We start from the raw sequence: 288,358 nt of genomic DNA, 5'->3' as shown, positions 1-288,358 counted from the left end.
GACCTTAGCACTTGGAAGGCTACATACCATCTGGGAATTTCGTTCTCATCCACAAAGCCTCCTGTCTGTTCCCCTAAACATTGAATGTCCTATCAATACAGCTCGTCTCTTCTCCCCTCTCTGAGCCACAGAGCCACACTAAGTGCCAGAGACCTGATCACTGTGGCTTTGTTCTGTAAGGTCATCCCCTCAACAGTATCCAAAGTAGTTTACCTATGATTGAGGTGAACAGCCACAATGGTACTCTGGACTGGCTACCTATTCCCTTTCCCCTCCTGACAGTCACCCTGTTACCTTTGTCCTCCACTTTGGGTGTAATTACTTCCCTGTATCGCCTGTCGGTCAACCCCTCAGCGTCCCGAGTCAACCAGAGTTGATCCAGTTTAAGCGCCAATTCCTTAACACTGTCTGTAAAAATCTTAGAGGTGTAGTCATCATGGACACTGGAGATCTCCTTCCCACATCCTGTAAGATGGGTATTCCACTATCCTGTCTCACATTACTTCTGCTCTAGCTGTCAATAAGAAAGAAAGAAAATGAAATGGAATAATCTCCCTGCAGATTAGGCCCCTTCCCACCTCATCCTCTTGAGCCAAAGCCTCAACTTACCATTTTAACACTGGCCCACTCCTACAATGGGTGCTCTACTTAATCCTAACTTTTTTTTATTGGCCTTTGCTAAGTGCCCAATTATGAAGGGTGATTGATAAGTTTGTGGCCTAAGGTAGAAGGAGTCAATTTTAGAAAACCTAGCACATTTATTTTTCAACATAGTCCCCTCCTACATTTACACACTTAGTCCAGCCATCATGGAGCATACAGCTCTCGGACCTCCAGAAAGTGTCCACAGCAGGGGGTGATTGATAAGTTCATGGCCTAAGGTGGAGAGAGATGAGTTATTAACTTCAAACTTTCTGCATAATCAGTCAAAGAGTTGATATGAATATGCATGTAATGAGAGCTGTGTAACTCATCTCCTTCTACATTGGGCCGCAAACCTATCAATCACCCATCTGTGGACACTTTCTGGAGGTCCAAGATCCATGTGCTCCACCACCGCTGGACTAAATGTGTAAATGTAGGAGGGGACTATGTTGAAAAATAAATGTGCTAGTTTTTAAAAAATTGACTCCTTCTACTTTAGGCCACAAACTTATCAATCACCCCTCGTACTTAGGCCACAAATTTATCAATCACCCCTCGTACATACAATCCAATGTCTTCTTGGGAACTGTGATGCACAGAATTTCCCAAATTCTTTACTAGCTTCTTTTGCAGCTCCTCTCCTGTTCAACATCTCAGGAACTGTGACATATGAAATGATATTATTGGTAACATTACCTTTAGACTCTAATCTGGTAAAATGCAAATATAGCAAATATACTGAGCCAAGTTCTGCTATTTTTGGTTGAAAAAAATAAATTTGTTACTAGCGATACATTTGGAAACCCAGCAGGAAAGGCTTTAAAGAATATGTTACCAATATATATACAATGGCCAGTTTATTAGGTACAACTGTACACAGGCTCATCAATGCAAATATCTAATTATCCAGTCATGTGACCGTAACCTAATACATAGAAGCATGCATACGTGATCCAGAGGTACAACTGTTGTTCAGACAGAATGTGATCTACGAGACTTTGACTGTGGAATGATTGTTGGTGCCAGTCAGGGTAGTTTGAGTATCTCAAAAACTGCTGATCTCCTGGGGTTTCCATGCACAACAGTCTCCTGTGTTTACAGAGACTGGTACAACAAACAAAAAAAACATCCAGTGAGTGGCAGTTCTGTAGTCAAAAATGCCTTGCTACTGAGAAAGGTCAGAGGAGAATGAGCAGATGTTCAGGCTGACAGGAAGGTGACAGTATCACAAGTAACAACCACACGTTACCATAGTGGTGAGTAGAAGAGCATTTATGAGCATACAACATGTCAAGCCTTAAAGTGAATGGATTAAACCTTGAAGTGGATGGCCTACAGCAGAAAAAGAGCATAAGCATAGACTCCATAGCCACTTCATCAGGTCCTTTCTGTACCTAACAAAGTGGTTAATGAGTACATGTTAGCATTTTAAACATCTTGGGGAATTTTTGATCTTATTTATGATAAAGCAATGTACTATTGCCTCAGCTGTCTTTCAAGCACATGCTTTACTTGTGATTCTATGCTTTGCAGCAACATAATTGTAGATCATCTCGTCTCTTTTATTCTTTCCTTTGTTCATTCTGACCTGCTGAATTTAATGGATGTCTCTCACTGAGATATTCTGTCCCTTTTTTCTCCACAGGCCAGGTGGAACATTAGCTACCGATTATCCCTACAGAGCAGAAGACACAGGAAGATGGAAGGAGAAAGATAAGAGGCTGTTTTGGGAAGCTCTTAGAGGCTGTGAAGCAATGGTTGAGTTTATAAATCTTTGAGGGATGAGGAAGATTAGAGGTGTCACCAGAAGGGGAAAGAGACTGAAAGCAGGGAATATAGAGGAAGGAAGGAGGGAAGAAGAGATGGGAAAATGTGGGAAGAAAAAAATGAGTATCTTGCATAGCAGTGTGCTGTCCATGTGCTCTGGGTTGGAATAGAGATTGAGTTGCAGATAGTATTGGATTCCTTTAAAAACCACCAAAATTATAGCATATAAATGTGTCAATTTGGTGGACTGGGGTTGGGGGTAATGCATTCTTACGCCTGCTACATTGGAGCTATGATGAAAAGGCACTTGCTTGTTGGATGCTGCAACTTTTCTTTTGTTTATTAAAATATGTCCTCTCACCTGATGGAAACACATTTGTAGGGGTTGTAGAAACAGTGCAATAGTTTGCACAACAGCAAGGACAGCAGAAGATCCAAATTTTTTCTGCTGTTTTCTATGGAAACAAAGATCAAGCATGTGCTTAAAAGACAGATGAGGCACTAATACATTGTTTTATAATGAACAGTCTGTTTTATATTTACAAATTGCTCAATATGACAAAAACACATTGGCAACATATTATTCAAATGTTTGCTTTTCCTTGGATATTACTTTTTTTCATTTTTCAGAATATAAGTTATGCCATTGTGTATCATCTGCACTTGAACATTGATCAACCAATTACTCTTAAAATCTTTTCAGATAGTATTTAAAAATAACCATTTTATGTCATCTTGTAACTAATTACACCAATGTACTCATGTTTAATTGACTTTAAAGAAGAAATGCAATAAAAGCAGAGAGCATTCCTAAGAGATGGGAATGGGAGAAAATTTATTCAGCCAGATAAGTGAACAAAAATTGTATTCATATCTCTGTACAATCAAGTTTACAGAAATTACTTTCTAAGTGTAAACTATTCTTTGTTGAGAAGTGAAAGGAACATACTGAAGATGTTCAATATATCAGAAACATTTTATCTAAAAATTATAAGAAAATGAGCATAAATAATACAGCCCATGCCATGATTTATTATTTATACTGATACTTTCAACTAAAAAAAGCTAACCTTGTCAAATTAGTAATGTGCCACACCAATACTGCAGCAAAGGGTCTCCAAGGGTTAACTTTCAAAAGATGGAACTAATTAGAAAGATTTGTTTTTGTATCATGTAAATTATATATGACACATGATTAAAGATTTTCTTGGTAATTAGTAGCCAATTCTTGATTTTTTTGCTGTGAAGACTGCTGGAAGGGATTACACCAAAAGCAATCTGTTGGGGTCATGCAATGCTGTTTTCCATCTGTCATCTTATGAGGTGGTATAATGATCAAGTGTTTGATAAAGCTGTAATATGGATTTGTATAACATAAATAATATAAATGCATTATATAGAGTTTAAAGGGTGAAATATTTCCTACTTTTAAAATTATACATCAAATCATATTTAATTAACTGTGTTTTGTATATTTTTTGTTTACTCAAATTACAGATTGATGCCAAAGTGCAATAAAAGTAAAATATGAATAAAACTAAAAACTGTAAATTTTCATTATGAAATGCTTTTTGTATCTTAAATGTTGCCCAAGTGAGACAGGACTAATCCCAAATGACATGAATATTTAATCATTTATCAACTACAGGGCTTTCACGTGATAATTTTATTTGTAATAATGATTAAGACAAGGGTTGTCAGTTTGACATTTATTTTTCGTGCTGCATCTCTGATGATACCAGGCGTCCGGGATTAATATCTGACCCACAAGTGTGTTGGATGAAGATGAATAAGTTGGCCACAGTAAAGAAATTTAAGTGGACTGATTCAAACTGACAGAAAACTAGAGAAGCCCAAAGCTGAATTCAAACAAATGTGTTAAATCAGCAGTCAAGACAAAAAGCCAGTTAAAAATCCTTAGTGAGATTGATGCAGATCTGCTTAGATATTTCCCTATATCTACTGATTCCAGCAGATCTTAAAACTGGTTGGATGAAGTCCAATAGGCATACATATTATTCTAAATAGATACTAGTAAAGGAAAAAAAAATGTCAAACTAAACCAATAGGGTTATAAACTAACATGAATTATTCCGAAAATAAAAATAAAATTTAATCAAATTGTATTCTAATAATTTTTAAGCTTCCAAATTCTCATGTTCCTCATGCCATCAAGAGAAGACACATCACAAACCCCATGGCAATTTCATTAAACTGGTGAACATATAAAGTATAATATCCATGATGAATACTAATTTATTAAAATAAAAATCATTTAAGTATGCAATAACCATATTAAATCTTTCAATAAAAAAGGTGAATTTTGTGTTCAGAAAGTTATATAAGCTCATAATCTGTATTCATTTATACTTAACCAACAGTTGAGGAAGCCACACTATTTATCTTCAAACACGAATAAATCTGCAGATGCAGGAAATTCAAGCAACACACACAAAATGCTGGTGGAATGCAGCAGGCCAGGCAGCATCTATAGGGAGAAGCGCTGTCGACGTTTCGGGCCGAGACCCTTCGTCAGGACTAACTGAAAGAAAAGATAGTAAGAGATTTGAAAGTGGGAGGCAGGGGGAAATCCCAAATGATAGGAGAAGACAGGAGGGGGTGGGGTGAAGCTAAAATCTGGAAAGGTGATTGGCAAAAGGGATACAGAGCTGGAGAAGGGAAAGGATCATGGGACGGGAGGCCTAGGGAGAAAGAAAAGGGGAGAACAGGCAAGGAGTGATGGGCAGAAAGAGAAAAAACAGGAGGGGGGAAATAAATAAATAAGGGATAGAGTAAGAAGGGGAGGAGGGGCATTAACGGAAGTTAGAGAAATCAATGTTCATGCCATCAGGTTGGAGGCTACCCAGATGGAATATAAGGTGTTGTTCCTCCAACCTGAGTGTGGCTTCATCTTGACAGTATACTCAGGTTGGAGGAACAACACCTTATATTCCGTCTGGGTAGCCTCCAACCTGATGGCATGAACATTGATTTCTCTAACTTCCCTTAATGCCCCTCCTCCCTTTCTTACCCCATCCCGAATTTATTTATCCCCCCCTTTTTTTCTATCTCTCTGCCCATCACTCTTTGGCTGTTCCCCATCTCCCCCTGGTGCTCCCCTCCCCCTTTCTTTCTCCCCAGGCCTCCCGTCCCATGATCCTTTCCCTTCTCCAGCTTTGTATCCCTTTTGACAATCACCTTTCCGGCTCTCAGCTTCACCCCACCCCTCCTGTCTTCTCCTATCATTTTGGATTTCCCCCTCCCCCCTTCTACTTTCAAATCTCTTACTATCTTTTCATTCAGTTAGGCCTGACGAAGGGTCTCGGCCCGAAACGTCGACAGTGCTTCTTCCTATAGATGCTGCCTGGCCTGTTGCGTTCCACCAGCATTTTGTGTGTGTTGCTGTTTATCTTCAATTACAGTTTAGTTATCTCCATAAGACCATAAGGTCATAAGATGTACAAGCAAAATTAGGCCATTTGGTCCATTGAAACTGCTCCACCATTTGATCATGGCTGATCCAACTTTCCTCTCAGCCCCAATCTCCTGCCTTCTCCCCCTATCCCTTCATGCCATGACCAGTCAAGAATCTATGAACCTCTACCTTGAATATACATAAAGACGGTCTCCACAGCTGCCCATGGCAAAGAATTCCACAGATTCAAAAGAAATTCCTCTTCACCTCCATTGTAAACAGACACCTATCTATTCTGACATGGTATCCTCTGTTCTTAAACTCTCCCACCATAGGAGACATCCTCTGCACATCCATTCTATCAAGGCCTTTCACCATTTGAAGGGTATTAATGTGGTCACCACACATTCTTCTGAATTCCAGTGAATACAGGCCCAGAGGCATCAAACACTCTTCATATGACAAGGTGTTCAAACCTACAATCATTTTCATGAATCTCTCTTCAGTTTCCACACATCTTTTCTAGCATATGGGGCTCAAAGCTGCTCACAATACTGCAAGTGATGCCTCACCAGTGCACTTTAAGTCTCAACATTACATCCTTGCTTTTATATTCTTGTCCTCTTGAAATGAATGCTATCATTACCTTTTCCTTCCTCACCACGGACTCAATCTGCAAGTTAAACTTTAGTGAATCCTGCACATGGACTCTCATGTCCTTTTCACCTCAGTTTTTTGTATTTTCTGGCCATTTAGAAAACAGTCAACTTTTTCATTTATTTTACCAAAGTGAAAGACCATACACTTTCCAACACTATCTTGCATCTGCTACTTCGTTGCCCATTATTTTAATCTGTCCAATCCTCTGTAGCCTCTCTACTTCCTCAAAACTACCTGAACCTCCACCTATCATCATACTATCTACAAATCTGCAACAAAGTCATCAATTCCATCATCTAACTCATTGACATATAATGCAAAAAGAGTTGTTCCCAGCACAATACCCACTAGTCACTGGCAGCCAACTAGAAAAGACTCTCTTTATTCACACACTTTGCTCTTGCCAATCAGCCACTGCTTTATCCATGCTAGAATATTTCTTGTAATACCATTGACTCATAGCTTGCTAAACAGCCTCCTGTGTGGTGTCTTGTCAAAGGCCATCTGAAAATCCAAATGCAAAACATTAACCAATTCTCCTTTGTCTATCCTGCTTGTTATTTTTTCAAAGAATTCCAACTGAATTGTCAGGCAAGATTTTCCCTTGAGGGAATCATGCTGATCAAGGCCTATTTTATATTGTGCCTCCAAGTACCCTGAGAACTCATCCTTAATAATCGACTCCAAAATCTTCCAAAACAAATGAGACCAGACTAACTGGCCTATAATTTTCTTTCTTCTGCCTCTCTCCCTTCTTGAAAGTGGAGTGGCATTAGCAATTTTCCAGTCTTTTGGAACCATTTCAGAATCTAGTGATTCCTGAAAGATCATTAATAATGTCTCCACAATATATTCAGCCATCACTTTTAGAACCCTGGGGTGCATACCATCCACTCCAGGTGACTTATCCATATCTACCTTCAGACCTTTCAGTTTCCCAAGAACCCTCTCTTTAGTAATGGTAACTTCACACACTTCTTGACCCCTGACATTTGGAAATTCCACCGTACTGCTAGAGCCTTCCACTGTGAGGTCTAATGCAAAATACTTATTCAATTTGTCCACCATTTCCTTTCCCCCCATTACTGCTTCTCCATCATAGTTTTCTATTGGCCTGATATTCACTCTCAACTCTCTTTTACACTTTATGTATCTGAATAAACTTCTGCTATTCTCTTTAATATTATTGACTAGCTTACTTTCATGTTCTATCTTTACATTCTTAATGACTTTTTAGTTGACTTCTGTTGGTTTTTTAAAAGCTTCCCAATCCTCTAACTTCTCATTAATTTTTGCTCTATTATATGCCTTATCATTGGCTTTTATGTTGGTCTGAAATCTCTTGTTAGTCACAGTTAGGTCATCTCACTTTTGGAATACTTCTTCCTCTATGGGACGTGTACATCCTGTGCCTTCTGAATTGCTTCCAAAAACTCCAGCCATTGCTGCTTTGCCGTCATTCCTGCCAGTGTTCCTTTCCAAACAATTCTGGCCAACTCCTCTCTCATACCTCTGTAATTCCCTTTACTTCACTGTAATATTAATACATCTGACTTAGGTTTCTCCTTCCCAATATTATGATCACTTTCCCCTAAAGCTTTTTTTTAACCTTAAGCTCTCTAATCAATTGCACCACATCAAATCCAGAATCTCCTGACCTGATTTTCCCCATCTACCTGCATATTGAAATCCCCCATAACTCTTGTAACATTGTCCTTTTGGCATGTATTTTCCACCTCCTGTTGTAATTTGTAGACCATTTCCTTACTACTGTTTCAGGGATTGTATACTGCTCCCATCAGTGTCTTTCTACTCTTGAAGTTCCTTACCTCTATCCACAATGATTCAACCACTTCTGACCCTATGTCACTTCTTTCCAAGGTTTTGATTTTGTTTTTTACCAATGGTGCAATGCCACCCCCTCTGCCTGTCAGATTGCATGGGCATTTTGAGTGAACAGCCCTTTTCAAGTCCAAGCACAAATTATCAATTGGCTTGAGGTCTGGAATCTGACATGGCCACTCCAGGACATCAACTTTGTTGTTTTTAAGCCATTCCTGTGCAGCTTTGCTTTTATGCTTAGGGTTATTGTCTTCCTGGAAAACAAATATTTTCCCATCACAGTCCCCTTGCAGAATGCACCAGGTTTTCCTCCAGGATTTCCCTGTATTTTGCTGCATTAATTTTACCCTCCACCTTCACAAGCCTTCCAGGCCCTGCTGCAGTGAAGCATTCCCATGGCATGATGCAGCCAAACATAGTATGTAGTCTGATGGCCAAAAAGCTCAATTTTGGTTTCATCAGATGATAGAGCCTTCTTCCAGATGACTTCAGAATCTCCAATATGCCTTCTGGCAAACTCTAGCTGAGATTTCAAGTGAGTTTCTTTCAAGAGTGGCTTCCTCTTTGCCACTCTCCCATAAAACTGAGACTGGTGAAGCACATAGGCAATTGTTGTTGTATGCACAATCTCTCCCATCTCAACAACCAATGCTGTGCCATATTCATTCCATTTCTTGATAATTAACTTAACTGTACTCCAAGGGATATTCAGTGACTTGGAAATTTTCTTGTATCCATCTCCTGTTTTGTGCTTTTCTATAACCTTTCTGCAGAGTTGCTTGGAGTGTTCTTTTGGCTTCATGGTGTAGTTTTTTGCCGGGATACGTACTCACCAGCAGTTTGACCTTACAGATACAGGTGTAATTTTACTGCAATCAATTGAAACACTTTGATTGCACACACATCTGCAAAAACAGATCTCCATTTAACTAATTATGTGTAATTTAAAACCTATTAGCTGCACCATTGATGATTTGGTGTGTCATATTAAAGGGGGGGGGGTGGAATACTTACGCAAAAAGCAAAATTAAATCCACTGTGATTCAATGTTGTAAAACAATAAAACATTAATACTTCCAAGGGACGGGTTGGTGAATACTTTTTATAGGCACTGTATAAGCAACTCAGGACACTAGTTACACTATGCCCAATCTTTTGATTCCTAACTTTGCCTGAGGTCTTACCAACATCTACTTCTTGAACTTCTCCAGTAATTGTTCTGGCACTCTGGTTCCCAACCTCCTGCAGCTCTCGTTTAAACTCCACCATGCAGCATTAATAAACCTTCCCAGATGGACATTAATCCCCCTGCAGCTCAGATGTAAATCATCCCTTCTGTAGGGATTCCACCTTCCCTGGAAGAGGCCCAATGATCCAAAAACCCTATGCCCTCCCTCCTACACCAACTCCTAAGCCACATATTAAACTTCCTAGTTGTGGCCTCAGTAGCACATGGCACAGGTAGCAATTGTGAGATTGCAACCCTGGAGATCTGTCCTTTAACATGGCACCTAACACCATGAACTCCCCATACGGAACCTCTTCACTCAGCCTACCCATGCCATTGGACCACGACTTCTGACTGTTCACTCTCTCACTTAAGAATGCTGAGGATCCATCTGAGATTTCCCGGACCATGGCACCTGGGAGGCAACGTACCATCCAGGAATCCCGTTCTCGCCCACGGAACTTCCTGTCTGTTCCCCTAACTGAAAAAGCCCCTATTACCACAGTGTGCCTCTTCTACCCCCTTCCCTTTTGAGTCACAGAGCCAGATTCAGTGCCACAGACCTGACCACTGTGACTTTCCTCTGTTAAGTTAATCCCACCCCCAAGTATCCAAAGTGATATACCTGTTGTTGAGGGGTATGGCCTTGGGAGTACTCTACATCAGCTCCTTAACCCCTTTCCCCTTCCTGACTGTCGGTGTAACTACCTCTCCATATGTTTTATCTATCAGCTGCTCAGCAGCCACTGCACTTGCCCCGTCTTCCTTTAATTTGCTCTTGCTAATCAATCCCAAACTCTGATTGGCCACTGGTCAAAATTCTTTTCCGTTGTATCAGCCTGCTGCTGCCTTTTGCACTCAGGCAGAGGAATAGGAGTGAAATCCCTTTCTTCTCAAAGCTTCCGATGTCTGGATTGGTCACTGGTCAAAGCTCTTTTTTGCTGTAATGACCTGCTGCTCACTTTTCTGCACAGGCAGTGGACCCAAGAGAAATTCTCTCCTCTCAAAACAGTCGGTGTTTGGATTGGTCGCAGATTAAATCTCCTCGTGTGGAAAAAATATATATGTACACCTATAATAGCCAACACAAAGATTTGATCTGAGAAATTTGATTTTAACAAGCATCTATTTTAATTTTATTTCAAAATTCATTTGACAATTCTGTTATTTAATTTAACAACTTACTCATTGTGAATCCGGTGGTCATTGTCTTACCACATTTATTTATTGTTTCATAACTCATTCATTATTCATCACCAGAATAATTGCACACATTACTAGCTGGTAATGACACAAATCAAAAACTCAGTTCCTACCACAATGCATATTGACCAATATTCTTAGCGACAGAACTGTTCTCCCACAGATGCCATAGCATCTGTCATGCACCTGGCCCTGCCACACCAAGAAAGCAAGGTCACTTATGTCAGAATGCTGTTTCTGGATTTCAATTCAGCCTTCAACATAATAGTCGCACAGACCTTGGTGAATAAACTCCTACTTCTCTATCTAAATACACCACTGTGCATCTGGGTGTTGGACTCTGAATGAATGGACCTCAGATAGTCAAGATGCACAACCACTCCTCCCTTCAGATCTTCATCAATATGGGTGCCTTCATGCTGTGTGCTGAGCCCACTGCTGTGCACTGCTCTCATATGCTGGCACAAGCAAACACCTAAGTAATCACATTGTCAATTTACAATTACTTCACTCTCCTTTAGACTTGTGTACTGGAAATGATATTAAACCATATTGAATCTTGAATGGTATCTGTCCCAAATGTTAGATATAGGTGAGGAAGTTATATACATTAGGGATGTAGTGTCTTGAACAAAGAAAGTTAAGAGATTGTAATAAAGGGCCTTTAAAATTTTGGAAGCAATTGATGGAGTAAATCAAGTTAAACATTTCCCGCTGGTAGTAAGTCCAGCAAAAGAAGATGTAAAGAGAGGAGGCTATGAGAGGGAATATTTCATAAACATTTCATGACACATAGAAATGTGAAGCCCTCACCCAAAAAGCACAATCTTTGGCTCAATTGCATTCATTTTGCTACTCATAGATTCAAAAATATGTGACTGATGAGTAGGGGGAGTTATGGTACGAGTCAGTCAAGATCTTAATGTATGGTAGAGTGTATGAGGATTTAACCCTTACATACCGTTCAGGTCAAATTTTACCTGTTTTGACATTTGACAGCATTAAAAACACCTTAAATGCCATTTTTTAGCCAAAATTTGATGACTTTTCCTAAAGGGACCCAAAATGAGCAAAAATGAAAATATTTACAAATTTTATACTTCTGTACAGGTGCTCCAAATTTTTGTACATTGAGGTTGTTCAGGGTCAAATTTAACCCGTTTCTATTGAAATGGATATTAAATCTCTGAAACATTAATTAAGGATTAATCATCCATTTATTAATGTGAGGCTATTTATACATTCTAAATAGATTTGTGGATCAAAATTTGGTACAGACACTTTGAGGGGATTCTTGGTCCGGATCAAAATAGATCTGGACCATATTGTGAAGGTACAGAATATGAACTGTACGTAAGGGTTAAGAGTTTCTATTATATCTAGTATGACCTTCTATGTAAATCGTCTGACATGCTTTCTCAATACATAACTAAACCGGTCATTTTTCCCTGGACAATATTAATGTCTGCCTTCTGTTGCTGCATCTGCTATTTCACAAATATCGAAGTATCAACTTTCACTCTTCAGTGGTATTATCATATTTCATAAATCAATAGTCTCAGCAAGGATTGTGTATCCCCACCTCGAGGCGAAATTGTGGATTTTAAAGGTACCTGACATTTTTTTTAAATCAAATATAATTGATTCACTGAAGCAGTTTTGCTTTCATCATCACTATGAATCTCTTCTAGTACTCTGAGCAAGATTAATCCCTCAAACTATACTACTAATGTACAGGTTTCCTGAATATTCACTTTGTCCTTGTATGGAAGCAAGCTCACATTTTTGCTGACAAAAACATACACTAATATGGTGCAACTTAATAGCATACTTATAGTTCATTTTAACTAGAGAAGGCTTGATACAAATTGAAGTATAGCAATTTAGGAATTCTGACAGCATTGCTGCCACATCTAATGGTGAGCTGCAATTTCCTGTTGTGCTTTTCAATGGTTCCAAGGTTCATTTATTATCAAAGCATGCATCCAAATACAACACTGAAATTTGTCTTCTCCAGATTGCCATGAAGCAAAGAAAGTCATTCAGAGAGGATCGTCAAACCCACCCACCCCCCCATAAAAAGAATGGCATCCTGATCATCAACCCCCAAAACGCTGTCCTCCTGCACAAAAACAGAAGGAGAACATCAACCCCCAAAAAACAACTTCTCCCCCACTCAAAAAAACTAACAGATAGATAGATAGATAGATACTTTATTCATCCCCATGGGGAAATTCAACTTTTTTTTCCAATGTCCCATACACTTGTTGTAGCAAAACTAATTACATACAATACTTAACTCAGTAAAAAATATGATATGCATCTAAATCACTGTCTCAAAAAGCATTAATAATAGCTTTTAAAAAGTTCTTAAGTCCTGGCGGTTGAATTGTAAAGCCTAATGGCATTGGGGAGTATTGACCTCTTCATCCTGTCTGAGGAGCATTGCATCGATAGTAACCTGTCGCTGAAACTGCTTCTCTGTCTCTGGATGGTGCTATGTAGAGGATGTTCAGAGTTTTCCATAATTGACCGTAGCCTACTCAGCGCCCTTCGCTCAGCTACCGATGTTAAACTCTCCAGTACTTTGCCCACGACAGAGCCCGCCTTCCTTACCAGCTTATTAAGACGTGAGGCGTCCCTCTTCTTAATGCTTCCTCCCCAACACGCCACCACAAAGAAGAGGGCGCTCTCCACAACTGGCCTACAGAACATCTTCAGCATCTCACTACAGACATTGAATGACGCCAACCTTCTAAGGAAGTACAGTCGACTCTGTGCCTTCCTGCACAAGGCATCTGTGTTGGCAGTACAAGTACAAGAGATCACTAACTCCCCAAACCCCCGCCCCACACAAAGAATAGAATAAGAACATCGACACCCCAAAAACAACCCCTCCTCCCACACAAAAAAACTAACAGAGCATCAACCCTCAAAACCCCCTGCCCTGCATAAAAACTCAGCAAGAACATTGACCAAAAAGAAACCGCTCCTGCATTCAAAAATCTTATCCCATGATCTGATGGTAGCATCGTGATCTCTAGCCATGCTTGGACCTCTGCCGTCAGCCATGGCTTCTGATTTGCCATCACCGCTTTGTGTTTAATAATGGTGATGTCCGCAGTGTACTTCTCTATGTACCTGTTCACAGATCTCGCATACTTATCAATGATTCAATGATACTGTAATGGTCGTAGGTAGCCACTACCCTGAACATTCTCCAGTTCTGAGTCTTGAAGAAGGGTCTTGGCCAGAAATGTTGGCTGTTTATTCATTTCCATTGATGCTGCCTGACCTGCTGAGCTCCTTCAACATTTTGCGTGTGTTGCTTTGGATTTTCAGCATCCGCAGACTTTCTTGTGTTTATGAACATCTCCAGTCCATGCTTTCAAAACAGTCCTGTAATGCTGACGTTTAAAGAGGATCTAGTAGTACAGTCGTACATCAGCAGCATGAACTGCAGTGGGCAGAATACACAGCCCTGGGAAGTGCCACTGCTCTGTGTAATGGAGCTCCGGATGTTTCTGTGTCATCACGGACTGACTGTGGCCTTTCTGCCAAGAAGTCCAGAATCCAGTTCCAGAGAGAGGTGTTAAGACCCAACAAGGCACCATATTGCAGGTGGGACAGGATGGAGTGCAGTGCAGAGGCTATGGCATCATCAGGGACTGATCTGACTGATAAACAAACTGGAAAGGGTCCACTGCAGCAGGAACAGATGGGATTTAATGAGATCCATAGCCAGTCGTTCAAAGTACTTCATTACTGTTCAGGGCAGTGCCACTGGACAGTAATTGTTAAGGCAGGTTACTGTCATCCTCTTGGAGACTGGGATGATGGTAGTTGCCTTGAAGCCTAAGGAGACAGTGGACTGTTCCAAAGAGATGATAAAGATGTCTGTTAGAACTTCAGTTAACTGGGTATGCTATCAGGCCCCACATCTTCACATGACTCTAGCTAAAGTCTTCCTCATGTCAGCTGCAGCCAGACAGTGTGCCTGCTCCTTGGGGTAAAGGGGGGGTTTCCTCACTGGCATAACATTCCGTGCATCAGACTGAGCGTAAAAGATATTCGGCCTTTCAAAATGATAGCATGTCCAGAGGCAGCAGTCGCTCTGGCTCCAACTAATAGTGTAATTGTTAGTCCTTTACAACTTTCTTATCATTGCAGGATACTTCAAGTCTACTTCGCTGTAGAGTTGTTGGATACCATATGAGTTCCACAGCATGGTATTATTATGCTCCGTAGCTCCATTACACAGAGCAGTGGCACTTCCTAGGGCTGTGTATTCTGCCCACTGCAGTTCACGCTGCTGATGTATGACTGCACTACTAGATCCTCTTTAAACTGAATCATCAAGTTCGCACATGACACAACAATGGTTAAGCCCATCAACAACAACTACTGGACAGTGTACAGAAAAGGGGTACAGCGGCTAGTGGAATGGTGCAGTGTCAATGTGGACAAGACCAAAGAGATAATTGTGGACTTTAGGAAGGTGCAGGCTGACCTCTCCTCACTGCACATAAACGGCTCCTCCATGGACAAAGTTGAGCACCAAGTTTCCGAGAGTGCACATAACAGATGATCGCTCTTGGTCCCTCTTTCATCAAGAAAGCGCAGCAGCGTCTCCACTTCCTGAGGAGATTGAGGTCAGTGAGGCTCCCCCTCTCCCATTTAAACCAATTTTTTCAGGAGAGTTGTACTGACCATTGTGCTACAAGGCTTCTGGCTGCAAGTCCAAGTTCAAAGTTCAAAGGAAAATTTATTATCTGATTACAAACAACCTGAGATTGTTTGCCTATGGGCATACTTAGCAAATCTACAGAACAGTGACTGTAAACAGGACCAATGAAAAACAAACTGCAAATGCAGATATAAATAAATAGCAATATATAATAAGCATGAAGTATGAGTCCTTAAATGAGTGCAGTTTTTGCCTTTTGTTCAAGAGCCTGATGATTGAGGGGTAGTAACTGTTCTTGAACCTGGTGCTGTGAGTACTGAGGCACTTGTAGCTTCTACCTGATGGCAGCATGGCCTGGGTGGTTAGGATTTTTGATAATGATTGCCGCTTTCCAATGGCAACATTTCATGTAGATGTCCTCAGTAGCTGGGAGGGTTTTACCCGTGGTGTACTAAGCCAAATCCACTACATCTTGTAGGATTTTCCACTCAGAGTCATTGGTGTCCCCATACCAGGCCATAATGCAGCAGGTAAGCACATTTTCCAGCACACATTTATCGAAGTTTGCCAAGGTTTTCAAGTCTTGCAGAGGATTGCCAGGACTGTTGGAAGGATCTTCAGGGTCTCCCTTCCACCCATTAAAGATATTTATCAGGAGTGTTGCATATGCAAGACCCTTAGTACTATCAGTCCAACAATCACTTTGACTCCCACTTTCAGGTAGGAGGTGTTGCAGTGCTGGGATAAAAACTGTTTGGATGGAAAACAGCTTCTTCTCCCAGGTCATAAGACTATTGAACTCTCTGCCACCATTAAAGTCTCATCATTTAAGAAGCGCCAGTGAAGTAATACTGTTTACTTTATAACTTGTCAAGGTGGCATCTGCGTACAATGCTCCTTCAGTCGACATCTTCTGGATAGATCATGAAACCACATGTTACACTTCTTTTGTGTCTTTTATGGTTTTTTTTGCCATCTTGAATGTGATTCTGGAACTGTTGGAGTCTGTGATTTGCAGTCTGGAGGTTGTTAGGGTGTTCCAGTGCTCTGCAGTTCCTGAAAGGTTTCTGGGTGTCAGGGGCAGTATGCACAAACCTCGAGGCAGGTAGGCTGCGGGACAGGGTGCAAGCCGATGTTTGACTCAATTTTGCCGATTAAACATTCCATCGTACGCCAATTAAAGCGATGAGGGAGTTAGAAACATCAAGGTGATTGTGGACGGTGAGTGGCAGCTGCCTGCTTTTTGATCACTGAGGAGCACTCTGCTATGCTACAGGGAGGGAAGAACTTGCCACTGTCCCTGGAGGATGTTGCCAAGGCTTTCTGCATTTTGGATGTGGTCCTGGAATGCAGACTTTTTTGGTCTTCCAATTTTTTTTTATATTGTGTTTTTCTCCCTATCTTTCTAATTGTTTTTGTGTGGAGTAGGGAGTGTGGGATTTTGGGGTTAATGTGTCTGTTGCAATTTGCTTGTTTTTTTTTGTGTGGGGAGGTGATATTTGGGGTTTGATGATCGTGCTGCTTTTCTTTTCATTTTTGGTTTCATGGCTACCCAGAGAAGTTGTTCAGAGTTGTATACTTTGATAATAAATGATCCTTTGAACATTTGTATCATATATGCACTTTATTATTTGTTAATTTATTTGTGATGATATTATCTTATGTGTTCTGTGTGTGAGTTATATGTACTGTGTTGTACACCTTTGTCCAGAGGAACGTTGTCTCATTGGCATATACATGTGTGTGGTTGAATGACAATAAATTTGAACTTGAAATTATCTTTATAAGCCTGCACTGCATGTTAACAAGTCTCCATGTGGTCATAAAAAACATCATGATTTGTTTAAAGAAAAAAAATTATGTGGCAGAATATCAGATTTCAGTTGTTCATAATTGAGAATGCACTACCATATAAGACATTTCAAATGAAACCAAATATCCTGAAAGTTCTTCAGTAGATTCGACTACATTGGTAAACAAAGAAACTAGGTCAATGTTTTTTTTTAACTCTATTGAAGGAATCTTGGGAAGAGGGCCAGTTATAATGAAGGGAGGTCTTCTGTGCTGAGAAGCATGACACCAAGAAAAGGATTTTTAGTTGGAAGATTAATCAGATGAAAACAAAACTCTTTCAGCAAAGCTATTAAATATGACTAGGCCCACTGGAAGATGGAAAAACTGAGCAGGTCAGGCAGCATCTGTGGAAACGGATAAACAGTCAATGTTTTGGGCTGAGACCTCATTCTGTATGTGTTACTCTGGATTGCCAGCATTTGCAGAACATTTTATATTTACCACTAAGAGATGGATTGTGAGTAGAAAAGTTGCAGGCACTATGGATTTAATATTTAATTATTGGGTTCCTTGTGGGTTAGGTGGAGCAGATGTCCTTCTCTGGACTTCACAAGGATTTACACTAACTACAGAGTGAAGTGTTTAACCTTACCAACCCATTACTTATCCAGCACCTTGTAACTAATATCACAGATGTTTGACTCCATCCTTCCACAGGCAATATTTCTAACCATCCATTATCCAGTTTCCGAGGCTCCCCAGCTGAGAGCATTACATCATTGATGACAAGGCACAGCCATTAATATCATATTTACGTTCTCCTCAGTTGCATTACTTTGCACTAGGGAAATCCAAAAATAGTGGATGGCACAAAAGATTAGAGGTTCTATATGAATTAATCCAGTGACTAATTGATCCACATGTAGTTAAAATTCATTTTAGCCTTGCAAGGGGGTGTTTTGTCTGGAATAAATTAAATGTTAATAATCTTTACAATGCTACGACTTTTTTGAATTGTACTTTATGTTATTTAGGAAAATATCCAAATATCTTTGATTTTCAATCCAACTACTATTTACATTAAATATAAAATATATTATGTATCTTAAAATAATTATGTTCTCTTAGATTTTTAATATGACTTATTAAATTATGCAAGTTTTCTCAAAGAGTTTTTTTCCTGAATATTAATGCTTGTACTACTTCTGTATAACCGGTTTTGTTTTCTCTCAATTAATATGCTTATGCTTGACTGTATTGTGGTAGAAAGAAATAATTTCATGGTGAATAATCAAAATCTCTAATTCATTTCATGATAATGAGAAAGGTTTCTGGGCAGAACATTCATATTTCCTTTTTTTCTTTGAGATCAAACGATTATAGACTTTAATTGGGCATTGAACAATAGAAGTATAAGTGATGATACAATTAAGGTACATTTAAGTCTCAGAGTCCATTCCATTGCCCACAATACGGTAGTTACAATTGAACTCTAGCTTTCAAGGAAAGATATCGCCTTTTATATTTAACCAGGAAACCACCGAGTTGAGTGAGAAAGGAGGTGACAATAAGCATTAATCCTACAATGACACTTCAGGCACCAGAACTCTGACCAGGAGGCACAGGGAGCTCAGGCTGATTCTGAGTCTCATTAAATCCACTGACTTTGTACATGATGCCTGTAATAGTTTGCAGACTCTGTAATGTACAAGGGCCTAGACAAGAGTATACAGAACATTGGCCTCATCCTGATTATTCAGATTTAGATTTATTTATTTATCACATGTACATTGAAACATACCATTTAAAGTGTTATTTAATTTAACAAATAACACAGCCTAAGGATGGGATAGGGACAGCCCTCAAATATCGCACACAATCCATCCAGCATGCCCACGGTTCTTGGCAGACCATTGAACACAGCAGGCAGTGAAACAACAACAAAACAAGCCCCTTCTTTCCCCTCACCCAATCCGCGCACACAGATAGACTTCCAACCCTAGGGCAGGCCAGCTCCGATCTGTAGGCTTCTGCCACGGGGCTTTGATTCTGGAGTTCCAATCAACCTTCGGACTTTGATCTTCAGTATCGACCCCTGGAACTAATTAATAACAGGTCCTGAGGTCCAGCCTCAAATTTTGGCCTTGCTGAGACACTGGCTTTGTGCCTCCCACTCAGACAAACATCTGATCCTTGTACTCGCTAACCTAGGACAGCGCAACTATGGATGGTATTCATTACCTGGTAATATTGCTGGCCTTCAGGTTCAGAGCGGAGATAAAGATTCTGTAAGTCCTTCATCCTGTGCCCTCATCAGCAGCCTTCATTACAGAATGGAGGCTTATGTCACACATCCATGTTCTTGGCCTTCAAGCATGGAGTGTGAGGCAGAGGGAAAGACTCCCGCTTGAACTCTAACTCCCCTCTCCATCGTCAAGACCATCCCTGCACGTGGTGGTTGTCCATCATGTCCAATGGCAACAGGAAACCTGTGCAAGGGAGTTCTTAAAGTGGAAAAGTTATTGCACTGGAGCAATTCCACTCTATCAACCTCAGAAGTTGGGTCCAGTGGTACGAACAAACTGTGCTCTTCCTTGGTTGCCATGGATAACCATGATGTCTTCTGTGCCTTGGCATGCCCTTCACTCTCCATGGAACATTGCAGTACCACCTTCCTGGTCATTGGATCTCACTGTAAATCTCATCCGTCCAGTCTGCCCAAGCAGACTTTGTATGCTAGGACAGGCATATCTATATTTCACTAGCTACCCTCATTTTGCTTAGCCCACCTATCAAAGGAGTGTACCAGGATGTGGCCACTGTTATCAAAACTACCCCTACAAACTTAAAAAAAAACCAAAATCTGAACCAGAACTGGACCAAGACCACAGCCTGGTGCCATCCTGACTGGATTACGCTTTCACGTGGGGCTGCATCAGGCTCTGCTTGTAACGAAAGTGCATTGCTACCAGTGTCTGCCATCTTTCCCCAGTGTTGCATTGGATGTGCCTACCCTTATTGCCATGTGATGCACCAGACAGCTGGACATTGCTGCTTGAAAGTTCCTTCAGACAAACACCTTTGACCACGACTCCATCAGCAGTAGTCAGCATGCAACGTCCTGCAGGCACTGTGGGACAAGGACTGCATGAATACAGTGGGGTGCTTCTTTGAGCAGGTAACTCAGATCATCTTGTAGAAGGCCTCATCATCAGAACTCACCAACATGTCCCAAGATTAGGAAAGATTTCATCATCAGATCTTTCCTGTATCATCAGATTATTGCTCCAGTGCTACAGTGGTAAGTAGAAGACAGCTGCTCATCACTTTGTAGATAGTGGATCTGTGAGAGCCTTGTCGTGGTTCATCTTGAGCAGCCTGATAACAGAGGAAGGACTCTCTGAATGACAGTCTGCTCCCAGGAACGGAGACACGCAACAATAGAAAACATTCTTTGCTCTGCCTGTAACACATTGGTGATCCAGCGCAGTGAAATGCCCACAAGGAAATGTTGCTGACTGATACAGTCCAAGCGGCAAGAGCTTATGCCAAAGGACATACTGAAACTTAGGGAAGTCAACACCAACGTACTAAGGGGAAGGTACAACACCTTGATGTTGACAGCACTAAGCTTCAGTATGTCTCTTGAAAAAGCTGTATGAGTTGATAGTTATTTGTCCATAATAAATTGTCCTTGGAAAAGATATTTTGATGGGAGAATCACGGGGAGTTGTTGGGCAATTAAGAGAGGAAATAATTGGGAGAATTGGATTGATGAGAGAGACCATACAGACTTAATAGGTCATATGATCTTTTTCTCATCAAGTGAGAGATAATATGGAATAATATGGAAAAGTGAAATTGTTTGGTGCACAAAACAGAGATACGTTATATTTTTTTAAATACTGCAGAATAAAGAGATGATGTTCAAAGGGGCAGATTAGTATGCAAGTTCAGCAAGTATGTTGGGAATCAAACAATATGTTGGTATTTACAGTGAGAGCCATCACTCACTCTACTGTTCCTGCAACCTATGGATATTTTCCAGTAGTCTTCATCTCATGTTCTTGATATTTATTGCTTATTATTTTTTTTTCTCAGTGCAAACTGGTAAAATTGAGAATGGGGAATAGCTAATTCCACCGGTTTCTCAATTACTAGGTACTTTCAAATTATTCTAGTGCTGCTTAATATTGTGGCTTTCTGAATATTGACATAAATATTGCTGTGTCGCCTAATTGTTTAATGCTATAGTGTAGGGACTTAGAGATAATACAAGTTGTAGATATTACTATTGGGTCAATGTAGAGTATACCACATTCATGTTTCATAGACTTACAATTTCCTGTTTTAGTTTTTCACTTACTAATTTCTACATGTTATGCAGGTTTGGTTGTGCTTTCAATTAAGTTTAGTGGTGTGCATTTCTTATCAAAAGTTAATATGCTTGCATTTAGTGCTGAATGGTGTTTTCATTGATGAAAATACATCCTTAAAAGTTTTATCTGACTGTTGTGTACATTTCTTAAGTCTGTTATTCCTTGTCCTCACTCTGTCGTAGGTAGTTTTAATCTATGAGGGGTGATTGATAGGTTTGTGACCTAAGGAAAACCTAGCACATTTATTTTTCAACATAATCCCCTCCTACATTTACACACTTAGTCCAACGGTCATGGAGCATACGGATCTTGGACCTCCAGAAAGTGTCCACAGCAGGGGTGATTGATAAGTTCATGGCCTAAGGTAGAAGGAGATAAATTATACAGATCACATGTAGTTCAACTCTTTGAGTGATTATGCAGAAAGTTTGAAGTTAATAGCTCATCAGTTAATAACTTATCGGGGTGATTGATAAGATCGGGGCCTAATGTAGAAAAAGATGAGTTATTAACTTCAAACTTTCTGCATAATCACTCAAAGAGTTGACCTGCATGTGCATGTAACAAGAGCTTTATAACTCATCTCCTTCTACCTTAGGCCACGAACGTGTCACTCACCCATCTGTGGACATTTCTGGAGGTCCAAGATCCATATGCTCCATGACCGCTGGACTAAGTGTGTAAATGTAGGAGGGGATTATGTTGAAAAATAAATGTGCTAGGTTTTCTAAAATTGACTCCTTCTACCCTAGGCCATGAACGTATCAATCACCCCTTGTAAGTGTGTTCAAGTATTCACTGAGTTTTTTTTAAATTTGTCATTTCTGTTCTTATTTTTCTTCATAAATTTTTCAGATCAATTTCAGACCAAGATATTGTGCTAAAAGAATTTGATAATATGGGTATAGCAAAAGTTTTTATTGTCTTTGTTATATCTTTACTATTGAGCTCTGGCCGATTTTCTTAAGCCGTGCAGTAAATTATGTTGAATGTTTTCCCTTTATTGCACTATGATCAATTTTCTTTGCTTGTTCATATCACAAATATCACATTCATCCATTGGTTGTATTGCATCCTACTGCTATGTCTTATATTCTTCCATCTCTACTACATCTTTCTTTATGTTTAATGTTCTGCACTTACTTAGTCCAATGTTCAGGTATATATCTTTCAAAAATAGTTCTAATATTTGAATTAGTTGCTTTAACTTTACAGATGAAGGAGTATATAATTTCAAATCATCCATGTATAGAGGGTGTGTCAAAGTTATGACTCATTTGGTTATTTCTGCTTTGATACTCTGTTTTCATCCAACTTAATAAATTAGGGAGTGAATTTTAAGCCAGGCAAACCATAGTGGGCTTGGAGAGTCACCCTGAAAAATGCAACGGCTTAGTTTCTTAATGGTGGTTGTTCTTTTTTGCTTGGTAAACAATAGGGTGATTATAGTACACCAATGCTTCATCAGATGTTGTAGGAATTTCACAAATATTGAGTATACGTAGTTTATATGTATTAAGAACTTCTATTAAGCATGAGTGTGGAACAGAATCAAATGCTTTTTGGTAGTCAATAAAAGAATCTGAAAGATTTCTGCTTTTTGACCGGGCTTGATTTAGAATTACGAAATCTATTATCAGTTGTTCTTTACACCCTTTCATACCCTTACAGCATCCTTATAATAATAATAATTATAAATATTATCATTTTTTATTTTTTTCTTAGCTCAAGCTGGGAAAGCCTACGTTTTCAGACCAAGATATTATGCAAAAAGAGTAAGTTAATATAGGTAGAGCAAAATTATTTCTTGCCTCTGTTATATTCTACTGATGAGCTCTGTTTGGCAGATTTCCTTAGGCCTTGAAGTAAATTCTGTCAAAAGTTTTCCTTTTATCGTACTATGATCTATTGTCTTTGCTTGTTGATATCACAAATACTTACCTGTTTCTGCTTCATCCATCGGTTCTAGTGTACCCTGCTGCTCTGTCTTACAATCTACTAGTTCTATCGCACCTTTCTTTATGTCTAATGTTCTGCACTTACCCAGTCCAATGTTCACGTCTATATCTTTTGAAAATAGTTCTAATATTTGAATTAATTGCTTTAGCTTTACTATTTTATTATTATTATTTTTTCTTTCTTTTTTTTAATTTAAGACTATATTTTTCCAAATACCAATTAATTTTATTTAGGGAAGTTGTCTCTAAAGTTTATTCGACTGCAGATGTTTAGCTGACTGCTCTCTATTTATCAGATTTGCTGGTCAGTCACCTTCCTAAAATGTAAAGCCTTCCAGTCCTCAGGCACTACTTCCATATCAAGGGAGGATGAGTAAACTATAGACAAAGCCTTTTTGTTTTACCCTGTCATCAAACTTTGCTCCCTTCTGGGGCCAAATGTCTTTTCTAAGCAAAATGTTGCTAGAACCTACTCCCCATCAATATTTAGTCTGTTCATTTTCTGAATTACCTCTTTTTTCCGTGGCAGCACCTCCTTCAGTAAGGGCAGATGCAGAATACTCATTTCAACCTTCAACCATGAACACTGCTCAGAACAAGATCAGTTCTGGTTCTCAACCTGCACCACCATTTCTTTCATTTACTTACTCATTTGTGGTGCGGCTATTTTATAAGTATCTTAATTCCTTTTCATGCAGTCCTCAAATCAATTCTTATACATTTTCTTTGTTTATGGGATGTCCTTCATCACAATTCTTTATACAGTGTTGTTTTCTTCTAAATAATGAACTTGACATTTATTATATACCTTCTTTTTTCTTTTAATCTGTATATCTTTCATCATTTGGAGAGTTCCAGATTTTATTTTCCTTCCTTTTTTCTATTATGGGAAGACAGCTTGTCTGCTTTCTCATCATCTCATCTTGGAAATCTCAATTAATATTTGACCTGAAATAAAAATTTTCTTATCTAGGTGGGCCATATTTCTTTACAGACCATTTAGGTCAGTAGTTTTCATAAACAACCTTATCTATTGCAATTTTAAACTAAATAAAATAATTATTAGTACAGACGTTAGATGGTTGTAAAATACTCACTGTAAGTGTGGTGGGTTAGTAGAATATTGTAGTTAGTGGATTAACTGGGACTTTTCCCATTAATCTGACTTTTGATTCTCCCATCAAAATATCTTTTCCAAGGACAATTTATTATGGACAAATAACTATCAACTCATACAGCTTTTTCAAGAGACATACTGAAGCTTAGTGCTGTCAACATCAAGGTGTTGTACCTTCCCCTTAGTACGTTGGTGTTGACTTCCCTAAGTTTCAGTATGTCCTTTGGTATAAGCTCTTGCCGCTTGGACTGTATCAGTCAGCATAACATTTATTATGGTGAAGGCAGAGAGAGTAATGAGCACATCTGAGACAGAATACATTGCAGGAGTACAGTGCTACAAGAAATGAGGCGTATGGCAAAATTGCTCCACTGGAAGTGGGCATGGACTTGATGGGTTGAATAACCTAACTTTGTGCCATTGATTAATAAGTGAAGTAAGATGCGGGAGATTAAAATATCAAGAAAGATATATTGTGGGGAGGGGGAAATTTTAAATGTTGAGACTTTAAACGTGAGGAACTGGAAGAAGAGAAACAAACTGTTTTAACCAGGATAGGGAAAGCAATTTAATGGAGCAGAGCTTTAGATACACTGATATTTATGGAAGGTTTAGAATAGGAGGTACAGTAAGTGTACAGAATTTTGGAGCAATTGTGCTTGAAGACTGCAAAGGCATAGATGACGATTGTAGCAACAGGTGATCTAATGCGGTAATGGTGGCAAACAGTCTCATGATGTGTGAGTTGCTCTTTATGTTGGAGATGGAATGAAATATGTTACTCATCTCTGGGGCAAGCTGAGTCATTATGTTGCAACCTATCTATTTCAGCATGAAACAATGATCAAGTAAGAGGGGGAGTTTGGCTATAGAAAAGATTGGGTGATGGGATTGGAGATTTGTCAATATTTCAGCAGGTGAGATTCCATGTTTTTTTGAAACTGGGCAGCTGTTGCCTAAACAGATTACCAAGGAAGTATTTTGTCAGAAACAAAAGCTTTACAGGTATAGGAAAGTTCTTAAAACATCTCCCACACTCTATTGTAGATTTCCTAAGTGTCTGTTCTGGTTTTTGGGCATTACTTCTAGTCCACTGTCACTCAATTCCTCTTCTATTCCTGCATATTATTCAGTTTTTTTTTCACTTTTGGATATAATTTATTATTCATTCCAAGCCACCAAAAGGTCAAAAACCTTATCTGAAAACCACTTCTGTTTGCACTCCAACTCAGACAAAAGACTTTGGTCCTTTCAACACTTTTGGCATGAGACTCACATACTATAACTGATAATTTGACACCATACTACATTTCTGAACCATTTATTTTTATATTTCTAAAGTCAGCATGGCTTTGTGAAGGGCAGATCGTGCCTAACAAGCCTGATAGAGTTCTTTGAGGAGGTGACCAGGCATATAGATGAGGGTAGTGCAGTGGATGTGATCTACATGGATTTTAGTAAGGCATTTGACAAGGTTCCACACGGTAGGCTTATTCAGAAAGTCAGAAGGCATGGGATCCAGGGAAGTTTGGCCAGGTAGATTCAGAATTGACTTGCCTGCAGAAGGCAGAGGGTCGTGGTGGAGGGAGTACATTCAGATTGGAGGGTTGTGACTAGTGGTGTCCCACAAGGATCTGTTCTGGGACCTCTACTTTTTGTGATTTTTATTAATGACCTGGATGTGGGGGTAGAAGGGTGGGTTGGCAAGTTTGCAGATGACACAAAGGTTGGTGGTGTTGTAGATAGTGTAGAGGATTGTCGAAGATTGCAGAGAGACATTGATAGGTTGCAGAAGTGGGCTGAGAAGTGGCAGATGGAGTTCAACCCAGAGAAGTGTGAGGTGGAACACTTTGGAAGGACAAACTCCAAGGCAGAGTACAAAGTAAATGGCAGGATACTTGGTAGTGTGGAGGAGCAGAGGGATCTGGGGGTACATGTCCACAGATCCCTGAAAGATGACTCACAGGTAGATGGGGTAGTTAAGAAAGCTTATGGGGTGTTAGCTTTCATAAGTCGAGGGATAGAGTTTAAGAGACGCGATGTAATGTTGCAGCTCTATAAAACTCTAGTTAGGCCACACTTGAAGTACTGTGTCCAGTTCTGGTCGCCTCAGTATAGGAAGGATGTGGAAGCATTGGAAAGGGTACAGAGGAGATTTACCAGGATGCTGCCTGGTTTAGAGAGTATGGATTATGATCAGAGATTAAGGGAGCTAGGGTTTTACTCTTTGGAGAGAAGGAGGATGAAAGGGGACATGATAGAGGTGTACAAGATATTAAGTGGAATAGACAGAGTGGACAGCCAGCGCCTCTTCCTCAGGGCACCACTGCTCAGTACAAGAGGATATGGCTTTATAGTAAGGGGAGGGAAGTTCAAGGGAGATATCAGAGGAAGGTTTTTCACTCAGAGAGTGGTTGGTGTGTGGAATGCACTGCCTGAGTCAGTGGTGGAGGCAGATACACTAGTGAAATTTAAGAGACTACTAGACAGGTATATGGAGGAATTTAAGGTGGGGGGTTATATGGGAGGCAGGGTTTGAGGGTCGGCACAACATTGTGGGCCGAAGGGCCTGTAATGTGCTGTACGATTCTATGTTCTATGTTCTATGTACATGCATCTGATCTCTAAAATGACATAAGAGAAAACGATGCACTTCAATGAATGCTTAAATGATAAAAGTTAAATTTTCCTTTATTACTCATTTATTATCAGTTGGATATTAGAAGTCCTGTAGATCTATAAACGTTTGTAGAATCTCTGCACAATGCAAAGATAAAAGAAACCTCAACATTTCTTTTGTAAAAGTGCTAAACTGTTCAAATGCTTCTTTGTACTAGCAATTTCAAACATTGCCCATGAATGAAACCATTCATTTATTTACCTTGACACTTCACTATTCTAATGAACTCAAATAATCTCAGAAGCACATCACTTTTAGAATTTTCAGTCAGGTTTTTAAATGCATCCATGGTCTCAATGATAGCATGATTAACCATTTCAACTTTTAATCCCTCCAAAGAGTTTTTTCTAATTCTGACCCCTAGCAAATTTGCATTTTGACTCATTGGTAATCATTCATTCCAAGTTTCCAAGCTCTAAGATGTTCTCAATACACACCAGATCTTTTATTACTTCACTCCACACTGTTATAATGCTCCTTAAATCCTTCCAGTTTGAGGAAACTTTGGTTATCCAGTCTAGTATTTGCATAGGTGACAATGTATCAAATTTTGTTAAATATTTCTGCGAAATGCCATAGAATAATTTAGTATATTAATGGCTATACAAATGTCTATGATTTAATGAAATATTTATGCATTATTTGCCAGCTTGTGTGCTACTCCTCAACAGAGCAAGAGACTAATTAGCTCAACATGTGAGTCATCACCCCTCCTTGTCTTTCGATCTCACAGTCATCACAGAATCTTTCACTATCAATATCCTGTGTGATACATCAATCAATTCTCCAATTGGGTTAGCTGTATCAGTACTGTGGCTACAAAATCAGGTCAGAATCTGTACAACCCCGGTAAGTGATGCAGCTCTGGAATCCTGAAGCATAGAAACCACTTAACAGGTAGGTCAGAAATCTAATAAAGTATTCTCAATTTTCTGAATGCATTAAGGATTACAGGAAACATATCCACAAAACTCATCTCCACAAAACTCATCTCCACATAACTCTGTCATATTTTCATTATAAGATTTTGTTTGGTGAAAAATGCTGCTGGCAGTAGATGGCGGTTTTTGTGGCAGCTCAGGAAAACTACTGTAGATAGTGTATATACATGTTCTCAACTGTTATTGCTGCAGTTTGCAGCCTGTTATTTCCCTTTAAGAGATGGACTTTTGAATCATCTCACTGGACTAGAGATGAGATCTTATGATCTCCCGATGAATCTGAAGAACTCGGGAAGCTTGGCTCACAAGAATGCATCTGGAAGTGACTGGATTGCTGCTGTCACTTTAGGCCAGATTGAAACGACAGAGAACATGACTGCCACTTTCTAGCATCTTTCTGACTAAAGTACAGTTGCTGGAGAGGTATGTAGAGGACCAAAGGGCATGATTGTTGTGTTGGAGGGAACTGAAGGATTGTTGTGTTCTCTGTTTCACTGAAATATGGCTCAATTCCCACACTCTGGACAATGAACTGCAGCCCGAGGGATTATCAAACATCCAGATGGACCAGACAGTCATAATGAAAGTGCAGAAGCAGTGGTGGCTGTTTCATGATAAACTCATCGTGGTGCATAGCAGTCTCGTTTTGTTCTTGTTCTCAACATGGAACATCTAATGATTGAGCATTCTACTTAACAAGAGAGGTCTGTATCCTGATCGTGACTGCAGTTTACATACCACCAAAGGCAGATGCCAAGCTGGGAATCGATGTATTGAACACCGTTATTAACTAACAAGAAATGGCCTATCCTTACATTAGTGGTTACCAACCTTTTCAAGCCCAAGATCTCCTACCTCTCCCTTAGTGAAAGGCAAGATCAACCTACTAAGTCGTTTAGAGAAAAAACAGCTCTGATTGTACTTCGAACTTGAGGCCCTTTATTTGGGCTAATTTTATTTTAATTACATAAAATGCTTTTGTCAAACTTTCAAATTAATTCAACCAAGAAAACACTGTAACTAGCATATCAAGCAGGCCATAGCGGCATCGAGCTCATCCAATAACGCCTTTAATAAGCGGTGCTGAAGCACTTCTGCTTGAATCAAGTTTATCAGTTTGACAACCAGTGTCATTACATGAGAAAAGTCCACGACCTTCCCAGCCAAGGCCTGCTGATGAATCACACAGTGATTATCCAGGAAATCGGGAAAATCAGGGTCATTATGGCACAGTACTATAAAACCAACGCACACACCACACATTGCTGGGGCCCCATCAGTAATAATTGCTTCTAGTTTATGAATGGGAATGTCATTTTCACAGACTTTTTTTAAAACTCATTTTAAATATCCTCACCTCTTGTTCTCTCCTTTAAGTGCAAAAGAGTGAGGAAGTTCTCCTTTGTTGTAAAATCCTGGAAAGCCTTTCTGACAAATACAACAAGCTGAGCTGTTTGCATTACATCCAGGGATTCATCGAACTATAGTGAAAAATATTCACAAAGTGACAAGTCCTTTAACAATTGTTGATCCACATCCTCTGAGCAGCATGTTTGCTGGGCTTTCAACCCCGATTTCAGCTCCTCAGCTTTCCTGGTATTGGTCAACCGTTACTGAGACACTAGAATAAGCCTAATGCTTTTCCAATGACTGATAGTGTTTCACCTCTTTCTGATCGCTTTATTATTTCCACTTTATTTTCAATCGTGATCGCGATTATTTTTGTGAACAGAAACACTGCGGATTCAGAGTTCTACCGCTAGGTCCTAATGTCCACCGCACAGAGACAGGTTAAATAAGGTCTGGGGTTCCGCTGGATCCTAAGATCCACCGCATTAAGACAGGTTGAATAAGGGACTTGAGCATCTGTGAATTTTGGTATCCGTGAGGGGTCCCGGAACTAATCCCTCGTGGATAAGAAGGGCCGACAGAACCTCATAGAATGCTACTTCCAGGGACATCAAAGTGAAGCAATATGGGACAAAGGTTCACAGCGTGCATCATAGACGAGCAGTGGAAAACTAAGCAACTGCCTGAAGTTAAACTAGGGATGTTTCGGAGCAGTAGTCACACCCAGAACATTACAGCTGGTGGTAGCCAATGGTGCAAGCATGCCATATATAGGATGAGTTGTGATCATTTTTAAATTGGCTTTGCTTGGTGCAAAAGAATTGATCATACCGGTCCTGGTTCTGAAAGACAGATCTCTACCCCATCCCATCAGATTCAACGTGATTGAACAGATTATAATGGAGAGTGACAGAAGAAGACTTGAAGACAGGAAGGGAGGACTTTTGTATGAAACAGTAAGAGCTGCATTCCCTAACCTGAAGAGAAGCAATATCAGGCCATTTATCAATCTGATTAGCATTGAGAATCCCTGTGAGTATCAAATGAAGACAACAAAGGAGAGAATTAACATACCAGGTGCTCGTTATAGCTCTAGCTTCAAAGAATCTTTTATCGATATTGTCTCTCTTCCAGGGGTTTTACCCTGAGGTTTTTCCTTAGGTAGGGTGGAGATTCTAACCTCTGACTCCACTTTTAACAGTTTTTTTTCTTTAGTTTCTATAGGTTTCTGCATTTCTGTCCCTTGTCTATGCCCTGTCAGCCATGACTCATTCTTCCATAGCTTTTTTTTCTAAGTTCTCTTTTTTTAATTTGGTAAACCTTGTTTTCATCCCTCCACAAGTGGAGCTTTATAACATTACATCTTTGGGTTTAATTAATCTGTGTTACAACCCCACCTTCTTTGTACACGATGAAGGAAAACCCTTCATAATCCCTGGGACTTGTATGAGTGAATTTGAATCCCCTTTGGACTCGTGAATGCACCCACAGCCTACTAACGTTTCATGGAGGAGTACCCTGAAGGAATAAGAGATGAATTTTGTTAATCCTGGATGACATGCTGGTGTTGGTGTTCGCTAAGACCTTCAATGAGCACGTTGATGGATAAAAATGGGTTGCTGATCTGGCCAATTTCTACTTCACTATCTGTTATCACCTGGAAAGAGTCATTGTATAAAATGATCTAAGCTTACACCTGGAGAAGGTTGGATGTTACAGGATTCTCTCTGTTCTACTTTCTCTTTGGTAGTTTGCCATGGCTGCCCACAGATATATTCTTTGGCTTGAACATTGACAGAGATCTTGCAACCCACAGTGAATACTAGGAAAGATGGAAAAGAGACATGCAAGGAGCCCATCAGATTGCCTAGATATGCAAAAGATATTGGAGAGAAATGAGAGATATTATGACTGCAGAGTGAAATTTGCAGGGTTACAACCTGGGAATCGTGTCCTAGTAAAGAATCTGACACCCAATGGAGGTCCGAGAAAGCTTCAAAACTATTGGGAGAACTGCATCCATATTGTGCTATGAAAACTTTGGGGAGATATGTCAATCTATGAAGTAAAATCTGAACAAGGAAAGGGAAGATACAGAGCGCTACATCACAATCTTCTCAGGCCATGTGAACATCGACCTTTGGATGCTGAACCACAAATGGATACTGCAACAAAGAAAGGGAGTTTGCCAAAGCACCAGAGCTCATCCATCTAAAGAAAGGGAAGAGAGAAAGCCAGCCAATGACAGTGAGGATGAATATTACTACCAAGTTGAATGACCCAGCCCCACAGCATCAAGGATAACAATATTTTTGTAGTAGAGCCTATACAACTTGCTGAGAAACAAATGAAGGTTTAGGATTCACAACACTTCCAGTGCAAAAAGACTGAGTGGGAACAATTGTTAAGCTTACCTGCATGCGAATCAGTACTTTCATCTGTTTCTAAGTAAACTAAATGACTTACCTGATTGCAAATCATTACCAGTCCCATTACATCCATCTGAACCAGGTGACCCAAGTGATTTTAGAAACATAAAAAACCTATGGTACAATACATGCCCATATAACTATATAACCATATAACAATTACAGCATGGAAACAGGCCATCTCGGCCCCTCTAGTCCATGCCGAACTCTTACTCTCACCTAGTCCCACCGACCCATACTCAGCCCATAATCCTCCATTCCTTTCCTGTCCACATACCTTCCAATTTTACTTTAAATGACAATACCAAACCTGCGTCTACCACTTCTACTGGAAGCTCATTCCACACAGCTAACACTCTCTGAGTAAAGCAATTCCCCCTCTTGTTACCCTTAAACTTTTGCCCCCTAACTCTCAACTCATGTCCTCTTGTTTGAATCTCCCCTACTCTCAATGGAAAAAGTCTATTCATGTCAACTCTATCTATCCCCCTCATAATTTTAAATACCTCTATCAAGTCCTCCCTCAACCTTCCACGCTCCAAAGAATAAAGACCTAACTTGTTCAACCTTTCCCTGTAACTTAGGTGCTGAAACCCAGGTAACATTCTAGTAAATCTCCTCTGTACTCTCTCTATTTTGTTGACATTTTTCCTATAATTCGGTGACCAGAACTGTACACAATACTCCAAATTCGGCCTTACCAATGCCTTGTACAATTTTAACATTACATCCCAATTCCTATACTAAATGCTCTGATTTATAAAGGCCAGCATACCAAAAGCTTTCTTCACCACCCTATTCACATGAGATTCCACCTTCAAGGAACTATGCACCATTATTCCTAGATCACTCTGTTCTACTGCATTCTTCAATGCCCTACCATTTACCATGTATGTCCTATTTGGATTATTCCTACCAAAATGTAGCCCTTCGGTCCACAATGCTGTGCTGGACATGTACTTACTTAGAAATTACCTAGGGTTATCCACAGTGCTCTATTTTTCTAAGCTCCATGTACCTATCCAGGAGTCTCTCAAAAGACCCTATTACATCCGCCTCCACCACCATCGCTGGCAGCCCCTTCCATGCCCTCACCATGCCCTCACCACTCTCTGCATAAAAAACTTACCCCTGACATCTTCTCTGTAGTGACTTCAAAGCATCTTACCCTGTGCCCTCTCGTGTTAGTCATTTAAGTCCTTGGAAAAAGCCTTTGACTATCCACATGATCAATGCCTCTCATCATCTTGTATACCTCTATCAGGTCACCTCTTTTCTTCTGTCGCAAGGAGAAAAGAGCAAGTTCACTCAACCTATCCTCATAAGGCATGCTCCCCAATCCAGGAAATATTCTTGTAAGTCTCTTTTGCACCCTTTCTATAGTTTTCACATCCTTCCTGTAGTGAGGTGACCAGAACTGAGCACAGTACTCCAAGTGGAGTCCCTAGTACAGCCACCAGTGCTGGGATTCCAAGACTTTGCACAACTATTCGTTATCCACATTGATGCCTTCTATCAGGGGTTGGGAGCAATCCGGTATCAGTAGAAAGGTTCAAATTGAGTGTCATAGCTTATGATTCATGAACATTGACAAATGCAGACAGCCAGATGGAGCAAAGACAAGAAAGATCAAAGTTTCCTCAGAAAGAATGATAACCACCAAAACACTTTATTTATGATTGGGTTGGGACCCCCATATGTTATAACATACAGACTGTGGATTGTTGGCCACATCTGAATCAGGCCTTGACTTATAATTGTGTGACATCACTGAATTCATGGCTACCTGGGCCTCAGTTCCTGCATCAACTTCCATGTGACTACCAGAAACCAAAGGAATGTTTCATACAAAGAAAGTAATGATTGCAGGTCTAACACTGGGAGGGGATGTTAGGACGACATCAGCTTTTGAGAGGAAGTGTATGACAAGGTTGAAATTTGTTCAATTTAGTTATAAATATTTCAAATAATTTTTTTAAGAAAAGTTAAAATAATTTATTTAATGTGAGTATCATTTCATGTGGAGAGAAAGGATATTACTTATAAAACCTGCAAATATGTTTAGTTGAAAATACTGAGAAGGTTTTTTTTTTATAAAATTGAGCACTGAATCTGCCATTGACTTGTAAGGGCTTGTATTCAATCTTCAGCATGCGATTGATTGTTCATGCCTGGGGAGGGGCTGTATATGCTGTGTTCATTCACCATAAAGTGACTGACGTATGAAAATTGCTATGTTTATGCTCTATTTGTCTCTCCTTTTCAGGGGTATTACACCATCACACAGAATGCACAAAAGTGCCTCAGCTTTCTCAGAAGTTTGTGTAGATTCAGCTCATCATTAAAACTCTGAAAATCCAAGTAAACAACATCCACTAACGTTCCTTTGTCTATCCTGCCCTTTACTTCCTCAAAGAATGCCAATAGATTTGTCAGGCAAAACAGGAAACCATACTGGCTTTGGCCTATTATTTCATGTGCCTCCAAGTATCCCAAAACTTCATCCTTAATAGATTCCAACATCTTCCTAACCACTGAAATTATGCTAACTGCCCTATAACTTCCTTTCTTTTGCCTACCTCCATTCTTAAAGAGTGGAGTGACATTCCAGAATCTAGTGATTCATGAAAGATCATTACTAATGCCTCCACAATCTCTTCAGCTACATCTTTCAGAACCCTGTGTGTAGTTCATCAGGACCAGATCAATTACCTACTTTCAAACCTTTCAGCTTCACAAGCACCTTCATTTCTTCATCTTCGTAATAGTAACTACATTCACTTCTGCTCCCTGACACTCTCAAATATCTGGCACACTGCTGGTGTCTTCCATCATGAAGACTGACACAAAATATTTATCTAGTTTGTCCACCATTCCTCTGTCCCCATCACGAACTCTCCAGCATTATTTTCCAACAGTCCAATATCAGCCCTTACGTTATACATCTGAAACATCTTATATTATTGGCAAGTATATCTTCATATTTCAGCTTTTCTCTCCTTATTACTTTTAAGGGTGCCTTCTGTCAGTTTTAAAAAGCTTCCCAATCCTCTAACTTCCCACTAATTTTGCTATATTTCCTGCCTCTGGTTTGCTTTTATGCTATCTTTGATTTCTCTTGTTAGTCACTGTTCTCTCAACCTCTCCTTAGAATACTTCTTCATCATTGGAATGTACCTATCCTGCGCCTTCCAAATTGCTCCTAACAACTCTAGCCATTGCTGTTCTGATGTCATTCCTGCTAGTGTTCCCTTCCAATCAACTTTGGCCAGCTCCTGTTTCAAGCCGCTGTAATTTCCTTTATTCCACTGTAGCACTGATGTACTTGATTTTATCAACTCTCTGTCAAACTACAGGTGAATTCTATCAAATTATGATCACTGCCTCCTGAGGTTTTCCTTACCTTAAGCTTCCTAATCAAATCTGGTTCATTAAAAAACACTCAATTCAGTTTTGCCTTTTTCCTAGTGGGCTTCACCACAAGCTGCTCTGAAGAGCCACCTCTCAGGCATTCTACAAATTCCCTTCCTTAGGATCCAGCACCAAACTAATTTTCCCAATCCAACTACATATTGAAATCCCCCATGACTATCACAACATCGCCCATTTTTACATGCCTTTTCAATCTCCCGTGCTCAGTCTTTGTCTGTTTATATATATTTTATTCATAAAATTCTATTATATTTATTCCTGTAAGTGGTGCAAGAAAATGATTCTGAATGTAGTCTTTGGTAACATGTCTATACTTTGATAATAAGTGTACTAACTTGAACTACTTATTAAACGTTACAATTAAAATCACCTGCACTCCTCCGCTGACAAGGAAATCCAGATTCCATCCACTGAATGCTTTAATATGATTTCCTCATAACTCTTGGGTCCTTTTGCCAATTATCTTTATTCAGTGTTCTGCAGTTCACGACTCCTGGCTCTTTGGAAACAGTCTATCTCTGCTTAGAAGTACTATGAAATGCCATGATTTAAAATGCCTCTGTCAAATTTCTTGTAGTTACATTTGTTTAATGGAAACAAAAGCTTCTCCTGTATATCCACTAGCTAAAACTTCCTCATCCCTATAATCAAATTCATTAAATCCATTCTGTGCTTTTCCATTGGTCTTTCCTTTCATGCGGAACCCAGAACTAGAAATACTGTACATTCCAGCTGTTGTTAAAACAGTATTTATTGAAGGTGTATGAATATTTTGGTATTCTCATGCAGTATGACTACATTAATGAAACTCAGTGTTTAATAGGTCACTTCCTTAACATGTTCTGCCCTTTTCATCAAGTTATACAATAGCCCATATCTCTCTCTTCCAGTATCAGCTTTGGTGTGTGCCCTTTAGTTAATATTGCATTGTTATATACCTCATATCGAAATGTAACACATATTCTTCATGTATGAATATTCCCCAACCTACTGCTATCCTCCTCATTGTTCATTAATAGTTGTTAGCTGTCCTTGACATGCTCTGGATCATATACTGTTGGTCTTGTTATGCCAGATTTTCTAAATAGGATGTGAAGCAGATGCTTGTTCACTGTTTATATAGCCAATGGATTTAATGCTTCTTCCAGGTGCAGGCAGCTGTGTCTATCCACAACTACATACCAATTAAATAAAAGCATGCACATGAGAGATGGCTTCAACTGGTGCATACACATTACAGCAAGTGAGAGAGAGAGAGAGAGAGAGAGAGAGAGAGAGAGAGAGAGAGACGGAGAAAGAGAGAGAGAGAGAGAGAGAGAGAGAGAGAGAGAGAGAGAGAGAGAGAGAGAGAGTCGAAGAAAGAGCAATGTGCATTCACAGACAACAGATCAATACAAAGTGCTAAAGGGGGGTGGGTCATTGCTCTAAAATAAATAAATCACCATTTAGATTAATGTTACATAAACTGTATAAGCACAAAACATTCAATTTCCCTTTCAGAAACCCAATTCCAAATAAACATGCTTTCACAATAACAGTTCATAACTAACTGATCAGTTCTAAAATTTCAAGTCTCTTGGGTGGCTCTCTGTTTCTTTCAGGATAGTGCCTCTGGACCTGTGGAATGGCTTCAGGTTTGGCAGATGTCTTGTCAAAGATAAGGTTCTCATTGTACCTCTGGACCTGTGGAGTGACATCAGTTTTGCGAGATGTCTTGTCTAAGACAACATTTTCAGTTTCTGGTGTCATGTTACTGACAGTGACATCGACACTGAGAGGTAATTATGGTGACTGTAATCTGTCCATCTTGTTAGATACAGTTGGTTCAGGTACTTTGACATCTCCATGTCTGATCTCCAACATCTACTGTGTACATCAGTGGTCCAGTTCTAGTAGCTATGCTACTGGATGTCCATTTGTCTTTTTGGTAATCACATGCTAAGACCTCCTGTTCAATCTTGAAGCTCCTTGCTGCTTCACTTGAGAACTCTGTTTTCAGGAGGTCTATATGAGATCTCAGATTCCTGCTCATGAACAGCATTGCAAGTGTTTGATTTGTCATTGCATGAGCAGTGTTCCAATACACAAGAAGGAAGTTGTTCACCTCGTGCTGTAGAGAATTGTCCCACTTGTCCATTGCTTTAATAGACTTCTTGAATATTTGGATTAACCTTTCAGCAAACTCATTCATTGCTGGGTGGTGAGGAGCTGACTTGAAATGTCTGTTGTCATTTTTTTTCAAGAATAGTCTAAATTATTCTGAAGTGTATTGTGGTCCATTGTCACTCACAACTTGTTCTAGTAAGTTGTCTCTGGCAGAGATTGCCCTCAGAGTGGAGGCAGTCTTTGCTGAGGTGGTTCACTTCATTGTTATAAGGTCTGGCCACTTTGAATGAGTATCTGCTGCAATCAGGAACATGGAGTCCATGAATGGCCCAGCAAGGTCAATATGTATTCTTTGCCATGGTGATGGCAGTCACTCCCACAGGTGTAACAGTGCCACTGGGGCGCATTTTGAACTTTTGGGCATCCTAAACAGCTTTTGGCCATGTCTTTGATCTGCTTATCTATTCCCTGCTCAAGTACCTTCCGATTAGCATTAAGCAGCTATGACAGCCTCTGATTTGTGCCACCATTTGAACTGGTGGATTTCCATCTCATTGGCTCAATGTCATTTGACCTACTGAGTAACTTTCTTACTGGTTCTAGTCCAGGGCTACAACCAATGTTGTTTCATGGTTCTTCACATCCCAGCCTTGTGTATTTGTGTCTTTCAACTCTGTCTGGTCGGAACCAGTTAAATGAGGTGACCCAGACAGAATCCAACAAGATGACAGATTGCTTCTTTGGTAGGTTTGACATTTTACATAATAAGCAGCTACTCACCTGAGAACGGTCTTTGGTTTAGCAGGTCATTACCTGAAGTTCGTGTGTCTGAAGGTATTCAGTTGCTCTGATTAGATTATCTGGGAGCAAGAATCAGCTCAGAGTTCACAAAATGGGGGGGGGGGGAGCATAAAACAAAGACAATTGTGTGTCTGCTCCCTCCTCTCCCTGAATCATCCAAACCCACTGATTGTAGACTGTATTTTCTTCTGGCCAACACTAGCGTAGATGGATTTTTTCTCAATTATTTATGTCAGAAAAATGCTGGCCCTCCACTTTTCAGTACATAAATCTCTAAATCCTGTGTTTGGCCTCCATTTGTCACATTTACTTTCAGTCTGTCTTTAGGAGACACTTTTTTCACTTGTGTTGTCTTTAGCATCACTGAGGTCTTCTCTAATAGTATCTCAGAAAACAGCCTGTTGTAGTCAGCCTCTGGAATTATGGGCAGAGCTGACCCAGTATCCAGCTCCATGTTCAGTTCTACACCAGACACATCTATTGTGATCTACATGATTTTGTGATCTGCTTCTGTTATACGTTGCAGTTCTGGGCATGACAGTACATCATTTTGAGACTCTATGTTATTTGATTCTGTTTTACATTTGGTAACTATATGCATTTGCATAATTTTGTGTTTCAGACTGCACTCAGTTGTGCTTTTGTCTGCCTTGCACACTCCCTCTATGTGACCTTGTCTGTGACACTTCCTGCAGACATTTTCTTTGAATCAACAGTCATTTGCATCATGGGAGGATTTGCCATATTGATAACATCTTTGGCTTTCTGCACCATTCAGGAATATTTTGTGCATTTCACATTTTAACCTGCTTTTCTGTAGTTCTGCTGCATCCTTTGCTGGATGTCTCTAATAATATTACAACGGTCAATGCCCATTCTAAGGTTATTTCTCTTTGGACAGTAGCCTCATTTATGTGCTTTGACTATGCATACTATATACAAGTCTGCCGCTTAATGGATCAGAAAGTCAATATCTAAGGTTACGGTACTGGGAAAGTTTGTGCTGTTCTGTAATGTACTCAGAAATACTTTCATCTTTTGTCAGGTTCCTCTTGTATAATCTAAATTTCTCAGCCATTACCAGCCATTTAGGACTAGAATTATTTTGTAAAATTGTAACTATTTCATCACACGTCTTACTTGCTAGCTTTTCAGGGGTTTCTAAGTTGTGTAAGAGACTGATGTTCCTGGGCCCATTAAGCGATGAAGTGCAGGGGCTTTCTTTTGCTCCTCCATGTTGTTCACATTGCTATACAGTTCAACACTCTCAATATACAATTCCCAGCTTTCATTAGTGCTATCAAATTCATCAACTTTCCTGACTGAAGCCATCACCACGATATTTTTACTTTAAATTCAGCACCTCTTTCACTGTTACTCACACGTTCCTTTGTTAGCATATGTGACAGCCCTCTCATGCTGTTTAACTCTTGCTGTTTCATCAGTAACAGTTAGTGCAGTTGCTGATATTCTCTGACATTCAGGTTTGTACTTACGACCAATTTGTTGTGACTATGCTCCACTATTTTATCAATTAAAAAAAGCAGGCATGTGGGAAATGCTTTAACTGGTGTATTCACCTTAGTGGAGAGGGGGAGGAGAGAGAGAGAGAGAGAGAATGAACAATGTGCATGCATAGACAACAGATCAATACATGGGGAAGGGGTCATTGCTCTGAAAGAAATAGATCCATACATTACACCAGCCATGACCTGTCTCTACCCAATACGATTGACAGTGTTCTTCAAGTAAACAATGCATGTGAAAATCCCATCCATTACATTGGACATCTTGGGTATTGTTAAGTGCCTGACAAATATCCTGCCCACTGTTTCCCATGTTCAAATGATCAATATATTTGAGACCCCAAAGTGCATCATCTAATTTTGCCACTCTATGATTGGTTGTCCTTTATATTTGACAATATGTGGGAGAGTTCTTAAAGTGGACAAACCATTGCAAATGGGCCTGTTCAGCTATCTGGACCTTGGAAGTCTGGGTGTAGTTGTATGAGTAGATGTCACAGCTTGATTGCAGTGGAGGACCATGACATCCTTTGTGCCTTGAAATGCCTTTGTTCTCCAGGAAGTATTACGGAACTGCTTTCCTGACCATTGTATCCCTTTCGATCTCATCTGCCCAGTCCACCAGAGCTGACTTTGCATGCTCGAACAGGCATATCCCCATCTCAGCAGGATATGAGGCCTACCAACCAACCTCACCTGATTGAGACAGCCTCTCAAAGTGGTGATTGGGTGTGGCAGCAGGACTTGGAGCCACTGGTGAGAAATGAGTGTTCGGTGGGAACCAATGGAGAGTGTGCTGCCGCAGAAAGAACACAACAGGCTCCTTCACCAAAGTTCCTGCCCCTCCCTGGGCACCCCACACACCCCTCTATAGCTCCATGTAATTGACACAGCTCTATACAGTAGTTCCACGTAATTGAGATAAGACCATAAGACCATACAACATAGGAGTAGCCAGGCCATTCAGTCTATTGAGTCTGCTCCACCATTCCATCATGGCTGATTTACAATCCCTCTCAATCTTTTTCACCTGTCTTTTCCATGTAACTTTTGACGTCCTGACTAATCAAGAACCTATCAACATCCACTTTAAATATACTCAATTACTTGGACTCCACAGCCATCTATGACAATGAATTCCACAGATTCACCACCTCTGTCAAAAAGAATTCCTCCTCATTTCTGCTCCAGGTGGATGTCCCTCTATTCTGAGACTGTGCCCTCTTGTCCTAGACTCACCCACTATGGGAAACATCCTCCCCACTTCTACTCTATCCAAACGTTCCAGTTTTTGATACATTTCAATGAGATCCCCCTCATTCTTATGAACTCCAGTGAATACAGTCCTAGAGCAAACACTCCTCATAGGCTAACCTTTTCGATCCCAGAATCATTCTTTGAACCTCCTCTGGACCTTCTCCAATGCCAATACGTCTTTTCTGAGATAAGGAGTCCAAAACTGCTCACGATACTGCAAGTGCAGTCTGACCAATGCCTAATAAAGCCACTGGCCATTGGCAGCCAATCAGAAAAGGCATGTTTGAACCCAGAACACTACAGTGCGGAAACAAGCCCTGTGACTCAAATTGTTGTGCTGAGCTAATTAAATATGTAACCAACTGGTTAAACTCTTCTGCCTACAAAATGCTCATATGCTTCCATTTTCCTTACATACCTGTGCCTATCTAAATGTCTCTTAGAAGTCTTTAATGTTTCTGCTTCTAGTAGTGCATTCCTGGTACCCACCACTCTTGATGGAAAACACTGGCCCCTTACATTTCCTCGAAATTACCTTCTCACCTTAAATGCATGCCCACTAGTTTTAGACATTTTAACCCTTGGAAAAAGATATTGTCTGTCTATCCCTCTCATAATTTTATAAATGTCTATCAGATCTCCACTCAGCCTCTGGCGCTCTACAGAAAACAACTCAAGTTTGTCCAACATTTTATTATAGCAGTTGCCCTCTAATCAGGGCAATGTTCTGGTAAACCACTTTTGCATCATCTCCAATGTCTCAACATCCTTCCTATGATGGAGCATCCAGAACTGTATGCAATACTCCAGATATGGCCTAGCTAGAGTTTTATAAAGCTGCCAGACTTCTGAACACAATGTTTCGACTAACAAGCATGTCATTTGCCTTCTTAACCATCCTATCAACCCGTGTAGCCTCTTTCAGGGAGCTATGGACTTGTATGTGTCAGGGCTCTTGTGAATAACAGTGACATAATTGTAGATTCTTTCGGTTAAGGGGATTTTCAAGATTGGAGGAAGTACAACAGACTTTGCTACAGTAATACTATTGTAAAGGTAATTGTTTATGGCTTTTGGCAATCCTAGGCAATGGATGTGTTTTAAACATATTTGACTGGTACCTTGCAATGATTGGCACTGTGATTTGCCTCCATTTAGGTTTCAATTTCAAAGTCAGATTCAGAAGAATTAGATTTTAATCTTACTTAATACAAAGCCTGAATAAAACTTAACATTTATTCCCAACAGAAAGTAATTTACTTCTCTAATTAAAATATGGTTTTATATAGAGTATTATATGAGGTACCTTAATGAGCTATTGTATTCTAATTTCAAGATTCTATGATAGTAAATGTCTTATTAGGTATTATAATCAGTTACCAAAGCTAATTTCTTTTTCCAACAATGAACTAGTGTCACTTGTTCTTAAAGGGTGATGAATAATGGCTTCATTAAAAGTTTTCCTTGATGACTTCAGCCTTTCCAGTAAATCCAGCCAAGGTTTTGATATTTGATTGGATTCCTTTGATAAATAGTAATATTCATTAAGTTCCATTAATGAACTCCCATTTTTTTTTCTTAACCTTTTAGCATATACTTGGAAAAAAGTGGAAACTTTCAAAAACCATTGCAGAGAAAAGATTAGAATCCTTTAATCTTCTTAATTTGTATTTGTGTAGCATCAATAAAACAGTAAAATAGAACACCTTTTGTATAACATTCATCCTATATCACTACATAAAGTCATGATCAAACCAAACTTCAAACCAAGCACCATGAGGAGATATTGGTAAAATGACCAAGGTGTAATTTCTAAGGAAATCTCTGAACTGGAAAATGAAAAGGAGACAGGGGAATGTTCAAAAAGAATCTTAATCTTCAGGATTTGGTGGCAAGGTCATGGCTACTAACAGTGATTAAATTTTGTTTATCAAGAGACAAAAATGAGAGGAATATGGGTATCCTGGGAAGTTTCATGACTGGAAAAATAAATTGCTTAATTGACAATCAATGTAGGACAGGAAGCACAATCCATCATTTGGGAAAGAATGATGGACACCTCTGCAAATTTGGCTACCCACAACATATTACCATTAATTGTTGTATTTATTCATGATGGATAATCTTAGTGATGAGAAGTATCAAACATTACTGCTGTTTTTTCCATAACTTTACTCTCCTTCATTAGAATATTTCAAATCACATCCAAGTTGGTCTGGTCTTTCATTGATTCTATTATAGTTACTATTCTATTACTAACTATAATAGAATCAATGAAAGACCAGACCAACTTGGATGTGATTTGAAATATTCTAGTTATTATTCTACTGTTGGTGCATGGCCTGGTGGATAAGGCATCAGTCTAGTGATCTGAAGGTCACTGATTCGAGCCTCAGCTGAGGAAGTGCATTGTGTCCTTGAGCAAGGCACTTAACAACACATTGCTCTGCAACAACACCGGTGCCAAGCTGCTTGGATCCTAATGCCCTTCCTTTGGACAGCATTGGTGACGTGGAGAGGGGAAGGCCTACAGCTTGGGTAACTGCCGGTCTCCCATACAACCCTGCCCAGGCCTGTGCCCTGGAAACCTTCCAAGGCACAAATCCATGGTCTCACAAGACTAATAGATGACAATTATTCTATTCTGTATTTATTCAGTATATACAGAAGAAAATGAATTGCAGAGTTGCACATAGTGATATATATATATATGTATTTTGATAATAAATTTACTGTGAACTTTGAACTTTGAACCTCCGATAAAATTTTGAGTAAAGCTTACCTTTAGAAGAATTCATTTTGATTTTTTCGAGGAAGTACCAAAACGAATGGATGGAGGTAGTTTAGTGGATGTAGTGTATATGGAATTTAGTGAGGCATTCACTGTTTGTGAATTTTTTTCATTGACATAGATGAGGAAGTGTAAGGCTGGGTTAGTACGTTTGTAGATGTCATGATGGTTAGTCATGTTGTGGGCAGTATAGAGATTTAAATGGGAGATTTACAGAGTGAAGAGCTGGGCTGAGATGTGGCAGATGGAGTTCTATCTGGAAAAGTGTAAAGTGATGCACTTTGGAAGGTCGAACTTGCAGGCAGAGTACAGGTTAAGGGTAAGATTGGGTAGAAAGTTGATCGGGTAGTTAGTGTAGAAAGTGTGTTGGCTTTAATTAGTTGGGGGAGTGAGTTCAAGAGCCATGAGGTAATGTAAATCTGGTTAAAACACACTTGAAGTATTGGGTTCAGTTCTGGTTACCTCATTACAGGAAGAATATGAAAGTTTAGGAGAGGGTGCAGAGGAGACTTACCAGTATGCTTTCTGGATTAGAGAACATGTTATATAAGGATAGACTGAGCAAGCTAGAACTTTTCTTTTCAGTGAGAGAGAATGTAAGGTGACTTAATAGAAATGTTTAAGATAATAAGAACTATACATGCAATAGACAGCCGGTGCTTTTTTTTTCCTCAAAGCAGCAATGGCTAATATGAGAGGACATACTTTTAAGTATGGAATACATTGCCGGGGGAGGGGCGATCGTGGAGGTAGATTTAAGGAATAAGCACATGGACAAATAAAAACTAGAGGGCTCTGTTGAAGGAAAAGGTTAGATTAATCTTCGAGCAGGTTAAAAAAATCAGCACAACATCATGGGCCAAAGGGCTCATAGTGTGCTGTACTTCTCTATGTTCTGCCCTATGTTCTGATCAGAATGTGTTCAGTTTATGGCAACTACATTCCGGAAGCTGAACCTCAGTAGTCAATCTGCAATATGCAGATGATGCTTCATGCCATTATTGACTCATTTACTGAAGCATATCGGAGGAAAGGCCTTACCCACAATACCACAAAAACAAGGCCCTCTACCAATCCGTCTTCACTGCACCATACTGCCTTCTGCTAATAAAAGTCGGTAATGAAAATGTTTACCACTTCCCATTTCTTGTGAATCTTTTGGTAAAGGTGCACATTGCTGATAAAGGTCACTACTTCCTTTAAAGCACCAGGAAAGTCTTTGGTCAACTGAGGAATAGGAAAACATCTACAGACTCCTGAGCAGCTTTGGTCCCAAAGCTCTAATATAATTCCGAGACCTAAACTCTCTAAAGCAGGTACCTCAAGGCACTGGAAATTTGCCACTAATACTGTCTCTCCATAAACTTTTCCCAATACATTAGAGGGATACACAGTATAAACTATTGTCAGTATCCTCGCCCAGGCCCTAGTTACACTCATTTAGCTCTGTTGCACAGGCCATGACATTTGAAAGCCTGATGGCTGAGTTGCAAAACAAACATGGTATTCAGACACTCTAATCTGAATCCTGCCCTTCAAAAACAACCAACCCCCTTACAACCCCACCCCCCCCCCCCTCCAGTACCCCATCAATCAACTCATGTCCAATGAATAGAAGAGTTTGTGGTTCCCATATTGGTCTCATCAGCCATGTCAAAGCAAAAAATCAGAGTGGAAGCAAGTCATACTGGATCGCGAGGAAGGTTCAAGAGAAAAAGAAGAACGTGGAAGGAAAGAACCTAATTAAGGGAGGGCAGAAAAATTATACATATATAACAGGTCGTTCCCGGCTTCCAAACATGTGACTTATGTACGGTATGAAGATATGAATGAATGCTTGGGATACTAGTATGATAGATATGCTCACTGCTGCATGGCTACAAGAATATTCTTCCCTGAGGGAACTATATTCGTGGCTGCATTTCTGACTTATGAACTATATGTGTTACAAACAGTTCAGTAGAATGAAATTCCTATAACCTGCAGAGGACCTGCATGTAAATTCAAATTGCATAGGACAAGACAGGATTGAATGATTGTATCAGAACAGTTAAATTTAAAGATACTAATGGTGCTTCTGGACTTTCAGCCACAGATGAGTTGTCATAGGAACAGTGGTCAGGAGTCTAATTCAGTTGCAATTCAGCTGTAAATAAAAGAGGTGACTTCAGGGTTACTTATGTTTAGTTTCAGGAGATTTTTGCTCTTCTAGTACAGCTTATCAGTCAATCAGATTGACAATTTAAAGACAATTATAACTGGGGTGCTGGTGACATGAATTAATATTTATAATAAAACCACCCCAAAACCAATACACACTGCAAAAGACACACTATGTCAAAGACAGAAATAGCAGCATTGCAGGGAGAAGAGAGAAACTAACAGCAAAGCTGGCTTTCAAATTCTTAGAAATATTCATTAATTTCCTGAAGTACGAGAGTAAGAGCACACCACATAAGAAACAGGAGAAGCAATGGGTTAATAATTCCTCAAAACTGCTCCACTATTCAATAATATTATGGCTAAATCTTTGTCTCATTCCACTTTCTCACTAATCTTTAGATCCCCTGATTCCTTTTGTGTCCTGGGATGTATTGATCTCAGCCTTGGACTCATTCAATACTGAGTATCTACAACTCTTTGAAGAAGGTGTTAAGCATTGAGAACAGAGGCTAGGGAAATGTACTTACTGCAAGAGGTTGCTCTATTCAGTTTCTGCTGGATCAATCATCAAAGTACTGATGCATGAGATGCATGGCTGAAAATCGGAAGCTAGACATTGCTCCATTCCTCTTTTGCCCTCAAAACAGCATAGGCACACTAATGCTCTTTGTGAAATTGTCATAAAGAGCAAGAACCTCAACTGTGTGGTTTAAACAACATCACTCTCAGGCTCGCTTGTGTAATCATGTTGAAACTCAGTGTGTTGATTCACATTTCTATTGATATTCTGCATATTCATATTATTGCTAGGGAGTCAAAGAAACATGGGGGAATTGTCTTCATTCTGGAAAGGTTTAGGAACTCCAAGACTATGGCCAAGCACTCTGGTTGGAGTTTGTAGGAAATCAATCTGAATGCCTACATTTTAGATCCTCTTGAAATATGGACAAAAGTGTGTTGCTCTCCTTCCTGTTCCCGCAGACAGAAGGAAAATGAGTGAGTCACAGACAGTGAGATGTAGCTGAGATCAGCAGCAGTATAGCATGATCAATAAGTTAGGAAGCTGAGAATGACTAGGACCAGAATTCTGTAGGTAACACAGTAAAGACACACATGTAAACTCACTTGTAAAGTCTCTGCAGGTTAGAGGTCCGATTGAGGACAAAGAATGCAGCTTGAGTGTTGGCCCTTTAGCTAGCATGGTGTGGGAGGAAATCATATAGGCAAGAATTTTCTTTGTTTTCAGATCAGTGATGGTGAAAATCTGACTGCAAATGAGTTTTACCTAATGCAATGCGATTGACATCATTCAGAAAGACAAGCACAAGAAAATCTGCAGATGCTGGAAGTCCAAGCAACACACTCAAAATGCCAGAGGAACTCAGCAGGCCAGGCAGAATCTAGGTAAAAGAGTAAGCAGTCGACGTTTTGGGACAAGCCCCTTCATCTAGACTGGAAATAAAGATGAGAAGAAGATGAGGGAGGAGAGGAAGAAGTACAAGGTGACAGATGGCAGGTGAAATTGTGGAGAGGTGAAGGGAAGAGCTAGGAAGTTGATTGCTGAAAGAGATAAAGGGCTGGAGAAGGAGGGATCTAATAGGAGAGGTAGAAGATCATGAGAGAAAGGAAAGGGGGAGAAGCACCAGAGGAAAGTGATAGGCAGGTAAGGAGGAAGGGTAAGAGAGGGAAATGGGAATGCCGAATGGGGAAGGGGCTGTGGGGAATTGCCGGAAGTTCAAGAAATTGATGTCCATGCCATCAGGTTTGAGCCTACCCAGACAGAATATAACCTGTTGCTCCTCCAACCTGAGTGTGACCTCACTGCGGCAGTGGAGGAGGCCATGGGCTGACATGTCGGAATGGGAATGGGAAGTGGAATTGAAACGGATGGCCACCAGGAGATCCCGCATTTTCCAGCGGATGGAGCGTAGCTACTTGACGAAGCAGTCTCCCTATCCACTTTGAGTCTCACTGATAAACAGTAGGCCACACTGGGAGCACCAGATACAGTGGAAGACCACATCAGACTCACAAGGTGAAGTGTTGCCTCAGCAGGAAGGACTGTTTGGGGCCCTGAATGGTAGTGAGGAAGGAGGTATGGCACTTGTTCCAGAATTTTGTGCCTGTCATTTAGAATGAGTTTTCAGTTATAACAGGAAATAAGCATGACTGACAACAAAAATCCTGTTCAACAAGGACAATTTGAATTTTCCAACAGGTGCTAAGACAACTAGAAGTATTCACAAATCTATTCTAGTCTGAGATTTAACAGTAGAGCTTTTTTTTCTTTTCTTTGAAGTTCCATGAATTAATAACTGTCCCGCTGTTAAATCAATGATGCTGTAGTTGACCTTAAAAATAGTTCATGGCCACTCAGGGTTATATTGGAAAACACTTAGATTTATAGAGTTGTAGGAAAATACAGCAGAGAAATAGGCCTTTCTAGTCCACACCGAACCATTTGAACTCTTATGACCCTCAGAGTGAAGATGTTTCCCTTTATGTTACATTTCAATTTTTCACTTTACACCTTTGACCCATGACCTCTAGTTGTAGACCCAGCCAACCTCAATGTGAAAAGCCTGCTTGCACTTATCTATATCCCTCCTAATTTTGTATACCTTTATCAAATTTCTTCTCAATCTTCTATGTTTTGACCTATTTAATAAAGTCCTGACCTATTCAATCTTTCTTTATAACTCAGGTCCTCCATTCCTGGCAACATTCTTGTAAATATTCTCTGTATTGTTTCAACTTTACTTACATCTTTTCTGTAAGTGGGTGACCAAAACTGCACACAATGCTCCAAATTAGGCCTCATTTATACAACATCTTCTGACTAGAAATGCCCTTCCTAACCCATTAATCCCTCCCACTCTGTTGTATCTAAAATAACAAAACCCAGTAATAGTAAACTGTCAGACCTGCCCTTCCTGCAACCAAATTTCACTAATAACTGCAATATCATGTGCTGATCCATGCGCTGAGCTCAAGTACCTTTCCTACAATAGATCTATGCACAAGGTAAGCTTGGACGTCTTTCTTCCAGTAAACTGTTGACGTAAACCTTAGTGAGAAGAGTTAACCTCAGGTCATTAGATTTTTATGTGTTAAGGATATGCAACAAGTTCATTCCCAAATAAATAATAATTCAATTGAATAACCAAACAGATTTGAGAACTGAATGGTCTACCTTTGTTTATGTGGTTATTTTGGCTACGCATCCAGTAATCTCTTGACAATACCAGTGATGTTAAGGTTACTACAATTGTCATTTTCACTCCCACTAAGCTTGCCATCCAAATGTGGCTGAAAATATGACTGACACATACCTGAGATTGCACTGCAAACAAATTGCACTCTACTTTCATAGTGCATTTCACTCATATCCAGGAATATGCCAGGATGTCAGTATGCTGTTGAAATGGATAAGAGCACTTTGTGTGCATTCAATACTTACGCACATGAATCTTCTCCTGCTGCTTCTCTTTCAGTTATAAAATATCTGTCCTTGACAAATATAATGGAACATCCTTGCTGTAGAATTGATCAAATGAGTCTTCCCCTGGCCAGGACACTTATTTTTTTATAGCAGTGTGTTGTATTTACTTGTCAATCTCATGAGTGTGTTGGCCATGACTGCATAGAAATATGCCCCCATATCTCCAAAGACTCTGTTCCCTCAAAAATCATACATGAACCTTTTAGTCTCTATATCTAAATATAAACTGTATACAAGAAAATTATGCCCACGTATTAAAGATTCAGTATCCTCATGGGGAAAATCAAGACTTTTTTTTTTACTACCTTCTCATCTAAAACCTGAAAACTCATAACATCTCCAGCCAATTTTTGATTTTGATTGGTGCAGGAAGTCCATTCCCATAATTTCATTCTCCAGTCAGCTAACAGTTATCAGAAGGTCTCCAAACTCAGGAGGCTGAAAGAGCTAAAGAGAAACAAAAAATTGATTATCAATCAGTGAGACAGAGTTTTGTAAGGAACTTGCCCCAACTTCATAAATAAAATAAAAGGAAGTTGGGTTACATTTTGCTCATCACAACTTTGACTATCATCCTATTAACTATATCTCCTGCTCTGGTCAGCACTAAAATCCTTCTTGGTCCTTCCAGTGTTTTACACGGGAGATTTTAACAGCATGAGCATGATGTATGCTACTACACATACAGAGTTACACTACAAAAGTTAGTTATTTATCTACACCTCAACATTTTTATATTTACATTACAAAAACCTCAAAAACATTAATAGAAGGAATACTGATGCAAATTAATCTGATATTTTATATTACTTTGGGGGATGATGTATTGCTGTTGAAAGCATATATTGCTCAACCTTAATTGATTTTGAAAAGCTGTGAGTAAATTTTCCTACTGAATTGCTGAAGTCCAGAGATCCTTGAATATTGCTTCTATGATAGATACACAGTGTAGTAGAGGGAATGTTAATGTACTTTAAAGACCGGACTGTATATCAAGTGGAAAAAAAAACCTACTGTCCTTATCATTTTAGATCACAGATATCACAAGATTTTTTTTTCATTTTGTAACTGATGGTAACTGCAATCTGAATAGACTGAATGGTTAGGATGAAAGAATTGAGTGATTAGATTGAACTTCAAGATATTCAGGAGAATGGCTTTGTTCTCAATTATTTCCATTTTCTTGAATGCTGTTGGAGATGGATCCATTTACAGAGGTAAGATTTTTGATCCTGAAAGGAGAACAAGAACATCATTTACTGAGGAATTTTAGAGCTCAAGGACTTGCCAGCTGAAGACACAGATGCCATTGGTGTATTGATAATGTTGAAGGATGATCAAGAGACCAAAACAAGAGGAATGAGTAAATCTGGACAGACAAAGTGAAGAACAAGCCAATTATTTGGTACAAATGCAGACAGGGAAAACAGTTAAGTTGTACCACAGAAGCAAAATTCAAAAGGGCGAAGCATGCAGTTCTGAAAGTGCTGTATTTAAATGCGTGTAGCATTTGGAATAAGGTGGACAAACTCATTGCGAAATTAGAGATTGGTCAGTATGATGTGGGCATCACTGAGTCATGGCTGAAAGAAGGTCATAATTGGAAGCTTAACATCAAAGGATATACTTTATTTTGAAAGGACAGGTAGGAAGGTATAGGCAGTGTTGTGGCTCAGTTGGCAAGGGAGTTACAGAGGCATGAGAGAGGAGCTTTCCCAGGTGTATTGGAGGAGGATACTGGCAGGGATGACGGCAGAGTAGAGGTGGCTGAAGTTTCTGGGAATAGTTCACAAGGCGCAGAAGGGATACAGTATGTCCCACAGAAGAAGAAGTTCTCAAATGGCAGGTCTAGGCAACTGTGGCTGACAAGGGAGGTGAAGGACTACATAAAAGCCAAGGAAAGGGCATATAAGGTAGCAAAAGTGAGTGGGAAGTTGGATGATTGGGAAGCTTTTAAAATCCAACAAAAAGCAACTAAAAAGCTATCAGAAGGGAAAAGATGAAATATTAGGGCAAACCAGCCAGTAATATAAAGCAGGATACCAAAAGTTTTTTTTTTCAGTTATATAAGGAGTAAAAGGGAGGTGAGAGTTGATGTTAGAACTCTGGAAAATTATGCTGGTGAGGTAGCAATGGGGTATAAAGAAATGGCAGATGAACTTAATGAGTACTTTGCATCAGTCTTCACTGTTGAAGAAATGAGCAGTGTGCCAGACTCCGTGAGTGTCCGGGAACAAGAGTAATCTGCTATTGCTATTAGAAAGGAAAACATGCTTGGCAAACTCAAAGGCCTTAAGGTTGGTAAATCACCTGGACAGATAGAATAAATTCCAGAGTCCTGAGAGAAATTGCAGAAGAGATAGCAGATACGTTGGTCATGATCTTTCAGGAATCATTTGATTCTGGGATGGTCCCTGAGTACTGGAAAATTGCAAATGTTGCTCTACTCTTTAAGAAGGGAGGAAAGCAAAAGAAAGGAAATTATAGCCCAGTTAGCCTAACCTCAGTGGTTGGGAAATGTGGGAGTCCACTATTAAGGATGAGGTTTTGTGGTACTTAGAGACTAATGATAAAATAAATCAAAGTTGGCAGGGTTTCTGTAAAGGGAAATCTTGCCTGACAAATCTGTTAGAGTTCTTTGAGGAAGTAACAAGCAGGGTGGACAAAGGAGAGGCAGTGGATAATATTTACTTGATATGGTGCCATACATGAGGCTGATTAACAAGATAAAATCCAATGACGTGGCTTTGAGGACCGGCAGGAGGTAGCAAGTGGGGATAAAGGGGGCCTTTCCTGGTTGACTACCAGTGGCTAGTGGTGTTCCTCAGGAGTCAGAGTGGGACCACTGCTTTTCACATTGTTTGCCAGTGATTTAGATAATGGAATTGATGGCTTTCTGGCAAAGTTTGCAGATGGTACAAAGATAGGTGGAGGGGTTAGTAGTGTTGAGGAAGCAATGCGATTGCAACAGGATTTAGGCAAATTGAAAGAATGAGCAAAAAGGTGGCAGATGGAATACAGTGTTGGGAAATGTATGATAATGCATTTTGGTGAAAGGAACAATAGTTCAGACTACTATCTATATGGGGAGAAAATTCAAACATCAGAGGTTCAAAGGGACTTGGGAGTCCTCATGCAAGACTCCCAGAAGGTTAATTTACAGCGTGAGTCTGTGGTAAAGAAGGCAAATGCAAAGTTGGCATTTATTTCAAGGAGAATAGAATATAAAAGCAAGGAGATAATGCTGAGGCTTTATAAGACACCAGTCAAGCTGTCAACAGTTCTGGGCCCCGTATCTTAGAAAAGATGTGTTGGCATTGGAGAAAGTGTTAAGGAGGTTCACAAGGATAATTCTGGGAATGAAGGGGTTAACATATGAGGTGCATTTGGCACCTTTGGGCTTGTACTCACTGGAATTTAGAAGAGTGCATGGGGATTTCATTGAAACCTACTAAATGTTGAAAGGACTAGATAGGGTGTATGTGGAGAGGATATTTCCTTTGATGAGTGTATCAAGAACTAAAGGGCACAGCCTCAGAATTGAGGGGCAACCTTTTAGAACAGAGGTAAGGAGGAATTCTTTTAGCCAGGGAGTAATGAATCCAAGAAATGCTATGCCACAGACAGCGGTGGAGGCCAAGTCTATGTGTATATTTAAAATGAAAGATTTGTCAGGGCATCAAAAATACACAAAGAAAGCAGGTGTATGGGGTTGAGTGGGATCCAGGATCAGCCATGAGGAAATGGCAGAACAGACTCGATGGGCTGAATGATCTAATTCTGTTCCTGTGTCTTATGGTCTTACGGATGGAATTACACTTAGACGTCAAATAATGCCACCCCGCACAGTGCTGATTCATTACAATGTGGTTATTCAATTCTTTATTTAAATTTTTAAAGTGACAAAAATATATTTTAAACAATACTTGAAACTTCTCAAGAGCAGCCGCCATTATAGTAAACATTCAATCAGCAAATGAGAGTGTTTGACATGCACTCTGAGCCACTCACAGCCAATCACGCACCAGTTCATGTTCTGTCTCTCCTGCTATGTAAACTTCCTTGTATTCTCATCAATTTATCCTAATTTTATTATAATAATATTCTAATCATTATTACAAGAGGAGATTCTTGTAACATCAGTTTACCTTTGATATCTATTGTTTTGTATTGATGTGCCAGTGCGAGAATAACGGTGGCAGACAAATATACTCTGTTACACTGATGGCAGGAAACTGAGGAGTATACAACTTCGTATTATTACTGAAGTTAAAATAATGAATTGCACAGCACTTTGTCTGAATTAAAGGTTTTATGAAAGTTTGCATAATTGTTATTATTTTGTAGCTGCTGGGTATATATGAGTGCTGGTTCACATTCCGCATACCTGAAGTAATTAGATTTTTTTAAAGTCCCAAGACTTATAAACTAATTATTCAGAATTGAAACATTATATTTTTAGATGTAATAGCTTTGGCAATCATTATAGTGTAGTAATCACCTAGCTAATGGCTTTCAAATTCTATTGGTAGAAATGCTGATATAGGAATAAATAATTTAAATTTGAAACCTTAAAGTGAATTCAATAGTTAAACTGTGTAGCAATTAAATGATTTTATAAGGGGGAAGTTTGACCAATCATGATTTCACAGCTACCATTGGTTAAAATTTTGAAGCTTTGCTGTGAAAGTAAAACACAAATGTTGAGATAGTGATGCACCATCAATAACTCTAGGAGACTGGAAGTGAACGATAGGCTTTAAGTTGTGCCTTTTCAGGATGGTAGAAGTGTGGTTTGCACTCAGTGCAGACTTGGCAGTCCCTGGTCATCGTCCTGATCTCCTCAAGGGAGTAAGGCAGGTTCCGGGCTTTCACAAAGTGGAAAAGCCGGGTGACCCCTGGGTGGCAAAAGATCCACATGGAGGGCGTATTGCCGGTCGAGCTGCGCGCTGGCACATGTTCCCCGACATAGGACATCGGGGGCTCATTGAGCCTTCCAAGCTGGTACAGGATGTCATAGTTGTAGGTGGAGAGTTCGATTCTCCACCTCAAAATTTTATCACTTTTGATTGTGCCCCGCTGTTGGCTGCTAAACATGAACGCAACTGAGCGCTGGTCGGTCAGCAAGGTGAACTTTTTGCTGGCGAGATAGTGCCTCCAGTGCCTAATAGCTTCCACTATGGCCTGGGCTTCTTTCTCCACCGCGGAGTGCCGAATTTCAGGGCCTTGAAGGGTACGAGAAAAGAAGGCTACCGGCCTTCCTGTCTGATTGAGGGTAGCAGCCAGCGCAAAGCCGGAGGTGTCACTCTCTACCTGGAAGGGAATGGTCTCATCCACCGCATGCATTGCTGTTTTGGCAATGTCCCCTTTAATGCGGCTGAAGGCCACGCAGGCCTCGGCTGAGAGGGGAAATGTGGTGGACTTGATCTGGGGGCTGGCCTTGTCTGCATAGTGAGGGACCCACTGGGCATAATAGGAAAAGAAGCCCAGGCACCGTTTGAGGGCTCTGAGGGTGTTGGGAAGAGGGAGTTCCAACAGGGGACACATACTATCGGGGTCAGGGCCAATGACCCCGTTCTCCACGACATACCCAAGGATAGCAAGTCGGGTGGTTCCGAACACACACTTGTCCCTGTTATAAGTAAGGTTAAAAGCTTTGGCCACTTGGAAAAATTGTTGGAGGTTAGTGTCGTGATCCTGCCCTTCGTGACTGCAGATGGTGATGTTATCCAGGTATGGGAAAGTGGCCTTCAGTTGGCACTGGTCCACCATCTGGTCCATTTCCTGCTAGAAGACAGAGACACCATTCATGACACCGAAGGGGACGCGCAGGAAGTGATAGAGCCTGTCGGCCGCCTCGAAGGCGGTGTAGGGGCGGTCCTCCGGGCGGATGGGGAGCTGATGGTAAGCGGAGTTTAGGTCTAAGGTTGAGTACACCTTGTACTGAGCTATCTGATTGTCCATATCCGCGATGCGGGGTAGGGGGTACGCGTCAAGCTGCATGAACCTATTGATGGTCTGGCTATAGTCCACGACCATCCTATTTTTCTGTCCGTTCCAAACAACAACCACCTGGGCCCTCCAAGGACTTGTGCTTGGCTCAATGATACCCTCCCTGAGCAGCTGCTGCACCTCTGACTGAATGAAGGCCCTGTCCCCCACGCTGTACCTCCTGCTTTTAGTTGCCACAGGTTTACAGTCGGGGGTCAGGTTGGCGAACAGCGGTGGGGGGAGGGATCTTGAGGGTGGAGAGGCTGCAAGTGGTGTCCATAACACGGCTGTTGGCATGGTGTTGGGTGGGATGTGCGGGTTGGTGTGTGTGTGTGTGGTCGGTTGCGGGGTAAGTGATGAATTCCCACAGAACTGAGGATTTCTGACAGTGGTTGGTGGGAGGGGCTTGTCATACTCCATTGTCACACTTTTTAGGTGGCTCTGGAAGTCCAGCCCCAATAGCACAGGTGCACACAGTTCAGGCATGACCAGTAATGTAAAGCCCCGATATTCTGTGCACTGCACCACCAGTGTTGCTACACAACCCCCCTGGAAGTCTGTGGAATGCGATCCAGAAGCCATGGTGACCCTCTGGCTTACCAGCTGTGTCACGAGTCTGCAGCGTTGCACTGGGTCTGGGTGAATAAAACTCTAAGTGCTGCCTGTGTCAAACAGGCAGCTAGTCCTGTGCCCCTCCACCAGGATGTCCATCATTGACTTTGCGAGCTGGTGTGGAGTGCTTTTGTCGAGGGTCACAGAGAACAGAGTCGCATCGCCGTCCTGGTGCTCGGTAAGCACTTGTGGGTTGGAGGCGGGGTGAGGTGGCGCCGGACAAGATGGCCGCCCCCATGCCTCGCACGCGGCGCTGCTTGACCCCGCTTGTGGTTTGGACTTACAGGCCTTGGCGAAGTGGCCCTTCTTTCTGCAGCTGGAGCAGGTTGCTTCTTGGGCTGGGCAGCATTTTCGGGGGTGCTTATCGAGTCCGCAGAAGTAACACTGCCCGGACTTGCAACTGGCAGCAGCCGAGGTCGACTCGCCGGTGGGTTGCGGGGACTTCACGGACTCGCGACTGGCAGCAGCTGAGGTCGATTCACCGGCGGGTTGCGGGGTCTGCAGCGACCCTGAGGCCGGCGGGAGATCGCGCACCTGGATAGCATCGAACGTGGCCTCCAGCGTGTCGGCCAGCTCGATCGCCGAATGTAAGGTAAGATCGGTGTGTTCCAGCAGCTGCTGGTGCACATACACTGACCTGATCCCTGTAACGAAGGTGTCTCTTACTAGCAGCTCTGCATGCTGTTCCGCCGTCAGTCCCCTGCAGTCGCAGGCCCGCACGAGTGTCTGTAGGGCCCGGACAAACTCAGCGCTCGACTCTCCGGCCCGCTGCCGGCATGTCGCTAAGCGATGCCTTGCGTAGACAGTGTTCACCGGCCGCAGGTATTGTCTTTTGAGGGCGTCCAGTGCCTCTTGGTAGGTCGGCAGGTCCCTGATCAGGGAGTAGACCCACGGACGGACCCTGGAGAGGAGAACTTTGTGCATCGTGTCAGGCTCGGTCACACAAATCTCCTCCAGGTACGATTCGAAGCATGCAAGCCAGAGTTCAAAAACAATGCCGGCTTCTGGAGATTGAGGGTCGATGTCCAATCTGTCGGGTCATAAAGTTTGTTCCATGTTTTAAATTCGCTGTTAATAAAATTGATGCACCATCAATAACTCTAGGAGACTGAAAGTGAACGATAGGCTTTTATTAACAGCGAAAAAGTGAGCACAACCATGTTGAGACTGAGGGAGGAGCAGTGCCCCCAATCGCCTTTATACAGGGGTCTGTGGGAGGAGCCACAAGAGCAGTCAGCGGGGGGCGGGGCGTGTCCAGACAGGTATACATAGTTTACCACAGATAGCATAGAAAATAAATCAACCCTCTTCTCTGAAAACTAAATCTGAAAGGTTGATGGTCTCTTAATTTTTGGTTGATCTGCTCTGGTACTAAAGGGCTAAAGGACATGCTATTAATGTCGGGGGTGGTTCAGGGAGACGTGCCAGGCTTTTTTATTTTATCGCAGAGAGAGGCAGTTACCTGGAGCAGGCTCTTAGTGATGGGAGCAGATATGATTCTGGTATTTAAGAGATTTTTAAATAAAGACATAAATGTGCAGGAAATGGAAAGATATGATCATGTACAGGCAGAAGAGAATTGGAAAAAATTGGCATCATGTTAGGCACAGACATTGTGTGCTGGAGGTTCTGTTCCTGTGTTGAGCTCTACTAACTGCTAGAGAGAGCAATATAGTCAACATAATCAGATCAACTTTAGGGAAATTACCATGTATTTTCAACTATGTCACTAACTCGAATGAAACATTGATGTAGATACAAAGTGGGACTGATTTTTTTTTCAATTTTTGCCATCCATTGAGGAAGAATCCATAGAAAAATTACCTTGGTCTGCCTTCAGCAGCTCTAGACTGAAAATTATAACAGGACCATTGGAAAGAAAGTTGTCGTATTTCAAACATCTTTTTTTTCTTTTATTGACTCAAGTTTCACATGATACCTTTTGTCTGCATGAGTACTGAAGCAATAGTGTAGCCATAGTCCAACATAAGATTATTGTCATAGGTATGCATGTACAGGGTATAAATGCCAGGAACATTTGGTTTTTTGCAGCAGCAGCACAGTTCATTACAAGATGAACAGAAACAGGAGAGAACTTAAATTAAAATAACCTGTACATTATTACAAAGTAAACATAAAACCAGTGCAAAACTGAGAGAAAAAAATGATTGATCTAAGCTTTTTTAGGTTGGTTCAAGAACCTGATGGCAGTGGGGAAGAAATGTTTTTGAACTTTGAGGTGTAGGTCTTCAGACTTCTGAGCCTTTTGCCTGACAGCACCATCGAGAAGAAGACATGGCCCAGATGATGTGGCTCCATGATGATAGATGCTGCCTTCCTGACTGAAATGTAAGGATCTATTTCTTTTAGCACAATGACTCACTTTAGCACTGTTATTAACTGATGACTAAGCATGCGCATTGATCTGTCGACTTTGCATGCGTATTGAGTTCTCTCTATCGCTGCAATATCAATGCGCTAGTTAAAGTCACCTCCACGTGCGTCTCTTTATTTAACTGATATGATGTTGCACAGACATAACAAATTAGCAAGATGTATGAACCTGAATGGCAGCAGATATCAACAAATGCACCGACAGTTATGAGATTACAGAATTCAGAGGAAGGGAGAGAGACAGTGAGAGGAAAGAGTGAAACAGTACAGAGAAGACAGTCGAAGATGCTAACAAAGGGATGTGTGAATAAAATGCATAGTCCATAGTGAGAGATGCACAACTAGCAAAGTTAAAGTGAAAATAATGTGCCAATGGCCTTAGTTGGGAAAATTGATGAATTTGATAGTACTAATGAGGAGTGGAAATCGTATATCAAAACGGTTGAACTACATTGTAATGCAAATGATGTGGATGAGGGAAAGAAAATCTGCACACTTCTTAGCATAATGGGTCTTAAAATATACAAGTTCTTACACAACTTAGTAACTCCTGAAAAGGCAGCCAACAAGACATTTGACACAATTGTTACAATTTTTAAACATCACTTAAGCCCTAAACCACTAATAATAGCTGAAAGATTCAGATTTCACAAAAGGAACCAGTTAAAGGATGAAAGAATTTCTGAATACATTGCAGAACTGCACAAACTTGCCCAATACTAGAGATGGATTTTCTGATGCATTAAGGGACAGACTTGCATGTGGCATGCATAGTCAAAGCACTCAAAAGAGGCTACTATCAGAAAGAGACCTAATCTTAGAAAGGGCATTGACCATTGCAGTATCACTATGTCATGCCTAGAACTGCACAGAATTACTGAAGCAGATCACAAAATCATATGGATTACAGTAGATGTGCCTAGTGTAAAACTGAAAATGGAATTGGATGCAGTGTCAGCTTTGTCTATAATTTCAGAAGCTGATTGCAAAGGACTTTTTTAAGCTACAATTAGAAAAGACCTCAATGATGCTAAAGACCTACACAGGTAAAAAAATGTCTCCCAAAGGCAAAACAAAAGTAAATGTGACATACGGAGACAAAACATAGAAGTTAGAGCTTTGAGTGTTGAAAGTGGAGGGCCAGCACGTTTTTGACATAAATGGTTGAGAAAAATCCAACTGGACGAGCACACAATCAAAGCTGTCAATGTGTCATCAACAGGAAACTACAGCCCAAATGGTAGCATTAACCAGAGACTGTCACAGCTGCTTCATGCTAATGAGAAGGGGATTGGTAAACTCAAAGGCATGAAGGCCACAATAAAAGTGGATGAAGCCGCAACTCCAAGATTTCATAAAGTGCCACCAGTGCCTTATGCACTACGTACTAAAGTGGATGCTGAACTTCAGAGCTTGAAGGCTTCTGGCATTCTCTCCAAGGTTTAGTGAAGCAAATGGGCCTTCCCCATTGTCCCAGTGATCAAGAAAGCGAAGGCTGGATCTGTTCTCATATGCGGGGACTTCAAAGGGAGCATCAGCTCTGTGCTGCATACTGTACAGTATCCGCTGGCACAGATAGAAGACATTTTTTTCATCTTTGATAGGTTGGGAAAGGTTTTCAAAGATTGACTTGTCAAAAGCCTATCTTGCCACAAGATAGAGGAGTTAAGCTGGAAGTTCCTCACAATCTACACTCACAAGCAACTGTTCAGTAAAATTGTCTTGTCAGTATACTCTACTCCAGCAATTTGACAAAGGGCAATGGACCAAGAGCTTCAAGATATCCTAGGTACACAATGTTACCTTGATTGTGACTGGCAAGGATGATGAAGTGCGCCTCCAGAACCTTGGTGAAATGCTTACTACTCTGAGTGAATATAGTCTGCACACAAAGAAAGAGAAATGTGAGTTTTTCCAAGAATGAAATCTCATATTGTGGACATGTAATTGACAAACAAGGCTTACATAAGACACAAGAGAACATTGAAGCTGTACAGCCAGCACCCAAACAGAAAAAGTGTCACAGCTCATATCATACTTGATCCTGGTAAACCACTACTATTGGTTTTGCTCAAATATTGCTGCAGTGCTGCACCTGTTTAATGGTCAGAAAGATGTAAAAGGGCATTCAAGGAACCAAAGAGACGATTAACACCAGATGAACTGCTTGTCCATTATGACCCATCTCTGCCCATCAGTCCGGCATGCGATTTGTCCCTTTATGGCACTGGTGTCGCTTCATCACACACTTTGAAAGATGGATGAAAATGTCCGATTGCACTTGCTTCAAGGTCACTGATGAAAGCAAAATGCAACTAGGCACAGATCAACCAAGAAGCTCTAGTATGGGAATAAAGAAGTTCCACCACTACTTCCAGAGACAAAAGTTTGCTCTAGTGACAGACTATCAGCTCCTTATGTTCATTTTCAGTGGAAGGGAACTCCACTAATGTCTGCATCCCTGTTGCAATATTGGGTACTCATAGAATTCAAGGGTACTGAACAACACAGCTGACAGCTTGACACGTCTTCCAATGTTGGCAAGTGAAGAAGAAAAATTATCATTCTGTGACCCAGCAGCATTGGCGGACCAGTTGCCAATAACATATTCTGATATATAAAGAGAAACAAGGAATGACCCGTCATTATCAAAATTCTATGACATCACCATGCACGGATGGCCAGCTCATGGTCATTCTGTTTCCATGTTTCTCAATGAGATGAGATCAACTGTAAAATAATATGTTAAAGAACCCTGATGTGTGGATCTCATGTTGTGGTTCTCTCTAAACTGCACACCAGAGTGTTAGAAAATCTGTATGAAGGACACCTGGGTACAGTCAAGATGAAGAGTCCCACCCAGAGCTATCTGTGGTGGCCGGGAATAGATAAACAGATTGAAGACGTGGCCAAAAGCTGTGCAAGATCCCAGAAAGATCAAAATGCACCCCCACAGGCACCATTACATCCATGGGATTTGCTGTCTTCACCATGGCAAAGAGTACATATTGACTTTGCTGGGCCATTCATGGACTCCATGTTTCTAATTGCTGTGTGGATCCTCGTTTGAAGTGGCTGGAGGTCATATCAATGAAGTCAACCACATCAGAAAAGACTGTTTTCACTCTGTGGTCTATCTTCTCCAAAAATAGCACCACCCAAAAGACTGTATCTTTAGTATAGTGAAGTTAGTTATGAACTGTTATCATGAAAGCATGTTCATTTGAATATGGACTGTTAAAGGGAAATTGAATGTTTTGTTACATATACCATTTTATGTTACATTAATCTAAAGGAGGAGGAAGGGTATTGTATGGATGTATTTTTTTTAGTGCAATGACTCCCCTATGCACTGATTATTGACTGATAGCTACTCATCCACATTGATCTGTTTTCTACACATCTGCATTGATCTCTCTCTCTCTCTGCAATGAGATTACAACAATTAAAGTCACCTCCAAGTGTGTGCCTTTATTTAACTGATATGTTGTTGCACAAACATAGCGCTGACTGATTGCCTCTTGTAAATGTCTGTAATGGTTGGATGAGCTGTATTGTGATGGAGCTGCAATTTTACATTATCTGACCCTCCCATGTTCTTATCCATTGGAGTTCCCATACTAAGCCAGTCAGAATACATCTGTAAAATTTGTCAGAGATTTCAATGTGCTAAACCTCTTTAAACTTCTAAGAAAGCAGAGATGTTAGATAGATAGATAGATAGATAGATAGATAGATAGATAGATAGATAGATAGATACTTTATTCATCCCCATGGGGAAATTCAACATTTTTTCCAATGTCCCATACACTTGTTGTAGCAAAACTAATTACATACAATACTTAACTCAGTAAAAATATGATATGCATCTAAATCACTCTCTCAAAAAGCATTAATAATAGCTTTTAAGAAGTTCTTAAGTAGTTTACTTAAATACATTAAATACAATCAACCCCGGCACTTTAACATATCTTACTCCTGGCGGTTGAATTGTAAAGCCTAATGGCATTGGGGAGTATTGACCTCTTCATCCTGTCTGAGGAGCATTGCATCGATAGCAACCTGTCGCTGAAACTGCTTCTCTGTCTCTGAATGGTGCTATGTAGAGGATGTTCAGGGTTTTCCATAATTGACCGTAGCCTACTCAGCGTCCTTCACTCAGCTACCGATGTTATACTCTCCAGTACTTTGCCCACGACAGAGCCTGCCTTCCTTACCAGCTTATTAAGATGTGAGGCGTCCCTCTTCTTAATGCTGCCTCCCCAACACGCCACCACAAAGAAGAGGGCGCTCTCCACAACTGACCTATAGAACATCTTCAGCATCTCACTGCAGACATTGAATGACGCCAACCTTCTAAGGAAGTACAGTCGACTCTGTGCCTTCCTGGACAAGGCATCTGTGTTGGCAGTCCAGTCTAGCTTCTCGTCTAACTGTACTCCCAGATACTTGTAGGTCTTAACCTGCTCCACACATTCTCCATTAATGATCACTGGCTCCATATGAGGCCTAGATCTCCTAAAGTCCACCACCATCTCCTTGGTCTTGGTGATATTGAGACGCAGGTAGTTTGAGTTGCACCATATCACAAAGTCCTGTATCAGTTTTCTATACTCCTCCTCCTGTCCATTCCTGACACACCCCACTATGGCCGTGTTGTCAGCGAACTTCTGCACATGGCAGGACTCCGAGTTATATTGGAAGTCTGATGTGTACAGGGTGAACAGGACCGGAGAGAGCACGGTCCCCTGTGGCGCTCCTGTGCTGCTGACCACCGTGTCAGACCTACAGTCTCCCAACCGCACATACTGAGTTCTATCTGTCAAGTAGTCCACTATCCAATCCACCATGTGAGAGTCTACTCCCATCTCCGTTAGTTTGTGCCTTAAGATCTTGGGCTGGATGGTGTTAAAGGCACTAGAGAAGTCCAGGAATGTAATCCTCACAGCACCACTGACCCCATCTAGGTGAGAGAGGGATTTGTGCAGCAAATACATGATAGCATCCTCCACTCCCACCTTCTCCTTATACACAAACTGAAGAGGATCCCGGGCGTGCCTGGTTTGTGGCCTCAGATTCTGTATTATCAGCCACTCCATGGTCTTCATCACATGCGACGTCAAGGCAACAGGTCTGAAGTCATTCAACTCCTTGAATGCCTTGTTGGCACTCTTTCTTTATGTTTATATGCTGGGCCCAAGATAAGTCTTTGAATGTCGAACCACTCACCATTTCTGCTACAGACCCTTCACTGAGTATTCTGTAGGTTCATGTGATTATTCCTTTTTAAAGTCCACAGGCAGTTCCTTGGTCTTCCTCATGATGAGCACAAGGCTGTTGTTATGACATTATTCAAGTAGCTTGCCACCTCAACACCATCCGTGTTACTGCCAAGAACAGTAGTGTCATCACAGATTTGCAGATGGCATTGGAGCTATAATGTTGTAAAAGGAAAATAGCAGGGGTCTTCCAATGAGGAAATTGAGGATCCAATTATAGTGGGAGGACAGAAGCCTAGGATCTGGAGCTTGAAGATAAGTTTTCAGAGGACGATGTTATTAAACACCAAATTCTAGTCAATAACTGATAGCCTGACATGCACGTTGGGGCTACTTTTTAAGTCAGGGCAGTGACCGAGACTTTGAAGGCAGACTTTCACAGCAGTTTTTCTGATTTGAGGAGCAACCAAACAGCAAGAAAAATTCATTAGAAAGGGTCAATAAGAATAATTCAAGTGCAAGTAGAGCAGCCATTCTTGGAGCATCTATTGTTTTGGAGTGTGCCAGTGGCTTTGGTTTATCAGGCTTAGGTGACATCAAGTTTGGGTGAGGTACATTCTCTCATGAATTACTCTCTCTCTGTCCTTATCTGTTTATTCTTCAACTGTTAAGGGTTAATAGATTAGTGAGAGTGGGTCCAGGAGCCGTGTTTTACACTCGGTGTGGGATGCAGGATGTCTGGCAGACCTCCAGTCTCCTAGATAAACACAACTGCACCAGATACACCAACCTACATCTCCTGAGAGAATGCAGTAAGGAACTGGAACAGCAGTTTGATGACTTTTGACCTATATTGGGAGAATAAGGAGGTAATAGACATAAGCTACAGGTAGGTAGACACCCCAAGGTTGCAGGGGACAGGTAACTGGCTGACTGGCAAAACAAAGAGAGGAAACACACAGCCAGTGCAAAGTACACCTGTAAGCATTCCCCTCAATAGTAAGTATATAACTTTAGATACTATTGAGGGGGATGACCGACCGGGGGGAGCTACAGTGACGGGGTCTCTGGCACTGAGTCTGCTGCTGAGGCTCAGTCGGGCAGAGAGGTGAAGAGGAATACAGTGTTGATTGGAGATTCCATAGTCAGAGGAGCCGAGAGAAAGTTCTGTGGGCGCGATAGAGAAATCTGGACACTATGTTGCCTCCCTAGTGTGAGGATCCGTGATGTCTCAGATTTGGTCCTCGGCATTCTCAAGGGTGAGGGTGATCAGACAGAAATCTTGATGTATATTGGCATCAATGACATAGATAGGCAAAGTGAGTAGATCCTGAAGAGACATTTTAGGGAGCTTGGTAGAAAGCTGAGAAACAGAACATCCAGGGTCGTAATCTCTGGATTGATGCCTGTGTCACTTGAGGGTAAGAATAGAATTATTTGGCAGGTGAATGCGTGGCTGAGGAAAGGGTAAATAGACCCTCATGGGAGTTATATACAGACCCTCAAATGGTAGTAAGGATGTGATCTACAAATTTAAATGGGAGATGGAAAATGCATGCCAAAAGCGCAATGTTACAGTAGTCATGGGGGAGTTCATTATACAGATAGATTGGGAAAATCAGGTTGGTTGTAGGTACCAAGAAGGGTAATTTCTAGAATACCTATGAGATGGCTTTTTAGAGCAGTTTGTGGTTGAGCCCACTAGGGGATCAGCTGTTCTGGATTGGGCGTTGTGAAATGATCCATAACTGATTAAAGAGCTTAAGGAAAAAGAACCCTGAGAGAAGAGTGATCATAATATGATCAAACTCACCCTAAATTTTGAGAAGGAGAAGTTAAAGTCAAATGTATCAGTATTACAGTGGCGTTAAGGGAATTACAGAGACATGAGAGAGAAGTCGGCAAAAAATGATTTTTAAAAAATTACAGGGATGATGATGGAGCAGCAGTGGCTGGAATTTCTGGAAGCAATTTGGAAGGCACAGGATATATAAATCACAAAGAGGAAAAAGTATTTTAAAGGCAAGATGACACAACTGTGGCTAACAAGAGAAGTCAAAGCCAATATGAAAGCCAAAGAGAGGGCAGAAATAGAGCAAAAATTAATGGGAAGTTAGAGGATTGGGAAGATTTCAAATACAGCAAAAGTCAACTACAAAGTCATTAAGAAGGTAAAGATTGCATACAAAAGTAAGTTAGCCAATAATATTAAAGCGAATACCAGAAGTTTCTTCAGATTCATAAAAGAGAAGTGAGAATGGATATCAGACCACTGGAAAAACGATGCTGGACAGGTAGTAATGGGGTCAAGGAAATGCCCGATGAACTGAATAAGTATTTTGCATCAGTCTTCTCTGTGGAAGACACTAGCAGAAACATAGAAGTTCCAAGTACCAGTGGTCATAAAGTGTGTGAGGTTACCATTACTAGGGAGTAATTTCTTGGGAAACTGAAAGGTATGAAGGTAAATAAGTCACCTGAACCTGATGGTGTATATCCCAAAGTGTATATCTCCTTCAGGAGGTTGCTGAAGAGATTGTGGAGGCAATAATAATGATCTTTGGAGAGACGCTAGATTCTGGAATGGTTCCGGTCGACTGGAAATTTGCAAAGGTCATTCCACTTTTCTAGAAGGGAGAATGACAGAAGAAAGGAAATTAAGGCCTCACTGGTTAGGAAGATGTTGGAATCAATTATTAAAGATAAGGTCTTGGGGTATGGAGGCACATGATAAAATAGGCTGTAGTTAACATAATTTCCTTAAGGGAAAATCAAGAAATAACAGGCAGGATAGACAAAGGAGAATTGGTCGGTGTTGTGTACTTGGATTTTCAGAAGGCCTTTGACAAGCTGCCACACATGAGGCTACTTAAAAAGCTATGAGCCCATGGTATTACACAGAAGCTTCTACAATGGATAAACTAGTGGCTGCCTGACAGGAGGCAAAGAGTTGGAATATAGGTATGCATTGCTTAATGTCCATGATATGTTCTGTGAAATCAGACGTTATATGATTTGGACGTTGTGCGAACACCATATTATATACTTAGCAAACCTATATGGTGTACTGTGGTGTACTTGCATTGACTAAATAGCCAAGAACTTACACTAAAACTGTATACTGTACACTATAATATACATAAATACACTATAATTTTTGATTTCATTTTAATTTTTTCACTTTTTAAACTTTTATGTAAACATTTTCTTTAGCCTATATCACACACACAATTTATCAAAGAGGATTAGGATTATCCACATCACTGTTCTCAACTTCCTCATAGTGTTCCACTTCTTCAGGAGGTATTTGGAAGCCATGATGCACTTTACAGTAATATTTTTAAAGAAAATTAAACAGAGAGGTAACTCAACTACACTCAAGAGATGCGCAATAACACGAGATTGGTTACATCCGCTACGTCACATTCTCCAATTGGGACTACGGACGTATATGCGATCGGGTGTTGTCCGAATGGATGTTTAGTGGTGCACACCTGTGGAGGGAGACTCTTCTAGTTGGCTGCCAGTGACTAGTGGTGTTCTATAGTGGTCTGTGTTAGGACCGATTCCTTTTACATTATATGTTATTAGTTTCGATGATGGAATAGATGGATTTGTTGCTAAGTTTGCAGATGATATGAAGATAGGTGGAGGGGCAGATAATTTTGAGAGGCTACCGCCGGACCTGGACAGATTAGGAGAATGGGCAAAGAAGTGGTAGGGAAGTGTGTAGTCATGCATTTTAGCCGAAAAAAATGAAAGGGCTTGCTATTTTCTAAATGGAGAGAAAATACAAAAAAAAAAACCTGAGGTACAAAGGGACTTGGGAGTCCTTGTGCAGGATTCCCTAAAGGTTAATTTGCAGGTTGAATCTGTGGCGAAAAAGGCAAACGCATTGTTAGCATTCATTTTAAGAGGACTAGAATATAAAAGCAAGTATGTAATGAAGCACTGGCATGGCCCAACTTGGAGTATTGTGCGCAGTTTTAGTCCCCTTATCTTAGAAAGGATGTGCTGAAACTGGAGAGGGTTCAACAGAGGTTCATGAAAATGATTCCAGGCTTGAACGTCTTGTCATATGAAGAGGACTTGATGGCACTGGACCTGTATTGACTAGAATGCAAAGAATGAGGGGTGATCTCATTGAAACCTATTGAATGGTGAAAGGCCTTGATAGAGGGATGTAGAGAGGATGTTTCCTATTGTGGGAAAGTCCACAACTAGAGGACACAACTGCAGAATAGAGAGGCATCCTATTAGAATGGAGTTGAAGAGGAATTTCTTTAGTCAGAGAGTGGTGAATCTATGGAATTTGTTGCAACACAGATCTGGTTAGGCCAAGTCTGGGTGCATATTTAACGCAGAGGTTGATAGATTCTTGATTAGTCAGGGCATGAAGGGATATGGGGAAAATTCAAGAGATGGGGCTGAGAGGAAAATTGGATCAGCCATGCTGAGATGACAGAGCAGACACGATGGGCCAAATGGTGTAATTCTGCTCCTATGTCTTGTGGTCTTACGTACAGGTTGTCCAAGTGGTACAGAGCAGAGTAAAGAGCCAGTGTCTGCTGTAGACTTATTGCGGCAAAAGACTCATGAATAGCATGTGTAGTGTGTATGGTTTCATCACGGTTTTGAAACACAAGTGAGTGCACTGGATACTTTCAAAATAAAGAACCAAATAATGTAGTAGCGTTATTTGTCACAGAACTGCAGCTTTTCTGAGAGACACTAGTGGATTCACAGCATATTGCTGGCAGAAAAGATAGTCCACTGTCTCTAAAAACCTGAGCAGAGATAACATCTCAGACTAGATTTTCTGCTGGAGGCAATCAGGATAATTCTTCTCATTCCACATTGTCCTTCTGAATTCTTCCAGCAGATGGTTGCTCCAGATTCCTTCATCAGAACTGGGAAGAGGGAAACCAAGCAAATTTTTTGAAAAAGTAAGAGTGGATGTATCTAATGTGGCAGTTAAATGTTTTTTGTGCCTGTTGCTATATTTACTTTTGTATTTATTATTACCATCTACAGTATACTGTTTATGCGGTGTTTTACCTCATCAAGGAATTTCATTACGCTCCTGTGTAGGTGGCAACTAATCTGAATTGATCTGAATTTAAAGAGCTGTTACAATTAGATTAAAGTTCTTTGCATGTGTAATGTGTCGCTTATGATAAGTCTGTGGGACATCCCCAGCAGGCCAGAATATAGAAAACTAAACAAAAAACTATGCACAAATGGAAATAGAGTGAGTTATCTAAAGTTAAAACACGTGGTATCAAATCCATCTGTTTGTAATGTGCCCACGCAGAAAATGACATGTTGCTCTTCAAGCTGACTTTGGACCTCATTATAACAGAGCAGAAGGTCACAGACTAAAATGCTAGAGTGGGAATGGGAGGGAGAAATAAAGTGACAGGCAAAGGGAAGCTCATGATCATTTCCATGGACTGTGTGCAGCTGGTCCTCAATAAGACAACCCAATCTGCTTTTGGTCTCTCCTTTATAGAGGATCCCACATTGTGAATATTGAACATGGTACACCAGGCTGCAAGGAATGAAAGTAAATTACTGTTTCAGTGCTGCTACTAATGTTTGAAGCAGTGCATGGTGGGAAGGAAAGAGGTGGAACGGTAAGTATCGGATCAGAATCAGGTTTAATGTTGCTAGAATATGATAAGAAATTTGTTAACTTTGCAGGAGTACAATGCAATACTTGATAAATATAGAAACAAAAGAATTACAATAAGTATATACAGTATATGTATATTAAATAGCTAAAATAAGCGGTGCAAAAACAGGTTAAAACAAAGCAGTGAGGTAGTGTTCATGGGTTGAATGCCCATTTAGAAATCGGACAGCAGAGGGGAAGAAGCAGTTCCTGATTCACTGAGTGTGTGACTTACAGCTTCTGTACCTCCTTCCTGATAGTAACAATAAGAAGAGGGCATATCAAGGGTGGTAGGAATCCTTAATGATGGACGATACCTTTCTGAGTCACCGCTCCTTGAAGGCATCTTGGATATTATGGAGGCTGGTGTCTATGATGAAACTGACTAATTACGGCTGTCTAGCATCTCAGTCTGAAAGATTGACTCTACTCTTTTTCATAGATGCTGCCTGGCCTGCTGAGTTCCTCCAGCGTTTTGTGTGTCTTGTTTGTATTTTCTCTTGTTTCTCTAGCTTCGTCCTGATCCTGTGCAGTAGCTCCCTCCCCCCATACCAGAAAGTGATGCAGACAGTCAGAATGCTCTCCATGATACATCTGTAGAAGTTGAGTGTTTTAGGTGACAAACCAAAGCGCTTCAAACTCCTAATGAAATATAGCCAATGTCTTGCCTTCTTTATAGCTGCACTGATATGTTGAGGCTAGAGATTTTGACACGCAGCAACTTGAAATTGCTCACACTCTACACTTCTGATCCCTCTGTGAGGATTGGTTTGTGTTCGCTCGTCTTACCCTTTTTGAAGTCCACAATCAGCTCTTTGGTCTTACTGATGTTGAGTGTAAATTTGTTGCTGTTACACTACTCAACTAGCTGGTATATCTCACTCCAATACACCCTCTCATCTCCATCTGAGATTCTGCCAAGAATGGTTGTATCATCAGCAGATTTATAGATGGCAGTTGAGCTATGTCTAGCCACACAGTCGAGGGTATAGACAGAGCAGAACAGCGGGCAAAACACACATCCCTGAGGTGCGCCAGTGTTGATAGTGAGGAAAAAAATATTATTACCAGTCTGAACAGATTGTAGTCCTCCGATCAGGAAGTCAAGGATCCAGTTGCAGAGGGAGGTGCTGTATAGAGGCCCAGGTTCTGTAGAGTTTCGAACAGGACTCTAGGAATGATGGTGTTAGATGCGGAGCTATGGTCAATGAACAGCATCCTGGCATAGGTTTTTGTATAGTCCAGATGATCCAAGGCCCCCTGGAAAGCCATTGAGATCACATCTGCCATAGACCTATTGTGGCAATAGGCAAATTGCAGTGGGTTCAGGTCCTTGCTGAGGCAATATTTCACTCTAACCATGACCAGCTCTCAACAAAGCACTTCATCACCATTGATGACAGTGCTACTGGACAATAGTCATGAAGGCAGCTCACACAGCTCTTCTTGGGCACTAGCCCTTTTGAAGCAGGTGGGAACTTCCATCCTAACAGTGAGAGATTGAAAATGTCTTTGATTACACCCAACAGTTGGTTGTCACAAGTGTTCAGAGCCTTTCCCGGTACTCCAACGGGACCTGCCTCTTTGCGAGGGTTCGCCTGCCTGAAAGGCAGCCTGACATTGCCCTCTGAGATGGAGTTCCTGCCAGGTATAGGCTGGCTTGGAGTCCATGACTAGATTTTCCATTTAAATACTGGGGAATTCCGGCAAGTTCATGTTTCATCATCGGCAGAATTTACTGACAGGTAGAATGTATCATAGAACATAGATAGAACATAGAACAGTACAGCACATTACAGGCCCTTCGGCCCACAATGTTGTGCTGACCCTCAAACCCTGCCTCCCATATAACCCCCCACCTTAAATTCCTCCACATACCTGTCTAGTAGTCTCTTAAACTTCACTAGTGTATCTACCTCCACCACTGACTCAGGCAGTGCATTCCACACACCAACCACTCTCTGAGTGAAAAACTTTCTTCTAATATCACCTTTGAACTTCCCTCCCCTTACCTTAGAGCCACGTCATCTTGTACTGAGCGGTGGTGCCCTGGGGAAGAGGCACTGGCTGTCCATTCTGTCTACTCCTCTTCAAGTTTGGAATCTTCCCGTTAGGATATATGTGTATAGAGATTTTGAAAATGTTGGCACTCGTGAATAAATGCTTACTCTTTGCTGTAGAGCATTTGGAAAACCCTGGTCCATTATGCTCCTTTGTGATGGTATTTGCTGGACTCAATTATTCTACCTTCTAAAAATGCCCAGCATTTAAAAATCTAACTTTTCTCAAAATAGAAAAATAAGATTATTTTTGAATTGCAAATATAAGAAAGCAGGGCATCAAAATAATTTATGACTTTTCTTTTTAGATTAATGACCATCACCTCACTTTTGAAGTCTATCCTGGGCATATTGTCTTGACCCCATTCTATTGAGCAGAAGATATAAAAACCTGGAAGCACATACTATTGGGCTCAAGAACAGCTTCTATTCAACTGTTATAAAACTACGAACAGTCCCCTGCATGCTAAGATGCTCTCTTGACCTCACAATCCACCACAATATAGCTTTGCACTTTATTGTCTGCTTGCACTGCACTTTCTCTGAAACTGTAACACTGCATTCTGCTACTACCTTTCCTTGTGCGACCACAGTGCCCTGCAGTAATGAAATTATCTGTATTGATGGCATGCAAAACAGGCTTTCACTGTACCTTGATACATATGACAATAATAAATCAATTTGCCATTCTATCACTAAATCTTAAATTTGACCTCATCCCATCTAGCTAGAGAAAGCTTGTTGTGGCTAATCTGATAAAACAATGCCCATTTAATGGTTTATTTTATATATATATATATATATATTTATAAGGGCTAATATGTGACTGCTTTTATCACAAAGTTTCCTCTAGGTTTCAATATTATTCAAATGTATTATTTTGTTTAAAACCAGAATATTTTGAACTTGAGTTATTCCAACAAACATTTTGAGCCTGTTCCATGCATATGACTGAGCAATCCTGCCTGTGTTTCTGTTCAAAGCTTCTAAATTCTGCCATGAACTCTTTCTTTACAATACAAACGTTGTACCTTTGACAATTTCGTTAATGTTTTCATATCAGGAAAGTTATCCAGTGTCCTTTCACTGTATTCAATGTTGTAACCTTTATTTCACAAAGGTATTATGAAAGTCAAGTTCTAACTTTGACTGCATTTTGATAGGTGAGTGAATGGGTTTCACATCTCAATGACTTGGCTATTAATATTTTCAAAGAATCTTAGGAAGAAAGGTGTTGCTACTTTTCTTGCAAAAATTGTGGACAGCTTGACCATGATTGTTCAGAAAGATGAACAGAAAAATAGGTTTTGAACAAACATGTGGCTCTGTGTAAATAGACACAACAGCTGATGATGGAAATAAAATGGGCAATGCTGAGGATACTCAGCAGGTAAGCCAGTATCTATGGGAAATGTAAAAGAGTCAACATTTCAGCTCAAAGGCTCTTCAGCAAAACTGTGTGATTCAATTACTACTGATCACCTTGGTCACTCTGCTCTTTAGCCTCCCAAGCATTTCCTTTAGTTCACTGCCCATTTTAACAATTAAATTAAAGATCTTTTGATTATTCTCAAAATATTGGGATATGAAACCTGGATAATACTTATGTCTGCGAGCTTTAAAGTTCTTTTAGATTTTGGCTGTCTGATTCTCTTCCTAATGATTTATTTCAAGTTAAAAGCATTCTTGCTGCAGGTTTGGTGCAGGATACAGAGAATTTGCCCTAACATCGAATTTTTATGACTGATCTCTGGATTTTTTTAGTATCCTATAATAAGTTACCTTGATAATTTTTTCCAAACTTATGTTTTAGAACCCTTGGCCATGATCCCAGTTTAATGATGAGTTACATTTCTTTTTCATCAATGAGTTGCAACTTCTCTACTATAATCCTGTTTCTATTAATTCAGAGAATGGTATCTTGAGAATATCAAACTGCAAGAGACTCCACCTTATTGTCTCACTCCATTAATGTTGTGGGTCAAGGCTCAGGCTGTATCTCAACTCTTCGGTGGGTGCAGTGCAATCAATAGTTCAGTGTGGGCTCTAGATTCAGTAGGCCTCAGCCTATTTTATGGTCCTTCAAACATTCCTCATTTGAGACTACTGTGGTCCTGATATTAATCCAACTTTGGCTTCAGAAATGAAGTTGATTTAAAGAAGGTACTTTGGGTCATGTAGGACATTAAATTTTAAAGAAGATACTTTGGGTCATGAGGATATTAAACTTTATGAGTGAAAGTGCCTGTTGCTCCCTGAATATTGAATTTTAACATTTAATTTTGAGCATTATTGATGGTATTTCTAGGTCTGAATCATTAATCGGTCTCTTTTATTTTTTATTCCCTAACCTTTGCAGCCTACCAGAATAAAGGTTGTCAAATGAATTCAATTAATGCATTCATTTTACCTTATCGCAAGGAAACAGCAAGCAAAGCTAAAACTTTATATGAGACCACAGCCAGGCAAGAGACAGGAAGATTCTTTAGAGGAAAATAAATTATTTTGAGATGTCATGTATTTACTACATACAACTTTTAGGGTCAAACACAAAGTGAATGCATCTCAGCTGTAGGTTTTCAGCAATCAAGAATTCATTTCAAATGTTTCTGCCTTATGTTTGAGGGCTACAGTCAGCAAAAAGCAACACAACCTGAATAATTGGTTCTGACAAGCTCTAGTTGTACCATCCAAGCAATTTGAAAAGCCAATGCTGAAACCTGCTACTCCAGCAGAGAAGGCCAGAACATTATTATAAGATGTTGGCAAGATAACATTTAAATTGCAAAGCTGATAACACTTAAAAAGCTGACAGTTGGCATGTATATATTAAAAAAAACAAATTGGGAGCAAAGATTTGCTGAGTCCATTATGATCAAAACTAAATCAAATTATCAACATTAACTAATGGATGTCAACTGGAATTAAATTGCCAGTTTTGCAAAACATCTTGTCTGTTTTCTGATTTTCATGGTTTACAAGTTACAAGGATAGGAAGCCTTCACTGGGCCAATGGAAGCTTGAGATGTCATCGAGTTGATACATGTGCTGTCTTATATAGCAATGTCAGTCTCACCAACTGACTCTGAAGCATAAATCTGGTAGTTCACATCACCACTGCCCTCTAAATGGTGACCAATGGCAAAGCATGTTTTGTTGAGATTCCCCAGAATTATACTGGGTAATTACTTCTTGGATCCTCTTCCAAATTATGCAGCCTATATTATCTTTGATTTCAATTAAGGATGGAGCATCAAATGTATTTTTAAATTAATTCACCTTGTTATATTTTACAAGCAAGAAAAGATCTGCAGATGCCGGAAATCCAAAGCAACATGCACAGAATGCTGGAGGAACTCAGCAGATGAGGCAGCATCTATAGTAAAGAGCCAACAGTTGACATTTTTGGCTGACATCTTTCTTCAGAACTGAGAGAGAAGGAGGAAGATGCCTGAATAGAATGGTGGGGGAGGGGAATGAAGCTAGCTGGAAGATGATAGGTGAAGCCAGGTGAGTGGAAAAGATCAAGGGCCAGAGAATAAAGAATCTGATAGGAGAGAAGAGTGGACTATAGGAGAAAGGAGAGGAGAAGGGGACCAGGATGAAGTAATAGGTAGGTGAGGAGTACAAGGTCAGAGTTGTGAATAAAGGAGGAGGGGGGATGTTGTTCACTGGAAGATATCGATATTCATAACATCAGGTTGGAGGGTACCCAGAAGGATATAAGGTGTTGCTCCTCCTGCCTCCTCTATTCCCCACTCTGACCTATTACTTATTTTTACCAGGGGTCATTTTTTGCCAAGCTCAGCTTTCTAAACATGGTTGCTGACACCCCTAGAGATAAAAGGGTTGTTTTTGCCTAAGGTGAACTTCCAACTAATATTCTTTGTTTAGCTTTTTGTCATAAATGGGACACAGTCCTCAGTTTGTAATGTAAATGTCAAACAGTACTCAGTCAGACGTTAAAAAAGACAGATTTGCAAACAAACACTGTCAGTATAGAGCCCACAGTGCCTGGGATAACTGCTCTAGAGGTGCAATGTAAGAAAATGGGCTATGTTTATTGGACTTGTTTCAAATCAAACAAACTGGCTAAGTTATTCAGCTCAAGGAGGCTTGCAGACCAGATTGATATTATCACTTAGCACAGCAAATCACTGGTTTATTAAAAGTTGGAATATCTGTGTACTTAGAGTCTGCCTCACAGTATTAAATTGAGGGTACTGTGCCCCAGAAGCTTTGAGATCTCTGATATGAAAAGGTATCTGAAATAATTCACATCATGTGTGATGTCACCTAAGTGGCAAACGAACAGTATGAATGTAGAAAGCAGTTCATGCTAATTAGGAATGGTCACAAATATCAAGAAGAATGACAGATACACAAGATGAATTAGAATCTGTCAGAGGATTCATTCATCTGTATCATGGGTATGTCTTTTTAGCTCATAGGAATTGTACCTTTGTTTTGGAAATTTTTTTGTGTTTTAAAAATTATTTGTAGTTTGGAAATGTTTTGTAACATAGAAATCCTCGGTGATTTTTAAATATGTTTTAAGAATGCTATTTAACTTTAAACATGTAGGTTGACCACTGATTTTCCGGCAGTCTCAGTTCCTGAGCTTTGCCGGACTAAAAGAGGTCACACAATAATAATGACATAAGTGGAGTGTAGAAGCATAAAAAGGGTTATTAATTAAACAAAAATTATATGTAAATTAATTAATTACTGTGCTTACAAAGAATGTTGCTTCTTGGTTATCTTTTTAAACATTTCATCCAGGCGAAGTTGTTTCATGTGTTTTGATCTGTCCCTGTGTAATTTTTCTTGCCTCAAATATAAACTCATTAGCTCTTGTTCCATCATGAATGTACGTTTCTCCAATCCTTTGATTAAATCACCCAACAGTCACTAGTAAATCTTTCAGTTTCATCTGTTTCAGCATCATCATCACTGCCATCTTCATCACTTGTAGTGTTTTTATCAGCACGCAGAACACTGTCGATAATTGCTGAATCTGTACGGTGATGCACAACAGGTGTTTTGTTATCGACAATCATCCACTCACATAGATTTTTTTCATTAAGACTACTTGCTATGTTTTTGAAAGCAGGTCCTGTAACACTTTTTGCATACATAAGCACATCATGAAGAACTAGTAAACACAAAGTACACTGCAGATGCTGTGGTCAAATCAACACGTACAGACAAGCTGGATGAACTCAGCAGGTCGGGCAGCATCTGTTTAAACGAGCAGTCAACGTTTCGGGCCAAGACCCTTCATCAGGACTGAAGAAGGAGGGGACAGGGGCCCTATAAAGAAGGTGGGGGAAGGGGGAAGGTGCACGTGAAAAACCAATCAGAGGAAAGATCAAGGAGTGGGGGAGGGGATAGGCAGGGGAGGTGAAGAGGGAATGAAAGGGGAAAGCATTATGGGTAGTAGAAGAAGGCAGAATCATGAGAGAGGTGATAGGGAGCTAGAAGAGGAGGCAGAATGACAGTGTGATGGGGAAGGGAGAGGGAGGGAACTACCGGAAGTTGGAGAATTTGATGCTCATACTAAGGGGCTAGAGACTACCCAGACGGTATATGAGGTGTGGCTCCTCCAACCTGAGTTTGGCCTCATCATGGCAGTAGAGGAGGCCATGTATGGACATATCCAAATGGGAATGTGAAGGAGAGTTGAAATTGGTGGAACGGGGAGATCCTGTCTGTTGTGGCGGATGGAGCGGAGGTGCTCGACGAAGCGGTCCCCCAATCTGCATCGGGTCTCGCCGATGTAGAGGAGGCCGCATCAGGAGCACCGGATGCAATAGATTACCCCAATAGACTCACAAGTGAAGTACTGTCTCACATAGAAGGACTGTTTGGGGCCCTGAATGGTGGTAAGAGAGGAGGTGTAGGGACAGGTGTAGCACTTACGCTTGCAGGGATAAGTACCAGGTGGGAGATTTGTGGAGGGCAGTGCATTCAGAGGGAGTGACCCCAGCCCCAATCCTTGCCACGTCTTCATCATCCCCTCTGACCTTCCCCTCTCTGAGGCAGAGTGTTCTGTGCTTAGCAAGGGCCTACTTTTGTCCCCCTCCGTCCACACCTCAGTGAGTTCCGTGCCCGGCATGACGCTGAACTCTTCTTCCGTCACTTACGTCTCTGAGCCTACTACTTTAACAAGGATTCCCCTCCCGTATTGATGATCCCTTCTCCCGTCTTTAACCCTCCTCCTCCTCCTGCACACCCCGACCAGGCCTTCTACCTGCACTCCATCTTTTCATCTCCAACTGTCGCCGAGACATCAACCATCTCAACTTCAGCACTCCTCTCTCCTTTTCCAGCCTCACTCCCTCTGAACGCACTGCCCTCCACTCTCTCCACACTAATCCTAAACTCACCAGCAAACCCGCAGACAAAGGTGGTGCCGTAGTAGTCTTGCAGACGGACCTCTACCTCACTGAGGCCAAATGGCAGCTCTCTGACACCTCCTCTTACTTACCCCATGAACAAGACCCCACCAAAAAACATCAAACCATTGTCTCCCGTACCATCACTGCCCTTATCAACTCCAAGGACCTTCCATCTTCAGCCAAAAAACTGATAATTCCCACACACTGCACTACTCAGTTTTACTTCCTCCCCAAGATCCACAAGCCTGACTGTCCTGGTAGGCTTATAGTTTCGGCCTGCTCCTGCCCCAACAAACTTGTATCTGCCTACCTGGACTCCATTTTGTCACTCATAGTTCAGTCCCTCCTCACCTACATCCGGGATACATCCCACACCCTCCACCTCTTCAATAACTTCCAGTTCCCCGGTCCCGACCGCTTCATTTTCACCATGGATGTCCAATCCTTATACACTTCAATTCCCCATCAAGAAGGCCTCAAAGCCCTCTGCTACTTTCTTGACAATAGACCTCACCAGTTCCCCAACACCACCACACTCCTCCAGTTGCCAGAACTGGTACTCACACTTAATAAATTCTTTTTCGGATCTTCCCACTTTCTTCAGACCAAGGGTGTAGCTATGGGCACTCGCATGGGCCCCAGCTATGCCTGCCTCTTTGTGGGTTATGTGGAACAGTGTATGCTCCAAATCTATACCGGTACTGCTCCCCAACTTTTCCTTCGCTACATTGACGACTACATTGATGCTGCTTCCTGCACCCATGCTGAGGTCGTCAATATCATCGACTTTGCCTCTAACTTTCACCCAGCCCTCAAATTCACTTGGTCCATCTCAGACACTTCTCTCCCCTTTCTCAATCTCTCGGTCTCCATCCCTGGAGACAGACTGTCCACTGACATCTTCTACAAACCCACTGACTCCCATAACTACCTTGATTATACCTCTTCCCACCCTGCCAAATGTAAAAATGCTATTCCCTATTTCCAGTTCCTCCGTCTCTAATGCATCTGCTCCCAGGATGTGGCTTTCCGTTCCAGGACATCTCAAATGTCCTCTTTCTTTAAGAATTGTGGTCCCCCTTCTGCTGTCAACAATGATGCCCTCACCCGCCTCCCCTCCATTTCCCGCACTTCGGCCCTCACCCCATCCTCCCGTCACCACAGCAGGGACCGTGTTCCCCTTGTCCTCACCTACCACCCCACCAGCCTCCAGATCCAGCATATTATCCTCCGCACCTTCCGCCACCTTCATCTAATGGACATTTCATGAAAAGAGAGTGATACTTGACCTCATAATTTCATCTGAATTAAAGGAGGTTCCAAACCATCAGTTTCCAGAACATTGATGATCGATCTGTCAATGAAATGTGCTTAAACCACTACGTTAGCTGGAAGTATATCCTCCTTAGAAGGGAGGGAGGCCTCACCACTCAAATAGTGGTATCGTCAGCTAAGCTCACTGTGGAGGGAAAACAATGAAGTGAAGTAGTCTTTGAAGAGTCAGCAGTTACAGTATAACCTCCCGATAATAAGGGCATCCATAGCCACAGTATCTATATCAGATAGGGCTTGCAATCGTTTGAGTTTTGAACTTTGCAGTCAGCAAACCTAATACCATCAGATATCTCTGTTATGACTGACTAAAACTGAGACACTTGGAAGCTGTAACTGGGAATTATTAGTCTTTATACAGTATTGTACAAAGGTTTTAAGAACATGTAAAATATTCAGTAAAGTGAAGATGCTTTCAAAAATAATGAAATGAATACTTTCTAAACATCAAAAAATCTACCATAAAGAGCAGTAAGCAGTAAATCTCTAAATCAAATCAATGTTTGATGTAAGGCCCTGCCGAAGGGTCTCAGCTCAAAACGTCGACTGTTACTTGCTTCCACTGATGCTGCCCAGCCTGCTGACTTCATCCAATATTATATGTATGTTGTTTTGATGTCTGGCATCTGCAGACTTTCTTTTGTCAAAATTTGGTGTTTCCACCCTATGCCTTTAGAACTGTATCAGTTCTCTAAAGACATTGTTGTGAAGTTTTATAAGACAACTGGCTGGTATGTTATTTCAAGCATCTTGGATAACTTGCCACAGTTCTTCTACAGATTTTGGCTGTCTCACTTGCTTCTGTCTCTCCAAGCAGTCTTGATGATGTTGGGATCAGGGCTCTCTGGAGACCATAACATCTGTCACAGAACTCTTTATTTTTCTTTTTGCTGAAGACATTTTGTTATGATGTTAACCATGTGTTTGTGATCATTGTCCTATTGAAGAATGAAGTTGGGACCAAACAAACACTACCCTGGTTATATTGGTTGATAGGTGAGCATCTGCTTGCACTTCTCAGCATCGAGAATTCCATTGGATCATCAGCTCCATTTGCAGAAGTGTAGCCACAAGCCTGCAGGGAACCTTTGCTATGCTTCACTGCAGGCTGCAGACACTCATCCATGTAGCACTCAAACTCTTCTACAGATAAACCACCTCCTGTTGTGTGAAAAATGTCAATTTTTGACTTGTCAGTACAGAGCACTTGTTGTCATTATTCAGCACCTCAGTCCTTGTGTTTCTGCACATAGGTGAGTCTCTTGGCTTTGTTTCCACTTTGAGGAATAGCTTTTTGATAACAACGCTTCCATGAAGACTACTTGTGACAATACTTCTTAGGACTGTAGAGAGGAGTACTTGTGTTCCAGTGGTTTCTGTGAGTTTAGAACTTGATTTCTTCTGATTTAGAAGCACTGTCAGTCTGATGTACAGTATGACTCATCTGCTGCACTCAGTTTCTGTGGACAACCATTATGTCTCTGGTCCCCATTTCTGGAATTCTTTGCCACAGGCAGCTTTGGAGGCCAAGGCTTTGTGTATATTTAAGGTAAAGGTTGATAGATTCTTGATTGGTCAGGCCATGAAGGGATATGCGAAGAAGGCAGAAGACTGGGGCTGAGAGGAAAATTGGATCAGTCATGATGACATGGCAGACCAGATTTGATGGACCAAATGGCCTAATTCTGCTGCTATTTCTTATGGTCTTATGGTCTGTAATGTGCTGTAAATTTTCTATGTGTATTTGTGTGTGTGTGTGTATATATATATATATATACACATACACACACACACACACACACACACGTGTGAATATAGAGAATACAGGTGTAAACTGAATATAGAGAGATAGTTGATGTAGTTATGTAGTTCAACATGCTTTACAATGGGATGAAATACCAATCATGAAAATAAAAATAAAAATGAAAAGACCAGAAGTTGTTAGTTAAAAGCAAGGTTAAAAAAATAGGTTTTAAGCTGGCATTTTAAAGTGCCTACAGAGTCTGCATCCCTTATAGATTTAGGTATTGAATTCCATGGTTTACTAGCATAGTTCAAAAAAGCTGACCTACCTATTTTCTTTTGAGGGGGATTGTTTAAATTTAAGAGACCGGCAGAAGAAGACCTGAAAGCTCAAGAGGGATTATAAAACAAAAATGATTCTGTGATGTACTCTGGTCCCAGACCATTAAGAGCCTTAAGAAGAAGCAAGAGAATTTTAAAATCAATTCTGAAAGATACAAGAAGCCAATTCAGTGTAGCTAGTACAGGAGTGATATTTCCCTCATCCTGGTTTTGGTTGAAAGTCCATAACGGCATTCTAAATGAGTTGAAGGCTGTCAATAGATTGATTTGGTAAGCCAGTAAAATGTGCATTGCTGTAATCTACTCTATTCGATATAAAGGCATTAATTAGTTTTTCAGCATCATTATGTGACAGAAACAGATGTACAGAAACAGGGGTCAAGGGATATGGGGAGAGGGCAGGAACAGGGTACTGATTGTGTATGATCAGCCATGATCACAGTGAATGGCGGTGCTGGCCAGAAGGGCCAAATGGCCTACTCCTGCACCTACTGTCTATTGTCTATTGTACCTTTGCAATATTTCTTAAGTGTAGAAATGCTGCTGTGGTCACGTCCTTTATGAGAGATTTAAAATTCAAATCTGAATCAAGGATAGCAGACAGGATTGTTACTTCTGATTTTACAAGTTCCCAATTTTATCAAGAAATTTATCTCCTTTGGCTTTGAAAATAAATAGAAGTATTTCAGTTTTATCTTCTTATACTTTAGGAAATTATTCCTCATCCATTTATTTATTGCAGCCATACCAGAAGTCAGAGAAGATCGGGTGTTGTCATCAGGTTCAACTGAGATGTACAATTGTTAATCATCTGCATAGCTGTCGAAATCAAGTTTATATTCTGTAATGATGTCTCTTACAGGGAGCATGTATAAAAAGTGAAGGGGACCAAGCCAGCTTCCTTGTGCAAATGGTACATTGTATCTCTTAGAAAAATGGTCTCCAAAATAGACAAAAAAATTCTCATTAAGATATATGAAAGAAATCTATTAAAGAAACTACCAGAGAGGCATTCCGGTTCTCAAGGTGATCTAGGAGAATGCTGTGTTTAATTGAATCAAAGGCAGCACCTAGATCTAGAAGACATTTTCCAAGAAGATACCAGGAATGTTGATGAAGTCAAGGCTGTGGATGTTGTCTACAGAACAAGGCAGTTAACATGGACCCGCATGGGAGTCTGGTCAAGGTTCAGTCCCTTGCCATTCAAGACGAGATCATAAATTGGTTTAGATAATGGCTTTGTGGGAAAAACCAGAGAGTGGTAGCAGATGGTGGCATCTGTGACTAGTGGAGTGCCACAGGAAATAGTGATGGGTCTCTGTTGCTGTTTATCATCCATATCAACATGATAATGTGATTAACTGGATCAGCAAATTTGCAGAATGGTGGTATAGTAGACAGCAACGAAGACTATCAGAGATTGCAATGGATCTGGATCAGCTGGAAAAATGGGCTGATAAATGGCAGATAGAATTGAATGCATACAAGTGCAAGGTGTTGCACTTCGGTAGGGCTAACCAGGATAAGTCTTAAACAGCGAGCAGTGGGGCACTGAGGAGTGCTGTAGAACAAAGGGATCCAGTAATACAAGTCCATCATTCATTGAAAGTGATGCCACAGTTAGATAGGGTCGTAAAGAAAGCTTTTGGCATTGAAAGCCTTCATAAATCAATACATAGAGTACAGGAGCTGGGATGTAATGTTAAAGTTGTATAAGACATTGGTAAGGCCTAATTAGGAGTATTGTGTGCATCTTTTGTCACTAACCTATTGGAAAGATGTTGTTACGGATTCAGGCAACAATAAATATATGAGTTAGGCAGGGGTTTTTATAACAAATAACAGGTTTATTAAACACTGAAAACAAACCCCCCAAAAGTAAACAAAACACTAACGTAACCGGAAATCAGCTGCTGTGTGGCAGCTTAAACAGTCCTTAAAGCAATGAAGCTTACAGTCCTTAAAGCGATGTTGCAAAAACAGTTCTTCAAAGTAGTATTGCCAAAAGTTCAAAATGCTCACAGTCCATCTAAAAGGAGAGACTTTTTAAGATGATTTAAATTCTCTTTCACATCGTTTTGCTTTGGTTCCCCAAAGTCGAACTTTTCCCACAAATAATTTACGGAACAAAACTGCTTAAAGGCACTGACCTTTCCTTTACCATTATTCTCAATCCTTTCTGGTATTTCCCAGGGATTAACACGAGAATAGTCAATGAAATCCTTCCGAATGAGGATCAAACAAATTCGAACCCATTTCACCGTCGAAATTGATTCTCCTCGATCTTTAACTCCCGAACTCCGATCTTCACTCTCCACTGATTCTCAACTAGCAGTATTGTAAAGAAACTGCTGGCAATGACCTTTTAAACTTCAGGCATTAGATAAAACTTCATCTTTCAACTAAACTGCGTCATAACATTAGATCACGCAGTGGCATGAAGTCAACATGGCAAATCCAGCCACGAACTGCCCCTCCTCACAGGGAGGGGTCCTCCTCTTATACCCTGTAAAAAAAACCTGTCACATGATCTCTACTGGCGGGAAAATGACGTCACTCCACCATCACAAGACCATTACCTCAAGTCCAGTATAACTTCAACCCCAGTCACGTGACAAGGTTACCACTGTCACGTGTCACGTGTCACGGGTACGTAACAACATAAATAAAGTTGAAAGAATACAGAAAAAGTTTACAAGAATGTTGTTGGGACTGGAGGACCTTACTTATAAAGAAAAATGAACAGGTTTAGACTATTTCCTGAATTGTAGAAGATTGATGGGAGATTTGATAGAGGTATACAATATTATGAGGGGTTGAGTTGGGATAAATGCAATCAGGCTTTTTTCGCTGAAGTTGGGTGGGACTACAACTGGAGGTTATGGGTTAAGGGTGAAAGGTGAAAAGTTTAAGGAACACTTCTTCACTCAGATTATCATGAAAGTGTGCACAATGAGCTGCCGGCACAAATGATACATGCAAGTGTTATGCCCGCAGCCCCCTTCTTTGTGAGAATCGCAAGAGCACTATTGGGTGGGGTCAGGGGACACAGGAAATGGGAGAGGGATGTGCAGTCTGCCTCGTTCCCCGGCGATGCAAAGTAACGCGACATTGGCCATTGTCTCTTGGAGACACATTTGTGGATTGGGGACTATGCTACGTGCAAGCCCTCGGGCAAAGTGGGCTGGTTGAGAGAGAGATTGCATCACTCCCAACCTGATTGACATCTACTACCCTGCGAGTCAAGATAAAAGAGGGTCTGTAGGAACAGCCCCCTCAGACGCTAGTGATCCCGTAATAGCGGGAAGCCATTGGAAGGAAGCCACGTGCATTTGGTTCCCTTGCCTGGGAGCTGGTGGCTGGTGCCACGAAAAATGACTGTGAACTAACAACGGGGAACCAACTCCCCCGACTCAATGGATTGGCCTCACAAAAGACCCGGGCAAGTTTCTTTTCTCAAAGTCTCTCTCTCTCCAACAAGTGCAAACCCAGCGGTCCCCAAAGGCGGAAGCCTGCAGGAACTGAGTGACTTTTATATTTCCATCGGACAATACATTATCCCCTAGACAAACGATAGAGCTATTTCTTATTGATGATTATTACTATACCCGCGCTTTTAGATTGAGTATTGACGACGTATATTATCTGAATGTTTGTATTAATCTTATTTTTGTGCCCCTTTATAAATAAAGACTTTTAAAAATAGTACCATCAGACTTCAACGGACCTCTCTATCTTTGCTGGTAAGTGACCCAGTTACGGGGTTCGTAACACAAGCTTGATTTCAATGTTTAAGAGAAGTTTAGAAGGTGCATGGATGGCAGAGGAATGGAGAGCTATGGTCCAGGTGCAGGTTGATGGTACTAGGAAGTTTAAATGGTTCGGCAATGACTAAATGTGCCATAGTGCTTGTTTCTGCACTTACTTTCCTATGACTTTAATTAGAACTGAGACTCTGTTGGCATCAGTGCTAAGCCTAGGGTCACTGAAAATTTTGGTAACAGCCATCTCTATTCTGTGGTTTGCAGGAAACCTGACTAATATTTTTCTAGAGTATTGTTCACATTCATTTTGGCCAAAACTATCTCTCAGGAATCTTGCCCAGGAAGGGGATATTTGATATAGGCCTGTAGTTAGCTAGTATCTCACTATCAATATTTGGCTTATTAAGTAGTCGTTTGAGAGCAGCAATTTTGAATGCATCTGGAAAAACTCCAGTTTCAAAGGATGTGTTAATAATTTTCCTAACAGAAGTGAAAATACCATTAAGAGTCATTAAAAAGAGCGGTAGAGACAGGGACAAGACAAGTTTACTCTTTGTTGTAATCTTACGGGGTTCTGAATTGGAAATAATTGTAAATTTTGACATGGTTACCATCTTTTTAAGACTTTGGCTGTAGATTAGCACTATCTGTAGCTATACTGTCTATGATGGAATTATATTGATAAAAAAAATTGTGACTTCCTCACATTTTGTGGCAGATGCTTGTCTGAGGACATTATATGTCGGGGCAGAATTCTATAGATGGTTTATAGTTGACAACAATATTCTTGAATTGTTACTACTCTCTGTAATAGTCTTGAACAAAAAGGGCTCTTCTTGCAGAGTGTATAGCAGCATTAAGAAACCTAGTGTTTCCTTGAAAATATTACTGTGATCTTTTAGTCCAGTTTTCTTCCATTGTGTGGATAGAATAATTTAACACTGGTGATGTTTTATATAGTGATTTGTTTTAACCCTAAGAGGAGCCACTGCATTTAATATAGTTTGTCAAGTTATTGTTGACAGAATCAACCATTTCATTTATTGAGCAGTTTAAGTCACATGGGTCAGAGAATTATGTTGTGTTTGCAGCATCAAGAATCTGCTTTTTAACTGTAATTTATTTCATAGTCTTGGTTTCAGATAAAAGGGCATCAAAAAGTACACAAAAATAATCAGAGATAGTGGTATCAGACAGAGAGTCATTAATAATATTTAATCCTTTTGTCATTACTAAATCATGTGTTTTTCCAAATCAGAAGGTGGGCTCAGTGACATGTTGGGTAAGATCTAGGTTCTCTTGTAAGCTCATGAATACAGCTACTATTGAGTTTCCATTTGAGAGATCATTAATATGAATATTGAAATCATCAGAAATGAGAATCCTGTCTTAGTTCAATATTATAGAGGACAAGAATTCTGAGAATTACAAAAGACAACAGGTATTGGATTTAGGAGGGAGATAAATGATAATGCAGAAAAGAGGGTTCATGTTTCAACTTCTAAACTGTATGTACCACAAAACTTGAAAAATTGTTGACAGAATATAGATTGAACCTAAAACCCTTTTTGAACAACGGCAAGGCTGCCGCCTCATCCTCTAGCCCTTGGTATGCTGAAACTGTCATAGGGGGACACAGTTAAGATAACTGGGATAGAAATTAAAATGGTTGGCTACTGGGAAATTCCACTCACTGCAGATGGAGCAGAAGTGCTGAGCAATGCGGTACCCCAGTTCGTACATCAGACCTCACCAGTGTGAAGAGGCCAATGTCATAAACACTGGATACGGTAGACGACCCTAAAATACTCTCGGGCAAAGTGTTACCTCAGCTGGAAGGATTGTTTGGGTCCCTGAATAGAGATGAGGGAGCAGATGAATGGGCAGCTGTAGTATTTCTGTCACTTGCAGGAATACAAACCAAGATATGTGTCGGGGGATATTAGTAGGGAGAGATGAATGGACAAGGGAATCAAGGAGGGAAAAATCTCTACAAGAAGCACCAATCCCGATTTCACCATCAAACCCGCAAACAAAAGGGGTGTTGTTGTAGTGTGGGAATCTGATCTCTACCTTGCTGAGGTAAGGAGGCATTTCTCTGACACGTCCTCTTACTTATACATTGAAAAAGACCCCTCTCTGGACTATCAAACCACTGTCTCCACACCATCACTAACCTTATCAACTCTGGAGATCTCCCATGCATTGTCACCAACCTCACAGTCCCCTTACACTGCTTATTTCTATCTCCTACACAAGATCCCAAAGCTGATTGTCCAGGTAGGTCCATAGCTTTTGCCTGCTACTGCCCCATGGAACTCGTCTCTGCATACCTTAACTCCATTCAATCTGCCTGGTTCTGTCCCTTCCCCCTTACATGCATCCATGACCCTTCACATGCTCTTGATCTCAACAACTTCTAGTTCCCTGGCCAAGTCTGCCTTATTTTCACTATGGATGTCCAGTCCCTATACACTTCTATATCCCATCAAGAAGGCCTTAAAGGTCTCCGCTTCTTCCTTGACTAAAGACCCAGCTAGCTCTAATCCACCATTGCCCTCCTCCATCTGGTGGAACTGGTCCTCGCAGTCAATATTTTTTTCTTCGGCTCTTACACTTTCTCCAAACTCAAGGCGTAGCCATGGGCAACCACATGGGCCCAGCAATACCTGCCTTTTCACTGGCTATATGGAACAGTCCATGGTTCATGCTTTCCTTGGTGAAGCTTTTCTTTCTGTGCTACATTGATGACTGCATTGGTGCTGTTTCATGCACCATGCTGAGTTTATCAGTTTCATCAGCTTTGCCTCTAACTTCCACCCTGCCCTTAAATTCACATGGTCCATTTCTGACATCTCTCTCCTCTTTTTCGATATCTCTGTCTCCATCTCTGTACCGATATATTTTATGAACCTATTGATTCCCACAGCTCTCTTCGCTATACCTCATCCCGCCCTGTCCCCTGACAAGTACAATTTCCTTTCCTTTAACAATATGCTACCAGCAGGACATTCATCTATTGTCTACTCCTCATGTAGTTTCAATGAGACAGTCTCAGATTGCCGCACTCCCAATGATTGGCTTCACCAGCCACAAAGAATCAGATGGAAGTGAAATTGTGTATAGCTTTTATCTCCTGAAGACTAGTTCTCATTTAGTTAATCCATAATTATGCTATCCATAACCTCAAAACTTCAAAATGATTCCTAACCCTCACTATCTGATCACAACAAATTGACTAACTGACGTTATATTGGAAATTTGATGTGCTCTGCAAAACACAAGTACTAACAGTTAACTGATTATGAAATGAAGCTGAAAATACACTTCAATAATTCCTTCAAATATTTGTGGATAACTTAAGATCAACACTTTTCTCAAGGCATCATACTGTTTGCAAAACTCAAGATGCTGGAAATTCAGGGAAAAATGCGGAAAATGCTGGACAGCTCAGCAGGTCAGGCATTATCTGTTCATTTACAACCAAAGATATCAAATAAATAATGTGATTCCAACAGTACAAATTCTCAATGCCTTCATTCTCTCTATTGTTAAAGCTTGCCCACTTTGAGTTCCATTTCTCAGGAACTCAGTCATAGGTAAAGCATGTCTGGAATGCACTCCTTTTCCTGTCTCCATCCAATTAGCCCAGAGTTCTCCTAAGATGTAATGGCTTCTTCCTCAAGATATCCCTTGGTTGTCATTTACAGACATGGAACATGTTAATACCATGCAGTGATTCTCTCAATCACCTGTCTCAAACCTTCTCATGTCTATAATTACTCAGCATTGTTTGAGAAGAAGAAAGCCATCCAATCACTTATTGCAGCATTGCTTCCCTTGTTTTAGGCCATAAGACCATAAGACAGAGGAGCAGAATTAGGCCATTTGGCCTATCAAGTCTGCTCCACAATTCAATCATGGCTGATCCTTTTTTTCCCCTCCTCAACTCCATTTCCTGGCCTTCTCCCCATAACCTTTGATGCCTTGTCCAATCAAGAACCTATAAATCTCTGCTTTAAATACACCCAATGACCTGGCCTCCAGAGCTGCCGATGGTAAAAAAAAAATTCCACAAATTCAACACCCTCTGACTAAAGAAATTTCTGTGATTTAAATGGATGCCCCTCTATCCTGAGGCTGTGCCCTGTTGTTCTAGAGTCTCCACCATGGGAAACATCCTTTCCACATCAACTCTGTCTTGGCCTTTCAATATTTGAAATGATTCAATGAGGTCCACACTCATGCTTCTAAATTCCAACAAGTACAGTCCCAGAGGCATCAAATGTTCCTCGTATGATAACTGTTTCAATCCTGGAATCATTCTTGATAACAGCTTTTGGAGCCTCTCCAATGCCAGCACATCTTCTCTTAGATAAGGAGCCTAAAACTGTTCACAATACTCAAGGTGAGGCCTCACCAGTGCCTTAGAAAGTTTCAGCATCACATCCCTGCTCTTGTATTCTAGACCTCTTGAAATGAATGCCAACATTGTATTTGCCTTCCTCACCACCACCTCAACCTGCAAGTTATCCATTAGGGTGCTCTGCACAGGAACTCCCAAGTCCCTTTGCAGCTCAGATATTTGGATCTTCCCCCCATTTGAAAAATATTCTGCACATTTATTTCTACTACCAAAGTGCACGAACATGCATTTTTCAACATTGTATTCCATCTGCCACTTTCTTGCCTATTCTCCTAATCTGTCTAAGTCCTTCTGCATCCTACCTGTTTCTTCAACGCTACCTGCCCCTCCATCAATTTTCTTGTCATCTGCAAACTTGATAACAAAACCATCTATTCCATCATCTAAATCATTGATATACAACATTAAAAGAGACCATCCCAACACTGACCCCTGTGGAACGCCACTAGTCACTGGCAGCCAACCAGACAAGGATCCTTGAATTTCCACTCGCTGCCTGCTACCAATCAGCCAATGATCCATCATGCTAGTAACATTCCTGTAATACCATGGGTTCTTAACTTGGTAAGCAGCCTCACGTGTAGTACCTTGTCAAAGGCCTGAAAGTCCAAATATACAACATCCATTACATCCCCTTTATCTATCTTACTTGTAATTTCCTCAAAGAATTCCAACAGGTTTGTCAGGCAAGATTTTCCCTTTAGGTAACCATGCTGTTTTTGTCCTATCTTGTCCTGTGTCACCAAGTGTTCCATAACCTCATCCATAACAATTGACTCCAACATCTTCCCAACAATCGAGGTCAGGCTAATTGGTTAGCCTGGTTAGAAAATTTCCTTTCCCTCTTGAAGAGTGGATTGACATTTGCAATTTTCCAGTCCTCTGACACCATATGAGATCCCAATGATTTTTGAAAGATCATTAGTAGTGTATCCACAATCCCTAACACTACCTTTTTCAGAACCCTAGGGTTCAGATCATCTGGTCCAGGTAATTTATGTACACTGAGGTCTTTCAGCTTTTTGAGCACCTTCTCCCTAGTAATAGTAACTGCATTCACTTTTCTTCCCTCATACTCTTCAACATCAGACATACTGCTAATGTCTTCCACAATGAAGACTGATGCAAAATATTCATTTAGTTCATCTGCCATCTCCTTGGCTCCCGTTATTATTTCTCTGTCATCATTTTCTAGTGGTCCTATATCCACTCTCATCCCTCTATTATTTTTTATGTACTTGAAACAGCTTTTACTAACCATTTTGATATTGTTTGCTAACTTGCTTTCATATTTCATCTTTTACCTTCTAATGATTCTTTTAGTTGCTCTCTGTAGGTTTTTAAAAGTTTCCCAATCCTCTATCTTCCTGCTTTGCTGTATGCCCTCTCTTTGGTTTTTACATTAGCTTTGACTTCCCTTGTCAGCCACAGTTGTACTATTTTGCCATTTGAGTATTTATTTGTATTTGGAATAGATCTGTCCTGCACCTTCCTCATTTTTTTTCCAGAAATGCACACCATTGCTGCTCTGCTGACATCCCTGCCAGCAGCTCCTTCCAATTTACTTCGGCCAACTCCTCTCCCATACCACTGTAATTTCCTTTTATTTTTATTTGCAAATTGAATTAAAGTTGGAACCATTTTCGTGCATAAGCTATGACCAGGAAATATTCATCAAAAGCATGAAGGATGACAAGCTGCAACAAAGTTTAAAGGTACATGTAAACTAACAAGCGTGACTAAATAAGCAACTGACCCTTCAGAGGGACTGTCCTGTGGAAGGGTCTCGGCCCGAAGTGTCAACTGTACTCTTTTCTATAGATGCTGCCTGGCCTGTCGAGTCCGTCCAGCATGCGGAAATCCAGTTGCATGGATTTCCGCATCTGCAGATTTTCTCTTGTTTGAGATTATGCAAATGATGGAAATCCAGAGCAACAAACACAAAAGGCTGGAGGAATTCAGCAGGTCAGGCAGCATCTATGGAAGTGAATAAATAGTCAATATTTTTGGCTGAGATCGTCATGGTCCAAAACATTGACTATTTTTCATTTCAACAGATGCTGCCTGCTGAATTCCTCCAGCAATTTTTATACGTTACACAAATATAATTCACCTGTTTTATCTAAATGACACAGTTAATGCATACAAGAGAAAGGTGCAGTTATTAAGCAACTACAGGAGCAGTTGCACAAGTCACACATAACAATCATTTAGCTCATGATTTAATGTAAAAGTTCCTCTTTTCAGTGGAAGTTAATAATAGGAAGGAGTTGGCAAGACTGTAGGGCTTAGTATCTGAATTTTAAAGAGAAGGCTGAAACATTCAGAATCATCTTCAGCTAATACTAGCTCCCTCCTGAAATTTCAGTTAACTCCAATTTCTTCTTCTGACTTTTTATGGCAGTTGGCAGTTGGCAGTCCAACTTAAAGGTGGAGTACCACCACCAACTGGACAGGAGTCTGGTGTAGAGTGTCATAAAATAAAATCACTACCAGTTCTTTATGAAATGAAAACTAAATTACTCCCAAAACCCTATAGATTATAAATAACGAAAGACAATATTTTGAATAAAAGTCACTTCCATAACCTAGTAAATGAAAACTATCAACACCCAAAGATAATAGTGCAGCCTGCATTTGCTTTCTTTCAACCTTATATGATTCACATTGTAAAAGAATATGTTCAATATGACGACAAAACCTTCGCACCCCAGAGTGAAGTTTTCCAACTAGATATAAGGAATAATTAAGCATATTATGCCCAATTCTAAGATGAGCCAATATAATTACTTTTCTTCTTATCTTACTCCCTTCTGCCATCAATCCAACGGTGTTATGTATTCTGAAAAAGTGTTTCCCCTTATGCCCATTATCCCACAGTCTTGCCATAATCCCCTAATTCTTAGCCCCCCATGAACACCTTAGCTTCTGATTGGCTAACTGCCAATCACGTGGCAGCAAGTCAATGCGTAAAAGTATGCAGGCATGGTCATTTCATTTTTCAATCTTTTTATTGATTTTACAATAAAGAATATACAAATCAGAGGAGAAGATTAGCAAACAGATAATACAAAAAACATAAACAGCAATAAAAAAACAGGAAGTATATGTTGTCAAGATCAGATAGGTAAAATGTTACGTTGTTTTATATATACAATATAGTCAAAAAAAGTACACCTTCTCATAACAATCATTAAAAAAAAGATTGGAAATTTTATTTGAAAAAGAAAAAAAAACCTACTAAATAAACTAAAACAAAAAAAAAAAAAGGAAAAGAAAGATTGGGCAGTCCATTTGAGGATGCAGACATGGTCAACAGGTTCAGTTGTTGTCCAGACTAAATATCGGAATGGGGGACAAAGAAATGTGATCTCAGTGACCTTAATTGAGGAATTACTGCAGATGCCAGATGAGGTGGTTTGAGTATCTCAGAAAACTGCTAATCTTCTTGGATTTTCACACACAGCAGTCTCCAGATCTTACAGAGAATGGTGCAAAAAACAAAAAGATGTCCAATGAATGAAAGTTCTGTGGATGAAAATGTCTTGATAATGAGAGAGGTCAGAGAAGAATGACCAGACCTGTTTCAATCTGACATGAATGTGACAATAACTCAAATAACTATGCCTTCCAACAGTGGTGTGCAGAAGGGCATCTCTGAATGCACAACACATTGAACCTTGAAGTGGTTGGGCTACAGCATCAGAAGACCACTGACATGCACTCAGTTTCCACTCTATTACGTACAGAAGGAATCTAATAAACCACCACTGAGTGTGGATCTATCAGCAGATCAATCTATTAGGCTGAGTTGGGCTGTGCAAATAGGATGCCTATTGCACCCCTTTATTGCCAGCATCTTACAGGAGACCATATTATGGAATAGTACTGCATCATTTTTACATCCTACTTTAGCAAAGGTGCTGGTGACAGTGAACGCATTACAGTTGTTGGCCTGTACCTGGGTTTTCTGTTTGTTCTCGCTTCCTCAGTAGAGCAGCCAGCATAACCAAAGACCCCACCCTTCCTGAACATCCTTTCTTCTCTCCACTCTCATTAGGCAGAAGATATAAAGGCCTGACAGCATGCAAAGATTCGGCATGATATCTAAAACTTATACAAATTCTTCTAGATGTGTAGTGGAGAGTGTATTGACTGGATGTATCATGGCCTGGTATGGCAACTCCAATGTCTTTGAATGGAAAACCCTACAAAGGCAGTGTATTCGGCTTAGTACATCATCATTAAAGCTCTCCCAACCATTTAACACATCTATGTGAAACACTGTTGTAGGAAAGCAGCATCAATCATCAGAGATCCTCTTTTCTCACTGCTGCCATAAGTTAGAATGTACAAGATCCTCAGGACTCACACCATAAGGTTCAAGAAAAGTTATTAACCTACAACCATCTAGCTCTTGAATAAAGGGGATAACTACACTCGCTTGTCCATCCATTGAAATGTTCCCACCATCAATGATCTCAGTTTAAGGGTGCTTTATCTTGTTTTCTCATGTTCTTGTTATTTGTTGCTATTTATTTATATTTGCATTTGCAAATATAAATTGCAAATTTATATTGAGGGTTTGCTGTCTTCTGCACTCTAGTTGATCTTTCTTTGATCCTGTTATAGTCATTATTCTATAGAATTGCTGCGTATGCCCACAGGGAAATGAATCTCAGGGTTATATATTATGACATATATGCACATTGATAATAAAATTTGCTTTGATCTTTTGAACTTTGAATATGTACCAACAGGCTCAAGGACAGCTTCTACCCTGCTGTTATAAGACTATTATTAATTTGTTTCCCAGTATGATAAAATGGACTCGTGACTTCACAATCTGCCTCATTATGAACTTGAACCTTATTGTCTATAGACTTGGTGTAGTTGTTACATTTTAATCTGGGTTTTGTTGTTAATGTAACTTGTATAACCTCAATGCACTGTGTAATGAATAATATGCAAGACAAGGTTTTCATTGTATCAAGGTACATATGACATTAGTAAATCAATTCCAATTCCAATTGTCTGTTTGCTGCCACTGAGTAAATGATTAGCATTCAGTATTATCCAAACATGGAACATGTTAATTTCTAGATTCAGCTTGATTGCCAACCATGAAATTCTTCTTTTTTTCCAATTAACTACTTTGCATGTGATGAATAAGAAACTCAGCATCAGATTTCAAAATGAAGTTCTTCTCTCTGCTTTGGTTTTTCATTTATAGACACATGAAAATTGAACAAACAAGGCTAAATTAAATAGACTCTTGATTCTTTGGAACAAAGTTTCAGCTAATAATCATTCTCCACCCTCTCCCATCTTACCACTGCACTGACCAGCCATATACTCTGTTGTATAATTGTGTATGTGTGGTGTTGGCTGGGATGAAAGGGCTCAAAATAAAACACTAAATGTTAAAAATATAGGCCAAATGGAAAAAAAAGAAACTTGGAAATTTCTATCAGGTTAATTTTGTTTTGGAATATGACAGCAATCATCAGTATTGTTGTCAAATAACCCACTTACTTCTGTCCATATTTATATAAGTTTGTATTAGGAGCATACCCATTTTACTTTTGAACACTTATAATAAAGCATTCGTCACTTAAGCAAAATTTGTTCCGGAAGTTGACAAATTGGTAGAAGAAATATAATTTGATAGCTAACCTGGTTCACTGCTCATGGCTTTTGCCCCCCTCCTTCCAAATCAAATTGTTAATTGGAGACTTGATTCAAACAGCCAATTACTCTGCAGTTATTTTTCACTCTAAGCCAATGATGCAACAATAGTCAAGATGGAAGATTGGAAGATACAAATTCAATGACCTTCCACAAAACCACTTTATAGAACAATGTGACTGAACCTAGTGCTCTGGCAAAATCTTTCCATGAGTATATCCTTGTAATGTCTTCTTAATAACATTTAGACAGTAGTGATCCATATGTAAAGCAGTGACCTTAAACTAAGGAGCTCTTCATGCTGACTGTATACTGTGAATGTCTCTGATATTGTTATATTATGACAAAGCAGACACACCAATAATTTTCTTATCTATTAAGACAGATTTGCCAAAAGTGCCATATGGTGCAGGACTTAAGACATCTGTATGACATATTGATGTGGGTGTTGGATCCCCCACAAAATTTACAGCATTGAGGTCAGAAATCCCCAAGACAAATATTAGGCACGAGATATTCTGCAATTATTAGAAATCTTGAGGAACGCACATGCACAAAATGCTGGAGGAACTTGGCAGGTCAAGCCGCTTCTATAAACAGTCAAGTTATTGGGCCAAGGTTCTGATGAAGTTTTTTCAGCATTTTGTGTGTATTAACCATTATTCCTTGTTACATAGACATTATCACCCAGTTTTACCCTGTTACCCTGGAAGTTGCAGCTGAAGACTCAGTGAATTGCTCCTGCTGCCTGGCCAGACCCCTGAGTCAATCCAAAGCTGGACCTCTTGCAGTATATTTAATATTTCAGTAATACTTGAGTATTATTGTACGCATATTCTTTGATTAAGCATTCTTTGTTCACATCTCATTGCAGGTTATATGTAAAAGTACATGAATGCCATATGTCATTAGAACACAATGTCATATGCAAGTACCTCACTAAAATAAAAAAGAAGGTAGCCTTAACATATCCTGGCTCATATGTTTTCCTTTTTAATTAGTTTCTGGATTTACGAAATATAATACCTCTGTCAATGACGCCCAATTAATGCTTGATTAGGGTCCATGGATCCACACAATGTCTGATCCACACAACCACCTGATGCCAGGCTCAGACCTCACACAATATCTGACCCAGGTCTTCAGAACCCATGTGTTGCCGGATTTGAGTCATTAGGATCCACCCAATGCCAAGTCTGGATCTTTGGGATCTACCTATATCAGGGCAGGGTTCCATTTGATGTCAGTCCTGGGAATTGGATACCTGCCTGGGTCTGAGCAGTTTTTTGCACTGGCCCTAAACATTTTCTCAAAAAGTTTATTGAAAGACATGTTAAAGAGAGAACATTCAATAATCATCCCAGAACCAGCCATCTTTCCCAGGATTCACTCCTGCTGGAGAGGGAACATGGTCATAAATTGAGTGATTACCAGATAATGCTGACACTCTAAATGGACAATGGTTGTTGAGGACAAATAATGACTTGGGGTGTGTGAAGTGTTTGCTTATTGAAAGTAATGTAAATTTATTGAAAGCAATGTAAATTTATTGAAAAAACATGCTTAGCTTTTATCTGTGTGTAGTCTGATTGGCTGGAATTTTGCCTTTAGAGTTGAATGCTCCAATTAAGAAATGGCATACAGGAAGTTCTACTTATTAACACAAGAAATTCTGCAGATGCTGGAAATCCTCCAGCACTTTGTGTGTGAAGTCCTACTTATTTTTTCCTCTTTCACTGAGAACATTGCATAGTTCAGCACCGGAACAGACCCACTGATGCACAATGTTTATGTTAATCATAGTGCCAATTTAAGTTAATTCCATATGCCTGCATATGATCTATATCGCTCCTCCAACTCCTGTCTTTTTATGTACTTGTCTAAATGCCTCTTAAACGTTGCTATTGTATCTGCTTCCACTATTTCCTCTGGAAATGGGTTCCAGAGACCTATCAGTCTCTGTTTATATATATAAAAAAAAGTGCCACAAATCTCCTTTAAGCTTTCCTCTTCTCACCTTGAATCTATGCCGTCTAGTATTTGATATTTTCATCCTGAGGAAAACAATCTGACTATGTATACTATCTATGCCACTCATAACATTATATAATTCTATTAGGTCATCCCTCAGCCTCTAGAGCTCTAGAAAAAAACTATCCAAGTTTGTCCAACCTCTCCTTATAGCTAATGCTTTCTAAACTGGACAACTCCCTGACTAACCTCCTGGGAACCCTTTCCAAAGCCTCCACATCTTTCTCATAATGTGGCGACCAAAACTGCTCAAAATACTCTAAATGAATATCAATTAAAGTTCTTACAACTACAGCATAACTTGCCAACTTTTAAACTCATTACCCCCTCTGATGAAGACAAGTATGCAATACACCTCCTTTACAACTCTATCTAATTCTATTGCTACTTTCAGGAAGCTGTGGATTTGTACTCTAATGCTCTTCTGACATATCCTCTCTTGGTCCGAGAACACATCCTATCCAGTCAAGAAAGCTTACCAAAGCATCTACTTTCTGAGGAGGCTGAAGAGAGCTGAACTATATGCATTAAAATTCATGGCCTTCTATAGATGCACAGTGGAGTGTATCCTAACCAGCTGCATCACTCTTCGGTACGCAAACTGCAGGAAAAGCCCTACAATGAATAGTCAAAACTGTCTAGCACATCACCTGCACCAGCCTACCTGCCGTCAAGAACATATAGACAGCAAGGTGCCAGAAAAAGGTCAACAATATCATTCAGGGTCTCAACCCTGTTCGTGATGTCCCACTCCAATAAGGGAGGTTACACAGCCCATATCAGGACCACTACTCACAAAAACATCTACATTCTTCAAGCAGGAAGACTGATCAACATTTCAACACACCACCACACATACCCACCACCACGACTTTATCATTTCCTATCAGTCACCTTATGTACAGACACTCTTGTACCTACTTTATAGACATGCATTCAATATTTTTATATAAGCTATCATATATATTCATATTTACTGTGTTTATTTATTCTTGTGTTCTTTATCTTATTTTGTTTTTTTCTTGTGCTGCATCAGATCTGGAGTAACAACCGTTTTGTTTTCCTTCACACTTGCATGCTAGAAATACTGTGACATTAAACAACCTTGAAATTCTCAAATCTTGCCATCTAAATGCCTTGTAATTTAGTTTCCTCCTACTTTGGCAACCCAGACACTTCACACTCATCTGCCTTAAAGTCCATTAAAGTTCATCTGCCATTTTTCTTTGTCCATATTTCCTATAGATTGATAACCTAATGAATCATTTAGCAGTCTTCCGCACTACCTGCAACTTTGCCATTTTTTTGTATTATCAGTAAAATTACTAATTAGCCCCTTCTACATTCACATGCAAATTATTTAAATATACACAGAGATCGCAGAAATGATCCTTGTGGAACATCATGGATCACAAAACTCCAGTTACAATAACACCCCTCTGTCTTCTATTTTTCACTGCCCATGAGAGACCTTGTCAAATGCTTTATGAAAGTAATTGCTCAGTTCAAGTATGTTGTTATCTGAATGCAAATATACACAACCAATGAAACAACGTACCTCAGGACCATGGTATCCCCACAAAACAAGTATCACACACAGCATATAAAACAAAATATTACCACAAACAAATCAATAAAATGCAATTCAAAGTGAATGTAATAAGACCGTAAGATATAGGAGCAGAATTAGGCCATCTGGCCCATTGAGTCTGCTCTGCCATTTTATCATGGCTGATCCATTTCCCTCTCAGCCCCAATCTCCTGCCTTCTCCCTGTAACCCTTCATGCCTTAGCTAATTAAAAATCTTTCAACCTCTGCCTTAAATATATCCAATGACTTGGCCTTCACAGCTGCTTGTGGCAACAAATTCCACAGATTCACCACTCTCTGGCTAAAGAAATTCCTCCTCCTCTCCATAATTCCTACTCACCTCCATATTGCACAGCACAGGTAAAGAGTAAGCAGTAAACAGTACAGTTCCTTGCTCTACCCTCATCAAATATCTGTCATCTCAAAATATTCAAACCACTTATTTTAGTATCATTTCATGCAATATCCAGAGCTTCTGGAAAAAGACAGGTACTTGGTTTGTGCACTGCTCTCAGAACTTTGTATTAGTGCAAGTTATCTTATCCCTATCCACAACACATCTTTAATTTATTATAATACAATATTAGCACCCCTAAACTTTAACTTGAGTTACATTCTCAAAACATACATAGCACCTTGAGACAGTTGATCTGAAATAAACAGTTCCTGTTCTAGCTGCTACAATTGCCTTTCTGTTCATATCACAAGGTAACTGGACCAGCAGAGCTGACTGCTGCTCTCCAAGCTATTGAATTCTCAATTATTAGCTCATTGGTCCTTCATCTGCTCATTGGTTTCTCACTACATCACTGGCAAAGAGAAATCTCCTGCCCTTTGCATCAAAGACAGGCTCGATCATCCCATCTACTTTAACTCCACATAAACAAGGAGATATTTGGGTAAACAACCATGGATTTAAAATCCTCTTTCCAATCTTGCTCTGATCTGCTTCATCTGGTGAAGCTGCAAAACAGCAATTAGGAGTTTGCTGAGATTTTTCAGTGTAGCTGGATTACTGAGAAATGAGAGGAGACAGTGACAGGCTCCAAGGCAATGGAGTGTATGCTAGAAAACTGTTTAAGTTGTGTTATCACAGACCTAAACAAAAAATCCCACAGCTTGAAAATTAAAAGGAAAGGAAACCAGGTGTCTTGATGTTTTCTTCTGACTTCCATAACTTACTCACTTACCGAGGCAATAAGGATTACTTTCATGCTGGCTCTGAACTGGAGATTAATTTCCCCGAAACAAGAACAATTAGCCTCCAAAGGGCATCAGAACATACACAGTTTCTCTCCAAAGGCAGATGATAGGCAGGCAATAATAGATTCTGGCTCTGTTGCAGTTAATGGTTTGACCACTTCAAACAGGGTTTTGCTTTAGTAATGGGCTGCTTTCCTGTTTTACCACATAAATAGATGAAGACCAGATACAGGATTCTAAATCACTATGGGAGCTGATCCAAATTTCTCCCTCCTTATGTGCAGATATAACGAGTGGGATGATAATGATGTGGGAGATCTAATATAACAAACAAAGAATAAACAAAACGTGGTGGATTGTTTTAATGTAATTAATTTCAATGCACCACTTGCATAACTTACAAGGGAGGAAATGTTTTATTTACAGTGTTTGGGGCTGGGAAAGGGGATCACTGAGCTGTCAGTTGAGGTCAGTTCAGTAAGAACACAAAAGGGTTTGCAGGAGAGGTAATCAGGGAGGAGAGCGTGTGGGGGTGGTGGGGGGAAGTCAACCATGTCTTTGGAGGTGATAGTAGGTCAGAGTGGGGAGGTCACAACCTGAGTGAAACCCTAGGAATGAACAGAACCTCTAGCTCAGTCTAACAGTAAGTGGGGAGGGGGATTGTTGTGGTGGTGTTTGGTGTAGCAATATCTACTGCTTGAAATACCTATTAGTTATTCACATGCAACAACAGATATGACAGGGCTTTTTATACTGGCAGTAAGCCCTACTAACCAACTATGTTACAGTATGCACCCGACCGCTCCAGCCGCTGGGGTTTGGATGCTCCAATTCTCTAGAGTGTGGATAGCTTGCGCAGTTCCTTTTAAAATCTGGCCCACTACACTAATTGGCGGGCATGATTTGGCACCAAGGTCTGGATATTTAAAGAACACTGAAAACTCAGATTTGGTGCTTAATCGTCATCTCAACTTTGGTTCAGTCTGTGATTGAGTTTAGGATTTCTGTCTCATCTGGATTCTCATCTAGGCTCATCAGATTCTCATCTAGTGTCTAGTCAAGAACTCTGTTCTCATCTCCATCTTGAAATTGTGTCCTAATTCTAGTCTCAGATACTCCAGCACTTGGGTCCTTCCAATCCTCGCCTAGACCTCTCATCACATACTGACCCATACATCTTTAAAATGTGGAAGGATACTGGAGCACACACAGAAAACCCATGCGGTCATGGGCAGAATGTACAAACTCCTTACAGACATTGATGGAATTGAACTTAGGTGTCTGTAGCTGTACTGAAATATCATTATGTTAACCATATGCTACAGACAGCAGTGGAATTAAAACCAAGTCACTGAAGTTTTAATAACGTTCTGACAACTGCTACACTACTGTACCATCTGTTTACCTGACTGGCACCATCACCTATGTTGTCTTCTTTTTGCTTGTAAGATTAATTGTACAGTAATGTTTTTCATAGTTTTTGAATCTGTAAATTCAGTAGTAGCTTACACTGCATACTGTATATTTGGCATGGCCAAGTTAATAATGAGGACTGTCCACTCCCAGGAACGATTGAACAGATTATCAATGAAACAGGAGACAATATTGAAAAATTCTTGAAACGGAATCATTATTAATCTTCATTATGGAGTATTTGACTAGACTTGAGGCATCAGGATATGATCAAAATGACGTATGTTGTGCAACAGCATTCAATGCATTATGTTTAATGTAGATTGCAAAGCATTAAGCTGTATTCATAAGTAACCTTTTATTCTCACATTCCCCAGCATCGTTAAATAATAAAGAAAGCACCAAACATTGTAAGTTCACTGATTGTGTGCCATTAAGATTAACATGTTAACTATTAATGTCAGCATGCACAGAGCTGGACTCATGACCTACTGCACATGTCAATGAAACCAGCATGGTGAAGATTTCACCCGGAGTAATGATCGGTGAACTCTGTTTGGCGTTCAGTAACATTGATTTGGCCCTGCCAAATGGTATGGACAACGTAAATCTGCAACATTTATTGCCAAATAATAAGCCAGTGAAATGACATTTGCATCAAGAGCAGCTTGTCCATTCTTAAAGCAAAATTTGCAGAGCTCCCCTTTCTTAAAAGAAAATTCATTTTGTTTTAACCCTTATTAAACTTACAATATGAATTGACACATAATATCAAAAAGTGATTATCTATTCCTGGAGCACAGGAGAATAAGGTGAGACAAAAATGTACAGAAAACACTATTACATGATAATTTAGTTCATTATCCAGCCCATCGAGTCTGCTCTGCCATTCAATCATGGCTGATTTATTTTCCCTCTCTACCTCATTCCTCTACCATCTCCATGTAACCTTTGACATCATTACTACCAGGAACGTATCAACTTCCACTTTAAATCTATACATTAATTTGGCTTCCACAGCCGCCTGTAGCAATGAATTTCCCAGACTCACCACCTTCGGGCTAAGAATAATTCCTCCTCATCTCTGTTCTGAAGAGGCATACTTCCATTCTGAGGTGTGCTGTCTGGTCATAGACTCTCCCATTATTGGAAACGTCCTCCTCACTTCCACAAACAGGAGAAAAGCTGCAGGAAATCAAAGCAATGAACACAAAATGCAGGAGAAACTCATTTTGTGTGTATTTCTCTTCGCTTCCTCTCTATCTAGGCCTTTCAATATTTGCTTCAATGAGATCCTCCTTAATTCTTCTAAATTCCAGAGAGTACAGACCAGAGCCATCATCATGCTCTCACCTTTTCATTCCTGGGATCATTTTTGTAATGCCCTCTGGCTACCAGCTCTTCCTTTCTTAGATATGAGGCCCAAAACCACTCACAATATTTTAAATTTGGTCTGAACAATGCCTTACAAAGCCTCAGCATTACATCCTTGTTTTTATATCCAGGGGTTCCCAATGTTTTTTTATACTATGGACTCCTACTGTTAACCAAGCGGTCCATGGACTCCATGTTAGGAACCCCTATTCTGGCCCTCTTGAAAGAAATGATAGCATTGCATTTGCCTTCCTTACTACTGACCCAAACTGCTAGTTAACCTCCAGGGAATTCTGCACGAGGACTCCCTAGTTTCTTTGCACTGTGCTTTCTGATTTTTTTCTCCATTTAGAACATAGTCTTCACCTTTATTCCTTCTGTCAAAGTGCATGACCATACACTTTCCTATGCTGTATTCCATCTGCCACTTCTTTATCCATTTTTTCCTGTAATACCATAGGCTCTTATCTTGATTGCAGTATCTGACAAAGGACTTCAGCAATTCCAAGTAAACAACATCTACTGACTCTCCTTTGTCTTTCCTGCCTGCTATTTCCTCAAAGAATTCCAACAGATTTATCAGGCAAGATTTCCTCTTAAGGAATCCATGCTGACTTCGGCCTATTTTATTGTATGACCTCAGGTACCCCGAGGTCTCATACTTAGTGATGGACCCTAACATCTTACCTAACTGGCCTTTAATTTCCTGTCTGTTGGCTCCCTCCCTTCTTAAAAGAGGGGAGCAAGAAAAAAAGATAATTGTGATTTTCTAGTCTTCCATAGCCAATCCAGAATCTAATGATTCTTGAAAGATCTACACCAATGTTTCCACAATCTCTTCAGCTACATCTTTCACACCTTGGGATATAGTTTATCTGGTCCAGATGACTTATTTTCTATACCTTCAGATCTATCAGCTTGCCAAACACCTTCTCTTTAGCAATAGCAACTATACTAACTTCTGCCCCCTACACTCTTGAATTTCTAGCATGCTGTTAGTGTATTCTGCTGTGAGGGCTGATGCCAAATATATTTACCATTTGGTTGCAATTTCCTTATCCCTATTACTACGTTTCCCATTTTCCAGTGGTCTGATGTCCACTCTTGCCTCTTTTATCACTGAGAAGTTTTATATCTGAAAAAACTTCAGGTATTCTCTTTTACCTTATTGGCAGTTTACCTTCATTTTTATCTTTTCCCTCTTTGTTGCTTTTTATTTACCTTCTGTTGGTTTTCATTAGTTTGCCAATCCTCCAGCTTCCTGCTAATTTATGCTCTGAGTGCCCTGCCATTTTGTATCAATGCTGCCTTTGACGACATGTGCGTCTTCCCTTTTGTTTTAATGTTATCTTTGACTACCCTCACTAAGCTTGGCTGCCTCATTTTCCTTTTAGAAGACTTCTTCTTCTTTGAGATGAACTGATCCAGCATCTTCCAAATTATTCACAGAAACTCTGTGCAGGCAAACAATACTGTGTACGACCATGATGAGGTAGATTGTGACATCAAGACTACACTTTATCGTACAAGAGATCCATTCAATAATTTTAAAAGCTGTCCTTGAACCTGGTGGTACATGCCTTCAGGGTTTTGTATTTTTTCCCTGATATGAGGTGGCAGAAGAGTGAGGGTCCGGAATGGGTCTTTTATTATGTTGGCTGTTTTATTGAGACAGTGACATAGACAAGGGGAAGTATTGTTTTTATCCGTCAGTAAGGTGGCACACAAAAGGTTTTTAAACAGATGAGATTTTTACTCCCTGGCACACCATTAGTCCTTTTGTCTGACAAACCTCACCAGAGCAGTGTTTTTTTTAGCTGTTATATTGTCTTGACTCATTATCAAGTGTTCAGCAACAGGGTCATTTTTTATATTATTGCACTGGTTGTTTATCAGCACCTTTTTTGAAAGTCTGTCTGTTTATAACCATTATTATTTGTGACATTGATACTGTACCATTCCAGCTTTTCTTGTCTGAAAGAAGTGTCCTGTTTTGTTATAGTTTTGAATTGCCTTAAACCTACACTCTCTGAAAGCATAGCCTACTTTTGGCAACTGAAACTCTTGACTGCTCAAAACTCGTGACACTAATGGTCACTGTGACAATAGCAACTGGATCAAACTGGTCTTACCAGAAGGCTTTCGTATTGCAAACTGAGGTTTGTTTCAGCTCTCTAACTGCAGATTGCAGCTATACCAAGTCACTTGTGCTGAATAAAATTCTCCAGCTTTCTTGGATATCATTTACACTATAATTTTACAATCATATTCAAATATTGGGTTTTGGAAATTCAACAGCTTTGATTTAAGTTGTTATCTATCATTCATCACATAAACCTGTCAATAAAGTCCCTATATGAAAAAGGCACTAAATTACAATGCCAAAAACAGAAAGGGAGCAATCATTCTATTGGGAGTATTCTATAGACACCCTCTCCCAAATAACAATAGGCAAACTGAAGAGCAGATTGATTGGCAGATTTTGGAGAGTGGCAAGAATTATGAGGTTGTTATTATCAGTTACTTATTATTGAGACTAGAACTAGGGGACATTGCCTCAAGATACAGGGGAGAAGATTTAGGATGGAGATGAGGAGAAACTGTTTTTCCCAGAGAGTGGTGAATCTGTGGAATTCTCTGCCCAGGGGAACAGTTGAGGCTTCTTCACTAAATATATTTAAGGTAGAGTTATAAACGTAGATAGGTTTTTACATAGTAGGGGAATTAAGGGTTATGGGGAAAAGACAGATAGATGGAGCTGAGTTTACAGACAGGTCAGCCATGATCTTATTGAACGGCGGGGCAGGCTTGATGGGCCGGATAGCCTACTCCTGCTCCTATTTCTTACATTCTTATGTTCAACTTCCCGAATATTGATGAACACTTCCTTAGTGCAAAAAGGTTTAGATGGGGCAGAATGTGTTAGGTACAACAAGGAAGTATTCCTGACTCGATATGTGGACAGACTGACTAGAGGAAGGACCATGCTTTATCTAGTACTAGGTAATAAGCCTGATCAGATGACAGATCTCTCAAATGGTGAACATTTTGGAGATAGTGACCACAATTCCCTGATATTTAGCATCGCCTTGAACAGAAATAGGAGCAGACAGTATGGGAAAGTATTTAATTGGGGGAGTAGAAGTTTATAGTATATTCAATATTTCAGTTATATTTGAGTAATATTGAAAATATATTGTTTGATTATGGATTTGTTTTCTAATTCATCTTTGGTTATATGTACAAACTACATAAATGATATGCATTCTTATGCCACCACTTCATATATGAGCATCTCAATGAAAGAAAAATGAAGTAGAGAAGAATCCCCTCTCCTGTGTTTTTCTTTCGATTGGTTTCTGGAGTTAGGAAACATAAAACTGGTGATAAAGAAGTTTTAAGACAAACCTGAAGCGACTACCTATCTGTTGAAGCACAGCATGTTTTTCTTTGGAAGGGGAAAAAGAGTCTGAAAAATGGCAGAAAATGGACAAAATTAACAAGCAGTGAGTATGACCATGGGTTAATGAACAGTGAAGTACCTGGTAGTAGTAGTAATAATAATAATAATTATTATAATAAATAAATAAATAGATAGATAGATAGATAGATAAATAAATAAATAGCAGAAATAGCTGGCTACACCAGAAAGATAGCTACATTCAATTGTACAACAGATAACTGGATAATGGGCATTGAGCAAATTGAGCAATATTTGAAATAAATGAAAAAGCTGATGAAAAGTAAGTGTCTGTGTTGCTGAGTGATATAGGAAGAAAAACACAGAGTCTGCTAAGATGTTTAACTGCTCCACCCAAACCAGATAAAATGAGCTTCCTGATATTGTGAATGTAAAGCATGAATACTTAGAAACAAAACCATTGTTGATTGCAGAATGCTTTAGGAATCACAAATGGAATCAAAAGAAAGGGGAGTCCATTTCAACTTATATGGCTGAATTGAAAACATGATCTGAGAATTGACAGCTCAGTGGTGGGCTTAATGATGCACTGAGAGATTGCTTCGATTGTGCAAAATACAAGGACACACTCAGAAATGGCTCCTAAATGAAACAGCTCACATTTAAATAAACAGCTGAAACCACAGTGTAAGTGGAAGCAGTAGCCAAAGATCTAATTGAGTTGCAGTCAGAAATTAAAGTGAGCATGAACAAAATTGTAACGTCCAAACTGAAACATGCCTAGCTGAACAAATTGTGTTACTGTTGTGACAGGGCTCACATACGCCACACCAATGCAGGATTAATGATGAAACTTGCAGAAAATGCAATGAAGTAGCATATTTGAAAAGAGCTTGCCAGAACGACAAAAGTAAATGGACTGCACAGGGAAGAGAAAAAGGTAAAAAATCAAGTTGCAGTTTCAAAAACAGCACTAATCCGTGTGCTATTGGTGACAAATCTGTAATGATATGAGTGACACAATCCTGGTTGCCATTGATAGTGAATTAAGAAAGCTACTGGATGGTGTCACAGCAGTGGTTAAGGATGGTATTGTAAAACTCAAACATATCAAGGGTAAAATAGTGTTAAATGAAAATGCCACAGCCAAGTTTTACAAAGCCTGTCTAGTTTCTTATACCATCTGTGATAAAATCGCCAGTGAGTTTGATTATATGGAGGCTGTAGGAATACATTCCAAAGTTGGGTGGAGCCCATGAACAATGCCAGTGTTCCCAGCAGCCAAGTAGAATCGGTCTGCCAGTATCTATGGTGATTGTAAGGTGACAATCAACCCAGTACTGAAAGTAGATCAATACCCTCTGCCTGCCAACATTAGAGGATATATTTCCAAACCTTTCTGGAGAGAAATACTTCAGCAAGGTAGAGTTAGCTGAGGCCCACCTACCAATGGAGATGAAAGAAAAGTCCAAAGTATTTCTCACCGTAAACAGTCACAAAGGGCTTTATTGCTCTAATAGGCTTATTTTTGGATTAGCATCTCCACCTGCACTCTGGCAGAAAGCTGTGGACAAGGTGCTGCAAGGCTACAGCCACTTCGGCTACGTCCACACTAGACCGGATAATTTTGAAAATGCCAGTTTTGCGTAATGACAGGCATTTTAAAAAGTACCTCCGTCCACATTAAAACGGATATTTGGGTGAATCTCCTCCTGCTGGGCACGCGCAGGACACATCTACAGAAAACAAGCGACATGTTTGGTGTTAAATCTCACCGTGAAAGACTTGGCATGTGTTTGTCAGTTATAGACTAGAAAAACTTAAAAAGAAATCGCCAAACGACGGACAGCTCTTGGCTGTCATGCAGGAGGACTTAAAACTAAAACAACAAACACTGAAGCGTATGGAGGCAACCGACAGGGAGTTCACGGAGGGTATGACCCAGCCGACAACGAACATTGAAAAACTGACTAACTCTGTTGCAGGGGGATTTGTAATGATGAGGAATATAATGGCACCCCCCCCACCAGTATTTTTCACCGCCACAATACCCACCTCACAGCCACTACAATAGCTACACATACGGACACACAGACCCCCGAGTGGCCCCACCAATATCTTCCCACTCCCACAGAGGGGTCACCCTGGAAACATTTCCTACAGCCATAGTCTCTTCACTAATGAAAGGGACGACAGCTATAACTAAATGCAATAAAGCTTGTTACCAGGCAAAAGTGAAATTTTCTGTTACCTTATTTGTTTGCCTTTACTTTTGCCATGTCTTTCTGTATTGTTTTGCTGTATTTAACATGTGGAATAAAACGAGTTACTGGGAAAAAGTGATTTTATTTTTACCTGAGTAAAAGTGAAACTTACTATTTTCCTTTTTTGGCCTTAACATTTTCATGTCTATGCCAAACATAAGCTACTACAGTCAGCCCTCCTTATCCGCGAGGGATCCTGGAACCAATCCCTTGCGGATACCAAAATTTGCGGATGCTCAAGTCCCTTATTCAACCTGTCTCAATGCGGTGAACCTCAGGACCCAGCAGAACCCAGGACCTTATTTAACCTGTCTCAGTGCGGTGGACATTAGGACCCAGTGGTAGAGATCTGAATCCGCAGTGTTTCTGTTCAAGAAAATAATCACGATCACGATTGAAAATAAAGTGGAAATAATAAAGCGATCCGAAAGAGGTGAAATGCCTTCGGTCATTGGAAAAGCGTTAGGCTACTTCGGTCAATGATCGGAATAATTTTAAAGGATAAAGTGAGAAAGGCCCTACCCCAATGAAAGCTACAATTATTACCAAGCAACGCAGTGGTTTAATTATTGGGTTTTGGGGTTTTGGGTTTTTGATCCTCCACATCAACCCGGCATGGTGGAGAGCGCACTCCAATGTGGTCTGTCACTAGATCGAACTCAGGAACTTCATGAGCCTGGCGCTGAAACATACCTTCTTAAGTGTTTTATATGCATAGAAAGGTAAAATATATACTTTATGCGAATGCAAACGTTTGACTAACTGGCACTAAATAATACCAGATGTACAAGCAATACATTAATAAAGCACCTTGTTAAATGTATAAAACATGTCTGCATCAGTGTTATCTTGTATTTCCATACAATGTTACATTAGGCTGTTACACATCTATTGTCAGAGAAGTACTTACATAAATAGGTAAACCACCTTCATACAAGCAAGGACAGAAAACAGGGCAAAGTGAGTACACTTATTTATTCAGTAAGTTATGGGGCAAAGTATTTGGTGAGTACATTTCTAACTCTACTGGCTTCAGTCTCGTTGCCTTCTGTTCTGAAATTGTTAGGTTGTGTGGGGGTTGAAATTCTCTGTCACACTGCAAAGCTGCAGTAACATTTTGCTCGGGGACAGTCTCCTGAAGCCATCCACCATTGTTGCTGTGGTGTTGGAGGTTGCATTCAAGGAAACAATGAAAGGCCGCGTTGCCGTTGCCATCTGTTCCCGCACGTCATGACAGCATTTTTAAAAAGGTTTGGTTGCCCAGTACACACTACACTGCCCAATCGGCATTTTCAAATTAACACACTCTGGAGAGTGTTTTAGGAAAGCTCCGTTTCTGGGGGAGGAAAACATCGTTTCAGTGTGAATGGAGGGTCAAAATGAAGAGAAAATGCTTTGGTTACAGATTTATCCGGTCTAGTGTGGATGTAGTCTTAGTGTTACCTGGATTTCATCATTGTTACCAGTAAGGATGATAAAGAACATCTCCAAAACCTCAGGACCATGTTAAAAAGATTATAAGATCATAGGTTTAGAACATTAGGTGATAAGCATGAATTCTTTAAACAAAGCATCACTTCCTGTTCTCACACCATTGACTGCGCAAGGATTATACAAGTGTGCTGAGAAAATTCAAGCAGTGGAGAATGCCCTAAGGTCAAAGGACATGTCACATTTGTGGTCCTTTTAGGGATTTGTGAATAACTATAACAGGTTCTTGCCAAACCTAGCTGTTGTGCTCCATGCCTTATACTCCTTACTACAAATCGAGACTGGACAAAGCAGTGTGAGGTGGCTTTCGAAACAGCAAAGAAAATGACCTATATCTTCCAGTAAAGCTTGCTTGTGATGCCTAGCCATATGGTATAGGTGCTGTCATGTCACATGTTATGAGTGATGGAAGTGAAGGTCCCATAGCTTTTGCATCACATTTCCTTACCATTGCAAATAAAAATTGCACACAGATGACAGAGAGTCCTTGAGTCTGATTTGGGGCATAAAGCCTTTCTACCAGTACCTGTATGGGAGACAGTTTACCCTCATTACTGATCATGAACCACTTGTGTCCATTTTCAATCTAGAGAAGGGTGTTCCACTAACAGCAGCAGCACGAATGCAGAGATGGGCTTTGTTTCTTCCTGGATACAATTACAAGATCAAATTGAAGAGGACAACTTATCATGGAAATGCTGATGGATTGTCCCATTTACTTTTGGAAAAGGAAATACCTCAAAAATTTACTCTCCTCTCTGATGTAAATCAAATATCTTTCTATTACGACAGAGATGATCCAAAAAGAAACCAGAAAAGATCCCACAATGTCTCGGGTACATATGGCAACCCAGAATGGCTGGTATGCAGCAGAAGTTCCAGTTTCCCATTTTTACCGGTGCCAAGATGAACTTGTTCTTGATGGGATTTGCCTTATGTGGGGATTAAGAGTTGTTGTAGAGTCTGAGCTAAGAGCTAAAGTTTTGGAGGAAATTGTCAGTCACGTGTTAATTAGCTAGGCATGGTCAAAAGGAAAGCGTTAGCTCAAAAACACAAAATGCTGGCAGAACTCAGCAGGCCAGACAGCATCTATGGGAGGAGACTTTTCTTCTCAAACAATTGACTCTGATCTCCTCAACTGATCAATGTACTGTCTCCAGGTGAGTTCAGACGTAATCTCCACTGTGTAGGAGAATGATCCAGTTCTGCCCTTAATCTTTCGAAGTACCCACTTCTGATCACCTGTGCATTTCCCTGCCTGGACTGTGTGTCTAGGAAGACAAACCTTTCTGGCAAGCCATTTGTACCTGGTAGTGTAGTGCAGATGTAATATGTCTTACTTCATTAATTTTCAGGAATGATTGAAACTGTTTCACCACCAACTATGGTCCATTGTCACTGACCAAGTGTTCTGGAACACCAGTCCTTGAGAAGAGACTTCTCAACACATCAACAGTGCGAAAGACTGCAGTGAAGGCTATTAGGAACACTCCTGACCAATTTGTAGCTGTATCCACTACTAACAAGAAATTTGTGCCCAGACAAAGCTTTGAGCCAACACTGAATAAAAAACACAAAATGCTGGCAGAACTCAGCAGGCCAGACAGCATCTATGGGAGGAGGTAGTGACAACGTTTCAGGCCAAAATCCTTCATCAGGAGTGAAGTAACATGGGATGGTCGAGGGGGGATAAGAAGTGGGGGGAGGGATGAAGTAGAGAGCTGGGAAGTGATAGGTTGGAGGGAAATGGGCTGAGGGAAGGTGGAGAATTATGGGAAATAAAAGAGAAAGAAAGGTAGGGCTGGGGGGAGATTGTAGTGAGGGGGGAAAAGATAGAGAAAGAGAACCAGACTAAAATTATAGATAGGGATGGGGTTAGGTGGAGGGCAGGGGTATCAACGGAGGTCTGTGAGTTGAATGTTCATGCCAGCAGGTAGGAGGCTACCTAGACGGGAGATAAGGTATTGCTCCATCAACCTGCGTGTGGCCTCATCTTGATGGTAGAGGAGGCCATGGACAGACATATCGGAGTGGGAGTGGTCTGTGGAATTGAAGTGTGTGGCCACAGGGAGATCCTGCCACTGCTGGAGGACTGAGCGCCGGTGTTCGGCGAAACGGTCTCCCAGTCTGCGGCGGGTCTCCCCAATGTATAAATGGCCACATCGGGAGCACCGGATACAGTATATCACCCCTGTTGACTCACAGGTGAAGTGGTGCCTCACCTGAAAGGACTGTCTGGGGCCTGGGATGGTGGTGAGGGAAGAAGTGTGGGGGCAGGTGTAGCACTTCTTCCGTTTGTAGGGATAAGGGCCTGGAGGGAGGTCAGTGAGGAGGGATGGGGGGGATGAATGGACAAGGGAGTTGCCTAGGGAGCGATCCCTGCGGAAAGCCGAGAGTGGGGGGAGGGGAAGATGTGTCTGGTGTTGGGATCCCGTATATGTTGGATCTGTAGGCTGGTAGGGTGATAGGTGAGGGCCAGGGGGTCTCTATCCCTGGTGGGCTGGCGGGGGGATGAGGTGAGGGTAGAGGTGCGTGAAATATGGGAGATGCGATGAAGGGCAGAGTTGATAGTGGACAAAGGGAAGCCCCTTTCTTTAAAAAAGGAAGACATCTCCTTTGTCCTAGAATGAAAGGCCTCATCCTGAGAGCAGATGCGGTGGAGGCGGAGGAATTGAGAGAAAGGGATAGCACTTTTGCAGGAGACAGGGTGGGAAGAGGAATAGTCTAGGTAGCTGTGGGAGTCTGTAGGTTTGTAGTGGGAGTCTGTAGGTTTGTAGTAGACGTCGGTGGATAGGCTGTCTCCAGAGATAGAAACAGAAAGACCTAGAAAAGGGAGGGAGGTGTCGGAAATAGACTAGGTGAATTTGAGGGCGGGGTGGAAGTTGGAGGCGAAGTTAATGAAGTGGACGAGCTCAGCATGTGTGCAGGAAGCAGCGCCGATGCAGTCGTCATTACGCCACCATGTCATATGTGAGCTCTTCAGTAAAAGAAGAACTAAGTAGACAAGTATTCCTGGCTCCTGGATTTTAGTAAGGTGTTTGACAAGCTTCCCTATGGTAGGAACTTTCAGAATATCAACAGACTTGGGGTTCAGGGAAACCTGGCTGAGTGGATTCAGAACTGACTTGCTCACAGAAGGCGGATTGTAGTTGTAGATTGGTGATATTCTGCTGAAGGTCTGTGACTGGTGGTGTTCCACGGGATCCTTTTTGGGATCCCCCTGCTCTTTGTGAATCTTATAGATCAATTCAGATGACATGGCAGGATGGGTTTATAAGTTTTAAAGTGGTTGGTGGCATTGTGGATAGTGTCGGAAGTCATTGTAGCTCAAGATGAAACATTGATAGAACGAGGAGCTGGGTTGAGAACTGGCAGATAGAGTTAAATCCAGAATAATATGAAGTGTTACATTTTGGAAGGTCATAATTGAAGGCAGACTCTGGGGTTAATGACAGGATACTTAGCAATTTGGAGGATCAGAGGGATCATGGGATCCACATCCATAGACCCAAAGAATGATTTCAGGAACAATGAGGCAAAATTGTAGCTGTATAAAATCCTGGTTAGACTAAACTTGGAGTTTTGTGTTCAGTTCCAGTCATCTCATTATAGGAATGATGTGGATGTTTTAGAGAGGTATTTACCAAGATGTTGCTGAGATTAGAGAGCAGATTTTTTTGAGGAACAGTTGAGTGAGCTATGGCTCTTCTATTTGGACCAAAGGAGGAAGAAAGGTATCTTGATAGAGGTGTATAAGATGAAATGAAGCATAGATAGAGTGGAGAGCCAGCGCCTTTTCACCAGTGTAGCATATAGACTGTTACGAGGAGGTATAATTTCAGATGATCAAAGGGAAGTACAGGGGGATGTCAGAGGTTTTTTTTTACACATAGTGTGTTAAGTACAAGGAATACACTGACTGGGGTGGTAGTAGAGGCAGGTACATTAGGGACAAATAAGAGACTTTTAACATGAATAAATGAAAATTGGAGATCTAATTGGGAGAAAAGCATCAGATTGATCTTGTATTAGGTTAGAGGGTCAGTAGAGCATCATAGGCAGTAGGGCCTGTACTATGCTGTACTGTTCTATTTTTCATGTAAGTTCTCCAGTATAGTAATGCACTTGCCAACTATCTCACTCGGTTTCAATCTCTTTCCTCAAACTTCCTGTTTTCAACTGTTTCTAGTGGCATTGAATGAAAGTAGCATCCCATTTCTGTGCAAAATTTTTAAAGAATATATCTTTCACATGTAGGATGCCAGAAGAATTGTCAACATTAACCAACATTGTTCTTCAGTGATACAGAATAGGAAGCATCATTCTCATCATCTGAATCACGTCTGTGAGATAGCTTTAATCTTTCACCGCAGACTCCACAGACTACATGTCTGTGACACTATTACATTGTTACAATGGACAGTCCTTCTTTTCCAAGCAGGATCTGAATATAAATGTGTATGTAAAAACATTAAAAAATGCATCCATTGTCAGATATTCACCTCAGCTATGGTTACTTTAGACTGTTCATCCTAATGGTAATTTTTTTTTTGTTTTGTAGAAGTAGCTGCCAAAGTTTTCAGATTCATGAACTACAACTCATAGAACCTCCACATACTGAACACATACAGGACTAAACACCTCTGATTGGATGCAAAAACTGTTTTTTAATTTTATTTTTTGTTTTCTTATGCAAAGAATGAAATGTCATTGATTCTGATGATGGAGTTATAAGGTAAAAAAACAAGAACCTTATTATGCACTTTGAGAGATTGAGGAATGTGAGAGGTAAGTGTACTTCCTTGGGTGCTCGACTTGCTTACTGTATCTTTGATGGAAGACAGACTTGGTTCTTGCAATGAAATTGAACCAGACAGTCAAACAAATGGTACAAAAGTACATGAGTAAAGAAAAAGCACTTGCTACTCTGCACATTTTTGTACTTCAGTTTCTGCTCACAATGCAATCAGAATCACTGTAAAATTACAGGACAGGAGGCCATGCAACCTATGAAACGTGCATTGAATCTATGCAAAAGCACTTCATAAGTTCCACTCACCAGTTTTCTTCCTGTGTCCCTACAACTTCTTTTCTTTCTGGCACAGGCATTGCTTTCTTGTGAATACCATGATTAAAACTTCCCCTTCCACTGCTTCTGTCGGTATATTTTTGTTTTGTAGAACTTCATAGCGGCACAGTTGTGGAGCTTGTGGAGCTGCTCCCTTGTAGCTTCAGCGACCTGAATGCAATTCTGACTTCTCGTGCTGTGTGTCTGGAGTTTGAAAATGTTCCCTACAACCTGATGGTGCTCTGGCTTCCTTTTACATTGTGTTGTTGCATTAACTGGTTTCAATATACAGGTGACAGGCGTAATTTGAGGGAACTGATAGGTATACGGGGAAAGTAAATAAGATTAGTGTGTGCTTCGTGTAATTGGGTGCTTGATAGTTAACATGGTCAAGGTGGGTGGAGAGGTCTGTTTCCTTCCTGTGTAACTCTATGATTTAAATAGAATCACCAGCATGGAGATAGGCCTTTCAGAAATTCATGCTCCACCTGAGTTCTCCCTTATTACTTAATTATATCTCATAAGAATAACCTTCTGTCCTTTTCTTCCTTTTCCCTTTATGAATTTATCTGGTTTCTCCCTTAAGTGCTGGCAGTCAGTTATAGTGATTCATATTCCAATACTCAAAGCACTAAAATATATACACTGGACACTGAATTAGCAAGGAGTCTTTGGATTGCAGACCTATAGAAGAAATACAGCATAAATATTTATTGGATTGTTGTCTCAGACTTTTCTTCATTCTATTATTGTAGTTGATAAGAATGAACAACTATAGATATTCATATTGTCATTTCCACAACTTCTGTTATAGTATATTATTAGACCCAGGTAAGTTCATCTGAAATTCCTTTTTTTTAACTTGAGTCTCTTTATATCTGCACTTGGCCGAATTCAGATTTCACATATGGTGGAGTGCATGAACAAAGTAGGGGAAACTGAATAAGCATGGAAGGAGGATTGAAGAGAAGAATGAGCTTGTAGATTAAAAGAGAATATCAGGGATAGATTATGAGGAACAACAACACAGAAAACGCTGAAATGGGCAAATGGACCTGCCCTTCTGCTGTAAATTCTTTAAAATCCGATGACAATCTGATGTTATATTGTATTTATTTTATTTTAAGCATAAGAAACTCTGCAGATTCATGCCAGCAGAGGAGAATATACACAGACTTGTCCTTTCAATTGGACTTTCCATTCTAACAAGTCTGTCAATGGCTTCCTCTACTGCAGGGGTGTCAAACTCATTTTAGGTCACGGGCCGGATTGAGCAAAATGCAGCTTCATGCGGGCCGGATCAGTCGGACGCGTGCGAACGCAGCTTTCGTTGCCTCCGTTTTTTCAGCCTGCTCTCATGTGTCTCAGTCTCTGCTATAACTACAAAGTGTTTCACTTTACAAATTCCGTTTCTTATGAAGAAGACTGCTGAGCAAGACTGCCGAATAAACACTAAAATCCCTGAAAACCTGGTACCTGAATAAACTCAGCATTAGCCATATCATATGCCATAGGCGCTTCGATTACTGGGGCCAGCTTTAATAGTAATTAGATATTATCTCGCGGGCCAAAGATAATTCCACCGCGGGCCTTGAGTTTGACATATATGCTCTACTGCCATGATGAAGCCAAACTCAGGTTGCAGGAGCAATACCTGATGCTCCATCTGGGTAGTCTCCATCCTAATAGCATGAACACCAATTTCTCCAACTTCCGGTAATTTCTTCTCCCTTCCTCCTTCTCTCTTTTTCCATTCTCCATTCTGGTTATCCTCTCACCCTTTTCTTCTTACCTGCCCATTACCTCCCTCTGATTACCCCTCCTATTTCCCCATCTTCCATGATCCTCTCTTCCCCCAATCAGATTCTATCATCCTTAGGCCTTTACCCCATTCTCCTATCTCTCCCAGCTGCTTACTTCATTCTTCCCTCCCCCACCCACCCAACATCCACCTTCCTGGTCTCACCTATCACCTGCTAGCTGGTTGTCTTTTCCCCTCCCTTCTTATTCTGATTTTCCCCCCTTCCTTTACAGTCCTGCTGAAGGGTCTCAGACCAAAATGTCAATGGTGTTTTCCCCTCCATAAGGGCTACGACTTACTGAGCTCCATATTTTGCATGTGTTACTCATTTTATTTTGTTCGATTACAAATTTTCAGCAAATATGTTGTACTCATTTATACCAACTAATCCTGTAGTTACAGATATTTGTGGAAGTTCATTGGAAAGTTTAATGCACATACTTCTTCCGCCCTTCTATCACAAACTAGAGTTGCTGTAGTGAGGTAGGATGGGTATTAGCAGAGTTATCAGTGGAGAGCAATTAACCTTTACCAAGTTCTTGGCCATAGCCCAATTCTATGTAATTTTAAAGGGCAACTATCTGAAGTCATCCTTTGAATCCTTAGCACAAGTGTGGTCATAAAGCCATTCAGGAGAATGTTTCAGAGGATTATTGATTAGAATTGCCTGGGTGTTCAGTATGCTGCTCTCAGACTAGTCACCTGCTTTCTCAATATGTGTCCAAAAGTAATTCAAATGAATACTTTGATATACTTTGAGTTAAACTACCAGAAAGTACATCATGTCTCTTTAAAAATTAAAAATAAAGCTTCAATCCTCCGCTTTATTGTTTTGTAGTTTCCAATTAACCTCCCCTTGGTATGACGCAGAATGCATTTGTTTACTTTCCATCATGATGTGCCCTTTATGCAGTTACAATTTTTTGCCTGCAAACAAATGTTAAACTCTTGTTTCCTTCATGCTAGCTAGCCATTCTCTCTAGCGACAAATAGAATCAGTTGGTATTTAAAAATACAGTTATTTCTAAACAGCAACAGATGTAACTTCCAAGATGCCAGTTTGAGGTTCTGATGAAATTCTAATCTAATGAGAATCCAGAGTCACCACATGTGAGAAGCACAAGCCATTTATTCAATAAAGAAATACTGGCCATCTTCAAGGTGATTCACACAGAAGTTGGCACTGGTGTCACAGTTTCACAGGATAATAACTACAGATGCCAATAAATTAAATGAATGTGATTTAGCACATTATTTCAGATACTATCAAATTGTCCTTACAAGGTCAGGGCCAGAATATGTAGCAAGTTCTAGTCCATAATGAATGCATTCTCCATTTATACGAATACCAAAGTCATCAGAGTATCAAAATACATTCACCATCAGATGCTTGTGATACCAGTCTTGATATAATGAGATATGGAAATTATATTGGAGATCATAGAATCCAACATGAACTCGGAAATTTAAACAATTTTGCCTTTTTTGTGACAAGAGGAGTTGGTATCATGGCTGGAGAAGGAGTGAGAGATTTGGAGTGGAGTCGATGCGGAAGAGTTTCGATGCCCGTTCACCTAACCCGGGTGCAAGGTAGGATTGTTCCAAGTGCCGAACTGATCTGGTGAGATCAAGAATTCCTTTAGGCTGGGTAGCCCAAGCATATCATGGCACTGGGGTCCAGCTCCTAGAGCGAGGCACTAGTTGGTGCTTGAACAATTTAAACTCTGGCACAGTTAGTCTGGAAGCTCAAGTTGGGCTGAATTTGATCGCTCTCCCATCAATGTTCATTTTGCTGCAGTGCCAAGGCTGTGAACTGATCTGTGATCTGTATTTTTGCCCCACTGGTGTGATGAACTGGGACGATGCTTGGGCCTAATCCAGCTGCTGTGGGAGCAGATATGGGATGCAGTCTGGTTCAGAACACTCTTGGGTTGCTTCTATAGTTTAAGACACCCCGAGGGGGCACATAGAACTGTCCCAATACCTCAGGGGAAGAAAATAGGTTGTTTTAGCCTTTGCATGATTTGGCATCTAGAGTAATTTACAAACTAAATTAATAAAACCTCACATAGATGCTTATGAGATATTTGACACAGCCCTACAGTTTTCTTGTCATGCACCACCAATCCACCATTATTTCTCTGTTCAAAGGCAATACATATTTTGTGCATAAATTTGCTCAACAACTGATAGCTATTTTAATTCATATTGACTTCTGTCCTTGTGTTTAGGTAGGAGAGTGCTTTCATCTTGCTCAGTCAGCAAAGATCTCATTCTACCATATCCTCAAGATTATGCAAAATGACACCCCAAAAGCATGAGAACCATGCATGAAGTGAATTAAAAGGAAAATATTAATGGCTGAGCAAATTTGTACTCAAAATATGCATTAGTTTACAGCAATGAAAGTAGGAGCAGAATATTTATTCAGGTTGAGCACTATATTTCATACATCAAGATACAGACCCGGAGAAGCCTATTTTAGAGCCACTGATAGAATGTCTTTCAGAATAGTATTCAGAGTATATTTGGTAATGGTACCTTTATAATTAAAACTTTCTCCTTTATAATATTGCATTGCGGTAATTACTTTCCCCAATCACTGGTGACAAATGGCTAGTAATGACAGCTTGAATTACCTGTTATTTTTTAAGGTGAACTTAGCATCTCTGCATGGTGAAGATAGGATCCTGAATCATCTGAGAGAACTGCATTCATATAATAATGCATCATGTTTTACAGAGCAACTAAATTAGATGGCTAAGTAATTTCCTTATTTAAATGCAATGCTATTTTAATAAAAAATATATATATTAGAGGTACATAAAATTATAAGAGGTGTATAATCAAGAAAGGAAGATGGTCAGAATCTGTTTCCTGTAGTGGGGTGCAACATGTGGGAAACTACTGGACTGGACCTCATTATGGCTCAGAGTGACCATATCCATTGTGAGTGTGGCTATTTAAGGAACTTCAGTTCAAAGATGATGAGCTGAAATCTGAGCTTCAGACACAATAGGGAAGAGAGAAATTGACATGAACAATATGCTTTGCAGTAAGTCATATCCATTAGACTGATGACCTTATATTCGATCATTGCTCACAAATAAGATGTAGTTGCAGGTAGTAAGATCTAAAGGGTGGATCTGGAGGAGTGTCAGCCCTTCCTCTTCTCTAACAGCTACATTGTTCCTGTTTCTGCTTGGATTTGGATTGCAGGGGGTGTTATGTTCGTTCTTGATAAAGACAAACATTGTGTGCATTTAATGCTAGATCACTTTATTCCTCAACACTAAGCACATGTGACCAGCTCACTATCGGAGCTTCCAGCTCCAGGTGAACCGCCTGCATTGCCCACTGGGAATGGAAGTACTTTATTATATATACATATAACACATCTTCCCCCTTTAAAGAAAAACAAACACAAAATGATTTCCTCATAAACCTGCAAGGAGCAATAGTCTACATTTTGTAACTGGCTGCCTTTTAACTCAATAACTTTCAGGCGGTCTCTGAGGTAGTTTCATAATCCTTTCAGGTCTGCTATTTGTTTCCATGGGTGTATTGCTTATATTTTGGTGTTTTAATATTTGAATCTCTCTGAGAATTCTGACCAACAAGTTCATTTTTTATATCAGCTGGCCCCTTTGTTGTACTGACAAGTGACATGTCACAGCTATGGGTGGGGGCTTGTGGTCATGGATCCACGTGGTTCCTTCTCAGCGGTGTTTCTTGCTGTGCTGGATCCAGGAGGAATGTGGAGCAACTTCCTCTTGCACATATCCTTGCATGGACCGTGTGCCTGAATTGTGATCCTGGATGTGCACTTTATCTTCAAGCTTCAGGACTGGTAGGCTTCTCGCAGTCTTGTCATGATACTGTTTCTGTTTGTGATGCATCAGCCGACAACCTGGTACATATTTCTGGATTGTAAAACTTCCAGAACACTCTTTTTGCGCGTGAGACCAAATCCACCCGTTGTGCTGCTAAAAGACACAAGTGGTTCTGACGCAGTTGACAGTTGAGAGATAAACTTAGCCAGGTAGTTAAGGATTTCAAAGAAATCTGCATACTCTTCCATGAGTGAAGTGTGTTTATCTTTGATCTGTGAAGTCATCATGGAAACTCCTTTCACTAGGTTGAGCTTTTCACTCAGACCTAATGTTGGCTGTACTCACTTTTCCACAATCAGTTGCTGTGCCTTAGGTGTTGTTTCTTGTACTGAAAGATCACCATTCAGCCCCCTTTTACTGGAATGTTTTCTCCAGTAAGGCATGTCACTTTTAACTTAACTGGGTAAACTTTGCTCTTTACTTTGAGAGTCCTGAAATCAACCATGGATAATGGATTCATCTGGGCTCTGGTGTCAAGCTTGAATGGAATTACTGTCTCATTCACAGTCATTGGAATGATCCATTCTGTTTTACCATCACCAGCAGTCTGCAGAGAATCCACAAAAACTTCCTCCCTTTCCTCATCAACCATGTGCACCTTTCACTTTGCAGGACTTTGCGAAATGAATCCCCTTTCCACCATTATTGCAGGGTTTTACATAAGCAGGTCTCGTCTTTGGATTGTGCCTACCTCCATATTCGCTGCATTTGCTGTTTCAGCCTTCCTCTGCTTTGGTATTGCTCTGGGAAATGCCTTGTGCTCTGCTCCTCTGTTTTCACAGCATATGCTGCTGTGTCTGCCCCATGCAGCCCCTTAGCTCATGCTCATGTGATCTCCACTGCCCTGTGCATATCCAGCATCAAAAGTTTTCACACAGTAATCCTTCTCTCAGCCCGTTATTTGGGTTTCCACAAACTGTTCTTTCTATAACTAGTAAGTCTCTCAAATCTCCCAATTCACAGGACTTAGTCAGTGTGTTAAGCATGACTAAGTATTGATCACAGCTAACTCCTTGCTTCTGGTCACAGGAAAAAACTTATATCTATCAAACGTGATGTTTTTACTCGGAACAAAAGGCTCATCAAATTTTGTCATCAGAGTGCAAAACGTAAAAGCTATCTCATCAATTTAAAAGCTGTTATAGATGTCCAAAGCATCTTCACTAAATATGTGCAGAAAAAGAAGATGCTTTCAATTTTTCATTAACCCCTCCCACTCAGCTAGCTGCTAAATATATATTGAATCACAGTTTGAAGCATTTGCTGTTATCTGTTAGATCACCAGTAAACCGTTTAGGTGTAGGAGGGCTTAGCTTACCCATGATGGGTACTTTCATCCTCTCAACTGAATTTCTTGGTGAATTCCGGGACACAATGAGCTCTCTGGCCAGCAGCTTCTCTCCATCGGAATCTAGCATCTCTTTCTCAGTCGCACATGGTATTCATTTATTCTCCGTGCTTAGACCTCACACTGACTTCTGACATCATGTTCTGTTTGTTCTTAACAAAGATAAACTTGGTGTGGGCTTAAAGCTCGAACATTTTATTGCTGAACGTTGCTCAGAACTGAGCGTGTGCGACCAGCTCACCATCGAAGCTTTTGGCTCTGGGTGAACCACCCACATTGCACAATGGGAGCTGAAGTGCTTTATTATACACACACACAATAATGCAGGGAGGGTATGCAAATAGTCCAGAACTCTATAGCATGGGATGGGAATGTACAGGGGTAGGATTTCAAGTGGGACAATGAAAATGCTCTCTGAAACCAAGGCAGAGACTCCCAGGGTGGTGTGGTCTGCCATGCACTAGATTTAAAGTTATTTTTTCTGGCTGAAGAGAGTATTGAGTGGGAAATACATAAATCAGGCTTTTGGTCTTTGTGAACACTACTAACAGGCTGAACTATAAAGGAGGTCCTGCTGAGTAAGTCAGGGCTAAAATGAAAATCAAAACAACGAACATAATAAGGGCAGGTTGACAGAGGATAAATAAAATAAGAGAAGTAAAACAGTGATGTAAAGATTCATGTGGGAGGAATGGTTCTGATTCACTGAGCTCTGTGGGAAGAGAGAGCTGGAATCGGCTGCATTGAACCATATTGAGAGCAGTGTCCCAGTGAGTCACATAAACTAATTAGTAGTGGGAAGGTTGTAGTGATTGGAAGTTTGATGAATCAAAAGTAAATGAGAATGCAGTTGCCTCAGATGGTGAAGTGTTGAATGAAAATCAAAGTGTAGCAGGGAAAGGTAGCAATTATCTGAAAAATAACTCAGTAGAAATCAGAACAAGAGTAAGTTACATTTGCAAAATGGTTAGGCTTAATACCCTTTACCTGAATTCATATAGCATTTGTAACAAAAAAGATGAGTTGTGAGCACATAGAGAAATAAGTAAGTTAGAATTAAGAGTTATTACAGAGATGTCATTGCAAGATGACCAAGACAGGAATCTTTAAATCCAGATTATTAGCTTTTCCATAAAAATTGGCAATCTGAATAGAAGGCTGGTTGCTAAAGGAAGATATTGGTGTGTTGGTGAGAAGAGATGTAGAAACAATAGTTTGGCACAACTTCCGTGGGCTGACTGGTCTGATTCTGTGCTGCAGTGCTCTATGACTCTAAGCAGTGATTTGTGATGTTGAATTTTGATTTATATGAAAATAATGAATAATAGAAACATAGAAATGAGGAAAACCTACAGCACAATACAGGCCATTCAGCCCTCAATACTGTGCCAAACATGTACTTACTTTAGAAATTAGCTAGGGTTACCCATAGTCCTCTACTTTTCTATGCTCCATGTACTTATCCAGGAGTCTCTTGAAAGATCCTTTCGTATCCGCCTCCACCACCATCGCTGGCAGCCCATTCCATGCACTTACCACTCTCTGCATAAGAAATTTACCCCTGGCATCTCGTCTGTACCTACTTTCAAGCACCTTAAAACTGTTCCCTCTCCTGTTAGCCATTTCAGCCCTAGGAAAAATTCTCTGACTATCCACACGATCAATGCCTCTCATCACCTTATACACCTCTATCAGGTCACCTTTCATCCTCCACCACTCCAAGGAGAAAAGGCCAAGTTCACTCAACCTATTCTCATAAGGCATGCTCCCCAATCCAGGCAACATCCTTGTAAATCTCCTCTGCACCCTTTCAGTAGTTTCCACATCCTTCCTGTAGTGAGGCGACCAGAACTGAACACAATACTCCAAGTGGGGTCTGACCAGGGTCCAGTATAGCTGTAACATTACCTCTCAGCTCTTAAACTCAATCCCATGGTTGATGAAGGCCAATGCACCATATGCCTTCTTAACTGCAGAGCCAACCTGTGCAACAGCTTTGAGTGTCCTATGGACTTGGACCCCCAAGATCCCTTTGATCCTCCACACTGCCAAGAGACTTACAATTAATACTATCTTCTGCCATCATATTTGACCTACCAAAATGAACCACCTCACACTTATCTGGGTTGAACTCCATCTGCCACTTGTCAGTTCAGTTTTGCATCCTATTGATGTCCCACTGTAACCTCTGACAGTCCTGCACACTATCCACAACACCTCCAACCTTTGTGTCATCAGCAAATTTACTAACCCATCCTTCCACTTCCTCATCCAGATCATTTATAAAAATCATGGAGTAGGGGTCCCAGAACAGAGCCCTGAGGCACACCACTGCTCACTGACCTCCATGCAGAATATGACCCATCTACAACCACTCTTTGCCTTCTGTGGGCAAGCCAGTTCTGGATCCACAAAGCAATGTCCACTTGGATCCCATGCCTCCTTACTTTCTCAATAAGCCTTGCATGGGGTACCCTATCAAATGCCTTGCTGAAATCCATATACACTACATCTACTGCTCTACCTTCACCAATATTTTCAGTCACAGCCTCAGAAAATTCAATTAGGCTCATAAGGCACAACCTGCCTTTGACAAAGCCATACTGACTATTCCTAATCTCCAAATGTTTATAAATTCTGCCTCTCAGAATCTTTTCCATCAACTTACCAACCACTGAAGTAAGACTCACTGGTCTATAATTTCCTGGGCTATCTCCACTCCTTTTCTTGAATAAGGGAACAACATATTCAACCTTCCAATCCTCCAGAACCTCCTCTGTCCCCATTGATGATGGAAAGATCATTGCCAGAGGCACAGCAATTTCCTTCTTCACCTTATATTCTTCCACATCTCTATCATAACCTAGTTTTTTGAACCTTTGGTAATCTTTTCTCTTTTTCTTGACTAGATTTTCAACAGCTTTTGCACACCATGGTTCCTATACAGTACCATCCTTTTCCTGTCTCATTGGAATGTATCTATGCAAATATCCCTTGAACATTTGGCTCATTTCTGCTGTACATTTCCCTGAGAACATCTGTTCCCAATTTATGCTTCCAAGTTCCTGCCTGATATCTTCATATTTCCCCTTACTCCAATTAAACACTTTCCTAACTTACTGTTCCTATCCCTCTCCAATACTGTGGTAAATAAGATAGAATTGTGATCACTATCTCCAGGATGCTCTCCCACTGAGAGACCTGACACCTGACCAGGTTAATTTCCCAATACCAGATCAAGTACAGCCTCTCCTCTTGTAGCCTTATCTACATATTGTGTCAAGAAGCCTTCCTGAGCACACCTAACAAACTCTACTCCATTTGAACCCCTTGCTCTAGGGAGATGCCAATCAATATTGGGGAAATTAAAATCTCCTACCATGCCAACACTGTTATTATTACATCTTTCCAGAATGGTGAAGTAGTCAACAGTCTCAAAATGTTCTGTTTCCACAAGACAAAGCATAAATGGTATCAAGACCTGCAAGAAGGGCACTGCAATTATCAAGAGTGATGATCTGCATATCAAACTGACAAAATGAAAGTAGAATAAGAATTTGTACACTGTATCAGGGATTGCTTTTTTACAGTAGTATGTCATAGACCCTGCACTGGGATAGATTACTTTAGATTTGGTCATGTCTACTGAGGCAGGATTAATAAGAGACATAGTGCTTAAGGATCCTCTAAAAAGTAGTAATCATAAGGTGGTAAAATTTCAATATAATTTGAGTATAAACACCTTGGACTAAAACCAGTGTTCTCAACTCAAATAAGGACAATTACAGATGTATGGATGATGTGTTGATGTGGGAAAGTAAGCTAGAGGAAGATCAGTAGATGAGTAGTGATAGATATTTAAGATATTTCATATTATGTAGCAGAGATTTATTTCAGTCAGAGAAAGGGAATCAATGAGGAAGAGGAAATATCTGTACTTAATAAAGGAGGCCAAGAAAATATTGAATCAAAGATTTAGAGCAGAGAAAGTACAAGGGTTAGTGTGCTTGTGGTAGACCAGAGGACTGGGTAAATAGCAAGAACTAGTAGAAGTGGATTGCAACATTAATAAAGGGAGAGAAAATATACTATGAGAGTAAGTAGGCAAGCAATATTGAACAAGCAGCAAGAACTTCTATAGAAACATAAAATGGAAGAGGTTAGCAAGGATAAACATAGAACAGCTGGAGAGTGTGAGAGGGAATTTAATGATGGGAATGTCTGTTAAGTTAAATCAATACTTTACATCTTTGTTCATGGAGGAGGATTTTGCAAATATCCTATTATTACAGATGAGCTAATTTCCAACATGAGGTAGAACTTGTAACAATCCCTATTGTGAGGAACAAAGCATTGAAAAAGTGAACTGACTACAGGCAGACAGTCACATGGACCCAACAGAGAGTTTTAAAGGAAGATACTGAGAGGTTGTGGACTCTGAAGTTGAAGATTTTCAAAACTCAGTGAGTTCCAGGAAGGTACCAGCAAACTGGAAAATAATGACACCTTTGCTAAAGAAATATGGAATACAAGAAGATACCAATGATTGGCCTGTTAGTTTAACATTTGTCAGATGCTTGAATCTAAGATCAAAATAGAAATGACTAGTCATTTAGAAAAGCTTAATGTATTCCAACAAATTCACCATGGTTTCATGAAAGGAAAATAATGTTCGACAAATTTGCTGGAGTTCTTTGAGGATATGAGAAGTAGAGTCAAAGGAGAGAAACCTATCAGTAGAGCACTTACACTCCACCCTACCGACAAATTGTAGGGGTAATTGTGTTTCTTGTGACACCACAACTTAATTCTTTTTTTTGTAATTTATTTTTTTTATTGAAGTTCATCAAACAAACATTTCCATAAGATGTATTTCAGACATTGTACATATGTATCATATAATCATATATATCACAAAATCTCCACAAAGTATTTATCTGGGGTATACACTTATAGAAAAGAGTGGAAAGAAAAAAAAAACAAGCAAAAGGAAGGAACTATGTTCAAGTAGGGAGTGATCTTTTTTTTTACAACAGATTCATTGATTTGTGAGAATAAAATCAGGCCTATGAGGCATTATGTAGTTAAACCATTTTTCCCAGTATGAATCAAATTGTTCCAGCTTATGATTAACAGCTGCTGTTATCTTCGCCATTTTGTAAATGTCCATTGTAATTTCCATTTCATAAACCAGAAGAACATGTCATCTTCCATCTTGGAAATCTGCAACCTTCTGGACTGAACACTGTATTTTTCAACTTCAGATAAATCATGCTTATCATTTTCCAATATCACATTTATGTTTCTGTCTCACACTGTTCCATTAAAATACCAGGCTAATGTTCAATTCCCATGTTCCTCATCACTTGATCTGCCTTAACCTACTTCCATAATGACTTTCATCTTATACTTCATTCCTCCCACCAGCTCAGCTTTCGAGACTATAATCTCTCCACTTTCTTCCCAGTTCCAATGAAGTGTCAATGACCCAAAGCATTTACTGATTTCTGTCACCGCAGAGGTATGAGAAACTGCAGACACTTTAATCTGGAGCAAAAAAAAACCCAAACTGTTGATAGAATTCAGCAGGTCAAGCAGCATGTTGATTTCTTCCAGCAATTTGTTTTTTGATCTCTTTCCAGAGAAGCTGTTTGACTTACTGAGTTCTTCCAGCATTTGCGTTTTAGATTCAGCATGTGTGGTTTTGTTTGTTTTGCAACCTGTAGTAAATTAGTACATTGGTTTATTATTGCCACATGTACTGAGATGCAATGAACAACTTTGCCCTCTCTGTTGATCATTTTATTACATCAGTACATTGAGTGTACGAGAGAAAAGCAATGACAGAATTCAGCTGAGAATTCAGATGTAAAAGAGCAGAATGATTAAAATACAAGTAACGAGTAGATCCGTAGGGAGCAGCTTATTTGCAATGTGCTGTCACAGTCTAATACCATCTTACGATCAGCTGAAAGTAGCATATTTGGATTTCTAGAGAAATTCGATAAGGTGTCACATAAAAGACCAATGCATGGTATTGAGGGAAGTCTTTTGATATGAACTAAAGACTGAGTATCACATAGAAAAAGGGTGCTGCCGTATACAAATATTATTCAAAGGTTCAAAGGTTTATTTTTTATCAAAACATGTATCTATATATGTTATGCAAGATGGCGGCGTGACACAGTTTGCAGTGGCCACTCCGGAGCTGATTATCTGTTATTTGTGAAGTGGGGTGCCGTGCGCAATCATAATCGATTGAAAACGGATGTGGGAGCATGGAGGAACATTGGGAAATCTCCAGGAAGACCTTCTTTGTTGCTGCTGCTGCTGTGAGGTCCGGGACTCTGCTGGGAAGTACAAGCCCCCAGTCCTCGGGGTCGCATTGCCGATGGCCATTGGTGGGGCCGTCTTAATACGCTCGGCAGAGGATGGTGCTCGGAGAAGCTGTGCCGGAGGGGATGGTCATTGGCTCGGAGTCCGCTGCGGTCAGGTCGCTTTCGGTGTGTGCTGCATCTGCAAGGCTGAGTCAGGTGGTGCCGTGGAAGTCCATAGCGGGGGTATTCCCTTCTGCCGCTGGCATGGGATGACGAGTCTGTTGGGACCCTGGGGACTTGTGGAAGCTGTGGTGATTTCTTTTGAACTTATAGTCCTTTAACATCTTTGGACTATTTTTACTGTGACCATGGTCTGATTTTTATCAATTATGCTATTGTTTGCACTGTTGTAACTATGTGGTTTTGAGCAGGTCTTGTAGCTTTAGTTTTTGGTCTTGTTTGTCTGGTGGATTTGGAGCTCCTTTCTGGGGAACGCACTAAGACAGTAGCGCGATATTAATACACAGCAGCCTCTCCGTACTCTGGATTGGGGATTGCCAAACGTTATGTGAATTTTCTGGTGTAGTCTATTTTGTCACATGCTTTTGTGATATCATTCTGAAGGAACGTTGTCTCATTTTTTAACTGCATTGCATTTGTGGTTTCTAAATGACAATAAACTGAATCTGAATCTATATACAACTCCGAAGTTTGTCTTCTCCAAGTAGCCTTGGAACAACGAAAGAACATAAAAGTTGTTTGGAGATAAATATCAAACCCAAACGCCCCACCCCCACACGAAAAAGAATAGCATTACGACCGTTAACCCCCAAAATCCCCTCTCCCAAACAAAATGGAACAGGAAAATTGACCACCAAATAACCCCTCCCTGGAAAAAAAGAACTAACAAACCATCAACCCTCAAACACCTTCCCCTTCTGCAACAAAATGGAAAAGAAATGGGTGGGAAAAAAAGCACAGAATGTAGTTCATTTTAGTTTTACTTTATTGTCGTCAAACAATTGATACTAGAGCATACAATCATCACAGTGATATCTGATTCTGTGCTTCGCGCTCCCTGGAGTACAAATCAATAGTAAATATAATAAAAACTTAAAAATTTAAATTATAAATCATAATTAAAAAATGGAAAAGGGAAAGTAAGGTAGTGCAAAAAGAAACCAAGGTCTGGATATTTGGAAGGTACGGCCCAGATCAGGGTCAGGATCCATTCAGTAGTCTTATCACATTTGGAAAGAACCTGTTCCCAAATCTGGCCATATGAGTCTTCAAGCCCCTGAACCTTCTCCTGGAAGGAAGAGGGACAAGAAGTGTGTTGACTGGATGGGTCGTGTCCTTGATTATCCTGGCAGCACTGCTCGGACAGCGTACGGTGTAAAGTGAATCCAAGGATGGAAGATTGGTTTGTGTGATGTGCTGGGCTGTGTTCATGATCTTCTGCAGCTTCTTCCAGTCTTGGACAGTACAACTTCCATACCAGGTCATGATACACCCTAGAAGAATGCTTTCTATGGTGCATCTATAAACATTTGTGAGGGTTTTAGGGGACAGGCCAAATTTCTTCAGCTTTCTCAGGAAATAAAGGCACTGGTGGGCTTTCTTGGCAGTGGACTCTGCTTGGTTAGACCAAGTCAGGTCATTTGTGATATTGACTCCGAGGAACTTAAAGCTTTTGACCTGTTCCATCTGCACACTACTGATGTAGATGGGGTCTTGCGGTCCGCTACTCCTTCTGAAGTCAACAACCAATTCTTTCATTTTGCTGACGTTGAGGGATAGTTTATTGTTGTTGTACCACGCCACCAGGTTCTTGATTTCCTCTCTGGATTCAAACTCATCATTAATGGTAAACATCACTGGTCTGAAAAAGTCCACAATCCATAAATACAATAGTCCAATCCATAAACACAGAACCACAATACCATCCTATGATATCACTGACATGCATCAAAAGAGAGGGACACCACATGTGTCAGAGAGGCCTACCCTCCTGCCACAGCGAAAAACACAGTGACAGGCCACTCACAGACTCCTTCTGGGCAGCGATCCAAAGGAAGGCAGTTGGCGCTGAACTATGCTAGCCTTCTGCATTTGACTCAATGTCTCAGTCTTCCTCGATGCTTTAATCGGTGATGAATGAGCATTCTAATTGGCGAATTGGAGCCAAAATCAACTCGCCCCACCTCAACATTTCAATGCATCGAGTATGTACTCACTTTACCAGACGTAAAAGATATAACTCATGGAGTGACCAAAGGATCAGTACCCAGCCCTCAAATATTTATTGACTTAGAGGAGGGGCAGAAGGTTAAGGAATGCACATCTGGTAATAACAAAATCTGATGGAACACATGCAATGATGAGAGTATCTGGAGTCTGAAACAAGATATAGTCAGGTCAAGTGGGTAAAAACTTGGCAAATAAAGTCATATGCAAGGCCAAGGTTATGCACTTCAGCAGGGAAAATCAAAATTCAGATTATCATTCAAGTGAACAGAAAATCAAAATTAATCAGAGGTATCTGAATGTTCTTGTGCATAAATCAGAATAAAAATCATGCAGCTAAAGCAAGTAACCTGAATGGTAAATGGTTCATTAGTCTTTATTTAGAGGGGGCTGGAGTTCGTAAAGAATTATTGCTACAATTGAGCAGCATGTTGGTGAGTTTATATCTGGAGTACTGAAGATATTGAGATATTTTGGTAAATTGATTTATTATGTAACAAGCTAAGTAAAAAACTTTGTTTTGCATATCATTCATGCAAATTGTTTCATTACAGCAGTGTATTGAAGCAGTACAAGGAAAACCAACAACAGAATGTAGATTCAAGTATTACAGTTTCAAAGTGCAGTGCAGGTAGACAGTAAGGTGAAAGGCCATTACGAGGTAGACTGGGAGATCAAGAGTTTATTTTATTGTACTGGGAGATTTATAACTATGTTATAATATAATGAGCCTAAGTAAAAATTTCTGATGATCAAGAGAGGCAGAACCAATTTCTTTACCCTGCTGAGAAAGTAGAAATGCTGGTCGGCTTTCTTTGTCATGGTGTCAATTTGATTTGACTAGGACAGTCTATTGATGATGTTCACACCCAGAAACTTGAAGCACTTACTCTTCTTAACCTCAGCACTGTTGAGGTAAACAGATAACATGTGCGCTATCCCCTTGCAGAAGTCAATGACTAGATCCTTTGTTTTGCTGATATTGAGTGAAAGACAATTGTCTTGAAACCATGTCCCTAAACTCCCCACCTCCTTCTTGTATTATGGTAGCACCATCTGCAAACTTGTAGTTGGATTTTGAGCAGAATCTGACCACACAGTTGTGAATGTATAGAGTGTAGAGGAGGAGGCTGAGGAGAGAGCCATGTGGGGTGCCAGTGTTTAGTATAATCATGGTGGAGGTGTTACTGCTTATTCATGGCACGGTAGTGTAGTGGTTATCGTAGTGAACACTTTACAGTTCCAGCGACCCTGGTTCAAATTCCACAGTTGCCTGTAAGGTGTTTGTATGTTCTACCCATGACTCTATGGGTTTCCTCCGGCTGCTTTGGGTTCCTCCCACAGTGCAAAGACATATCGATTGATAGGTTAATTAGCTATTGTAAATTATCCCATGATTAGTCTAGGATTAAATCAGGGGTTATTGGTTGGTATGTCAATGAATAAATTAACTCTCATCCTCATTGATTCTGGTCTGCTGGTCAGGAAGTTTAAGATCCAGTTGCAAAGGGATGTGATTAGTCCCAGGTGTAGGAGTTTGGAGAAGAGTTTACTTGGGGTTGAAGATGCGTCAGTAGTCAATAAATAATAGTCTAAGGTAGGGGCCTTTTACTTTCAGATGCTTCAGAAATAAATGTAAGGACAGGGAAGTGGCATCAGCCATAGAATTGTTTTAGTGATAAGAGAGTTGCAGAGGGTTGAGATTGTCTGGGAGGCTGGAGTTATTGTGTGCCACTACCAGCTTCTTGAAGCACTTCGTGATGATGGATGTTGGAGCCACTGGGCAGTAGTCATTAAAGCATGTTACCTTGTTTTTCTTAGGTACTGGGATGATAATGGTCTTGTTAAAGCAGGTAGGAACCTGAGATTGAATCAAGAAGTTACAAATGTCTGCAAATTTGCCTGCCAGCTGATCTGCAATGGATCCTCAATTATGGGGGCATATATAGTACCTAGGAATGGTGGTGCACAGAAGTCACCCACAATATTCTGGAAAATGAGCACAACATCACTGGTTTATTATATTACATTAACTGCTTAAAGTTTATTTCTAATATACAGGAAAAGTTTGCAGTCCACAGTTAATACTTCAGCACAATTTAAGCATTACCCTTGAATCAGTATTGATGTATTGATATGGAAAATATTTGACATAAGAGCCCTGCTGGCTGAGGCATTTTTTACTTGTTAACAGCAGCATTTTTTAACAGAATAAATATTTGTTGAAATTGAATAGTGAAGCGTTGTTGACAATCAATACATCAACAACACTATCTAAAATGCATTTATCTAAAATACAGAGATTAAAATTTTCAGAAGTGGGCCAAATTTTGATATTAAGAAAACCAACAAATGGAGGATTCTTATTGACATGAAAGTCCCTTCAGTGGACAATCTTATTTATAATATGATACATATAATTTTAGTATGGAGACTGGTATCACTGTTGAGATCCTGCTGTTAAACATACATTCAATGGCCACCATATTAGGTACTGCTGCTCATTAATGCAAATATCTAATAATCCTATTATGTGGCAGCAGACATAATCAAGAGATTCAGTTGGTGTTCAGATCAAACATCAGAATGAGGAATAACTGTGATTCAAGTGGCTTTGATCATAAAATGATTTCGGTGCCAGATGGGATAGTTTGAGTATTTCAGAAGCTGGTGATCCCCTGGGATTTTCACATGGAAAAGTCTCTGGAGTTTACAGAGTATGGTGAGAAAATTAATAAAAAATCCAGTGAGCGGCAGTTCTGTGGACAAAAATGCCTAGAACTAGAAATGAGTGAGGTTAAAGGAGAATGGCCAGACTGGTTCAAGCTAACAGGAAGGCAACTGTAACTCAGGTAACCATGCATTACAACAGTGGTGTGTAGAAGAGCACCTCTGAATGCACAACACACCAAACATTGAAGTAAATAGGCCACAGCAGTAGAAGACAACGGACATTCACTCAGTGGACACTTTATTCGGTACAGAACGTATAGGAGGTCCCTAATAAAGTGGCCACAGAGTGTACATCTTCCTGTAATGCCATCTATATTCATTTTGGTAAGAACATGAGATTCATTGGAAGCTGTAATTTTTATGACCTGATTCTCCTCCATTTTTAGCTTCCGATATTCTAGTTAAATAACTTTTGGTCTTATTCTTGTACCAGTTACTCGAAAGCAGACCACTCTATTAATCTTTTCTGGGTTTTCATCTTTTCTCACGAGTAAATTGCTTTGCTTCTATTTCAAGCTTTATTCTTTATGAAAGCCCTAATAGTCTAGTTGAGATTAGAAAGTAATTCAGACAGTCTCCACCAAGAAATTACATACTTGCATGTAATTATACACTTCTTCTATCATCATACATCTGCTGTGGAATAAATTGGATATTTTACCATCACTTCTTTTTAGTGTTCTCAGTGTCATGACAGTCTAATATATTTCAATGAAATTTGCTTTTTGGGATGAATTTCAGAAGATGTCTGGAAAATAAAGAAGTTATGTTTTGCTATGCTTCATTTTAATGATGCTTCATTTTATGGAAGGTAATCAATTGTAACAACTGTAAACAAATATTATTGATGTTGAATCATTAAACTGCAACATATTAAATTTAATTTCTAGGTGACTGAAAAATGCAAAATAACACTACAACATATCATAAAGCCTCTTAAATCTTCTGTGTGCTGTGTGAACCATCACAATCTTTTTGAGATGACCTCATTGGATCACAGGATGCCAAGCTGCACTATTTATTTTAGAGTAAAGATAATTTCATTTTGCCTCAGTTGAAGAATATTTTCGGCCAATGCTCCTCACTTCAACCAGCAATGTGGCTACACAAGGTATAGAACCAAAAGCATGTGTTATGGAATAAACTGATGAAGAATTACACGTACATCATATTAGACTGTAAAATTTACACACAAATACAACTTTGTATAAAATTGTACAGTATAATATGAGAATACTCTTCTGCAGCCTTCCCTTTTTGTTCAGAATGAAATAAGTATATATGTTTGAATGTTTGAATGCAGAGAGAAATAGGACTCACAGCTGGATGCAACAGAAGTAAAATCTGATGAGATATAAAATAAATTTCACTCATCTAAGTAATTTAAAATAGGGGTAACACAGAAGGAGGAATACTGGTTCATAGTGAACTGGATAACCAATATTTGGAGCTGCATTGGACAAAGTTTAAGAAGTTTATTTTTCAGTGATGTACAGAATTTTCCTCTCAGGTTACTGGCTATGCAAGAGTAATTTCTACTTGAGTAGCTTTTATTTTTATTTTATAGAAATAAAGCTCAGAATAGGCCCTTCCAGCACTTTAAGCCGCACTGAGAAGCAAACCCCGATTTAACTCTAGCCTAATCATGGGACAATTTACAATGACCAGTAACTTACCAACCTGTACATCTTTGGACTGTGAGAGGAAACCAGAGCACCAGAGCCTCATGCAGTCACAGGGCTAATGAAAAACACCTTACAGACAGTGGGCAGGAAATGAACCCAGGTTGCTGGCACTGCAAACTCTTGTGCAAACTGCTACACTGCCGTAGTTTTACCTTTACTCAAAATCATAACTGAGTAGTGCAGAGTAACTCGCACAAAATGCTGGAGTAACTCAGAAAATCAGGCACCTACAGAGTCCTAATGATGAATCTCAGCCTGAAATGTCAACGGTTTATTCCGCTTTGTAGATGCCATCTGACCTCCGAGTTACTCCGGCATTTTGTGTGAGCTACTCAAGATTTCCAGCATCAGCAGAATTTCTTGTGCTTGTGAAGAGCTGAAGTTCACATTTAGACACTGCAGCTGTCTGATATGGTCCTTTTCAGAACCTGACTCTTAAACACTTTAAATATAAAACGTGGAATCATGGCATAGACTTTTTGGTACGAAGCTCTATTTCAGTTCCTAAAAGGCATACAATGCATACATGCAAAGTTGTACAGTAATCTTGGTGATAGCTTAAAATGTATAGAACCATCCCCTGTTAGATGTTTTACAAATTTGATAGATATGAAATGTGTTCAACAATGATCTGATGCAAGTACTGCTATGTTCCAACTGAATGTTCTTGCTAATGCTCTCTCTTAATCACACATGGTTATACATATGTTTACCAGCAGGAAGGACACCCCCACCACAGTTATTTAAAGAAAACATCAAATGCTTTTAACTAAGTTGTTAATTGATTCCAAATGGCTCTGATTATGATTCTACAAGATCTTGGTTCTTTCAACAGTTAGTACAAGCTTCAACATCATACACGGAAGTAGTATGGTAGGTGCAGAGGATATGTTGCTGATTTCAAGGCTGCTACATAAAATAGTTGCTCTTGGAAACAAACACATTCATCGACTTTCTTGCTGGAATACAGAATGAGTAGGCGGATGAATAGAGGGCATGCAGAGCATAACAGTTTTCTCGAGGAAAGAGAAAGAACAGGGGTAGAATGCTTAGCAGTAGACTATATCTGACTTTAATATTCAGAGGCTATTCTATCAAGACCTAAGCATGATATGGTCATGATACCTGTACATCAGCATTCCATAAACACATCAATAGGCAACCATTTAAAAAGTTCAGGTCTGCTCTAAGTGGTATAGATCATTTGTAAGTAATGCTAGCAACACACAGTTTCGCACTCATGGAACATTTTCCTTGTTTGGTGTCAAAAAACAGTTCTTGTTTCAATGGAGACCAACAGATTAAAGCTGTTGGAATCTGGAGCAACAAACAAGCCGATGAAAAGGAGCACAGCAGGTCAGGCAGCATCTCTGAAATCTGCTTGATGTGCTGAGTTCTTCCTATAGATTATTTAGTCATTGCACCCCTTCCCAACACTTTCTATGGTACTCTGATAATTCTTTGGTGCTTCCTCCTACACTCATGTGAATTTGTCAGTTTTCTCACCTTTGACTCAAACTTCCACTCTTCTCCCAAATTCTCTTGAACTATTTGTGACACTTCTCTTCCATTTATGGATCTTTCTGTCCCCATCACAGGAGACAAGCTATCCATCGACATCTATTATAAGCCTACTGACTCCCACAAGCTACCTCAATTACACCTTCTACCTGTCCTTCTCCTGTAAGGATGGCATCCTCAACTCTCAGTCTTTTTGAGTCTGCTGCATCTGTTCTCAAGGTGATGTTTTGCTCTCCAGGACTTGTGAAAAGTTCTCCTTCTTCAGGAAATGTGGCTTCACCCTACCCCTACCGTGGGTAATGGGGACTTCACATTCATTTCCTCTCTTTCCCAAATGTCTGTTCTTAATACCCACCTCATCCCCAGCCATAGCAGGGATGGAGTTCACTGCTTCTCGCCTTTCACCCCATCAACCTCCGCATCCAGCAAATCACATTTGTGACATTGACCAGCTCAACTGGGATCCTATCAGCAGCCACATCTTCCCCTCTCCCTCCCATTTTGTTTCTACAAGAACAACTCTCCACATGATTTTCTGGTAAGGCTACTCCATCTCACCTTCCCCTCTCTGTTCCCTGGCACTTTTGCCTGCATCTGTATGAGGCGCAGCACTTATCCCTATACTTCCTTTCTCACTACTGTCCAGGGACCCAGAGTGAGAATCAAGTTGATGTCCATGTCTTCTGAACTGGTCTGTTGACTTTCACTGCTTTTGCTGTAGCCTCCTCTACACTGGTGAGACCAAGCATAGATTTGATGACTATTTTGCAGAGGTCCTGAACTCTGTCTACAGTGGCCATCTTGAGCTGCTGGTTACATGTCATTTCAATTCTTCCTCCTGTTTCTACCCTAATTTTCTGTCCACTGTCTTCTCCTCTGCTACAGTGATGCCAAATACGTCTGCTGAGTTTCTTTTCCACTACCATCCTTACGCTATGGTTTTTTATCCATTTGTTCACCTCTTCCATCCCTCTTCACCCACTGGTCCCATGTTGTTACCTAGACTCATCAGCTTCCTCCTTTTGGGTTCCATCTGCTCATCACCAACTTACTTATCTACCTAGAGTTTTCACCCTTCGTTCAACTCTCATATTCTGTACCTTCCTCACCAGCCTGCCCATCTTTCACTCCTCCCCATATATAGTCCCATTTATCACCAATCAGTCTCACTCTGCCCTCCTCCCTCTCACATCTCTCTACACTTTCAGTCCTGATACAGGGTTTTGATTTGAAATTCTCTACAGCTTTTTGCCACCACAGATGCAGCTTGACCTGTTGAGTTCTTTTAACAATTTATACTTTGTCACAGTTTCCCGTCTGGGCTAAGGCCACTCAAGGGTGCAGTGACTTCATGTTGCAATGATTGTTTGTGGCCAACGTAAAGTTGGTGAACATCTTACATGGTGTGTTCACTACATAATAGAATCGTAGGGTTCTATGGCATGGAAACAGGCTCTTTGGCCCAATTAGTTCAAGCTGAATGTATTGCCCAGTGATCTAAGCCCATCTGTCTGAGTTTGGTTCTGAGCTCTCTAAATCTCTCCTATCCATGTATGTTTCTGGAGGGCTTTTAAGTGGTGCTAATATGCCTATCGTAACCAATATGTCTGGGGGCTGATTTCAAATGCACACAACCTTTTGTGAGAGAAGCTGCCCTTGATGTCTCTTTTAAATCTCTCATCTCTTAAAACAATGTGTTCACTTGTTTTTGGCATCTTCTCCCTGGGAAAAAGACTATGTGTTCTCATCTTTCCTGCACTCCTCATGATCTTATACACCTCTATCATATCATCCCACATATACCTGTTTGTACCTGCTTTTAATGGCTTATGAGCTGGGTTTCTCGAATTCTTGAATTCTCAAATTCAATGTCAAAACTTACATGAGAGGTCATAAATATAACGATGAATACTAAAAGCTCTATTAGCTTTATAGTACTATCTCTGTGGTGCAGGCTGTTAACAAAGCAGGTGAATACATAATTTAGTTTTTTATGTGATTATGGAATGCTTAATATTGATACATTGCTGGAATTGTAATTATCTTCACAAGGAGGGATACAGTTATTACACTGGAGATGCAAGGAACTGCAGATGCTAGAATCTAGAGAAATTTCAAGCTGCTGGAGGAACTCAGTGGGACAGGCAGCATCTATTGAGGGGAATGAACAGTCGATGTTTTGGGTGGACTCCTCATCTGGACTGAAATAATGTAATATATTATCTCAAATATTACATTATCTCCCCAAGGAATATCAGGTGCTAATTTATCTGGCGGATTATCAGCTTACACAAGAAGAACTTTCATTGACAAAGTAATACTTCTCAACTTGATCATCTTGGGTAGACAGTTGAGAAGGAAATGGATCAGCTATGATGAAATGGCAGTGTCGATGCAATGGGCCGAATAGCCTTATTCTGATCCTATGTCTTACGGCTTTAAAGTCCTCATGTATAGAGCTACAATCTCATGTAAGCCCCAAGAACACAGACAAAAGAAAAAGAAATGGAGGGTTAGAATTTTCTATTAAGTGTTAAATGCATGATTCCACTAATGCAGTTACGTTGAGTTTCACAAGTGAAATTCAGTGCCTTTGACTTCAGTTTTGATTTCATCGAAGGAATATTGCACCATGAGTCAAAGACAGAAATATTCAAGTCTATTACACCTACTGGGCAATCAAAAGATGGGATGAATGTCCTTTCCAAAATGATCGAATATAAACTAATACGATCTTTTTCTGCTCAGAAGACAAGAGTCATTTTTTTTTCTTTCTCTCAAGCAGAGGCCAACAACTTGCTTGAATTATTACAATGAAGTTCAAAACAAAACCGTTCTAACTGAGCCTCAAGTCTCTTGGTTTAGATATGGGCTCTTTCTGTGCACCTTGGATGTTATATATATGAAAGCAAGAAACATTTGTGGGTGGCACAGGTAGTGGAGCTGTTGTCTCATATCTTTAATAAATCTCAGTTCAATCCTGATATCTAGTGCTATCTACGTGCATGTGTACCTTTTCCTATGAATTGCATCCTTTCCAGTAGCATTGCAAACTGCATTCATAGTGTAGATCTTAGCATATCCACATTCTGAAATGAATAAAAATACTACTATGACAATTTTTGACTGGTATTCAAAGTTCCAAATAAAGTTATTATCAAAGTACGTATATATCACCATATCACCATATACAACCCTGAGATTCATTTTCTTATGGGCACACTCAATAAATCCAAAAAATAATAACCATAACAGAATCAATGAAAGACAGCATCAACCAATGTATAAAGACAACAAACTGTGCCAAAAAAGTAAGAAATAATAACAATAATAAATAAGCAATAAATATTGAGAACATGAGAAGAAGAATTCTTGAAACTGAGTCCATAGAGTGTGGGACCATTACAGTGATGGGGCAGTGAAGTTGAGTGAAGTTATCCCCTTTGGATAGTTGAGGGTCAGTAACTGTGGCTGATCCTGGTGGTGTGAATTCTAAGGCTCCTGTACCTTCTTCCTGATGGCAGCAGTGAGAAGAGAGTTCTGAGTCCTGAGTGATAAGGGTCTCTGATAAAGGATGCTGCTTTGCTGCGACACAGCTATAAAAGTTTGTCAAAGTTTTAGATGTCATGCCAAATCTTCACAAACTCCAAAGGAAGTAGAAGTTCTGCAGTTGCTGTCTTTGTAATTGCACTTATGCGCTGAGTCCAGGACAGGTCCTCCAAAATAAAAACACTGAGGAATTTAAAACTGCTGACCCTCTCCACCTATGATCCTCCAGTGAGGATTGGGTCATGGATGTCTGGTTTCCTTCTCCTGAAGTCAATAATCAGCTCTTTGGTCATGCTGACAGTGAGTAAGAGGTTGTTGTTGTGGCACCACTCCGCCAGATTCCCAATCTCCCTGCTATATGCTGATTTTGGCAGATATCAATGAATAGATTGTGTTTTATATTTATAGCGGAGCTTGAAGCAATGAGCAGAAGAAAGTGAAGACATGATTTAAGCTCACAGTTGCAGAGCAGCCTGAAATGCTGCTCAACCTTCGATCTGTGACTGTTTTCCTGCACTTTACGGAAAGAAATAAAGCTGCCCAGCTTTCGGAATGGTGCATCAGTCACTTTATGACAGCTGTTAGACAATATCATTGTAATCTTCTTCAGGTTCTTGCAGTGATCTATAGCAGTGACCTTGATAAGAGAAGTAGGAAATAGGTATTAATTGTTGCTAAAGAGAAGCACTTCAACACCGGGGGAAAAACATATGATTAAATATTAATGTGTACGATCATTGAACAAGTGCTGTTAAGTGATTCTCTCAGTTCAAAAATGGAAACTCACTGAAGTGTTAAACTTTCATTGGAACTGAAGACCAGCACAGAAAATGCCTGCGCTGTCCTACATCAATAAATGGATACTGAAATCACTGACAGTCCAAACAAACCCTCCCAGGCTTTTTTTTAACTGTATTATATATCTGTTCTTTCAGCAGATTGTTGCTTCTGAAATATTTATTTTTTTCTGTCAATATCTTTGCAGAAAATATGTTTTTGTCAGCACTGCTGAAAGTTGCCAGTTTGTTTTTACCACAGGCTTCACTAATAAAAATTTCCAATTGGCACAACTCAGTCTGCTGGCAGAGGGAGTACAGAAGAGATAAGTGGGATCATTAGTATCATTGAAGTAGTTGCAGTAACAGTAACAGCTGCACAAATTGTCATAATTGGCACTCTGTAGGAATAAGGCCTGGCACAAGATTTATTTAAAAGAGTAACTACTAAGACAGAATAGGGGGATCGAACTTCATCTTAAGGTTGAACCAAATTAGACCACATGCATTGGGAAGTGAAATTGTGACAAGCACAATGTGAAAGATGTTTCAATTTTATTAGACTCTAAGTAGCATTATGATTGTAGAAGTACAACTAGCCTGAAGACTACAACATGTACTTGCATTTCTAATGTGATTTGAAGTATTTTTCAAAGCACCCAACTTTCACAATTAGAATCAAGTGACCTTAGACAGAAATATCATTTGAGCAAAAGAAACATCTTATATTTACAGTAGACAGCAGAGGTTGAATGTAATACTTACACTGTAATACTCATCCTTCTTACATCTCTTTCTTTTTCACTTTATGGAGTTGTAAAAAACATTAATTTGAATATAGAAAGACAAACAAGCTGTTATGATATTCACAGTATTTTGTTTTTATTTAGAGATACAACGGAGAATAGAGACTTCTGTTCCTTTGAGCAGTGCCGTCCAGCAGCTCCCGATTTAACCCTACGCTAATCATTGGACAATTTACGATGATCTATTAACCTACTAACTGATATGTCTTTGGACAGTGGAGAATCCTGAGAAAACCCACACATCCAATGAGGCAGATGTACAGGCTGCTTACAGATGATGTCAGAATTGAACTCCAAACTCTGACGCTCCAAGCTATAAGAGTGTGCTAATAATCGCTATGCTACCATGCTGCCCACACAGGATGGAATACTAATAGCACTAATCATAATGTTATGGAGAAGAATGACAGAACTAATTAGTGACCGTCTGAATTTGAGTTATCAATGCAGTAAAACTAATTAAAACCACTGCCAACTCAAAATCTGACAAAGAAAAAATTATTTTAAAGATAGGAAATGTATGCGCATGAAATTCTGAGCAAGAATAAAGTAATCTTACCCAATGGTAATTGGGATACAATAATCTGCTGCTGCTGACAAGCTCTTTAGCGGACATAAATAAGCATCTTGTAATGAATATGAGCATGTGTGGACACTGGATATGGAGAATACCTTTCAGTTCTTGAGCTATATTGTACCATGCCATTAGATCATAGTGATCTTAAAGAGTTACCCGATAATAATCTATCAATCCCACTCTATGAAATTCATTTCATCCTGCATCCATAATCTTGCAACTGTGAAGTTTCATATTTCAGTGAAAAAATTGTTCCACAAAATGGGTGTGCAGTGTTTGTGCCCTTCTTCTCATCCGAGAGTAATAACATCTGACATTTACCCTTTTGATTCTAACCATTCTAATAAACCATTCAGGTTTACACCTGAACTGGAGCGGTACTAACATTCTTGCAGGAAAGTTTGCTAGTGCTGCTCGGGGGGGGGGGGGGGGGTGTTTAAACTAAATTTGCAGGGGGCAGGGATCCAGAATATGAGAGAGGATAGCGAGATGAAGAATAAAGGACAGGTGGGGACTACACGGAATATTAAGTGTGTAGTAGAGAACGGTGAGGCGGAACAAGTGATAAGGAGGACGCATGTACAGAGGGATGGTCTGACGGAACATGGAGTTAAATGTGCAGGAAGAATAAATAAATTTAGGAAGGACAACAAAATTCAAGGGGCGTATAGCCCGATGGGAGTTCGGGGAGCTGGGTTAAGCACAATAGGCAGCGATTTAAACAGAGAGAGGAGAAATGGGCTAAAAATTCTATATCTGAATGCACGAAGTGTCAGAAATAAGGCGGATGAGCTTGAAGCTCAGGTGCGAATGGGTAACTATGATGTTGTTGGGATAACGGAAACATGGCTGCAGGGAGATCCGACTTGGGAAATGAATGTACAAGGGTATACGTGCTATCGTAGGGACAGAAATGTGGGCAGAGGGGGTGGGGTGGCCCTGTTGGTGAGGAATGAGATTCAGTCCTTTGCAAGGGGGGACATAGGATTAGGAGAAGTAGAGTCTGTGTGGATAGAACTGAGCAACAGTAAGGGCAAAAAGACACTAATGGGTGTTGTCTACAAGCCCCCAAACAGTAGCATGGATATTGGGTGCAAGTTGAATAGGGAGTTAACATTGGCATGTGGCAAAGGTAATGTTGCAGTAGTTATGGGGGATTTCAACATGCAGGTGAACTGGGAGAATCAGGTTGGTGCTGGACCCCAGGATAGGGAGTTTGTAGAGTGCCTACGGGATGCATTCTTGGAACAGCTTGTACGAGAGCCGAACAGGGACAAGGCTATTCTGGATTTAGTGTTGTGTAATGAACAGGATTTGATAAGCGATCTTGAAGTAAAGGAGCCATTAGGAGGTAGTGACCATAATATGATAAGTTTTTATCTGCAATTTGAGAAGGATAAGGGCAGCTCGGAGGTGTCAGTGTTGTAGTTGAACAAAGGAGACTATGGAGCCATGAGGGAGGAGCTGGCCAAAGTTAAATGGATGGATATCCTAGCAGAAAAGACAGTGGAACAGCAATGGCAGGTATTCTTGGGAATAATGCACAAGGTGCAAAATCAGTTCATCCCCCGGAGAAGGAAGGATTCAAAGGGGGGAAAGGGGCCACAGTGGTTGACAAAGGAAGTCAGAGATTGCATAGCATTAAAAAAAAAGAAATATGACAGAGCTAAGGTGAGTGGGAAGACAGATGATTGGGAAATTTTTAAGGGACAACAGAACTTAACTAAAAAGGCAATATGGGGAGAAAAAATGAGGTACGAACGCAAGCTAGCCAGGAATATAAAGGAAGATAGCAGAAGCTTTTTTAGGTATGTGAAGAGAAAGAAGATTGTTAAGAACAATGTTGGGCCCTTGAAGAATGAATTGGGTGTAATTGTTATGGGAAACAGAGAAATGGCAGAAGAATTTAATAAGTACTTCAGATCTGTCTTCACTAGGGAAGACCCAAGCAATCTCCCAGATGTATGGATGGGCCAAGGACATAGGGTAACAGAGGAAATGAAACAGATTAACATTAGGAAGGAAACGGTGATGAGTAGACTGATGGGATTGAAGGCTAACAAATCCCCAGGTCCAGATGGTCTGCATCCTAGGGTACTAAAGGAGGTGGCCCTGGAAATTGCGGATGCATTGGTAATCAATTTCCAATGTTCCTTAGATTCAGGATCAGTTCCTGAGGATTGGAGAATGGCTAATGTTATCCCACTTTTTAAGAAAGGAGGGAGGGAGAAAACAGAGAACTATCGTCCTGTCAGCCTAACATCAGTAGTGGGGAAGATGCTAGAGTCCATTATTAAAGATGAAATAGTGGCATATCTAGATAGCAGTGATAGGATTGAGTCCAGCCAGCATGGATTTACCAAGGGCAAATCATGCTTGACTAATCTATTGGAGTTTTTCAAGGATGTAACCAAGAAGTTAGACAAGGGAGATCCAGTGGATGTAGTGTACCTCGATTTTCAGAAGGCATTTGATAAGGTCCCACATAGGAGATTGGTGGGTAAAATCAGAGCTTATGGCATTGGGGGGAAGATATTGACATGGATAGAAAACTGGTTGGCAGATAGAAAGCAAAGGGTAGCGGTGAATGGATGTTTCTCGGAATGGCAGGTGGTGACTAGTGGGGTGCCACAGGGCTCGGTATTGTGACCACAGCTGTTTACAATTTACATCAACGATTTAGATGAAGGCATTGAGAATAACATCAGCAAGTCTGCTGATGATACTAAGCTGGGTGGCAGTGTGACATGTGATGAGGATGTTAGGAGAATTCAGGGTGACTTGGATAGGCTGGGTGAGAGGGCAGATACTTGGCAGATGACGGTTAATGTGAATAAGTGTGAGGTTATCCACTTTGGGAGTAAGAACAGGAAGGCAGATTATTATCTGAATGGTGTAGAGTTTGGTAAGGGAGAAATACAAAGAGATCTAGGAGTCCTTGTTCATCAGTCACTGAAGGTGAATGAGCAAGTGCAGCAGGCAGTAAAGAAAGCTAGTGGAATGTTGGCCTTTATTTCAAAGGGAATTGAATACAAGAGCAAGGAAATCCTTTTGCATTTGTACAGGGCCCTGGTGAGACCACACCTGGAGTATTGTGTACAGTTTTGGTCTCCAGGGTTAAGGAAGGACATCCTGGCTGTAGAGGAAGTGCAGCGTAGATTCACAAGGTTAATTCCTGGGATGTCCGGATTGTCTTACGCAGAGAGGTGAGAGAGACTGGGCTTGTACACGCTGAAATTAAAGAGATTGAGAGGGGATCTGATTGCAACATATAAGATTATTAAGGGATTGGACAAGATAGAGGCAGGAAATATGTTCCAGATGCTGGGAGAGTCCAGTACCAGAGGGCATGGTTTAAGAATAAGGGGTAGGTCATTTAGGACAGAGTTAAGGAAAAACAACTTCTCCCAGAGAGTTGTGGGGGTGTGGAATGCACTGCCTCGGAAGGCAGTGGAGGCCAATTCTCTGGATGCATTCAAGAAGGAGCTAGATAGGTATCTTATGGATAGGGGAATCAAGGGATATGGGGACAAGGCAGGAACCGGGTATTGATAGTAGATGATCAGCCATGATCTCAGAATGGCGGTGCAGGCTCGAAGGGCTGTATGGTCTACTTCTGCACCTATTGTAAAAAAAAATTCTTTTTAAATGCAGATCATCTCATTCATCAAACTTAGGGGACTATAAGTCAAGTGTCTTCCAAGTACCCCTCTCTACATTGGCAGAACAGCAGTGGAAACTGAGAGCAGTTTCAAACTCCTGGGAATGCACATCTTGCACAACCTCTCATGATTCCAGAACACATCCTACATGATCAAGAAAGTTCATCATCACTTCTCTTTCTGAGCAGACTGCAGAGAACTGGACAGTGCATATCAGTACTGCAACCATCTACAAATGCGCAGTAGAAAGCATCCTAACAGGTGGCATCACTGCATGGTACGGAAACTGCTCTACGGTGGACAGGAAGGTGGTCAAAACTGCCCAATGTTCCCTGGCACGAACGCACCTGCCATCAAGGACCTACTGTGCATACAGAAAGGTGCCAGGAAAAGGGTAGCGATATCACAATGTATCCCATCCACCTTGCTCATGAACTACTTGTTCCACTTCCATCAGGGAGGAGGCTATGCAGCATCCACACTGGGACTACCAGTCTCAAAAACAGTTACTGTTAACAAGCAGTAAGGCTGAACCACACCTCCACCCACTAAACTACAGCACGTCACATCACTACTTTATCATTTTCCATCAGAGTCACCCTCTGTACAGACACTCCTGTACCTAGCCTCACCTTATGTATACAAGTTATATTGTGCATTTATATTTATTGTATTTTTTATTACTGTGTTGTGTATTTTTTCACACTGCATCAGATCCGAAGTAACAATGATTTCATTCCCCTTTACACTTGTATACTGGAAATGAGATTAAATAATACTGAATCTTGAATCTTGTATCCTCATACCTTCGTCTCTCAAACCCTGATATAATTTTGACAAGGCTGCACTGCACCATTATCAAGACGGTTATATATATTTTCTGAAGATTCAGTGAGGACAAATAAATATCAATGCCTCAAACTCAGATGGTGTATGATGAATGTTCCAGACCAATGATGTCCTAACTTTAAAATTTTCAGCCACCATTTCTCCTTTCTTATCATTTTTGGCATCTGCACATTAATTTTTAGAGATTTCTGTTCATGGAGAACTGAGTCCTTTCTGTTCTTTGTAGCTTTTAGTTTTCACCATTCAGACAGCATTTTAATGATCTTACACAATTTCAAAGCAAATGACTTCATACCGTACTACTTTGAATTCCAGTTGCCATAGATTTTATTTTCAGTTTATTTGATGTTCTACACCAACTTGTTGCACCTCTTAAGTTATTGTCATACACAATTATGAATTGATTTCTTTTTTTTATATAGCCAAATAATTGATAAGGATCGTGAAAAGCTCTATGTTTGCTAGAGCACGTCGCATTATGGCTACTAAAATGTTCAATTCTATTTCCCCTTGCCTGTTTTCCAGTCATAAGACCATAAGACATAGGAGCAGAATTAGGCCATTTGGCCCATCAAGTCTGCTCTGCATTTCAATCCTGGCTGACCCTTTCTTCCTCTCCTCAACCCCATTGCCCACCCTTCTCCCCATAACGTTTGATGCCATGTCTAATCAAGAACCTATCAAGCTCTGCCTTAAATACAACCAATGACCTGGCCTCCATTGCTGCCGGTGGTAAAAAATTCCATAAATTCACCACCTCTGGCTAAAGGAATTTCTCCACATCTCTGTTTTAAAGGAATGCCCCCTTATCCTGAGGCTGTGCCCTCTTGTCCTAGACTCCCCACCATGGGAAACATCCTTTCCAGATCTGCTCTGTCTAGGCCTTTCAACATTCAAAAGATTTCAATGAGATCCCCCCTCATCCTTCTAAATTCCAGTGAGTGCAGACCCAGAGCCATCCAATGTTCCTCGTATGATAACCCTTTCATTCCTGGAATCATCCTTGTGAACCTCTTCTGAACCCTCTCCAATGCCAGCACATCTTCTCTTAGATGAGGAGCTCAAAACTGTTCATAATACTCAAAGTGAGCCCTCACCAGTGCCTCATAAAGCCTCAGCATCACATCCCTACCATTGTATTCAAGTCCTCTTGAAATGAATGCTAACATTGTATGTGCTTTCCTCATCATAAATATTATATAAGATTACCTCCAGTTCTTTGCACTTCCATTTTTCATTGTTGCATTTTGGCTCAAATGATATATATTCTTAAGGCTAAGGCTGGTGAAAATATTTGCAGGATAAATCATATTGTTAAGGTCAAAACTTAATGTTTAAATTTTGGCCTAGAAATTTGATAGTGTTTTTGAGGCACCTAACAATGCATTTTGGAGACAGCAGAGGGTGCACACCCACTGCACTCTATAGTGTGTGAAATACCCTCCTAGTGAGGGGCTAAATCCAAAATGGCCTATTGATTTTGACCAAAATAAATAATGGGGAAATCCAGGTCTATTCAACTAAGAATGACTTGGCCAGATGTGCTCAGTATAGTTTGATACATACACATCCTAATCAGTACATAATAATGAGTGTGTTGAAGGCACTAGTGCAAGGAAACTTCAGTCAAGTGTTAAGTGTGGATTTGAAGCAGTAATGATTCTTTGCTTCATTCCAGATCACTCTTTTCATCCAATATCTTCAAAACAATACCGATTGTTATCTTCATCACAATTTTTTAATCTTCCCCTTTTGCTTCTTTGCTCCTTCATCATCTCTCCTTGATAACCCCTGACATCAGTTGTTGCATCATGTCCTCCTCTTCATTCTACCACTTCCTCCTTACTCACACTTCCCTTCCAATTACTTTAATCAGAATTTTACCCAAGGAGCAATATCAGTGAAGCATTGTGAATCTATGTAGAATAACCCTTGAGCTTTCCCTTTCTGATGCAATAATTGTCCTTTATGGGAAACACAAGTATCTTAACTAACATTGTTATTAAGTAATATTTGATGATTCATCTTCTTCCAATACCCTGATAGATAAAAATCTCAAATAGAACAACACACAGTCAGATAGTATATCTGACTACACTACACTATGAAGGATATGAAAGGAAGTAAAAGTGTAGTATCATATTCTTTCATATCCTATCAGGTTCCATCATCTTCAACCATTATGATACCTCCACCTAGCACCTTCCAGCCTCTGTTGCTGTCTCTACTACTTGACTCCATCTGTCAATCTATCCAATTGAGGGACTCAACTCGAAAATTTGGCTGTTCATTTTCTTCTAGGCATGCTACCTAACCTGCTGAGTTCCCCATGTAACTTGATTTTGTTGCAGATACACATATGCTGTTTGATGATTGGTTAAAAATGGAGGACTGATTTCAGCTTGGGAGGCTGACCTGATACCACAATAGGCCGACTGGGTCTTTACCATGAAAATGACTACCTTCATGGTTATTGTATCTTCCTCCTGCTGACCAGTGTCTCCTGCTGTCAAATATATCCTGTTCTAACAGCCCTAGTATGTTCTATTTGTCATTTTTATAGGCCATGAATCTAATTTTACTGTTATCAATGAAAACTGTTCCCTGTACTAAAAAGTACATCAGAAGAAATAGGGAGAATTTAACAATTATAACAATGAAATCAGGAAGGAATTTAAAAATAACCATTTGCCGGTAGTATTCAGCAAGTTGAGCAGCATCTTTGGAAGGAAAGGAATTGTTGACATTTCAGGTCAAAATCCTACATCAGGACCCAGAGTTTCAACCTGAAGTGCGGACAACTTCTTACTTCCGACAGATTTTGCTTGACCCATTAATTCCTCCAGTAGACTGATTGTTGCTCCAGATTCCAGCATCCGCATTCTCTCATGTCTCCAAGCTTTAAAGAAATATCATCACAGTAATATTTCCTTATCTGCTCTTGATTAACTTAACTAGATGATTCCCGGCCCTCTGTTTTTTTTTCCTGTGAGCTGCTTCAGCTGCTGTTTTGTGTAAATGAAGGACATTATCCTGGACAGAAAGTTCATTTCATACAAAGATATGAGTTAAGAGCATAAACATTCTCCAGTAGGAGAGAAGCAATCTCACCAGTGTCACCTTTAGAAGAGTCAGGAAGGAAGTGGCTACTGTGGTCTCCTCCAGCAATTTCATAATCTTTCATGACATAGCATGGTACCGCCAAAAAGATTTGCTGATTGAAGGCACAGTTAAACACACACACACACACACACTGCAAAAATCATGCAGGCATAAGCATTCACCTGTCAAGCAGCCAGTTCACCTGTGCATCACAGTCAGCTGGCACAGACCACTATTGGCAAAAGCTTCTCCCATGTCATCAAGGACATTGGCGCAGATTTAAAGGGAAAGGGGTCACTTCCCAACAGCTTGACTGCAGCTGAATAAAGGATGCTGCAACATAATGTAAGGATATTGAAAACTATCTAAAGGTCTCAACGTGACAAGCAAGTGCAATTCACACCTCAATTCATGTTACTTTATTAAAAATTATTTTCCAGATATCTCTGTTAAAGTGTTCAGTCAAAGTAAATAATATATCTCATTGTGGAGATGTAAGCTGCAATGGTTTGGTAGTGTCTAGCTTTGCTGTAAACTTTGGTACTCACACCTGGAAAGTAACTAATCAGGTCTCCATGGTCTGGCACGTTGATTACTTCTCTGCACTTTCCCTTTAAAAGTTACATCCTCACCTGATTTGATCCCATAGTTGCAATATAATTATGATCATACCATTGCTGCAATGTTATTCAGGCTCTGGGTGCACATGAGCCCAGTGGAAACTTCATTATCATGTTATGGTTTTTATTCCCCTGCTTGTTCTTCACTCACAATACTCATATTGACCACCTCCGAGGGAGGAGTTCTATGAAGGAATTAGTATTAAATGGGAGGCTGCATGATGAGGTGAGGCATCTTCCCATTCTCTGGATACTCCCACTTTATGTTGGGGATTGGAAGGAAGTAACAAATCTAGGTGGGGAAGTATAAGCCTAGACAATTTCTTCCACAACAAAGTGTGATGAATCAATATTCTGCAGGTGGACACAAAAAGCAGTTCTACTGACATGGCTGGATCATCAGCTGAACATCACTGAGTGTTCAATGGTTTTTTTTAAATGAACCCTTGGTGAAGCCTCACAGAAGATTTCTCTACTTAATGATTGTGGGCTTTATCGATGTGACATACCAGCACCTCAATGGATGTCGTTGCCCACTGAAAACCAATCTAATCAGTATGTTGGTGTGGGCATTGCTATCAAACTACATTGCTGGCTATTCACTGTATGCAGCAATCTAAAGATTTCTTTTTAAGGTTAAGCCCTGCAAGGAGGAGCGGATCTGAGGAAAAATATATTTTCTCTCTGGAGATTTAAGTTAAACTATTTGCCATTCATCAGAATAAACAATAAGAATAGGGAAAAATAATCAATATGATACGTTTATTAAAACTGAATGTGAACATCAGTATACGAGAGATTTGTGTGCATCAGCAGAGCTCGCCTGCTTGTATACTAGGCTGGTATTAGGGACTACAGTGCAAAATTAGGAGTTACGTTTTAGCAGATTGTTTCTCTGACAATGCCCCCTTATTGCCTCCTTCCTCTTCACAGAGAAAAAGCAATTGATCTGTTAATATGACTTACCCCACCTGCCATCCTCTTCCTCCTGATTCTGCTGATCTAAAACTCTGGGTTCTCACATTCATCTTCCTCTGGTAATAGCTATGTCTTTGGATTGTGATGTGCATTGCAAGACACAAAAATTGCAGGACATACTAGACTGATGTTGGCAATAGGAGCTACTTTTCTGAAGACCAGTGGTGTTTCTGCTATTTGCATTTGTATCAGCAACAGTACTCCAATGACTGTTGAGTACTCACTACATCAGTACTCAACAGGCATTGGAAGCATCTGAAACACTAGTGAGACTCATTGGGACTGGTGCATCAGGAACACTAGTCCGAACGAGAGAGTGATCTCCAAATAGTGAATGAGACAGGACAGGTGTCGGAAGTTTCTGTAGAGAAATAATTTGCATCCAGTGATCACAATGCCATTAGTTTCAATGTAAGTAAGGGAAAAAAAATAGGTCTGGCCCATGGGCTGAGATACTAAATTGAAGAAAGGTCAATTTTGGTGGTATCAGAAAGGATGAAATGGGTCAGGCTGTTTTCTGGCAAAAGTGTACTTGTTAAGTCGGAGGCCTTCAAAAGTGAAATTTTGTGAGTGAAAGACATGTATATGGCTGTCAAAATAAAAGGTAAAGGTAAAGATAACAGTTTTAGGGAACCTTGGTTTTCAAAAAATACTGTGGCCCTAGTTAAGACAAAAAGAGGTGCATTGGTGGTATGGGCAGGTAGGTAGGAACAAATGAGATGCTCATGGAGTATAAAAAATGCAAGGGAACACTTAAGAAAGAAATTAGGAGGGATTTTTTTCTACTTCTAATATTTATATCTGTGCATTTGCAATGCTACTGTGACACTGTATTTCCTTTGGGATCAATAAAGTATTTATCTGTCTATCTATCTATCTAAAAGAAGGCGTGAGGTTGCCCTAGCAGACAAGGTGAAGGAAAATCCTAAGAGATTCTACAGATATGTTAAGATCAAAAGGATTGTAAAGGACAAAATTGCTCTTCGGAAAGTTCAGATGGTAATCTATGCATGGAGCCAAAATAGATGGGGAGATCATGAATTGAATTTTTCGCATCTTTATTCATACAGGAGATGGACAGAGTCTGTACAAGCGAGGCAAAGCAGCAATGGGTCATGGGCCTCACACAGATTACTAAGAAAGAGGTGTTTGTTAGCTTGAAGCATATTAGGGTGGATAATTCCCCAGGGTTTGACAAGGTGCTCCCTGAGACCCTGAGGCAGGCAAGTGCAGAAAATGCAGAGGCCCTAGCAGAGATATTTAAATTATCCTTTATGACAGGTGAGGACGAGAGGATTGGAAGATGTCTAATGTTGCTCTGCTGTTTAAGAAACACAATTAAAATAAACCAGGAAAGTACATCGAAGCTGACATCAGTTATGGGAAAGTTAACAGAAGGCATTCTAAGGGGCCAGATATATACTGTAAATAATGCTGCAGTTGTTACTGACTTCATTAAAACCTGTATGGATGAGTGTGTGCCTACAAAGACTTTCCCAAACTAAAAGCCATGGATGAACCAGGAGGTACTTCTTCTGTTGAAGGCTAGATCTGTGGCATTCAAGGGTGAAAAAAATGAGGTTGCAGGGCTATTGAATGTATGACAACTCTGGCAGGGTTTGCAAGGCATTGCTTCCTACAAAGCGAAACCCAGAAGCATGAATGGCAGCTATGCTTCACTACCAGATGAACTCAATGCCTTCTATGCCCGCTTTGAAAGGGAGAATATAACTACAGCTGAGAAGATCCCTGTTACACCTGATGAGCCTGTGATCTCTGTCTCAGAGCCCGATGTTAGGCTGTCTTTAAAGAGGGTGAAACCTCGCAAGGCGGAAGGTCCCGATGGAGTACCTGGTAAGACTCTGAAAACCTGGGCTAACCAACTGGCGGGAGAATATTCAAGGACATTTTTAACCTTTCACTGCTACAGGCGTAAGTTCCCACTTGCTTCAAAAAGGCAACAATTATACCAGTGCCTAAGAAGAATAACGTGAGCTGCCTTAATGACTATCGCCTGGTAGCACTCACATTGACAGTGATTAAATGCTTTGAGAGGTTTGGTCATGACTAGACTGAACTCTTGCCTCAGCAAGGACCCCGACCCATTGCAACTTGCCTATCACCACAATAGGTCAACAGCAGATGCAATCTCAATGGCTCTCCATGTGGCCTTAGACCACTTGGACAATACAAACACCTATGTCAGGATGCTGTTAATCAACTATAGCTCAGCATTTAATATCATCATTCCCACAATCCTGATTGAGAAGATGCAGAACCTGAGCATCTGTACCTCCCTCTGCAATTGGAACCATGACTTTGTAACCAGAAGACTACAATCTGTGTGGATTGGTCATAAGATCTCCTCCTCACTGACGATCAACACTGGTAGACCTCAGGGATGTGTGCTTAGCCCACTGCTCTACTTTCTCTATTCTCATGACTGTGTGTCTACGCATAGTTCAAATACCAACTATAAATTTGTTGATGATACAACCATTGTTGGTGGAATCTCAGATGGAAATGAGAGGGTGTACAGAAGCAAGATATGCCAACTAGTGGAATGGCGTTGCAGCAACAGCCTTGTGCTCAAAGTCAGTAAGACAAAAGAGCTGATTGTGGACTTCAGGAAGGTAAGCTGAAGGAACATGTACCAATCCTCATAGAGGGATCTGAAATGGAAAGAGTGAACGGTTTCAAGTTCCTGGGTGTCAAGATCTCTGAGGGCCTAAACTGGTCCCAACATAGCAATGTAGTTATTAGAAGGCAAGACAACAACTATACTTCATTAGGAGTTTTGAGAGAAATGGTATGTCAACAAATACACTCAAAAACTTCTATAGATGTACTGTGGAGAACATTCTGACAGGCTGCATCATTCCTGCACATTTCTCCCATTTCCTGCACATCTGCCCTCACCCCATCCACCCGCTACCCCATTCGGGATAGGGCTCCCCTTGTCCTCACCTACCACCCCACCAGCCTCCAGGTCCAAAGTATAATTCTCCGTAACTTCCACCACCTCCAACGGGATCCCACTACCAAGCACATCTTTCCCTTCCCCTCTCTTTCTGCTTTCTGCAGGGATCGCTCCCTACACAACTCCCTTGTCCACTCGTTCCCCCCATCCCTTTCCACCGATCTCCCTCCTGGCACTTATCCTTGTTAGCAGAACAAGTGCTACACCTGCCCTTACACTTCCTACCTCACCACCATTCAGGGCCCCAGACAGTCTTTCCAGGTGAGGCGACACTTCACCTGTGAGTCAGCTGGTGTGGTATTTTGCGTCCGATGCTCCCGGTGTGGCCTTTTATATATTGGTGAGACCCAACACAGACTGGGAGACCGTTTCGCTGAACACCTACGCTCGGTCCGCCAGAGAAAGTAGGATCTCCCAGTGGCCACACATTTTAATTCCACGTCCCATTCCCATTCTGATATGTCTATCCATGGCCTCCTCTACTGTCAAGATGAAGCCACACTCAGGTTGGAGGAACAACACCTTATATACCGGCTGGGTAGCTTCCAACCTGATGGCATGAACATTGACTTCTCTAACTTCCATTAATGCCCCTCCTCCCCTTCTTACCCCATCCCTGACATATTTAGTTGTTTGTTTTTTTTCTCTCTCTCTGTCCATCACTCTGCCTGTTCTCCATCCCCCTCTGGTGCTCCCCCCTCCCCCTTTCTTTCTCCCGAGGCCTCCCGTCCCATGATCCTTTCCCTTCTCCAGCTCTGTATCACTTTCGCCAATCATCTTTCCAGCTCTTAGCTTCATCCCACCCCCTCCGGTCTTCTCCTATCATTTCGCATTTCCCCCTCCCCCCCACTACTTTCAAATCTCTTAGTATCTTTCTCTTCAGTTAGTCCAGGCGAAGGGTCTCAACCCGAAACGTCGACAGTGCTTCTCCTTGTAGATGCTGCCTGGCCTGCTGTAGATGCGGAAAAACTTTTTCACCCAGAGAGTGGTGGATATGTGGAATGCTCTGCCCCAGAAGGCAGTGGAGGCCAAGTCTCTGGATGCATTCAAGAGAGAGTTAGATAGAGCTCTTATAGATAGTGGGGTCAAGGGATATGGGGAGAGAGCAGGAACGGGGTACTGATTGTGTATGATCAGCCATGATCACAGTGAATGGCGGTGCTGGCTAGAAGGGCCGAATGGCCTACTCCTGCACCTACTGTCTATTGTTTATTGTCTATTGTTCCACCAACATTTTGTCTGTGTTGTTTGAATTTCCAGCATCTGCAGATTTCCTCGAGGCTGCATCAATGTCTGGTATGGGGGGGGGGAGGGGATGGGGGTGCGACTGAACAGGACCGACAGATGCTGCAGAATGTTGAAAATTTAGTTGGCTCCATCTTGAGTACTAGCCTACAAAGTACCCAGGACATATTCAAGGAGCGGTGTCTCAGGAAGGCAGCATCCATTATTAAGGACCTCCAGCACCTAGGGCATGTCCTTTTCTCCCTATTACCATCAGGAAGGAGGTATAGAAGCTAAAGGCATGCACTCAGCAATTCAGAAGCAGCTTCTTCTCCTCTGCCATCCGATTCCTAAATGGATATTGAACCAATGAACACTAGCTCACTTTTTTTAAAAATACATATGATTTCTGTTTTTTAGACAATTTTTAATCTATTCAATACATGTATACTGTAATTGATTTACTTATTTATTAATCTTTTTTTTCTTCTTCTATATTATGTATTGCATTGAACTGTTGCTGCTAAGTTAACACATTTCATGACACATGCCGGCAATAATAAACCTGATTGTAATTCCGATTTTGATCCTGAATTGGATAGATAGGAACTGATTAGGAATAGTCAACATGGCTTTGTGCATGGTAAATCATGTCCAAACAATCTTTTAGAATTTTTCAAGGAGGTTACCAGGAAAGCTAATGAAGGCAAGTCAGTGGATGTTCTCTACATGGCCTTCAGCAAGGCCTTTGACAAGGTCCCACATGGGAGGTTGCTCAAGAAGGTTCAGTGGCTTCGCTCACTTGCTTTAGGTCGCATCCGGAATTTCCAGTTGTCGGAATTTCCCTCCATGCTGCTCTGACATATTGGGAAATAATGTACTCGGCCAGTTACAGCCTTCTGCCGGGTGAGTTTAAAAAGATTACCACCTCTTGCAGTGGATGACCAGGATGTCTAAGTGCCTCATTGTCCTCTTAGCGCTGCACCAACGCCTGCTGGCCTGCCTACCATTAATCGGTCTCCTCCGCTCCATCTGCCAGGGCCAGACTTCATACAGTCGGTTAGGCAAATCCCCTACCTCACCAAGGGTTGAAAACCCGTCGGCTGCCCTCACCTGGTTTGGCCCGTCTGCTGAGACAGTTTACTGGGGTGTGGCCTCTGCGCATGTTACAGCTACTTGGAGCCACAGGTGAGAGCTGAGTGCCAGGTGGGGACCAAAGGTGGATGAGCTGTCCTGAAAAAGGGCACGGCAGGCCCCCCACCAGAGGAGCTACCCCTCCCTAGACACCCTATACACCCCTCAGTCGCTTAGCATTCAAAATAAGGTAGTAAATTGGATTAGACATTGGCTTGTCATAAAAGCCAAGGGGTGGTGGTAGCTGGTTGCTTCTCTGAATGGAGGCCTGTGACTAGTGTAATGCAGCAAGGATCCACGCTGGATCTGTTGTTGTATGCCATTTATATCAATGATCTTGATATGTTGTTAACAAGTTCAGCAAGTTTGCAGATGACACCAAGATTGGGGGTGTACTAGACAGCAAGGAAGAATATCAGAGCTTGCAGTGGGATCTGGACCAGCTGGAAAAATGTCAGATATAATCTAATGCAGACAAGTGCGAGTTGTTTCTGTTCAGTAGGAGCAACGAGGGTGCGTCTTACACAGCGAACCGTACGGCGCTGAGGAGTGTGCAAGAACTAAAGGGCCTGGGAATACAGGTCTATAAGTCATGTAACTGGTACAACAGGTAGAGAGGGTTGCAAAGAAAGCTTTACGCATATTGGCCTTCGTAAATCACAGTACTGAGTGCAGGAGATTGGATGTTATCTTGAATTTGTAAAGGACTTAATTTGCAGTATTGTGTGAAGTTTCGGTCAACTACCTGCAACAAAGAAGAAAATAAGGTTGAAAGAGTACAGAGGGAATTTCCAAAGATGTTGCCAGGACTGGAGGATCTGAGTTATAGGGAAAGATTGAATAGTTTAGGACTTTATTCCTTGGAACATAGCAGCTTCAAGGGAGATTTGATACAGGTATATAAAATTATGAGGGGTATGGAGAGTGTAAATGCAAGCAGGCTTTTTACACTGAGGTTGTGTGCAATTTCAAATAGAAGTCATGGATAAGTGTGAAAGGTGAAATGTTTAAGGGGAACATGAGTGGAAGCTTCCTCACTCAGAGGGTTGTGAGAGTGCAGGATAAGCTGCTGGCCCAAATGGTGCATGCAAGCTTGATTTCAACATTTAAAAGAAGTTTCATTAGGGACATGGCTGGGAGGGGTATGGAGGCGACAATGCATGTCGATGGGATTAGGCAGTTTAAATGGTTTGGCACAGGCTAGATGGTCTGAATGGCCTGTTTCTGCGCTGTACTTTTCTATGACTCTAGGACTAGCTACAAGTAGCCGGGAAGACAGAGGGAGGCCCATGTCCCTTAGCATTCATCCCTCAAGGCAGTACTGCAGGCCACAGAAAAAGTGCTCTGCTGTAGTTTTCCAGAGGATGCAGAAGCAAGACTTCTGACATGAAAAAAAATCTTAAAATTTATAAAAACAAAATTTCATTTTAAAGGTGTAGATACATTTTGGGTTCCAGGTTTTTAATGGGAGCATTGTTGCCACACATATAGTTAAGGTCTCTGCATTTTTAGAAAGCTAACAGCCTTCACAAATCCCACTAGTCTGCTTTGATTCCACTGGATCCCCATTGAAATCAAAGCAGATTATTTAATTGCTTTGTGAACACAGAACCTCAATGGTCACGCTGATGCAATGATAAGCAGAAACTTCTGTTTCTGTGGGAGCAGCCTTGTATGGCTCCTCTTAAAATGCCTGGGTTAAGGAAGTTGATAATCAAACTGCCTTTGATAACTGAAGAGAGAACAGTCTAACTATTTGAATATCATCAAATATCTTCCTCTAGAAAGATTTCATTCGGAAAACCTGAGCATGCAGAGACGGGGAGGCACAGATAGAATGTGATTTCTCTGAAAGCCCACTGATGGTAAGATCTTTGCTGACAAAAATGCTTTTGTCAGCAAGCATTCCCCCTCCTGTTAGTCTTTTTGTGGTAACTTATTTTTTGTTCTTTCTACTTCTCTTCTAATATTTATATCAGTGCACCAGTAATGCTACTGTGACACTGTAATTTCCCGTGGGATCAATAAAAGTATATATCTATCTTTGTTTCCTGCCCCAAGTTCCCCATCTCACCTTGAATGTCCAATTATAATCATGATAAAATAATGAACTGTTCCTGATTGTATTGCAAATGAAATACCCATGAATGAGTATCCTAGCAATTAAATATTAGGAAAAAAGGCTCCCTAATGATTTAAGCACTCAAAGAAGACACCAGCAAGTATTTGAACAACAAGAAACAAGTTTTGAAGCTGCCCAACACACACAAATGCTGAAGGATCTCAGCAGATTGGGCAGCATCTATGGAGGAAAGTAAACAGTTGACGTTTTGGGCCAAGACATTTCATCAGGTCTGGAAGTGAAGGGGGAAAAAGCCAGGACTGGAAAGAGAGGGGAGCAGAAGCCAGGAAAGAAGTTCTGGCTTCTGCACCCTACCTTTCCATTCCTGATGAAAGATTTTGACTGAAATGTCAATTGTTCATTTTCCTCCATAGATGTTGCTTGAGCTGTTAAGTTCTCTAGCATTTTGTGTGTGCTGCTCAAGACTTCGCGCATTTGCAGAATCTCTTGCGATTGAAGTTGCCCAGACAGGTCACCACAATGTCAGCATAGTGTCCCTTTAAATAATACGAAAGACAATACACTACCAAGATAGAGCCACGAGAGATTACAAATGCTGGAATCTAGAACAAAAAAAAAACTACAATGAATATATAAGTAGCAAAGGAGCCTTTCCAGTGTTATAGGTGGTGAATTCTTCATTCTGTGAATTTTTGTGATGTTATGATATGGGAGAAGCTGGAGAGTGGTGTTCCATAGCATCAGTCTGGCTGTCAGATCAGAATTAAGCAACACATACTAAAACAGTAATGAACCCACATATATCCATAAGACCATAAGATATAGGAGCAGAAGTAAGCCATTCAGCCCATCAAGTCTGCTCCGCCATTCAATCATGGGCTGATCAAATTCTTCCAGTCATTCTAACTTTCCTACCTTCTCCCCATACCTTTAGATGCCCTGGCTAATCAAGCACCTATCTTTTTCTGCCTTAAATGCATACAATAATTTGGCCTCCACAGCTGCTCATGGCAACAAATTCCACAGATTTACCACCCTCTGACTAAAGTAATTTCTCCGCATCTCTGCTCTATATAGATGTTCTTCAATTCTAAAGTCGTGCCCTCTTGTCTTAGACTCCCCTACCATGGAAAATAAATTTGCCATATCTAGTCTGTTCAGGCCTTTTAACATTCGGAATGTTTCTATGAGATCCCCCCTCATTCTCCTTCCAGAAATTCTTCATATGGTAGTCTTTTCATTCCTGGAATCATTCTCGTGAATCTTCGCTGAATCCTCTCCAATGTCACTATATCCTTTCTAAAACAAGGAGCCCAAAACTGCACAGCTTTCCTTCAGCTGTGAGGTCAAAAAACATCATAACACCTCCATTCAGTCTGCAAGAATGACCCTTATTGTTGCCCCTAATAAAGTGAACAGAGTGGAAATTAAATAGGGCTGCTCAGTCATGGGTGCAGCTGCCAGAGGGTTTGTTCTGCTTCAATCCAAGGGTCCAGTTACTGAATCAAATACCCTCCATTCAATGTGCCTGCTCATGACCCAACATGACAGCAAGCGAATTCCTGGAGAAAAACAACTTTGTCAAAACACAGGTGCAGAAGGCAGGGTTGCTGGCTTTGTCTGGCTGCTTGGAACACACAAATATAATTTGGCATCAAATACAAACTGCTAAAAGGGAAAGAAGAGACCTCCATGTCTTGTTCTTAGAACTAGCCAATGCCTTTGGGTCAGTCTCACATAACACCCTGTAGTATTCATTTAATTCTTCGATGTACCAGAATGCATTACAACCCTGGTTAAAGCCTACTTTAAAGATCCAGCTCTCACTGATAACCACAGAGTACAACACAGTCTAGCAGCCTGTGGAGGTAGGCATAATGGCAGGTTGCACCATCTCTCCACTGGCCTTTACCACGGCAGTGGAAGTAATTATTAGAGCTTCCGACTGGGTAGTAGAAGGAGAACAACTGAAGCCAGGACTACACCTACCACCAATCTGGGCATTTATGGATGATTTAACCATCCTGACTACTACCTTCCAATGTACCAAACAGTTGCTTGTGAAGCCCATTCAAACAGAAAATAGGCCCAAATGACGATGGGAACAAAGAAGTCTAGGAGCATTTCTATAGTCAAGGGAAGACTGGTTGACCATAAATTCCAGGTGGATGGGAAAGTAATTCCTGCTGTGTCAGGAAAGCCATTTAACAGCTTGGGGCACTGGCACGAAGTAAACCTCAGTGATACAAATCAAGTGAAACTGCTGTGAGAAGAAATCATCAAAGGGCTTAAAGCCATCAATAAGACCTTGCTGCCAGGAATGCTTAAGCTCTGGTGCCTTCAGTTTGGATTGCTCCCTTGGGTGTTGTGGCCACTGACTCTGTATGAATTCCCCATCACTCATATTGAAAAGCTGGAGAGGACGGTTAGTTCCTTCATTAAAACGAGGATTGGCCTACCAAAGTCGCAAAGTAACATCTACCTGTATGGCAAAGGAGCTCTGGAGTTGCCTGTCACGGGGCTGACTGAAGAGTTCAAGTGTGCCCAGGTGAGGTTTGAGAAGACTCTCTCAGAATCCTGTGACACTGTTGTCTAGTTTACTGCACCCAGGACCTTAACAGGGAGAAATGGTGTCCAACAGAATCAATAAAACTGGCAAAAGCAGCACTCAGGTTTGCAGGCATGGTGGGTGTGGTGAACTATGTGTATACCTGTCTGGACACGCCCCTCTGCTGACTGCTCCTGTGGCTCCTCCCACAGACCCCTGTATAAAGGCGATTAGAGGCACTGCTCCTCCCTCAGTCTCCGAGATGCCGTGCTCCCTTTTGCTGCTAATAAAAGCCTATCGTTCACCTCCCGTCTCCGAGAGTCATTGATGGTGCATCAATGGGCCAGGTGCAATCTGGAAGAGGGGGCCTTGGCACAGGCTCAAATGGGCCCATTTGGCAAAAGGCGCCAATACAAAAGCAAAGGTGAGCTATGAGGGTGGAGGAAGCACAGCAATGGGAGGAGCAGATGTGGTATGCAAGTGCAGTGTCTCAGGCAAAACAGGGACAGTGGACAAGGTGGGAGAACATTCAGCTGGAAAGGCTTATGGGAAAAGGAAGGAAGAAAGATTAGGTTCCTTATAAGAGCTGTTCATGATGTTCTCCCAACTCCCAAAAATCTGAGCCAGTGGCTCGGTGAAGACCCAGCTTGTCCATTCTGTGGAAGAACAGTAAACCTCAAACACATCCTCTCATCTTGCAAAGTAAGCTTCTCTCAAGGAAGATACACATGGAGGCACAACCAGGTCCTCAGATGTTTAGCATCCACTGTGACGAAGCAAAGGCTGAATAACAACTCCAAGCCCCATATGACTGGAAGGACCACCATCCACTTTGTCCAGCAAGGACAGACAGTGCCACCCTCAGTGACACAGTTCGTGTCAAGCATACTGGAGCCTGCTCATGACTGGAACATGGCTGTCGACCTTAACAAAAGGCTAATATCCTCCTGGAGATAGCCACTACAACCCTCAGACCAGGCTTGGTCTTGTGGTCCAGCAGTCTGAAGGCTGTAGTAATCTCAGTGTCCTGGGAAGAAGCAGTCTGCAAGGCCTATGAGCAGAAACAGGTAAGATACGCAGACCTGGCCACAGACGCTAAGCAGCATGGATGGAAGGTGCAGATTTTCCCCATAGGGATTGGCTGTGGAGGGTTTGTGGCTACTTCCATGGTCAGATTGCTGAAAGGATTGGGAGTCTGAGGCAGGGGCCAGTGGCAAACTATAAAAAAACTCTCGGAAGTAGCCGAGCGAAGCAGCCAATGGATGAAGAAGAGTGATGGCAGCTGGGCCCTAAAATGACCCATGGATGGCCAGATACAAAGGGGGTACACCTGTGACACCGGGTTGCACTGTTCAGCTCTCTGGAGAATTAATGTGCTTAAAATGACGAAACATCTAAGAAGGAGGGGGTTCCCATCTTATGACCCCTGGGAAGACCCACCAAGTTCCACCTCAAGATCTCTATGCCATGACTGAAATTATAATCTGCTTATCAAAGGGATTAAAACATCCAGTCCTATGAGCTGGAACCCCCGTGATCCTGCCTGACCTGTGAAGTACTTCCAGAATTCTCCACTTTTGAACTGAAAGCCTACTTTATTTCAAGCACTTCAGAATATAGTCAAGATAACATTGACGTAATTGCTGAATACTCAATGCTTAGTTAATATAGAATCATTCATGGGCATTCCATATTTCAATTCAATACAGTACAAGATGTCCTTCTAAATTTGATTCAAAAGCCTATGTGCCTCTATAAAAGATAGTAAATCTAATATTGGCAATTTGTTTTGTTCAATTAGAGAAATGCAAGCTGCACAGAATAAATTTGTGGACAAAAATAAATTACGGTAGATTGTGTTTAGGCTTGCTGTGGCAGCTCCTGAAACAGCTCATACAGCTTGCTTAGGCTCAGACCATGGTTTTGTTATATCACAGACTGCATGTCATTGAAAAAAAATCAACCACTTTCACTAAGAATCTAAATTGTTTCATTCTCTGTGACCCAATTAAATCACAAGGCATCGCTTTTAATTTCATTCCATTAGATTACTCTTGAAATCAATAAATGAATGCTATCTTTAACGTTAAAACAATGAAAATTTGAAGCAACACACACAGAATGCAGGAGGAACTTAGCAGGGTGTTGCAGAGAACGGGTGAACCCAAACGCAGGACACTGGCACGGAGACAGAGTTGGGATGCAGACAAGGGAGTGAGCGTGGCTGGAGTTGAACGGGAAACAGGAGAATGAACAGAAAGGCAGTCTGCCGGCAATCCTTCATCTTGACACGGAGCATTGCTGGAGCTGAACGGCAAATGGAAAGGCATGCGGTAGGCAGTACTTATCTTGAAACGGAGAGACAGAGTTACACAGGCAAACCTCGGTACTGAAGTAAAACTTAGAATACACAATCCTAAGTGGCCATGAATGTGAATTACCACACAGGATGAAACAACGATCAGGCAATGAGTGAATGCAAAGCCGGGATATTTATGCTTCAGGTTTAGATGAGAATCAGGTGCCGCAATCAAGGACACCGGGAGAACACAGGGAAAAGGGAATTAGGAGAATATGGGGAATTAACGGTCGGGACCGTGACATAGATCAGGCTGCATCTATGGAAAAGAGTAAGCAGTCTATGTTTCAGGCTGAGTCCCTTCTTCAAGACTGAGAAGGAAGGGGGAAAATGACAGGATAAAGTAGTAGAGAAGGGGAAAGAGGCTAGCTGGAAGGTGATGGATGAGTGAAGCCAGGTAGGTGGGAAAAGTCAGGAAAGAATCGGACAGATGAAGAGAGTGGACACTAGGATAAAGGGAATGAGGAGAGAACCCAGGGGAAATAATCGGCAGGTGAAAAGAAGTGAAAGGACAATTTGATTCAATGAAGTAAATGCAATGGGCCCTCAATACTGTGGGCTCTCTACAGATCAATTTTCTATAATCATAATCAAAGTTTATTTGAATTACTTTGTTCCTAAGGAAATATATTTATTTCCATCTTTAACTCAGATATACTTGATACAGAATTGATGTTATTAACAAATTATTCCACAACTCTATTATCCTTTCTCTGAAAACATTTGTTTGATTTCCTTTCTTGTTCATAAATTCACGTGTATAATTTCTTATGGCATTTAAAACCTTTGCTGCTAACAACAATTTGCCTGGATCAACTTTATCAGCTTAGATCATAATCAATAAAACATCATGTAATCTTAATTGATCATGTAGTCTAATTTTTTTTTTAATTTAGCTAACTTAAGGTAAAGCTTCACCTTAAATCCCAAACTAAAAGCAAGCCTCAGCTCAACGAGATCACGCTGACTGTCAGCTATCCATTTACACTAATTCCATTTTACAGTTTTCGTATTCTCATCAAATCTTCACAGATTTTGCCATTCACTCACACACTTGGGACAACTTACAGCAGCCAATTAATCTGTCAAATTGCAGGTCTTTGTGATCTGGGAAGTAACTGTCGGACCAGGTGGGATACCCATGCAGTCGCAGGGAGAAAGTGCAATTCCAGACAGCACCTGAGGTCAGGATCGAACTTGGGTTGTTGGAGGTTTGAAGCAGCAGCTCTGCATGCAACATCACTGAGCCAGCTCTGTCTACAATTATCACTGTCACTCATTTTATAATCCTCTCTCACTGTACAGTTTCTTTGCAATGATCTGGCAAATGGAACATGATACATTGGTCTGGGTATGATTTGAGAATATTTAATGAGTAAAAATATATATAAATGTATCAGTCTTTTGCCTATTTTATTCTTTGGCTCAATGCTGTAATGATAATTTTATAAACATATCCCTTCTAATCCTAGATTTTACATGATCAGAACTATCTCTCCTTGACCCTGTGAAAATCATTTTGCGTTTGCCCTAATGGACTCATCTGCAGATTGTCCTGATTTGTATCTTACATAAGCCATCCAGTAAGAATTAAGGCCCGATGTGGCACCCTCTACCTCACCAACCTGAGGGAAAACCTGCCTAGTGCATTGAGGCATAGAATTAGAGCAGTTTGGATACCTGCTGCAACATTGTAAATCAGGAGTTAGCAAAAAGAACTGATCTGATTCTGGAGGGATTGGGACACTTGTTCAATTATCAAGATGACTTAAATCCTTCTGACTCTGCTTAAATTATTTCTTATACATTGCTCTGCACGTCTGCAAATTATGAGATCTTGTTTTATTCCCATATCAAGTCATTAATCTGCAGCAACAGAAGTCTGGCACTAAAGGGCCATGAATTCCACTTGTATGTAAACTACATTGTCATTCTGCAATGGAGACACAAGACAGTGGAGATGCCAGAATCTGGAGCAACAATCTGCTGGATGGGTCAAGCAGCATGTGTGAGAGGAAAGGAATGGGTGACGTTTTGGGTCAGGTTGAACTCAGTCCTGATGTAGGATTTCAACTCAAAACATTGGCAATTCCTTTTCTCCCACAGATGTTGCTTGATCCACTGAGTTCTTAGATCAGTTTGTTTAATGCTTGTCAATCTGCAGCTCTATCAAATGAACAATGTCAGATGTCTGTTACGCTTATACCTTCCCATAGACATTTTTTCATTTGGATTGCCCTGAAAATTGAATTAACACGCATTTTCTAAGCACCATACATTAACCAGGTAAGCAATGCTGATTCTTGCCATACATATTGAAGAATATCTATTGAGGCGTACATTCAGAACCAAGGAATTTTAGTTATGATGTACATCTTCACAAAAAATCATGCACAGAAAACAAGACAATGTAATGAACAAAAACAATGTTGAGTCAAGTACGTAAGAGAAAGAGAAAGAACAAAAAACATCAGTGATTAAAATCTAAAGGAGTGAGATTTGAACAAAAATAGGGTACCCAAGCAAGTGAATCATAGGGAGTGAGTCTGTGTCAGAAAAATCCATCCTATAAACATTCCTGAGGATGTTATTCTGCTTTACCACACCTTGGTTCAGTATTCATTAAAATCTTTACCCTCTTTGGTATTGTATTCACCTCTATATTTTAAAATCCAAAGCACACAGAAAGACCTGAATGGATATAATGGGACAATTGGCTTAAGCGATCATCCCTGCATGTGGCTTGACTACAGGAACTATCAGTTGCTGTTTTCATCTTGAAAGGGAAAGAGAATTCTCAGCTTCTTTACTCCACTACTAACTACCTAACTATTTCTCTCTACCTTCATTTTCAACAAGTGCAAGGAGTTTGTGTACTTTTAATTCATTAATGTAGAGGTTATGTGGTTATCTTCTTCTCTCTTTGCCTTAATAAAACTTCTAAGGCATGCATCTCTTTGAATAAATCCTTCTGTAATTTCCTAGCTGATCCTATCTTTCTGAGCTCAGTTTGTTTACGGATAAGCTGGACTAATTCTCACTGGAATATAGGAAACTGAAGGGTGAGCTTACAGAAGTTTACAGAATTATGAGAAACGTGGAAAGGATAGATAGTCAGAGTCATTTTCCTAAGGAGTGAATTAAAGGACATAGATTTAAAGTGCGAAGGAAGAAATTTAAATGAGTCTATGAAGAAGGATTTTCACACAGAACATGTTGAATATTTGGAATGAGCTGCTAGACGAGGAGGTGAAGGCAGATATAATTACAGTGCTTAAAAGTCATTTGGACATATGCTTGGAGAGGAAAGATACAGAGGGATATGGACCTCATGCAGGCAAGTGAAATTAGAATAGATAGGCAGATTACAGAGGTAGCACAGTCAGCTTGGCTGAGATGAGATGAAAGGGCCCATTTCTGTGCTGTACAATTGTATAATTCTATGATTCCCCTCTTGCTCCCTCAGTCTGATTCTCAAATAATTGACCAGCCAGCTACTTTTCCAAACCATTGATAGTGGTTTTCCCTCTACAGCCATTTCATTATCATTGGCATGTGTTGTGAATTTTGTTAACTTTTCAGCAGCAGTACAATGCAATGCATGATAATATAGAAATAAATAAATAACCAGGTAAATCTCATTTCATTTTAATTTTTTTATTGATTTAAAAATATATAAAGACAAATACAAATCAGAGGAGAAGTTATATCAAATACATATTCCAATGGAAGTACAAACAACAAAAATGGAGTGTACACCGTCAAAATCATATATTGTATAATACTGAGCTGTTAAATATCCACAACTCCTCTTAACAATTCAATTGGTAATTTTCTCATTTACCAAATATGATAGATGTTATTTTTCAGCTTAAACCATCTCAAAAAGGATTGATAACCATTATATGTAAACGGCTTATGAATTTACGAATGATGTCTAATGATAAGGTTAAACGTGCTTGGGATTTGGAACTTTGGGAGTCACTTTCGGGAATCAATGGAATAAAATTTATCATTTAGTCAACAATTCAACCATTTGCACCTGTCACTCCTTGATACAGTTCAAGGTAGTGCACAGGGTGCATATGTCAAAAGATAAACTAGCACATATTTTTTCTAATATAAATCCCACCTGTGATAGATGTAATCCTGAGGTGCCTACCTTAACTCATATGTTCTGGTCTTGTATAAAATTAAATAATATTTGGAGAGATGTTTTTAGAACGTTATCCAAAGTCATAGGTTTGGACCTACAACCTAGTTCACTTACGGCAATTTTTTGGATCACTCCGAAGGAAGCAGGAAATGTTTCTGCCTCCGCTCTATGTATTATAGCTTTTTCAACTTCATTGGCTAGGAGAGCTATTTTGTTGTATTGGAAAGAGGCTAATGCAGGTAAATTTATTACAGTAAATATATATATGTATATTGAATAGATTATAAATAGTACAGAAACAGAAAAAATATATATTAATAAAAGAAAGAAAAAAGTGTGAGGTAGTGTTCATGGGTTCAATTTCTATTTAGGAATTTTATGGTACAAGGGTAGAAGCTGTTCCTGAATCACTGAGTGTGTGCCTTCAGGCTTCTGTACCTCCTACCTGATGGTAACAGTGAGAAGAGGGTATGTCCTGACTGATGGGGGTTCTTAATAATGGACATCATCTTTCTGAGGCACCACTTCTTGAAGATGTCTTGAGTACCATGGAGACTAGTAACCAAGATGGTGGTGACTAATTTTACAATTTCTGTAGATTCTTTTGATCCTGGCTGTAGTGCCCCCATACCAGACAGTGATGCAGCCTGTCAGAATGCTCTCCACTGTACTTCTATAGAAGTTTTTGAGTGTTTTAGGTGACAAACTGAATCTCATCAAACTCCTAATAAAATATAGCCTCTGTCTTGCCTTCTTTATAGCTGTATCGATAAGTTGGGACCAGGTTAGATCCTCAGAGACCCTGACACCCAGAAACTTGAAACTGCTCATTCTATCTACCTCTGATCTCTCTAAGAGGATTGGTATGTGTTCCTTCATCTTACTCTTCCTGAAGTCCACAGTCAGCTCTTTGTGCAAGGTTGTTGCAGCGATATTCACTCAACTAGCTGGTATATCTCACTCCTGTATGCCTTCTCATCCCTATCTCAGACTCTATCAACAATGGTTGTATCATCAGCAAATTGATAGATGGCATTTGAGCTATGCCTAGCCATAGAATCAAAGGTATATAGGGAGTAGAGCAGTGGGCAAAGCATACACCCCTGAGGTGTGGCAGTGTTGATCATCACAGAAGAGGAGATATTATCACCAATCTGCACAGATTGTAGTCTTCCAGTTAGGAAGTTGAGGATCCAATTGCAGAGGGAGGTACAGAGGTCCAGGTTTTGTAGCTTACTGATCAGGACTGTTGGAATGATGGTGGTAAGCGCTAAACTACTGTTGCTAAGTTAACAAATTTCACGTCACATGCTGGTGATAATAAACCTGATTCTGATTCTTAACTATTGTCAATGAACAGCATACTGACACAGGTGCTTGTATTGTCCAGGTGATCCAAGGTCTTGTGAAGACACATTGAGATTGTATCTACCATAGACCTATTGTGGCGATAGGCAGATTGCTGTGGGTCCAGTTCTTTGCTGAGGCAGGAGTTCATTATAGCCATGACCAACCTCTCAAAGCACTTCATCACTGTAGATGTAAGTGCTACTGAGTGATAGGCATTAAGGTAACTCACACTACTTTTCTTAAGCACAGGTATAATTTTTGCTTTTTTGAAACAGGTGGAAACTTGCAATCGTAGCAGTGAGAGTTTGCAAATGTCCCTGAATATACCCGTCAGCTGGTTGGCACATGTCTTCAGAGCCTTGCCAGGTACTCCATTAGAGCCTATCCACTTGCAGAGGTTCATACTCCTTAAAGAAAGCTTTACATCAGCTTCCGAGACAGAGATTGCAGGGTAACCAGATGCAAACCCTGCCAGAGTTGACGTGCATCCCGTGTCACCTCCAGCTTCACTTGGAATTGTCTCTTCGCTCTTGAAGTATCCCTCTGCTAGTCATTCCTGGTTTTCTTCTACAAACTTGAGTCACCAAACTTAGGTGCTACAAATTTGACTGTCAGTGGATGAAGTAGCTTCTGGCTCATCCATGGCTTTGTTATTGTGTTTGAATACACAGAGACTGGTTAGGGTTAGTCAACATGGCTTTGTGCCTGGTAAGTCGTGTCTAACTAATCATACAAGTTTTTCAAGGAAGTTACTAGGAAATCTGATGAAGGCAAGGCAGTGGATGTGTCTACATGGACTTTAGCAAGGCCTTTGACAAAGTCCCACGTAGGAGGTTGGTTCAGTCACTTGGCATTCAAGGTAGTAAATTGGATTAGATAATGGCATCGTGGAAGAAGTCAGGGAGTGACTGTGTATGGTTTCCTCTCTGACAGGAGGCCTGTGAATAATGGTGTGCTAGGTGGATCACTGCTGGGTCTGTTGTTGTTTGTCATCTATACCAATGATCTGGATGATAATGTGGTCAAATGGATCAGCAAATTTGCAGGTGACACCAGGAACAGAGGTGTAGTGGAGAGTGAGGAAGCTATCAAAGCTTGCAGTGAGAGCTGGACTAGATGGTTAAATGGACTGAAAAATGTCAGATGGAATTTAATGCAGACAAGTGCAAGGTGTTGCACTTCACTAGGACTAACCAGGGTTAACGCTGTGAACAGTAGGGCACTGAGGAATGTGATAGAATAAAGGTTTGATAGAGGTATGCAAAATTATGAGGGGTATAGATAGGTCAAATGCATACAGGCTTTTTCCTCTGAGGTTGGGTGAGACTAGAACTAGAGGTGATGGGTTAAGGGTGAAAGACAAAATGATTAAGGAGAACATGAGGGGGAACATCTTTATTCAGAGAGTGGCGAAAGTGTAGAATGAGCTACTAGCGTAAGTAGTAGATGCAGGGTCAGGTTCAACACTTAAGAGAAATTTGGATAGATGCTTGGATGGGAGGGGTATGGTTCAGGTGCAGGTTGATGAGACGAGGCAGATTAATGCTTCAGCATTAACTAGGTGTGCCAAAGGGCCTGTTTCTGCACTGTGGTATTCTGTGACTCTATGATTCTATAACTCTATGATGCCTTTTTGTCCTAGTGGGTCCTCATACTCAAGTGATTTTTCTGCAACTGCAGTTTTTGGAAATCTGATACAAAGAGAAATCATTGGAGATACAGAGGGCCAAGAACACAAGAATACAGGAAAATAAGAGCAGCAGTAGGCCTCCAGAACCCTCATTCATTTTGGTCATGACTGGTCTATGTTGATACTTGCACCTTTTCTGTGTCTATCCCCGTAACTCTCAAAGCCTCAATCTCTCAGATATTTTCCTCTGCTTTGAATATATCTAATGATCTGCCCTCCACCAATGTCCAGTGGAGAGAGAATTCCAAAGATTCCCAACCCTCTAAGAGATGACATTTTTTACCACCTCAGTTTAAATGATCAGTCTCTCATTTTATATCTAACTCCTCTCGTTCATGATTCTACCACATTGCTGGGTAGAGAGATATTGTTAGTATATCAGGGTATTTCACTTACTGATTGAATTCCTGTTTATGCATAGCTAGTCAATGTCCTGCAGTGAATTCTATCTCCATGCCCACAGAATGACCTCCATGCATCTATCCATGTCACACAACTTTTTCTCACCAGAATGTTGTTCTTTGGCAGTATCACATGAAAGTACAGCATGTTTCCTTTATGTTTTTATAATCAACTATTATATTCATCATAGTAACACATTTTGGACCTTTGTCTGACTTACCAAACCCCTTGCCTAGCATGCAGCACTAGATGTGCAGGTATTTCTTCTAATTGAATAGTGGGGGTAATAAATTGTCCTGGACCCCATCAGCTGCTCATCAACCTCCGTGGCTGCACTTTGGACGTGGAGAGCTGGACTTGCTCAGGCCCTGCATCTGAAAGATGTCCACTGAGGCAGAATAGGTTTTCTGGATGTTGAAGGCTTTGTAACAGGCTTTAAATACCTCTGGTGGTCAGAGATATTTGAAAACAATTACATCTGTCCTAAATCTTTAAAAATAAAAAGTAACAAAATTTAAAATTGTATTTGACAAATGTAATTAAAGGCATTCTAAAGAATGAGTATTAAATATTAAAATAAATGACAATCATGAAATAAGCACAGAATGTATCCATTCTTGTTGATGTCACTCAAATTAATAGGTTGCTATTTATAAGCCAGCTGACCCTGTTAAAGTCCCGTAGCTGGAAGTCCCTGCTGTGTCAACAGGCTAACTGGTGAATCCAGCAACAGAGTACACAGATGGATATACTAGTATTCAATCTTCAGCACAATCAGAAGTTCAGTGTTTGGGGCTGTAATGAAGAAGTCTGGAATGTCCTGAAGAACAAGCAGCCGATAACACAACTCAGAGCATTGCCTTCTATCTCTAACACAAACTTGATTCCCTTACGATGAGTTTCAATGGAATTAAATTGAATAAGACTGTGAACAAACTTGGCTTTATAGTTTCCACAGAAAGCATCCTTCTAGAGTAACTTGATTGCTAAGATCAAGATTCCTCCCATCTCTATCTCCTTCTTTCTGCCATTTATGTAGGTCTTGAACAGAAAGAGATGGAATGTTACCACCTACCCCAACAGCCTCTAAATTCAAACTCCAGACAACATCAAAATTCAAAGATCAAAGTAAATTTATTATCAAAATACATATATGTCACCATGTACAACCCCGAAATTGATTTGCTTGTGGTCATACTCAAATTCATACCCATAATAGAATCAATGAAAGATCACACCAACAGGGTAGACAACCAGTGTGAAAAAGACAACAAACTGTGCAAATACAAAAGGAATTAATAATAATAAAAAAATCAATAAATATCGAGAACATGGGATGAAATAAGTTGATAGGTTGTGGGAACAGTTCAACGATGGGGCAAGTGATGTCAAATGAACTTATCTCCTCTGGTTCAGAAGCCTGATAGTTGAGGGGTAATAGCTGTTCCTTAACCAGGTGGTGTGAGTCTTGTGGGTCCTGCGCCTTCTTTCTGATTATGGCAGCTGGAAGCGGGTTCCCTGATGAACGGATGCTGCTATCCTGTGACAATGCTCCATGGAGATGTGTTCAATGCTGGAGAGGGCTGTACCCATGATGCACTTGGCCGTATCCACTACTTTTTATAAGATTTTCCATTCAAGGGCATTGGTGATTCCATACCAGGCTGTGATATAGTCAGTCAATGTACTCTTCATCATGCATTTATAGAAGTTATAAATCATGCCGAATCTTTGTAAACTACGAAGGAAGTAAATGCATTGATGAAACTGTCTATCTCCCTGGGCCTTCTCTCATCTTTGCAGCATCTAAACAGTAAAGACACCTATGTTAGGCAATTATTTATTGACTACAGCTCTGCCTTCAGTAATATAATTCCAAGCAAACACATCTTCTAATTCCTAAGCTTGCAACTGGATCCTTAATTTCTTGCCCAACAGAGTACAATCTGTAAAATAGATGCTAACACCTCCTCCATAGAAAGGCTGGCTCTATTCTCACAACTGGTACCCCACAGATCTGTATTCTCAGCCCCTGCTCTACTATTTGTACACTCACGACTGCATGGCCAGATTCTGCTCCCACTGTGGTTCTATGTTTGCAAATGAAACCACCTCAGATGGTCGTATCTCTAGTACAAGAGGGAGATTGAGAGCCTAGTGACATGCTGTCATGATAACAACGTTCATTCAATGTCAGCAGAACAAAAGTCATTGACTTCAGAAATCAGGGTGGTGTACATATTCCTGTCTACAGCATTGTTGCTGAGGTCTAGCGGGTTGAGGGCTTCATGTTCTGAGGATCAAATATCAATAATAGCCACATCTAGTCCATCCATGACCATGGCCAAGGCCAAGCAAGCTCAACAGGACCTTGACATCCTCAGGAGGCTGAAGAAATTTGGCATGTCCTCTTTGTCCTTCGACAATTCTTATCAATGTATCATAGAAAACATCTTATCTGAATGCATCACAGCTGCTCTATCTGTGACCACAAGAAGACTGGAGTGGAGCACCAACACAGAGGCTGTATGTAAGAAGGACCAGAGTCGCCCCTACTTCCTGAGGAGACTGAGGTATGCAGGCCTCTCCTTCACATGTTCTACCAGTCTATGTTGCCAGTGCAATCTTCTTTTGGTGGTGTGCTGGGGCAATGGCATTTACACGGGTGTTGCCAATAGGCTCAATAAACTGATTAGAAAGGCTGGCTCTGTTATAGGAGTCAAACTGGACACACTGGAGGCTGTGGCAGAACAAAGGACCCTCTGGAAAATCCTGGCAATTCTGGATAATGTTTCTCACCTTCTGCATGCCACCTTGGCTGAACAGAGGAGCACTTTCAGTAATAGACTAAGACAGCTGCATTGCTCCTATGTGAGGTCATTCTTACCCTTGGCCATTAGGCTCCTCAACAAGTCTATCTATAGCTGGGGAAGTGATGATCCACTCCTGTTAGACTGTTTGAGTAACTTACTTTTTTATTATTTTTTACTTCTCTCCTTAATACTTGTATATCTGTGCATTTGCAATGCTACTGTGACACTGTAATTTCCTTTGGGATCAATAAAGTATCTATCTATCTAAAGCAGTCAACATAATCAAAGCTTCCACCCACCGCAGACATTCTCTCTTCTCTGTTGCACCCACCCATTAGCTCGCACCCCCAACACCACTGAGCAGAAAGAAAAAAAGCCTGAAAGCACGCATCTCAAGGCTCAAGGACAACTTCTATCCCACCATTATAAGGTTATTGAATATTTTCCTAGAACGAAAGGATAGGTTCTTTATCCCACAATCTACCTTGTGTCTTGTCTATATGCACTGTACTTTTTCAGTAACTGTAATACTTTATTCTGTACTTTTATTCTTTAACCTTGTACTACCTCATAAAGAATTTATCTGCATGGATGGTATGCAAGAAATGCTTTTCACTATACATGTGAGAATAATAGACCAATTTACCAGTTCTATTTATCTCAAAATCTATCTTTTTAACCAAGATTTTGGTTATCTGCTCTTACATCTACTTCTATAGTTCAGTGCCAGAGATCTTTGACAGATATTGATGCAAACAATTCCTGGTCAAGTTCAAGTCAAGTAGCTCAGCAGAAACTATGAACGGAAGCTGAGATTTTTGATTTGTATGATTGATTACTACGTTGATTGCTCTATTTATTGAGTAAATCATTGGGGAAGCACAACTGTTCTGACCACTGAATCAAAACTGAAAAGAAAACAGTAGTTAATTTCTCATTTCATGTGACTTTTCAGAAAGCGTCTTGGGCCAGAATGTGCTGTGGGTGGTGAGTCTCCGTGTTCGATGGCAACCTGGGTGCTAAGTATAAAATTACCTTTTGCGCAGCTAGTTTTTTCAACATTCTAGTGAGTACCACCACTATCCGAAATGGCATTGGAAGACTTGCCTTCTCTTCAGAGATGTATAAAACATTTTTAAAAATCAATGGAAGTATTATACTTTTTTAAAAATTACAAAGGTAAAAAGATCAGAATCAGGTTTGTTATCACTGACCTGTCATGACATTTCACAAACAAGAGAAAATCCGCAGATGCTGGTGATCTGAGTAGCACACAAAAAATGCGGGAGGCACACTGCAGGCCAGGCAACATCTGTGGAAAAAAAGTAGTGTCGACATTTCGGACTCTTCCTACTGAAGTGTCTCAGCCCGAAACATCATCTGTACTTTTTTTACTTTAACGTTTGATATTTTGGAATGAATGTTTGGAAATCTAAAATTTGCTCTCCTCTGACACATTAAATGAAATGAAAATATAAAAATAAACAACTAAAACAAAATGTATCTCAGAAACTTTTGCACAGTACTGTAGAATCCAGGATTAGGCCCTTCAGCCCACATTGTCAGTACTGAACATGATGTGAAATGAAACTTACCCCATCTCCTGCCGTATTTCTCGATGTCGCTCTGTTCCCTGCCCTGAGACCATAAGATATAGGAGCAGATATAGGACCATTTGCCCCTGCAAATCGGCACTGTCATTCCATCATGACTGAATTATTATCCCAACTCTATTCTGCCATTTCCCCATCACCTTTGATGCTCTTACTGTTCAGGAAATCATGAATCTTTGGCATTCTACTCAATGCCTTGGCCTCCACAGCCATCCATGCCAACAAATTCCACAGATTCACCAGCCTCTGGCTGAAGAAATTCCTCCAGGTCTGTTCTAAATGGATATCATTCTATTCTGAGGCTGTGCCCTTAAGTGCAGCATCCTCTCCACATCCACTCTGTCTTGGAATTTCAGTATTCAACAGGTTTCATTGAGATCTCCCTTCTATCTTCTAAACTCCAGCAAGTCAAGTCCTAGAGACAGCAAACTCTCTTCATCCATTAATCCTTTCATTCCAGGAATCCTTCTCATGAACCACTTCTGGAGTCTCTCCAATGCCATATATCTTTTCTGAAATGAGGGGCCCTAACTGCTGACAATACTCCGGAGTGCAGTTTGACCTCATTGAGCTTCAGCATTGATTCCTTGCTTTTGTATTCTTGTCCTCTCGAAATGAACCTGCTCAGATCTCTTGGTGGGACAGCATTTTGCAGGTAGTGATCACTACTCTATCTCCTTTGCCATAGTGCTGCAGAGAGATAGGAGCATAAAATTTGGGAAAACATTTAATTAGGGTAGGGGGAAACTTCGGAACATAAATTGGGAGCAGGTGTTCTCAGGAAATTGCACAGCAGAAATGTGGCAATTGTTCAGGGAATGTTTGCATGAAGATGTACATAGGTATGTTCCATTGAGACAGGGAAAGGATGGTAGGGTAAAAGAACCATGGTGTACAGAGGATGTAGAAAGTCTAGTTAAGAAGAAAAGAAAAGCTTATGAAAGGTTCAAGAAACTAGGTACTGTTAGAGCTCTAGAAAATTACAAGTGTGCCAGGAATGAGCTCAAGAATGAAATTAGAAGAATTAGAAAATGCCATGAAAAGGCCTTGGTGAGCAGGATCAAGGAAACCCTGAAGACATTCTGAAAGTATGTGAAGAGCAAGAGGATGAGCCATGTGAGAATAGGACCAATCAGGTGCAATTGGGGAAACATGTATGGAGATGGAGGAGGTAGTGGAGGTACTTAATGAATACTTTGTTTCATTATTCACCAGGGAAAAAGACCTTGGCAACTGTGGGGATGAACTGCAGCAGACTGAAACGCTTGAATGTAGAGACATTGAGAAAGAGTAGGTGCTGGAGCTGTTCAAAGGTATTAAGCTAGATAAGTTGCCGGGACCAGACAAGCTGTACCCAGGTGACTGTGGGAAACAAGGGAGGAGATTGCTGAGCCTCTGTCAATGATCTTTGCATCATCAATAGGGACAGGAGAAGTACAAGAGGATTGGAAGGTTACAAATGTTGTTCCCTTGTTGAAAAAAGTGAGTGGAGTTAACCCAAGAAATTATAAAATTATAGTCCTACTGATGGAGAAAATCCTGAAAGACAGGATTCATGAGCATTTGGAGAGACATAATCTGAATGGGTATAGTCAGCATGACTCCGTGAAGAGCAGGTCATGCCTTGCGAACCTGATTGAATTCTTTGAGGATGTAACAAAACACATTGATGAAGGTAGAGCAGTGGATGTAGTGTATATGGATTTCAGTTAGGCATTTGGTAAGGCTCCCCATGCATGGCTTCTTCAGATAGTAAGGAGGTATAGGATCCGAGGAGACCTTGCTTTGTAGATCCAGAATTGGTTTGGCCATAGAAGGCAAAGGATGATTGTGGATGGTTTGTATCCTGCATGGAGGATGGTGACCAGTGGTGTTCAGCAGCGATCTGTTCTGGGACGCCTCCTCTTTGCGATTTTTATAAATGACCTGATGAAGAAGTAGAAGGGTTGGTTCGTAAGTTTGGTGATGACACAAAGGTTGGAGGTGTTATGAATAGTCTGGCGGGTTGTCAGAGGTTACAGCGGGACATCGATAGGATGCAGAACTGGTCTGAGACATGGCAGATGGACTTCAACCAAGATAAGTGTGAAGTGGTTCATTTTGGTAAGTCAAATTTGAAGATAGAATATAATATCAATGGCTGGACTCTTGGCAGTGTGGAGGATCTGAAAGATCTTGGGGTGTGTGTCCATAGGACACTCAAAGCTGTGGCGCATGTTGACAGTGTTGATAAGAAGGTGTAAGGTGTGTTGGCATTCAACAACTGTGGGACTGAGTTCAAATGATGTGGGGTAATGTTACAGCTATATAACACCTTGGTCAGACCCAACTTGGAGTACTCTGTTCAGTTTTGGTCACCTCACTACAGGAAGAATGTGGAAACTATGGAGAGAGTGCAGAGGAGATTTCCAAGGATGTTGCCTGGATTGGAGGGCGTACATTATGAGATTATGTGGAGTGAACTTGGCCTTTTCTCCTTGGAGCAATGGAAGATGAGAGGTGACTTGATAGAGGTGTATAAGATGATGAGAGGCATTGATCATGGTGATAGCCAGAGGCATTTTCCCAGAGCTGAAATGGTTATCATGAGTGGGCATAGTTTTAAGGTACTTGGAAATAAGGTACCAAGGGGATATCAGGGGAAAGTTTTTTCACACAGGGAGTGGTGGGTGCATGGAATGCAATGGCAGCGGCAGTGGGAGCAGATACAACAGGGTCTTTTAAGAGCCTCTTGGATAGGTACATGGAACTTAGAAAAATAGTCGGTTATGCGCAAGGGAAATTCTAGGCAGTTTCTAGAGTAGGTTACATGGTTGGCATCACATTGTGGGCTGAAGGGCCTGTAAAGTGCTGTAGATTTCTATGTTCTATGTTCTAATCTGCCTGGCCTGCTGAGTTCCTCCAGTATTCTGTATGTGCTGTGATATTTGCTGTGTACTGTATGGTTATGGTTGAAATGACAATAAAAGCGACTTGACTTGTGGCAGTAGTATGGCACAAAACATAAAAATCTAAATAAATAGCGTGAAAGAGGAATAACAGGGTAGTATTCATGGGTTCATTTACTATTCAGATATCAGATTGCAAAGGTGAAGGAGTTGTTCCAATCCACTGAATCTGGGTCTTTAGACTCCTGTACCTTCTTCCAGCTGGTATTAATGAGAGAACTCATGTCCCAAGTGATGAGGGTCATTAATGCTGGATGCAGCCTTCTTGAGTCAGCAGATTTTGAAGATGCCCTCTGTGATGGGGATATGATGGAGCTGGCTGAGTTTACAATCTTTTGCAACCTCTTTCAGTTAAAACTTTTAGTTAAACTCAATTATATTCAAAGAATTGTAAATTAACCAGTTCCCACCTTTTTCCTTGCCATGGTTCTTTCCTACTGAAATGAATTATGATATTGTTCCAATGTTGAAATATTCTGGTCCAGCTTCAGCAGGCAAATTCTCATTTTAAATGCTGGGGAGTTGCAGCAAGCACCTGCTCCTCTCTTGGAATCCATGGGGATTCCAACATCAACATTCAGACAGGAATATTTGGCAGAAAGTTCAGGACAATTTACTTGTGTGGCATCCTGAACCTGGGGGCACTAATAAGTAGTAACACGTCCAGTTTGGCATACAACCATGGGTATTTACCAGAAAACCGCAGCCTATACCTTTGCACGTTAGAGAACTTCAGGGCTGCAACTTCATAAGCTGTTTAACTAAATATAATGATGAACTAATTGCTAATTAAATTTTAGCTTGTCTACACCACGTTAGCAGTTAATCTATACTTTCACTTTATTTAAAAAATTTCAAACTCCTCCTCCCCCACCCCCTCTTTTAATTACTTTATTCTAAGTTTCCTAATTTTCTAATTTTCTAACATGTTTTTTAAAAAAAATATTCCCTGGTTCTTGGTGAAAGATTATCAAGCTAAAAAGCTAACTCTTTTTCTTTCCTCACTGATGTGACAGAACTGCTAAGTATTTTTAGCACTTTTGCCTTTATTACTCAGGTTTGGTTATACTTTGCTTTTGTTTTAACTTTGAACAGGTGTGTTTCAGGGTGAAGTGGGGGACAAAGCAGGTTATAATTCTGAGAGTGGCTGTGCTGCTTGCAACTCATCATCGCTGCAATTAATCCAAGCACATCAGGTTGCATCCCTCAGGAGAAGCAAATTGCCAATTTCTCTTTGTTGATACCTCATTAAAAGTGACTTGAAAAGGTGCTTTGCACTTTAACCTATGCACAGGGATTTGGAGTTTCTTGGAACTTGCCAATCAAAGTAAAGTAAGAACACAGAAACATCAGGATGGTGCAGAAGGCTTAGCAGGGAAATCCAACAGTGACTAGGGTAACATCACAAATGCTTTTTGGAAAAACTTTGTTCTCAGATCCTGTGAGAAGAGTTATTGAAAAAAATCTTGGAGACTGTTATGAACTCCGTAACTGGGTGTCAGACCAGCAGAGAAAGAAGAATCCGTTGGTGTCTGTTGGTACCAAAAACCAAAGATGTTTATTAGTAAACTACACAATACAGTATCAAAAATGCAAATATACATATAAAACAAGTTAGCAATAATAAACTTAAAAGTGTAGGAACAATAATAAGCAATAATAAACAAGCTCTATCGATGTCTAGGGGTAAATGAATTGTCATAGGAAAGTATAAAGTTCAGTTCATGCGTGCTGAGGTAGTTATGGTTGTTGTGTTGTAATCGTTGGAGAAAGAGAGAGAGAGAGAGATTAGGCAGCTGAAGCAGGCAAACCTTCAATTACTTTCTTATTCCGTCGTATCGTTGTGGTGTCATTCAGCTATGACTCCTCTGTTCTTCAGCTAGACCGTTCTTCTGTGGTGGACTCATCACTCTGGCACGAGTGGACACACACACAAGTCCCCACCAGCCCTGCCGTCACACTGTGAGCTTTATTGACCGATCTCTTGATTCAGTCTCTGAAGCCCCCACCTTTCTTGTGGGTCCACAACACTCAGTCAGTGTCCACTGGTGTGTCTGCCGGGTGTCTCCCCAGACCTGTCTTTTATCCCTACTAACGAGGTCTCAGCTATCCATCAACTCTGAATGACTGTGTCCATCAAATCAGGCCACTCCTGCTGTCTCCTGAGGAATGTTAATGAGCAAAGTAACGTCCTTGTAGTGAAAGGTAAATAATCCAGGAAGAGTCAAAATACAATAAATCGACAGTCTCTCTCTCCCTTTTACCTGTAGCAAATGTTCTTGCCTGGGCGTCATCTCTCTCTCTCATTAGCAGCATAGCAACAGCAATAGTTCATAGTTCTCGGGGGGGGGGGGGATGGTTATAACTCTGCACCCCATTTCCATCAGGTCTGTTCATCATTCATAACAAGACTAACTTTGTTATCACTGGAGTGATGTATCTTATTCAGGACACTAGATATCATGAGGATAATGACCAAAACAGGATCATAATGTGCTTATTCAGACATTCCGTGCTCCTTGTCATCGCTGTCCCTCTTACAACCCTCTGCCATTTTTCAGTTAATGGTAAGATGCTGATTGCTTTTAACAAATCATGTTAAATCACAATGAACAACCAAGAAAGAAGGATCAAGTATCTTCTTGGAGATGACATTCATATTGTGAAAACTTCAGTAAAGTCATGTGGCCACTTGTTTTATTGCACATTGGATGCCGTTAGTAGAAGTGTTGCTTTATGGTGTGATGGATATTCACTCTTTGATTGTTTGCTCATGTCTCTAAACACAATTGGTGGCACTTGTAAGAACACTAAGAGAGGTAAATAAGCTTCCAACTAATATGCTTTGTTTAATTTCTGATTGTAAAAGGGAATTAGTCTTCAGTTCTTAAAATATAGATGGCAAGCAGTAATCAATTTGTAGTTAGATAATTTGATAACTGAAAATATAGCTGATGTGTTTATAGTTGGAAGGTTTATGTACTCAGAGAAGTTAGCTTTGCAACATTAATTGTGAAAGGGGAATTTTAAGCTGAGGTCTACATCTCCAAGATGCTTCTCGACTGTTTATGTGAAAAAGTTATCTGATGAAATACCATATATGCGTGAAGTCACACGATTGGGGAAAAGGGATATCAATGTAGACAGCAGTTCAGGCTTATTGGGAATGGGGTAAAGAAACATGAATTAGAACTAGAATTCTTTCCGCTGACTTTGGTTCCTATGATGTACAATTTGTTTCTCTGTAAGTTGTAGGTATGTATTTATAGGAATTGTACCAGTGTTTTTGAAATCCTTTATCCTTTCTGCTTTGTACTTTGGAAATGCTTCATGTTTTAGAAATGGTTAGTGATTTGGAAATATTTAAGATAGAAATCCTCTGTGAGTTTTAAACATGTTTTAAGAATGTTGTTCTGAATTAAGTGTGTATAATTGAGAAAAATTAACTGAGTTTAAAATATTTTGTTAGCTGGGAGTATCTTCTTGATGGGAGGGGATAGTTGGTTTTGGCAGTTAAACTCGCCAAGGAGAATAAACAGGGATGTGAACTAGTCTTTGAAATTTGAGAAGTTACAGTATAATTTCCCTTTACTGAGAGTAGTCATGGCTATTAATGTCCAATAGTGCCTAAGGTCTTCATTTGAGTTTAGAACTTCCTGGTTAGCAAACCCAATACCATCACATCCAAGGTCTTTTGGCTGTGTGGAATTTACAACTTCTTCCTATGAATACCTAGGACTCCTTCAAGTGCTCCAGCTTCTTTACATAACCTGAAGATATGCAGGATACTACGTTAATTGTCCACTGTAAATTGTTTCTTTGTATGTTGGTGAGTGATGAAATTTGTGAAGGTTGATGATAATGTGGAGAGACAAAAATAGAAAAAGCATAGAATGTATCAATGCTTTATGGTGGGTTAAAGAGCTTATTTCCTTGTTGTTTGTTTCTGTGATCAATTACCTCTATGTTCATTCTTCCCATTCACTGATCAATACAAAATAATTTTGTCTGAGATCAGTTTGCCTTAGATTCCTGCTAAACATTTAATGTACCTTTCTGTTGCTTCAGGATTATCCTGCCTGTCATGGCCCCCAATGTACAGCATCTGCATCTGCACACAGTTGAGCAGAGCTTGTATGGGATTGGGCACTCTGAAATGGTTTCTCATCTTTGTCCTATGCTCCAGCTTTCATTTAATGTCTGAGCCACTCAGCTATCTTTCTCGTGTGGCCCACCAAAGTGTGAGTATTGTAGCTGGCACATGGTAGGTATAAGCCTGTGCTTTCAGAGGGAGCGACCTTCCTTTAGGAGGCATCATTTTCAGTACCTTCCTGCTGGAGGGTGAAGCCCTGTAGGAGGTACAAGTCTAAATGATCTTATGATAATTTTTTTCATTTCCTATTGACATTATGAATTAAAGCTGTTTGCAAAGCAGATCGATGAGATTGAATTCTATTTTTAGCCGTGGGATCCGCAAACGAATATGCAATCTACCTCAGCAGATTAGAGATAATTCTAAAGATCTACCTGTATTTCACATCCTGGTTTATGTCTCTTTTCATAAAAGGCAAGAAAGAAGAGAAATTTCATTAAGGTTAATGTCTGAAGTGGAAAGGTTCTGATGATCATGGCTATGAGGGAGAGGCATATTTTTGCACTGTTTAAGTTAGATAATGTCTGGAATGACAGACTTTTTGAAGGTGAACAAACCAGGAGGTGTGCACACTTGCAAACTAACAGGAATTATGTACTTGAGGGGTTTGAAGAAGATAATTTGAGGGTATTAGAATAATACATTCATTGGGTCATAAGTTGAGGTTGAATTATTGAGATCACTAAGTTGCTTACAACAATGAATAGATGCCAATTCTCTTGTTAGTATTTCCATGGTTACATCTTGTTGATCTCATCCATAGACTTAGTCATCAGCTGGGAAGACTATTGTCTCTTAAAGATCTTATCTGATATTTAGAAATAAACTATTAAAAATAGGGACAGCCTTTACTTACCTATGGAATATTTTTCACATTTTGGTTGTGATACAGTTAATTCCAAAATTCCTCAAAGGTAAAGTTTACCATTTTCCTTTTTAAAACATAGTTGAAATGAGTTAAGGAACATTGGTATCATGCCTATTCAACCGAAAAGGTCAAGAAACACAGAAAAGTAAGGTTAATACAGAAGCATAGTAAAAATAAAAGCTATCGACATAATTGTTGCAGACATTTCTTTGCTCCCAACATGTGTAAGTGTCAATATTCAACTCTCAAGACTAAGGACTCAGTGGAAAGAAAAATTCCTAATAGATATATTAAGTATTTTGCTACCTCCTGATCTAGATCTACTGTGATGAAGTGCTTTGAGAGGTTGGTTATGGCTAGAATCAGCTCCTGTCTAAGCAAGCACCTGGACCGGCTGCAATTTGCTTATCACCAGGTCTCCAGAGAATGCAATTTCACTGGCTCTCCACTCCACCTCGGTTAGTTAGTTAGAGCTTTATTGTCATTGCTGAGAACAACTCCATTCAGTGCAAAACAGCATACTGGCAATTCAATTACTGAAAATGCAATGACTACATTTAAAATAATGTCTGAGAATTCACCTGGACAATGGTAATACCTAGGGCAGGCTGCTGGTAATTGATTGCAGTTCAAGATTCAACCCAAATGTACACACAGTTCCAATCATCCAGCCCCAAAACCTGGGCCTCTGCACCTCCAAAATGATCCTTGACTTCTTCACTTGGAGACAACAGTTCATGTGGATAAGAAATAACACGTCCTCCTTGCTAATAATCAACACAAACACACCTCAAGTATGTGTGATTACGTACTGCCTACTCTTTCTACACAAACAATTGTGTGGCTAGGCATAGCTCAAATGTCATCTATAAATTTGCTGCTGACATAACTATTGGTGGCAAAATTTCAGATGGTGTCAAGGAGATGTACACGAATGAGATAGATCAGCTGGCTAAGTGGTGCCACAGCAACAACTTTGCACTCAACACCAGTAAAATCAATGAATTGATTGTGGACCTCAGGAAGAGGAAGTGGAGGAAAACACACACCAGTCCTCATTGAGGGACTGGAAGTGGAAAAGATGAGTGGTTTCAAGTTACTGTGTCTATCCTGGGCCCAACATATCAATGCAATAACAAAGATGGCACCGAAGTGACTATATTTCATTAAGCGTTTGAGGAGACTTGGTATATCACCAAAGACACTCGCAAATTACTACAGATGTATTGTGGAGAGCATTCTAACTGATTGCCATTCGTTATGGAGGGGTCACTGCACAGGACTGGAAAAAGCTGAAATAAGTTGTACAGTCATCCAGCTCCATCACGAGCACTAGCCTCCCCAGCTTTCAGGACATCTTCAAAAGGTGATGCTTCAGGAAGGCAGCATCCAAAATTAAGGACCCGTATCATCCAGGACATGCCCCCTTCTCATGAAGGAAGATGTTACAATCAAGGAAGTGGTACAGGAGCCTGAAGATACACAGTGAATGTTTCAGGAACAGCTTCTTCCCCTCCATCATCAGATTTCTGAATGGACAATGAACCCATAAACATTAACTCCGTATTTTCACCTCACCTTTTGCACTACTTATTAATTTAATTATTTATATATATATATAGTTTCTTATCATAATTTATAGTTCTTTTATTATTATGTATTGCATTGTACTGCTGCTACAAAACAACAGATTTCACAACATATGCCAGTGATATTAAATCTAATTCTGGACTCAAGAAAATTGGAAGCCAAAAAAAGTGCCTGTAATCCAATAGATGAGATTTCAAGAGAAAGGGAGACCTTGGTGTATACATCCGAGCTGAAACACCTGTCACCTGGTGGATTGGATGACAAACTGCAGGGGAGCTTGCCCGTATCTCAGTCCAGTCATTTCAAGGTACCTTATCTGATGGCCAACCTTCTCTGACATGCTTTAGCTGCACAGTGTAAAAAAAACATAGAATAACTGAGGTATAGCAATAGAAGATGAAATGTTGTGCTGAAGGTCATCTGTGAAATGACAGGTGCTAGCCATGATCGGCATTAAATCACATATTACCTTGAGCAACTGAGAAAAGGGAATGTGCACATTCTTATCTTCTTTTTGCAACATAGCTGATTTTTCATTTCTTGATTTCATTCTTTGCATCCTGTCTGCTGAATTTGTTGCAAGGTATTAAATAATCCTGTTTCAAAGGGTACCAACTGGTCTTGCATTTTATGTTGTGTTACAGTTTATTACAGGTGATGGAGTAAAGAAGGTGGATAAGATGTCTACAGATTCCTTGAGATCTATTGTCAAAACCTCACTGCACATAGCTCCATAATTAACAGATAGGGAGCATGATATTGTGAAATAAACTTTAATGTCATTTTTCATAATTATGACTACAGAATTTTTAGGAGGATAGTTGTTATTAATGCTTATATATTATTGATGAATATGTGTTTAAAATATAGTAATTTCCAGCAATTAAGTTTGAAAAGTGTCCAAAAAAATCATCCAGCATTGATCGATCTCAGTTCATTTCTCCATGACCTCAATCACCTGCTGAAACCTTTCACCATGCTCAGATGGTTCCATTTGGTATCAGAGAATGTATACCATATGCAATCTGAAGTTATTAGTCTTCGCAGACATCCATGAAGAAAGAAGAACCCTAAAAGACCGAACAGCAGAAAAATGTTAGAACCCCAAAGCCCCCTTTCACCTCTCTCCCTCGCAAGCAGCGGCAAAAGATCCCCTTACCCCACCTATTTCAGCAGAAAGTGCCTGTGCCCATCACCCATTAAGCAACGGCAAAATCCCTAAACAGAGACCATGATCTGCATTCATCAAAGACTATTGTTTACCTGACAGTTTGACATGCCATAGGCTCTCACTCATACTAAAAAGGGACAGAGAGAGGTCACCCATTTCATAGAGATAGGGGAGACTAACAAACAGTCGCTGTTATGATGTTGATGCACCATCAATAACTCTCTGAGACGTGAGGTGAGATATCAGCTTTTATTGACTGGAAGAAAGAACAGGCAACAATTGACCACCATGCTACATCCGGGAGACTGAGGGCTGGGCTCAGGCCTCAATCACCTTTATACTGGGGTCTGTCGGAGGAGCCACGGTCAGTGGGAGGAGCCACAGGAGCAGTCAGCAGGGGGGGCGTGTCCAGACAGGTATATGTAGTTCACCACAGATGTTACAGTCTCTTACGTTGCTTTTTACTCCGGGATTCTCTAACTCAAGAATTGGCAGCAAACTCTCCCCACTATTAAGAGAGAGAGCAATCACTTGACTACAGAGACCTCCATCCGCATATCCGCTGCTGCAAAATCCTGATGTTCCTTTTCCTATAATCCCTCAGTTGGCGACATTGACTTGAAATTGGTCATCCACAGGGCCATACCCTACCACCTTCTATGCCGCTCCTACAGAATGTCGTAAAAAGAGTTGGAGCTCGTTGCCATGAAAAACTGCAGCTTGGGAATTATTGCAGTTCAGGAATCCCACTAGAAGTTTTTTGAATTGCCTGTCATTGATGAGCTGTTTGATTTGTGGACAAACAAAAATGCCTTCCTTAATCTCGGTATCAGTTATTCTGGGAAACGTCTGTCTCAAATATGGAAATCTTCAGGGAAATGTTTGTGCCTGGTGACAGCAGGTTCCATCCTTGCAGTCTCGAACCTAGTCATTCTGTTTTTGCCTTTGATAAACCCAAGTCTCTGACCAGGTCACTTAACACAGATTGAGTTTTCAGATGAGGCTCACTCGACATATAGCATCCAAAATCTGAATCAGTATTAGTGTCGTTTTCCATCCCTGACTTGTGCATCATGGCATCTTCGTCTGCCTCCTCCATGCCTCTGGTGGCTTTGGTACTGGAAAACTAACATCATGCAGCACAGATCCCAGGGCTGAAGGGAGATTGGGTACTCAATCGATTTTTTGTATTTAGTAGAGAAACCGGACACACTGGTCAGACTGACATAGCAGTCTACCCATGAGCCTTTTGAACTCGCTATACTATCAGGACGGTGAACGGCATTGGCTGCCGAATGCCTCTGAGTGAAGCTCTAAGTTTGACAGCGCATGTTGCACAATTTTCCCAGGCTTTACCAATTTCACACCTACAGCAGAGCTCATTGGCTTTGTTAATAAAAGGAGTCATGATCCCTCTTTGAGATTTAAGTGTGTACTTGGAACAAATGTAACAGAAAGTATCATGGCTGTTTCAACATTGGCGAGACATTTTTCTATCACAAGTACTCCTGAAAATACAATTACTTTATTATTATAAGTATGCACAATATGCTCTGCGAGTAGAGCATGCGCATCAACATGATCGCAAACCGATATACATAAAATGCAACAGAGAACTGTGTGTGCCTGATGATTTTGTGGCCTTTCTAAAACCTTTCCTGCCATGTAGCATCTGCCCTGCCTAAGCATTCCCAGGTATGCCTGGATAAGAAAGAAAACTTTTCAGCTTACAGTGTGGACAACATTTTAGTTGTCTTAAGTTATGAATTGAAATAATAAATAAAGGCAATTACAAAAAGTGATGTGTGATAGGGAAATTTAATGGTAATTTTCACAATCAACAGCCCAAAATCCATAAGGTACACAGAAAAGTATTTCAGAAGCAAAACCTTTGCTGTCCAGTGTAATTATTCCAAAGAAAGTCAATGTAAACTCAAAGAGCAGCCTTGAATGTGTTTCTCAAACCTTAGGATTCAGTCAGGCTTTCTTGATATATCATGAACCTTCCCTTTAATTCTCTGATCTCGTTCTTTTCTCTGAAATAGCAGCTTTACAGTATCTTTACTTTTTTCGCCACTTTTAAACTTTCATGAGCCTGAAAGGTTAATTTGGTTTCTTTTTTCCACAGTTCTGTCTGATTACACTTTCATACGTGCATCTGAACTCCAGCTTTGCACCACCTCCTACTTTTCATTGCACAGGAACTGAATTCTGATATGTGAGGAAATGACAGACAGGAGCTCCAATGAACAACGATGAGTCAAAACTGAGCATAATCTAGTTGAATGAATGGATAACAAAAATTCACCATAAATTTTGCCAGAAGTTTGACATCTTTGGCAGTGTCAGCTGAGTTCCCAACACACTCCTAATGCCACTTCAGAGAGGATAGAAATTATTGATCAGAAGAACAAGAACAGTTGCCATGGTAGCATAGCAGCTAGTGTGATGCTACTACAGTTCAGAATTCAACTCTGACAACATTCTGAAATGAGTCTCCCATGGAATGCGTGAGTTCTCCCCAGGTGCTCCAGTTTCCTCCCATAGTCCAAAAACGTATGGGGTAAGTTAACTGGTCATTGTAAATTTTCCCATGATTAGGTTAGGAATAATTAGAATTGTGGGGTTGCTGGGGCAGCCTGACTAAAAGGGCAAGAAGGGCCTACTCCATGCTATATCACTAAATTAATAAAATAAAAGAGGAAGACCGATTCAAGGGATTGGAACCTGTTGACTTTATTGAGGCAAACTAGAAGGAGGTTAAGTTTAATCTCAGATAGTTGTACCAGACTTGAGATTGGCTGAGAAAGTTATATGCAATAACTAGTACCTGTCACCTTGGAGTGCTTAGGAAAAATCATCAAAAGAAAATTTCCAAGTAAGAAATAATCAGAGCTTTTGCCTTGCCTTAGTTCCTTGCCCAGATGAGCCATGGGGATTTGTGTTTCACCTCTGAATATTTTCACTGTGCAGAATGAAAAGCTGCATTCATTGCTTTTGTCCACTCAGTAAACAGCAAGTATAACATAACTGCTTTAAAGAGTCCTTTAGTTTTGGAGAGGAGAATACCATTATCAAACACTGTTATGTAACCTTTATATAACATTTATAATATCATTATAAACATCAGTGTTATCAACCTTCTTTTGTACAATTTTCAGTTAACTCAGACAACAAATGTAGAAAGATAATAATCACATTGCTTTTCTTCATTATTCACAGATATCTTATGCACAAAGAGATTTTTGTTTTCTTTGCACTTATAAAACAGTAACAATCTGTAACCATAGTGCTTATAAATACTGGGCAAATGGGGGTCAATCAGTACACTGGGGATTCTTCGTAATTTCAGAGATTTTCATGTCTTCAGGGTTATTTTAAATTAATTGGATCAGTAGACAATAGCTTAAAACCTCCAGAAGCAATCAGATTTCCAGAACATAATGATTCAAAATAAGATCATTGAAGTGCAACCTGGTTTCAATGTTTTTATTCTGTCTTTTGTAAGATTCGTGTTTGTTGTTACCACAAGGATTTGCTACAGAGGGAGTGGTGAGAGTTAAATTAAAAATAAGAAGTTTGCTTTAATTAATCACTTGTATAAATGCAAAGGTGGCCCTGTAGAAGATATTCATTCTATATTTTGCATTCATTATGTTCACCAGATCTGAAGGACATTGGGTTTGATAATGGACTCAAATTAAAATTCCAGTGATGAATGAGATTTAATGTTTCTCGGTACTGGTCCCAAAGTTTTCCCTTGGAACATAAGATATGAGACTGTTACTCTCCTTCTGGTTGAAATAACAGTCACTGTCAATGCTTTACATTAAAAATACATGGGGGATCACAAACTTTTGCAGTGGAAAGGGTAACCCTCAGGTTCGGCCAGCTGCGTTAATCTAGGGGGAGACAGCCTCCAGCCAGACCAAACTTGAGAAATCTTGTTTGGGTGGATGCTGTGTGATGTGTTCCCCTGTTACAGATCAGTACCATGAAATAACAAACAGTACATAATATGCAATTAAATGCATGAGTTCTATAATTCTTAATTTGACTATGGGGTTAGTAAAGAAAGCAAAAAGAAAAAGGGCCTATTTTAATGAAACAGTTTAATGTGCACATTGAAGCTCACTGTTTTCCTGTCTGGTCATCTTCCATCAATTTCACCCCGGGCACCATTGACTTCCAACCCCATTCCAAGTCCGTTCAGTCCTGCAGTGTACGGCTTCCGCGTCCTAGCATCTTCTCTTTTCATCTTCTCTGGAACAAAAACCCGCAAAAATCCCTTCTCTTGGGCACATAAGAAAGATAAACACCTCCCCTCATTGGCCAATGCACACTCTAAAGCCGCCATTATCTCTAGTTATAACCCAAACACAGAAGCTACAGAGAAACCATTACATTAACAGTGAACCCTTTCCCAGGGCATTACAAAAGTACTTGAACATGTGTTACACAGATGTTATTATGCAGGTACAATAAACCATTAGGAAGGCTAATAGAATGTTGGCCTCTCTTTAAACTGGTATGGAATATAAAAGTTAGGAAGTTTTAATGTAACTTTATAGGGGGCAGTAGGAATACTCTTGAACTACCACATATGGCTTTGGTTCGTATTTTCTAGAAGACTATATTTGCTTTGCTAGCAGTGCAGAGAAGGTTTACTTGCTCGATTCTCAGGATGAAGAAGACAAAGCATAAAGAAAGCAGATTAATTTATATATCTCTTAATACTATAAAATGAAAGGCAATCTCATTGCAAAAATAACATTCTGGGGGGAGTTGCCAGGTTGAGACTGAAATACTGTTTCCCCCAGTGTGAAATGAGTTATTGGCATAGTTTTAGAATAAGAGATCACTCAGTTCAAAGAATAAATGTCGTGAAAGTGGTTATAAATCTTCAAGGTGTACGTTGACAGCATGTGAGTGGTGAGAGAGTGCAGGCAAATGGGATGGAAAGATGATGTTCAGGTCAAGATTGGACAGCCATGCTCATATTCAAAGATTGTCCTGCTCTTGTCTTTTACATTGTTTTGATTTTTATGATAAAGATTCAGAGACTGATCAATGTACAAGAAACAACAAACCAGAGGATAGGGACAGTAAAAAAGAAATGAAAAAAAAAACACAAATGTCTGGGCCATAATTGTTTTGTGCTAATTGGATAAAATTTATTTTCTCTGCAACTGGGGCAGTAAAGTAGCATAGTGGTGAAATCCCACTGCTGTCTGTAAGGAGTTTGTATATTCTCCCCATGACCGTGTGTGTTTCCTCTGGGTGCTCCGGTTTCCTCCCAGTGTCTAAAGATGTACTGGTTAATTGGTCATTGTAAACTGTCCCGTGATTAGGCTATGGTTAAATTGGGGGTTGCTGGGTGGCATGGCTCCAAATGCTGGAAGGGCAAGTTCCACATTGTATTCAATAAATAAATCCGTAAATTTTGGTGGCACAGTAGCATAGTGCTTCACACAATCACTTTACAGTGCCAGACATCATTGATCAGGCTACGATTTCCAGCATTGTCTGTAAGGAGTTTATACGTTCTCCCCGTAACTGTATGAGTTTCTTCCTGGTGCTTTTGTTTCCTCCCACATTCTAAATACTTACAGTTGGGGTTAGATTCAGTGAGTTATTTCAATGCCACATTGGTGCGTGAAGCGTACAGACCACAGCACAATCCTCACACTGTGCTGGTCATTGACACAAAGCAATGCATTTCACTGTCTGTTTCAGTGCCTATGTGGCAGTAAAGCAAAATCATGATAATTTGGTGTTTAGGTGACTGCTCGACTTTCCCCAATTTATTTCAGAAAAAAATAAATACCTATTGAGACTATCAGAATATTTTCTTGCATGATGATAAAAGAAAAGAACAAAAAAGGTGTCACAACCCTTCTTTCTGCAGTACCAACTACACCCAAGCCTCAAGGATAAAACCAATTGGATGGTTATGAAAGATCGTGGGTCTTTTGGTGACAATGTGATTCCTAACTTCCATGTTTAACTCATGTACCTATTTTCAGAGTACATACAATGAATGGCAATATACTGTATCACTAGTAATGTGGTAGAGAACACTATTAGCACACTCTGTCAATGGTTCCACTGCTGAGTTCACTCAGACTCTAGTGGGATCCAGCAGGGCCTGCCAGAATATGTCCAAGATCTACAGTACTATTGCACAAGTGACCTTCATGAAATCTCAGCATTGCCAGCATCTAGAAGTAGATGACGCCACCAAGGGCGATGTCAAGATGGATCATGAAGCAACTCCTGTCATATCTTTTATGTCTTCTTTTTATTTCATTTGTGGTTCTGCTACTGTCAGAATCTGTTATCTTCATTCTGGCATTGTACTTTAGGGTCAATGGTGTGATTTGGATCTTCGTTGTCCCTGAAATGGTATAATGAGGCTGCGAGCAAAGCATATGGCTTGGAGGCCTGGAAGCATGGAGTAGGGTGGGTGGGGGTGTGTGAACCCATGATCAACTCCACCTCCATCAAATCTTCAAATCTCACTGATTAAAACATCAAGGAAGACTGAAATCATCAAGGTGGGTGCTGAGTGTTCAGTGCCATGTACTTGCCTCTCACTCACTGTTGCTGCAGGAAGGTGTCTGCATGTGACGGCCTCTCTGTCCTTCTTGCTCTCGGCTCCTGAGGGAAGATCCTTGCATATGAATGATCTCTCTCTCTCTCCCTTGATTCTGTAGGAAGATGGTGTCGAAACAAAATGAGGTTTGTGGATTGGACTCAAATCATGTATGATGTGTCTCTGAACACTCCTTCTGTTTGTTGCTAATTTAGGCAATTTTGAATCAAGGCAGCCAGCAGATTATGAGCACCAAGCAAAACTGAAATATGCCTTTTGATTTTCTGTTTCATATTCTGTGTTTTTACTCAGTTTTATGTGTTGCCATTCGCATGATTTGTTTTTATTTTAATGCATGCGGGGGAATAGGGAGAGTTTAATGCTTGTTTCTTTGAACAGTTCCATAATTTTTCTTTGTTTTATGGATGAATGTGGGAAGACGAATCTCAGGGTTGTATACATCAAGGCCTCCAGTGCAAATTCAGAAAACTGGGGACCCCACCCTTATAATCAGCTAGTCTTCCAGAATATTCCAATACGCACTGCAGTCATGATATGCCACCACTTTAAGAAATACCGGGTGGGTCTAAAAGTGTTGGCTGCCTTTAACGATATATCAACTTGCAGTTGGGTCTGAACAGGTTGCATTTCAAAAGCACTGGGCCAAAACATCCAACCTGCCACTTAGTAACAAATAGTAATGTACCTTGCATCATGCACCCTTGACAACCTTGATAACCCTACTGGACTCTCAATGATCTGTCCTGCTATTGCATTTTGTGCCTTCTCAGCAAGATCATGTGACTGTTTCATTCTTCCACACAGTGACGACAAAAAGCACTAAGCTGCCTCTTTCACCTCAGGTGGCTGAGATGATAATAAAAATGTACTTTGAATCCTTTGAATCGTTTGAGCAGGAGGAAGAGGATGAAGAGGGGAAGAGGAGGAAGCAAGAGAGAAAAGACAGCCTGGAAAGTTCCTTTCTGTATATTCTATCCAAGGTTATCTACTACCCATTTCTCAAGAACTTCCCTCCTTCTACTGCAATCAAATCTGCTTGAGAACGAGGAGAGGGGCTCATGAAGGGCCTGAGGACAGTTTACTCCTTTCCATGGGACCGTTTACTCCCTGGCCTGCTGAGTTCCTCTAGCATTTTGTGTGTGTTGCTTGGATGCCCAGCATCTTCTGATTTTCTTGTCTAAGTTCTTTAAATGTTTCGTGACAAGACTTCAGATCAGGACTCCTGAGACTGACCATCGCAACTATCCCTTTCCAAAAGATGCCTGGGTGTGTTTGAATGGAGAAAGGCTGATTTCTGTGAGCCCTGCAGAAACATGACAGTTATGTTTCTCTGCATTTCATGCATCAGGGCTTCCACTGCAAATTCAGAAACCTGGGGACCCCACCCTTATAATCAGTCAGTCTTCCAGAATATTCCAATATGTGCTGCAGTCAAATGTGCCATCACTTTAAGAGATACAGGGTGGCTCTGAAAGTGTTGGCTGCCTTTAACAATTTATCAAATAGTAATGTGGTTTGAACAGGTTGCATGTCAAAATCATTGGGCCAAAACATCCAACCTGCCAATTATTGGCTTAGTAGCTGATAGTAATGCACTTTGCAGGCTGCACCCTTGGCACTCTTGATAACCCTACTGAACTCTCAATGATCTCTCCCTCTATTACTACTTATGCCTTCTCAGCAAGCAGGATAGATCATGTGACTGTCTCATCCTTCCACACAGTGCTAAAAATAGCACTCAGGTGCCTCTTTCACCTCAGATGGTTGGAGAAGTTTGGCACGAGTCCCCAAATCCTAAGGACTTTCTACAGGGGTACAATTCAGAGCATCCTGACTGGCTTCATCACTGCCTGGTATGGGAACTGTACTTCCCTCAATCACAGGACTCTGCAGAGAGTGGTGCGGACAGCCCAGCGCATCTGCAGATGTGAACTTCCAATTATTCAGGACATTTACAGCAACACATTCATAAAAAGGGCCCAAAGGATCATTGGGGATCCGAATCACCCCAACTACAAACTGTTCCAGCTGCTACCATCCGGAAAATGGTCTTGCAGAACTAAAGCCAGGACCAACAGGCTCCGGGACAGCTTCTTTCACCAGGCCATCATACTGATTAATTAGTACTGACACAATTGTATTTCTAAGCTATATTGACTGTTCTGTTGTATATGTTATTATGCATACTATTTATTACAAATTTATTTACACATTGCACATTCAGACGGAGACGTAATGTAAAGAGTTTTACTCCTCATTTATGTGAAGGATGTAAAATATAAAGTCAATTCAAATTCAATTCATAATGTCAATATCAAGGATCCCCTTCAAATTTGTATTTTTCTACTTAACTAGATCCTGATGGTATTAAGTATTCATGACAATATTACAACCTGCGCAAAAAGCAAGAATTACTTACAGCAGGTTATATCATTTTTCACCTACGTTCCTAAAACAAAGTAAGTTTTAATTCAATCCTGCCAAAGGGTTTCGGCCTGAAACATTGACTGTACTCTTTTCCTAGATGCTGCCTGGCTCGCTGAGTTCCTCCAGCATTTTGTGTGTGTTGTTGTAAGTTTTAATTGTTAATTTCCCTACAGCATGCTGGAATTATCATATATTCAGGGCAACAGAAGTCATTGTTTTGTTCGACTCTTTAGAATTTTCCTACTTTCCACTTTAGTTAACAACTTCTTGAGCTACATTTTAAGATTTTCTTTATCTTTCTTTATTTGCCTTTTAACTTTAAAAAGGTAGTTAACATGGGGTTAATAGGTTTCCCCCGTTATCTGGAAGTAGAGCGTTCCTATGAAACCTTTTGTAAGGCGAAATGCCATAAAGTGAAGAAGCAATTACCATTAATTTATATGGGAAAATTTTTGAGCTTTCCCAGACCCAAAAAAATAACCTACCAAATCATACCAAATAGCACATAAAACCTAAAATAACACTAACATATAGCAGGAATGATGTGATAAATACACAGCCTATATAAAGTAGAAATAATGTGTGTACTGTGTAGTTTCACTTATCAGAATCGGGAAGATTTAGCCAAATCCGATTTGTAGAAAAAAAATCGGCAAGTACGCGTATGCACACACATCTGCCAGCGCAAGGCTTCACGGTTATGGTAGTCTTTCTTGGGGTGAACACAAGTTTAAAGCGTCACCTTTTTCGTAAAAGCGAAAATCCTCTTCGGATTTATTTCGGTTAGTGAAAACAGGTACTAATGCAGGTCTTTCGTAAAAGCGAAATGGCATAAAGTGAACTTTCATAAAGCGGGGATCACCTGTTATAGTCCAAATATGCTTAAATGGCAGTCCCAAAATGCATTCAACAGTGGAATTTTAGCTTTCAGAATACACTTGCTTGCTCAAACTCAAAAAACTATACTGCCATTAATAAGTTGTGGTAATATTACATTTGTTACGAAGGTGAAGCAACTCTGAGGGGCCGAAGGGTACAAAGTCGCCCCCTCCTTTTTGAGAATCGCAAGATCGCTATTATTTCGGGTCTGAGACCCAGGAAATGAGAGAGAGAGACACCCAGAATACACAAGGTTTGAAATGTGTCCTGACATCAGCGGAACGGAACCACTGATAACTGCCATTGTCTCATGGAGAAGGAATTGTGTATTGAGTACTGTACTATTCATTGAAACCCCTCAGGGGACAACCAGAGTGGTCTGGTTGAGGGATTGCATCATCCCAACCTGATTGACATCTGAGACCCCATGAGTAAGGATAAAAGAGGGGTCTGGGGGAACGCACCAGGAGAAACGCTAGAAATCCCGTGACAGCGTTTAATAGCGAAGCCGGTGGGGGCCCGTGTGCGTCCTCCCTTTGCCTGGGTTGGTGGGCTCACCACAGAAGAACGCTTTAGCTAAAGGAGAGGCCACAATTGAATGGCCACGACAATGAGACACCTGACGGATCGAAATCATAAAGGAAGGTTGGAAAAACCCGTAGCGGTAAATGTTCCCATTATCTCTCTCTCTCTCTCTCTCCCCCCAACAATTGCAACACAGCGGTCCCCAATGGCTGCAGCCTGTATGAACTGAACGAACTATATATTTCCATCGGACAATACATTATCCCCTAGACAACGATAGAGCTTATTTCTTATTGATTATGATTATACCCGCACTTTTAGATTTAGTATTGCCGACGTATATTATCTGTATATTTGCATTGATATTATTTTTGTGTATTTTTACTAATAAATACTGTTAAAAAGAGAATCATCAGACTTCAATGGACGTCTCTATCTTTGCTGGTAAGTCACCCAGTTATGGGGTTCGTAACATATTTAACTTGGAGATTTAATTGTGCATTAGCACAAAATTGTTTGATAAAATGTTTATTATGCACTGAACATGTTGCTTGATTATTCCACATAATAGTGTGATAATTAATTTTTCTTTGCCATTATTAATTGTAGATACAGGAACAGTCATTCACTTTTGCATGAGAAATGCACATAAGGTTACCATGTTTTTTATTCTCCTATACTTTCTGCCAAGCTATTATTCACTATCCAAAAAGGATAATGTGCAAAGATCATACAATGCCACTATGAGAATGGTGATCCTTTTTGCAATTTGTCTGCACTCTATGGTGGGCAAGGCAGAGATTTTTTAATTGCTTCTGACTTGGCATAATCCACCTGAGAACCTTTATGATGCTGTATAAATTGCTAGTCAAATGCTCCCTCGCTGATTATGCAATATAATCTTGAGAGTTGTTCAGCTTTTTTGTTAGATCAACACATCACTGAAAAGATCTTTTTTGAATACAGTATTAAAGTATTTGGAAAATCTGAGTGATATATTAGGATTGGCATACACTCAGTGGCTGCTTTATTAGGTAGCTCCTGTACCTAATAAAATGGTCACTGACTGTATATTCATGATCTTCTGCTGCTGTAGCCCATCCACGTCAAGGTTCGATGTGTTTTCATTTCGAGCTGCTTTTCTGCACGCCACTGTTGTAATGCATGGTTATTTGAGTTCTGCCACCTTCCTGTCAGCTTGTATCACTCTGGCCATTCTTCTCAGACCTCTCATTAGTAAGGTAATTTCATCCACAGAACTGTCACTCACTGGATTTTTTTTTTGTTTTCGCACCAATCTCTGAAAATTCTAGAGACTATTATGCATGAAAATCCCAGGAGCTTAGCAGTTTCTGAGATCTGATGTTTGATCTAAGCAACAATTGAACATTTTGACAATGTCTGCATGCTTTTATGCATTTAGTTGCTGCCTCTTGATTGGGTGATTAGATATTTGCATTAGTGACCTGTTGTTAGTAGGCAGCCGTCAATCCCAAGGGATCATGGGTTTGCACCTCTGGTGGACTGGGTTAAACAGCATCTGCTGTGACTATGGAGTCCAATGCAGGAGTGTCAGTCCTTGACATACTGTGTACAGCAGAATGTTGAGGCAGCTCTGATGTCTTGGGCAGCTTGGACACGGAGCTTTCAGTGGGCTCTCTTTTCCTCTCCTTGCTGCATCAGAGTTGTCTTATACATCAAGAGACCCTTTTTCACCTCCTGCTTCCAGACACATGTGTATGAGGCAAGTGACTGCCACGTGTTGGAGCTAATACCAAGGGCCTTGAGCTCACAATTGCAGGTCGCAATTCCTTGTAGTGCAGCTGGGGTCTTCCTGTTGGCCTCTTTTCAGACTCCAGCTCTCTAAAGAGAAGGTCCTTCAGTATGTGCCATCTGCCATGCAAAAGATGTGGCCTAGCTAGTGCATACGCCTCTGTTTGAGGAAGGGGAACATGGAGGTGGTGCCTGCTCTCTCGACCACTGTGTTATTGGTAACCTTGTCAAGGTGATGCCAAGTATGCGTCTGAAGCAGCACAAATGGAAAATGTTGAGTCACTGATCTTGTTTTGTGCGCAGGGTCCAAGTTTTGTTGGCGCAGAGCAAAGTGTTCAGCACACAGGCTGTGTATACCCGGACTTTGGTGTTCATGGTGAGTCTGTTGTTGGCCCAGATTCTCTTAGTCAACCTTGAGAAGTTTGTGGCTATTTTGCTGATGAGCTTGTTGATCTCGCTTTCGAGTGACTGGTTATCCGAGATCATGAAGCCTAGGTATGTGAATTCATGGACAACTTCCAGTTCATAGTGGATTATGTTAATGGATGACTTATCGTCAACATGTTGCCCCATCACCTGTGTCTTCTTTAGGCTGAACTCTCTGTAGGCTTCTGCAAAGCGGGTCATGAAATCTTGTAGCTCCTGCTGTGAGTGAGCTGTGACAGCGGCAAACAGGAGGTCTTGACAGGAGGCCTTATCTGCACTTTGGTCCTCGTTCTGAGTCTTGACAGTCTGAAAAGGTTTCCGCCTGATCTTGGACGGAGATAGATGCCCTCAGTGGCCTCCTCAAAGGCAGACTTGAGCAGGAATGCAAAGAAGATGCCAAACAGCAGTGGAGTGAGCAAACACCCCTATTTTACCCTGCTCAGGATGTTAAAGGACTCTGATGTGGAGCTGTCAAACACTATGGTTCCCTTCATGTCATTATGAAATGACCAGATGATACTGAGTAGAACTGGGGGCAGCCAATCTTGGCAAGGACCTCAAAGAGGCCCTTTCTGCTCACATGTTTGAATGCCTTAGTAAGGTCGATAAAGGCAATGTAGAGTGGTTTCTGCCGTTCTCTGCACTTTTCTTGCAGTTGCCTGAGGGAGTAGATCATGTCGATGGTGGACCACTCAGCTCTGAGCCCACACTGAGACTCGGGATACACCCTTTCTGTGAGCGGGTGGAGCCTCCTCAGGGCAACGCAAACAAAAAGCTTCCCCACAACGCTGAGAAGACAGATGCTGCGATAGTTGTTACAGTCGCTCCTGCCGCCCTTGTTCTTGTAGAGAGTGACGATGTTTGCTTCCCTCATGTCTTGGGGTACGCTGCCTTCTCTCCAACACTGGCAGAGGATTTGGTGCAGCTCTGGGATAAGGGTGCCCTTGGCACATTTGAGAACCTCTGGAGGGGTGCCATCTTTTCCTGGTGCTTTCCCAGAAGAAAGTGCTTCCAGTGCCTCACTGAGTTCCTCTGATGTGGGGTCTACATCAAGCAGAGGTTCAGTGGTGTTCAGAGCTTTTTCTGTAATGACAGTCTCTCCAGTATACAGCTCCCAGTAATATTCTACCCAGAGTTCTGTTCTGTTGTGTTCTGTCCTCCATGACCTCTCCAGGTGATGACTTTAGTGAGGCAATCTTGCTCTGTTATGGACCAATGGCCTGCTTGATTCTGTCATACATTCTCTGACGTTGCCTGTGTCAGTAGCCTCCAAGATCTTGGAGCAAAGCTGGAGCCAGGAGTCATTGGCACAACACCTGGCAGCCTGTTGAACTTTGTTCCAAGTAGACTGGAGCACTTGCAGGTTCTTCTCACTAGGAAAGGGCTTGTGTGCTGTCAGTGCTTTTCTCTTCTCCTCAATCAGAGGCAACAGCACTTCGGAGTGGCCCTCAAACCAGTAAGCAGCCTTGACTGTCTTTCTTTTGAAAGCGGATACCGCAGTGTTGCAGATGGTGTCCTGCAAGTTTTCCCATCTCTTGCTGATATTGGTGTTGGGAGAGCCAGGCAGAGCTTCCTCCAGGGCTTGCACAAACTCAGCTATCTTTACAGGGTCAAGAGTACTGCTGGTGTCAATGTGTAGCCTCCCTTCCCTTCTGAAATGATGAAGTCTTCTTGGCCGAAGTTTTACCTGGCTGCACATAAGGAAGTGGTCAATGTCACAATCTGCACTCTGGTAACTGTGCATCACCTTGACAGCCTGAAGACCGTTGCATCTCGTGAGGATGAGATTAAGCTGGTGCCAATGTTTGGACCTTGGATGTCTCCATGAGACTTTGTGCTGCGGCTTGGTGTTGAAGAAGATGTTAGTGATACAGGTGTTATGTTAGCAGCAGAGTTCAAGGAGGCGCTGGCTGTTTTCATTCATCTTTCCATTTCTGAACTGTCCTAAACAGGAGGACCAGCTGTGGGGGTTGCTGCCAACTCTTGCATTAAAGTCGCCGAGAATGAATAGCGGCTCTTGAGAAAGGACTTCTTCGATGGCTTCTTTCCTGGGTAGAGGTTAATGCAGGTGCATAAGCACTAATAATGCTAACCAGGCCCACAGACACTTGAAGCTGAATCCTGAGCAATCTTTCAGTTTGTTCAGTTGGTGGCATGATGGCGCCAACTAGGCTCTTTCTTATGGCGAAGCCAACACTATGCTCCCTGGGCGCTTCTGGTGGCTTGCCATGCCGGATGAAGGAGAGGACTTCCTCTCAAAGGCTTCCAGAAGAAGAGAGCCTTGTTTCTTGAATGGCAATGATATCCATCTGTAGACTCCTCAGTTCATTGTTGATGACTGTGGTCTTGCAGGTCTTCTGTCAGGCCAGGTGTCATGGTCTGTACATTCCAAGTACCTATCTTGAGGACTCATTACTATTGATGTTTCCTTTTTCTGCCAGGAGTAAGGTTATTGATCCACCTGTCAGGGGTTCCCTGAGCCCCACACACCCAGTGGAGCAAGTGGATCATGGCGAGGCAGCACCTATTTGACTGGGGACTGCCCAGCTTGAAGCACACGGTAGCTGCACAGTGAGGTCCTACGACCTCTCCCACTGTTAGAAGTAGCCTCTAGCACCTCACCCTATACCAATTGAGTGCAGTGGCTTATCATGAATAACTGCTGCTTCCCGTGATGTGCCAACACTGAGTAGCGATGCTGAAGATTTGAAGAACCGGTTGTTGCCATGCAGCAGGTTCCCCCTTTCCATGTCACTGATGGAAGGGCAAGTGCTGACACAGCTTGGCACCAGTGTTGTCGCAGAGGTTGCCACAGTGAAGTTGTAAAGGCTGACAGGCCCCACCTGCCTGAATCAGCTGGTTTTGAGATGCCAGTGGTCCACCTTTGCTCCTTCTCTTGTCAGTAGAAACAGTTCCACTGGGACTAGTAGCTAAGCTACACACGAAGGCCAAGAGTTGGACTTAGTTGTCAGCGACTGTCAGAGACGCACACCATTTGGAGCACTTTATAGGTCGTGGGAGCTTATCCCCACTACCATCCTGGCTATGACAACCTTTGGAACCTGAGCAGGTGTTTAGGTGTACATAATAAAATGGCCACTGAGTGCACATTTACAATCTATTTACATTTACATTTAGACAGAGCTCTTATAGATCGCGGGGTCAAGGGATATGGGGAGAGGGCAGGAACGGGGTACTGATTGTGTATGATCAGCCATGATCACAGTGAATGGCGGTGCTGGCTAGAAGGGCCGAATGGCCTACTCCTGCACCTACTGTCTATTGTCTATTTATCTTTCTACATACCTGTTTCAAAGAATGGAGTAAGGTGATCTTTGTCTGCTTTGAAAGTCTGAAGCACTTCATCCCTTGAAGTGAGAAATGCTTAAGGGCATCTTCATATAAAGGCTCCTGGCTCATCTGTGTTAAGCACTTGTTTGAGGAGATTGATATGATATTTCATTACAGGGTATTTTGTCTCTCAGAAAATGTTCAGTCATCTCAGAATTTGTACTTGCAGATATCCTTGCAACACAGCTATTAAGCATGTTTGCACACTTCTTGAAACACTCGCATGGCTAGTCTTGAATGTTGCTGTACGTTCTGAATGTTTCAACACTTTCAGAATATACATCAGCCCCTCATGTTCTTTCATGTTGTTTAGTTGAAACTTTGCTTTTTGTGAATCACCTTCAAAGACAGGAACACATAGAATTGATTCTGATCCTCCATTCTCTTTATTATAGATCTCTGCTCTTCAGCACTCTTGATGAACTTCCAAGAGCATCATGCTGATACAACAAAATGGTGTCTATTTCTAACAACCAATAATGTCATTACTCACTTTGTCTTGAGATTGTGGTTTGTTTTAGTAGCACTTTCTCGAGTCAAGAGTCAGAGTACACAGAAACAGTCCTATTAAGTTTATATTAACTATGGTACCCAATAAAACTAATCCAACAGACTAATCCTAGTCTACACACTAAGTCGAATTCTGTACTATCACTGGGAAAATCTATGCCTGACAATGGTTTGGGTTATCACCAGAAGTTCAAAGTACATTTATTATGGAAGTATGCATGCAGTATACAACCCTGCGATTTGACTTCTCCACAGACAGCCACAACAAATAGAAAGCCATGGAACTTGTTCAAAGAAAAACATCAGTTCCCCAAACACAATAAAAAAACAAATCACACAAACGGCAACAAGAACGTTACCCCCCACCACCCCACGCGCAAAAAAACAAATTGCTACTTTAGTGAAGCTGTAATTTTAAATGCTGTGTTTTGCTATTATCACTATAGTTTCCCTCTCTGTTCCCTAACATTAAGGATTCATTGTTAATCTAAGATCAAGGGCACATAGTCTAAAGAGTCAATTACGTTACAATGAAAATTCATTAATCACTGTGATTTAAGTAAGGTAAAATAAAGAAAAGCAATGGCATGCAACTCAATTTAAGGATCATAATGCATAGATAAACCTTAACAATTAATGCTATGGAGTCTGTTCCATATTGTTATTCTAACATTCACCTTTTTGTAGAAGGAGGATAAATCGAAGCTTCTTTCCCTCATCTTTCAATACCTCAGCCTGCCGTCAAAGAGAATGGGGAAATTCACTTGTAAAAGGCATAGCTATTCAGTTCAAGTCATGAGGGAGTTCTATTGTTACACCCACTGTTTTATACAAATAAATTTAGGTCAGCATGAGTCAACTTCCACAGTGAATAAAACTGCTTCCATGAGATACTAACACCACTGCTATTGACACCACTGAGTCTGAGTGGTTATCTATAACACACTCAAATTCATAACAATAAGCTTGAGTTTTCAAATCAATAGGATAGATTTTGACATTCAGTGATAGTATTTAACGAGTTATAGCAAAGCAGCGGGAATGTCAGTTGAAATACAAATCAAAAAAGACAGCAAATGGGCTGCAAGTCACTAATTACTCATTTAGCAACATCATACAATTTAAAGTGTACTTTCCAATGCATTTGAGTGCACGCAGCTACATCTTATTTTATCTCACTGAGGGAGCATCACTTGAATCATGTTTCAGAGGATAAGAATCTTGATTTTTAATTATCAATTCAAAGTTTGTAAGACATTTTAAAGGAAGACATTGCATATACAGTATTTTGAGTTTAACAAAATTAATTTTAAAAATCCCTTGAAGCATCTCTATTTTGATTCCAGTGAATTTTTATTCCCATGTAGTCGAGAAATAAAGCTGAAAATAACTGTGTACATACATCTACTGATGCCTCTGGACACATCTTCAGTGATGTTCCTGGAATCATCGAGTGATTCGGGTCTTTCAACATCATACACCCTCCTCCAGGTGACCCAGCCGGGGCTGATCAGACCCCAGCTTGTGTCCAGATGGCTAGCTACACATGACTCCATGGCTCCCCTCTCTTGAGCCACAGCCATCTTGAGGCCCTCTCTGCCACTTCGGTGGTATTGTGGATGGCTCTCCTCTTCCTCTCTTCCTCTCTCCCTCGATGCCCAAATTGCTGAAGGCTCTGGCTAAGGAACGGGCTGTGAATCCCCTACAACCAACCTCCACTGGGAGACACCTCGCTCTCCATCCAGCCTGCTGGCAGTTGCTGACCAGTCCTGCGTACTTCGATAGCTTCCTTTCAAAGGCCTCTTCCAAGCGATCTTCCCGTCAGACTGTCAGCACCAGTAACACCACCTGCTTCGTAGACTCAGACACAAGGACAATGTCTGGTCACAGGGTGGTGGCTGTGATATGGTCGCGGAACCTCAGCTGTCTTTCGAGGTCCACCAACAGCTGCCAGTCCCTTGAAGAGGTCAGGATGCCCGCAGATGTTCTTTTGGTGGGTATTGGCTGCTACCCAGCTCTGACAAAGGCAATGGCCTGCTTGGAGGGTCGGGACCACTTTGCCCACTCAACTCCTGTGCTGATGGCTTCAGCGATGGTCTTCAGGACCTGATCATGCCTCCATCGGTACCGTTCTTCACCAAGTGCCTTTATGCAGCTGGAGAGGATGTGCTCCAGGGTTCCTCACTTGGAACACAGTGGGCACGTTGATGACTCTGCTTTGCCCCATGTGTGCAGGATTGATGGGCTTGGAAGCACATCATACACTGCCTTTATAGAAATTGGATGTGGTGTGGTTCAGCTTTCCAAAGCTCAGCCCAGGTCATTTTCCTCTCCACCGCATTCTCCCATCTTGTCCAAGCTCCCTGTTGCTTCATTCCCAACACCTTGCAGGTTCTCATCTCCTCCACTACTGCTCTCACCTCCTCCTGAACTAGATGGCACCTTTCCTTCCCTCTGATGGTGTCCATTTGGGGAGTTGGAAAGGATCCTAGCTCAGATGGGCCTCATGTGACCACTCCCACCAGCCTCCTGTGACCTTTGAGGAAGGTGCTAGGTGTTTGCAAATGATATATCAAGTTGGTTGCATGAGTGTGTCAGAAAACAGCATTTGTAATATTATGTGGGAAAAGGAAGCATTATGTAATTTTGGTGGAAGAATGAGGGAGATAGAATATCCTTCAAGACATCATAAAATCTCACAAATGCTAATTCAGAGTAGATGTTGGCATGGCTCTTGAAAGATAGAAAGCATACATGGCAATTTAACTATCAGGGTGTCCTGAAGCCATATGTGGAAGAGGAACTGAAAGGATTATTGCTGAAGGTCCAACATACTAATTGGTAAACACTATCAGTGGTAGTCATCAGGGAAGATAAAAATGTGACTATGCTCAAAGTTCAAAGCATATTTATTATAAAAGTATGTATACAATTATACAGCTGTGAGATTCATCCCCTTACAGGCAGCCACAAAACAAAGAAACCCAAAATAACCCACAAAAAGAGAAGACTGTCAAACACCCATTGTTCAGAGAGAGAATATAAATAAATCTTGCAAACAATAAAAGTAAGCAAATAGCATTCTAACAAAAGTGAGTCCATAGAAACGAAGCAGACCTCAGCCTCAGTTCAGCGCCAAGCTGAGTAAACATCATGGAGCAGCAAGCAGAACCAGCCTAACCCTCATGCTGAGTCGTTAGAGGACTAAAGTAACTCTAAACAGATGATTGATGATGAGCAGTGCCTGACACTAATATTTATTCACAGTCTTTACTCAAAGCAAGTTAGCTGAAAGTTCTTTCAGACTAAAATGTAAATATTCTGCATGAGATCCTAAGGATTCTGTCCTACTGACATGTTAACCTCTGCACCGTAGAGATGGAGCAGAAACATGGGAAGGAGCAGGGGGGAGCTCTCTGCTGATTTCAGAAACAAAATTAATGGCTGGAATATGTATTTGTGCAGCTTAAAGTTCTTTTCAAATTTAATTATCATTCAATTGTACACGAATACAGCTGAAAGAATAGCGTTCCTCTGGGGCCAAGGTGCAAAGCATGCTCGGCCCAACACAGCACAGGGAAAACACAACACATTCAAAATAATAAGCAAATACCCAGTCATGCAAAAAAATATATAAATATTGCCCAAGTCCCTGAGTGATATGCCCCGTAAATTGATGGTGCCATTCCTGGTCGTCTGCAGACGAACTCACGCAATCCAGCTTGTAACCCCACCAATTTAACACTAGAGGGCAGCACTGACAGGAGAGACCATTCTCCAACTAGGTATGGATATTGTGCTACATTGCTCTGGCATCTCCTCTCCTGGACTGCAGCAGCAGGTAAGCCTGCAGCTTGAGGCCTAGTCCTTGCTATAACTGAAGCCACATAGCTCCCCTGCCGTCTGTCACACTAACAAACAAGAGGAACGGGCCTATGGTATCTTTCATTATCAATGTCCAACAGGATAATGTCCAAGAGAAATGTCCAAAATAATCATGTGCCTTTACACTGCATGCCACATTTGGGCACCAAATCAGGTGCAGATAGATAAAAGAGGTGGAGGACAACTATTTTTGGGTTACTCTGCTTTGGACAGTTCTGGTTGGCAAGCATTTTACTTTGGTCTTGATTTAAACCTCTGACGTCAACTTTGAACTAAAGCTGACCATCCTGGAGACAGTGGTTGCACAGCAACTGCAATGATTATTTTTATTGTTACACTTGGAATACTTTATTGACTATGGTATATTGAAGCAGAACGTTTATATTGTCACAACCATCTTATGAAAAAATAAAAGCTAATATCCAACAGGGCACTTTCAACTTTATACCTTTGGTAATTTTACTTTACAATTCCGTACATGCAATTGAATACCTATCATATATAAAATATATTTATATTCCAGATAGATGTTTGTGAGTAAACTTCAATTAATCAGTTTAGCATGTGGCATGTAACCAAACTTCTAATACAATGTTGCACTAGCAATTACTGTTAGTCACAGGTTTATTGACTTCCACAAAGAATGTTAATTTGAAGCTCTGACTGTGTAACTTGCCTTAGCATGCTACATCACCAAAGTATAGACAGACACTAAAGTTAGGTTAGAGGATTCAATAATTGACTGTTTGGCTCATGTTTTTAATAGATCCTCCATCATGAAGTGCTTTGCGAGACTGGTAGTGGCACACAATAATTCTAGCTCTGCAGGCAACCTTGAACAACTGCAATTCACCTACCACTGAAAAAGGACTATGGCAGAAGCCATCACTCCAGCCTTACACTCATCTTTGGAACATCTGGACAGTAAAAATACCCATGTTATACTATTGTTTATTGAATACAGATGTGCCTTCGGAATTATAATTCTACATAAATTTCTAGATCTGGAACCCGACAACTCTGTCTGCACCTGGACCTTGACTTTCTGACAAATAGGCCAGACAAATAAATCAGTAAGGGTAGGCAACAATACCTCCACCACCATCATCCTCAACACTGGAGGCTCCTACTCCCTATACACACATGACTGTGATACACCATCAATAACTCACTCTGAGACGTAAGAAGCGAGATATTGGCTTTTATTGACTGGAAGAATGAACAACACTACATCCTGGAGAATGAGGCCGGGCTCAGGCCTCAATCGCCTTTATACAGAGGTCTGTGGGAGGAGCCACAGGAGCAGTCAGCAGGGGTCTGTGGGAGGAGCCACAGGAACAGTCCAGACAGGTATATGTAGTTCACCACAGACTGTGTGGCTATTTTCTACTCTAACCCCATCTACGTTCTGCAGATGACATCATGGTAGTGGCCTATGTGTTATGTGTGTACATAATAAAGAACTGCAGTTCTCAGTGCGCAATGCAGGTGGTTGATGGGAAACCGCAAGTGACATTGGGGAGCATATGCTTACGTGAGGAGCTAGAAGCCATGACTGTCTCCTGTAAATAAATGAGTAAATGTTTGAAAACACAAGCAAAGTTTGTCTTTGTTAAAAAAAAATAAACATAACATGGCGTCAGAAGTCATATGGTCTTCAAAGGGAACATGTTTGAGATTTCAATGTCACTACGCAAGGAAATGCTCCAGAAGGTATATGAAGGACATCTTGGTGAGGAAAAGTGTAAGCAAAGTAAAGTGATGTACTGACCAAGAATGAACCTAGACATCAGCCAGATGTCTTACATGTGAGATATGTCTTACTTACAGACCAAAGCAGCAAGCAGAACTGCTTACATCACCAGAGAGACCGTACTTCAAAGTTGGAGTGGATTTGTTTGATTGTAATGGGAAGAGTCATACTGTTGTAACAGACTACTTTTCCAGTTACCCGGAGGTTGCAACACTGCAAACAACAACCAGCAAAGCAGTCATCTCCTTTCTGAAAGCTGTGTTTGCAAGGCATGGAGTTTCATGGGACATGGTATCAGAAAATAGTCCATAATTCTCAAGCTGTGAATTAGAGTCTTTTCCCCATGAGTCCTTTCCCCATATATGTTTCAACATATAACTTCAACCCCACAGCACCCAAAGTCTAATGGCTCAGCAGAGAGTTTGGTTAATGTGGGGAAGGGTTTCAAGAAGAAAGCGCAAGATTAATGTGCAGGTTTCCACAAAAGTTTGATGATTTACAGAAGTACACCACTGCAGAATGGCCTTTCATCAGCCTAAATGCTGATGGATTCTAGCATATGCACCAACCTTCCAGTGCATGAAAACCTGTTGACACCTAAAAGACCATGCAAAGTCATATTGGCTAAAGTAAAAGGGAAGGAGAAATAGAAACAGTATCATGACAAAATTGCAAAAAGCCTACTAGTCCTGAAGCCTGGGTATCAAGTGTGAATCCAAGACTACGATCCTGGCATATGGTCCATACAGGAATATATGCAAGAGGAAGTTGCTCCACATTCCTGTCAGACCTAGACAGAGCAAGGAACACCTCTGAGAAGGAACCGTGTGGATCTACGACCCCCCAGCTCCAACCCATAGCTGTGACATGTCACCTTTCAGTATACCAAAGGGGCCAGCTGATGTAAAGAATAAATTTGTTGATCAGTATTTTCAGAAAGATACAGCAATTAATGTACCAAATACAAGAACTACACACCCGTGAAAGTACATAGCAGACCAAATCACCTCGGAGACAGATTGAGTGTTGTTGTTCTGGAAAGCTCATTACAACTGAAGTTAATGTAAATATCTGTGTTATTTTCCCTTGCAGGTTGATGTGTACATAGTATTGTTTGTATTTTTCTTTAAAGGGGGTAGATGTGTTATCTGTGTACATAATAAAGAAATTCATTTCCCAGTGTGCAATGCAGATGGTTCCTGGGAAACCGGAAGTGACAATAGTGAATGGGGAATGCATGCTAAATTGTGAGCTAGAAGCCATGACTGTCCCCTGTTAATAAATGTGTTAACGTTTGATAACCCAAGCAAAGTTTGTCTTTGTTAAAGAACAAACATAACAATCTATATCTCAAATAAGGATGAGTTGAGTACAAGAAGGAGATAGAGATAGAGACAAAGAGCCTAGTGGCATGGTCTCATGATGACAACCTTTCTTTCAGTGTCAGCAAAACAAAAGAGCTTGTCATTGACTTTTGCTCCTGCTTATATCAACAGTGTTGAAGTCAAGAGAGCTGAGAGCTTCAAGTTCCCAGGAATGAACATTATCAATTGACTGTCCTGGTCCAACCATATTGACAGCATGGCCAAGAAAGCTGACCAGTTCCTCTACATCCTCAGAAGGTTAAAGACATTTGGCATGTCCCCTTTGATTCTCACCAATTTTTATTGATGCATTATGAAAGTATACTCAGATACGTTGAGGCTTGATGTGGCAACCACTCTGCCCATGAACAGAGTTGCGGTCACTGTTCAGCACATCACAGAACCAGACACTCATCCATATGGATTCTGTTCACAGTTCTTGCTGCTTCAGTAAAGCTACCAGAGTAATAACAGACCACAGGCACCCTGGACCTTTGCTCTTCTCCCCTCCTCCATTGGGCAGAAGATAGAAAGGCCTGAAAACGGTACCACCAAGCTCAAAGTTAGCTTCTATCCTGCTGTTATAATTCCTTAGGAATTCTTCCTCAGTATAAGGTGGACTCTGGTCCTCACACTACCTCATTATTTTAATGTACCTGCAATGGCCTTTCTCCGTAACATTAGCAGATTATTCTGAACTCTGCTGTTGTTTTATTTTTCCTCAATGCACTGTTGCAATGAATCAATCTGTATGAACAATATGCAAATCAAAATATGAATTACAGCTTGGTACATACGACAAAAATCACCCAATGTACTAATTTATTGTATATAATTCTATTCTGCTATAATATGATATGCTGCAAAGTGAGTGCAGTGCTATTAATAATAAAACATTTGGCGTACTTTTTAAATTTTTGTTTTTGATATGCCTTTCTTTATATTAGCAAATTCATTCATTAAGAACTGAGCTGCCCCAGAGTTTCTCTGTTGCTCTAGGCTTCTTGTTGCCAGTAAGTATAATTATTTTAATTATCTTCACTTAAATGTATTCTTTGGCTTCTCTGGTGAAAGTGCTCTATCATACATCCTAGGCTGCAAAACATTATCCTTCTTAAATCTGCCACTACTTTCTCTTGAGAGAAAAGAAAACATATATGCTCCATTAGGTACAAATGAGTTCACACATTGCTTGCAAGTCTGCCACTGGGGTCCTAGATAAATTGTCACTTTGATGAAGTCTTTTAGATGTTTACAGAATCTGAAACATACATCACTGTGTAGTTAAAACAGTAAGACTAAAATCTTGTGATATATTATTTGTCAATTGACTAAATGGATCAAGGACTGTCTATGCTCAAAAGCAGTCAAATAGAGCCTACATCATTATACTGGATATAGAACACGTTAATGCAAAGAACAATTGAATTTCTTTGATGCAAATTCTGAACATTACCTAACTCCAGCAGTTTTACAAGGATTAAAAGATATCTATACTGGCGCAGTCTTGAAGTGTTTATGATCTTATTGTGGCTAATATCAGTACATAGTTTGAGTTTGAATTATCAGATTTTCAGATTCAAGTACAAAAAATTTGAAAATAATGAATTTTTTAGAGGATCTTAGCTGTAGTCACAAGGTCAGTCCAGTTATTATACAGTCATATTTCATCAGTTGAAATAGTATGGATAAAAAAGCATCCAGAATTAGTGTTTATATGAGAGAATGAAAAAGTGTCATGAATTGGTATTTCAGACATCGTTATTTTATTTTCCTATTCTTCATTAAAAATAATGTCAGTTTTATTTTTGTTGTAAATATTTTCAGAATCATGTTTAGTATCACTGGCATTTGTCATGAAATCTGTTGTTTTGCAGTACCTTGCAATACATAATAATAAAAACTGTAAATTGCAATAAGTATATAAAAAAGAAAATTAAATTAAAAATGTAGTGCAAGAAGAGAGGGAAATAAACTGAGGTTGTGCCCTTTGTCCATTCAGAGATCAGATGACAGATGGGAAGAAACTGTTTCTGAAACACTGAGTAAGTGCCTTCAGGCTTCAGTACCTCCTTGATGGTAGCAATGAGAAGAGGGCATGTCCTTTGTGATGTGCATCCTTAATAATGGATGCTGCCTTTTTGTTTTTTTGAGGCATGGCCTTTTGAAGGTATCCTGAATGCTGGGGAGGCTAGCGCCCATGATGGAGCTGGCAGAGTTTACAACTTTCTGCAGCTTTCTCCAGTCATGTGCAGAGGCCCCTCCATACCAGATGGTGATGCAACCAGTTAGAATGCTCTTATTCCAGATCATAATCCTGTAATGCTTTACATTAAGCCAAGAATCAAATGTTAATTTAAGTCTACTGGCATCAGATTTAAAACAAAAGGAAATAATGATACAACTTGACAAAAAAATAAATAAACTGTTGTGATTGTTAAGCTGGTCAAATAGAAAGGACAAGTCTTTGGAAAATCAATGAAAATTCTGCGGTCTCCCTTTTTCTGATGTTGTTTTATTGGTGGCAGCTCTTTGTTGTGCAGATATAATATGCTTCTTCCTTAGAATATTGATCATTTTGCTCATCGTAAGTACTTTAGCAATGTAATTAAATACAAACGGAACAAGTAATTCCGAGTTTAATCAAATGTTTAAATAAACAAAAGAAAACCAATTGGATTCTTTATTGTGTGTCATGAAACTGAATTTCATCAAAACCTTGCACCATAAATTCAAATAAGAATGATTGTTCTACTCAATATTTCATAGATTTCCCAACATTATAGGAAAGACCTATTAAGTCACTCATTTTGTTGTAACATGACAATGGGCATGTAATTCGCTAAAAAAATGTAGTTAAATACTGTGAACTAAATAATTCTGTAACTATTTATCTGTATTTAACTCTCTGAAGAGTCTGACAGTTTTATCCATGATGTGAGTTAGAAAGCAAGAGCTTTGATTCATAAACAAAGCCGACAACATTCATTTCATACAAATCCCCAACCCTTACTTGTTACTGAAATTGTTTGTTGCCTTTTTTTTGCAGAAATATTTAGTTGCACAGAGTGCAAAAATAATTACTACTTTGGCTGTTCTAAGGAAGATACCCCTCAGTTTAACTGTCCATTTAACTCAAGTTTCAGAAACTTGCAGGCCATACTCCAAGGCATGAGCACATGATACAGAAGAAGGAATGGGCACTGAAAGGAAGCTTCCCATAAACATCTAGCAATCTCTGTGATATGTTATTAACTTTCTTTCTGATTGAGAATTATTGATGTTTGGAATCATTATCAGCAGGCAACCTGTGATGACCAGAAACAGATATGTACCAGCAGGTAAACAAAGGATTAATTTTGACAAATAGCAGGCAACTTGTATCATATGCTGGGGTGCTCTCTTCAGTTACTTGATAAGATAACCTGGAGGAGTGGATCAAAATCAAGACTCCTTTCCTTACATCTTTGGAAACAGCTCTATTTCTATCATTGATATCTCTTTTTTCCTACTTCAAGGTTCTTTTGAAGACCCTGACCTGGAGTTACACTCTGAGTTTGGTTCGTTGAGGGAATAGGACCAGCTCTCAGGGCCTCACGACTGGCTGCTTTTTGATATCCCAAGCACACTGCCTGGAAGATCAGTGCATATTCAGGGTGCTGTATTTTCCTGGCTCTGGAGACATGCTGATTCTAGGCCGGTGCCCCGTCTGAGGCATTGCAGGAGAACATGGAACACCGAGAGCAGCGGGTTAGCTGCCGCGGGTTGTGTGTCCAGAGACCTGAGCCTTTCAGGGGCCAACTTTTAACAGCAATTGCAAAAGACTTTTAACATCATAAATCAGCGAGTTGTATATTATGTCTCTCCTCTCGCTGTGAAATGGGGACACCTCTTTGCCCATTATTAGGGAGAGAGAGAGCCTGTGGTATGTTGAATTACCGGGTGTAGGAGCAGTCGTTGAGGTACGGCAACTCTGTGTCTTTATTGATGCTTGCTTCATGCTTGAGTGCTCGACAAAGGTTGTTGATGCTTATTTGCTCATGGGGGTGGGGAAGGGGGTCATTGCTTTGCTGCTGCTTATGCGTGAGAGGGGGAGCTGTGGGGGGGTGCTTTGGAATTCTAATGTTTAACTGTCCTCCATTCCTCGGGACACTCCTCTGCTTTTGTGGATGTTTGTGAAGAAAATGAATTTCAGGATGTATATGTATACATTTCTCTGACATTAAATGTACATTTTGCAACTTAACTGTAGCCTTTGGCCAGGAGCAGATGTCGTTAGGTGGTGCCCAACCTTCAAAGAGTGTTTCAACCCTTAACCACAACACCCTCCAGCTGGTGGGTCAGCAGTGGTGGCCAAGCCACTGCCGATCTGCTCCTGACTTCCAGCTCAACTCCTCTCTCATGTTCCATATCCAGCAAGAGGGTCTTTCTGCTTCCTCTAAGCTGCTTGATTCTTGCTCTTTTCATCAAGGCCCAGAGCAGACAGAAATCTCCATACCGACCTTGCCGGTAACCCTCTACAGCCAATCTCCACGGGGAATAGCCACGTCTGATATCCTTTGTGCCTGCACTCCGGGACTAAAGCCTGGTACTTTAGGGTTTCCTCTAGTGAACCCCCTCACATCCTTCCTCCCATGGTACTGTGAACTCCACCAGCATGATTTTCTTGTCTTCAGTGGACCACAGTATGATGTCTGGTTGAAGTGTGGTTTGCACCATCTCCAGGATTGCAGCTTCCTCCTCACATCGACCCTCATCTCCCATGATTTGGCAGTTTGCAGCAGATAGGATTTAGGCCTCTTTGATATGACTGGTCTGGCCCTCTCCTAGATAAAAATGATTGGCCTATTTACCCCTCTGCCAGCTGGTCTCATTTTATGCCTCGCCTGCTCCAGTGTGTCAGCAAGGGACAGTAGGACCTTGTCATGGTGTCACCTATGCCATCCTTGCATAAAAGCTGTTTTTCATCCTGACAGTATGTGTGCCAGTGAACCTCAATGACCACAAAGCTTGCAGTTAGGTCCTCTCTCAGACACCATGTCTGCAGCTGCGATGGTGTAGGGAGAGTGTCATATGCGGACCACGGGAGGAAAGAAATGTGGAAGGGCTCTAGTCTCCAAAGCTCTGCCCGAGTGATCCTGCACTTGGTAAGATCCCATTTTGTCCAAGACCTTTGACCTCAACTCCATTGCCTTCGATACTTGCATTTCGTCACTTGCACTCCCCATTCATTGGAGGTGTGCTGAGTCGAGGCCTTGCTGCCCCAGGCCTGGGTTGCCGATGATATCACTCATGATAGGGAGCTTATTGCCTGATTCTTGGCTGACTCAGTGGCCCACATTTGGCCCAATTTTGTTGTGTCTCCTGCTTGGTTTATCAGCTTGTCATCAAATTTAACATCATAGTTCAGGTAATTTTTTGAACATTTTACATGAAGCGAAATAAAGATTGTGGCATACACATGATATTAATGCAGAAGCTGAAATGTAATTTCATAAACTTTAAAATGATTTTAATAATTTTATAATCATTGAATTTGAATATCTTACCTTGAGGAAATACAGATGTGCAAACTGAATTAGCTTGCAGGGTCAGAGGGATTGTTCTGTTTGTCATTATACTTTAGTGGAGCATTAAAATCTTGCTGAGATTTTATTCAGAAAACTTTCATTGCAAATCAGCAAACATGCATTCATCTTCAAAAATGAGAGAAACAGAAAGTTATAAACCAGTTGGATTAATATCTGCCACTCTCTAATGCTAGATTCCACCTTGAAGAAATTTTAACAAGATATATAAGAAAAAAGTATAATCAAACAAAATCATCATGGATTTAAGCAAAGAAAATTGTGTTTGACAAATTAATTGGAGTTCTTTGATTATAAATTAAACAGGGTGGATAAAGAAGAACCTATATATACACACACACACACATACACACAGGTATAGTATTTACAGGTGTGTATTTGTATTCAAGAAAACATTCAGTAAGGTGCCATATAAATGCTACTCTATATGGTATAAAGAATAATAAAAACATCTGAGATACTGTCAACAACAGCTGTGTCATTGGCATATTTATAGATGACATTTGAGCCAAGCTAGACACACAGTTTTGAGTACAGAGTGAGCAGAGCAGTGGACTAAGCACATATCCTTGAGGTGCACCAGTGTTGATTGTTTGGTGACAGTATACCTGTACTGTACACCAGTTTATTAATGCAAATATTTAATCAAACAATTAAGAGAGGCAGAAGAAAGGGAATTATAGGCCAGTTAGTCTGACTTCAGTGGTTGGGAATATGTTGAGGTTGATTACTAAGGATGAACTCTTAGTGTATTTGGAGGCGCAAGATAAAATAGACTGTAGTCAATGTGCTTTCCTCAAGGGAAAATCTTGCCTGACAAATCTGTTGAAATTCTTTGAAGAAGTAACAAGCAGGATAGACAAAGGAGATTTCTTTGATGTTGTGTACTTAGATTTTCAGAAGGCATTTGACAAGGTGCCACACACGAGGCTGCTTTACAAGCCATAAGCCCATGGCATTACAGGAAATATTCTCACAGAGACAAAGCAGTGGCTGATTGGCAGGAGGCAAAGAGTGGGAATAAAGGGAGCCTTTTCTGGTTGGCTGCTGATGACTGGTGATTTTCCACAGGGGTCTGTGATGGGACCAATTTTTTTTACATTATATGTTAATGATTTGGGTGATGCAATTGATGGCTTTGTTGCAAAGTTTGCAGATGATCTAAAGATAGGTGGAGGGACAGGTAATTCTGAGGAAATAAAGAGGCTACAGAAGGATTCAGACAGATTTGGAGAATGGGCAATGGAGTTCCAGTTTCTGGAAGTGTATGGTCATGCACTTTGGTAGAAGAAACGAAAGGGTTGACTATGTTCTAAATGAAGAGGAAAATATAAAAATCTGATTTGGGAGTCATGTTGCAGGATTCCCTAAAGGTTAAGTTGCAGATTGAGTCTGTGTTGAGGAAGGCAAATGTGATATTAACATTCATTTCAAGAGGACTAGAATAAAAAAGCAAGGATATAATATTGAGGCTTTATAAAGCACTGGTGAGGCCTTATTTGGAGGAATGTGAGCAGTTTTGGGCCCTTATCTTAGATAGGATGTGCTGAAACTGGAGTGGGTTCAAAACAAGTTAACAAAAATGATTTCAGGTGTAAACAACTTTTCATATGAAAACCGTTAGATGCCTCGGGACCTGCCTTCACTGGGATTCAGAAGAATGAGGGGTAACCTCATTGAAACCAACTGAATGGTGAATAGCCTTGATAGAGTGATGTGGAGAGGATGTTTTCTATGGTGGGAGAGTCTATGACCAAAGGAGACTGCCTCAGAACAGAGGAACATCCTATTAAAATGAGGATGAGAAGGAATTTCTTGAGCCAATGAATTGTGAATCTGTGGAATTTGTTGCCACAAGCATCTGTGGAGATCAAGTCTTTATGTATATTTAAGGTAGAGTTTAATAGATTCTTGATTGGTCAGGGCATGAAGGGATACAGGTGAAAGACAGGAAATTGGGCTGAGAGACAAAATGGATCAGCCATGATGAAATGGCAGTACAGTCTCAATGGGCCAAATGGCCTAATTCTGCTCCTATAGCTTATGGTCAATCATGTGGCAGCAACTCAATGCATAAAACCATGTAGACATGGTGAAGAGGTTCAATTGTTGTTCAGACCAAACATTAGAATGGGGATCAGAATTTGATTGATGTGACTTTGACCATAGAATGATTGTTAGAAACATAGAAACCCTAGAGCACAATACAGGCTCTTCATCCCACAAAGCTATGCCACACTGGTCCTTCCTAGAGAAATAACCTAGGGATACTCATAGCCCTCTATTTTTCTAAGCTTCATGTACCTGTACAGGAGTCTCTTAAAAGACCCTATTGCATCTGCCTCCACCACCGTTGCCGGCAGCACATTCCACACACTCACCACTCCCTGTGTAAAAAAACTTACCCCTGACATCTCCTCTGTACCCACTCCCCAGCACCTTAAACCTGTGTCCTCTTGTGGCAACCACTTCAGTCCTGGGAAAAAGCCTCTGACTATCCACACGATCAATACCTCTCATCATCTTATACACATCTATCTGGTCAGCTATTATCCTCTGTTGCTCCAAGGAGAAAAGGCTGAGTTCACTCAACCTATTCTCATAAGGCATGCTCCCCAATCCAGACAACGTTCTTGTAAATCTCCTCTGCACCCTTTCTATGGTGTCCATGTCCTTCCTAAAGTGAGACGACCAGAATTGAGCACAGTACTTCAAGTGGGGTCTGACCAGGGTCCTTTGTAGCTGCAACATTATCTCCCAGTTCCTAAACTTAAGCCCAAGATTGATGAAAGCCAATGAACCATATGCCTTCTTAACCACAGAGTCAATCTGCGCAGCAGCTTTGAGAGCCCTATGGACTCGAACCCCAAGATTCCTTTGATCCTCCACGGCCAAGAGTCTTACCATTAATGCTATATTCTGACATCATATTTGACCTACCAAAATAAACCACCTCACACTTATCTGGGTTGAACTCCATCTGCCACTTCTCAGCCTAGTTTTTCATCCTATCAATATCCCACTGTAAATTCTGACAGCCTTCCATACTATCCACAACACCCCCAAACTTTGTGTCATCAGCAAATTTACTAATCCATCCCTCCACTTCCTCATCCAGGTTATTTATAAAAATCATGAAGTGTAAGGGTCCCAGAACCCTGAGGCACACCATTAGTCACCGACATCCATGCAGAATATGACCCATCTACAACCACTCTTTGCCTTCTGTGGTCAAGCCAGTTCTGGATCCACAGAGCAATGTCCCCTTGGATCCCATGCCTCCTTACTTTCTCAATAAGCCTTGCATGGGGTACCTTATCAAATGCCTTTCTGAAATCCATATACACTACATCTACTGCTCTACCTTCATCAATGGTTTTAGTCAAATCCTCAAAAAATTCAATCAGGCTCGTAAGGCACAACCTGCCTTTGATAAAGCCATGATGACTATTCCTAATCATATTATGCCTCTCCAAATGTTCATAAATTCTGCCTCTCAGGATTGTTTCCTTCAACTTACCAACCACTGAGGTAAGTCTCACTGGTTTATCATTTTTGGGTTATCTCTACTCCCTTTCTTGAATATGGGAACAACATCCGCAACCCTCCAATCCTCTAGAACCTCCCCCACCCCCATTGATGATGTAAAGATCATCGCCAGAGGCTCAGCAATCTCCTCTCTAGCCTCCCACAGTAGCTTGGGGTGCATCCCGTCTGGTCCTGGTGCCTTATCCAACTTGATGCTTTCCAAAAGCTATAGCATATCCTTTATCTTAATATCTATATGCTCAAGCTTTTCAGTCCCCTATAAGTCATCCCTATAATCGCCAAGATCTTTTTCCGTAGTGAATACTGAAACAAAGAATTCATTAAGTACCTCTGCTATCTCCTCTGGTTCCATACACACTTTTCCACTGTCACACCTGATTGGTCCTATTCTCTCACATCTTATCCTCTTGCTCTTCACGTACTTGTAGAATAACTTGGGGTTTTCCTTAATCCTGTCCGCCAAGGCCTTCTCATGGCCCCTTCTGGCTCTCCTAATTTCATTCTTAAGCTTTCCTGCTAGCCTGATAATTTTCTAGATCTCTATTATTACCTAGATTTTTGAACCTTTTCTTTTCTTCTTGATCAGATTTTCAATAGCCTTTGTACACCATGGTTCCTGTACCCTACCATCCTTTCCCATCTCATTGGAACGTACCTATGCAGAACGTCGTGCAAATATCCCCAGAACATTTGCATATTTCTGTCATACATTTCCCTGAGAACATCTGTTCCCAATTTATGCTTCCAAGTTCCTGGCTGATAGATTCATATTTCCCCTTACTCTAATTAAATGCTTTCCTAACTTGTCTGTTCCCATCTCTCTCTAATGCTAAGGTAAAGGAGATAGAACTATGATCACTATCTCCAAAATGCTCTCCCACTGAGAGATCTGACACCCAACCAGGCTTATTTCCCAATACCATATCATTTACAGCCTCTCCTCTTGTAGGTTTATTTACAAAGAAACCTTTCTGAACACACCTAACAAACTCCACGCCATCAAGACCCCTCGGTCTAGGGAGATTTCCCTAGTATTGGGGAAATTAAAATCTCCCTCTATGACAACCCTGTTATTATTACACCCTTCCAGAATCTTTCTCCCCATCTGCTCCTCAATGTCCCTGTTTCTATTGGGTGGTCTATAAATACATCCAGTAGATTTATTGACCTCTTCCTGTTCCTAACTTCCCCCACAAAGACTCCATAGACAATCTCTCCATGACGTTCTCCTTTTCTGCAGCCGTGATAGTGTCTCCGATCAATAGTGCCACACCCCCACCTATTTTGCCTCCCTCCCTGTCCTTTCTGAAACATCTAAAGCCCAGCACTTGAAGTAGCCATTCCTGTCCCTGAGCCATCCAATTCTCTGCAATGACCACGACATCATAGCTCCTAGTACTGATCCACGCTCTAAGCTCATCCGTTTTGTTCACAATACTCCTTGCATTAAAATAGACACATCTCAAACCATCGGTCTGAAGGCTCAACCCTTCTCTATCACCTGCCTATCCTCCCTTTCACATTGCCAGCAAGCTTTCTCTATTTGTGAGCCAACCACCCCTTCCTCCATCTCTTCAGAGGTACTAGCCTCCCCATCATTGAAGACATCTTCAAAAGGCAATGCCTCAAGAAGATGGAATCTATCATGAAGAACCTTCACCACCCAGGACATGCCCTCTTCTCTTTACTAACAGAAGGGTGCATTGGAGCCTGAAGATGCATGCTCAACATTTTGCAAACACCTTTTTCCTTATGAATCCATGAACACTGTCTCTCTACTTTGTTCTCTTTTTTCACTGTTTTCTTTTCATTCTTTTTGTAATTTATAGTAGTATTTATGTTTTACACTGTACTGAAACCGCAAAACAACAATTTTCAGGACATGTCTGTGTGTTAAATCTGATTCTGATTCTGTTTCTGCAGAGCATAGATTAGCTCAATAAGAAAAAAACATCATGGACATTTCAAAGCGGGCACGCTATGACTAGTTGGGTGTTACAGGGATCATGACTGTGGCCTGTACTCTTATGTCCTTGTGAATTATTTATTAATGATTTATATGTTGGGATACTCCTGAACCCAAGGAAGAACAATATCCTTGTGAGCAAGATTGCTAGAGCTGTTTACGAGGGTGTAAACTAATCTGGCAGGGGGATTGGAACTGGAGTGATAGGGCTGAGAATGGGGCAGTTTGTACACAGGCAGATGCAATGGGTAATGACACTATGAGGAAGGACAGGCGGATGATAGGACAATATTGCAGTCAGTGGGATGAGTTAAGGTGTAACATGGAGGCAGAATCAATAAGGTTGATGCATACAGGATGGAAAGTGTTATATTGAATGCACACAGTAAAGGGTATAAAGTAGGTGCTCTTGTAAGCAGAGTTAGAGATTGACATTGTGAATGATAAGTGAGATGTTGTGGGCATCACTGAGTCATGACTGAAAAATCATTGTCAGAAGATTAGCATCCAAAGATACACATTGTATTAAAAGGATAGGCTGGTAGGCAGAGGGGGTACGGTAGCTCTGTTGGTATTAATGAAATCAAATCTTTAGAAAGAAATGACATTGGATCAGAAGATACAGAGTCCATATGGATAGGGTTAAGAACCTGCAAGGCTAAAAAGACCCTGATGTGAGTTACATCGAGGCCTTTGAACTGTACCCAGGAAGTGGGATATGAATTACAATGTGAGATAGAAAAGGCATGTAAAAAGGGCAATGTTAGGATAATCATGTGTATTTCAATATGCAGGCAGACTGTGAAAATCAGGTTGGTGTGGAATTTGTAGAAGGACTAAAAGATGTCTTCTTAGAGCAACTTGTGGTTGAACCCACTAGGGGAAAGGCAATTCTGGGTTGAGTAGTGATTAGGGAGCTTAAAGTAAAGGAACCCTTAGGAGGGGCAATCCAACATAATAAAATTCACCTTCCAGTTTGAGAGGGTGAAGTCACATGTAGTAGTATTACAGTGGAAGAAAAGGAATTATAGAAGCATAAAAGAGGAAATGGCCAAAGCCGATTGGAAGGGGACACTTACAGGGGTGACAGCAGAACAGCAATGGCTGGAGTTTCTGGGAGCAATTTGGAAGACACAGGAGAGATACATTCCAAACATGAAGAAATATTCTGAAGAGAGTATGAGGCAACCATGGCTAATAATCAAAGTCAAAGACAGGATAAAAGCAAAAGGAGGGCATAAAATTTAGCAACAAAATTTCAGTGCCAAAGCTGCCCCCTCTCCCCACTGTTATTACGATTTTTTTGGAACTGTTGGCAATCATGATTAGAGCAGATCAAAACATTAGAGTGGTGAAGGGAGGTGGAAAGGAGCACCAGTTAATGCTATTTGCTGACGATATTTTATTACTGATTAGTGACCCTCCTAATTCCTTACCCCCACCAATGAAAACAACTGCAGTAAATCTGAGGCTATGTTGACTAACCATTCAAATTATGTTAATCTGTAATTACGACGTTCTCTACAAAGGTGCATTCAACCTCATATACAAGACTGGTGGACTAATAGGTATATCTCCAATAGTTAAACACAATTACAAGAAATAGGGGTTTCACCCTTAAGTAATTAATAACAATAAATACAAGCAAATTATCATGTCTACATATCGACTATACACCTAGGTTGACAAATTGCCAAGAAGTGAACTAGTGACTTCACCTGAAGAGGATGTAGGATAGCCCATATTAAAGATTTTTTTCCCTGGCTCATTGCTGTGTGCTGACTACATGCAGGAATGCACTCAGTAGCCACTTTATTTGATACCTCCTGTGGCCATTTAGTGTATGTTTGTGGCTTCTTCCACTATAGTCTATCCACTTCAAGGTTTGATGCATGGTTATTTGAGTTAATGTCGCTTTCCTGCCAGCTTGAACCATCCTGTCCATTCTCCTCTGACTGCCCTCAGCAACAAGAGTTTTTCATCCACAGATTTGCTGCTCACTGGATGCTCTATCATTTTTTAACCATTTTCTGTGAACTCTAGAGACTGTTGCGAGTGAAAATCCCAGAAGACTGGCAGTTTCTAAGATACTCAAACCACCCTGTCTGGCACTAACAACAATCCTATGGTCAAAGCACTTAAATCACATTTCTTCCTATTCTGAGTATTTGACTGAACTGCAACTGGACCTGTCGGCCATCTCTGCATGCTTTTATGCATTGAGTTGCTGCTACATGATTGGCTACTTATATATTTGCATCAACAAGCAGGTGTACCTAATAAATTGGCCACTGAGTGTATAATGGACCCTTGCTTTTAAATAGTTCACCAATGACCAAGGTAGGCTCCATGATTCAAAAGTGTTATACTGTTTCTGACACCAACAAACTAATTTATTTCTTGTGACCCAGCTGAACTCCCACTCTCCCCAACATTTCACTCTTGACAAATGGCAAGCCCAGTACATAAATCACACCCTTCCTAGAATTTATTGAAAAACACCATTTCAGGTGTAAAATTCACAAGGCAGCTCATCCCAAAGAGCTAGATGAAATCCAGGAGTCAATTTAAAGTGGCCTTGGAACATATTAGAGAACTCTCCTCAAGCAACACGATGTAGGCCTGGATTATTATCTGTCCAATTTAGTTTCTGAGCTGGCCGGCTGTACGATTCTCCATGACCTTTCACTTGTGAATATTGCAGCAATGTTTTCCCATGCATCAAAATCTTTATCATCTGTGGTTCAGGTACAGTAATACTCAGCTGGGTCACCTGTGGTCACAGTAGGTGGGAGCATTCTGACACAAATGCAGTGCCTCTTGGAGCCTCTTACCAGCAGAAAGAATATTAGTGCTTCCATGTTTCATGATCTTCTGTCTGGGTGGACGTGGTTAAATTCTCCTCCTTTCAGCAGGTCAATAGCTAAGTTGAACCGTCACTGGACGTATCACTGTGTGCAAACAGAGGATTAAGGCATGTGCTATTGCAGAGTTGATCACATTAGAACCATGATCAAAATTGTACTGATGCATTTCATTTAGGACTCTCACAGCTGTCTGAAGCGAATTTGTTCTCTTGGTTTGGATTAACTTTGATCCTGATTCCCAGATGGGAAATAATAATGTTTTAACTCTACTGAGTTTTCCTGTCATCAATTTTTAAATAGTCCACACACTTGTCAAACTGTCAGATCTTGTTTAATTTTTTAGTTCAAAGTTAACACATGTACTAGTGCATAATATTAAAGGGAATATTGAAGGACACCAATTCATAGTTCAACATGAAATTTGCAGATTTGTAATCAACAAGACCAAAGGTCTATTTTCACAATTTAAGTTAGAGGTGGGGAAATATGCTCTGATGCATATATTGGAAATCCAGGATAACAATGTCCACTGTTTTCCATGCATTAAATTACTTGAATTAGAACCAATAGTTAAATCTGCTCTCATGGATTTATGATTTTAATCAATGAAAAAAAGCATACTTTATCATTCTAAATACGGGGTATATTATTATACTTTCTGCCTGGGTGGATTACTCATACTCATTACTCGTACGTAACAAACTCATTAATAGTTACAGTTCATGTGGAAAATGTTCCCACACCAGCAGTGGTATGAAAATCGTATTGCATACAGTTGCCTGAATGTCCTCTCCAGTAATTTATCATTCATGGACAGAGACAAAAAAATTGCCCTGCACGCCCTCTCCCCTCTGCATTTTGTCAATCTAAATGACTCACAGGTCTGAGAAAAATTTTGGGCACATTCCTATCTTGTATATTTTATCCTATTTTGGCAGCTGTTTAAAATTCAAAACGTTTTCCCAGTTGAAAAAAATAGTAATAATAAAGTAATAAAGACTAGAGTGAGAAATAGAGCTATTACATTTTTGGGGGATTGGTAGATATTATGAATAATTACAGTTTAAGAAGCTCTTGACAGAATTTAATAAAATGGATAGTAAGTTTATTGCCTAAAGATTTTTTGGAAGGGAAACTTCCTTAACTCATGAGTCAAGTGGGGATGCAAAAATAATGTCTTTCACTTTACTTGGATCACTGAAGTTGTTTTGTAAAGTGAACAATACTAATACAATCTGGCATAAAAATATTTAATATCAGGCATATACAAACATATCTAATTTCATTTTTATTTTTTGCTTACTGTTATATGTTATTTAAACAACAAACTTCTGTAATCATATCTTAAGAGCTATCCTAAATTTAACTGGACTATTATAATTGCAGGATATGAGAGGTGATGTTGAATTTAAGAAAATAACTTAAGTAAGTAAGTAATTTAAGAAGTAAATAACTGCAGTGTGCTTTGTAGTTGGTTATTACAGCACCAATGATGAAGAATGTGGCTTTTTGGGCTGGTAGGAGGTATGCCAATCAAATGGGCTGCTTTATCCAGGATCCATGAAAAATTAAAAAAAATGTCTGCAGATGCTGAAAATACTCAGCAGCAGGCCACGACAGTGGGAAGAGAAAACAAAATAATATTCTACATCAATGATTCTTTATAAGAGTTGGAAGAGAGAGAAAATATTATACTGCAGAGAAAGGGAGTGATGAAGAGAACAAAGGGAGAACCTATGAAGAGATGTAAACCAAGGGTGTCCCAGTGACACAGTTGATTTTGTTTGCATCAATTGTTGTCAATATTCCCCTGTCCCACCCCAACTTTGATTTCTCTGCCTTTGTCATCCTACACTGATGCATGGTTGTAATCTTAAAGTCTCAATATAGAATTCAACAAGTTCAATTGAAGAGCCTTCTCTGTTAATGTCAGAACTGGCTAGTTCTTACGTTATTTGTAGCATTAGCTCAGCTTTTTTTTTCCTTTCCACAGATGCTGTTGGATTGACAGGATACTTTCAACATTTGCTAGTACTTAAGATTCCCAGCAACTGCTGTGGCCTGCCTCCAAGAACTCAAAGATGTTTATATTTTACTCTTCAAATGTCATTATTCATGTTCCTCTATTAAACTGTTCCAGACAGATCATCTGTGATTAACCAACATTCTTCTCCCTCTCTTAGTTTACAATTGTGTCAGCTGGACAATATGGATCTCCACCATAACATAGACATGATCTTTGTTTCCTTCACCCTTCTTCTCTTAGCCTTTTAAACACACTTGTTTTCTCTTTCATCCAGTTATGATAAAGGGTCTTTGGCCAAAAACATTACCTCTGCTGGTTCTGTCCATTCTGCGATCAATCAGCCCTGGAGATCCACTACTTCAATTAACTAGTCCTCAGTCTCCTTGGTTATCCCAACCCCTTAAGGACTGCAGTGATTCAAGAAGTCAGCTCACTTCTACCTCTCAAGGGCAACTAGGTATGGTCAATTAAATTCTGCTTCCGTCTGCAAAGCCTACATCCTTTGAATGAATATCTCAAAAAAAATCCTTAACATTCTCAGAGAGCTTTGCAGAACATTTGTTAACCTTATAGATGACAATCTTCAAATGTCTATAAAAACTACACAATTTCTATGCTTATTTTCTGTGGTTACTACTTTAAATGTCTGATGACCTGCAACTTATCAGCTTATCCCTGAATCTTGCTTAGTACTTTGCTAGGTGCAGAGATGGTCTGCTTGATTTTCTGAGAACTTTTGAATGGAAATAAACATTCTGCAAATATCAGCAAGCATTTCCATTTACTAACCTTCACAGAATTCCAAGATTCCAAGCAAGAAGACATCACTTTGATTAAAAAAGAAAGGAGCAAGAGGAGGAAATAACAAAAAACAATGAAGAAAATTGCATATTTTGAAATGTACTACTCACAATTACATTTTTCCATCCACTCAAACTTTATCCCTTACTCAGTGAATGTTAATAAAAATCACAGCTTTATCATTCCTGTTCCCCCAGGTCTCACAGGGACAATTTTAAATTTTACTTTTCAAGGGCGTGACAGAGTGTCTGCTTAGTTTCACTGAGCAAGTTTCGCTTAGTTCCAGTTTCGCTGGATGTGGTGTCCATAGCTCAGAGATTGTTGAAGCACTTGGAATCCGGTGTACATAAATACAGGGAATGGATCGTACTTAACAGTGCATGGGTGCTTAAGTACACTGAGAAAACAACAGAGTAGCCTAGGTGATTCTGAGCAATACCAATCACTTCTGTTTTATGTATTTAATTACATTCATACAGTTTCTATAAAGGTATTCACCACCCCTCTTGGAAGCTTCCATGTTCTATTGTTTTACAACATTAAATCACAGTGGATTTAATACATGGTACCATAACGGTTAGCACAATGCTTTACAGTATAGATGACCCAGGTTCAATTCCAGCTGCTGCCTGTATGGAGTTTGTATGTTCTCTCTGTGAGCGTGTGGGTTTCCTCTGGGTGCTCTGGTTTCCTCCCTCAACCAAAGACGTACTGATTGGTAGGTCTGATGCACCTTTAGCAGCAATTATAGCCTTCAATCTGTATGGATAGGTCTCTATCAGCTTTGCACATCTGGACACTGCAATTTTTCCCCATTCCTCTTTACAAAACTGCTCAAGCTCTGCCAGATTGTATGGGGATCATGAGTGAACAGCCTTTTTCAAGTCCATTGGATTGAGGTCCAGACTGGACTGGACCTAACCTGGTCCCAACATATCGATGTAGTTATAAAGAAGGCAAGACAGATGCTATACTTTATTAGGAGTCTGATGAGATTTGGCATGTCAACAAAGACACTCAAAAACTTCCATAGTTGTACCGTGGGAGCATTCTGACAGGCTGCATCACTGTCTGGTATAGAGTTGCTACTGCACAGGACTGAAAGAAGCTGCAGAAGGTTGTAAATCTAGTCAGCTCCATCTTGGGCACTAGCCTACAAAGTACCAAAGACATCTTTAGGGAGTGGTGTCTCAGAAAGGCAACGTCCATTATTAAAGATCTCCAGCACCCAGGGCATGCTCTTTTCCCACTGTTACCATCAGCTAGGAGATATAGAAGTCTGAAGGCCCACACTCAGAGATTCAGAAACAGCTTCTTCCCCTCTGCCATCAGATTTCTAAATGGACATTGAAGCTTTGGACACTACCTCACTTTTTTTTAATATACATTATTTCTGCTTTTGCACACTTTAAAAAAATCTATTCAATATATGTAATTAACTTACTTGTTTAGTTATTATTATCATCTTTTATTTTATTTATTATTATTATTTCCCTCTCTGCTAGATTATGTATTGCATTGAACTGCTGCTGCTAAGTTAAAAAATTTCATGTCACATGCCAGTGATAATAAACCTGATTCTGATTCTGAACTCTGAGTTGGCCACTCCAGGGCATTAACTTTGTTGTTTTTATGCCCTTCCTGTGCAGCTTTGGCTTTATGCTTGGGGTCATTGGCTTGCTGAAAAATAAATCTTCTCCCAAGTCATGGTTCTTGTGCAAATTGCATCAGGTTTTCCTCCAGGATTTCCCTGTATTTGGCTACATTCATTTTACTCTCCACCTTCACAAACTTACCAAGGCCTGCTGCAGGGAAGCATCCCTACATCATAATGCAGCCACCACCATGCTTCACAGTAGGGATAGATGTTTTTGATGATACGTGGTGTTGGGCTTACTCCAATCATAGCTCTTATTCTGATGGCCAAAAAGCTCAATTTTGGTTTCATTAGACCTGATAACCTTCTTTCAGCTGACTTCAGAGTCTCCCACATGTCTTCTAACAAACTCTAGCTAAGGCTTCATGTGAGGTTTTTTCAACAGTGGTTTTCCCCTTTGCTGCTCTCCCATAAAGATATGACTGTTGAAGCACCAGGGAAACAGTTGTTGTATGAGCAACCTCTCCCATCTCAGCCATTGAAGCTTGTAACTCCTTCAGAGTTGTCATAGGTCTCTTGGTGGCCTCCATCACTAGTTCCCTTCTTTCACGGTCACTCAGATTTTGAGGACAGCCTGCTTTAGGCAGATTTACAGATGTGCCATACTTGTTTCATTTTTTGGATGATTGACTTAACTGTACTCCAAGAGATATTTAGTGACTTGGAAATTGTTCCTGTATCCATTTCCTAACTTATGTCTTTCAATAACCTTTTCACAGAGTTGCTTGGAATATCCTTTCATCTTCAAGGTGTAGTTTTTACCAGGTACTGACTCACCAGCATTTGGTCCTTTCAGATACAGGTGTATTTTTACTGCTATCAATTGAATCACATTGACTGTGCACTAGTGATCTCCATTTAATTAATTATGCAACTTCTAAGACCAATTGGCTGCACCAGTGATGATTCGGTGTGTCATATTAAAGAGCGTGAATAATTATGCAATCAATTATTTTGTGTTTCATATTGGTAACTAATTTAGATCACTTTGTATTGATCTGTTTACACTTTGATACAAAAGAGCCTTTTTCTGTGATCAGTGTCAAAATAGCCAAATTAAATCCACTGTGATTCAATGTTCTGAAACAATAGAACTTGAAAACTTCCAAGCAGGGTGAATGTTTTGTGTAAGCACTGCAAATAAAGGTCTGATGGGATATAAATTAAAACAGGAGCCAAACCACATATGATTGTATCAATCCTTACCCCAGCTGACCTGAACTCTACTCATCTGGTTGCATTGCCAGGCTCTAAAGTACTCCACATGGACTCATATTCTCATTCTAATCTTTGTGCAAATGAAGCTAAAATTCTCTTATATTGACTTCTCTAAATTGTCAGCTATCATATAAAATTGTTAAATATTTCGAGAGCAGATGTCACAAAGTAGTCTATAGCAGCTTGGGTGATTCTGAGCAATACCAAATTTAAAGAATATTAATCACATCTATTTTATGTGTTTAATTTCTTTCATATATGCAAAATGTATGCTGGGAAAGTAAAATATGACATCTGCTGTGGCTGACTTTCCTAATAAGTTATTAGCCTATGCATATCTTTTCCTAAGAATATTGTACTGCCATGACAAAAATAATAAGTCGGTTACCCACAATCTAAAGCTGGTAGTGCAACTGTTACAATACAGGAGTTATGGCACAACATAATGTCTCTTGTTCAACTAAATATTTACCACTTTAACACATGGATAGAGCTGAGCCTTTCCTGTGGATTTTCTCTCACTAGTCTCTCTCTTCATGCAGCAACTGTTTGCCACGTTGTCCCTGGGCTTTTTCTTTCTTCGGTATTATCCTTGGATTCAGAGAAACATCACGTTGGTTGTCAAATTGGTGAAATTTGCAGGTAAAGATGTAAAATGTCTGTACATTGACCCATAAAGGACTTACTTTGATCCAAACAATTAAACTGCCAAGGGCTGTAACAAAGAAATAGTTACCTTGTTATGTATCATCAGTTTTGCAAGACATATCAAGCTGGAATGTATAACCCGCCATTTGCAATTCACCTTCTTGTCAGTTACAGCTACAGTTTGTTAATTTCCTGTCGACTCGGCTGAACTCCTGACTGAATCCCATGCTGAGCTGCTTTCATCAGTGTGTACTTTCAGTCTCCTTCTGCCTACTGATGATGAATTAAAGGTTCTTCCAAGCCCACCCCATCACCATTTAGTCTCAGTTTGTTAGAGTTGAGATTACCTATTCCCTTTTTTCTTTCTAGGCTGTACCTGCAGCTTATCTAAGTTTTAAAACGTATACTTATTTTCATTTAAGATTCTGTATTTGTAAGTCTTATATTTTTAAATGCAGTTGCCAGAAGTGAATGACAAGGAGCATAGCATGCTAAATGGTATCTACGTAAAGCTTGTTAAAGACATATGTCAGCCAGTCTCCTATTAGTCAGACCTGATCCATTTTTGTCCTGCTTCTGTACCAGGCTTTGAGGATAGACTGGCAAATAGTGAGAATAACAATCACTGTAATGGATATATGGGATGCCATCCTTTGCTAGTCAAACTATGGAATCTAATATTGGCTGGTTATGTTAGGGTTGTTATGGTGTTAATTGAAGCACAACTCAAATATTGTAACGGGCCTTTGTCACTAGATGCAGGATAGATAGAGCGGTGATTGCATGGGGGAAGGTGGAGGGGCTGTTACTTTGGAAAGCAGAGAGGAGACTAATTTAAAATAATCCCCAGATAATGGCATAAGAACATAAGAAGGAAGAGGCATGCCACACCTGGTCGGTTGGGTCTGCTGTACCATTCGTTAAGATCTTGCCTCATTTTCCTCAGTGCTATTTCCATTATCATCTCTTCATACTTTGGGTTTTACCTAGTTTACTAATTCAGTAAACTTTAAAATATGGCATTTAGTTTCTTTAGCCAAATTGTGAATTATGAAAATCTGAGGCCCAAGCGCTGATAATGTCCAACTACTCACAACCTGCCAACTTGATATTCTTGCTCTTCATTTTATGCTCAACAAATTATCAATCCAGAATCAGAATCAGAATCAGAATGAGGTTTATTATCACCTGGATCTGTCATAAAAATTGTTAGCTTACCAGCAGCAGATCAATGCAATATATAGTATAGAAGAAGAGAAAATAATAATAATAAAATATAAGTAAATTAATTACAGTATATGTATATTGAATAGATTAGAAATCATACAAAAAATCAAAATAATATATATTAAAAACATGAGGTAGTGTTCACAGGTTCAATGTCCATTTAGGAATCGGATGGCAGAGCAGAAGAAGCCATTCCCAAATCTCTGAGTGTGTGCCTTCAGGCTTCTGTACCTCCTTCCTGATGGTAACAGTGAGAAAAGGGAATGCCCTGGCTGCTGGAGGTCCTTAATAATGGACGTTGCCTTTCTGAGACACTGCTCCTTGAAGATGTCCTGGGTACTTTGTAGGCTAGTACCCAAGATGGAGCCAAATAAATTTACAACCCTCTGCAGCATCTTTTGGTCCTGTGCAGTAGCCTACCACCCCCCACCCTACCCCATACTACACAGTGCTACGGCCTGTCAGAATGCTCTCCACGGTACACCTATAGAAGATTGTGAGTGTATTTATTGACATACCAAATCTCTTCAAGTTCCTAATGAAGTATAGTCACTGTCTTGACTTCTTTTTAACTGCATCGATATGTTGGGACCAGGTCAGGTCCTCAGAGATCTTGACACCCAGGAACTTGAAACTGTTCACCGTCTCCATTTCTGATCCCTCTATGAGGATTGGTATGTGTTCCTTTGTCTTACCCTTCCTGAAGTCCACAATCAGCTCTTTCATCTTACTGATGTTGAGTGCAAGGTTGTTGCTGAGACACCACTCCACTAGTTGGCATATTTTGCTCCTGTAAGCCCTCTCATCTCCATCTGAAATTCTACCATCAATGGTTGTATCATCAACAAATTTATAGATGGTATTTGAGCTATGCCTAGCCACCCAGTCATGGGTATAGAGGGAGTAGAGCAGTGGGCTATGCACACACCCCTGAGATGCACCAGTGTTGATCATCAGTGAGGAGGAGATATTATCACCAATCTGCATAGATTGTGGTCTTCTGGTTAAGAATTCAAGGATCCAATTGAAGAGGAAGGTACAGAGGCCCAGGCTCTGTAACTTCTCAGTCAGGATTGTGGGAATGATGGTGTTAAACGCTGAGTTATAGTCGATAAACAGCATTCTGACATAGGTGTTTGTATGACAATATACAATATTTCCCTCACACCTATGTGCTTTAACCTTGCAGATCAATCCCTTTCTGAAAATCCAAATATCCGCTTATCTATTCTACTAGACACTTCCTTAAAGAATTCCAATAGATCAAACACTCAATTTTCCTTTATAAAAACCATTGTAACTCTTAGTAGTACTATTATTCTTTCCAAGATATTTTTTTATTACATTATATATTCCAACGATTTTCCTGCCACTGATGTTACTCTAGCAGGTTGGTAGTTCATCTTTTCCTCTCTCTTTCTTTTCTGAATTGATGGAGTCATATGTGCTGCCTGCTATATTTTCAGATTCTGTATTGAATTGAATTGACTGTATTTCTTACATCCACCACATACATATGGAGTAAAAATCTTTATGTTACATCTCCATCTAAATAGACCACGTGCAATCATAGTAATTTATAATAATTTATAATAGATAAAACAGTCAATGTAATATAGAGTACATGGAAATCAGCGGGAGTTCATCAGTCTGATGGCCTGGTGGAAGAAGCTGTCCCAGAGCCCGTTGGTCCTGGCTTTTATGCTGCGGTACCGCTTCCCAGATGGTAGCAGCTAGAAGAGACTGTGGTTGGGATGACTTAGGTCCCCAGTGATTGTATGGGCCCTTTTTACACACCTGTTCTTATAAACGTCCTGAATCATGGGAAGTTCACAACTGCAGATGCACTGGGCTATCTGCACCACTCTCTGCAGAGTCCTACAATTAAGGGAAGATAGTTCCCATACCAGGCAGTGTGCAGCCAGTCAGGATGCTCTCAATTGTGCCCCTGCAGAAAGTTCATAGGGTATGGGGATAGGCTCCATTACCCTCTTCTCTTTGCTACCATCAAGGTGTAGGTATAGGAGCATAAAGACACATACTTAGTGGTGTCACAGAAACAACCTTGCACTTACTGTCAGTAAGACCAAGGAATTGATTGTGAACTTTAGGAAGGTGAAGCCAAGGAAACACCCATCAGTCCTCATCAAGAGATCAGTAGAGGGAAAGGTGAAAAGTTTCATGTTCCTGAGTGTCAACACCTCTGAAGACCTATCCTCAGATCAACATATTAATGCAATCACAAAGATGGCACAACAGTGGCTATATTTCATTAGGAGTTTGAAAAAACTTGTTATGTCACCAAAGACATACAAATTTCTGCAAGTGTACTGTGGAGAGCTTTTGAATTGATTACCTCACCATCTGGTGTGAAAGGGCCACTGGTCAAGATCAGAAAAAGCTGCAGAAAGTTGCAAACTCAGCCATCTCCATCATGGGCATGAGCCTCCCCAGCATCAAGGACACCTTCAGAAGGTGATGCTCAAAACGTTGGCATCCATCATTAATGACCCCCATCACCCTCTTCTCTTTGCTACCATCAAGCAGGAGGTATAGGAGCATAAAGACACATAATTAGCACTTTAGAAACAGCTTCTTCCTCAATGCTATCACTTCTTTTAAAGTAAAAAACAGGTGACATAGGCATTGCTTCAAGATGAGCTCAATGCCTTCTATGCCCACTTTGCCCATCAGGGCATGAGGGAAACATCACTAACTCCCACATCCCCCAAGGATCCTGTGATTTCCGTCTCTGAAGCCGACGTGCGAGCAACTTTTAGGAAGGTGAACCCATGAAATCCGACCTAGATGGGGTACCTGGTCAAGTACAAAAGACCTGATTAACTGGCTGGAGTATTCATTGAGATCTTTAACTTCTTGCTTTGGCAGTCTGAGGTACATACCAGCTTTAAGCAGGGTTCAATTATATCAGTGCTTGAGAAGGGTATGGTAAGCTGCCTCAATGACTAGCGTTCAGTAGTACTTAAATCTACTGTGATGAATGAAGTTCAGGCCAGTGATAAAACATATCTCCTCTGGCCTGAGAAGTGACTTGGATCTGCTCCAATCTGCCTACTAGCAAAACAGAACCACAGTAGTTGCCATCTCATTGGGTCTTCACTCAACCTTGGAACATCTGGAGAGCAAAGATGCCTGCATCAGCATTCAATACTATCATTCCCTCAAAACAAATCAAGACCTTGACCTCAATGCCTCCATGTGCAATTGGATCCTCAATGTCCTCATTTGCAGACCTCTGTCAGATCAGATTGGCAACAATATCCCCTCCACAATTTCCATCAGCATAGATGCACCACAAGTCAATGTACTTAGGCTCCTGCTCTACTTGCTTTAAAACCATATAACCACATAACAATCACAGTACAGAAACAGGCCATCTCGGCCCTTCTAGTCCATGCCGAATGCTTACTCTGACCTAGTCCCACCAACCTGCACTCAGCCCATAACCCTCCATTCCTTTCCTGTCCATATACCTATCCATTTTTTTTTAAATGACAAAATCGAACCTGCTTCTACCACTTCTACTGGAAGCTCGTTCCACACAGCTACCGCTCTCTGAGTAAAGGAGTTCCCCCTCATGTTACCCCTAAACTTTTGCCCCTTAACTCTCAACCCATGTTTGAATCTCCCCTACTCACAATGGAAAAAGCCTATCCACGTCAACTCTATCTATCCCCCTCATAATTTTAAATACCTTATCAAGTCCCCCCTCAAACTTCTACACTCCAAAGAATAAAGACCTAACTTGTTCAACCTTTCTCTGTAACTTAGATGCTGAAACCCAGGTAATATTCTAGTAAATCTCCTCTGGACTCTCTCTAATTTGTTGACATCTTTCCTATAATTCGGTGACCAGAACTGTACACAATACTCCAAATTTGGCCTCACCAATGCCTTGTACAATTTTAACATTACATCCCAACTCTTATACTCAATGCTCTGATTTATAAAGGCCAGCATACCAAAAGCTTTCTTCACCACCCTATCCACATGAGATTCCACCTTCAGGGAACTATGCACCATTATTCCTAGATCACTCTGTTCTACTACATTCCTCAATGCCCTACCATTTTCCATGTATGTCCTATTTCAAATATTCCTACCAAAATGTAGCACCTCACACCTATCAGCATTAAACTCCATCTGCCATCTTTCAGCCCACTCTTCTAACTGGCCTAAATCTCTCTGCAAGCTTTGAAAACCTACTTCGTTATCCACAACGCCACCTATCTTAGTATCATCTGCATTCTTACTAATCCAATTTACCACAACATCATGCAGATCAATAACGTATATGACAAATAACATTGGACCAGTACAGATCCCTAAGGCACACTGCTAGTCACCACCTCCAATCTGTCAGACAGTTATCCACCACTACTCTCTGGCATCTCCCATCCAGCCACTGTTGAATCCATTTTACTACTTCAATATTAATACCTAACGATTGAACCTTCTTAACTAACCTTCCGTGTGGAACCTTGTCAAAGGCCTTACTGAAGTCCGTAGTAACTGCTTTACCCTCATCAACTTTCCTAATAACGTCTTCAAAAAATTTAATAAGATTAGTCAAACATGACCTTTCACGCACAAATCCATGTTGACTGCTCCTAATCAGATCCTGTCTATCCAGATAATTATATATACCATCTCTAAGAATACTTTCCATTAACTTACCCACCACTGACATCAAATTTACAGGCCGATAATTGCTAGGTTTAATCTTAGAACCCTTTCTAAGCAATGGAACCACATGAGCAATACACTAATCCTCTGGCACCATCCCGTTTCTAATGATATTTGTAATATTTCTGTCAGAGTCCCTGTTATTTCTACACTAACTTCCCTCAAGGTCCTATGGAATATCCTGTCAGGATCTGGACACTTAACCACTTTTATATGCTTTAAAAGCTCCAGTATTTCCTCTTCTTTAATCATCATAGTTTCCATAACTACCCTACTTGTTTCCCCTACCTTACACAATTCAATATCCTTCTCCTTAGTGAATACCAAAGTAAAGAAATTGTTCAAAATCTCCCCCATCTCTTTTGGCTCCACACATAGCTGTCCACTCTGATTATCTAAGGGACCAATTTTATCCCTCACTATCCTTTTGCTATTAATATAACTGGAGAAACCCATTGGATTTATGTTCACCTTACTTGCCAGAGCAACCTCATATCTTCTTTTAGCTTTTCTAATTTATTTCTTAAGATTCTTTTTACATTCTTTATATTCCTCGAGCACCTCATTTACTCCATGCTGCATATATTTATTCTAGATCTCTCTCTTTTTCAAAACCAAGTTTCCAATATCCCTTGAAAACCATGGCTCTCTCAAACTTTTAGCCTTTCCTTTCAACCTAACAGGAACATAAAGATCAAACACGAGGAAATCTGCAGATGCTGGAAATTCAATCAACACACACAAAATGCTGGTGGAACACAGCAGGACAAACAGCATCTATAAGGAGAAGCACTGTCAACGTTTCGGGCCGAGGCTCTTCGTCAGGACTAACTGAAAGGAAAGATAGTAAGAGATTTTAAAGTAGTGGGGTGAGGGGGAAATGCAAAATGATAGGATAAGACTGGCGGGGTTGGGATGAAGCTAAGAGATGGAAAGCTGATTGGCGAAAATGATACCGAGCTGGAGAAGGGAAAGAATCATGGGATGGGAGGCCGCGGGAGAAAGAAAGGAGGTAGGGGGAAGCACCAGAGGGAGATGGAGAACAGGCAAACAACTAAATATGTCAGGGATGGGGTAAGAAGGGGAGGAGGGGCATTAATGGAAATTAGAGAAGTCAATGTTCATGCCATCAGGTTGGAGGCTACCCAGCCGGTATATAAGGTGTTGTTCCTCCAACCTGAGTTTGGATTCATTTTGACAGTAGAGAAGGCAATGGATAGACATATCAGAATGGGAATGGGACGTGGAATAAAAATGTGTGGCCACTGGGAGATCCTGCTTTCTCTGGCGGACCGAACGTAGGTGTTCAGCGAAGTGGTCTCCCAGTCTGCATCGGGTCTCACCAATATATAAAAGGCCACACTGGGAGCACCGGACGCAGTATACCACACCAGCCGACTCACAGGTGAAGTGTCGCCTCACCTGGAAGGACTGTCTGGGGCCCTGAATGGTGTTGAGGGAGGAAGTGTAAGGGCAGGTGTAGCACTTGTTCCGCTTGCAAGGATAAGTGCCAGGAGGGAGATCAGTGCGAAGGGATGGGAGGGACGAGTGGACAAGGGACTCGCGTAAGTTGCGATCCCTGCGGAAAGCAGAAAGGGGGGGGGGGGGAGGGAAAGATGTGCTTGGTAGTGGGATCCCGTTGGAGGTGGCGGAAGTTACGGAGAATTATACGTTGGACCTGGAGGCTGGTAGGGTGGTAGGTGAGAACAACAGGAACCCTATCCTGAGTGGGGTGGCGGGTGGATGGGGTGAGAGCAGATGTGCGGGAAATGGGAGAGATGCGTTTGAGAGCAGAGTTGATGGTGGAAGAAGGGAAGCCCCTTTGTTTGAAAAAGTAAGACATCTCCTTCATCCTGGAATGAAAAGCCTCACCCTGAGAGCAGATGCGGCGGAGACGGAGGAATTGTGAGAAGGGGATAGCATTTTTGCAAGGGACAGGGTGGGAAGAGGAATAGTCCAGGTAGCTGTAAGAGTCTGTAGGCTTATAGTAGATATCAGTAGATAGGCCATCTCCAGAGATGGAGACAGAAAGATCAAGAAAGGGGAAGGAGGTGTCGGAAATGGTCAAGAAAGGGGAGGGAGGCCACCTCCAACAGGATCCCACTACCAAGCACATCTTACCCTCCCCACCTTTCTGCTTTCCCCAGAGATCGCTCCCTATGCGACTCCCTTGTCCACTCATCCCCCCCCATCCTTTCCCACCAATCTCTCTCCTGGCACTTATCCTTGTAAGCGGAACAAGTGCTACACCTGCCCTTACACTTCCTCCCTCAACACCATTCAGGGCCCCAGACAGTCCTTCCAGGTGAGGCGACACTTCACCTGTGAGTCAGCTGGTCCAGTGCTCCCGGTGTGGCCTTTTGTATATTGGTGAGACCTGACGCAGACTGGGAGACCGTTTCGCTGAACACCTACGCTCAGTCCGCCAGAGAAAGCAGGATCTCCCAGTGGCCACACATTTTAATTCCACGTCCCATTCCCATTCTGATATGTCTATCCATGGCCTCCTCTACTGTCAAAATTAATCCAAACTCAGGTTGGAGGAACAGCACCTTATATACCGGCTGGGTAGCCTCCAACCTGATGGCATGAACATTGACTTTTCTAACTTCCATTAATACCCCTCCTCCCCTTCTTACCAAATCCCTGACATATTTAGTTGTTTGCCTGTTCTCCATCTCCCTCTGGTGCTTTTCCCCCCCCCCGCTTTCTTTCTTCTGAGGCCTCCCATCTCATGATCCTTTCCCTTCTCCAGCTCGGTATCACTTTCGCCAATCACCTTTCCAGCTCTTAGCTTCATCCCACCCCCTCCGGTCTTCTCCTATCATTTTGCATTTCCCCCTCCCCCACTACTTTCAAATCTTTTACTATCTTTCCTTTCAGTTAGTCCTGACGAAGGGTCACGGCCCGAAACATCGACAGTGCTTCTCCTTATAGACGCTGCCTGGCCTGCTGTGTTCCACCAGCAGTTTGTGTGTGTTGTAGGAACATAAAGATTCTGTACCCTCAAAATTGCACCTTTAAATGACCTCCATTTCTCTATTACATCCTTCCCATAAAACAAATAGTCCCAATCCACTCCTTCTAAATCCCTTCACATCTCCTCAAAGTTTGCCTTTCTCCAATCAAAAATCTCAACCCTGGGTCCAGTCCTACCTTTCTCCATAATTACATTGAAACTAATGGCATTGTGATCACTGGACCCGAAGTTCTCCCCAACACATACTTCCGTCACCTGACCTATCTCATTCCCTAACAGGAGATCCAACACTACACCTTCTCTAGTTGGAACCTCTATGTATTGTTGCAAAAAACTATCCTGCACACATTTTACAAACTCCAAACCATCCAGCCCTTTTACAAAATGGGCTTCCCAGTCTATGTGTGGAAAATTAAAATCTCCCACAATTACAACCTTGTGCTTACTACAAATATCTGTTATGTCCTTACAAATTTGCTCCTCCAATTCTCACTCCCCATTAGGTGGTCTATTATACACCCCTATAAGTGTTACTACACCTTTCCCATTCCTCAATTCCACCCAAATAGCCTCCCTAGATGGGCCTTCTAATCTACCCTGCCAAAGCACTGCTGTAATATTTTCTTCGACAAGCAATGCAACACTTCTCCGTCTTGCCCCTCCGATTCTATCACTCCTGAAGCAACGAAATCCAGGAATATTTAGTTGCCAATCACACCCCTCCTGCGCAACCATGTTTCACTAATAGCTACAACATCATATTTCCAGGTATCAATCCATGCTCTAAGCTCATCCACCTTTCTTACAATGCTCCTAGCATTAAAATAGATGCAATAGATGCATTTAAGAAACTCTCCACCTCTTTCTCTCTGTTTATCCCTAACGGTGCAAACAACTTTATTATCTTTTTCTTCCTTCTCCCCTACATCTTCGGTCTGAGCGCTCCCCTTCTCTATCTCTATCACCTGCCTATCCTCCCTCACACACTATCTGCTAGCTATTTCTGAACTCAGCTCCTCTCCTCTAGTCTCTTCAAATTGATTCCCACCCCCCAACCATTCTAGTTTAAAGTTTCCCCAGTAGCCTTAGCAAATCTCCCCGCCAGGATATTGGTCCCCCTAGGATTCAAGTGGAACCCATCCTTTTTGTACAGGTCATACCTGCTCCAAAAGAGATCCCAATTATCCAGAAACTTGAATCCATGCCCCCTGCTCCAATCCCTCAGCCACGCATTTATCCTCCACCTTATTCCATTCCTACTCTCACTGTCGCGTGGCACAGGCAGTAATCCCAAGATTACTACCTTTACAGTCCTTCTTCTCAACTGCCTTCCTAACTCCCTATATTCTCCTTTCAGGACCTCTTCCCTTTTCCTACCTATGTCATTGATACCTATATGTACCACGACCTCTGGCTCCTTACCCTCCCACTTCAGGATATCTTGGACACAATCAGAAACATCCCAGACCCTGGCACCAGGGAGGCAAACTACCATCCAGGTCTCCTGATTACGTCCACAGAATCGCCTATCTGACCCCCTAACTATCGAGTCCCCATTACTACAGCCTTCCTCTTCCTTTCCCTACCCGTCTGAGCTATGGGGCCGGACTCTGTGCCAGAGGCATGGCCACTAAGGCTGTCCCTCCAACAGCACTCAAACAGGAGTACTTATTGTCAAGGGGTACAGCCACTGGGGTACTCTCTAGTACCTGACTTTTCCCCTTCCCCCTCCTAACCGTGACCCACCTGTCTGCCTCCCGTGGCCCCGGTGTGACCACCTGCTTGTAACTCCTCTCTATCACCTCCTCACTCTCCCTGACCAGACGAAGGTCATCGAGCTGCACCTCCAGTTCCCTAACACGGTCCCTTAGGAGCTGCAGCTCGGTGCACCTGGCGCAGATGTGGACGTCCGGGAGGCTAGGAGACTCCAGGACCTCCCATATCCGACACCGAGAACAACAAGCTGCCCTCACACTCGTAATTCCCCCTTTCTCAAATAACAGGAAAAATTTAAACCTAAACCTACCTTGCCTCGCCCGTTTCTGCCTAAGCCCGTTGAGCCAAAGCCCTTAAGTCTTCCATCTGCTCCCGGCTCACTCCAATGCCTGCAATTGATGCTGCCTGCTGTATAAGGTTGTGTCCTTTTTAAATCTTCCCCCTTCACTGCTTGGCATCACACACCCGCGCAGTCCCGCCTCTCTTAACTCTGATGAGAAGAAGAAAAAATCAAAATGGCTCTCGCCGCACTCCCGTTCTGATCCTCCGACTTCCTTCTCCAAAATATACTTATACTTTATACTTATGACTGTGTGGCTAAGCATGGCTACAATACCATCTTCAAGTTTGTTGATGATACCACTGAAATCAAAGGTGGTGACAAATCAGGAGATAGGAAGGACATTTACAATCCGGCTGAGTGACACCATAATAACATCCTCTTACTCAATGTCAGCAAGACCAAAGAGCTGATTATTGACTTCAGGAGTAAACAGGAGGTCCATAACCCAGTCCTCATTGGAGGATCTGAAGTGGAGAGGGTCAGCAACTTTAAACTTCCTCAGTGTTATCTTTTCAGAGGACCTGTCCTGGGATCAGCACATAGTTGCAATTACAAAGAAAGCATAGCAGCAACTCTGCTTTGGCATGACATTGAAAACTTTGACTAAGTTCTATATATGTGTGGGTGAGAGTATATTAACTGGCTTAATCAAAGCCTGGTATGGAAACACCAATGCCCTGGAACAGAAAATCTGACAAAAAGTAGTGGACACTGCCCAATTCATCACAGATAAAGCCTTCCCCACTATTGAGCCCATATATATGGAGCGTTGTCACAGGAAAGCAGCATTGGGCATCAGAAACCCCCACCAACTGAGTCATGCTCATTTCTTGCTGCTGCCATCAGGAAGAAGGCACAGGTACCTCAGGACTCAAACCACTAGGTTCACGAATAGGTTCTTACCCATCAGACTCTTGAACCAAAGGGTATAGCTAGAGTAGTGAGAATATATTCCGTGTCAGTAGAGACCTTCCAGACGCCCTGATTACTACAACTGAGAGAAGTGCAGCTCCTTACAAGCCATGCTGGCAAACTGGAGCTGCAGCTAAACTACCTTCGACTCTTACGGGAGAATGAGGAGGCGATAGAAGCTACTGGGAGGTAGTCAGACCTAAGTTGCAGGGTGTAGGTAGCTGGGTGACGGTCAGGAAAGGCAAAAGGAATGGGCAGGTAGTGCAGTGTAGCATTGTGGTCATTTCCCTCAATAACAAGTCTACCACTTTGGATACTGTTGAGGGGTGGAAACAACCTACAAGGGGAAAGCTGTAGCAAGCAGATCCCTGGCATTGAATCTGACTGTGTATCTAAGATGGGAAGGGGGGAGAAGAAGAGATTCGTGGTGATAGAGGATTCAATAGTAAGGGGAACACAGGAGATTTTGTGGATTGGAAAGAGACTCCCAGATAGTATATTGTATATTGTGTGCTCATGTCAGGGACATCTCAATGTTCATAAGGAAGAGACGGAAAAGCCAGAAGTCATTGTACTTATTGGTAGGAAAACAGATGAGATCCTGAAGAGAGAATAAAGGAAACTATGTAGGAAGCAGAAAAGCATAGCGTCAGGGGTGGTAATCTCTGGATTGCTGCCTGTGTCACATGCTATTAAGGGTAAGAATGAGATGAGTTTGCAGATCAATGTGTGACTGAGGACGTAGTGTAGGTGGCAGTGTTACAGATCATTGGGATCTCTTCTGGGGAAGGCATGACCTGTACAAAAAATATGGGTTACACTTGAATTTGAGGGAGACCAGTATCCTTGCAGGCAGGTTTGCTAGAGCTGTTGGAGAGGTTTTAAGTTAGAGTGGCAGGGGAATAGAAACCAAAGTAATAGGTCAAAAGATGGGGCTGTTAATGTAAAGCTAGATGCTGCATTTGGAGAATTTGTGGAGAAGGATAGACAGTGGAAACATAATTGCAGTCAGTTGGATGGGTTGAAATGTGTTTATTTTTTATGTGAGAAGTATCAGGAGCAATGGTGTTGAACTTAGAGATTGGTCAGTCCATGATGTTTTGGCCATTACACCAACTTGGTTGTCACAAGGGAAGGAAAGACTTCTGGAACTTTTAGGGTTTATATGTTTCAAAAAGATCAGTAAGGGAGTTAAAAGAGGTGGGGAAGTGTCATTGCTGATGAGGGATAGTATCACAACTGCAGGGAAGGCCTGAGTCGGTGGAAATAAGAAACACAAAAGGAGCAATCATTCTATTGGGAATGTTCTAGCAACAAAAACACTGAGGTACAGATCAGGAGGCAGAGTTTGGAAAGATGCAAAAATAACTGGGTTGTCATCTTGGGTGACTTCAACTTAACCAAATATTGAAGGGCACCTCCTCAGTGCAAAAGTTTTAGATGGGACAGAAGTCATTAAGTGTGTCCAGGAAGAATTTGTCACACAGTGGTAGGGGGAAAAAAGTAGCTTAGCTTGCTGGATGTATTATTTAAATCTGATATATGCACAGGAGAGCGTACTCTCATTTTAGTGGCTTCAGTAATCATGAAGAGCGCAGATGATAAGTCTATTTTCTGTCAAGACTCATCATCGAGGGCAATAAGCACTGCTTCCAAGCTACAATCACTTATATTAGGTCTCAGTAGGAGATGCTTTCAGTCTAACCACTGCAACTTATAAAGGTTGTCCCCTTAAGTTGATATAAAAAGAATGTTTTCATCACTACACCTAGCAAAATAAGCAGAGAATGTGCATTTTCAGCTTTTTAATAAAACTTACAAAATACAAATAGTCACCCCCCATTTGTTAGTGAGCTGTTCATTTGTGGTGATGTGAGATGTCTTGATAGATGGTGGTAAATTTAGACAGAAAATAAAAATACATTACTCTGCAAGTGTGCACTTGGTGGTGTCATTGTCAATTTCAATTTAGCTGCAGTTTGTGGAGACTGCATCACTATTTCTTTTAATTACCAAAGATCATTAATTCTGTTAAATGTTCATAAAACTGTGTTTCAAAAACTGAAATAAATGAGTTATATTGGATTTGAAAATGGGATTTATAAAGGTGACCTTATTTAAGTCTAACAAAACAAATTATTAATGCTTCAAAAAGCACATTTACACTAATGAATTAATGAAACCTTTTTATATCATGCCTTTCAATCTAATTATGCTCCCATTAGAAAATTCTGTCAATTAAATTTTACAGAAAAATTTAACCTGCATGTCATGTCAGACAAAATCTGTAAAGTTATTTTTGAAGTATTATTGGTGAAAGTTGAATGCTTACACAATGAATGTTTTTCCAGGTCCCCTGTTAATCAATCACAAACAAATGATTCAAATTATGCAGGTACCCATGTCAAAGTAACTGTTGTCGACTATCATAAAGTAACTAAAATAACTGAACCCAGAACACACACACCCTTAAGTATTCCTTTTATTTTAGTGCACAAGGAGAATAGCATGAACACCTGTCACAGAAGCCTGAACGGAAAACTGCTATTTTTAGACAGAATTGGCTTATCAGTTCCACATATTGATTATTGTACATTGTACATGTACAGTATATCCAGTATATTGTATTATATATTGTACAGAATCAGAATCTGAATCAGATTTATTATCACCAGCATGTGATGTGGAATTTGTTAACTTAGCAACAACAGTTCAATGCAATACATAATCTAGCAGAGAGAAAAAAATAAATTAAATAAAAATAATAATAATAATAAATAAACAAATAAATCAATTGCATATATTGACTAGATTTTTAAAAATGTGCAAAAACAGAAATACTGTATATTAAAAAATTGTGAGGCAGTGTCTAAAGATTCAATGTCCATTTAGGAATCCGATGGCAGAGGGGAAGAAGCTGTTCCTGAATCACTGAGTGTGTGCCTTCAGGCTTCTGTACCTCCTACCTCATGGTAACAGTGAGAAATTCCTTACTCGAAAGGTAAATTGCCATTCACAACAGAGTGTTAAAGTCAATCGAGATTTCAAGCAGACAGCCGATGATATTTTGAAGTCAGTAAAGACAATGGAGCTTAGTTGTTGGATATGCTTCATATCTTCTGTTAACTTGTCCATCTCCAGCACCCACTATCATGTAAAGGGATGCTATGTTTCAGGAAGAGTATGAAAAAGTCTCACTACGGAGACCTTATTCATCTGGCTTGTGTACACAGCCACAGTGAACCCAGCCTATCTCAACTGTAGTAAGCAAAGATGTCTCCAGTGGTCTTACTTCAAAGGTATCACTTGATTACAACTTCCCCAGGCTATCTTTGTCCTAGAGCACCTTCCACACCCAAAGCCTTATTTTGAATGTATCAATTGACCTGAAACTTCACTGATCAGTTTCCTGAGAAACCTGAATTTACATGATCATACAAATTTAAGAATAAGTTCTCCGGGATATGTTTCCATCCACTAGTTCCTTTATCTATCCACTATTTGTCTATCTATTATCATTTGTTTACTAAAATATAATTTCAAGTGACAACATCGAATATTTATCAAAGTTTGTCCTATGCTATAATTATAGATTGGATCATTGAAGTAAAAGTGAAAACTCCAAGTTTAGCAAGTTAGGTGATTTCTTTGGAAAGAGAAGAACAGCCATTATCATAGAACTGAAATGTTAACACTACTTTCCTTTCCACAGATGTTTACTGACCTGCTGAATGCTGTGAGCAGTTGCTGTATTTCTTTCAGATTTCCGGCAACTGCAGTTTTTCAACTTCATAGATTGTATCACATCAGAATCTGAACATCAGACATTCTTCAAATTAACAGCATCTGTGTTTGAAAAATATCTGCTACATCAATTAGTTTGTTGACATTTATTGATGCACTGAGCAAATCACTGTCACTACCTAAGACATGGTGATCTTTTTGTTGTATGTTTTCACATTAATTGCCTGAGGTGAATGAAATAACAATGCCACATCTTGCATTTTTAGACTATGTTATTTTTAATTGCTGATACAATGGAGAAACTGGGAACTCCGGAGAGTAGTTGTGTGAAAGTTCAGAGTTTGAAGCCTAGTGTTCAGTGTCCTCATCCAGGGTCCTCATCCATTGTCACGGTTAAGTCCTGGGGTTGATACCAAAAATCGACGCCTGAAAGTCAATCAGAAATCCAGAAGTCTGCAGAAAACTGAGCATGCACCTCTTTCACCTCAATCGGTTGAGTAAGTTTGGTATGGGCCCCCAAATCCTAACAACTTTCTACAGGGGCACAATTGAAAGTATCCTGACTGGCTGCATCACTGCCTGGTAGGGGAAGTGTACCTCCCTTAATCACAAGATTTTGCAGAGAGTGGTGTGGACAGCCCAGTGCATCTGTAGTTGTGAACATCCCATGATTCAGGACAATTATAAAGACAGGTGTGAGAAAAGGGCCTGAAGGATCATTGGGAACACAAGTCACCTCAATCAAAATCTATTCCAGCTGCTACCATCTGGGAAATGGTACCGCAGCATAAAAGCAAGGACCAACAAGCTCCAGGACAGCTTCTTCCACCAGGCCATCAGACTGATTAACTCATGCTAATTTGAGTGTGTTCCTATGTTACATTGACTGCTCTATTTATTATAAATTATTATAAATTACTATGATTGCACATTTGGATGGAGATGTAATGTAAAGATTTTTACTCCGTGTGTATGTGGTGGATGTAAGAAAGAAAGTCAATTCAATTCAATTCAGTTCGATGTGAGTCTCTGCAAGTCTGCTGGAGAATTTGAAGCCCAATGTGTGTGAATCCATGAGTCCGCTGGAGACAGAAGACAGACTGTCCTGGGGTTTGAGAGCCGCATATGTGCGTGGCTGGATGAGTAAGCTGAAGGGAGGGATGGGGCTTGTTTTGCTGATGTTGCTTTGTTGCATGTTGTGTTCTGCCTAACATTGTGAGCCTGCTACGTTGGAGTATGGAGTCACATGCCATTGCCATCAAATCATTTGGTTGTTGCAGGGCCCAGGTCCTAGTGTGGGGGATGAGCTGATGTTTGGGCAATTAAAACGCCGGTCCAAGCGGACTGAAAAGACAAGGTGCAACAGTCGGGCTAATTCTGTTTGCTGCTCTCTGCAGCATTGGGACTGTGTCCTGATCCAGGCTTTGTGTCAGCGAGCTTCACGGCAATTTGTTCCACTCTATGTTGATCTGAGACTGAGGTTACAGCCCTGTTCCAGCTGCTCCAGACTCCGGGTACATGGACTCATTTTGGTTCTGAACGCTGTTGTTTGATTTATGCAATAATATTGATTTTTGGGCCAACTTCTCTTAGTGCTGTCTCTGTTGAGACAAATAAACCCAAGGCTAACCCTGGCTGATTTTTCAGCTACAGAGTTATGCATAGGGGATGGAGTAATGCATGGAATGAATCATCCATCAGCATATTTTCACCAATTAGGCTATTGTTTCCAAGAGGGCAGTTTTGTGTGTAAAATTGATATAGTGCCATAATCAAGCAGATAAAAGCTTTCTAAAAAACTGATTAGAAGAAATGTCAATCATTTCATTTTAATCTATTTTTCCTCCAATAAATGTATTAAATAGGCTGACTGCAAAACTGTTTTATACTTCTCATCATTTATAATTATTCATTCTCCTTAGTTACGTGGATTTTCAATTATGCAAAAATTATAAAAGCACTGCTTTCTCGCATTCAATCATTATTTAAATAATTATTTGCACAATAGTCATAGAATCACAAAGTATGTCAACATTTTAAAGACATTATTGCAGAGATAGATATGTAATTAATCCATTACAGATTTATTGAGACATTTTGTTAAATTCATATATATTTTTAAAATTTTTTCAGATGAAGAGAATTAACAATATAATTAACAATTAAAAACTGTGCTCAGTTGCTCCAAATTCTGACTTTAGTTGTGGCACCTTAGGGTTCCATTGAAGCATCTGTGGCACATGCATACACATCTGATGTGTTGCTCATCAGACACCATCTTGGCAAAAGGATTATTGCACGTGTTATCAATGTGCTAGACCTAACTCTGCTAACAATTCTGTGCCAAGCTGGTGCTGAAATTATCTATTTGCCTTGCCAATGAATATAGAATTTCTGACAAATTTTCAAGACATCAAGTGTTTTGTGCTCGTTTTAACTTCCCATTGGCCAATCAAAGTGTTCATCTAAAGAGCTCAAAAGATTATGAGTGCAAAATAAATCACCTATCCTATCCTTGACTTCTGTCCTGGTGGCAGATTCCTTAAGTACAGTGTTTCACCAACTTTAGATCTTTTTCCTTTCTCTTTGATACCTGAAATGTTGATGTCTGAGCTATTGCCTACAAGCAGGAAATTAAGTAGCTGCATCTCTTTGTCACCACCCTCACACTCGCGGCAGATTGCAATGTTTATGCATCTTAAAGGAAGAAGAATAAGATGTGATGCAATTAGAATCCAAACAAACAGAAAATATCAATGTTGCTATGAGCCTTGAATGATCCATTTTGTTAGTAGGTGAATGCTGAGTTTATGGCAATTTGCTCAATGTTGAGATTAGTGAAGCCGTTGGTTAGTTATGAGATCTGAAGATATGTTCACTGGGCTTCACCATTCATATGATATTGCTGCATCACTTCTACCCCTGTACCAAAGTGCATGTGGCTAAGCTCCTGGCAGCCAACTCCACTGATGTCTATTTCCATTGTATATACAAAAGTCTTCCTAACTTTCCACAGAAAGCAGAAATCTCTCATTTCCACCTTCTCTACCACACCATCTGGTTTGCTTTTCAGCACTATTCTGAAAGATTTCACCACCTCCAGCAGACACAACACACCTTACATTTGAGATTTGAAAGCTTGTTTCAAGTAACACTAGTAATACAGGCATTGTTAAATCTGTCTTGAGGTTATATGAATGTTGAAGCACTTGAGATGCTACAAAAATCTCTCCTATATTCAATGCAGTTGCTTTGCATTAGAGGTGAATCTTTGGTTTGTGTGAACTATTGTCCTCATTTTCTTTTCTGGTGTAAGTTGCTATTGGTTTACAGAACCTCAGTTGCATTTTGCCAGCTCTAATTTTGAGACTTGATGCACACTCATTCACGGCCTTCTCATCCTGATAGTGCTGGATTAGTGGCTGATACCTAGCCTCCATACCACAGAACAGGTTGTATTGCTTTACTTGGTATATTTAAAATAGAGGTTGATAATTTCTTGATTAGTAAGGGCATCACAGGTTACAGGAAGAATGCAATTGAGAGAGATAATAGATCAGCCATGATAGAATGATGGAGCAGACTCCATAGGCCAAATGGCCTACCATAATTCTTCTCCTGTATCTTACGGTCTTACGGACATTGTAATTTTTTTACTGGATCTATGCCAGCTGGTGAAAGAACCAAAGTGGGGAACAAGCCTACTGGACTTGTTCCTCATGAACCTACATATGGTGAACATGTCTAACTATTATAGCTATGGTTGAAATAACCATTACACATCCTTGTAGAGACTAAACTCCATCTTCACATCAAAGACTCCTTGCATTGTGTTATCTGGCTCTACCAGTATATGAAATTGGATGGAGTCAGAATAGATCTCTTAGCTCTAATTTAGGCATCCCTAAAACATTCTGGACCATGAATAGCAGCAGAAATGTAAACCATGGCAATTTTTGTTGTCATGGCCATGTTCTGTTACTATAACACCAAAAAATCAGCCTTCGTTCAATGATAAATCATGCCTAGAGCAAAGGAAGGTACTGTATATATGAAAATGATGAGATGTCAGCCTAGTGAAGCTGAAAGTTCTGCAGTCTTATCACCTCACATCACGATTAGCAGTGGACAATTAAACAGCCAGTAGGAGGCAGCTCCAAGAATATTCCCTTCCTCAATAATGATGGGACCCAGCATGTGACTGCTAGAGACTAGGCTGAAGCTTTCACAGCCATGTTCAGCCAGAAATGCAGAGCAGATGATTCATCACAGTTTCCTCTTGAGATCTCCATTATCGCAGCAGTCAGACCTCAACCTATTTTATTAGTTCTATATGATATCAAGAAACAGATGAGAGCACTGGGTACAGTGAAGATTATGGGTCCAGATGACATCACTATGCTGTAATGAAAACCTATGCTTCAAAACTAGCTGAACTCTTGGTGAAGTTATTCCAATAGAGTTATGACACTGGAATTCACTTGAGAAAGCGGATAATTAGTCAAGTATGTCCTGTTCACAAGAAAATACAAATCCATTTCAGCAATTTAAAGCTTCATTGGTCTACTCCTGATCATCAGTAAGGTAATGGATGCTGTTTTCAGCAGTGGTATCAAGCTGTATTTACTCCCTGATGTCTGGTATAGATCTTTCTATGGCCTTTTGCCTCCAGGCATCATCAAAACTTTGTCTAGACAATATTAGAAATGAATTCAAATTGATTGCCCTTGACATCAAAACAGTAAATGTAGCAAAGGACATCCTGGTAATTTAAAGTTAAAAGGCATCAAAGCGGGAAAAATTACCTTTTGCTTGGAGTCATAGTTCAGACAGAGGAAGCTGGTTGTGGTTATTGAAGATGAGTTATCCCAGCCCCAAGTCTTCACTATGAGGACTCCTCAGGAAAATGTCCTAGACCAAACTATCTGCAGTTTTGCATCACTGACCATCCTTCCATCAAAAAATTGTATGGGTTTTTGGTGATAATTGCACAATTTTCTTTGGTAAATGAAGCAGCCAATGCTGTCACGAGGTGGGGGCAAGGGTGCTGAGAGAGGACCCACAAGCAGGACACAAACATGTCTTTCTTCAGTACAATAAAATAGCATTTATTACTCACTACACAGAGGATTGGGAAATCAAGGAGGACAAAGAGGAACACAAACCTTGGACTAGGGAACTAGGGACTTGGATCACCGCGGACCTGGGACTTGGAAACAAGGAACTGGAATTGCCGCGGTCACGACTTGGACATTGGGAACATGGACAGCTGCAGACCTTGGACTAGGAGACTAGAACCTTGATTCACCGCCGCCAGGCACTTGGACACCATGGATCGCTGCAGCCAGAAACGTGGACACCAAAACACAGGACAAGGAATCTTGAACCAGGGCTCCTTCTTTAGATCAGGCATCGAGCCAGGACTCTTCATCGAGGGGTAGACACAGACAATGGGCATGAACGTTGAGCCAGGACTCCGCCTTCAGCTCAGGCACCGAGCCGGGACTCTTCTTCGGGGGTAGACACAGACACTGGGCATGACATCGAGCTGGAACTCCACCTTCCACTCAGGCACCGAGCCGGGACTCTTCGAGGGGTAGACACAGACAAGGGGCATGAACGTCAAGTCAGGACTCCGCCTGTCTTGTATGAAACCACACCTGATGTGGTAACCACAGGAAGGTTAAATATCTCAGTCCCAGGTGGAGCATTAGCAATGTCAGACTCCCCGCAGCCAGAGGAATTCAACTAACGAAATATCTCCTGTTTCTTTGACTGCACCATTGGGGAAGTATTTTCCAGTTTAGTGGAGACCGCTGATGAATAGCTTATGTTTCCTGGTGATCTCGATCACTCCTTGCAGCAGAATCTGGGGCACGACCTCTTCACGCAAGCAATGGCATCGGAAGCCAATCATTACTTGGGGGCAGCCTCTGTTCAATAGGCTCTGCTTCCCTTTTCCTTCACTGAGGAGCCTGGACTACACTCTGGCGCAGGAAGGCAAATTGCTGGCACTCCGATGCAGGCTGGATGACTCTGGCTTGTCGTAGCGACAGTGACGTGCTAAGGCTTCTTAACACTCTCTCCCCAAACTGCTAAAGCCAGGGGCTTATAAGATGCCGGTTCGGGTCGAGAGTAGATCGCCTTAATTGCCAAGCTCAAGGGACACGTGAAATGGAATTAGAAGGGAACAAGGAGTCAATGGTCCCGATTGCAACCTAACTAAATTTAAAGGGGAACCGATCCGGACCATGACAAATGCATGTAACATTTACACTATAAAAGAATTTTGCAATGGCCATCTCCAACAAGCGTGTCTAGCCACAGTACGTACCATCTACAAAATGCATTCCAGTTACTCTGACAAAGCCTCCACAGTCTGATACCTCTGCCTCCAAAAGGTAATTCCACTGCCTGTAGGTTTCTCTCCAAGTCACATGCAATCCTGACTTGGAGATATTGTATGCCACCAAATCTTCATTGTCACTGGTCTGAATCCTGGAATTGCCCATCCACCAACACTCCTCAGAAGAAAGATGACAGTGATTGAAGAAGTGGTTGATATCTATTGTCTCATTGTGAATAAGAGATAAGCACTAAGTACAAGCTTTGTTGATTCTACCCAGAACCTGATAAACAAGAGAATAAAGCTGCTCATATGCCTCCACAACAGTGAGCAGAGCAGGGCAACCATGCAATAAGATCTCTGTTCTTGCTTTCAACGCCATCCAATTAAGTCTTACAATTCTTAATTAGTCTGACATAATCTGATTTAAATTGAAACGGCAAAATTGATTCTGATATTCCAGTAATAAACAATCTTACTGCTATAATCATTCTCCTGAGATCTTCTATACTGTATATTGACTTAATAACCTACATAATATTTTTTAATGGTCAGACCATTAATACTGAAATAGATTTGGAATAACAATGATATGTATAGTCATGGGGCATGTAGTTTTTTTTTAGTATAATTATGAATAACTAATTCCTACACATATAACAATTTGTTTGTTGCTCACTCAATTTCAAATGTGTTACCATCCTCTGAATATTACCCTTTTTGGAAAAGTTAGCTTTGTTATCATGTGATTTTATGCAAGATTCACTTACGTGCAATTATAACACACTGAAAATCTACTTTAAAAAGTGATCTCATTTTTTTAACCTAAGCTATTACCTTTCCATTCCCATTGGCTTAATAAATCAATATGTCTAATAACATCATAGCCTTGATTTCCAATCATCTATTAATATTATATGGAAATTACACTCAATAGCCACTTTATTAGGTTCATCTGTACACCTACCTGTTAACGCAAATATCAAATCAGCCCGTCATGAGGCAACAGCTCAAGCATAAAAGCATGCAGACATGGTTAGGAGGTTCAGTTGTTGCTCAGACCAAGAATAAGGAAGAAATGTGACTGAAGTGACTTTGACCGTGGAACAATTGTTTGTGCCAGATGAGGTGGTTTGACGATCTCGGAAACTGCTAATCTGCTGGGATTCTCATGCTGATCTTCTGGGAAGTTTCTAGAGCTTACAGAGAATGGTGCAAAAAACGAATGAAAAAAATACTGTGAACAGCAGTTCTGTGGGCAAAAAAATTGTCTTGTTAATGAGAGAGGTCAGTGGATAATGACTAGATTGGTTCAAGCTGACAGGAAGGTGATGATAACTCGAATAACCACACATTATAATGGAGGTGTGCAGCAAAGCAGCTCTGAATGCACAACATATTGAATCTTAAAATAGGTGGGCTACAGCAGCAGAAGTCCATAAACATACACTCAGTGTATATACGAGGAAAACTGCAGATGCTGGAAATTCAAGCAACACACACAAAATGCTGGTGGAACACAGAAGGCCAGGCAGCATCTATAGGGAGAAGCACTGTCGACGTTTCGGGCCGAGACCCTTCGTCAGGACTAACTGAAAGAAAAGATAGTAAGAGATTTGAAAGTAGGAGGGGGAGGGGGAAATCCAAAATGATAGGAGAAGACAGGAACAGGTGGGGTGAAGCTAAGAGCTGGAAAGGTGATTGGCAAAAGCAATACAGAACTGGAGAAGAGAAAGGATCATGGGATGGGAGGCCTAGGGAGAAAGAAAGGGGGAGGGGAGCACCAGAAGGAGATGAAGAACAGGCAAAGAGTGATGGGCAGAGAGAGAAAAAATGAAGGGAGAAAATAAATAAATCAGGGATGGGGTAAGAAGAAGAGGAGGGGCATTAGCGGAAGTTAGAGAAATCAATGTTCATGCCATCAGGTTGGAGGCTACCCAGACAGAATATAAGGTGTTGTTCCTCCAACCTGAGTGTATATCATAAGCTTTTAATGTGGTTCATCGATAAAATAAGTTGCTAAAATATGGTTATTTTAATTCAAAGAATTTAGTTTATTGTGTAGAAATATGAGATTTCAATATGTCATGTTTGTAAAATAAAAAAAAGAATTGAATTGTCTTCAAAAAATAAATTGAACAGCAAAAGAATACAAGTGTGAGCAAATGAAATAGCAGGAATGGGGTAATATGATGGTCAGATGGCTTAATCAGTGAAAAACTCAGCAGACTCTGCTTTTTGAATGCTGCAGCTATAGACACAAAATTTGCAGTTAACATTGAAACACTCACACTCATAGCTAATCACTGAACAAAGGCTGAGTGTATTTAGAGAAATTGCAATGAGAAAAACATGGTTGCAAGTTGGCTTAACACCACGTTGTGAAGCCCATTGCAGCGATAGGAATTCCTGCAATATAATGGGAGAAAGAGATCAGAGCAAACCCTACTACAGAAAAGAAAGAAATAACAGGCATTTAAAAAATCTCTTTCTTTTTACTTGGGAATGAGATATATAGCCAATTAACAGGTAAATTGGAAAGTGTTGAAGCATCTTTCTGGAAATGAAATTAAAAATAACTTATCTTGGTAAAAAAGATGGTACTTGAAAAAAAACAGGAAGTATTAGTGCTTAGACAATGCTTTTAAATATTTTAAAGAAGTTATGCCCTTCATGAAAATTGTTCAATAATTATTTTCTATGAAACTTTATTGTTTATAGTAGTTACATTCATTACTAATACATTCTAGCTTTATATCATTTCTGTGGACACACTGATCAAATTTCTTCCATTTTGTAATGTCTATAGATTCTTCTATATTGCTGTTTGCCAAACCATATAAGTAGGATAGGGCTTCTATCATCGATGGTGAACAACCATAAACTAACCAATTTTTATCCTTGATTCCACTTTTAGAACACCAAATTCTAGAACAGGTGGACTTAACTGTTACTATAGATATGGTTTGTATTAATACCACCATACCTGACCAGCCACTGGATCCCTGGGCCCCTGGGCTCCCCGTCTCCCACCACTAGTCCCCAATCCTGGGTCTCTCAGCTTCGTCCATCATCTCTTGGGTCCTCAGAGTCTCCATCTTCTTCTCGCCCTACATTCCTTGAATACCCCAGCCCTCCTCTCTCCTCTGACATCTCCAATTCTCTTTCCCCCTCTAATCCCTGCCAATCTTTTACCTTTCTATTCGAACTTCCACTCTCAGAGGTGGAAGGTTCTGTCCTCAGCAATGGCCTTACCTTTGTTCCCCCTTGTCTGTGCCTCAGCAAGTTCTGAACTTGCCACAACACAAAGCTTTTTCTTCCATCACCTCCATCTTCGAGCTTACATCTTTGGCAAGGATTCCCCACCCTGCACAGATGCTCCATTTTCCTGTCTCAACTCTCCATGGATACCCTGCTTTGGTCTTCTGCCTGCTCTGGATCTTTTTAATTCTAACATCAACCATCTCAAATTCACCTCTCTCTGCTTTGAACCTACCCCCTCTGAATGCATAGCCTCCACTCTCTCTGCATCCATCCCAACATCACTACCAAACCCTCGAAGAGGATGCTGTTGTAGTTTGGTGGACTGACTTCTACCTTGCCAGGCAACAACTCCCAGGCACATCATCTTACTTAATTCTTGAAAAGGACCCAACTTTGGACCATCATTGTCTCTCACACCATCACCAGATTTGCAGATCTCCCAACCACTGCCACCAACCTCATAGTTCCCTTACCCTGCACTGGTCATTTCTACAGCCTACCCAAGATCCACAAATCTTACTCTCCAGGTAGGCCCATTGCTCCTGCCTGATCCTGCCACATTGAACTTGTGTTGCGTACCTCAACCCCATTTTATCCATCTTGTTCCAGCCCCTTCTCATCTACATCTGCGGCAATTCACATGCTATCAACCTCCAAAACAATTTTCGACTCCTTTCCTCTGGTTGCCTCGTTTTCACCATGGATTTTCAGTCCCCATACACTTCTATCCCCGATCTAGAAGGACATAAAGCTCTCTGCTTCTGTTCTGACAACATTTCCAACCAGTTCCTCTTTATCACCACCCTCCTGGTCAGGTGGTCACACTCAACAAACTCATGGCATAGCCATGGCTAATGGAATGTTGGCCTGTATTACAAAGGGAATTGAGTACAAGAGCAAGGAAATCCTCTTGCATTTGTACAGAGCCCTGGTGAGACCACACCTGGAGTATTGTGTACAGTTTTGGTCTCCAGGGTTAAGGAAGGACATCCTGGCTGTAGAGGAAGTGCAGCGTAGATTCACGAGGTTAATTCCTGGGATGTCTGGACTGTCTTACGCAGAGAAGTTAGAGAGACTGGGCTTGTATATGCTGGAATTAAGGAGATTGAGAGGGGATCTGATTGAAAGATATAAGATTATTAAGGGATTGGACAAGATAGAGGCAGGAAATATGTTCCAGATGCTGGGAGAGTCCAGTACCAGAGGGCATGGTTTGAGAATAAGGAATAGGTCATTTAGGACAGAGTTAAGGAAAAGCTTCTTCTTCCAGAGAGTTGTGGGGGTCTGGAATGCACTGCCTCGGAAGGTAGTGGAGGCCAATTCTCTGGATGCTTTCAAGAAGGAGCTAGATAGGTATCTTATGGATAGGGGAATCAAGGGATATGGGGACAAGGCAGGAACTGGGTATTGATAGTAATTGATCAGCCATGATCTCAAAATGACGGTGCAGGCTCGAAGGGCTGAATGGTCTACTTCTGCACCTATTGTCTATTGTCTATTGTCTATACATGGGCCTCAGCTATGCCTGCCTTTTAATCGGAAACAGTCCATGATCGAAGCCTTCCCCGGTAATGCTCCACAACACTTTCAGTGCTACATTGACGATTGCATTGGAGCTGCTTGATGTGCCATTCTGAGCTCATTAATTTCATCAATTCTGACTCCAACTTACACTCTGCCCTTAAATTTACTTGGTCTATTTCTGACACCTTTCTTCCCTTCTTCAATCTTTGTCTCCATATCTGGAGACAAATTGTCTACTGATACCATTTATGAATGTACCAAATCCCAATGTTATCTTGAATGCATCTCTTCTCTACCTGTCTCCTGTAAAAAAACCATCCCCTTTTATCAGATCCTTTGCCTCCACTGCATCTGTTCCCAGGATGAGGCATTCCTTTCCAGATCATCAGAGGTGTCTTCCTTATCGGAGAGATACAGGGGAGGGTAGCATCAGTACTGGAGGAAGGGAAATCCTGTTTTTTGAAGAAGGAGAACATACAACTTGACTCCATTTCCCCTGCTGCCTTAACAAGGATAGAATTATCCTTGTCCTCACTTAGCACTTCATGAGCCTCTGCATCCAGCACATCATTCTCCACAACTTCTGTCATCCTCAATGGGATTGTACCACCAAGTACATCTTTAACTCCATCCAACTCTCCAGTTTTCACAGGGATCACTCCCACTGTGATTCCCTTGTGCATTCGATCTTCCCCATTTATCTCCTTCCAGGAATATTCCCTGCAAGTGGAAGAGGTGCTACATCTGCCCATTCACTTCCTCCTTCATCTCCATTCAGGGTCTCAACCCATCCTTCCAGATGAGGCAACACTTTATCTGTGAACCTGTGGGGGTTGTCTACTTGGTACTCCTGACATAGCTTTCTCTACATTGAAGAGACCTGACATAGATTGGGGGACCAATTTGTCGAGCAACTTCGCTTCATCAAAAGCAGATTTCGCTGGTGGTCAGTCACTTCAATTGCAATCCCCATCTTGTTGTGTTGGCCCATGGTCTCTTCCACTGCCACAGAGGCGATTCTCAGGTTGGAGGAGCAGAATCTCATATTACATCTGGGCAGCCTCCAACCTCATAGCATGAACAACGATTTCTCTAAATTATTGTAAATTTTTCCCCCTTGTCTTCTTCAAATTTCCACTCTGGCTCTCTTCCAACTCTTCTCCTCTCCTTACACTCGTATCACCTCATTCTTACTCCCATGGTTGACTCCCCTCTCCTATCATATGAATTCTTCTCCAGCCCTTTACCATTTCTACCTATCACCTCCCTGCTTCTTACTTCATCCTCTCTCCCCCACCAACATGGCTTTACATATCATTTTCTAGCTTGTAATCCTTTTCCATCCTCCCACCCTCTTATTCTGGCTTCTTTCCCTTTCCTTTCCAGCCCTAATGAAGGGTCTCTGCTCAAAATAATGACCATTTATTTATTTAGTTCCATAGACTCTGCCCGACCTGTTGAGTTTATCCAGCATTTTATGTGTGTTCCTCTGGATTTCCAGCATCTGCAGAATTTCTGGTATTTAATACTTAACTAGTGGTCTTTAAGCATATACAACAGTTCATCTCTGCACAACAGGAGAATGCGCATTATAGTACAATAGCCTCTATTTTATTATTTTGTGCATTATTATTGCACAGTATTACACATTGGTAAATTATTATTGAGTATGTAATGCACTGTAAGGTTTCACTGCTAATGTAATGGTTTCTCTGTAGCAGCTATGTTTGGGTTATAACTAGAGATAACGGGGCTTTGGAATGTGGGGCTAACCAATGAGAAGGATGTTTTTCTTTCTTGTGGATCTGGGACCAGGGATTTTTGCGGTCTTTTGCCAGGGAGAGATGAAGAGAGAAGACATGAATGGAGGGAGCTGGTAGACTACCAGACGGAGTGGACTTGGAGCGAGGGTCCAAAGGTCAGCGACACTCGGAGGAGGTTGATGGTGGACGAATGACCTTATCAGTGAGTTCCAATGTTGCACATTAAGCTGTTTCATGAGAATGGGCCCTTTTCTTTTTTGTTGTTTCTTTACTAACCATACAGTCAAACTAAGAATTATGACTCAATAATTTAATTGCATATTGTGTACTGTATGTTATTTTGTGGTACTGATTTGTAACAGGAGACACATCATGCAGCATCCACTCAAATAATATTTTTTAAGTTTGTCCAGGCTGAGGGCTGTCTTCCCCTAGACTAAGCTGCTAGACAAACCGAGAGTAACAATTGTGGGGGCTCATCCAGGATTGATTTTGTTGGATGCTGTGTGATTACCCTGAGCATTGAACCAGTGGGGTAGATATTTATACACTGGATGAATTGTAAATTTCACCTGTTAAGTACTGTTAAAGTTGCAATTGTGGGTAGAGGTTTGATAAAATGGCTGGCACAGTTCTCATTTTAATGCAGACCAGCACTGACATGTCGGTAGCAGGGGACAGAGCTTTCAAAGATAGGGTTCTATCATTTCTGAGGAGTGAAGGGAAGGAGTGGTCGGATTTGGAATGTCTAATTGGTCCACGTCCCCCAGTGAAGACTGAGAATTCAGAGTTAGTATCTGCCCTTACCTCTCTGGTGAATAAATGTAAAAATGCCCGGGTTCAAAGTCCCTGCTATGGCACTCTCCACCTATTTTGTGGAATAATGCCCAACCCTAAAGAGGAAGATGAGTATGAGGCTTGGGCAGAGCAGGGCCCTGTTAGATGAGTGGCAGTGCCCTGATGACATAAAGTGACAGAGATTGGTTGAGAGTTTGACTGGGCTGGCTGTTGATGTTGTGAGAGCCGTCAAGTTTCACTATCAATTACATGCAAGCACTGGACAAATCTTTTGGCCCGACAGGAAGCCCAATGGAGCTTCTGAAGTCGGGGCTTCAGAACATGTGTCTGGAGAAGGGGGAGGAGATTTCTGCTTATATTTTTCAGCTAAGAGGCAGCTAAATTGCTTGCAGTGTAGAAGGGTCATTTAGGCAGCTGAAGTGGATCAGTTAAGAGTGGCCAGGGGCACCCAGACCCATGACCTGATTGCTTGGGGTCCCCAACAGTCTGGTAAGACACACCTCCCTCCCTCTTTGTTGAGCTGATCAGAGAAGTATGAGAGGAAGCAAATGCATTGGATGTGTGGGAGGCCTCCATCAGCAGGGTACAGACCTCAGTAGTGGTCCCCTTCAGGGAAGTGACCGAAGATAGCCTACCCCAGGGAGCGGTAGAGGAGATTGTGGCAGAGTTGAGAATGGAGATATGTCAGCTGTTATCAGTGGGTGTGACCCCCCCCATATGATGGAGCTGATGGGGGGGCAGATTCCCCAAGGGGACAAACAATGCAGAGGGCTGCTGGCAGCAGGTGACACGCCAGAAGGAGAGTGAGCCCCCGGGTACTGAAGAAAAGAGAAAGTTGTTGGGAAAACTTACAGGAGACCGAGTGAGGAAATGGCCTGGTGTCTCTGGGGGTACACATTCCCAGCAATGTACCAATGAACCCTTGAAAGTGAAAGGCCCTATTCCTGAAGGCTTAGTGGGACCATGCTCCAGTGTGTCGCTATGGATAGAGGGTATTTATGCTAAATCCATGCTTAACATCAGGTTACAGGTCACATTCTTGTACCGTTCGTTTTACACCCTGAATCTGAAGCATGAAGCATTTACCATTGACCCCATTCAGGGCACTGGAGATCTGGGGGTTTAGTGCTAGTGATTATCCATATGATAATTATTTGTCAGTGAAGTTGGAGTTCTCGGAGGCCGATGTGGGAGTGTCTGAGGTCCTTGATACATTAGTGCTGGTTTGTCCGGACCCTGTTGTGAAGCGGCTCATGGGAGCCTGCAAGGTGAAAGCTGGCGAGAACTTTCTGGGAATGTTATCCATGCACCCAGTGTTTCGAGTTGCTTTTGAGAAATTGCGTGGCTGTATTGGGCCAGATACCGAATTTAGACGAGGAACTGTATGGTTCATCCAGTCAAAGCCAATGGTGGTACAGCCCAGCAGCCCAGGAAAGTAGCAAGAGGGATGGGGACCCCCAAGTTTCCTGGAGTGTCTGAGGGAGAGGCCCTCTTAGCGGATGCATTGGAAGACTACGAGGGGGAGTTGCAATTTCCTGCTGGGGTACTGGTGCAGCCCAAATTGCAGATGCCCTCGGTTGTACAGGCAAGCAAGAAGGCAGTGATCGTCAGGAACACTAGGAAGAGGGAGGTCACCCTCAAGCGGGGGATGCCCCTGGCGCATCTGTTCCTGGTGTTAGTGATGTTTAGTGTCCCTGTGGGATAAGACAGGGAGAAACTATAGGAAAAAGGGGAAAAGTTGACTGCTGAGTCATTCAAATTCGGGGACTCCCCGGTTCCTGTGGGCTGGAAGAGAAGATGTTGAAGCTGGAAGGTGTCTCTTCCACTGATGAGTTTGATGTGGGTTGTTCCAAGAGCACTCCTCACACTCTCTGGGTGACCGAGGACACCCCATTCAGAGAGCGATCGCGGAAGCTGGCCCCTGCAGAGATGAAGGACGTTCGGCAACATTTCTGTAAATTGAAGGAAGCTGGGATCATCCCGAAGCCCCTAAGTGTCCCCAATAGTAGTGGCCCGAAAGAAGAATAGGAAGGTACGGATGTGTGTGGACTATAGGACTCTGAACAGGCACACTGTCCCTGACCAGTATGTGGTCCCGAGGACTGAAGACAAACTGGCCTGCCTGAGTGGTGTGAAGTGGTTCAGTGTGCTGGACTTGAGGAGTGGATATTACCAGATCCCTGTGAGAGAGGCTGACAAAGAGAAGACAGTGTTTATATGCCCCCTGGGATTTTTCCAATTTGAAAGGATTCCTCAGCATATTTTGGGAGCCCCTGCAAACCTCCAGTGGGTCATGGAGAAGACAGTGGGGGATATGAACTTGCTTAAGGTATTGGTGTACTTGGATGACCTCATAGAGTTTGGATTCACCTCAGAAGAACATGAAGTGAGCTGCTGAACGTGCTGGGCCATCTGAAAGCTGAAGGGTTAAAACTTTTCCTGGACAAGTGCCAGTTCTGCCAAATGTCTATTAGCTATGTTGGGCTCATAGTCTCATGAATTGGAGTAGCTACAGATCCTGCTAAGATAGAGATGGTGACCACTTGGCCGAGACCCCAGACCGTGAGCACTCTGCGCTCGTTCCTCAAGTTCTGTGGTTACTATCAGAAGTTTGTGAAAGGCTACGCGAAAGTGAGTCACCCTTTGAATCAGCTTCTGTGTGGTTACCCTCTCTTGGGGAAGAAAGGGAGGGGGAAAAAAGGACCGGAGGGTGAAGAGTATCTTAGCCCATCGGAGACCTTTGGACTGAGATGGGATGCAAAATGTGAAGAGGCCTTTCAGTCACTGAAGGAGCTGCTGACCCAGGCATCGGTGCTGGCTTTTGCGGACCCCCGTATGTACTGCACACGGATGCTAGCTGAGGGGGCTTGCGGGTGTCCTGTATCAGGATCAGAGCACAGGATTGAGACCCATTGTGTTTGTCAGCCAGAGTCTCTTGCCCTCTGAGGAAAACTATCCCATGCACAAGTTGAAATTTCTGGCATTGAAATGGGCAGTGGTGGATAAGCTGAGTGACTACCTCTATGGGGTCAAGTTTGAGGTGAGAATGGACAACAACCCCCTAAATTATATCCTGTCCTTGGTGAAACTGGATGCCACAGGCCATCAGTGGTTGTTATCGTTGTCTGCCTATGATTTCAACCTGGCCGGGAAGCTGCAACATTGATGCTGATGCTTTGTCCCAATGGGTGCATGAGGGACTGGTCAGGGACGAGGGGTAGGAGAGCGTTCCTGCCTCAGAGGTGAAGGCCATGTGTGAGTTTACCATCACTGTGAAGGCAGAGGAAAAGGAGGGGCAGGAGCAAGTGGTGGATCAATTGGGGGCTTTTGATAACGCCGTTCCCCAAGTTTACTATAACCTGACTGCTCTGAAGACAGATCAGCTGCCGGAATTGAGTTCTAGGGAAGTGGCAGCGGCTCAACGAGAAGACCTGGGCATCGGTATCATTTTGTCAGCGGTCAGAAAGGGAGACACAGCTCAGGCAGAGAAGACGAAGCGCGCGTTGGTGCCTCCATTATGGCGAGAATGGCCTCGGTTGGAGTTGAAGAATCAGATCTTATACCGGCTCACGTCACCCCCAGACCGACCCCGGCTTTGCCAGCTGACTCTGCCCGGGAAGTATCGGGGGATTGCGTTGAAATCACTTCATGATGTTTCTGGACATTTGGGGGTTGAAAATACCTGTGGATTGCTCAGAGACCGGTTTTACTGGCCCCGAATGAAGTCGGAGGTTGAAGAATACTGCAAGCAGTGCATTTGATGCATACAGCGGAAGACATTGCCTACACGGGCAGCTCCCTTGTCCCACTTGCGGAATGCAGGGCCCCTGGACCTGGTGTGTATGGATTTCCTGTCCATAGAACCTGACGCCCGCAACACAGCGAATGTCTTAGTCATCGCAGACCACTATACCAGATATGTTCAGGCTTTTCCTACCAAGAACCAGAGTGCGCCTACGGTGGCCGAAGTGTTATGGGAGAAGTATTTCATTTATTAGGGCCTTCCCAGGTGGATACATTATGATCAGGCATGGGATTTTGGGAAGAGACTCATTCAAGTGTTACTGGAGTTGAGAAGTTGAGGACCATGCCCTATCATCTGCAGGGTGATCCCCTGCCTGAGAGCTTTAATTGGACCTTGCTAGATATGCTCAGGACCTTGGAGATCAGCAAGAAGAGCAGGTGGAATCAACATATTGGACATCTGGTCCACAGTTCCAACTGTACCCAAAATGAAGCTACCGGGTACTCGCTGCACTATCTGATGTTTGGGCGTGAGGTGAGGTTGCCATTGATCTTTGTTTTGGGACTGACGAGGGTGACTTGCTACTGAAGACTTACCTGAAGTATGTGTCTGATATGAGAAGAGAGCTGAAAAGGGCTTATGAATTAGCTGTAGTCGTGGCTGCCAAACAGAATCAAGGAAATAAGAGGAGGTATGATCAAAAGTTGAGTTTCTCCCAACTTCTGCTGGGAGACCGGGTCCTCATAAGGAATTTGGGTCTACCTGGGAAACATAAGTTAGCTGACCATTGGCTGGTTATGTCCTATGTAGTGGAGAGTCAAATGCCAAACCTACCAGTTTTTTGGATGGGAATGGGCCTGTCTGGATTCTCCATCAGAACCATCTCCTGCCCCTGGGACAAGAGGTGCAGGTGGACCCAGAGCCTGACTTGGAGCCTACACCTAGTAAGAGGACTCTGTGGAGATGTGGAGCAACTGCAGGACCCACAGTAGCCTCCACCCCTGAGACAGATACTGATTCAGAGGATGAGCACCTGGATGTCTGGTATATGCTGCCTTTCGCTAACTCCCCATTGATTGAGGAAGGGACTTCTAGCCCTTCTCCCGCTGAGTCAGGTGAAGTGGGGGTGGTGTCTATCTATGGACAGCCTGGGCTGCAGCAGGACACTGCAAAGGATGAAGCGGGAATTGGCCACAGGACCAAGGAGTCCGAGTTGCAGGTGGGCATGAGTGATAGGTCGGGGGAGGTCTCACCAGGTAGACCGGAAGTATCCCCAACAGTGTCTGAACCTGAAGAGTTAGGCGAGGGGCTACAGATGTCTCAGAGAATTAGGATAGGCTGGGCTATGTAGCACCAGAGGAACAGAGTGTGACCCCAACTGTGTTGGGGAGCTATGTCACTACCGTTTACACCTGGATTGGACTTTGTGTTTTGCAGGAAGGGTTGGTGAATTATCTCAACGACATGAGGACATGACTAAATTTGGTGGGGGGATGAGTGTAACACACTGTAAGGTTTCACTTCTAATGTAATGGTTTCTCTGTAGCAGCAATGTTTGGGTTATGATTAGAGATAACGGGGCTTTGGAATGTGGGGCTAACCAATGAGAGGGATGTTGTTCTTTTTTGTGGGTCTGGGACCAGGGATTTTCACAGTCTTTTGCTGGGGAGAGATGAGAAGAGAAGATGCAAATGGACAGGGTTGGTAGACTGCCGGACAGAGTGGACTTGGAGCAATGGTGTGAAGGTCAGTGACGCTTGGAGATGGTCGATGGTGGGCGAATGACCTTAGCAGTGAGCTCCAATGTTGCGCATTAAACTGTTTCATGAGAAAACCATATATTCAAATTAAGAATGATAAAGCTCAATTGTATAATCGCATATTGTGTACAGTTATTTTTTGGTACTGATTTGTAATGGGGACACATCACGCAGCATCCAGTCAAACAAGATTTCTTAAGTTTGGCCAGGCTGAGGGCTGCCTTCCCTTAGATTAAGCTGCCAGCTGAACCAGGTGCTCCATGTATATTATTATTATTATTCTGTACTTTATTATTAGCTATATTATTATTATTATTATATTTATTATTATCGCTAAGCGTATTTTTAAATTTTGCTGCTATAATAAAATAATTTCCCACTCGTGATGAATAAAGCACTTATAATAATAATCACTCTGTCTAGAGAAAACCATTAGATCTTTCTTCACATTTTTGGCAGCATTATGATAGATAGATAGATAGATAGATACTTTATTCATCCCCATGGGGAAATTCAACATTTTTTCCAATGTCCCATACACTTATTGTAGCAAAACTAATTACATACAATACTTAACTCAGTAAAAATATGATATGCATCTAAAATCACCCTCTCAAAAAGCATTAATAATAGCTTTTAAAAAGTTCTTAAGTAGTTTACTTAAATACATTGAGTCCTAACCCCGGCACTTTAATGCCCAAACTTTTTATCCCAAACTTGCTTCAATGTACATAGTATCCTAAGGTTTCTCTCTGTATTGTTGTTTAGAAAAATAATACAGGTGGCTGGTACAACAATGAATCAAAAGTTATGTCATATAGTTCTAAAAATGTGCAAGTAAAAAATTGGAAAAAACAATATTTTCAAACACATGATACTCATAAGAGGTAAGCTGTATCAATGTCTTATGCTGATTGGCTTATAAATTAATGAACAATGGCTGAACATCATTATTATGAATTGAAAATAATTTTCATACAGAATTTTTTTCTTTTGTTATAGTTGTCCCTATCACCAGTTGAACACTATTTTCCTTCTGCATAAATTTCAGGAAAAGGAAATGCTCTTACAGGTCATACCAGGGTGAAAGGTTTAAAGGGAACATGAGGGGAAACTTCTTCACTCAGAGGTTCATGAGAATGTGGAATGAGTTACCAGCACAAATGTGGTAAACAAGCTTAATTTCAACATTTATGAGAAGTTTGACAGATACATTGATGATAAGGATATGGACAGCTATGGTCCCAGTGCAGGTCAACAGGAGTAGGCAGTATAGTTCTAGGTGGGGAGAAGAATCTGCTTCTCTGCTGTATTTTTCTATGACTCTGTGACTCTAAAACAAATGCATGCTGTGATAAAGTGAAGAGATATCACTTCAATGGATGTGTGGGGTCCGACTTTATCAGATAGACTGTCCTTGTCACTTGAGAGCTGCTGAAAGGAGATGCAATGATATCAGGTTAATAAAACAAAGGTGATATGCAGGATTTGTAATATTTCAAATTTTAATAACCACCTATTTGACACAGAAGACTCAATTTTGACATGATGATATTTCCATTGACCTTTGTGTTAATGCTGTAACTAATTTAGTTAGCATTAGGGTTATTCGTATTTTAAAAGCTGATGTTTGCTGTTGCAGGCAACCAAACAAAATGCCAGCTGTTCATAGACTATTTGCATTATATCATTGCTGGTAATTATCTCCAGTGTTTGCAATTGGAAATTGGAGGGAAGGAAATTTTGCAACTATTATTTTAGTTTTCTTTTTATTCATTCATGATATGTAAACCTCATTACAATGCTGGTATCTATTGCCCATCTCAATTCACCCTTGAGAAGATTTTGTTGATCCACTTATTCAAGATGATGCAGTGCAACTTATAAATAGGGCATTTCAAGCTTCAAACCAACTGATAGCTACATATCTCCACATTAAGATCATACATTCAGTGGCTACTTCATTAGGTACACCTACACACGAGTTTGTTAATGCAAGTATCTAATCAGCCAGTCATGTGGCAGCTACTCAATGTATAAGTCAAGTCAAGTCAAGTCACTTTTATTGTCATTTCGACCATAACTGCTGGTACAGTACATAGTAAAAATGAGACAACATTTTTCAGGACCATGGTGTTACATGACACAGTACAAAAACTAGACTGAACTACGTAAAAAACAACACAGAGAGGAAAAAAAAACAACTACACTAGACTACAGACCTACCCAGGACTGCATAAAGTGCACAAAAAAGTGCTGGCAATACAATAAATAATAAACAGGACAATAGGGCAGTAAGTTGGTGTCAGTCCAGGCTCTGGGTATTGAGGAGTCTGATAGCTTGGGGGAAGAAACTGTTACATAGTCTGGTCAAGAGAGCCCAAATGCTTCTGTGCCTTTTCCCAGACAGTAGGAGGGAGAGGAGTTTGTATGAGTGTTGCATGGGTCCTTCGTAATGCTGTTTGCTTTGCAGATGCAGTGTGTAGTGTAAATGTCTGTGATGGCGGGAAGAGAGACCCCAATGATCTTCTCAGCTGACCTCACTATCCACTGCAGGGCCTTGTGATCCGAGATGGTGCAATTTCCGAACCAGGTAGTGATGCAGCTGCTCAGGATGCTCTCAATACAACTCCTGTAGAATGTGATGAGTATGCGGGGTGGGAGATGGACTTGCTTCAGCCTTCACAGAAAGTAGAGACGCTCCTGGGCTTTCTTTGCTATGAAGCTGGAGTTGAGGGAGCAGGTGCGATTCTCCACCAGGTGAACATCAAGAAATTTGGTGCTCCTAACGATCTCCACTGAGGAGCTATTGATGTTCAGTGGGGAGTGATCACTCCATGCCCTCCTGAAGTCAACAACCATCTCTTTTGTTTTGTTCACATTAAGAGACAGGTTGTTGGCTCTGCACCAGTCCATTAGCCACTGCACCTCCTCTCTGTAAGCTGACTCGTCGTTCTTGCTGATGAGACCCACCACGGTCGTGTCATCAGCAAACTTGATGATGTGGATCGAGCTGTGTGTTGCAGCACAGTCATGGGTCAGCAGAGTGAACAGCAGTGGACTGAGTACACAGCCCTGGGTGGCCCCCGTGCTCAGTGTGATGGTATTGGAGATGCTGCTCCCGATCTCGACTGACTGAGGTCTCCCAGTCAGGAAGTCTAGGATCCAGTTGCAGAGGGAGGTGTTCAGGCCCAGTAGGCTCAGCTTTCCAATCAGTTTCTGAGGGATGATTGTGTTGAATACTGAACTGAAGTCTATGAACAACATTTGAATGTATGTGTCTTTCTTGTCCAGGTGGGTTAGGGCCAGGTGGAGGATGATGGCAATGGTGTCGTCTGGACATGGATGTGGAGACATGGTAAAGTCAAGTCACATGGTAAAGTGGTTCAGTTGTTGTTCATGACAAATATACCATAAGTGTTTGGAAGAGATGTGATCTAAATGGATTTGACCATGAATTATTGTTGATGCCAGATGTTTTTTTTGAGTATCTCCAAAACTGCTGATGTACTGTTATTTTCAAGTACAGTGATCTCTAGAGTTTCCAGAAAATGGTGCAAAAAGCAAAAAAATAAAACCAGTGAGTGGTGGCTCTGTGGGAAAAAAAGCCTTGTTAATGAGAAAGGTCAGAGGAGAATAGCCAGACAGGTTCAAGCTGACAGGAAGGGGACATTAACTCAAATAATCATGCATTACAACAGTGGTGTGCTGAAGATCATCTCTGAAGGCACAACATGGTGAGACACAAATTGGATGGGCTACAGCAGCATAAACATACACTCAGGGTCCACTTTATGAGGCGCAGCTGGAACCGAGTGAAGTGGCCACTGTGTGTATTTGACTTGAAGGAAAATAATTTCTCTGCACTCAGATCCTCTTGTCCTTTTAACAGTCTGGGGGTAAGAGTCTGAAAACGGACTCTTTACTCTCTCTGCACAGTGAGGAGTGGTCTGCCTGCACCTTCCTAAAGTCCACAATCATCTCTTCAGTCATGTTCATGTTGAGACTCAAGTTTGTGTGCTCACATCAATCTACCAGCCTCTCTACATGCTTTCTCTACGAATCATCATTATGGTTGATAAGGCCAATGTTGTGTCATCAGCCAACTTGATAATTCAGATGAACTAGATCTAACAGTACAGCTATGTGTCAGCATCATAAACAGCAGCAGACTGAGCACACAGCCCTGAGGGGCACTGGTGTTCAACATGATGGATCTAAAGATGTTGCTGTGAACATGGACTGACTCTGGTCTTTCTGTAATAAGTCCAAGATCCAGCTGTAGACAGAGGAGTTGAGACCCAGTGAGGACACCTAACCCACCAGCTTCCGAAGAGTAATCATATTAAATGCTGAGCTGAAACAGCATCCTGGCATATGAGGCAGCATTTTCCAGAAGGGAGAGATGGAGTGGCGTTCAGAGGCTATGACATCGTCAGTGGACCGACATGAGTGATAAGCAACCTAGAAAGGATCCAATGTAGCAGGAAAATGAGAATTAATGCAATCCTTAACTGGCCGCACAGGGAACTTCATGATGTCAGTGCCACTGGATGGTAGTCATTGAGACAGGTTACTGTTGCCGTCCTGAGCACCGAGATGATGGTGGCCACCTTGAAGCATACGGGGACGGTGGACTGTTACAGAGAGGGGTTGAAGATGTCTGTTAACTGGACTGCACAATCCCTCAGCACCAGACTAGATATGTCATCAAATGCTCCGCAGCTTTATGGGTTTGATCTTTCTTACATCAGTTATGGCCAGACAGAGTACCTGCACCTGATGGGAGGGGGGAGGAGATGCCTTCTTTGCCAGCACATCGTTCCATGCATGAAGCCATACGTAAAAGACATTCAGCCTGTCAGGAGGAGTGACGTCCCTTGCAGGGTGGACTTGTAGCCTGTATTGCTCTGAATGTCCTGCCAGATGCACTTCATGTCTCAGAAATGGCTGCATACCTCTGTGAATAATCCTATTTTGCCTTCCTGATGGTGTGGAAAAAATGCAACTCTCTCAGAATTGAGAGCCATCTTATCCTTTAAACTGAAGGCAGCATCCGATCCCTTTGCAGTGCCTGGACCTCTCTTGTCAACCACAGTGTCTGGTTTGCCCTCACAGAGATGTGTTTAATATTTTCGAAATATGCATGTATAATACAACTCTGATATTTATCTTCTCCAGATAGCCATGATATACGTAAGAAAAAGTAAAAGGAACAAAACTCGTAGACCCCAAATCCCTCACCCACTCCCCACAGAATAAACAGCAACAAAAGCATCAAATCTCCACCTCCTCTTTGCAGAAAAAGAACAGAGACAATAATAATCATCAACCATCTCCCCCACAGAATAAAACAACAACAATAACAATCCCCAACCCCCTTCCCCGCGGAAAAAAACAGCGATAATAACTATCCCCACAACACACACAAAATGCCAGAGGAACTCAGCAGGCCAGGCAGCATCTATGGAAAAAAGTACAGTCGTCGTTTTGGGCCGAAACCCTTCGGCAGGACTGAAGAAGAAAAGCTGAGGGGGAGATGAGGGTTCACATGAAGGGGAGGTGCGAGAGAAATGCCAGGCGATAGGCAAAACTTGGAGCTGGAGGGATGAAGCAAAGAGCTGGGAAGTTAATTGGTGAAAGAGACAGAAGGCCATGGAAGAATAAAAAAGGAGGGGGGAGCACCAGAGGGAAGCGATGGGTGGCAAGGAGACAACATGAGAGAGGGACAAGGGGATGAGAAATGGTGAAGGGGTGGGGGGTATGTGGAGGCATTATTGAAAGTTTGAGAAATTGTTGCCATCAGGTTGGAGGCTACCCACTTCCCCGCAGAAAAAAAACCCAGCAAAAGTACAAACCCCAACCCCCTCACTCACAGAAAAAAAGACAGCAACAATAGCAACACATCTCCAACTCCTCCCCTGCAAAAATAAACAGCGACCACCCCATCACTTGCAAAACAGAACAGCGATGGTTAGCAGCAGATTAGCCCAACCCCACCCATACACAAAGAATTTACAGATCACCCACCTGCCAACTGGCCATAAGAAAGAAAATGCCAAGAAACTGAAGAAGACCAAAGTAAAGCATAGTCAAATTACATTAATGTCAGAACATCGAACAGTCCTCTGTGACTCGCAAGAGGAGCTTAGGAGGAGATAATGGCGCATAACGGCGACTCCTTCGCATACATCTTCAGAAACAGCTCTATTTTCATCTTTAATATTTCTATTTTTCCCTTTCAGGGTTTGTTTGAAGACCATGACTTAGAATTACACACTGACTTCAGATCTTTGCAGGATTGGGACCCGCACTCGGGTGTCATGACTGGCCATTATTCGATATGAAAAGGATGCGGCCTAAGAAATTAGCTCACTTTTGGAGTTCCAGGATCTCGTGGCTCTGGAGATGGGCAGACTCAAGGTCGGTGTCACCTGCCAGAATCCGGGGTGTCATGGGAGATGGAAGATCTTTGACTGCGTGCCTACAGACCCGAATTCTTTGGTCACAGAGCTCGGAGAAAGCAATGCAACAGACTTTTAACATCATAAATCAGTGAGTTCTTTGTTATGTCTCCCCTCTCACTGTGAAACAGAGACATCTCTTTTTCCCTTATTAGGGAGAGAGAGAGCCTGTGGTATGTCAAATTACCGGGTGACCGAGTAGTGTTTGGGGTACTGCAAGTCTCTGTCTTTATTGATGCTTTGCTGCACAATTGAGTGCTTGGTGGGGGGTGCCATGGCTCTTTTTTGCTGGTGGGAGGGGGGGATCATTGCTTTGCTGTTGCTTATGCGTGTCGGGGGGTGGAGCTGGGGGGCTGCTTTGGGATTCTGACAATTAACTGTCATACATTCTTTGGGGAACACTTCTCTATTTTCATGGATGGTTGCAGAGAAAAAGTATTTCAGGATGTATATTGTATACATTTCTCTGACATTAAATGTACCTTTGAATTCACGCCTGGTCTGAATGGTTGTCTCCATTGGGAGCGATTACTGATCTACGGGCCTCCATTGAGAGTGATCACTGACCCTCTGGCTTCCATTGTGAGTGATGGCTGACCCTTTGGCCTCTGTTAGGAGTGATTGCTGACCGGGTCCAAATGCTATCATCCCTATACCTGTCTATGTATCCAGTCACAGACCTCACATATTCATCAATGTTAATGTGATAGTCATAGGTAGCTACCTCCTTGAACATACTCCAGTCCACGTTTTCAAAATGTTCATGCAATGCTGAGGTGATTACTTCTGGCCAGGTCTTTATCTCCCTTTGAACTGACTTGACTCATTTACTCAGCGGTCTGTATGCAGGAATTAGAATAAATTTCAAAGTTCAAATTTCAGTGTAAATTTATTATCAAGTACAAATACGTTGCCCTGAGATTTATTTTCTTGTGGGCATGCTCAATAAATCTATAGAATAATAACCATAACAGAATCAATGAAAGACTGCACCAACTTAACTGTTCAACCAGACAAAAAAATGTGCAAATATAAAAATAAATAATAACAATAAAAATAAATAAAGAATAAGTATTGATAACATGAGATAAAGAGTTTTTGAAAGTGTGTCCATTGGCTGTGGGGTGGGAACATTTCAATGATGGGGCAAGTGAAGTTGAGTGAAGTTATTTTCCTTTGATCCAAGAGCCTGAAGGTTGAGACATAGTAACTACTTCTGAACCTGGTAGCGTGAGTACTGAGGCTCCTGTACCTTCTTTGTGAGGGCAATAGCAAGAAGAGAGCATGTCCTGGTTGGTGGTCAGGGTATCCAAGGTAGGAGTGGTGAGCAGCATTGTATGCACCAGGTTGTTTAGTATAAACCAGATGCAATATGTTCTCACCTCTGACAGCAAAGTCATATGCTGATAGAATTTAGGCAGAAACAAGAGAAAATCTGCAGATACTAGAAATCCAAGTCACACACACAATTTGCTGGAGGAACTCAGCAGGCTGAAGAGTCTTGACCAGAAATCTTGAGTGTACTCTTTTCCATAGATGCTGTCTGACCTGCTGAGTTCATCCAGCATTTTGTGTGTGTTGCTAGAACTTAGGCCGGACTGTTTTTAAAATGGCATGGTTGAAATCACCAACAACAATACAAAAAGCATAGGGGTGTATGGGTTGGGGGTCACTGATGGATCCATAGACTTCAAGCAGAGCTTCCCCAACATTAACACAGGGGGTATTATGCAGCCAATGGCAGTGAACACCCCTAGTAAATAGAACGGCCTGCACTTCACCAATAAATATTCTACCAGGGGCAAACAGTGGATTATCACTTCTGAAACACTCAACACTAGTTCTTATCAATGCAGATACACAATCCTCCTTCACAGATCTTACCAGGGATCATGGGTTTTCTGTCTTCCCGAAAAATCTCCAGCTGGATGGCCTCTTCAGGGGTAATATCCTAGGGCCACACTTCCATCAGGATGAGTGTACAGTAGTCCTTCATCTCACGCTGATTATACTCTGCTCACACAAATGGGCAGACTGAATCATCCATGTGCCCACAGCAGACTCCTGAGAAAATTGCTCCTATGATGGTCTTATATACACTTCAAAGCCTGATGGCCTTATACACACTTCAATACCAATGGAACTTATTCAGAACAAGTCACCCCGAAACTTAAGGATAGTCTAAAATTGAAACTGCTTCAGTTTTGTCATTTGCTGGTTTCTGCTTGAAAGTTCTCATTTTTCTTGAGTTTAAATGTTTACTATTGTGCATGACTGGATATGGCAACATTGCAGATCTCTGAACTGTTCCATTGTTTTTAATGGTATTGGTACTTTTCATTATTTTTGTATGTACCAAGATACAGTAAAAAGCTTGTTTTGCATACTGTTAATACAGATCAAATCATTACACAATACATTGAGGTACACCAAGGTAAAACAATAACAATGCTGAATGAAATGTATAAATCTACAGCGAAAGCATATTGCAGGCAAACAATAAAGTGTACAAATGAAGTAGATTGTGAGGTCAAGTGTCCATTTTATCATACAAGTCCTGTGAAGCTTCGTGGCTCAAAATGTAGACTGTTTATTCTCATAAATCTGTTGGTTAATTTGGCTCCAGATGATCTGTGCACTTTTATTTTATTGTACTTTGCCTTAGTATTTTTTGTACAACTGAGTAGCTTGTTCAAATATTTCAGAGGGCAGTGTTGTTGATCTGGACCCACATTAAAATTAGAAAGGCAAATTTCCTCTCCCAGAAGACATCAATCAGCCAGATAATCTTATAATATTCTAATATTTTAAACATCTTTCTTTTTGATAGCAGCACTTTATTATTTAATTAGCTGAATTTAATTTCAACATTTGCTGTTCTGGTATTATGAACTCATGTCTTTGTATCTTTACATTGAGGTTGCCAGTGCTATAACACAATGATTAGGCTACTATTTGTCAATGTACTGTATCTAACGGAAGCATTATTTCTGTTGAGGTATAAAATCTTTGGCAATCTAAAATGCCACCAAAACCCTCACTCACCCACTTAGATCCACGGCTCCTGGTAAATACGTGTTAATTCATATGTTTGTTTTTACTATTAGTAATTGCCTAATGAGTTGTTGTTTATATTAAACTATGGTCACTACCTTGAACAAGTCATTCATTTACATCAGATTAAAAACTGCTGTAATAATCAGCTTCGATGATTTTTCACATTGCAGGAAGTAGTTTTTGTAAACCATGAAAAATAATGATTGCTCATGTTTACACATCATGCTAATTTAGGTTCATCAAGCTTATCATGTTGTTATTGTGTATGGAATATTTAAAAATGTATCCATTTTAATAGCATAGGTATAAACCAATCCTCCAGCAAAGGAACAGAGTTCTTCAACGTGTGAAAGGATGTTCAAGCCAATCACAAAGGAGCAAGAATAGGAGCCTTCTTTTGTGAAATTACACTCCTAATAACATCCATAGCATAAAGGAAGTAACAGGGAATGCAACATTAAATAAAAAGGTAAGCAGACAAGCCAACTGGTGCAGTGGTTTCCAACAGGACTATGAAGTGTATCATGGATCATTGTTAAGGCCAGTGAATCATATGCTGGCAATTCTTAACATTATTTTTGTTGCCATGGGGATAGATTTTACAAGGAGGACAATGTAGGAGGAAACTATCTTTGTCAAAGTTATCCTGACAAGAACTTGACTGGCCATTTGCAATATGGAGTGTTTAATAGAAATGGAGCTGGAAATCTTTCATCTAGCTCAGAGTAAAATCTTTCTGCCATTATATTTAACCAAGTCACTCACAATCCTTTTCACTTCCTCGAGGTATAAAGATCATATTTATTGTTTAGTCATGTGTAGCTCTGCAGCATATAGTAATATGTATAAACCAGAAGCAATCTAACTTGCATAAATACAAACTAACTTTTACACAACTGATCAATCACATAACCTGTAATTCAGTTTGCTACAATATGTGCAAGTTGATTTCAAGCATTTATGGGTAAGCAGAATTAGTTTAGCCTCTGTGGGTTTGCTTAATTCCACTGAACACCACCCTTCTGTATTCTTTTGATTTTTTAACAAAAGACTAAGAGATACAAAGCTATTCTGTCATTTACAGAGTTAATAATTAATTGTGATATAAAATAAATAAGAACAAGAACATGAATTGTTGGTTCTGTTTTTCTTTGAAGAGATTCTACATGACCTGATTGGTATTTCCAATATTTTCTGCTTTCATTACTGATTAAATTCATTGACCATAGTAGCTCTATAACAACTCTCACACATTAACTAGGGGTGTGCATTAATGCAATTTGATTTAATGCAATTGGAGTGGGAAAATATCCATAAAAATTAAAATCCTGCCAGTTCTGCAGATGCTGGAAATACATTTTAATAAGATTTAACAATGCAAATGTACAATCAGCATTCTTGTCCCAAGTTCACCATTTCTTCTGAGAGATTGTGTTGATTAAACTGCAGCACAACCTCAGCTCTGCACTGAAGTGTCAGCCTAGATTACACATTCAGGTTCTAGATTAGCAGTGACCCCATAATTTTCAGATGGAATGATAAAGCGACCAAGTTAAAATGACATTTATACAAGTCATTTCAGTCAAGAAAATAAGCTCTTGCTGGATCTCTGCATAAATGACTGTCATCGGCAGTTACCGCACTTGTAGTGAAGTTCAGTTGCAAACAGCAGGAAAGCAAGTGGAATGGGAAAATCATATATTTATGGTGCTCCCCTTATATGAAGTTACTTGTCTGATAAAAATAACTTGCACTCAACAGAACTGAACTAAATTGCTTTCCTATAAGTAAATCTGCTGAAACATATTTAATTGCAAACACATTGTGTGACTAACTTTATTAATTCACAATTTGATTCCTGCATTTCCATAATCTTTTCAGCCGAGTCTTCTCTTGCATCATTGATGCCACAGTCCAGCACTGCATAGTTAACCCATTCCTGACCAAAGCTGTGCAGCACAAATGCACCGCAAACCCACTGGAAATGTCTTTGTGCACTCTCAATATGCAATGCTACATTCTCTTTGACAAAGTGCAGCTGGTGATCATCCCCAACAACCTGGCGACCCATTCATCTTCCTATTAAAGTTATCATGGGGAGCACAATAGTGTAGCATTTAACAATGCCAGCAACTTGGGTTCATTTCCTACCACTGACTGTAAGCAGTTTGTATGTTCTCCCCATGACCGCACGGATTTCCTCCCAGATTCCAAAGACATACGGGTTAGTAGGTTAATAGGTCACATGTGTAATTGAGCGAAAAGGGCCTTTTACTATACTGTATTTTCTAAATTTAAAAAAAGAAACAAATGAAAACATTCCAGCACTTGAAGACAGCCAGTCCACCAAACCACTGCAGTGCTGGACAGTCATCCCCTCTGTAATGTTCAAGTCAGCTGCACAAGAAGGAATGTGAGCAAGTGAACTTCCTATCCCTTACTCCATTGAGGCATAGCTTCAAGTCCTCATGGGCAAGGTTGAGAGAAACATGCTGTTCAATTGCTTGTACTGGAAAGCTTCCCAGAGCCAAGTTGAATATAAGTGGAAAAAGTGGGGCAATCAGATTGTCCCTAGACATGTGTCTCTCTGTTCCTCGAAGACATTCTATAGCCTCACTCCACCATGATAAACATTCGTACACTTACCATTATAGCGTACACGTATCACCATTAGGTGTTCAGAATTTATTACAGCACTTATGTACCCTACAGTCATGTTTCACTCATGACAGCCCTGTCATTCCATGATGCTCTACGATTTTCTGGTTGCTCCAGTGTGAAGTGCACATCTGTCCTTTCCACCTTATCCACAAAGGTCTGATGCCTGCATCTTTCAGCACACAGCTTGCTTAATACTATCATTATTGCCACAGGTTAACATGACAACATTGATTTGCATTGTAAGAATTGAGCAATAATGCATGTTTTTCCATTCCCTCTGAGAAAAGAGTCCATTGGATTTAACGGAGCACGGCTTATAATATGGATAATCACATTAAACGCTGCTGTGTCTGATGTGATTGAGCTGAGGGAGATATAGATGAACTTCCTCCTGTGATCAGCATTGAGAGAATTAAGTGTGTTTATGAAAGTTCAGTTGGAGATGAAGAAAATTTACTCTCAGCAGTTCAACAAAAGGATCCTTATGAACCCATCTGATAACATTTATTCATTTCTCTGGATGTGCGGAGAAACCTTCTTCAGCAAGTTACTGATAAAAAGTTATTTGTGTTTATTCAATATTAAATTCAGAACAATTGAGACAATTCATAAATCAGAATCCTTGACTTACATAATTGTGCATTTATTTTCGTTTTGCAGCAGCAGTACAGCATAAAGACATACAATTACTAACAATTACAGAAATAAGTAGGTAGTGCAAATCATGAGGTAGCGTTCATGGGTTCATGGACTGTTTAGAGGAGGGGAAATGTTCCTGAATTACTGAGTATGAGTTTTTATGCTCCTATACATTCATCCTGATGGTAGTAAAAAAAAAGAGTATGTGTCCTAGGTGATGAATGTCCTTAGTGATGGATGCAGCTTCTTAAAGCACTCAAGAACAATAGCCAGGATGTGTGGTACAACTTACAACAGGATATATAAAAGGCATGCAAAAAGGGTGATGTTATGATAATTATGGGGTGATTTTACTATGCAAGTAGATTAGGAAATTGGCTCTGTTCTGGATCTTAAGAAGGAGGATTTGTAGAATGCCTTTTTAGAGTAGCTGGTGGTTGAGCCCACTGGGGAAAGGCAATCATGTATTAGGTATTGTGTAATGATCAGATTTGATTAAGGAGCTTAAGGGAGTGGAACCCTCAGAAAGCAGTGATCATAATATGTTGGAATTCACACTGCAGTTTGAGAGGGAGAAGCAAAAATTGTCTCTATTAGTATTGCAGTTGAGTAATGGGAACTACAGAGGCACAAGACAGGAGATGGCTGAAGTTGATTGGAAGAAGACACCAATGGGGATCATGGCAAAGCAGCAATGGATGAAAATTCTGGGAGTAATTCAGAAGATGCAAGATTGGTATATCTCAAGGAAGAAGGAGCATTCTAAAGGGAAAATGAGGCAACTGTGGCTGACAACAGAAGTCAAAGACAGGATAAAAGCAAAATACTGTGCATATATTACAGCATAAAACAATAGTGGGAAGCTAGAGGAATGAGAAGCTAATAAACCAGCCAAAGGTAACAAACAAAGCAATGAGGAGAAAAAAAGACAAAAATATGAAAGAAAGTTGTTCAATAATATAAAAGAGAATATTAAAAGATTTTTCATATATATGAAGTGTAAAAGAGAAGCAAAAGAGGACATAAGATCACTGGAGTTGGTGCTGACTAATGGGGAACAAAGAAATAGTAAATGAACTGATTAAGTATTTTGCACCAGTCTTCACTGTAGAAGACGCCAGCAAAATGCCAGAAGTTCAAGTGCTGGGGGCAGAAGTGAGTGCAGTCACTATTACTAAGGAGAAGAAATTTGGGAAGCTGAAAGATCTGAAGGTAGATAAGTCACCTGGACCAGATGGACTATATCCAAGAGCTCTAAAAAAGGTGGCTGAAGAGACTGTGGAGGCATTAGTCGTGATTGCTAACTTCTGGAATGGGAGGGAGATAACAGACAGGAAATTATTAGCCAGATAGCCTGATTTCAATAGTTGGCAAGAAGTTAGAGTCCATTATTAAGGAAGCAGTTTTAGGGTACTTGGAGCCATGTGATGGTAGATCTCATTTGACTTAGAACTTTGAACTTTGACTTTTGGATTCCAGACTAAATTTGAATCAGTGAAGGATGCTCAACAGTTGTGGTAGGACTTCAGTGTTATCACTCTTACAGAGTGAAATCAGTTGACATATAATAGGTAACAACAGGGCTTCCCTTCCAGATGAGCTCAGTCTCTTCTATGGTTGCTTTGATTGTCAAAACATGGGGGAACTGTCACAAATTCCCACAGCCCCCAATGAACCTGTGATCCTCTGGGGCTGCCATACAAGCATCCGTCAGGAGGGTGAACCCATGGAAAGTATCTAGCACAGATAAAGTATCTGGCCGGCTACTAAAGTCCTGTGCTGATCTATTGACTGGAATATTCACTCTTGCTTTGGCACTCTGAGGTATCCATCCACTTCAAACAAGCTTTAATTATACCAATGCCTATGAAGAATATGGTAACCTGCCTCAGTGGCAATTGTCTTGCAGCATTTACATCCATGGTGATGAAATGCTTTGAGAAGCTGGTGATGAAACATACGGACTCCTGCTTGATAAGTGACTTGGATCCACATCAATTACCAACCAGCACCATTCCCACCACTCAGGTCATACTTTCTTCTCTCTGCTGCCATCAGGAAGAAAGTGCAGGAGCCTCAGGACACACACCACTAAGTTCAGGAACAGTGATTACCCCTCAACTATGGGGAGAGAATTCAAAATGCAAAGATGCAAAGGGACTTGTGAGTCCTTCTGCAAGATACCGTAAAGGTTAGCCTCTAGGTTGAGTTAGTTGTGAAGAAGGCAAATGCAAATTTGGCATTAATTTCTAGAGGTATAGAATATAAGAGCAGGGATGTGATGATGAGGCTCTGTAAGGCACACTTGAGACCACGTGCAGTATTGTGTGCCATTTTGGGCTCCTTATTTTAGAAAGGATATACTGACACTGGGGAGGTTTCAGAGGATATTCACTAGAATGATTCCGGGAATGAAAGGGTTACTATATGAGGAATGTCTGGCAGCTCTTGGGCTGCATTCCCTGGAGTTCAGGAGAATGAGGGGGGATCTCATAGAAACATTCCGAATGTTGAAAGGCATGAACAGATTAGATATGGCAAAGTTATTTCCCATGGTAGGGGATTCTAGGACAAGAGGGCACGAATTCAGAATTGAAGGACGTCCCTTTAGAACTGAGATGAAGAGAAATTACTTTAGTCAGAGGGTGGTAAATCTGTGGAATTTGTTGCCACGAGCAGCAGTGGAGGCCAAGTCATTGGGTGCGTTTAAGGCAGAGATAGATAAGTGTCTTGATTAGCCAGGGCATTGAAGGGTATGAGGTGAAAGCAAGGGAGCGGAGTGACTGGAAGAACTGGATCAGCCCATGATTGAATGGCAGAGCAGACTCAATGGGCTGAATAGCCTACTTCTGCTCCTATATCTGATGGTCTCATGGTCTAACTATTAGGCTCCTGAATCAGAGGCGATAACTTCCCTTAACTTCACTTGCCACATCATTGAACTATTTCCACAACCTATAAGCTTACTGGAAAGGACTCTTCATCACATGTTCTCGATATTTATTGCTTATTTATTTGATTTTTTTCTTTTGTGTTTGCACAGTTTGTTGTATTTTGCAGACTGGTTATTCAACCTTTAGTGCAGTCCTTCATTGATTCTATAATGGTTGTTGGATTAATTGAGTATTGCTCATAGGAAAATGTTATATATGGTGACATATATGTACTTTCACAAGAAATTTACTTTGAACCTACTGAATATTGGAAGGTTTAGATTGAGTGGACATGGAGTGGATGTTTCCAATAGTGGAAGAATCTGGGATGAAAGGGCAGAGACTCAAAATAGGACATTAATTTAGAGCAGAAATAATGAGCATTTTCTTTAAATAGAGGGTAGTGAGTCTCAAAAATTCATTGCCACAGATGGCTGTCAAGGCCAATTCATTTTAGTATGTTTAAGATAGAGATTAATATGTTTCTGATTAGTAAGGGCATCAATACTTTTGGGGAGAATGGGTTGAGTTGGAAAATAAATCGGCCATAATGGCATGGCAGAGCAGATTTGATGGACCAACTGATCTAATTCTGCTCCTATATCTGTTGTCTTATGGTCTTATGATGTATGAATCTCCTCAAACTCCTAATGGAGTAAAGTTACTAGTATGCCTTTTTCATGACTGCATCAATGCCTTCAGCCTAATTTTGATAGAATATTACCGAATAACTCACAACTGCAATGAATGGACATCATAACATCCTCCTGTCTAGTGAGTGTCCCACAAATCTTACAAAGTGAAAAATGGGACTCCATTTTAAAGTACTCAAAATAGATACATGTAAAGTGATTGTGTTTCTTTATTTTAAGCAAACAAATGCAGCACTAATCACTGAAATCATGAACATATATATAAATGGGATACCACTCAATAGAATTGCTCAATTTCCTTGCTTTGCCAATTGGGCATTTTTCTCAATATTTGTGTTTGATTTCTAGGGAACCAGAAGAAATGTGTCAGAAACATTATATGAAGCTCAATGAACCATTTGCTTTGCCATTGAAGCTTGGATAAGTTTGCTGAACTTGTCTCACTCTGCAGTGTACTTGGTTATCACTAGTGTCTGTCAAGCGAAAAAGCTTGGGCTTCATATGAGGCTGGAGACATGAAGTTAATGGCATAAGTTTTGGATAGTTGAGATAGTCAAGATGTTAGGATCCTGGAATCAAAGTTTAAAGTAAAATTTATTATCAAAATACATATATGTCATCATATGCAACCTGAGATTCAGTTTCCAGTGGGCATACTCAGCAAATCTGTAGAATAACAACTATAATAAGATCAATGATAGATCAACTAGAGTGCAGAAGTCAACAAGATATGCAAATGCAAATATAAATAAATAACAATAAATGATGAGAACATGAGATAACAAGATAAAGAGTTCTTAATGTGAGATCTTTGATTGTGGAAACTTCTCAATGGATGGTCAAGTGAGTGTAGTTATCCCCTTTTGTACAAGAGCCTGATGGTTGTGGGGTAGTAGCTGTCCCTGAACCTGGTGGTGCATTTCCTGAGGCTTTGTACCTTCTACCTGATGTCAGCAGTGAGAAAAGAGCATGACCTATTGTAGGTGGTGGAGATCTCTGATGATGGATGCTGCTTTCCTACGACAGTGTATCATGTAGATGAGCTCAATGTTTGGGAGGGCTTTACCTGTTTGGTACCAGGCCAAATCCACTGCCTTTTATAGGATTTTCCAAAATCAAATTTATTTTTCAATCTTTTTATTAATGTTTATCAACATGATAAACTTGATACATAATTATTGGGATTACAAAATTACAAAACTAAAATGAGTGGAAAAGGATACATGAACAATAAATACCCTATAGTTAGGTCTTCCCAAATCATACATGATACAAATATATAATATAAACAGGACAAAAAAAAACTAGGTATATCAATATGAAAAAAGAAACAGAAAAAGAAGAAAAAGAAAAAAAAATGTTTATACCCCCCCAAAAAAAGCAAGAACTAATCTAACAAAATAGCCACTAACTAATATAAAAAAAGAAAAGAGATAAAAAAACAGATGGGCTGTTTATAATATCTAAGAAAAAAAAATCAACCGTGTCATCAACTCCGATCCTCTCTACCTATATAAAATCAGAACCAAAGGAAAAAAAATAGGATTGGAACCGGGTCAAATTACATCATATGAAAATATTGAATGAATGGCCTCCAGGTCTTTTCAAATTTAATAGAAGGGTCATATATGACACTTCTAATCTTTTCCAAATTCAAACATTCAAACATAGTTTGAGAAAACCAATGAAATGTGGTAGGGGGATTAATTTCTTTCCAATTCAACAAAATAGATCCTTTAGCCATTAATGTTAGGAATGCAATCATCCGACAAGCAGAGGGAGATAAATGAATTGACTCCATCATTTGTAAACCAAAGATTGCAGTAATAGGATGAGGTTGTAAATCAATATTCATCACCGTGGAAATAATATCAAAAATGTCTTTCCAATATTTTTCCAAGGACGTACATGACCAAAACATATGAGTTAAAGAAGCTATCTCAGAATGACATCTATCACATATAGGGTTTATATGGGAATAAAAACAAGCTAATTTATCCTTGGACATACGAGCCCTGTGCACAATTTTAAGCTGTATCAATGCATGTTTAGAACATATAGAGGATGAATTAACTAATTGAAGAATTTTATCCCAATTCTCAATAGGGATAGTAAAGTTAAGTTCTCTTTCCCAATCATTCTTAATCTTATAAAAGGCCTCTGAAAGTATTTTCATAATTATATTGTAAACATTTGATATTTCACCTTTCTGAAAAGGATTTAGTTCTAACAATTTCTCCAAAATACCCATAGAGTCTAGACTTGGAAAGGTACAAAATCAAATTTCAACATGATTTTGCCTTGCAGGATTGAGCACTTTATGAAGCAGTCAAATTTTAACAGCTCCAAATGGATACATCTTTACACATTATTCTGTATTTTTAACAATCTGCCTTTCAGTGTGTTCCTTACATTTTATGTGGATATTATTTAAATTCATCTCAATAATTATCCCTAGCTCATTACTACATCAATTTATCAGATTTTGGGTTTGTTTATTTTTAGATAAAAGGAACAGCAGCTATAAAACATATTAACAATTGAATAAGGCAGTCTATGCTGCACAACATGCCCTTCAAGTCTTGGATATTTTTTAATGTCCACAGAGAAGATTTATAAAATGTGTAAAAACTTCAATAAGATTTCATTAACCTTCATACACAAAAATGGAAAACTTATTTTGCATTGCAGCTTTAATTAAACAGCGACTGTCATGTGCACAGAGCACTTTCATATCACTATATAGCCTCAGTGGTGGGATTAAATTGCTGTATTATATTTCTGCCATAAATACTGCATGCTTAACAGTTTCCATGAGGCATTTCATTCTACAAGCTTAAGGAACTTTGGTCTGAAAATGAATTATAAAGGTCATGTGTTATCTGTAATACGAAATTTAGATTTACAACAAATTAATCTTCTCCGGTTGTTGTATCATTAAACAAGAGTGTGATCCTGCCCTGTGTCTCACTAATACTAAGGGGACAGTCCAAAGACTCTGGGAATGATATTCAAAATGTCTGTCAAGTTGTGCTTTGGTGATCCTCCCACTCCCTTTTAGTAGTTCTCCCCTGTGCATATTGAAATGCTTTTCATTTGGTTCTCTGATAAAGACAGGATATGACAGACTTCAGATGGGATTTCCAGCCTTGGGGATAGTGAGAAAATATGAATACTAAATTAGTTGAGGGAAAAGAATCGCAAATTACCAGCAATTTCACTGAGGATTTATTTTCCCCTTCATGTAAAAATGAACATGGCAGAAAGACCTAAGGTCACACGGCTTCACTGAAAAATGCTATGTGCCTGTAATTGGAAACAACATTTGGAAATGACAAAGAGAATTGGTTGTCTCTATCAGGTATAAAGATATTTTAAAAAATAAATTCAGCAAAACTACTCAGAAAATTAAAAGAAATTGCTTCGAAGTGCCTAATTACAAAATTTCCTGGTCACATTATGATATATTTAGTGACTGAACAATAAAATTCTTTATTAATTATTAAGTTATTTGAAGGTCAAGTTTCATCACTTCTGAGAGGGATTTTAAAAGTTATCAGTAAATGAATTGATGTTGGAGTTCAGAAAAATAAATGGTGATTTTACTGAAGCACATTAGATCCAAAGGGGGCTCAGCAAGATAGTTGTTGAAACACTTTCACTACTGGGAATATCAAGAGCAAAGGGATATGGTTACAAGAAAAGAGACCGATCATTTGATACCGAGGCACAAAGAAATAGTTTTCTTCAGTGGATAGTGAATATCTGGAATTCTCAGCATTGGGGGTGGTGGAGGTCAGGTCGTTAGAATAAATTTATGAAAGGGATAGATAAATATTTGAAAGATCAAAGAATTGAGGGTAATGGTGCAGAAGAAGTGTTAAAGTCAGCATGGATCAGCCATGATCATATTCAGTGGTGGGCTGGCTTGAGGAGCCTTGAGGCCTACTCTTGCTCCCATTTTTTTTTTGTTTTCTTTTGTCAATGGGATATTTAAATTGAATGGAAGTGTTGGAATCTTATTGCGGCTCAAGTAAACTTTTTCTGTGTTTAATTGAGGAGTGTTTTTATGCAGTCACTAAATTAATTAATTATTGAAGGGGAGTTAATCAGACTAATAGAGAGTTACAGATGCAGTCAATATCCTTAGGAAACTTTAATGAAGCATATGCTGTTAAGGCCACTAAAGTTTACCTAGAGCTTCATGGCTATAGGAAGATATGGAAAGCTGACCAGGGCAACTGTAATACATTTAAGCAACAGGTCAAGTGGTCATTTTAAATTATCTTTGTGGTATTGAACAAAAATCACTTATTGCCATCTATTTCAAGAGAGGGCTTGTGAAAAGAATGAAAACTAGAGAGAAGAGGCATCAACCAAATCACAGAGTTTACAAATGAAAGCTCTGTTCTCTGGACAACTTGGAAGAGCAGTGCAACCGCAAGTTGAGGTTGTTAAGTTAGCTGGGGCCAGGCATTTACTGAAACAGCACCAAGATCTACCACATGTTAGATCTAACAGCACACATCAACAATGATTACATAAGTCGTAAGAGAACAATGCATTGTACATTTTTATCCCTGCTTTTTTTCCCCAGACATGAGTGGAACTTACAACAATGCAGCACAGGAACAAGCCTTTGGTCCACAACATTGTGCCAAACTAATTAAACTAGTAAGTAAATAACTAGCTAAACAAATCCCCTCTGCTTACACAAGGTCCATATCCCTCCATTCTATACACATTCATGTACCAATCTAACAGCCTCTTAACCATTTCTATTATATTTGCCCCCGTACCAGCACTGGCAGTGCATTCCAGGCAGACACCAAATATGGCCAAGATTTCACAGTTGCCTACAGTTAACAAAAGAATGCAGGGTACAGCTAAATTGGTTGCTGGTATCAATAATTATTAATGTAAGCTCTAATGACTGGAAGCAGAAGAAGCAAAGCTCTTGGCCAGACTCTGTGCACTAACTCTTGCATAAATTACGCATCCAACGAGTTTTATAAAGCATGAAATGTATTGGTTCACGAATGTAGAGTTGGTGCAGAACTACAGAGAGAGCTTCGGGGAGTTTTACTTCATATTCAATAGAAATGGTCATAAAGTGGCCAGATAGAAGCTGTCAACCAATTCTGACTTTTTCATTCTAGCAAGTGGACTCAAAAGAATTGGCTTTGGGAGAAAAGAGCACCTTGAACCAATCAGGTACAGAAGAACCACAGGGTTACCAAATGACGAATTGTGATACAGCGAGCTGTTTGACTGGATTAAATTCCATCCTTAGTTTCTCCATCAAACATTTCACTAAATTCCATGTAGACAACATCCATTGCCCTACCCTCGTTAGTCACATTGCTCATCCTCTCAAAAATTCAATCTTGACCTCCCTTGTACAAGGCGATATTGTCTGTTCTTAATTAGCTTGTGTTCATCCAAACGTAAGTAAATCCTATCCCTAAGAATCCTTCTCAATAGTTTCCTTACACTGATGTGTAGCTCACTGGCCTATAATTTTCTGGATTATCCCTATTTTCTTTCTCAAAGGAAGCATGGCATTGCCTTCTTTCTAGTCCTCTCAGATCTTACGTGTAGTTAAGGAAAATACAAAGATCTTTGTCAAAGGCCCAGCAACTTCTTCACTTGCTTAACTAAAAATACTGGGATAAATCTCATTAGGCCCTGGGGATCTATCCATTTTAATTCTTTTAATTATTGCCTTCCTAATCCCTTCCAAATTTTCAGATTAAAATACACAATGTTGATCTCACTATCCTCCACGACTTTCACTTTAGTGAATACCTGTGCAAAGTGCTTGTTTGGTACTTCACTGATGTTCTCTGACTCCTAGTATAAAATTCCACATTTATCTTTGAGTGGTCTTACCTTCCCTCAGATACTCCTCTGTTTTTAATGTTTGTAAAAGAGAAAAAGGTTGATGAAGAAAGGTCTCAGCCTGAAACATTGACAGTTGGTTCATTTCCATAGATGCTGCTTGACCTGTTGTGTTCATCCAGACTTTTCTGTGTGTTTCTTTGGATAAAGAAACTGGCTCTTGTCATGGCAGTGAAATGTTAATACCTTGAAGATGGATCTGAAAAAATAAATACAAAATTAAATTATGTAGTCCTCTTTTGCAAGCTAGAAGCATTATTTTCCTTCTCTCACACCGCCAACTCTGAATGAAACAGTTCAACCGCTGATCTACTTAATATAGCCTGTAAAACGCCCAATTTATTCTATCATACGTAAAAAAGTGGTTTAGATGCTAAACTTTAGGCACTGTGGGCTGTTTTTAAAACAGCAAATTCAATAACAGATCATTTGCTGCATGGACGTAGTCATGTCTGGCACTGACTGACTTGGAATCTGTATTTGAATGTTCAAGGACGTAGCCAATCATTCACTTAAGATATTCTCACATTTCCCTGCACCCACTGCTCTGAGAAGCAAGTTGGATCCATCATATCTTCCACTGATACAAACAGTGTACATGCCACCTTCTTCTTATCTCTGTCAGGGTTGCCTTCCCTCAGCTGTTGGGTTTTAAATGTCCTGGAGAAATC

Source organism: Hemitrygon akajei, chromosome 13, assembly GCF_048418815.1.
Source record: "Hemitrygon akajei chromosome 13, sHemAka1.3, whole genome shotgun sequence".
Taxonomy (NCBI): domain Eukaryota; kingdom Metazoa; phylum Chordata; class Chondrichthyes; order Myliobatiformes; family Dasyatidae; genus Hemitrygon; species Hemitrygon akajei.
Note: the sequence above shows the minus strand (reverse complement) of the source record.